We start from the raw sequence: 288,358 nt of genomic DNA, 5'->3' as shown, positions 1-288,358 counted from the left end.
GAGGAAACCGGAGTACCCGGAGGAAACCCACGCAGGCACAGGGAGAACATGCAAACTCCAGGCAGGTGGTGCCGTGGTTGGGATTTGAACCAGCGACCCTAGTACTGCCAGGCGGAAGTGCTAACCATGTGTGTGAATTCAACCAATACCAGTCCATGAGGCCATGCCACAACCACCCAGCAATCACATGCAATGCACATGATTGCAACACAGCGGTGCATCATTTTCAGGATTAAGTGATGATGAGATGACATTTCACCATCTCACTGCCTGTCAAACATCCCTTGAAAAGTGACCCAAGGGCTTCTGCACATATGAAAGAGCCCTTAGACTGCAGGTTGTATATCTACACATTGATGTTAAAGTAGAACTATAGGCTTTTTTTTTCATTTTGAATAAAGCAAGGAGGGTTATAACTAGAGATGAGCGAAGTATTCAAAAATTCGATTCGACTGATTCGGCAAATTCGTGGAAAAATTTCGATTCGAGTCGAATATATTCGCTGTGAATTTAACTTAAAAAAGGGTGTTACTAGGCTTCAGAGAGACTTAATATTAGTGCTGAACACTGTACCTTTAATTTAAATGCCCTTGGAGTCTGCTGGGGAAGAGAAATAATACTGTCAGGCAGTATGACATGCAGATGAGTGCCGTCGATCTTAGAATCACCGCACACTTCACTCATTTGGCCAGTCACGGGGCCAAAACCAGAGTGTGGAGCCACAGTGTGGCGGTGGAGGCAGCAGCAATGGGAGGCCATACAGCACCCTATGACAAAAATGGAAACCACCAGCAGTGTGAGGAGACCTGAAAGTGGCACATGGCAGAGTGTGGCGATAGAGACAGCAGCAATGGGAGGCCGTACAGGGACCCATGACACACTCTGGACCTGGCAGCAGCATGAGGAGGCGGTACAGGGGCCCATGGCAGATTACGGGCCTGGCAGCAGCATGAGGAGTCGGTAGGGGGCCCCATGGCAGATTACAGGACTGGCAGCAGCAATGGGAGGCCGTACAGGGACCCATGACACAATCTGGACCTGGCAGCAGCATGGGGAGGCGGTACAGGGGCCCATGACAGATTACGGGCCTGGCAGCAGCATTTGGAGTCGGTACGGGGGCCCATGACACACTCTGGACCTGGCAGCAGCATGAGGAGGCGGTACAGGGGCGCATGACAGATTACGAGCCTGGCAGCAGCAACTTGGACAGGAGGACGTTCAGTTTCTGCACCGTCTGGTGCGTGCTCGCAAACTGTTGTCTCTTGGAAACGGATTCCAAGAAAGACTGCTGACGGAATCCGTGAAGAGGAGTAGCAGGAGAAGGAGCATCTGAACGAGCGGAATATGCCAACAAACGACAACAGGGGCCCATGACAGATTACGGGCCTGGCAGCAGCATGAGGAGTCGGTACGGGGGCCCATGGCAGATTAGGGGCCTGGCAGCAGCTATGGGAGGCCCGTAATCTGCCAGCACCCTATGACAAAAAATGGAACCCACCAGCAGTGTGAGGAGACCTGAAAGTGGCACATGGCAGAGTGTGGCGATGGAGACAGCAGCAATGGGAGGCCGTACAGGGACCCATGACAGACTCTGGACCTGGCAGCAGCATGAGGAGGCGGTATAGGGGCCCATGGCAGATTAGGGGCCTGGCAGCAGCTATGGGAGGCCCGTAATCTGCCAGCACCCTATGTCAAAAAATTCTACACACCAGCAGTGTGAGGAGACCTGAAAGTGGCACATGGCAGAGTGTGGCGATGGAGACAGCAGCAATGGGAGGCCGTACAGGGAACCATGAGAGACTCTGGACCTGGCAGCAGCATGAGGAGGCGGTATATAGGGGCCTATGGCAGATTAGGGGCCTGGCAGCAGCTATAGGAGGCCCATAATCTGCCAGCACCCTATGTCAAAAAATTCAACACACCAGCAGTGTGAGGAGACCTGAAAGTGGCACATGGCATGAGACACTGTGGACCTGGCAGCAGCATGAGGAGGCGGTATATAGGGGCCTATGGCAGATTAGGGGCCTGGCAGCAGCTATAGGAGGCCCGTAATCTGCCAGCACCCTATGTCAAAAAATTCTACACACCAGCAGTGTGTGAGAAGACCTGAAAGTGGCACATGGCAGAGTGTGGCGATGGAGACAGCAGCAATGGGAGGCCGTACAGGGACCCATGAGAGACTCTGGACCTGGCAGCAGCATGAGGAGGCGGTATATAGGGGCCTATGGCAGATTAGGGGCCTGGCAGCAGCTATGGGAGGCCCGTAATCTGCCAGCACCCTATGTCAAAAAATTCTACACACCAGCAGTGTGTGAGGAGACCTGAAAGTGGCACATGGCAGAGTGTGGCGATGGAGACAGCAGCAATGGGAGGCCGTACAGGGACCCATGACAGACTCTGGACCTGGCAGCAGCATGAGGAGGCGGTATATAGGGGCCTATGGCAGATTAGGGGCCTGGCAGCAGCTATGGGAGGCCCGTAATCTGCCAGCATCCTATGTCAAAAAATTCTACACACCAGCAGTGTGAGGAGACCTGAAAGTGGCACATGGCAGAGTGTGGCGATGGAGACAGCAGCAATGGGAGGCCGTACAGGGACCCATGACAGACTCTGGACCTGGCAGCAGCATGAGGAGGCGGTATATAGGGGCCTATGGCAGATTAGGGGCCTGGCAGCAGCTATAGGAGGCCCGTAATCTGCCAGCACCCTATGCCAAAAAAATTCTACACACCAGCAGTGTGAGGAGACCTGAAAGTGGCACATGGCAGAGTGTGGCGATGGAGACAGCAGCAATGGGAGGCCGTACAGGGACCCATGAGAGACTCTGGACCTGGCAGCAGCATGAGGAGGTGGTATATAGGGGCCTATGGCAGATTAGGGGCCTGGCAGCAGCTATAGGAGGCCCATAATCTGCCAGCACCCTATGTCAAAAAATTCAACACACCAGCAGTGTGAGGAGACCTGAAAGTGGCACATGGCATGAGACACTGTGGACCTGGCAGCAGCATGAGGAGGCGGTATATAGGGGCCCATGGCAGATTAGGGGCCTGGCAGCAGCTATGGGAGGCCCGTAATCTGCCAGCACCCTATGTCAAAAAATTCAACACACCAGCAGTGTGTGAGGAGACCTGAAAGTGGCACATGGCAGAGTGTGGCGATGGAGACAGCAGCAATGGGAGGCCGTACAGGGACCCATGAGAGACTCTGGACCTGGCAGCAGCATGAGGAGGCGGTATATAGGGGCCTATGGCAGATTAGGGGCCTGGCAGCAGCTATGGGAGGCCCGTAATCTGCCAGTACCCTATGTCAAAAAATTCTACACACCAGCAGTGTGTGAGGAGACCTGAAAGTGGCACATGGCAGAGTGTGGCGATGGAGACAGCAGCAATGGGAGGCCGTACAGGGAACCATGAGAGACTCTGGACCTGGCAGCAGCATGAGGAGGCGGTATATAGGGGCCTATGGCAGATTAGGGGCCTGGCAGCAGCTATAGGAGGCCCATAATCTGCCAGCACCCTATGTCAAAAAATTCAACACACCAGCAGTGTGAGGAGACCTGAAAGTGGCACATGGCATGAGACACTGTGGACCTGGCAGCAGCATGAGGAGGCGGTATATAGGGGCCTATGGCAGATTAGGGGCCTGGCAGCAGCTATAGGAGGCCCGTAATCTGCCAGCACCCTATGTCAAAAAATTCTACACACCAGCAGTGTGTGAGGAGACCTGAAAGTGGCACATGGCAGAGTGTGGCGATGGAGACAGCAGCAATGGGAGGCCGTACAGGGACCCATGAGAGACTCTGGACCTGGCAGCAGCATGAGGAGGCGGTATATAGGGGCCTATGGCAGATTAGGGGCCTGGCAGCAGCTATGGGAGGCCCGTAATCTGCCAGCACCCTATGTCAAAAAATTCTACACACCAGCAGTGTGTGAGGAGACCTGAAAGTGGCACATGGCAGAGTGTGGCGATGGAGACAGCAGCAATGGGAGGCCGTACAGGGACCCATGACAGACTCTGGACCTGGCAGCAGCATGAGGAGGCGGTATATAGGGGCCTATGGCAGATTAGGGGCCTGGCAGCAGCTATGGGAGGCCCGTAATCTGCCAGCACCCTATGTCAAAAAATTCTACACACCAGCAGTGTGAGGAGACCTGAAAGTGGCACATGGCAGAGTGTGGCGATGGAGACAGCAGCAATGGGAGGCCGTACAGGGACCCATGAGAGACTCTGGACCTGGCAGCAGCATGAGGAGGCGGTATATAGGGGCCCATGGCAGATTAGGGGCCTGGCAGCAGCTATGGGAGGCCCGTAATCTGCCAGCACCCTATGTCAAAAAATTCTACACACCAGCAGTGTGTGAGGAGACCTGAAAGTGGCACATGGCAGAGTGTGGCGATGGAGACAGCAGCAATGGGAGGCCGTACAGGGACCCATGAGAGACTCTGGACCTGGCAGCAGCATGAGGAGGCGGTATATAGGGGCCTATGGCAGATTAGGGGCCTGGCAGCAGCTATGGGAGGCCCGTAATCTGCCAGCACCCTATGTCAAAAAATTCTACACACCAGCAGTGTGTGAGGAGACCTGAAAGTGGCACATGGCAGAGTGTGGCGATGGAGACAGCAGCAATGGGAGGCCGTACAGGGACCCATGAGAGACTCTGGACCTGGCAGCAGCATGAGGAGGCGGTATATAGGGGCCTATGGCAGATTAGGGGCCTGGCAGCAGCTATAGGAGGCCCGTAATCTGCCAGCACCCTATGTCAAAAAATTCTACACACCAGCAGTGTGAGGAGACCTGAAAGTGGCACATGGCAGAGTGTGGCGATGGAGACAGCAGCAATGGGAGGCCGTACAGGGACCCATGAGAGACTCTGGACCTGGCAGCAGCATGAGGAGGCGGTATATAGGGGCCTATGGCAGATTAGGGGCCTGGCAGCAGCTATGGGAGGCCCGTAATCTGCCAGCACCCTATGTCAAAAAATTCTACACACCAGCAGTGTGAGGAGACCTGAAAGTGGCACATGGCAGAGTGTGGCGATGGAGACAGCAGCAATGGGAGGCCGTACAGGGACCCATGAGAGACTCTGGACCTGGCAGCAGCATGAGGAGGCGGTATATAGGGGCCTATGGCAGATTAGGGGCCTGGCAGCAGCTATAGGAGGCCCGTAATCTGCCAGCACCCTATGTCAAAAAATTCTACACACCAGCAGTGTGAGGAGACCTGAAAGTGGCACATGGCAGAGTGTGGCGATGGAGACAGCAGCAATGGGAGGCCGTACAGGGACCCATGAGAGACTCTGGACCTGGAAGCAGCATGAGGAGGCGGTATATAGGGGCCTATGGCAGATTAGGGGCCTGGCAGCAGCTATGGGAGGCCTGTAATCTGCCAGCACCCTATGTCAAAAAATTCTACACACCAGCAGTGTGAGGAGACCTGAAAGTGGCACATGGCAGAGTGTGGCGATGGAGACAGCAGCAATGGGAGGCCGTACAGGGACCCATGAGAGACTCTGGACCTGGCAGCAGCATGAGGAGGCGGTATATAGGGGCCTATGGCAGATTAGGGGCCTGGCAGCAGCTATAGGAGGCCCATAATCTGCCAGCACCCTATGTCAAAAAATTCAACACACCAGCAGTGTGAGGAGACCTGAAAGTGGCACATGGCATGAGACACTGTGGACCTGGCAGCAGCATGAGGAGGCGGTATATAGGGGCCCATGGCAGATTAGGGGCCTGGCAGCAGCTATGGGAGGCCCGTAATCTGCCAGCACCCTATGTCAAAAAATTCAACACACCAGCAGTGTGTGAGGAGACCTGAAAGTGGCACATGGCAGAGTGTGGCGATGGAGACAGCAGCAATGGGAGGCCGTACAGGGACCCATGACAGACTCTGGACCTGGCAGCAGCATGAGGAGGCGGTATATAGGGGCCTATGGCAGATTAGGGGCCTGGCAGCAGCTATGGGAGGCCCGTAATCTGCCAGCACCCTATGTCAAAAAATTCTACACACCAGCAGTGTGAGGAGACCTGAAAGTGGCACATTTCAGAGTGTGGCGATGGAGACAGCAGCAATGGGAGGCCGTACAGGGACCCATGAGAGACTCTGGACCTGGCAGCAGCATGAGGAGGCGGTATATAGGGGCCTATGGCAGATTAGGGGCCTGGCAGCAGCTATAGGAGGCCCATAATCTGCCAGCACCCTATGTCAAAAAATTCAACACACCAGCAGTGTGAGGAGACCTGAAAGTGGCACATGGCATGAGACACTGTGGACCTGGCAGCAGCATGAGGAGGCGGTATATAGGGGCCCATGGCAGATTAGGGGCCTGGCAGCAGCTATGGGAGGCCCGTAATCTGCCAGCACCCTATGTCAAAAAATTCTACACACCAGCAGTGTGTGAGGAGACCTGAAAGTGGCACATGGCAGAGTGTGGCGATGGAGACAGCAGCAATGGGAGGCCGTACAGGGACCCATGAGAGACTCTGGACCTGGCAGCAGCATGAGGAGGCGGTATATAGGGGCCTATGGCAGATTAGGGGCCTGGCAGCAGCTATGGGAGGCCCGTAATCTGCCAGCACCCTATGTCAAAAAATTCTACACACCAGCAGTGTGTGAGGAGACCTGAAAGTGGCACATGGCAGTGTGTGGCGATGGAGACAGCAGCAATGGGAGGCCGTACAGGGACCCATGAGAGACTCTGGACCTGGCAGCAGCATGAGGAGGCGGTATATAGGGGCCTATGGCAGATTAGGGGCCTGGCAGCAGCTATGGGAGGCCCGTAATCTGCCAGCACCCTATGTCAAAAAATTCTACACACCAGCAGTGTGTGAGGAGACCTGAAAGTGGCACATGGCAGAGTGTGGCGATGGAGACAGCAGCAATGGGAGGCCGTACAGGGACCCATGACAGACTCTGGACCTGGCAGCAGCATGAGGAGGCGGTATATAGGGGCCTATGGCAGATTAGGGGCCTGGCAGCAGCAATGGGAGGCCCGTAATCTGCCAGCACCCTATGTCAAAAAATTCTACACACCAGCAGTGTGTGAGGAGACCTGAAAGTGGCACATGGCAGAGTGTGGCGATGGAGACAGCAGCAATGGGAGGCCGTACAGGGACCCATGACAGACTCTGGACCTGGCAGCAGCATGAGGAGGCGGTATATAGGGGCCTATGGCAGATTAGGGGCCTGGCAGCAGCAATGGGAGGCCCGTAATCTGCCAGCACCCTATGTCAAAAAATTCAACACACCAGCAGTGTGTGAGGAGACCTGAAAGTGGCACATGGCAGAGTGTGGCGATGGAGACAGCAGCAATGGGAGGCCGTACAGGGACCCATGAGAGACTCTGGACCTGGCAGCAGCATGAGGAGGCGGTATATAGGGGCCTATGGCAGATTAGGGGCCTGGCAGCAGCTATAGGAGGCCCGTAATCTGCCAGCACCCTATGTCAAAAAATTCTACACACCAGCAGTGTGTGAGGAGACCTGAAAGTGGCACATGGCAGAGTGTGGCGATGGAGACAGCAGCAATGGGAGGCCGTACAGGGACCCATGAGAGACTCTGGACCTGGCAGCAGCATGAGGAGGCGGTATATAGGGGCCTATGGCAGATTTGGGGGCCTGGCAGCAGCTATGGGAGGCCCGTAATCTGCCAGCACCCTATGTCAAAAAATTCTACACACCAGCAGTGTGTGAGGAGACCTGAAAGTGGCACATGGCAGAGTGTGGCGATGGAGACAGCAGCAATGGGAGGCCGTACAGGGACCCATGAGAGACTCTGGACCTGGCAGCAGCATGAGGAGGCGGTATATAGGGGCCCATGGCAGATTAGGGGCCTGGCAGCAGCAATGGGAGGCCCGTAATCTGCCAACACCCTATGTCAAAAACTCTACACACCAGCAGTGTGTGAGGAGACCTGAAAGTGGCACATGGCAGAGTGTGGCGATGGAGACAGCAGCAATGGGAGGCCGTACAGGGACCCATGAGAGACTCTGGACCTGGCAGCAGCATGAGGAGGCGGTATATAGGGTCCTATGGCAGATTAGGGGCCTGGCAGCAGCTATGGGAGGCCCGTAATCTGCCAGCACCCTATGTCAAAAAATTCTACACACCAGCAGTGTGTGAGGAGACCTCAAAGTGGCACATGTTTGAGGCATGATTCATGGCGGATTTAGTCAGTTGTGTCAGGAACTGGTGGTTTGAAATCCAGACTAATCCACGCCTGATTCATTTTCACAAACGTGAGTCTCTCCACACTTTGGGTGGACAGTCGTGTCCTCCGCGGAGTTACAATACCTCCTGCCGCACTAAACACGCGCTCCGATGCCACGCTACTGGCCGGGCATGACAGCCTTTCAAGGGCAAATTCAGCTAGTTGGGGCCAAAGGTCAAGTTTCGTTGACCAGTAGTCAAGGGGATTGTCTACCTCGGTTGGCAGGGTGCTGTCCAAGTAGGCCCAAGCCTGTTGTTTGAGGTCCTGCTCCAGGTCCACCTGATGCTGCTGCTGCTGCTGCTGCTGCTGCTGCGGCTGGTTAGTAGTTTCCTCACTGCGCTGGTGAAGAAAGCTACTCATCATCGACTGCAGACTGAGGCAGCCGCTGCTGGTGGAGCTGCCACTGCTCCTACCACCCCACCCCTCCCCTGCTGCCATGGCAGCGGAACGCGAGCGCACAGGGCCCACAGTGTCTGAGGATGGACGTTGGCGCACAAAGGCAGAGACCAACTGACTACATAGGTGGTTTTTATAGTACGTTATTTTGGCCTCCCTCTCAGCAGGTGTGAAAAAGGCCACCATTTTGGAACGGTAGCAAGGGTCCAACAAGGTGGACAGCCAAAAGTCATCCCTCTGTCTGATGGTTATTATTCGGCTGTCGCTACGCAAGCAACCGAGCATGCTATGGGCCATTTGTGACAAGGAATGCGAGGGACTCCCTGCCTCCATCTCCACAGCATACTGCCACGGTGCGTCTGGGTCCTCTGTCTCCTCCTCCTTCTCCTCTACCAGATGCTCCTGCTCCTCCACTCCTGTCCGCTGAGTGGAAAAACCACCCATTTCACTCAATAATTCCTGAGCACCAATGTCCTCCTCTACCTCCTCCTCTTCTTCCTGTCCTGCCCCCACAGGGGTCATGTGGCGTTGAGATCTGTGCGCCACGTCTACCGCACCCTGACCAGCCATTGTTAACAGCATTTGTTCAAGGACGTGCAACAGAGGAATGACGTCGTTCATCCCATAGTCCTGCCGACTCACGAATAGCGTGGCCTCCTCAAAGGGCCTGAGCAAGCGGCAGGTGTCACGCATGAGCTGCCAATGGCTGACATCGAAGTTACACAGGGGAGTACCTTTATCCGCTTGTAACATCAGGAAATCGGTGATGGCCTTTCGCTGTTCGTAAAGGCGGTCTAACATGTGTAGGGTTGAATTCCATCTTGTTGCAACGTCGCAGATCAGGCGATGCTGTGGAATTCCGTTCTGCCGCTGCAGCTCAAGGAGGGTGTGCTTTGCGGTGTAGGAATGGCTGAAATGCATGCAAAGTTTACGTGACATTTTAAGGATGTCTTGCAGTGGGATGGTGGATTTTAGGAACCGCTTGACAACCAGATTGAACACGTGAGCCATGCATGGCGCATGGCACAACCTTCCTTGACGCAGAGCAGACACCATGTTCTTTCCGTTGTCGGTCAACATGGTTCCGATTTTCAGTTTGCGCGGAGACAGCCATCTGTCGATTTCTCTGTTCATTACACTCAGAAGTTCCTCCCCTGTGTGACTACGTTCGCCAAGGCATACCAGGTGCAGAACAGCGTGACACCGTTGCGCCCTGCACATGTGATATGCCGGTCGGGTAATGGGACTTGGCACGGGGGTGGCGGCTGAGGACACGGCGGAAGAAGAGGTGGTAGAGGCGGACATCTTTGCCGGACCAAGGACGTGCAAACGTGGAGGCAAAAGCGGCGTGACCTGTCCAAGTTGCTGGTGCGGCTGTGACGGCACCACGTTCACCCAGTGGGCCGTAAATGACATGTACTGTCCCTGACCATAGTTACAGCTCCACACGTCGGCGCTGCCGTGCACTTTGGCAGAGACCGACATGCTCAAAGACTGGCCCACCATGTCTTCTACATGTGAATGCAGGGCTGGCACTGCCTTTTTGGCGAAGAAATGACGGCTTGGCACTCTCCACCGCGGCGCGGCACAAGCCATCATTTCTCTGAAAGGTGCTGAGTCCACCACTTGGAAAGGGAGGGACTGCAGCACCAGCAACTTGGACAGGAGGACGTTCAGCTTTTGCACCGTCGGGTGCGTGCTCGCAAACTGTTGTCTCTTGGAAACCGATTCCAAGAAAGACTGCTGACGGAATCCGTGAAGAGGAGTAGCAGGAGAAGGAGCATCTGAACGAGCGGAAGATGCCAACGAGCGACAACTCCCCTCAGCAGAGGTGTTGGAGCCTTGACTGGCTGATGGAGGGCGATTGACGTCGGGTGACGGAGCAAGTAACGGAGCGGGTGATGGAGCGGGGGCTGGGGCGGGCAGAACCGCCGTATCTTTATCACGGTTTTCCCAGGCCACCAAATGGCGACGCTGCATATGCTGCCGCAACGCTGTAGTCCCAACATGGGCCCCCTGGCCACGCTTGACTTTCTGGCCACATAGTCGACATACGGCTACGTTTACTTCCTCGGGCGGCTTGACGAAAAATTGCCACACCGCCGAGTAGGAAACTTTGCCCCCGATACTCCTCACTGGCTGACTGCTGCTTCCTCCGTGCACACCGGCACCACTACTGGCCGTGGTGGTAGGCTGCAGTGGAGCTGGTGCTCTACTCCGTGGCCGTTTGGCTCCACTGACACTGCTTCCACTGACACTGCTGCGACCCTGCTGCTGTCTCCTGGGCAACCCACCGACTGTTTCGCTCACTGCCAAGCTGCCACCCTCTTCTCCTGATGATGCGGAAGAAATTGCCTGATGACGACGAGGCTGCCAAGTGCGATCAACCTCCTCATCATCAAGTAGGGTCTCCGCCTCACTACTAGCCCCCTCGGCTGCGTGTGGGTCAGGAGACAGACCTGTCTCTAGACCGGCTACCGGGCCACTCTCCTCGCCACTACTTCTTCGCCTAGCTGCTGAAAAGGCGGATGTCTCCCCCCGTTCCTGACCGCCCTCTGTTAGCTCTTCCTCACTGTACAGTGGGGCTGAGCCCACAGCATGCGATACTTCGCTTGGTGAGGGAACACCAAAGGACAGGGGCAGGTAGAGGACACGTGATTTCAGTGGGCTTGGTCCCGGGCCATGCCAACTAACGGTTGTGTCTGACGTACCCACCGACCGTTGGCTGTAGGTGTCAGAGGTGACCTGGGAAGAGGAAGACGACCGAGCCAACCAATCGATGACGGCAGGGTTGTCGGTGGAGACACGACCGCTGGATGACACCGGGAGCACTGGCCTCTGGCTGCGAATAGTGCTGCCTCGACCCCTTCCTCTGCTGCCACGTCTGCTCGCTCCTAAAACATTGCCTCCTCTGCCACTCCTCTGCATGTTGTCTGACATACTCTTTAATTAAACGATTATGTGTCCCTGAGTAACAATTCTGTGTCTGTGCGAGTAACAATTCTGTGGCCCTAAGTAACAGTTCTGTGGCCCTCAGTAACAATTCTGTGTCCCTGATTAACGTTTCTGTGGCCCCAAGTAACAGTTCTGTGGCCCTCAGTAACAATTCTGTGTCTGTGCGAGTAACAATTCTGTGTCTGTGCGAGAAACAATTCTGTGGCCCTAAGTAACAGTTCTGTGGCCCTCAGTAACAGTTCTGTTTCCCTGAGTAACAATTCTGTGTCTGTGCGAGTAAGAATTCTGTGTCTGTGCGAGTAACAATTCTGTGGCCCTAAGTAACAGTTCTGTGGCCCTCAGTAACAGTTCTGTGTCCCTGAGTAACAATTCTGTGTCTGTGCGAGTAACAATTCTGTGTCTGTGCGAGTAACAATTCTGTCTGTGCGAGTAACAATTCTGTGGCCCTAAGTAACGGTTCTGTGGCCCTCAGTAACAGTTCTGTGTCCCTGTGTAACAATTCTGTGTCTGTGCGAGTAACAATTCTGTGGCCCTAAGTAACAGTTCTGTGGCCCTCAGTAACAATTCTGTGTCCCTGATTAACGTTTCTGTGGCCCCAAGTAACAGTTCTGTGGCCCTCAGTAACAATTCTGTGTCTGTGCGAGTAACAATTCTGTGTCTGTGCGAGTAACAATTCTGTGTCTGTGCGAGTAACAATTCTGTCGCCCTAAGTAACGGTTCTGTGGCCCTCAGTAACAGTTCTGTGTCCCTGTGTAACAATTCTGTGTCTGTGCGAGTAACAATTCTGTGGCCCTAAGTAACAGTTCTGTGGTCCTCAGTAACAATTCTGTGTCTGTGCGAGTAACAGTTCTGTGGCCCTAAGTAACAGTTCTGTGGCCCTCAGTAACAATTCTGTGTCTGTCCCTGAGTAACAATTCTCTGGCCCTAACTAAAGTTTCTGTGGCCATAAGTAACAATTCTCTGGCACTCAGTAACAATTCTGTCTGTCCCTGAGTAACAATTCTGTGGCCCTAATAACGTTTCTGTGGCCCTAAGTAACAATTATCTGGCACTCAGTAACAATTCTGTCTGTCCCTGAGTAACAATTCTCTGGCACTCAGTAACAATTCTGTCTGTCCCTGAGTAAAAATTCTGTGGCCCTAAGTAAAGTTTCTGTGGCCGTGAGTAACAATTCTCTGGCACTCCGTAACAATTCTGTCTGTCCCTGAGTAACAATTCTCTGGCACTCAGTAACAATTCTGTCTGTCCCTGAGTAAAAATTCTGTGGCCCTAAGTAAAGTTTCTGTGGCCCTGAGTAACAATTCTCTGGCACTCCGTAACAATTCTGTCTGTCCCTGAGTAACAATTCTCTGGCACTCAGTAACAATTCTGTCTGTCCCTGAGTAAAAATTCTGTGGCCCTAATTAAAGTTTCTGTGGCCCTAAGTAACAATTCTCTGGCACTCAGTAACAATTCTGTCTGTCCCTGAGTAACAATTCTCTGGCACTCTGTAACAATTCTGTCTGTCCCTGAGTAACAATTCTCTGGCACTCAGTAACAATTCTGTCTGTACCTGAGTAAAAATTCTGTGGCCCTAAGTAAAGTTTCTGTGGCCCTAAGTAACAATTCTCTGGCACTCAGTAACAATTCTGTCTGTCCCTGAGTAACAATTCTCTGGCACTCTGTAACAATTCTGTCTGTCCCTGAGTAACAATTCTCTGGCACTCAGTAACAATTCTGTCTGTACCTGAGTAAAAATTCTGTGGCCCTAAGTAAAGTTTCTGTGGCCCTAAGTAACAATTCTCTGGCACTCCGTAACAATTCTGTCTGTCCCTGAGTATGAATTCTGTGGCCCTAACTAGCGTTTCTTTGTCCCTAAGTAACAGTTCTGTGGCCCTGAGTAACAATTCTGTGTCTGTGCGAGTAACAATTCTGTGGCCCTAAGTAACAGTTCTGTGGCCCTCAGTAACAGTTCTGTGTCTGTGCGAGTAACAATTCTGTGTCTGTGCGAGTAACAATTCTGTGGCCCTAAGTAAAGTTTCTGTGGCCCTAAGTAACAGTTCTGTGTCTGTGCGAGTAACAATTCTGTGTCTGTGCGAGTAACAATTCTGTGGCCCTAAGTAAAGTTTCTGTGGCCCTAAGTAACAATTCTCTGGCACTCAGTAACAATTCTGTCTGTCCCTGAGTAACAATTCTCTGGCACTCAGTAACAATTCTGTCTGTCCCTGAGTAAAAATTCTGTGGCCCTAAGTAAAGTTTCTGTGGCCCTGAGTAACAATTCTCTGGCACTCCGTAACAATTCTGTCTGTCCCTGAGTAACAATTCTCTGGCACTCAGTAACAATTCTGTCTGTCCCTGAGTAAAAATTCTGTGGCCCTAAGTAAAGTTTCTGTGGCCCAGAGTAACAATTCTCTGGCACTCCGTAACAATTCTGTCTGTCCCTGAGTATGAATTCTGTGGCCCTAACTAGCGTTTCTTTGTCCCTAAGTAACAGTTCTGTGGCCCTGAGTAACAATTCTGTGTCTGTGCGAGTAACAATTCTGTGGCCCTAAGTAACAGTTCTGTGGCCCTCAGTAACAGTTCTGTGTCTGTGCGAGTAACAATTCTGTGTCTGTGCGAGTAACAATTCTGTGGCCCTAAGTAACAGTTCTGTGGCCTTCAGTAACAATTCTGTGTCTGTGCAAGTAACAATTCTGTGTCTGTGCGAGTAACAATTCTGTGGCCCTAAGTAAAGTTTCTGTGGCCCTAAGTAACAATTCTCTGGCACTCAGTAACAATTCTGTCTGTCCCTGAGTAACAATTCTCTGGCACTCAGTAACAATTCTGTCTGTCCCTGAGTAAAAATTCTGTGGCCCTAAGTAAAGTTTCTGGGGCCCTGAGTAACAATTCTCTGGCACTCAGTAACAATTCTGTCTGTCCCTGAGTAACAATTCTCTGGCACTCAGTAACAATTCTGTCTGTCCCTGAGTAAAAATTCTGTGGCCCTAAGTAAAGTTTCTGTGGCCCTAAGTAACAATTCTCTGGCACTCAGTAACAATTCTGTCTGTCCCTGAGTAACAATTCTCTGGCACTCAGTAACAATTCTGTCTGTCCCTGAGTAAAAATTCTGTGGCCCTAATTAAAGTTTCTGTGGCCCTAAGTAACAATTCTCTGGCACTCAGTAACAATTCTGTCTGTCCCTGAGTAACAATTCTCTGGCACTCAGTAACAATTCTGTCTGTCCCTGATTATGAATTCTGTGGCCCTAACTAGCGTTTCTTTGTCCCTAAATAACGATTCTGTGGCCCTCATTAACAAGTCTGTGTCCCTGAGTAATGGTTCTCTGTCCCTAAGTAACTTTTCTCTGTCCCCAATTATCGTTTCTGTGGCCCTAACTCTGTCCCTGTCCCTAGTACAGAGCGGTCTGCCTCTGTTCAATAACTGCAGGCAAATGAAGAATTCCAAAATGGCCGCTATTTATAGCTCGACCATTACACAGTGCTGGCTGGCTGGCTGCTGATTGGCTGATGCGATCACATGTAGTTGAGGAATGCATTATGGGTCAGCGCGCCTTGTCTGCGCGCCTTCCCAGACATCCCCGCTCCGTCGCCGCACATGTCAGCCGCCATTTTCTGAAAAATTTCGATTCGCGCGTCCGAATTAGGCTATTTTTCGGATTCGGCACGAATCAAAATTTTTCCGATATTCGACTCGAATTCCACTTCGGATACTTTGATTCGCTCATCTCTAGTTATAACCCCTGTCAGATTTTTGTCACCCTCTGGTCCCATTGCAGAGATATGCCTTCACTTCCTGTCCAATAGCCATACAGAAAATAAGAGGAAATCCCTGAAAATTACTGGAATTCCTTGAGGACCCCCAGGTTACCAGAACTATCTTCATTGGAAGATTTCCCCCCTTCTATTACTTTTCTGGGGACAACCCAAAATTTGGGATTTTCTTCTACTTTCATTTTCAATGATAATGGTAAACAGGACAAATAGAGAGAGTGAATCTCCCTAATGAGGGCTCAGACAGCAATAAAACCTGAAGAGAGTTCTAATCCATCTCCACACTATCCAAAACTTTAGTTATACTTTAATGTAGACTTGACCAGAAAACAACTACCTTGGTGTAGTTTGTTATATGAAATAAAATGTCCCAGGTTTATTATATTCGTAGGAATGGATTTGATTGTGTAGACACAGAAGGTTAACTGATAATCCTCCAAAATTAATTCTAGACAAGCCCTGAATTTGCACATTGTTTTACATGAATGAGCTGCAGGCAGGGCCATTCTTGCCCCACAGCTCATTTAAACAAAGAGGCTGGCTTCAAGGTGGAAATGACTCACCCTGCAGCTCACTAGAGTAAAAAATTACTGTGAGTTTGGGAATTCAGCTAGAGATGAGTTTGGAGGATGCCGAAGTTCATCTCTTCCTATAGTACAGGAATAAGTCAGGGGAGCTTTTCCTTTACTTCCTGTTTTGAATACATAACAGAAAGTGCAAGGAAATCTCCCCAAAGTGAAGTGAAACCTCTCTTGTGCAGTTGTCACCACAACAGGTGTCCATATTGGAAGATTTACATTCACTTCCTATTCTAAAGGCCACAGGGTAACTGCAGGACAGTCAACCCATTGGGTCCAGATCATTGTTTTCTTCTCAGTTCAGGGAATTCTGAGATCTATCTCCCAAACACCAGGCTCTACTCTCTACCCCCAGGGCCTCAATGTGGCTATGCAGTAATCTTGCTGGGACTCCCAAAGTTCCCTTTACAGAAAGCCACCATGGGTGTGAAGGTAATCACCTACACCTTTACCCCTCAGGAACTATGGGGAGCAATCAGTGCCACAAAAGAGCCCTGAACTCTTTGCCAGTGTTTGTCCACTTTCCTCTAAACACAAGTTCTCTCATCAAAGAAATTCCATACACAACTCCAGATGGAGGGATCCAATGTTCACACAATTGAAAGCCTTCAGGCTTCATCAGGGGGGCCTTGGCAAAATGCTAAAAAATTGTATACAAGCTACCAGGTGGATCAATCCTGCCTTTTAGTTACACAAAGCCACAGATTTTAATTGTGCACTTTTATGACCTAACAACCAATGACATCATCAATTGATAAGGAGGACATCAGCTGCAAGCATATCATCCTTGTTTGCCCCTCCCCTGCCCCTCTCCGTCAGCACTGGGGTCACATTAGCCGAGTGACAGAGAGACATACTGGAATACTAGTCAGTACCAGTGTGCAAAGGTGTATTTGCTTTGGAAGAATAAATCACCTGTAACGTTGGGTGTACTGGATGTGTGTAGAATAATTTTTTTTTTAATTTTAGAATGGGGTGCCTTGAGATCATCCATAATTTTAAAGCATGCCTTGACTGAAAAAAAGTTGAGAAACACTTAGAGTGTAGGGTGGAATTCAAAATAAATGGCACCAAAACACAATAATTCATATTACATGCGTTTTACGTCACCGAAGTGTAAATGGGCCTTTAAAGTAGATTTCCCACCAAAATGTTTTGAAAGATTAACAAGGGGGTGGAGATGCCCATGATGTAATTGACCAAATTTGGCCATGTGGCCATATTAGGTAAATGATGTCATGAGTATCTCCGTTTCTTTAGTTATTTGCAGCTGCAGATTGGGGAATGCCCCAGCCGCAGATGATTGAGCGGCCAGGTTACAAAGCTTCTCATGGGTTCTGTTGAACTTGGTTCCTGCCCAGGTTTGGGCTCCTTTAGAGTTTAACTCTCATTTAGATTTACCATCAACTGGCAGGACTATCTGATGGAATATAGATTGAATAAATGATTTAGGCATGCCCTCACACTACATTTGTATTAATGCAATAGAGAGTTTATATGCATGTGTGGTCACCTTCAGATTTTAAATTGTAATCTCGGTAAATCCATTACCAGGTCTTCAAAGTCCAAAATGTTATGGCCTAGTGAATGAGAGAGAGCCTGGCATTCCTTCTCCACAGATGAGTCAAGGATTTGATAAACATAGAAATACCTGCACTTCTATTTACATTTCAGAATTTTTTATATAGGCATTGGAGTAAAACCAGTTTTCCCTTCACCTGGGAATTCTGGAATTTCCTCTAAGTTTAGCTGTGTTGTACCTGACACTGAAACAGTGCAAAGCAGACTAAACTCTGCCAATCAGACTGTAAAAATGAAGCATGTCTGAAATGAACTGCCCATGATAAATCTACATCACAAAAAAACACTGATGTCTTTTATAGAATCCATATATATATATATATATATATATACAGTATATATGTCATTCCTCTCTTCTCCAGTATGTGTCTAAGGCTTGTGATCACAGTTCGAGAGGACGGAAACGGTCTTTCAGAAGGAACAGTCAATGTAGATTCTGGGCATGAGATATTTGTGACAAGGACTATCATTCTTTGAGTCCACCAGGAATATTGGTGTGTGGACACACTGGATACCTTTGCTGCCATTGTGGTCTAGCTGGATGTCCAGTGTATCCCTTTCTCTTTAAGAAGGGGTAGGTTCCCTCCAGGCATACCAGCAAATCTATCCATTACTATATATACTGTATATGTGCTTCAACTTGGGAGACTCTCAAAATGATAGTTTTAGGACTGAAGTACACTGGGGTGCTGTGAAGTGGCTGCTGCAGCTTACACATATATGTGCAAGTATGTGCAAACTAAACCCCTGGTTTCTAACGTGTACTGTTAGTCAGGGTTCATTTGGTTTCATTGCAGGCTGGCTGGTAAGTGACCTGGGTGTCACGGATCCATGATCGCCGCCACCAACAGGCGACAATCGCACGACTGCGACTAACACTAATACGCCCACGGCGTCAGACCCCAGACCTTCTCACCAAACTCGTGACCAAAGGACCGGCCGATCTAAAACCGCGGTGTGACGCGCGTAACAAGGCCACACTCAGCCGCACCCAGCACAGCAATTGCCCAGCTAATGGACTACAATCGGTGCCTTCAGCCTAAATGCACTTGTTACTGGGTCAGGTTAATTATGCAACTAACCCTCTACTGCCACCACCACTTTTGTCGGAGACTGGGAAACTCCCGTTATCAAATATACACTATAATGATTGAAATATTGATCTATATAGCACGGCCCGCGGACCTATTATACAGAGATATAACAAACAGTAGCGTCTCTTCAAAGGCAGAGATTTGTGAATTGCAAGTAAGCGCTTAAAAACAGTTTAACACTTTCAGAAAGAAAGATTTATTACTAAAAGGGTTAAAACAGGTGCGATAAAATATTTACAAAGAAATGTCACAAAAATATATATATATGTATATAAAGACACAGCAAAGAGATAATTAGGAAGAAGATTACAGGGTTAACTTACTTGCCCATATGCCTGGGTTTGCAGATCCAAGTTATAGAGCAGGGTGAGTTCTTGATCTCCTTTTGTTACGATGTTGCTGGGAGATCTCTGTGTGTGTGTGTGTCAAGCTCTAACTCACTTGCCTCTTCTTAAAAGTCCCTCTCAAAGGGGAGGGGGGGGGCTCTTACTACACGTTTTGGGAGTGGTCAGTGGGAAACTGAATTAAACTAAGGCTTCATAATCCATGACATGAAACATACAGTTGACCTGAGGAATGTGCAATTGCTCTGGTCAGTTTGATAAGGTGTGGGGCTTACATAGTTTTGGGTGACAAAAGTTACACTTTAGTAGACGGCCTGTCTCCACTCTCATGTCTTCCTGGTTGTTCCACACCATCTGCCAGGAGATAACATTTATCTCACAGGAATGCAGGGGGGATGTGAGGAATGATTCGAGGAAGACCTCAAATACAGAAGGTTGAAGGAGAACTCCGCTCCAACTCGGATGAGCTAGTTTGTTACACTGGGAATTTATTTTTATTTTTGATATGCGTTGCCCTTCCATGTGCTCCTTGTTGCAAAGGCTAGCCATAGGATGGGGTGGTTGCCATTTGTTTGTATGGTTTGAATATTGGTGTGGGAATGCACTGCATAACTTCGCTGCCATTGTGCTGTAGCTGGGTGTCCCATGTATGCATCCCTGTGCCTTTCAGGAGGGATTGGCTCCTTCCAGGCATACCTATCATTAATCTATCCATTAATATATATACATGTGCTCCAACTTGGGAGGCTTTCAAAATTGTAGAGTTAAGAAGGCAGTACACAGCAGTTCTGTGACGTGGCCTCTGCAGACTTTGCATATATTTGCAAATGTGTGCAAACTAAACCCCTGGTTTTTTTAACGTGAACTGTTAGACAGGTTAATTTGGTTTTGTTGCAGGCTGACTGGTAAGTGAGCTGAGAATTTTTTTTATTTTGGTCACTGGGGAATCTGTCCTTGACCCTGACCTTTGACCCTGACACTGACCCAAACACTAACCCTGGCACAGGCCTAGATCAAACTTTGATCTAAGTATTTTGTCTATTTTTATTTTTTATTATTATTGTTATTTATTTATTGCACATACTTGCTTTTATTTCTCTGAAAGGACAGAGATATACAATGTATCTATCTCCTCCATTCAGAAAGAGAAAACAAGGGGGGTTGGCTTCTCAGTGACTGATCATTGTGATAGCCAATTTAGCCGATCAGAGGCTATCACAGTGATTAGGTGACCCGGAACAGGGAGTTCCAGGGACCGATCGTTAGAACGGGACTGAGGCTCTCAGTGACACCCCGGTCTTTGTTCTGGGAGTGCGCCATGCGGCGTGCTCCCAGCATAAAGACAGGTACGCAAATTAGTGGCCCCACGGAAAAAAGCCCAGTACTCTGAAGCCGCTAATTTTCTTACGGTCGGCGTCAAGGGGTTAAGCACATTGTGTGAATTAGATGAGGATAGCAAATTTCTGCAGAAAAGCAGTTAATTCCAAGGGATCCACTTTTTCTTGCCACTGCCCATACATTAAAGCTGCAGCACCTAAAGTATTTGTTACTCCAGCATTTCATATCCTTGATATGTGTGTGTTGTACCATGTACTGGTGTTAAAAAAGTATCCTATTCTCTGAATTGCTCCCTTTCTGTGAAAAGCCTAGTGATACTTCCAGTCTCCCTGCTTTCCTTTTTGAAACTGACCACACTAAGCATAGAAGCACATCCATCCGAGCATGGTCAGTTTTCTGGCTGTGCTGGGTGCACAGCCTGCCTGTCTTCTAATTGCCAAGGCTCGTGCTGACATGCCACATCTGAACAGCCTTTCACTGGGAAGATCAGTGTATTGATCTTCCACATCTGCATTTTAGTTCCTCTCAGGTAGAATATAATAGTCTTTTCTGGTCCAGGATTTAGTAACATTGACAGGACATGTAGCTTTCTATCTCTCTTCACTTCCTCCATCTGGGGCTTCCAAGCCAACAACCAGGAAGTGTATACATAATATATTTGCAGACATTTACAAATTCAGATAGTAGAAGGCAGTAGATCCCTACACTAATACTCGGTGACCCTGCCATGTAGATCTTCTTTGCTTCCTGTTATTGAGTGACAACCGTCTCCCAATTGTGTTTCTGCAACACAATCATTCCTAATAGGGACTACAAGTGACGGTGACACAGTCTCAGGCATGGTCCATCAAAAAGTCTGGTACAGTATATATATATATATATATATATATATATATATATATATATATATAAATAAATATGTATATATATATATATTTGTGATATATTTAAATAAAACATATAAAATATATATATGTTTATATATATATATATATATATATCTCAATAAATAAATCCGGTGAATTAACAGTCAAGTACCAAAAGGCTGGAGGAGATCAGCAGTACTGAGATGAAGAAAAGGCTGAAAACGAGAAAAAATCCATTAGGATTTAGATCTACTTTAAAGACAGGGAAGTTGGCAGTACGTGGAAAAATACCTCCCTCCCAGAATCAGGATTGTGCTGCTTCTATCATTATATGTACTTCTATCAGCTAACAGTTTATATAAATCTGTGCCCTAGATCTATACATTCTGTAAAGAAAAGTCAACACTAGCCCTTCTCTCTAAACATTCTCAATGGTCCTGCATATCAAAAGTTTGCAAAACATTTTACAACGTGTGACAGAAACCCAAGCCAATGCAATTACAAAGAAATATACTTTGCACCAACACCATAGGAATACGCTGTTAAGACTTGCCCAATGCTTTGGACATTTGCCCACATTGGGTCATTGAATGTCAAGGAACTGGGGCCCCTTCCTTCATCTGATTGGTGAGCCCTGATGGCTGGGGTGTTTCTGGAACCAGCCGATGCAGACAGTGCGACTCCACATATTATACAGCATTTTAAAATCTACTTGGGATTTCTTTGTTACTGTCCTACGTTCAAGCGTTGTTCAGTTCCAGTGGAGAGGGGTCAAAGGCCATCTCCGCCCTTGGCTATTTGGCTGGATTTTTAAGCTTTTTTGGCATTTTTCACTTGACTGGTTTTTGCTCTTACCAGCAAAAAAAAGAGAGAATGGGGAGAAAAAAGGATTTCCTTCCTGGTATAAATCTACAGATTTGTGTTTGTCGTTTAAACCCTTAGGTTTTGCAAATAAGCAAACCAGGGTTAAGCTCGCCCTGGGAGTTTTCTGCAAAATACAGACTTATATTTTATGCATGGGTTTATATGAAGTGAACTTGTATTAAAGGGGAAGTACAGTACTTTTTCAGTGAAGGAATATTTTTAATTACTATTTCAAAGTTTACTTTAAAGTAATGTTTGATTTGATTTTGAAATTCTGTATGATTGCTCTGTCATATTTGTGTTATTCCTATATATACATTATACATTTAGACAATCCCTGATAATCCATCTCTTCAGACAAGCCTTTCCTGCCCCCACCTAATATCTGTACTTTATTTTCTCCATCAGCTCACCCCCAGTGGCGTCCCGAGGCAGGTACGGGGGGTGCGGTCCACATCGGGTGACACCGACCGCACGGGGTGACTCCGGACCCGCTCCACAAAAAGGTAAGTTGTAAAGGAAGCTGACGATCCCCGCAGGATGGATCCGATCCATCCTGCAGGGATCGTCGGCTTTCTTTACAACTTACCTTTTCTTGGAGCGGGTCCGGTGTCACCCCGTATAGGTTGCATGCCGACGATCCTGGGAGTGGGAAGTGGTTAATGCATTCTATGCATTAAGGTACAAAAAAACCTTTCAGTGCCTGTTTCTCCCCCTCCCCCTCAATACTTACCTGAGTCCTGTATCGACCCAATGCTATGTTCATCTGCAGGTCTTCTCTACTCTCTCCGCTCTCACAGGCTTGGCTGAGAACAGTGGGAACCATTGCCTCCTGCCACTGTCAGTCAAATTCTGTATGGATGGAACATTAGGTGGGGCCAGGCCCTGCTGTGTGTGTGCCAATGGACGCACACAGCCTTGGCCGGGAGCTAACCTGCACGTGTGCCACAAAAGGAAGCAGCTTCCTATGGTGGCAAACATAGAAGAGGAAGAGCCTATGGGTCTGGCAGGAAAGCCCCAAAAGATGAGGTTAGGGTCTGCTCTGTGCAATATCATTACAGAGAGCAGGTACGTATAACATGGTTTTTAATTGAAAAATACCATTTTTCAAATGCATTTAATGTAATTTTTTTTTTGTAATTGTCACTTTTGCTTTAGTGCATTGTACAGGTGTGCCACTTCACAGGCAAGTTTAAGGCACCCCAAGCATGGTTTTTACTGGAATTATGTATATTTATTGTTGCCCTTTAAGTCTTATTAATAGAGCCACTCTCCACTGAATGGTATTTTTTAACATTTTGTTTTTGCAGTATGAATTGTTCCCCAGGGCAGTATCCAGCTCCATTACCTTTTGTTTGATTTAGGAGGGGGGTTCTCATGCTGTTTTTGCAACAGAAAACAAGCTAAAAAAGCTACACCCAATGTAGGAGCCAGGAGTATGTGAAAATGTCACAACCCAACTGTCAGCTTTCAGGATTACTTCCTTGGACATGCCCTCCCCAACACCACCATCACCATGTTTCCTGGGCTCTGCAGTCATGGTCTGCACTAAATTGGCTTCAATGGAGGTCAGGGGAGTCTAGTAGACTCCTGATGTCTAATTAAAGATATAATGTCACATTAAATATGCTACGACATAGGTGATACACTATGTGATAGTAATAAAGTTAAGTAGAATTTTTTTTTAAAAAATTAGGGGTTAACCAAAGCACATAAAACCTTCCAAACGTCCCCCACATACAAGCACATACGTATGTAAACACATACATCAGGGGAGCCCATTAGGGTCCCAAAGATGTGTCTGTAGGGGAAACTGGACAAAACCAGCCTATAGACTGTGTGGCTTGTCTGGAGGAAGAAGCTCCAGAGACTTTGACAGCTTTATTTGAGGATTTTGGTGTCACAAGTTGAGGTCCCTGACAAATTGAAATTCAGAAGAGCCCTCAAGTCTCTTCAAGTATGACTACCATTTCTGAACTCATGGAAAATGTGAGGAACAGACCTTCCACTTGGTATCTAGTGCCCAGACAGATTTGGTTGGATTAACCATTTTAACACTGTTCAACAAATTTTTATTTTTTGCCAGTTTTGGAAACAAAAGGATCCATTTCTTAATGAATTTCACATTCTGAGTTCAAATATAACAATGAAATTTGTCAATTGGCTCTAGTTTTTCTGTAAACGGAAAGTTTTCTACTATAGGCGTAATGACTACATAATGCACAATAATTATATAGATAGATGTCTTTCCACAAATATAAAGCAAGTGATATTGACTACATAACAAAGCCTAAATGGCATAATATATTGCATAGGATTACCAAGAAAAATTATAGCCATAAGCTAAGTTGAATCATTTTAATACTTAGGATTCTCACTAGTTTTGTCTTCAGTTTGTGTCAGTTTTGCTTCTCTTGGCTTTTCTCTTGTATTCGAGGAAAGGGCTATCTCTTACAACTGCACGTGACTACACGCTTCAGGTTCTTCCTCACTTGACTCAACCACGAAGGATTCTGGTGCTTTAGGAATTGGTAGCCCCTCTCCATGAGGAACTGGACGTATTGCCAATGGAATATTTGGATAGTGCACAGATAACTTTTTTTTCTTATTTAGCCCTTTTACAATTGGAGGCACCATACAAAAGTAACAATTACTAACATGATCTGTTGGCTCTCTCCAAATCATTGGCACAGCGAAAGGCATAGATGCCTTTTTTCCATTCAACCATTGCTCCAGTGCCGTCCCACAAGAATTGCAGCATATATGTGGTGCCCAGCTCTTGTCCTGGTCTCCTATCTTGCAACCAAAATACAAGTTGTAGGCTTTCTTAATCATTCCTGTTATCCTCCTTTTTTGTGAGATAAAAGTTATTTCACCGCAGATATAGCAGAAATTATCTGCTTTATTCACACAAGTTCGAGGCATTACTGAGTAGCCTATATAAGCATAAAACGAAATGTAAAGACGCTGTCGAACTACAATCAGCTACAGATACTGCAGCTTTTATGCAGTGAAGTGATGCAATTAAAGGCTAATATTGCATCATCTCAGTATACATGCAATTTTCTATTGGTCACCAGTATCAATTGCGCAATATGCAGCTGAAGTTGCATCATAATTTTGAATGGCTTACGTCATTAGATGGGTGAATATATCATGGAAACTAGAGCCAATCAACATTTTTTAGGGTCATTTTCGTTTTCAGCACCCCAAAATTATGTAAGATTAGCTAATTTAATGCCCAAAACTTTTTACCTGTTGAACAGTGTTATCCTTGTTCTATTGATTTTATTTGGGCACAGAACTCCTCGATGTATTCGTATATCCATATATCCAAACTTATATACTATTAAATAATAAAACTCGGACTGATTTAAGGTCATGGTACCATATCCTCAGTTCTAATCTATTGCGACCATATCTTTTAAAGCATGAGACTTTGGAGGTACTAGAAATCACAAATACCTCAACAAAAACAGAATAACTTCCTACAATCTCAAAACCTCTTATTCGGCTCATATATCTACTTATTGGTACCAAACATTCAGCTATCTTTTGATTCTCCAGCTGATATCTGCAGAAAGATGAGACCACTTCTCAACGCCTTTCCCAGATATTAAATCTGCTTCTTCAGGAGAAGAAAAAAGGTGCTCTACAAAACTACATCAACGTAAATAGAGGTATGTACTGTATATAATATGAATTGATAGACAGATAACTTCAATGACATGGCTTAATCTAACTTCCAATATTGATTTTGCATTCAGCCAGTCAGGCACCCTATCCTATCCCACGACATATGATGGGAGAGGGGATGCTGAAGAAATTAAGATTTCTAAAGACCAATGTTGGTGCTCTATATAAACATCACTAAATTTTAGAAAGGTTCTCAAGGGCCTCATAGTTAGCTATAGAGGTGTAATACTGTTATATTATAACAGCAAAGAAATCCCTTACAAATGAACATAATATCAGTAAACATCTAAGGACAAATTTTAGTAGACCCTTACTCTGAGTTATTCCTAATTGAATATTCCATTGCAAGGGTAAATCAGAGATAATCCAAAGCTATATATTTGATGGTATAAACCAGATAGCCCCAAGCTTAGTGGGCAATAACAATACAATGGTGTAAATTAAAAATGAAGAGCAGCGCTAACCTATAAAATGCTAACAACTTACGAATCCTCTATAATGTACAAGTGCCAATCGGTAAATTATGTACATTGTAGAGGATTCACAAGTTGTTTAGCATTTTATCAATATTTGAATTTGTAATTAAGCTATGTCATTAGGTTCCGTGATTTAGGAATAAATTGAAAATTTCATACCAATACAGTATATATGAAGTTTGAGTTTTTAGTAGGTTGCCTGCTAGAGACATTTGTGTATATGAGAAGCAGAACATGAAATAAAATTCTCTAGATCTTAATGCATACTTTTATTATTGTATTTGGGATTTTTGATACCACCAAAGTCTCATGCTTCAAACTACATGGTTTTATGCTATTCTGTACATGAACATATAGAATGGTTGTTAATACAAACCCATAATAATAATATTAAACTGACAGAAACGGATAACATTCCACTTTCCAGATAGGTGGGGAATGAAAGCAAAATCCATTCCGCCAACACCAGAATAATTTTGCCCCATACATCCAGAAATATGTTTTGTGCGTCGACAGATTTATGGCGGCAAATGTATGTTTTTCACATTGAGGCGGCATTATTGTGGAACGTCTGCAAAATTATTGTTATTTTTTTATTATGGAGCAGTGTATGTTTCACCATAATTATTTTTCAGGCTTTTAAACTCTAATTCAATAAACAACTTTTTTGTTAGTTAGTTAGCGGGATCCCTGCATAGTATACCCCCTTTTCTCTGTTAGAAATTACATTATTCTTTTCTTTTTTTATTTTTGTAAAGATAATCGGAGAAAAATGGTAAGATTTTCCCTTAGGCTTAAAATGAGCTTACCCAGGGTAACAGGAAATGTGCAGTCTTGTGATGTAGATTGTTAAACCAGATGGGGAACTTAGCATATGCTACTCGAATACATGAGTGGTGCAAATGAGTCACTGGCTTGTTGTGAAAATAGCTCTTTTAACCTAGATCTCCCATTCCTAATTTCACTGAATAGGGCTTCTCTGTTATTTTCTTCCCGCGGCGTTAAAGAGTGTGTCGCTGTCTGAAAAGACTACTGCATCAAAGCGATTTTCCTCCTGTAAAATGTTTACATATGTGTGATGTTTTCTGCTTAAAGAATATTTGATAAAGAGTTTAATCTGAACAGATTTTCAATGCATCATACTAGTGTTTTATTTTACGATATGATGATTACTAATTTTGTTTTCGCTGTTGCTATTATTCCTGTTAGTACTACATTTATTTTGTACATCATTTATTATACTTACAATTTAACATGTAACTGTACCCAAGGTTATACACCTATATTATAGCTTGCCCTGCCTGTCTTATACTCATACATACAAATGGCTACAGATGTAGGGGGTATTTTTCCCCTGATGGCCCGCAAATGTGAGGGACATGCTTCCTTCCACTGAGAAGCAATGTAAGTGGTATTCTTCCTTCCATGGCTCACCAATGTAAAAGGCATTCTTCTTTACATGGCTCCAATGCAAGGAATATTCTTTTTCCGGGGGATAACCATTATTAGGAACATTCTTTTCCCTAGCCCACCAATGTAAAGGACATGCTTTCTTCCGCTGGCTAATGATGTAAGGGACATTCTTTCTTCCAGGGCTCAACCAATGTAAGGAGTATTCTTCCTTCCATGGTTCACAAATGGAAAGGGCATTTCTCCCCCTATGGTCCACCAATATAAGGCTAAGTTTAGATGTTCAGCAGACCTTGGTGTTTGACAGGCGAAGGTAAGAAGAAGGTGATATGTTCTCCCCAGGGTCACAGTTAGAAATCATGGGGCCCCTTACAGCCTACCTGATGGGGCCCCCTTTGACCCCACCCCTGGCCCCTCCCCTGAACCCATCTGGAAACAAAATGCAGCTTTGTCTTGTATGCAGTAGAAGGGGGAGCAGTTACAAATACAGGTGTAAATGAGGCCTGAGGCTACAGGGCTTTTTTACTCAGAAAATATGTGCAGGAACTCATACCCCCATCGCATCACTGGCGATCAACATCATTCACAATACCCCCCCCCCCCCCTTCCCGCCAGTGTGCTACATACAGAATGCAGAATTCAGGATCGGGCTACATACAAAGTGTAGGGTTCAGGATTTGGCTATGTACAGTTTGCAGGGTTCAGGATTTGGCTACGTACAGAGTGCAGGGTTCAGGATTTGGCTACGTACAGAGTGCAGGGTTCAGGATTGGGCTACGTACAGAGTGCAGGGTTCAGTATTGGGCTACATACAGAGTGTGGGGTTTAACAACATGCTACATTCACAGTGCAGGATTCAGGAGTGTGTTACATTCAGATCGCAGAGTTAAAGATTCTGTTATGTACAGAGTGTAGGTGTGCATATCTCACAGGCCAGTTTACAACTTCCCCCCCCCCCCCAATACAGAGCTCTCCTCCCAAATTTCTGCCCCCTCCTCCACAGTAAAGAGCTCTTCACTCCTCCCCGCCCAGTGTGGAGCGCCCTTCTCTTCCTCTTCTAAACGTTTCTTCTCCTCTCTGTCCAATACACAGCACTCCTCTATCCCACAGAAAAGAATGTACAGTAACTTACAGTAAGAAGTCAGGCTGCAGACGTGGGATTCTGTAGATGCTATGGGCGCGAGGCTGGAGCTTTGTGCATACCCTGCCCCTCCTCTGCCCCATCCCCTCTTCCTCCATGCCCCCCACCTCCCCTCAAATGTATGTGCAGGGAGAGCAGGGAAGGTTTAGTGTGCCACTGGGAGAAGATAAGTGACAGTTGACAGTAGTGGGTGGCAACGCAAGTGGCCAGTGCTGGAGGTCAGGTTCTGGCTGTAGCTGATACAAGATGAAACTTGGTGGCTAGCCGGGCTCCCTTGTCACAGTGAACGGAGGTACCCCCTTAACAATGGCCCTGGTTCTCCCCATCGCCTGTTTTAATCCTGAAAATGCTGAACCACTGTGCCACAACTACTTGCATTACACATGGTTCTAGGATGGTTGTAGGGCAGTTGCATGGGTTTGAACAAGGGGAATAATGTTTGCAGTGACTGCAGAGCAAAGCATCATGGCCACAGAATGTGCTCAACCCCACCTGCCTGCCTTTGCAGCTTAAGGGGAACTGTAAAAACACTACCCCATAACTGCAAGTCTAAACAAGTTCTAAGGGGCATTTTTCCATCCATGGCTCTCCAATGTAAGGGTAGATACTCAGTACAGCTGACGCGTTTCGAAGGGCATCCCTTCTTCATCAGAGCTCTGATGAAGAAGGGATGCCCTTTGAAATGTGTCAGCTGTACTGAGTATCTACCCCCATGATGGGATCCGCGCTGGCTTTCTACTTTTCAGGTCCCTTTGAGGACCTATATGCCTGATTTTATTCGCTGTTTGTGAGTATTATTTTACAATTAATAAACTTTGGTTACTGAGGTAATGCGCAAGGTTGGTGTGCTTCTCATTTTTGTTTCGATTTGCAGTATTGGTCGGGCTTCCCCAGCCTTATTTGGAGCTGCACAACTCTACATGCATTGGTGGTCGATCTTTCCAGGTCTGGTTCCATCTATTCGCCACCCGCCTGAGTCCTTGAGCACAGGAGATTTCGCTTACGATCTGTTCTCCAATGTAAGGAACATCTTTCCTCTCATGGCACACCAGTTTAAAGGGTATTTCTCCCCGCACTAAGCACCAGTGTAAAGGGCACTCTTCTTCCATTGTCCACCAATGTAAGGGGCATTCTTCCTTCCACAGCACACAATATAATGGGTATTCTTAATTTTTTTAACCAAAAATGTAAGGGACATTCACTATCCCGCTGACCAAAAATGTGAAGGACTTTTCTTTTTTTTCCCATGGCCCACCAATATATATTCTTCTTCTACTAACTACCATTGTAAGGAACATTAGTTCTCCAATAGCTCAGCAGAGTAAGTGAGCATTCTTCCTCCCATGCCCAATGTAAGAAGGCATTCTTCCTCTTTATAATTCAGGAAATAATTCAGAAAATATGAAAATATTGCTCATTTGTCTTGGTAGCCTATACTGTTGAAAAGTGAATATAGACCAAACTTCATGTTGCCCCTATTTGCATATTCTATCAGAAACTGTTGCTTAAGTAGGGCTGAAGAAACTTGGCTGGGATGGAATCACAGGAGATTTATTGGTAAGTCCACAAACCCTCAATACAACACCGAAACCCCACAGAGTTCTATGTGAGGAAAATCTTGCTATTTTTTTATTTTTATCTGGCTTTTGTCAAGTCACTTCCATAGGGACATGTACCAAGATGGGAAGAAAATGGCATGGGTGCTCCTTACAATTCCTACTAGACTTTTTTCCAGACATGCAGGGAGTGTGTGGCCCCTTCCTTCTTGAACCACATTAGTCCACATGCTTTTCAATGTTGGGGGGGGGGTGGCAGAAGAGCCTTGCCTAACTGCATGGCTCCCTGCACCAATGTTGAGGGATAAAGCCCTCTTTCTCACATTTGGTTTCCCAAAAATAATGTGTCGGGAGGGCTTATAAAAGAATCTGAAGTTCCCCTTTGTAATAGGGGGCCCCCAAATGTCTGGCCTACACCCTGGGGAGCACGGATACATTAAATTGATACTAAACACACACTGTTTAATTTATGTTATACCTTCTCTTTCTGTATGTGGATGATGGCACTGTAATTATTTTAATTAAAAAAACTCTTTTTTCCTAATCGATATACAGCTGCCACATGACCCAGCTCTTTCCCAGTCTATCTGCAGGGAAACAGTGGCAGGAGGGGCTTCTAGTCATCTTCTGCTGGTCACAAAATCAAATAAAAAACAGCCTTTGGAATACAAATTAAAAATAAATATTTAAAATCAATAAACAGTTTAAATTGTCATAGAAATATATTTTGAAATCAAATCTTTATTATTTTTCGGCAATAACATGGTGTGGATGGACTTCTACCAGTCACAGGCTGTGTCACGCCCCTCCAGGGAGGTGAAGCCTCCATCAATCAACATGTACTATCCCACCTCCATTGTGTTAAGCTGGTTAGTGGCCATGGAGGAGGGGGGAGGAAGTGTGCTGTCATTTACCAGAGGGTATACACATGTCACATGTGTGACTCTATAGTCACATGGGATGCTCAGATGTCATAGGGAGGAAATGCTCATGACAGAATCTCTATGAACATTGAGCATGTGCAAAACTGCCAACACTGCTCTGCAAAATCCCTAGCTGCACTGGGGACTTGGACAGAAGGTGGAGATGGATAACAGCAAGATCAACCAGTTTTTTTACAGAATACAGAAAACTAATCTCATAATAACTGAATGAGTATGAACAGAATGTAATACAACATTTATTGATAGTTTTTTATGATGTGGGTTTAGTGACACTCTAATGCTCCTTACCCATTCCAAAGAGTTAAAATCAAACACACCCACACCATAAAAAGTCCTTTAATAAAAAAAATTAAATAATGCCCCCCCTCCCCCGATGTAAACTCACCATCAATCTCATCGTCCAGATGTATATTCATTATTATTCTCAGCTTCTAGAGATGTAAATCCTTGCCAGTCAGGCCACCGACCTCCCAACAATCTTTCCTAATGCCCTCCTTTTTGCTAAAGACAGATCACTGGCAATGCAGTAGTGGGTGGAGATTCTCGGGTGATGTCATTGAGAAAATATGGTTGTAACTGTATTTGGTCAATGAGGTCTCCTGGGATCTCCGTCTTTCTGTTTTCGTTACAGCAGCCAAGAATTTGGGTTGGCAAACTGGCCAATAAGGGCCAAATGGTTTGCCTGTTTCACATTAAATCTCATCCCCATACATAAATAATCACACAAAACAAATGTTATAATATATGTAAAAGGATACTGTATCGATATTTAGGTGTTTCTAGGGCAGTATGATGTATAAATAGAGCTTTGCCTAGCACCTAGATTTTTGAAACTGGGAAGAAACTTTATCAAGTATTAAAAAGAACATTTTACCCTGACTAAACGATAACAGCTGACCCAATCGTAAAATAGGAAGTTTGTCCAGTTTGTGACCTCCAGCATTAGAAGCACTCAGACACCAGAAAATCAGCAGGGCTCACAGTGTTTGACCTCTTCCTGACGGCCGTACACATATATGGGGTCTCTTGGCTGGTGGGCTTTTAGTATATGCGGCCCTATGTAAACATATTTCTGTGCTGAGAGCGCATGCCCTGCGTGCTCTCAGAACAGATACCAGCAGGTACTGGAAAGCCCTCAATACATACTTGTAATCGGGAGCTTTCCAAACATGTGACTGCTGCGACAGCCAATCACAGCGGTCACATGATCGGAATGCCCTCCTTCAACTCCCAGCATTTAGAACCTCTTAAAGGGCTGGGTGGTGTCTTGGAAATTCGCTTTAACGAATTTCTCCTTACCGTGAGTGCTCGCAGTTGGATGCGCAGAAATCCCCCATAAAGCTGTGTGAATCTCGCTTACCACGACTGTAGCTAAACTACACGATTCCTGCCCATCCAACTACTTTTAGCTTCTGTTGAAATGTGGGGATGATGGAGCTCCGTTACCCTAGAATGATCAAACGACACTCTCAGGATGATGGTTGAATTCACATAAGAGCTGGTTTCAGACTCAGCCCCTGGTTTTATTAAAAATACACATATGCCCCCCACATGAATAAAGTCAATCCCCTCCCACCGAACAATGCAATGGGGAGTGCCTATACACAGGATGTACATTCCAATTGGAGCATAGCCTTTCCTATTATCTATCACTGGTCCTCCCCCATGAGCCTTCTGAGGTCAGCAGACTTCCTCCCCTTCCCCCCCATGAGCCATCTGAGGACATATTTCCTGTCCTACTAGCTCCCATTGGCATGCAAATCCCTTGTACAAGTATTCCCTAAGCTAAACACCAGTCTGTACCTGGATGGGCCCGGTACGATCTTTATTAAAACACATCCATCCAAGATACAGTTTCAAGTTGGTAATGGGTTGTAAGATATGCATAAGCCTACACGTGGAGTTCACACCGCTTGGCGCCTTGCGTTATGAAGCCCATGTGGTACTATGCTGCTGATATGTGGGTACAGGCCCACGGTCTACTGCCAGCGACATTCGCATCGAATGCCGTGGTGGTATACATGCCGGTCTATAAGCGCAGATCTGCCATCTCATCCATTACCAAGCTGAGTACTGTAATACATACATTGTACATGCGCATGGCCCAATTGCAGCCTTCAGAGCTTTAATTAAGCCACACGAGAGACATATGAATAAAACGAATATATGACACATTTAAAGTTCGACCAACAATACAAAATTTCCATGACAGTGGTGACAGCAGGAAAGGGTTAATGAAATAGAATTTCCCTTTAACCTGATTGGGCATTTAAACTGGACATACCATGGGTAAAAATGACTTTTTCAGTACATCAGCCCCTTAGGTTAATGATTACCTGCTCATGCTCCCTGTTGGTTGGAGTGCTCTAGGCCTGATTCAGCAGGAGGCATGTTAGACCTCTGCAGAGAGACCACTGCTTCCCTGCAGAGAGCAAGGGTCCTTCTCTTCCTAATATTGGAATGAGACAGGCTTTTCTACTCAGACTGCTTTCTAAAAAATCTAACACTGTGCACATCCTTTGTTTTGATGTACCTGGAATGTATTTAGTGGATTTAAAGGATCTGGGGGTCATAGTGGATGACAGACTCAGCAGTGGCATGCAATGCCAAGTTGCAGCAAGCAAAGCTGGTAGAATTTTAGCATGCATAAAAAGGGTATTTATTCAAGAGATAACATGATAATCCTGCCACTTTACAAAACTCTGGTTCAGTCGCATCTGGAGTGTGCCATCCAGTTCTGGTCACCAATCCTCAGGAATGATGTGCTAGAACTGGAGAGAGTCCAGAGAAGGGCAACAAGGTTGATTAATAAGGGGCCTGGGGGACCTCCGTTATGAGGAACGACTACAAACATTACATCATTCTCCCTGGAGAAGAGACGCTTGAGAGAGGATATGATAACAATATACAAATACCTCAGTGGTGATTCTAGCATAAGGAATAAACTATTCTGTCTCAGGAAGTATAAGAAGACACGGGGCCACTCAATGGAATTGAGAGAGAAGCGGTTTAGCCTTAAATTTCATTGGGGGGGTTTTCACAGTCAGGGTTTGGTAACACAAATTGCTAATCAGCCAATCACATGGCAAAAAAATCAATGCATTTAAGCATCTAGACATGGTGAAGACGACTTACTGAAGTTCAGACCGAGCATCAGAATGGGGAAAAAAGGAGATTTAAGTGACTTTGAACATGACATGCTTGTTGGTGCCAGACGGGCTGGTCTAAGTATTTCAAAAACTGCTGATCTACTGGGATTTTCATGCACAATCATCTCTAGGATTTTACAGAGAATGGTCCAAAAAAGAGAAAATATCCAGTGAGTGGCAGTTGTGTGGGCGAAAATGCCTTGTTGATGTCAGAGGTCAGAGGAGAATGGGCAGACTGGTTGCTGCGACATTCAGATGGTAGGGTCAGAGTTTGGTGTAAACAACATGAAAGCATGGATCCATCCTGCCTTGTATCAATGGTTCAGGCTGGTGGTGGTGGTGTAATGGTGTGGGGGAGATTTTCTTGGCACTAGCAAGGTGTACCTAATAAAGTGGCCGGTGAGTGTATACATCTATGAGAGTCCACTTGGGCTTTAAATACATTTAAATCTTATATGGGATTTTCCAAAGCCATCTTAGTCCATAGGACAGTGTACGAGAACTGAACACAAGGGTATATAGGAAGAAGCCATTCACTGAAATGGATGTGATGTCATACAGAAAGAATTCACTGATCTAATTACTGAAGCATTATCAAGCTTCCATGTCAAAGTATTTTCTTGGTGTTTATAAAGCAAATTATGACTCATTTTGGTTGCTCGACTTTTATTTGATTTGGATGGGAAAGCTTTTTTTATAGTTCACGTGTTATGTAATAGTTTTCTGAAATGAATGCTTCAATATTACATGTCAACATCATTCTCAATCATATGGCAGTATTCAGGGTAATTCTTTCAGCAATATTTAAATACTTTCCCATACTTTCCCATATTTACTACAAACTGCAGCGTGCATTCTCTTTGGATATGTGAAAAGCTGAGATTTTCTTACTGTGTGGCCTCTTTGAAGAAAATGCTATTAACAGAACAACTGCAGACCGTAAAGAGAACAAATCAGTAAACTGATAACCCTATTCTGGAAATATGGCTTTTATCTAAATCTGACCTCCAGCCTTCCATTCAGTCTTGCACAGTTGTATAGGAAATTGCTTAATCTGACATCCCTGCACACTGTGAGCTTCTCACAGTGTGCAAGCTGAAGCAAGTCAGATAGAGGCTGTCTTATTTCCTGGTCAGAGGACATCCAGTATCATCTAGTCCTTTCTTCCCCAGCCTAATTGTCCCTGACCCACTCTTTCATTCATTGAATTTCAATCATGGAGGTTCAGCCTCATATGTGCATTACACACGGCATCTGTGTGTAAATGCAGCCTAAGTGTAATATGGTTTGGCCCAACCCCAATAAAGGTTTGGACCAAACCTTATTACACTTTTGGGGGTGTTTACAACAGGCAGCTTGTATTTATGATGTATAGACATTTGGGTCCTGAACTTGTCTAAAGACTACGAAGGACTAGAAGTGTAAGGATGTAAACAAATGATCATCCGTTTACATCCGTTTTTCCACAGGGATGCATTGATGTCCATTTTTCATCTATCAATGGATGGATGGAAAATGGACAAACAGAACACCTGTGTGAAAGGGGCCTAACACTGTTCTGTTTGAAATGCTTTATGAATTGACATCCCTCCTTAGACCCAGTGGGGTTGATTTTCTAAAACTGGAGAGTGCATAATCTGAAGCTGCTCTGCATGGTAGCCAATCAGCTTCTAACAGCTTGTTCAATTAAGCTTTGACAAAAAAACTGGAAGCTGATTGGTTTCTATGAAGAATTGCACTAGAGTTTGCACTCCCCAGTCTGTCCATACAGTATTGTCACCTGCTGATTTGGCATAATCCACAGGCAGCTTAACTCAGTAAGACACGGACGTTGAATCCAACACAATTTTACTTCAGATAGCTTTAGTACAGAGGATGTTTTTCCAGTATTTTGAAATGTAAGAAGACAAAGGGGTTGATTTACTAAAGGTATATAAACTGTGCATTTTACAACTGCAGTTGCATTGATTTTCCCCAGAGCTTAGTGAATGTGGTGTGCTCTTGCTGGTTTCCATCATCCAATCATATGGAAGCAAAAATGCTGTTTTTTTTTTCTTTTCTTGCACCTGATTGGGTATTCTTTACAAATTGAAGCTTCGCCATATCCTCTGGGGAAACTGAGTGCAACTGCACTTAGCCTAGGTTCACACCGTTGCGGGTTTCTAGCCCTAGGCAGCCCATTCATTTGAATAGGCTGCTGGGCCTGCAAGAGGCTGCTGAGAGTTTAAATGCATGGGAGTCTCATCAGGTAAGAATGAAGAATGTCAGCCCCGTGTGTCTCTACAGAGCAGCGCGTTTTGGTTGCTGGTGGTTGAGGGTGTGGGACCAGCTGTGATTCCCCCGACCACCCACAACAATGTGAACCTAGCCGTACAAAGTACACAGTTTATTTTCCATTAGTAAAAAAAACAAATGACCTTTCTAAGCCCTTCAAAAGTACTAATACTGATTAAGGGAACATGGAAGAAGTGTCAAGGGTCTAGCTTGGACTAAGTTAACTAGCACTAACCAGGAGGGGAGGACAGAGGGAGAAACCAAAATCACATAGTAAACACATTTTATTACCCAAATCCACCAGTAGATGCCTGCATACTACAGATCAATAATAACCTGATGCAGTTCAATACAACACATATGAAATGCATGAAAGTGGGGTAGAACACACACATACATAACACTTAGCATGCAGTCAACCTCCCATCCTAAATTTACAGGGTTTCACAGATTGCACTGTATAAATCAATACAGCACTGATTGATTTATTGATTGATTAATTGATTGATTGAATGCAGTCCTACCCTCTTCTTATCTGACGGCTGTTGTGCACAGGATTAGAGGAGACTCATATTAGGAAATTGAAGAATGTACGCTGGTTCTACATAAAAGTACTACTATGCGTTCTAATGTATATATAACTGAACTCAAATAAACTGGTTTTAAATTAAACTGGCAAGACCTTCTGACTGTAGCACAGTTGCAGGATTTCCTGTATAGCATTGGCAGCCAGTTGATTGTTCTTGTTGCCTGTAGTCGCTCTTTAACAAACATGTTTATATTATTATGGCCTGATTTCATACCCAGAACAAACTGTTCTGGGGGGGGGGGGTACTTTATTTTTATGGTCTTGGAATCAGTAATGCGGAGACATCCTTGGCATTTTTGGCATTGTTTAGTCAGGGTTTTTCCGTGTGTTTAGTTTCAGAATACCTGTCTGGCATCTCAGCAATTCAGGTCTATGGCATCCTACCTGGCACTGCCAGACCAATTGTCCATTGTATGCAAAATCATTATGTTGTTGTATTGGCATTTCAGATATGCACTCGAAGACCTCCATACGTCAACCGTTGCAGCAGATTAGATGAATGCCTTTCTTCTGAAAACCTTTCATTGCCCTTTCCAAAGATTTTTTTCTTTTATCGGTTAACCCTCTTCTCACTGGTGTTCACATAACCGGACCAGAGACTCCTAATTTCACATCTTGCAATTCATTTAGCTATGTTAAAGTGATCCACTATCTCTATGGTGCCTATGGCTGGGGCCACACACAAGGTGATTACATCTGTTTGCTACTGAGAGATGTAAGTGATTGTTAACACTTATCTCATTAGCATCACATTGACTTCAGTGAAACGTCTGCCAAAAAGTTCTTAAAGTATATCTAAGCCTACTCATTAATATCTCATCTAAGCTTTAACATGTAAAAGTAATTTCTGCAGCTTTTTATTAAAGAAGACCTTATGTATGAAGGTTATGCTTTAGGTGTGACAGAGATTGTGCCTGTATTTGCTGTCATGGAGGCTCAGCTCAGGGATCAAAAAAACAGCCCACAAGGCACTTCCTGTTATGGGGTGACTACTGCCTCTCAGTTGTGTTCTTGTGTTGTCACCTTGTCACTAGTAATGAGCTTGGGTTTGGCCTGAACCCAAAAGGAAGCTGTAATTGCAGGGCCAATCAGCAGCAGCTGCCCTGCCCTGTAGCTGCACTGTGGGAAAGCTAGTAACATCCAGGGGCGGACTGACCATTTGGAAACTCGGGCACTGCACGAGGGCCCGGGGTCAGTAGGAGGCCCCATGAGATGGCACCTTTTTCATAGGCTTTTTTGAATTTGGGCAAGGACACAGGGGCCCCATGATCCCCTATTGCCCGGGGGGCCCATGAGTTGTCAGTCCGCCCCTGGTAACATCATTGACCTAACATGACCACATGGCCATATTAGGCCAATGACAAAGACGTAATATGACCATATGACCATATCACCATATTAAGTCAATTTTATTGATATATTATGGTCACGTGGCCATTTAAGGTCAATATTAGCCTCATTTTACATCAGAACCCCTTTTCATGTCAGAGTCTTTCCTTAAAGGCTAAGTCCACTTTATTTTTTTTTCTAAATTTTGGCTCACATACAGTATGTACCAATATACTATTAATGTAACTCTGTTGCAGAAAAATAAAAGATTTCTTTGGTTTTTAGAACAAGGCCTCAAAGTAAATGTGATGCATCAGACCAGGCCACCTTCTTTCATTGCTCTGTGGTCCAGTTCTGATGCTTGTGTGCCCATTTTAGGCACTTTTGGCTGTGGACACAGATCAGCATGGGCACCCTGACCAGTCTGGAGCTAGGCAGCCCCATACACAGCTGTGAAAACGTGGAATAGACTCCCTCAAGAGTTGGTTCTGGCCGGCTCAGTGGATTGCTTTAAAAAAGGCCTGGATTCTTTCTTAGATACACAGAATATAACTGGATACTAACATTTATAGGTAAGCTGATCCAGGGAATATCCGATTGCCTCTCGGGGGATCAGGAAGGAAATTTTTTTCACTTCCCTTTTATGCAATGTTGGGTGAGGAATGTGGATACATTGAAATCGTGGAATGCTGGAATGTGATGTCATAGTGATAAATAGTAACAAAAATGATGTGACTCTCCTCATTCCTTTAGAGGACATTGATTCAACAGCCGTATCTGCCAAGCTTCATAGTAGGCACACAGCAGTGCTCATCCTAAACCCAATACACCACCACAACCTCAGCAAGGCAACCTGGAACATCCAGATAAAGGGTGACATTCTTCCCTGCTTCAAACAAGTCAATGCTCAGGGCCAGGAGCATTTGTAGGGTAGTAAATGACCTTGGGCACACTGGGCCACAACATTGAGACTAAATAGTAGGTGTAGGGTGTAGTTTAAAGAGGTGTGATTACATAGCAATTGCTGTTTCATCCTCTACATTCTATCGGCATTGCACCCAGTATGTTGCTATCCCCATGATATGGTTGCCTATGATACACATTTATTTACCAGCACCAAAGATATGAAGGAGAGACAATAAGCAGCACACACAAATGGAGGTGGAAACGTTATTATTATTATAGAGTATTTATATAGCGCCAAAGGGTTTGCTCAGCACTGTACATTAGAATGGGGGACAAGACATGAGACAATACAGTAGCAAAACAATACATGATACATGAGGGTTAGAGGGCCCTGCCCTTTAGAGCTTACAGTCTAGGAGGGAGGGGATGGTGATACAGGAGGAGATGGCTCTGGGGGATGGAATGGAGTGAGGAGTGGAGGGGATCAGCTGTTAGGTGTTAGGTGAGGGTGGGGTAGGCTTCCTTGAAGAGATGGGTTTTCAGGGTTCGTCTAAAGGTGAGGAGGGTAGGGGACAATTTGATAGATTGGAAAAAGTGAGTTCCAGAGTATGGGGGAAGCTCTGGAGAAGTCCTGCAGTCGAGCGTGAGAGGTGGAGACCAGGGAGCTAGAGAGTAGGAGGTCTTGCGAGGAGCGAAGATTACAGGTAGGGTGGTATTTGGGTGTCAGGTCGGTGAGGTAGTTTGGGGCAGCGTTATGAATGGCTTTGTATGTCAGTGTTAGTAGTTTGAATTTGATGCGTTGGGCAATCAGGAGCCAGTGGAGGGAATGACAGAGGGGGGTGGCAGAAGTGGATCGGTTGGTAAGGTGGATGAGTCTGGCCACTGAGTTCAGGATAGACTGGAGCGGGGATAGCTTGTTTTGGAGTAGGCCGGTAAGAAGGGAGTTGCAGTAGTCCAGGCGTGAGATAATAAGGGAGTGAACGAGTTGTTTAGTAGTGTCTGGGGTTAGGAACGAGCGTATTTTGGAGATGTTGCAGAGGTGGAACCTGCATGCGGTAGTCAGCGATTGGGCATGGGGTTGGAAGGACAGGTTAGAGTCTAGGATGACACCTAGGACCTTGGCTTGCATGGTGGGACTGATGGTAGCGTTGTTGGTCGTGATGGAGAGGGTGGGGGGGTGGTGCAGGCAGGGGGGAAAATTAGGAGCTCGGTTTTGGAAAGGTTCAGTTTGAGGAAATGGAGCGACATGGCAAATATAGGCCTAGAATGAGACTCAGGAGAGCAGTAATGTGGAATATACAAAGTAAAGACGCAACGGTGCATGCATGCAACAGAATGCCATTCATTAGGACTGAGAAGTCTCAAAGATACACACGATAGTATTGTTATAATTGTATAATTGGAATGAATGTCCCTTTAGAGTTAGCTTTCAGACCTTGACAATAAAAATAACTTTACGATAATATAACCCTTCCTTCTCCGCAATCTAAAAATGTCAAACTTTTTCTATTTTGCATATAAACCTTTCTCGTTTTCTTCCCTCTCCAGCCTGCTTCTGCCTCCACTCTTGCCTGGGCGATAATAATATGGACTTCACACCTATTGCCTCCTGGGATATGCACGTCAAATAATTACGGAGGCATTGGCTTCCACAGAGCAACTAGAGGTGGGTGGACATGACGCAGGAGGAGGGTGGACTTGGCATTGTGTCACCAAGGGGCTGGCTGTCTGAACCAGGAATAAACAGCCGGCTCCGAATGGCGTCAGAAAGGAAAATGGCCATGCAGGACCCACCATGTGGCCTTGTTGTTCTCGTTTTCTTCCCTCTCCAGCCTGCTTCTGCCTCCACTCTTGCCTGGGCAAGAATAACATGGGCTCCACTCCTGTTGCCTCCTGGGATATGCATTTCAAATAATTACGGAGGCATTGGCTTCCACCGAGCAACTGGAGGTGGGTGGACATGACACAGGAGGAGGGTGGACTTGGCATCGTGTCACCAAGGGGCTGGCTGTCTGAACCAGGAATAGACAGCCGGCTCTGGATGACATCAGAAAGGAAAATGGTCGTGCAGGACCCACCATGTGGCCTGGTTGTTTGAGTGTGTTTATTGAGCCTGTGACAATGAAAAAGGTGAGGGGGAACTTAAAAAAAAAAAGGGTGGTGACGTTCTGTAATTACTTTTAGGGAGAGAACTCCCACTAACACTTATTTTAATAGACCCAGAACAAGTTAGACAGGTAGAAACGCTATGATAGAGCCAGGCCACCTCATGATTGGGATCCTGCCCTTACAGTTCTTCCTATGTGGGGTGAAATGCCTATTTTATGAAAAAGCCCGATAGGCAGCCTATCAACCAACAGAAGGCGCATGCACGGCAGGCTGGCACCACTGCTGCCAATTTTGAAGCAGAGGTTTAGCTTTGTCAGACTGAAACAGGAAATGCTGTTACTGACAGGATCTCAGGGTAAACATTCTCAAAAAAGGATCTGCTCTGGACAACTGCTTGTAGTGAGGGACAATGCATAATAGAGAAACAAAATAGGTTTACATATACTTTCAAGTTAAAATGACATGAAACAATATCCTTAATGTCCAAAAGAAAATCCATACACATCCACTACTTAACCCTCTTCCAGTCCAGGCCAGTTTCAGCTTTCAGTGCTATCACACTTTGAATGACAATTGCGCGGTCATGCAACACTGCACCCATATGAATTTTTTAGCATTTTTTGGAGACAGATAAAACTTTATTTTGGTGGTATTTATTCACCACTGGGATTTTTATTTTTTTGCTATATAAATGAAATAGTCCAAAAATTTAGAAAAAAAAGTGTTTTTCTTATAAAATTTTGAAAATAAATAATCTTTCTTCATAAATCTTGGCCAAGATGTATTCATCTATCTTTTTAGTAAAAAAAAAATAAAATAACCCAAATTAGTTTATAACCAAAAATTATAATTAAAAAAAAAATGTTTTTTTTTATATTATTATTTGTTTTTGTTTTTTTTAACATACTGTCACCCTAGCAGTACAGTGACACTGTACTACTTGTGGAGGGTTATAAAGATTTATTTATTTTTTTTACACTGATTGCTTTTGCACCCATAAAGGCTGTAAAATTCCTGCAGCCATTGGGAAATACTGTGAGAGCTGTGACTGGTCACAGCTTGTGACACAGCGGGCACTGATCGCGGTGCCGTGCACTCTCAGGGAGCGTGCACAGGCAATGGATGTGGCAGGACGTTTATAAAGATCCATCCGCATCGACATCGCTCCCGTCTGGCCGTTTATCTATAAGGGCCGGACGGGAAGTGGTTAAAGTAGTATTAAATCCAAAGCAAACATTTATTATATTGTGGCTTATCAATTCCTAGATGTGATGACTTTCTTTCCTTTATTTTCAAAGGGTGACCTGGCCAGTAAGGCCCCTTTCACACAGCCAGATTGGTGTGGCTGCCAGATTCCTGCAGCAAGAATCTGTGGATTCTTGCTGCTGGAATGGCGATTTTACGTGATCAGCAGCAGCCACTTAAACCATTTAAAGGAACGGCGGGCTGACAGTGGCCACTGGTGTTTCCATGTATCTTCACACAGAGCAGTAAGCTGCAGATAGGAACATATGTCCAAGTCTGAATGCAGTCAGCTGTCATTTCAATGACTATTCTCATGTGCATAAAAGGTACAACTGGGCCCCAGTGCTAGCAGGCTGAAGAGGACTAAAAACTGCCCCTTTACAGCAGCTAATCAGAGACCTTTCTTATTGCCTATGGTAAGAGATACCTTTACCATATACCATATCATAGCAATCCTCTTAGAATGTACTCTAGATTAGTTAAAGTATTAATATTGCAGTTAATGCTTACACTCACCAGCCAATTTTTTAGGTACACATGTTCAATTACTTGATAACACAATGTGCTAATCACCCAATCACATGGCAGCAACTCAATGCATTTAGGCATCTAGATGAGGTGAAGGTGACTTGCTGAAGTTCAAACTGAGCATCAGAATGGGGGAGGAGGGGATTTAAGTGACTTTGAATGTGGCATGGTTGTTGGTGACAGACGGGCTGGTCTGAGTATTCAAAAACTGCTGATCTACTGGGATTTTCACGCACAACCATCTCTAGGGTTTACAGAGAATGGTCCGAAAAAGAGAAAATATCCAGTGAGCAGCAGTTATGTGGATGAAAATGCCTTGTTGATGTCAGAGGTCAGAGGAGAATGGGCAAACTGGTAGGAGATAATAGAAAGGCAACAGTAACCGAAATACGCACTCGTTACACCCAAGGTATGCAGAATACCATCTGTCAGGGATCCCCGCGGCGCTGGTCCCGGCGCAGGCGCAGTGCGCCGCTCTCTGCAGGGACGCGGGCACCAGTTCCTGGCCGACCGCGGCATTCAGGCTTGAGCATGCGCAGTAGGAACCGCGGTCGCGCGCCGGGCACCAATGACAGCGCAGGGCGCGATATTTAAACGGCCCTGAGCTGTCATTCAGTGCCTTCTGGTCTCTTCTGCATACCTGTACCTGTGATCCTGTTTCCTGTAAGTTGCTGACCCGGATTGGACCTGACCTTGCTGTATTCTCCTGCTCTGACCCCTGGCTTGCCTGACCTCTCTCCTGGATGCCCCTTACTAGATCTGACCTCCTGTTGCTGACCTGGCGTGTGACCCGACTATTCTCTGCCCGCTGCTTTGTACCGCACCGACCCACTGTTACCGACCCGGCTTGTCTGACTTTGCACCTGCTCATCCATCCATCCATCCCACCGGGGTCTCCCGACCTCCTCACATCAGGCTCTTCCCCGTGGGAGCCCCTGGCGAATACCCCTACCACTGACAGGCGTACTCAGGAGCCACGACCTGGTCTCAGGGTGCTCCAAGTCCATCCCCACCATCAGGGGCTCTGGTGAACAAGTACTCTGGGGCTTAGACTCCGTGCTCTGGGAGCACCTAATCAGTGGAGTGCTAGTGGTACCGCCAGGCGGTCCCTTACACCATCTCTGAATGCACAACACATCGAACCTTGAAGCCGATAGGCTACAGCAGCAGAACACCACAGGCTCACCAAGATTGGACAATAGAAGAGTGGAAAAATGTTGCCTGGTCTGATGAGTCTCAATTTCAGCTGCATCATTTAGATGGTAGGGTCAGAATTTGGCATAAAGAACATGAAAGCATGGATCCATCCAGCCTTGTATCAATGGTTCAGGCTGGTGGTGGTAGTGTAATGGTGTGGGAGATATTTTTTTGGCACACTTTGGGCCCCTTAGTACCAATTAAGCATTACTTAAATACCACAGTCTACCTGAGTATTGTTGCTGACCATGTCCATCCCTCTATGACCACAGTGTCCCCATCTTCTGATGGCTCCTTCCAGCAGGATAATGCACCATGTCACAAAGCTCAAATCATTTCAAACTGGTTTCTTGAACATGGCAATGAGTTCAATGTACTCCAATGGCCTCCACAGTCACCGATCTCAATCCAATAGAGCACCTTTAGGATGTGGTGGAAAGGGAGATTTGCAACATGTTTGTGCAGCCGACAAATCAGCAACTGCGTGATGCTATCATGTCAATATGGACCAAAATCTATAAGGAATGTTTTCAACACTTTGTTGAATCTATGCCATGAAGAATTAAGGCAATTCTGAAGGCAAAATGGTGTCCATCCCAGTACTAGCAAGGTGTATCTAATGAACTGGCTGGTGAATGTATATGCACTGTTTATTGTTGACTTTCCTGAATCAAGAGTTATTCTCAGTCTAGTGGTACAGAACTCTATTCTAACTTACTGAGGTATAGTGATTATATCGTCTAGCGGACTGTGTCGGAACCTACCTTCTGTGTGCTCATTTAATCTCAAACCACAATTTACTCTAACCCATACCCATACATTCAGTTTATTTACCACTAAATGGTCTTGTGCCTTTTTCCTGATACTAATTCACAGTCGAGCTAAAGGTATCCATACTTGTGTTCCTATAAGTGCATGCAGTAACTTTCATTCAACCAGGTGTGCCAGAGTGACTGAGGGTGTTCTTGGAGTCGAGGCATAGAACAGAGAACCCAAATTACCAAGTGGATCGTTTGAGGGTACTGCTACACTTGAGTATCATTTTTTTTTAACCCAGAGTTTAGTGTCACTTTGAAATGTCTTGCTGGTCTCTGCTATCATTCAAGTTCTTTCATTTATTTTCAAGCCAGCTCTATATAAAATGACATCTGGAAGTTGATCGCCTGCAACAAACAGCAAGAATCTTTACTTTCATACCTTCCATGCAATACGTGCCATGGAACTTTGTACAACCGATCAAATAATTCTTCACATTCTTTAACCTGTACTCTAACTTAATTGGTTGCTAGCAGCAACCCAGACACTTTCCTCTCATTCTAATCTGTAAATGAATCTTTTTTTTAAAAAACATGCCAATACTATGATGCTTAGAGAATGTTCCATTTTTCATGCTGTATTACATTGTGCGCGGAAATGTTTAGCTTCCAAGTTTCCCATTTGGCTCTCACACACTGCCGTGCGGTCCTGTGTGGCCACATGATTCTCTTCCTTGTTGTGTGATATGATCGTTTTGTTTATTTGTCTAGCAGTTCATTGGAATTCATAAACGAGGATAATATAACCCAATGTGTTTTTTTTTTCTGGAACAGAATTACTTTTATGGAGCTGTTATCGACTGTTAGTGTAACACAACATACTTCTCAAGGTACTTTGATCCTAGCGTCATTTTTTACTTAGTGACAGTAGCATACACAAAATTATTTTATTTTAAAGAGCAAAAAAATAAATAATTCTTTGCCAGCGATGTGTGCCATTAGTGAGGATTCTATCTTGTATGTGGGAAACATTCTCATATCACATCAATAATGATGATGATGTCATTTTGCATCTGGCTGAGGCACATCCTCCTCTCAGTAGTAATCTGTTGTCTCTACCGCTGCAAATGTACACAGAAATGCGTCCAACAAACAAGACATTAGATAGCAATCTTATAATTCATTTTTTAGTTGGATAATGAGACAATGTTATATCTATGGGCCACCCAGCAATAATCCTACATGACAGCCTTCAAGCACTAAAAAGGGGGACAAAAACATCAAGACATTGAGTGTGGATGTGTATCTGTTCCCTGTTGTCTATGGATTACTTTATACCTGAGAAATATTTATACCTGAGAGTCAGTAGATGCTGTCCAATCACTGTTTACAGCAGTGCTGAGCAAAAATGTGTAGCTAAAATATACAGTAATGGTGGTGCACAAGTTCAAATTGTCTGACCACCATCTAAAGAGCTGGTGGACCACCAGATCCAATAGTCAAATAAACACCTACAACCACAGTGTGCAATTAGAAAAAAAAGTCCGTCCAACACCTAGAGAAGTGATAGCCATTAAGATCAACCTGGCTGGCCTACACCTAGAAAAGTTTAAATAGGCCAAGCACCAAGTAAAGCAGTGGTAGACCATCAGTTCACATTGTCTGACCACCATCTACAGTGGTGGTGGGTAACATGTACATATTGCCCTAAAACATTTACAGTAGTGGTGGCACACTAAACATTTCCAGGGGATATTAGCAAAAATAGTCCAAACAATAATGACAGCTGGGGTGGGCAACTAATGAACAGCACAGCCACCATTTCCAGCAGTATTTGGCCATCAGTATCTACAGCAGTGGTGGGTGATCAGATGACATTCTCTGATCAACACCATCAATTCAGAGCAAGACCAATCACCATCTGAATTAGTGGGGGGCCATTAGTTCACACTGTCTGATGACCATCTACAGCAGTGATGGCAACTATTTCCAACTATCCAACCACCATCAACAGCAGTGGTGGGCAATCAGTTAAAATTGGCTCACTGCCATCTCCAGTGGTGATAGGCAATGAGTTCAAATTGTCCAACCAACATTAAAAGCAGTGATAGAAAATTACTTCAATGTGATTATCCACTATCAGCAGCTGTGGTGGGCAACCAGTTTTTAAAAGCCCAACCACCATCTACAATTCAAGTTTTAATAGTACTCATCTACATCAATCCTGAACAACCAGGTAAAATTATCCAACCAACATCTATAGTAGTGGTGAGTAAACCTGCACAGAGTTTGCCCTCATTTACAGATTGCCATGAATGGTTAAACATACTCTGTAAGTGTTGTGGAAAAAGTATCAAACCAATAGAAATGGATTGAATAACTCATTGCCTATGGTGTGCTCACACCTCTTCCAGCCATGCTGTGCAACCTCCCTCTGCCTCTACCACTCTCTGCATATAGGATTTTCTAAAGACAGCAGTAGAGGTGTGATCTTTCTCCAAATGAACAGGGATAGACATAATCAGATAGCACCAACAAGGTTTCAATTGGACTGTTAAAATAGTATAAAGGGCAGAGTTCAGAAATCCTGACTGGCAACATTACACACTTGAGAATGGATGTTCTCAGGCTAGAAGAAGGTTTTGTACAGCATGGAAGCCATACTTGGATAATAACAAAATATTTTGTTTGTTTCAGATGTGTGTTACACTTCCATGTGCACCTTGCTGCAAAGGGTTTTTTTACAGGTTGGGGTGGTTGCCATTTTTTGTACAGTTGGTTGAAATGAGTGCAGGGACACCATTGTGCTATTGCTGGGCTTCACATGCATCCCTGTGCCTTTAAGGAGGGATGGGCTCCCTCCAGGCACACCTGCCATTAACCTATTCATTGTTATATGTGCTCCTACTATGGAGGCTCTGAAAATTGTAGAACTAGGACAGCAGTTTATACAGAGGTCCCTTGTCATGGGCACTGCAGCTTACGCATATATTTGTAAATGTGTGTTAACAAAACCCCCTGTTTTTAATGTAAACTGTTAGAGAGGGCCAATTCAGTTGTTTTGCATGCTGGCTGGTAAGTATGCTGGGAAATCTTTTGTTTGTTTGCGAGGTTTGAAAGTCAATCTAACTACCTGTATGTATTTTCTTTAAGGTGTTACTAAACCCAGGACCCTGCATTCACTCTATCTCAGCGGTTCTCAACCTGGGGGTCGCGACCCCTTTGGGGGTCGAACGACCATTTCCCAGGGGTCGCCTAAGACCATCGGAAAACACATATTTCCGATGGTCTTAGGAACCGAGACACCGCTGCAGTCTCCGGCGATGTGTGGGCAGGATGATACGCTGCTGTCACCTGGCCACACCTCCGGGATCGCTCAGCAGCTCCGCCTCCTCGCCGCTGATTGGCCACCGGAACTGTAGCTCAGGAGAGGCACACAGGCGGCCAATCACCGGCGAGGAGGTGGAGCTTGGAGAGGAGGAGCCGAGCGGCAGCGCGCGTACATCAAAGAAGACCGAGGGAGCTGCCGGAGCGAGTGAAGAGGAGAGCGGCCAGAGAAGGAAGACAGCTGACAGGTAAGTGAGAGAGCGAGCCCAGGCTGGAGCAGGGGTCAGCAAAGTAAGTATCATTGGTGTCAGTGGGAGGAATAGTGCCCCATCATTTGTGTCACTAATACCAACGATGGGGCACTATTCCTCCCCCCACTGACACCAACGATGGGGCACTATTCCTCCCCCCACTGACACCAACGATGGGGCACTATTCCTCCCCCCACTGACACCAACGATGGGGCACTATTCCTCCCCCCACTGACACCAACGATGGGGCACTATTCCTCCCCTCACTGACACCAACGATGGGGCAGTATTCCTCCCCCCACTGACACCAACGATGGGGCACTATTCCTCCCCCCACTGACACCAACGATGGGGCACTATTCCTCCCCCCACTGACACCAACGATGGGGCACTATTCCTCCCCCCACTGACACCAACGATGGGGCACTATTTCCCCCCCCCCCTGACCCCAATGATGGGGCACTATTCTCCCCTCCACCACACTGACATCAATGATGGGGCACTATTCCTCCCACTGACACCAATGATGGGGCACTATTCCTCCCCCCACTGACACCAACGATGGGACACTATTTCCCCCCCCCCCCCGACCCCAATGATGGGGCACTATTCTCCCCTCCACCACACTGACATCAATGATGGGGCACTATTCCTCCCACTGACACCAATGATGGGGCACTATTCCTCCCACTGACACCAATGATGTGGCACTATTCCTCCCACTGACACCAGTGATGGGGCACTACTCCCACTGACACCAGTGATGGGGCACTACTCCCCCCACTGACACCAGTGATGGGGCACTATTCCTCCCACTGACACCAATGATGGGGCACTACTCCCCCCACTGACACCAATGATGGGACACTACTCCCCCCACTGACACCAATGATGGGGCACTATTCTCCCCTCCACCACACTGACATCAATGATGGGGCACTATTCCTCCCACTGACACCAATGATGGGGCACTATTCCTCCCCCCACTGACACCAACGATGGGACACTATTTCCCCCCCCCCCCGACCCCAATGAGGGGGCACTATTCTCCCCTCCACCACACTGACATCAATGATGGGGCACTATTCCTCCCACTGACACCAATGATGGGGCACTATTCCTCCCACTGACACCAATGATGTGGCACTATTCCTCCCACTGACACCAGTGATGGGGCACTACTCCCACTGACACCAGTGATGGGGCACTACTCCCCCCACTGACACCAGTGATGGGGCACTATTCCTCCCACTGACACCAATGATGGGGCACTACTCCCCCCACTGACACCAATGATGGGACACTACTCCCCCCACTGACACCAATGATGGGGCACTATTCCTCCCACTGACACCAATGATGTGGCACTATTCCTCCCACTGACACCAGTGATGGAGCACTACTCCTCCCACTGACACCAATGATGGGGCACTACTCCCCCCACTGACACCAATGATGGGGCACTACTCCTCCCACTGACACCAATGATGGGGCACTACTCCTCCCACTGACACCAATGATGGGGCACTACTCCTCCCACTGACACCAATGATGGGGCACTATTCCTCCCACTGACACCAGTGATGTGGCACTATTCCTCCCACTGACACCAGTGATGGAGCACTACTCCTCCCACTGACACCAGTGATGGGGCACTACTCCCCCCACTGACACCAGTGATGGAGCACTACTCCCCCCACTGACACCAATGATGGGGCACTACTCCCCCCACTGACACCAATGATGGGGCACTACTCCTCCCACTGACACCAATGATGGGGCACTATTCCTCCCACTGACACCAATGATGGGGCACTATTCCTCCCACTGATACCAACGATGGGGCACTATTCCTCCCACTGATACCAACGATGGGGCACTATTCCTCCCACTGACACCAACGATGGGGCACTATTCCTCCCACTGACACCAACGATGGGGCACTATTCCTCCCACTGACACCAACGATGGGGCACTATTCCTCCCACTGACACCAACGATGGGGCACTATTCCTCCCACTGACACCAACGATGGGGCACTATTCCTCCCACTGACACCAACGATGGGGCACTATTCCTCCCACTGACACCAACGATGGGGCACTATTCCTACCACTGACACCAACGATGGGGCACTATTCCTCCCACTGACACCAACGATGGGGCACTATTCCTCCCACTGACACCAACGATGGGGCACTATTCCTCCCACTGACACCAGTGATGGGGCACTATTCCTCCCACTGACACCAGTGATGGGGCACTATTCCTCCCACTGACACCAGTGATGGGGCACTATTCCTCCCACTGACACCAGTGATGGGGCACTATTCCTCCCACTGACATCAGTGATGGGGCACTATTCCTCCCACTGACATCAGTGATGGGGCACTATTCCTCCCACTGATACCAACGATGGGGCACTATTCCTCCCACTGACACCAACGATGGGGCACTATTCCTCCCACTGACACCAGTGATGGGGCACTATTCCTCCCACTGACACCAGTGATGGGGCACTATTCATCCCACTGACATCAGTGATGGGGCACTATTCCTCCCACTGATACCAACAATGGGGCACTATTCCTCCCACTGATACCAATGATGGGGCACTATTCCTCCCACTGACACCAGTGATGGGGCACTATTCATCCCACTGACACCAGTGATGGGGCACTACTCCTTCCACTGACACCAATGACATGGCACTACTCCTCCCACTGCAAAATTACAGTTAAGAAGTAGAAATGAAAATAATTTTATGGTTGGGGGTCACCACAACATGAGGAACTGTATTAAGGGGTCGCGGCATTAGAAAGGTTGAGAACCACTGCTCTATCTGGTCTCCCACAGTACACAGAACATAGAAATGAAATTATTTTAGTAAAAATAAACTGCTAAATACCTTTTCTCATCAGCAGTTAGAGCAGTCTTGTGACTTCAGCAGAGCACTGGTTAAAGCTTGTAGGAGGAGTTTTCTTTCTGCTCTAGGAGAATGCAAAACCCCTGACCCTCTGCTGGACCGGGCTGATTAGCCCTGTGCTGATCACATGTACTCTCACAAGAAAAAAAAAACCTCTCTAGCAATACACACCAAACTGAGCATGTACATGTGACTACGGGTTCAGTCTGTCTTATCAGGAGATAAGACATGGACATTTGAACAAGTGGAGAGGAAGAAGAAAGAGGATAAAATGGCCTTTTACACAATCCAGAGGATTAACCCCGTAGGTTCCACAGTGAGTAAAACAAGCTTTACTGCATATACAGACTGATTTTACTGTTGTGGGTTAGTAACACTTAAAGTTATTAAATGTACATTAAAAGTAGCTCATATAATTATTTGATGTTATGTTAGTTTCCTGTAATGGCCTGCATACAGTAGACTTAGAGAGGGTGGTGCAGTACTGTAAGCCAGTCTGGCATTGCTGCATTACTGCCATTCTTATTATGTGAACTTGCTAAGATAAGAAGAGACCAAAGTATAAACCTAACCTATGTTTAGATCTTTTATTGTCCAATCAGAAGCCTGTAGGCAGGACACTGACCAAGCTGAATTGCTTAAATGCAGTGGAGAAATGTGAGGTTACCAATCTGGCTGCTTCTTGAAGGGGTGCCTGGGTCACTTCATTGGCTAAACAGAATTGCCAATCTTTCAGCAGGTAAAACAATACATGTGTATATGTTTAAGTGTGTATTCACTTAACTGTTGTCTAGAGTTCAGCTTAAAAAAAAAAAACTAGCTAGACTAATAGACGATCTCTCTTCCCGGAGGATACAATTTAGGAATTCCAGTCATAAGGCTGAATGTTTTATATTCCCTTCTCATTTCAAATAATATTAATGTAATAAAGTCCTTATCACTCCTGCCAGTCCCATGTTGCTTCCTTTTTGGACGCCAGTTTAAAATTATGTTCCAAAAAGTTGGATTCTTCTTCAGGCATCCAAACTTTGAAGAATGTTATCAGCACACTGGCTTTAATCACGGGCTGATTCAGAATGCCTTATAAATAAATATATAAATCTTTTTTACTTGAACGTGGAACTGAGTGCTGACTACGTTGAAGGATCCACCCATTGTTTTACGAATGTGCTTTGTAATAATTCCAAGAGGAAACACGAACATCTCCAGTGATTCATACAGATATGCAGTATGAAATTTTGGCCGACCTCTGCCTTCTAGTCAGATCTGACCTGCAGCACTGAACAGTATGTATTACAAGCAGGTCCTGTGAGAAATTATTAGTGGCCGGCTTTCAAAGGAAAAAGTTCATTGATGAACTGAGTGAAGGTGGGTAACCTATGATTATCCTCTAGACCGGTGTGGAATTCCTGGTTCAAAACAGCTGTCAGATACAAAGATGTTTTGTTATGGTGTATGAAAAAGACCAAGAATAACAAACAAATCAACATTTTTGAGTAGGAACTGAAATGATTTTGGCACTCAGGAAGTTTAAAACATTTTGTTCTGGAGTCAGTTAAGAAAACATCTCAAGATGGATCATACAGTTCAGTGTAGTATGTAGAGATTGTCAGAGATAATTAAGCTTTGGAGTAGCTGCGAGATCACAGAGGTTGCAGCAATGACTGGGCCTGCCTTGAATAGCGGGCCAGTCATGCAAATTGTATGTTTGTAATGCTCTCCATGCCGGACAATGTGTTGTTGGTTGTATAGCCACTGATGTTACAGCAGGGCTTCTGCAAGGGGTTGAGTGTCCTCAAGGTGAAAGATTGCAAATGGGTGCTGTGAGAAGCAGGAAAAGCACATCTGATTTATCTTTACAAAAGAATGTTAATCAAGAGAAAATAACCAATAAACATATAATAACATATGCCCTTTTTTGTGTTTCTCTGTTTTAAAGTGTACCTGCTCTGGGTTTGAGTAGTTTTGGAATAGGAGAGTTTGTCATTGGACTGTTCGTTTCTGAATTTTTACTTTTTAGCTTCAGCAAGGCTAGTATAAAATTTTAAGTGGTTAATTTACTTTAAAAAGGTTAGTTTATGGTTAAACTTGAGGTCATAGGTTTTATGCTCAAAATTAAAAGTTAGTGGTTAAGTGTTACAAGAGTATAAATTAGGTCTACCCTCTTCTTCAGCTTGTTTCCAAGGCTTCGGAGAAGCTTTGGACCTGTTGCTACATTCGGGAATTCTTGGTAAAAGTTAACAGTTTTGTCTCTTTGGTAGTGGGACTTCATAACATTTCCCACGCTACAAAATGCTTATTGGGTGTCATTGGGGATCTACTACTATCTAACTATGCTGAGGAGCTATGCACATTCTCTATTTCTATGCAAATTGATCCATTTGATGTGAAAGGGACCTTGGTCTCTCTACATAGATGCTTGGAAACATTTTATAAAATGTTGGGACCCTGGGTTGCATCTGCTCATACACTTGCCCTTCTGCAACAAGAACAATTATGATTAATAGGAAAAGCTTACAGTTCTTGTGTGTTTTCAGGAGCTGAACAATTTATAGTAGTTGTATTACTACTGCAATTATACATAACAGCTTCCTGCCAGTGGTTGTTAAGGATTCCAGCGGGACAGACACGTCACCAGTCCCATTCAATTACATGGTTGGGAATTCCCAGCCATATAAGCATAGAATCCAGATAATAAAAAATAAAAATACATGGGGTTCTTCCTTAATTTATACCAGACTCCTTAGGTCTAGTATACATTAAAAGGGGAACCCCATGCAAAAAAAAGTGTGAAGATACCCCATATTCTATAACAGACCCTTCAGGTCTGGTATGGATTTTATAAGGGAAACCCATGCAGAAATTAATAAAAAAAAACATGAGGTCCCCCCAAAAATCCATACCAGACCTTTATCCATGTATGCAGCCTTCCAGGGCAGGAGAGAGTGGGGAAGAGCGTACACCCCCTGCCTCCTGAACCTTGTCCTTATCAAGGTGGACAAAACGTGCTTTGCCAGGGGCATCGCCCTGTTGCAATGTACTCTCTCCACACTGAGGATTCTCCCCCCCCCCCATCTTTCCTGGCCTGCTTGGATAAAGGTCTGTAGGGATTCTTTTGAGGACCCCTAGCTTTTTTTCTTCATTTTTGCATAGGGTCCCCCTTAAAATGCATACCAGACCCTAAAGGTCTGGGGGGGGGGGCACCAGGCATTTTATATTGTGTAGGGGTCCCACATTAACATCTATATGAAGCTGACAGTTCCTGAAGTGTCTCCTGAGTAAACCACAGCAAGTACTGGTTACTCCGGCTGGCTGACCTCCATGTCACTCATGTATCCTGTAATTGGTAGTTTTAAGCATGAGCACAACTAATTGGCTTTTTTACATTGCCTTTTTTTTACTCTCAGTTCAAGCACTGCTGTACAGGAGGACTGGAAATGAGATGTAATTACCTACACTGCTTGCATAAAAAAAATAGAAAAATAGAATACAGAGTACAGAATACAGATCTGCATCAATGTGTTTCTTTTATATCTGCCTGGAGTTTACTTTTAAATCTATTTTAATATTGGGTTAAAAATATGAAATTGTGCTCAGATCTTAATCATTCTGACAGTTTATGAGGGCATGCAGTAATTTCAAGGCATTTTATCAGAATCTCTACATATCTCTGGTACACAATGTACATGTCAACTTATACAGTCCACAACTACACCTGGCAGACAGCCAGAGTTGGGACAAGTTATTTACAAGCTACTAATATAGAGCACAAGAAGTCACAGTTCAAATATTTCTATACAGAGTAAATGAGGGGATTCAGTAACATTGTCCAATAGAGGAAAGATGTAATTTATTATTTTAAATTAAATCTATAGTTTTTCAATGCATATTTCTTCTTTATTATATCCAGTACAAAAGATATATATATTTTAAATGTCTTTTTAGTTGGATGAATTAAAAAAAATGTATAACAATATTCTTTTCTTTCAACATGCAGTAAGCAGCTTGAACGCTGTGCGAATTCTGTCCTCTGTGAATATCTTCCTTACAGAGTGCGTAGGAGTGAGGAAAATGTAATGTACAGCCCAATGTACTGAGTGCAGTGATCAGCAGAATGTAATGTACAGCCCAGCTACTGTGTGCAGTGGTCAGGAGAATGCAATGTACAGCCCAGCTGTGTGCAGTGGTCAGGAGGATGTCATGTACAGCCCAGCTACTGTGTGCAGTGGTCAGCAGAATGTAATGTACAGCCCAGCTGCTGTGTGCAGTGGTCAGGAGAATGTAATGTACAGCCCAGCGTACTGATTGCAGTGTTCAGGAGAATGTAATGTACAGCCCAGCGTACTGACTGCAGTGGTCAGGAGAATGTCATCTACAACCCAGCTACTGTGTGCAGTAGTTAGGAGAATGCAATGTACAGCTCAGCTACTGTGTGCAGTGGTCAGAAGAATGTAATGTGCAGCCCAGTGTACTGATTGCAGTGGTCAGGAGAATGTCATGTACAGCACAAGATACAGAACTGAGTGCAGTAGTCAAGTGTAAGATTCATGCATGTAATTTCTTAGGTATTTAACATTTAACTGTAAAAGGCATGTCGCATGCAGCACAATGTACAGAGTATGGGTAGTCATGAGTTAGTAATGTACACAGTATGCTATATAATCCTAGCCACTGCATTCTGTATGTTGTGCTGTACATTGGATAGTGACATAGTTGGAAAGATTTAATAAAGACACCAGTCCATCCAGTTCAGCCTGTGTGGGTGTGCATGTTTATGCCAATACCATTTCCCATATCCCTGTATATTGCATTTGCTAAGATGCCCGTTTAAGAAGTAAACCTCCTCCTCCCAAAAAAAAAATCTTCCCCTTCTCCCCATCCAAAAATCCCTCATACCCTTAGAAAATATATTTTCCTAAAAGCAAACCCCTTCTCTAACCATCATCCGCTGCTCACCTCTGTACCCTCTCCACCCCTAGTCCATACTTACCTCTGCAGTGCAGCCCTTGTCCACCACTGCTCACCTCTTCACTTCCTCCATCCCTTGTCCACCACTCACCTCCTCCTTCCTCGTCCACCATTGCTTATCTCTGCACTGTATGTACCCCTTCTCTAACATTGCTTACTTTTTCGCCCTATGCATTGCTCTTCCAAATCTAAACCCCTGTACCCCTACTCTACCACTGTACCCCAGCACCTTTCTCCTTCACTACATCCACCCAGCACCCCTCTTTAACCATTGCACCTCCACCTGCCTTTTCCACCATTGCATTCACACAGCACCTCTCTTCCACCACCGCACCTTCTCACCTTCTCTCTTCCATCACTATACCTCCAGCAATCCTACTCAACCACTGCACCCTAGCACCCATTTTCCACTACTGTACCCTCATTCCACTACTGAACTTCCAACACCTATGTTCCACTACTTTAACCCTCCACCTCCCAACACTGCTCAGTTGTGGCATCATGACCTTGGGCACCCAACCGAAATGCAATGTCTCGGCAAATACAATAAATAGTTAAAGCAGATCTCACCATTCCCCCCCCCCCCACACACACACACACACACACACATGCACTTTTTTTTCCCACTGGTCCGCTGAGATTCTCTTGTATTCTGCCACTTCTTGGTCCGGCGCCACCATGTTGATTGTGCCATCATCAAGAGGCCCACTGGCTCTTGCTGGTGGCTCTAAGCACACCTCCTTCCTCCTTTTGGAATGAAGCACTATACCTCCTGGGATATGTAAAGTGTATATCCCAGGAAGCAAAAGGAAGAAATGCGGTGCACATCATTCGCCTAGGCAAAAAGTAAACGAAAAAAACAAACATAAATAAAGAATGCCTTATTCAGGTAGTGGAGGGTGGAATAGTGGATAGAAGGGAAGTATTTCCTGAAGGTAAGGATCCACTTAAAGCAGGGGTCTCCAAACTTTCTAAACAAAGGGCCGATTTACTGTCCTTCAGACTTTAGGAAGGCTGGAGTGGCCAGTGGGAGTAGAAAATGTCCCAGCGTCAGTAGGATTAAAAAAAATTACATTGTGCTTGTAGTCAGTGGCAGGGAATAGGAGGAATAGTGTCCAGTCATTGGTATTAGTTGGAGGAACAGTGCCCCATCATTGGTATTAGTGGAAGGAATAGTGTCCAATCATTGGTTTCAGTAGGAAGAATAGTGCCCCATCATTGGTGTAAGTGGGAGGAATAGTGTCCCATCATTGGTATTAGTGGAAGGAATAGTGCCCCATCTTTGGTATAAGTGGAAGGAATATTGTCCAATCATTGGTGGCAGTAGGAGGAATAGTGCCCCATCATTGGTGTCAGTGGGAGGAATAGTGCCAAACCATTGGTGTCAGGGGGAGGAATAGTGCCCCATCATTGGTGTCAGGGGGAGGAATAGTGCCCCATCATTGGTATCAGTGGGATGAATAGTACCCCATCATTGGTATCAGAGGAAGGAATAGTGCCCCATCATTGGTGTCAGAGTAAGGAATAGTGCCCCATCCTTGGGTACTATTCCTCCAACTAATACCAAGGGTGGGGCACTATTCCTCCAACTAATACCAATTGTTTATATCAGTGGGAGGAGTTGTGCCCCATCATTGGTATCAGTGGAAGGAAAAATACCCCATAGTTGATGCCAGTGGAAGAAATGGTGCCTCCTTGTTGGTGTCAGTGGGAGGAATAGTACCCCGAGGGACGGAGAGAGGCAGGAAAAGGGCTGCATGCAGCCCACGGGTTGCAGTTTGGAGACCACTGACTTAAAAGATTAGATGAGACTTTAGTGATGAAGTTTATATATACTCTGAAAACAATGATATGAAATTCCAGTTTATAAATAATAAATAACTGCTGAAACACCGTTTCTTCACAATATGGTGGTCCAAGATCCCTCTGCTTCCAGTCACTTGATCAAATGCTGGTCCATTTATCTCTCCTAAAGGGGCCCATTCAATTTAAAACCAATAAGTTGGGGGGAAACGTCATAATATGAAAAACATTTAGAGAGATGGGCTAACCCATTCTCAACATTTCCAAAACAGAAAGGGATAGACAGTTAGCAATGTGTTGTGATTTTAGTGTACCCCTGCTTTAATTTACCATTTTCGCAAGAGTGTACCTTTTTATGTGGTGTAGGTCCACATATTGAGTAAATGACTCCAAAGTCTACCAAGCACAAATAGGACCGTATTACAGAATTACATTCCTGTGTTTGGACAAAACTGAGTTCCAGCCATCCTAATTGTTTGAAGGAGTGAGAAGTTCTGTCATACTGTGAACAAATGACTGTGGTGTGATAAGACAGCCTCTTGGAGTCCATTAACAAGTGCCCGATAAGATTAGGATACTAATTGAGACAGATAAGCATTTTATTTCATCATTTATGTGTTAAGTGTTTTTCCATTAGCTGCTACAGATAAATATTCAGTAATTGGCAAATGATGACCATGGGTAGTCATTGCCTGTGTGTAACAAAAACACAATATTGATATTCTGACAGTTGCTTTAAAAACAAATAGAGGTAAATGGAAGAAGCACCATATAATCTATATAAGTTACATACTTAAAGCAGAACTTCAACCAAGAGGGGAATTTCGCTTGTATGCCCCCCTTCTTAAATTTTAGGCACTTTATACTTTTTTTTGGGGGGGGGGGGCAGGCACCTGGTGTTGACAAGTAGCCACTCCTACTCCCGGCCAGATCGCTGTAGTGATCGTAGCAGAAGTTTGCCACCCCCCTCTCTTCCAGAAACCTTCTGGAAATTATAGGCACTTTATTTTATTTATTTTTTTTGGGGGGGGGCAGGTACCTGTTTTTTTAATGTACCCTGTCCTACTTCTACTGTTTTTCCCATTAGCTGCTATAGAGAAATGTTCAGGTATTGGCAAATGATGACCATGGGTAGTCAATGCCTGTGTGTAACAAAAGCAGCAATATTGATAGTCTGACTGTTGCTTTAAAAAAAACTAGGCAAATGTAAAAACCACCATATAGCCTATACTGTATAAGTTACATTCTTAAGGGAAGTTCTTCTTGTCTGCCTTCCCCCCTTTAATTGTAGGCACTTTATACTTATTTATATTTGGGGGGGGGGGTACCTGGTTTGGGCAGTTAGCCGGTGATACTTCCGGTCAAATCTCCCACAGCCTTCTGGGACATATCACTGGACCCAGAAGGTTGCAAGATGAATCACAAAGTGCAGTGTGGTTCATGCATGCGCACTGGGAAACCAGCTGTGAAGCTCCAAGCAGTGACAGCTGGCATCCTAAAGCAAACATGTCGGGCCAGGGACCCGAAGAGCCCACTCAGATCCTTGGACATGTAAGTGTCCTATCATTAAAAGTCAGCAGCTACATTATTTGTAGCTGCTGACTTTACATTTTTTATAGGGTGAAGAATCACTTTAAAGTGCACCTGAACTAAAAAAGTGAAGGTTTCTGTGTTGTACAGAACATCAGAAATGTTAATCTTGTCCAAGCAGTCCAATAAATAAAGTACTTCTGTCATGAATTAATTACTGATAAATAGCAATGCGTGGTATGAGAATGAGCCTAGGCATAGTGCAGACAATCTAGTAGGTGAAGCCTAGTAGTGAACCTGAACTTTGTAAAGAACCACACGACAAGGACGACACTGGTTTTATGCTGCAGAAGACAACAAGGCACAGTAGACAGATATAACAGTAGCACTATATATGCTGGGAAGTGCACAGTTTACTGGTGGGCAGAAGAACAGTTGGGCAGAAGACAATGCTTAGCAGTGTTGTACATCCCACTTACAATTTGGAAGGGGGTTGGAGGGGTTGTGATAGTGCTGAAAAACACTGTGTTCCACTAGATCTCTGCAGTATATGGCAGCCATTGGAAATCTGCTTTAGAACATTATACAGTTATGATATCCTGTAAAGTTAACCTACATGTCCATGCTCATCCAGAACGTCTCCCTACTGCTGTATCTATCCTTTCCCTACTCAGCAGAGCTCTCTCCCTACCTTACTGCCTCACTACAGGTGCACTGAATGATGTAGGCCCCCTATATTTATGTCACTACTGCTGCTTACTGTTATCCTTGCTGGAGGCTCCAGCATGAGGAAGAAAAGCCCTGTCTCTACGAAGATTGTCACCTCTACCTAGGCATACAAGTAAATCCTGTGAAAAAGATCGGCAGCAGGGAGATTGTATACAGCTCCGGTTAATCCTGGGATAACTGGGATTCTATAGCTAATTTTAGTTTAGGGCTTAATAACCAGCATAGACTAGTCATGATGGTCACTCTTGGAGGTTCGGTTACTTGACAAATTAGAAACTGCTAAAAACTAAGATACAGAGTAAGTAGGCTGATTCCGAGTTCCAGCGCCACAACATGGTTTCAGCTGGTGAGAATCTGTGTTCCAGGCTGTTTGGACAATGATCTGGTCTTCACAACTCTGACACAAGGACAGACACCGCATCCTGATCATCCTGAGGGGCCCCTACAACTGAACTGTGCTGCAACATTCATCTGGAGGTATAAACTGTACCTGAGTATATGTGCACAATTCCACCAGGACTCTTGTTGGGCTCTTTGCTGATAATACCTGTTTGTACATTGTATTTATGTTCTATTAATCTTTTCCTATATAAAGTGTATTATTTCCATACTGATGTGCATCTATATACTTGTGGTTAATATTATATGCTGGTTGCAGTAGTTCCTCTTATCACAATTTACTTTGATTAGATTAGTAATTAATTTCCCAGGAAGGGAATCCCCTCTGTTCACAGAGGAACTTTCCTGGGTGGAGGCACTGCCAACTTTATTATCAAACCCACTCTTCCACTTAGCGAAGGTTTTGGTTCTCTTATTTACCTACAGGTTTAGCACAATATCCTGTTCGGGAATGGTTATTTGTCATAAGCGCCCCCCCTTACACTAGATTTCTTGGGGTCCAATAACAGAGCAACAATGTTCAAGTTTCTGACACTGGGAAGAAGAAAGCTCACAAAATATGATTTTTCTTTTCAAGGTACAGCAACATTGAGAGACACTTATAGAACCTATGACTGGCCTTCCTAAATAAGACATTTTGCAGTGACCATTACTCGCTGGAAAATACTTTCTTTTTTACAGGAGTTACTCATTAAATCTATTCCCTGTCTCACACCACGTCCTTCCATGGACATGTTAAACTAGACTTCATGGCTATTAGAATGATGAATTGAGAGGAGCAAACTAAAGCATTGGAATCCAGATGCATTCCAGATTGCCCCTGACCCTTCAATCTCCAATGGTATAGACTGCTGCTAGTTTTCTGTAGGAACATTATCACTGATAAAGCTGAGTTGACCCCGTAAGCAATTCAGAAGTTAAAAATACATTTATTCTTAATCTAGTGAGCATATTATAGGCAGAGTCAAGCTACAGAGCTGCAGAATGTGGCTTGTGGTGACTGTCAACTTACACCCCTACCATAGCTCTCAGCTGCCCCACACTTGGAGGTACAGTCCCTATTTTTTGACCAAATCACTCTGTCTCTCGTACAGCCTACGTTGTCCTTTCATTTTGGTCTGATGTATAAATTTCTATATTAAACATACTCTTTTACTATCAAAAGCATTATGTTGCATTAAACTTTTTATCCAACATCTATATTACTACATTTGTTGTTTAAAAAAAACTATTTCCTAGCACAACCCCTCACTCCCTACATATCATAGCCTTCTCCTTTTCTGGAAGTGTCTATTTACTGTCTTTGCCGGCTCAGCTCCTCCACCCCTCACCTTTCTACATAATATTTTTTTGTAGTTGAAGATGAATATTATAGAATGTCATTTGATTGACAGCTCTGAGTCTGCTGGGGCTGCTGATATCACATCCAAGATAAAAGCACTTTCATTGTACAAGGGAATAGTGGTTTAATGTGACTTACCCTATAGTCAGGGACATCAGGTCTCTTGTATCTAAGTAAAATTAGTTTCAGTGAGCCTGGTTGTACTGTGGATTTAATTGTCATTGTTTTCTCATCGGTGTGAATCTGAGCCTGAGAAATGCATTTAAAAGTTCTGCTGCCATCTTGTCTCTCCACCACAGCTCCCCCAACACACATTGTAGTCTGGAGCTGGTTAAACAGCACAGAACTATATAAACAGAGGCTGCAGTGCCACTAAGATGCCTTGTGATAAGTCAAACTAACTGTGGTCATATACAGCGGGTATAAAAAAAGAATCACATTTTGTTGCTTTGCAGCCTGATATGAAGACAGGCACAGTTTTTGTTTTATCCAGCTGTATTTACTCAGTGTAATTTATAACATCCAAGTGAAAGATATAACACCAACATGTCAGAAACAAATATAAAAAATTCAAAAACAGAATCAGTGAGTTGGAGAAAGGATCACCCCCTCCTAAAAATGACAGGTAAACTCAATCAGGTATAGCTAATCACCTTCTCAATGGCACACAAAGCCATTTGACTTCAAATATGTTCAGCTGTGGTCATTGTGATTAGCTCAACATGAAAAGAGCTTTCCTGGAGCATTTCAGTCCTTGTTAGTGCAACTGAAGCAAACAATCAACTATGGATGGCAAGGTACTGTCAAAAGATCTCCGGGATAAAGTTGTGAACAGGCACAAGTCAAGAGATGAATACAAAAAAAATTCAAAGGCTTTGTCAATGCCTAGAAGCACAGTGAAATCTATTATTAAGAAGTGAAAGGTATTTGGTACAACACAGACCCTCTCTGGATCAGGACATTGTTCAAAACTAGCTGAAAGAGCCAGGAGGAAACTGGTCAGAGAGGCTACCAAGAGGCCTACAGCAACTCTGAAAGCAGTTGCAGGAATTGATTACAAAGAGTGTTCATTGTGTGCATGTGACAACAATATCACAAATTCTCCACAAATGTGGCTTGTATAGGAGGGTTGCAAGAAAAAGGCCACTCCTCACGAAAGGCCACATGCAGTCAGGACTGAGCTTTGCAAAAACGCACTTTGAAGATTCTGAGGCTACATGGAAAAAGGGGTTATGATCAGAGATTAAAATTGAATGATTTGGCCTCTAATTTATATGTCTGGCGGAAATCCAATACAGCTCATCGTCCAAATTACACCATCCCTACAGTAAGGCATGGAGCTGGTAATATCTTGTTATGGGGGGTTCTCTGCAGTAGGAAGTGGGGCATTTGTCAGGATAGAAGGAAAAATGGATGGGAAAATACTGTAAAATTCTTGAGTAAAATCTGCTGCCCTCTGCCAGAAAGTTGTCAGTGGGAAGAAGGTTTATCTTCCAACATGACAATGACTCAAAACACACAGCAAAAATGACCACACAGTGGTTGAAGGAGAAAAAGGTGAACATCCTTGCTTGACCTAGTCAGAGCCCAGACTTCAACCCCATTGAAAATCTGAAAAGACTGCAGTCCAAAAACGGTCATCATCAAATTTAACTGAACTTGAGCAGTTCTGTAAAGAAGAGTGGGCAAGTATTGCAAAGTCTAGATGTGCAAAAAAGGTGGTTCAGCAAAATACTGACGCAAGGGGGTGATCCTTTTTCCAACTCAGTGATTCTGTTTTTGATTTTCTTTTTTTTTTCCTGACATGTTGGTGTTATACCTTTCACTTGGATGTTATAACTTTTCTATACCCACTGTAAACTTAGGAGTATCAGAAAACTGATTGGTTTTATTTGTTGTTGGTTTTCTTCCCTAATTACTGTAATTATTAAATGCAACTACAGAAAAAATTAAATGCTTGCAGTCATGTTTTTCGTTTTGATTTGCAAAATGCTATACAAGTTAAAACATTCTTCTGGGATTGGAAAAGAGATGTATAGCAAGACAAATTAAAGTGTCACTGGTAATTTAATGCGGAAAATAATCCCTTTCGGGACTCGGGGCTACAAATGGTTACGGTCAGTAAAAATACACTCTTAATCTCGATGTGAAAACTCACTCCATTACATTCCTGTACATTCTCATACACTTTACTTGAATTTTGAAGGTCAGGCTGCTATGATATCTCATGTTATTACACCAGTTTTAAAGAAAAACAGATGTTTTTACACACGGTATCAACACTGCTGAACAACTTTGAAAGGATCAATTGCACAAAGCATTTTTGAATTAAAGTGACCCAGTGGGCTCACCTTATGTGGAAGTCCTTAGTCCTTAATCAGGTACATCCAGGTTCTAGAGACTGCAAACTACTTCCAGTGCATTCTGCAATTCCTAAGACCCTGTACCCACTATAATCCAAAAAGAGCTGGCAAAGTCATGATTGGACCTACCTCCCCTTACCCCCTTCCATGTCTCAATATGGGCCACCAAAACTGATGCATGGCACTGCTAGCCAATAGGAAAGCAAGTCTGATGATGTGTTCAACGCAGTGCAGTTATGCCAACTGTGTTTTCTATTTGCATGATAGAGATCATCTAGATTTCAGGAATCCCAAGGCGCTCTAGAATCATTCATGAGATGCCTGTAGGTTATTGAATGTGCCTGATTTCAGAACCTGGGAACGCCTTAGTATCAGAGGTTAATGGAATGATTTTTGCAAAATTGACTTCACAGAGAATTATCTTGTCAACAAAAGAGTAAATTCTCAATTTTGCTCATTGAGTTTATTAGGTGTAATTTACTTGAAAAAAAAAGCAACAATTTTTTTTGAAAGGATGCTTTTAATTTTTTAATTCGTACATTACAGCATCCTTTTTTTACCAGGGTGCCCAGGCACCCTGTGGTGCCTTCAGGTTTCTTCAGGGGTGCCTTGGCAAAATGCCAAAAATTGCCTAAAAACTGTATAGAAGTCAGCGGGTGGATCAAGCCTTTTAGCTACATAAAGCCACAGATCTTCATCATGCACCATTACAACTTTGTAGCTGCCAGCGTCCTAACAACCAATTACATCATTGGTTGACAAGGAGGACGATGGGTGCCTGCACCACCTTCTTGTTTTTCCTCTTCTGTCCCTCTCCATCAGCACTGGGGACACATTAGTTGATTGAGGGAAATAAACTGGGGGAGAAGAGAAACATTGGTCGGTACTAAAGTGCCAAGGTATATTGCTTTGGAAGAATAAACCACCTCTAATGTTGGGTGTCCTTTGTGTGTGGATGATGCTGCATTATGTAAAACTATTAGTTTACTTTTTCATTTTATAATGGGGTATCTCAAGATTTTACATCATTTTACAGGGTGCCTTGACTGCCAAAAGGTTGAGAAACACTGCATTACAGGACACAGGAGTAGTTTTAGATGACTGAGTTATACTACCACCTTCAGGTGGTTTGGTCATTATCAAAGTTGTAAGGACAAGCCCAGTTTAACCCTCCCACACCCCCAGCATGCCTCAGTTTTTGCTAGTGTCTTTAGGTGATGGACATCTTCCCTTTCCTTTGAGAAAAGCTGCTATATAGCCACTGCAGTTTCTATTTTTACAGCTTTCTGGATCAGTTGAATCACCGGCTGCTCTGGAAGTAGATGTGTGCATCGGATCTTGCATTGACACTCACCTTGGCTTCTTGTGCATCATCTTGAATTAGCTACAGGGTGCTATACAGGTCCAGGGCTATGATTCAACCATGGAGCCCAGTTCCAGTCCCTGAAGATGACCACTGGGAGGGCAAAAATCCTAAAATCCCTTGGCTGCTGGGAGATCCACAGAAAGACAGCTGCATTGTCAGGGCTTTTGTCCTACCTGGGAGTCCCATATGCTGGACCTTTGTCCCTGAAGGGTTAACAATGGTAGTGTGGGCTGTTACACATTCTGTTGTGGCGAGAAGTTGGGGGAGACTAGGCAGCTTCACATTTACATTTGGCATCATTTTTGCATCACTGGGTTTCAGATTATCTGCACTGCCTCTGTTCCAGTTGAACTTACTGCACATGGGTGTTCATGAGTACCCCTAGCAGGACAAAGCCTCATCTCTCATGGCAAACCACAGACAAAGTAATGGCGGGGGGGACGTGCACAGTATTTCCATTAATGGTCCTGACATTGCTAGCCCAGACCACGGTTGCCAGTTTAAGTCTCTGCCTTCTTCAGAGCTCCCCTTCACCCCTTTCTCTCCTCCCTATATATCTATGTTGATATCTTCTGTCACAATGTGTGCATTTATGAAAATTAATTCTGCTATCCTGGAAGGTTCAGACCACAGGGGGTGCTAACATACCCTCTCTTCTTCCTCTCCCTCAGGGTCGGTTTCTGTCCTGCCTCTGGCTGCTGTGGCACTCTCTGAAGAAGAGTATGAAGATGATGCCTCATCTAGCCCCGAGGGTTCATCAGAAGAGGAGGTTCACTCTGCTGTAATTAATCCCACATAAAGAATACAATTATATCCTTATTGATGCTGTGCCTTGACCTAAATCAACTTGTACTTGCATTGTCAAAATTCACCAGCTTGTCTCATAGAATGGAAAAAAACCTGTACACTTCCTTTTATAGCCTGTATTGCTTGGTGACTGGCCATTCGCTGATGAGGTGTTCATGCAACCCAAAAACTTTCCTCAACAATAGCCTATTACGGGGGAAGTTCTAGAGAAATGGACAATGCCAGTCATGGACCCTGCCATTTCTTGTCTTGATAACATCTTATTGGTCAATATTGAGGATGTCCCGATCTTCTAGGACTCTGTGAACAAAAAGTTAGGCTGTGCAACCTGCTGTTGCAACCTTGCCTGGATGTTTGGTCCACACTTATGGTGAAGAGCAATATCAAATATGACCCCACAAGGGGATATACTTGAAACCCAGTGCAAAAGGAGCAAAACCAGAATATAACCATCAGAGGTAAAAGGACAAGGGCAAAACTCCATCTTTTGGGTCAGTCCACCATGCATATCTCAGACATGAAAAACTGGCAGGCGGACTTCCTCAGTCAACAACATTTGGATCCCTGAGAGTGATCTCTCCACCTGGAGGTGGACCTCCTGGTGTCCAAGCTCAACGACAATTTGATTTGATTTGCCGCTAGGTCCAGGGACCCTTGGGTCTTTGCAGTATAAACAGAAAGGCACAACACCGCTATCAGCTTCAAAGGCACAGTGAATGAGAAGTTGGGAGAGAGGAAGAAAAAGCGCCAGCAGCAATACAAGTCCCGTGCTGCCTCGTATCAGCATCCATCACAGATCAAAAGCAACTCAGCAGAATCCCAGACTTGCCAATCACACTTCCATACTTTGTTCCCACCACCTTTAGAAGAGTTATGGAGTACAGAGGATTGGGATAATACAGGGCAGGGAGTGTAAAACCTACCAACACCTGGAGCTCCTCCTTGCAAGAGAACCAGTGAGCCAAAAGGTCTCCTGACATATAAAAAGCAGGCTTGGATGGACAATGAGTTGCTTAGACAGTATATGAGTGTCATTTTCCTGTTATAGTCAACTTTTTTTAGGATTGTCAGACCTCAGGACAAAAAAAATGAAAACATGTTTCCTAAAGGTCTGTATACATCTTAAAGTTTAAGCCCAGAGTTTAGCTTTAAAGTAATGTTTTTGTGCTCCAAGTTCAGCTATATTCACACAACCAGTTGCAGCACTATAAGAGGTGTTGCAACACAACATACCTTTTAGATGTTCAGTCTTTCACGAAAGGTGAAATTTCCAATGTAGTAAATGTCAGTTTCTGTTGAGGAGCCCTGTAACTTGGCTAGAAGCTCAATGCAGAATCCTTGTAAAATAAGTCAGCCAAGTACAGTGCTGTTGCCATGGTTGCAAGGAAAAGACATTTTAGAAAATCATAGCTTTGTTGTGATTAGGATGGAAAATGTTATACACTCACAATTCAAACTGGCTTCTATTGCATTTGTAAATATAATTTTAATTTTTTTATTATAAACCTGGAGTTCTACATTAAAAAAAACCCACTGTTATTGAGTTATGTGCACAGTGGCAGAATCCCCACGGCCATTAGAATTTTGCATCTTAGAAACCACTCTTAGTCACGGATTTTACATTCTAAAACAGGCTATTATGTTTTTAGAAGGTGAAAAGATGTTTCCTTTCCTTTCAGGGAAGGAAAATAGACCTTTAAGTTGAACTCTAGGCAGATCAAAAAAACAATAATAAATTCAGAATTCTGTTTGCCAGTATCCTGTATTAACATATTCTTACAAGAGCAGAGAGATGTCTTCTGCTGCTTCTTTCCTGTCCAATCAAAGGTTGAGGGCAGGAAGGTGACCTGGGTTTCTGAAGTGTCACTAAACCCACAAAAGTAAAATCAGTCTGTATATGCAGTAAAGCATGCTTGTTATACTCACGGTGGAACCTAATCCTCCGCATTGTGTAAAAAGGAGGTTTGATCCTGTCTTCTCTGATCCTCCCTTTCTACTGTCCCCAATCCATCTGCTGATAGAACAGAGCCTTGGGGGCAAGCTGCACATGCTAAGTTTGGTGTGTGGCTCTGAGGAAGAGGCAAGTCCTCGAAATGCATCAGCCTATTGGATGTCTACATTCCCCATTATGGACTGTTACTCAGCGCGGTGTTGACCCAGCAGTTCTTTTATGACGTGCCTTGACTTTATTGTCGTTTGTGAGTACAACACCTACTTTATTTCTTATTAAACATGTTTTATGGTAATGCACTAGGCCTGTGCGCCCTCTCTTTGTTCTTTCCTCATTAAGTTTGGTGTGTATTGCTAGAGAGTTTTTTTCTTTTGTGATCAGCAAAGGACCAATCAGCGCTGTCCAGACAGAGGGTCAGGGGTCATGCAGCCTCACAGGGGAGAATGAAAACTCCTCCTAAAAGCTATAACATGTGCTCTGCTGGACACTGATTCAAGTCACAAGACAGCTCTAACTGCTGATGAGAAAAGGTATTTAGCAGTTTATATTTTCTAAAATAATTGCATTTCCATGTTGTGTGTACTGTGGGAGACTAGATATAGTGAATGCAGGGTCCTGGGCTTAGTAACACTTTAACTGCAGCAGAGAAACATCAGGTCACCAACGTTGGTTTTACTATATAACAGGGCTTCTTAAATCTCAGGACTGAATGGACAGAAGTAAGAATCGCAACTACCATATACTGTATTATTATTATTATTATTATCATTATATACCATATTATATACCATATCAATTGAGTTGCTTACTTGGCCTTCATTGCTTCCTAACCACCAATCTTAGTGGGTTTTTAGCTCTAATATTACTTGATGCTGTCATTATAAATATTGACACAGTTGTATCTGACCTGCAGCCATTCCGTGGGTCAGCTGAATGGGCACCATGTCTGATACACTTGGGAGCATAGAATTTTCTTGGCAATTTTATACGAGGTAGGTTGCCAGGTCTTTCCTCAATGCTCCCCAATTGCTCAGGCTCTGTTTCAGTAGAGATCACATGACCACGATCAGGTAGCCCAAAGGAAGTATCAAATCATTTTTACAGTTTAAAGCATCAGAGATCATATGAATGATGCCATGGCATTTTTCATGTAGCTGGTTATTGAAAAGAGATTTCCATTTAGGGCTGGTTCACATCAGATGCAGTTCAGTGTGTTTTTTTTTCTGGATCAAAAATGCATGTACAGTGTTTTCCGTGTATTACAATGGCCCTAGTTCAAAACAGTGCAGTCAGTTTCGGCCAGTTTCCAGTGCAGAAAAAAATAGAACATGCTGCACTTTATCTGCACAGAACTGTACTGGAACACAGCAAAACCAATCAAAAACGCACTGGAAAGGAATGTGGTGTGAACTGTAAGCAAAAACGCATCTGGAATGTACCCGGAGTATGTTTTTGTGGTGTGAATTGGACCTTTATCCACAAATAGTACATTGTTAAGGCTCTTGATTACAGTTTACCATTACAAAATAGCTTGATTGTTTAGATGCCCTTAAATAAAATGTAGCTGCAAAAGCTCTCAAGTATGTACTGCATATCTGCAAAACAAAACATATGAAAAAGATACATTTATTATAATGCTAAGGCTCGTGAGGCATGAACTGACCCTGAGAACATGTCCTGAAGCAATGAAAGGGTAAATGGGACACAGAGTTTTTACAGAATGGAGCTATTTGTGTAGGAGCTGTGGTCCATAAAGTCTTAAATGAAACTTAATCAGTCTTCTGGCCATAAAAAATGTGAGTTCACGTAGGGATCCTTTTAACGTTACTCCACAAACCAATGCTAAAAACATGTTTAGTCAACTGCAAAGCAAGCTTGGCGGTTTGAGATTCTGTTTTTATTGTTAATGTTTTATCTTCTTCCCATCCAAAGCTGGAAGGAATGTTGACATAACAGCACTCGCGGGAGTAGACCAAGGACTTGTGATTGAGTTTAGAGGATGGCCATTATTGTAACCATGCTTTATGACCGTTCCTTTGCCAGCCATAAAACCTTTGTTATATGTAATGTTAATTCTAATAAAAATATGTTTTAACATCCTTGGTTCCACTCTGTCTATGTAAATGCCAAATCTAGTTAACCTTTTCAATGACAGTTGGCTACTTTTTTCTTGGAGGTTTTTGGGTAGAAATAGAATATAGCAGCACTAATGTTATGTTTGTGATAATAGTGAATTATGGGAAAGTATAGCAAGTCATGATAGCTTTAAAATGTTGTCTTGTAGAATAAATATGTGACCAGATATGCATTTGTTAATGCTTAGCCCTGACCCTTCACCAACTACTAGTCATTACTCAGCCCTGCAGCTCAAGGCTTGTGGTGGAAAAAGAGACATCATCCCCCCCGCCTCATCACCTCAACAAATCAGAGGGAGCCTTATATACACTGATAAAAATACAAGGCTTTCACTGAATGGCAAAAGCACACTCAGTCTGACTCTCCTTAATTCCGGCAGCAGACAAGTCACCCATTCTGCTGCCGGACATGATGCCACTTACTGTATGTAGCCAATGCTAGAACAGTATATTACAGCATACAAAGTGGCCACTTTGTTCTGTAATGGAAATAGTTCATTGGGGGCAGCTTGATCAAAACACACTATATAAAGTGATATTAAAGCTGGAATTCTACTTCAGGTGGTCTTTCATTGAACTCTCTCCAAATCTATAACAGCCTTTCTATGAACTGCTGGCCAATACCGAACTGCATGTTTTTTCACTGCTCTCGATACACGCATCTATTTCAACAAAACTATATAATTATATTGCATGATGATGTAATAATTTAATGATCTTCCCTTTATTTTAAAGAAAATGTAACAGTCTTTCACTTTACTTGTGTTGCAGCAAGACAACTTCCAAATCAATGACAACATTTGCAGTGTGTCCCTGTAGGTGCTGGAAGCACAAGATTCCATATGGGAACTCTCACTGCCTGTTCTTCCCTTAGAAGGTTACCTTGACTACTATTGATAAATAAGTGCGTAGGCACGCTAAATCATGACACAAGCCTTTGACTTTCCAAGCAGTCTGTATCTTTTTCAGATGTTCGCAACTTTTCCAAATCAATAAAGGCAACTAAATTTCGTACAACATTGACATTCACTTAGTATTCATTATGTGCACTGCCTGACCCTGCATTCTCTTACTGAAGTTAATGACAAAACCCAGAGTCGTTCCTGCAATATGGATTTTATTATGTCAATGTCCAGATGTTTAATAGAAATTACAGATATTACAGAGCTTTATATTCTCCAAAGAGAGCACTGGAGTACAGTGCACTCATTAAATTTCACTGTGATCTGTTTGGGGCTAACAAGCACACAAGGCCTGTGAGAGAAAGAACTGTATGAATGACATGGAATTAAATATTCCCTGTATGATTTTGGTTACGGGTACAACCTGATTAAAACTTACAATTAAAGTGGAACTCCAGGTGAGCAAGCAAATACAAGTATATGTTTACACCTTTACCTGTTTACCTGTCACCTTACCTGCTTCAAGCTGTCTTTGCATTCCCTAGACCTATATGGGCAAGTGAAACAGTTTCTATGCGATGAGCAAAAGTTCACTGACTCAGGAGCTTACATCCTAATACCACATTTTGTATGCTTTGTTGGACTGCAGTTCCTCATAGGAGAAAAGAATATACTGCACATATCTGAATGCTTTGTTGGACTGCAGTTCCTCATAGGAGACAAGAATATACTACACATATCTGAATGCTTTGTTGGACTGCCGTTCCTCATAGGAGACAAGAATATACTGCACATATCTGAATATACTCCAATCTTGCTAACCCTTTCCCTGCACTCTCTATCCCCACATCCTTCTCTGTGTCCTTCCACAATCCATGCTTACTGCCTCGTCTTTTCCAATCCTCCACATTCCAGCCTTGTTGCTTCTATCTCTCTTCCACATTCTGGTCTCATGGCCCCCCACATTCTAATCTCACTTGCTCCAGTACCTCCCTCTCCACAATTAGACTTATGCCATTAAGGAATCTACTTTTTATCATGCCTAGCAGTCACTGCAACTCTGTGGCATACATTAGCTCAATGTAAACTGGCCCTACCATGAATGGCCAGTTGGTTGCCTTTGTTCCCTAGATTAAAAATCCAATCCAGGTAGGCTGGAGGTCCAGAGGTGACATAGGAAGCCACAGAGCTCAATGAGCTATTGGGTATGCCACTAGGTTCTATAGCATGGCAAAGTTGTGAATTAAATAACTGGCTGAACAGAGATTTAATCTGCTTTAAATTTCCATTATATTTATTTGTTTTCAACAATTTATCATCTTGCCAACTTTGCCTACTCTTTTATAAGATTTCTAAACTAGGAAGATAGTAGTGTTATCTGTTTAATGCCGGTGAGGGTGCAAAGAATATTAGTTTTTCTGAATGCTTACAATATGTATATAGATATGCTCATGGAGTATCTGATGACAAAACATTATTTCTTTATTTTGAAGAAGTACATGTTATTATTAAGGTGAATAATACAGAGACATATCTCATACAGTTTTTGGAAGGCCATTTTCTGTTCCAGTATGACTGTGCCCCTCTACACAAAGCCAGTTCCGTTAAGACACGGTTTGACAAGTTTGGTCTAGAGGAACTTGTCCCTGAACTTAACCCTTTTGAGCACCTTTGGAATGTCTGTGGCACACTACAACATCATTAATCACAAATGATCTTTTGGCTGAATGGGCACAAATTCGGACACACCCAACATCTTGTGAAACGCCTTCTCAGAAGAGTGGAGAATATTACAGTCACAAAGTAGGGGCCAGCTCCATATTATTGTCCATGTCTATAGCTGTGATGACCAGAGATTAACAAGCTTATGGCCACCAGTGTGGCCAGGCAACATATCCTACTTAACCACTTAACAACTATAGCTGAATAACGGCTACAGTGTGGTTGTTAAGCTCTGGGAGGGCGTCATATGACGTCTTCCCAAAACGTGCCCCCTGCACGCCCCCAGCGGCGTGCACCTGGTGCTGTCTGTGATTGCCGTGTCCTACGGACATAGCTGATCACATGACATGACAAGGTAAAAGGCCGATCACAGCAGCTTTTTACCACATGACACAGCTGATTACAAATTAAATACAGTTGCCAGTTATAGGCAGCACTTTCATTACGCTGTCACAGTGTGAAGAAAGTCCTGCCAATAACTGGCAAGTGTTACAGAAGACATCTGCACTAATAACACAGGTCTGCAAAAAATTTTTTTCAAGAGATGTTTTGGTTATTCCACATAATCTTTATGTTTTTTGGTGCGCTGAATCCAAAAATGACCTCCATTCTGTCAAAGGACATCACATTTCTTGACAATTTAGGTAACTATGTTAAATAAGGCAATACCTCATAATAAATGGAAATAGACTTATAAAATTAAAGTTTTATTACAATTTTTTCATGAAAATCCTTTTTTGAACTGAAATGAGCTCACCTACACACACTAAACTCGATTCTTCTTCCCTGTGAGGCTCCTCTTGGTGCATTTACACTTGTGAGTAGCATCTGGAATGTCTCTCTGAAGCATCCAACAGCAGTCTGCCATCATTGTAATGCTCCATTTTCCCTGGTATCTCCTTTCCATCTTTTTAATGTCTTGGTGGAATCGTTCACCTTGTTCCTCACTCACAGCTCCCAAATTTTCAGGAAAGTAGTCAAGGTGGGACTGGAGGAAATGCACTTTCAAACTCATCAGGCAACCTAAAGCTTGAAATGCTTTCAGCATTCATCCGACGATCTTTTTGTAGTGAGGATCTTTGTTATTGCCTTGGTGACCAAGTATTTGAAGCATTCGTCATCTCTTGGAAGTGATTTTACGAATTGCTTCATCAATCCCAATTTTATGTGGAGAGGTGGTAGAACTTTATGGGAAGGTACCAAAGTTTCTCGGAGAACATTTTTTTCACTGACTGTTAGCACCCTCGGCTGCCAACTCTTCTTGGTCCAGTGATTTTGTCAGTCTCAACTGTCCCATAGACACAGAAAACAAGGGTATTTGGTATACCCAGCTTGTTGCCCGAGCAGCATGCACAAGACCTTCAAGTCCCCACACACTTGCCAACCATGGTCTTCATATTTAAGTTTACAAAGAACCAATTCCAAGTTCTCGTAGGTTTCCTTCAAGTGTACGGAATGACCTACAGGTGTGGAAGCGTAAAAACCACCGTTGTGGAGTAAAACTGCTTTGAGACTTCTTTTTGAAGAATCTATAAAAAGACGCCATTGCTCTGAATCATATTGGATTTTAAATTGACCCATCAGACCTTCGACATCGATGCAATAAACCAACTTGTCTTCCTGGGCGAAGTAAGGAACGAACTCCTTTTCAGGATGTCTGAACCATGAAGATGACACTCCTGGCAACAATAAATTCCTGCTTTTCAGCCTCGATCCGAGTAACTCAGCGGCATCTTTAGGAAGATTCAAGTCTCTTACCAAATCATTCATCTCCTCCTGAGAAAACAATTTTGGTCTTGTATCATCTTCAAAGTCAGAACTTGATCCGTCATCTGATTCAGGTATGACTTCACCTTCATCGGAGTTAGGTATCTCTTCCAAGGTAGCAGGGGGCTTGGGTACTGGTATATCTGTGCCATGGGGGATGGGACGAATTGCTGAGTGAAGATTGGGGTATGAAATGGAATGCTTCCATTTGGAATTAAACCCTTTCACATCGCATGAACAAAAGTAACAGTCGTCATTATGGTTCTTTTGCTCTCGCCATACCATAGGAATCCCATAACGGAAAGATTTTTTCTTACCCTTGAACCAGTTCCGGACGTTCTCAACGCACCGTGTGCACACTTTATGAGGCGCCCAAACTTTATCTTGATCTCCAATTTTTAGTCCAAAGTATGCAAAGTGTACTTTTTTCACAAAGTCTGTAATATTCTGCTGTTGCTTCAACACTGTATATTCACCACAGATGAAACAGAAACTGTCTGGCGAATTAATACACTTTCGCTGAGCCATAACATAACGGTTGAAGAATGACGAGCTAACACGAACTGCGATGAAAAACTGTGAACAGCCTAGAACCAAGAACCTGATGATTTGTGCACAAGTGTGGACTGCAGGAGAGAGCAGCTCTGTGTCTGTACAGGAGAGGTCACAGTGCTGGCCACGCCCCCCTGAAATGACAGGAGCTACTGCTATCTGCCCTGTGTCTCCCTCCCACTGGATTCTTCAGGAAAGATTAACCCCTTCTACCATTAGAAGCACAGACTCAGGGCTGAGGCTTACACATACAACATGCAGCTGAGTATCCCAGTAGTCAGACATGTCACTCAGAGCAGCACTTGTAATCACCCCCTTTGCAGGGGGGAGGGGCAGAGATTGTTTACCTGCAAATAACAACAAAGAGCCAGAAGAAAACTAGGGAAATGAGGAAATAGAATTTTTTTCCCTAAAACTTGCTTAGCTTATGTATTGCTGACCATCAGATTTACAGTGCTATATTTTTTTTTACATAACTCGGACAACCCTTTTAAGGTTTTTTTGGCATTTTATATCTTAAATGCACTTATGTGAATTAATAGTAATTTGGACTTTAAATTTGGTTAAAAACCCATAATTTAAAAAAAATACCAAAAATTAAAAAAATTTGATAAATTTGAAGACAATTTTGCATTTTGTGGTAAATCATGACGTCTAGGAGTTTTTTCAATATTTTATTTGTTTTCAGCACACCAAAATACATGGAAAGTAGATGAAAATAATCAAACAGCTTTTTAGTCGCAGACCTGTGAAATCAGTGCCCTGATTATCAGTGCAGTCCCAAAAGTACCCAGCAGTGCCACCCATCAGTGCTTAGCAGTGCCACCCATCAGAGGCCATCAGTGCCACCAGTCAGTGCCGTCAGTGAGTGCTGCCTATCAGTGCTGTATCATCAGAGCCTCCTCATCAATTCCCACCAGTGCTGCCTCATCAGTGCAGCTTATCAGTGCCCATCAGTGCTGCCTATCAGTGCCCATCAGTGCTGCCTATCAGTGCATCAACACACATCAGTGAAGGAGATAATATTTTTATAATAGAAACAAAGGAAAAAAATAAATGTAAAAAATTTTTGTTGCTCTTTTTTTCTGTTTATAGAGAAAAAAAATAAAAATCCCAGTGGCAATTAAATACCACCAAAAGAAAGCTCTATTTTTGTGAAAAAAATTATTAAAATGTCATATGGGTATAGTGTTGCATGATCGTGCAATTGTCATTCAATGTGCAACAGCACTGAAAGCTGAAAATTGGCCTGGGCAGGAAGGGGATAAAAGTTCCCGGTAGGAAGGTGGTTAAACAAAATGTGGAAAAAAATTCAAGACGAAACATAACTGTACAACTGAAATAATTTATTACCACTACAGCACCACGAACAACAGACATACATTGTGCTAAAATATTGATTAATCAGTAAAAAAAAAAAAAATACAACAGAATTCATTTTACATGTATTTCCTCCTACACGGTCTATACAGGTGTATTGCTGACAAAGCCAAATATGGATCTGTAAATTTATGTCATCAAATTTTCCCATAATACATAAAAAAGAAACTAAAAAAAAAATAAAAATAAAAATATGGAAATTCAGAAGAGGTAAGAAAAACAAAGGTATGGAAACAATGCAGTTTTGATAAAATCTATGCAACTCACATTTAACTGCATCTACCACAAGGTAATGATTTTGACATGCAATGTAAAGTTGTCTTTTGCTATCTAATATACCACCAGTAATTATCCACTCATTAGTAATTTGCTTCCCCTAAAGCATCTCTTTCTTTTAAATTGACTTACTGAAAGCTTGGTCTATTGCCTGGAGAGTCAACAAAAGTTGTAAGAGTGAACCCACTTTTTTTGTAAAATTCTGTTTATGTAAAAAAAAAAATACACAGCTTTAAAATACACCTTCATATGTTACTTTTATTTATTACTTTTTGTGGTGCTATATAACATTTGTAAAATATTGCCATTTCACTGAAATTGATGGAATATCAAATATATCACACTGCACCCTACTAGCAGAAAAATTACAAATAAAATAAAATGACTTAAAAGTTGTTCTTGTTCGTATTTATAATTATTTACATAGTTGTGAAGCATTCAGCTTTTTTTGTTCATTTGGAAAAAATACTGTAGGCTCCTTAAACTATATGTAAAAAAAGATTAAGTCTTGTAATACCTGATGGTTAATTTAAACAACATCTGAAAACATTGATTTTGTATGTTGAAAAATTGCAAACATTCTGGGTAATATATCCCAAACCAGGATGTCTTTTAGCTTTGTGTTTCTTCAGATTGATGTAATTTGGAATTTATAGGCAATTTAAGGGAAGACTGCATTGTAAACATTTTCTGGCTGTCTTGTAGCAAACCACACAGAATGCATGCATACTAACAATTTTATTTCAGAAGAGCCTATAGAATGAAGTTCTGACAATGTCTTGTTACAATGTTTGACTTTTATGAAGTCAAAGCCCCACCACTCACTATCATACAAGTCTGGTTCCAGTAGGGAAGGATCTATATGTAGAGAGCTTTATCAATACAAAGTTATTTGTACTGATGTACACTCACCAGCCACTTCATTAGGTACACCTGTTCAATTGCTTGACAACACAATGTGCTAATTGGCCTATCACATGACAGCAACTCAATGCATTTAGGCATGTACAGTAGATGTGGTGAAGACCACTTGCTGAATTTCAGACCGAGCATCAGAAAGGGGAAGAAAGGAGATTTAAGTGACTTTGGATGTGGCATGGTTGTTGGTGCCAGACGGGTTGGTCTGAGTATTTCAAAAACTGCTGATCTACTGGGATTTTCACACACAACGATCTCTAGGGTTTACAGAGCATGGTCCAAAAAAGAGTAAATATCCAGTGAGCAGCAGTTCTGTGGACAAAAATGCCTTGTTGATACCAGAGGTCAGAGGAGAATGGAAAAATGTTGCCTGGTCTGATGAGTCTCAATTTCAGCTGCATCATTTAGATGGTAGGGTCAGAATTTGGCGTAAACAACATGAAAGCATGGATCCATCCTGCCTTGTGTCAACGGTTCAGGCTGGTGGTGGTGTAATGGTGTGGGGGATATTTTCTTGGCACTAGCAAGGTGTAACTAATAAAGTGGCCGTTGAGTGTAGAAATGTTTTCATTTGGAAGACCACTAGTACAAATACTGTATCTGGTCCATTTGCCACCAATTGGCTGTCCATGTTCTAGTGAACACAAAAGAAAAAACTTTCAGTTCCACATCAGTCACTGGATCAAAAATGTTAACTGGACACATCCACATCCAGTATCAAAGGTGAACTTGGCTATAGTAGGTTTCTGCCTAAAGCAGTAAAAGTGTACGATTACTTTCCAAATCTAAGTATAGGGGAGCAGACAGCATAATTATACTCTGCTTTATGATGGTGCCCAGTGAGATGTAAGGGATCTGTTAAAGGTACTTAGGCACACCAATAGTTGAGTGTCTGTTGGCTGTTTGCTCAGTGGTTGTGTGTTTCATTTATCCTGGTTGCCGTCTTATCACATTTTTGAAGGAAACAGTTCCACCAAGACACTAAATGACCAAGATAAATTTTATTCAGTTCTAGTACTTAGTTTACTATGCATCACCCCCTCCAAAAAGTGGCTTTTGTTTGATATGTAAATATACTGGCAGATTACTTTTTTGCTATCACCTATGGACAAAATTCTTCAGTATACTATCTACTTAAACTTTAACATTAGGATGCTCTTGTTTTTTGTTTGGACTGAATGGAAAACATTTTGAGTTGAGCCCATGAAGAATAATACATGAAGCAAACCTACATCCTTTACATTAATTCACCAGGGTATTTTAGTGTTCAAATGTTTTTTATTTGGGAAAGATTAAAAAAAGGTTAACATTCTGTAAAGGTGTTGCCATCTATGTGCCATTGGGTAGATTTTCCATTATTTTTTTGTCTATAGTCAAGCAAGTGAACAAGATCTTGTCACCAAAAGAAGCATCCCAATTTTAAGACTTCCCCTCTATTTCCATGACAACTCCATATTTTGGATTGTCGCTCATTTTCAGCTCCAGACACAATGATCACTAGCACAAAAAGAGGAGTGAATCTCTCCAACGGGGACACAGACAGCAGCAGCACAGACATCAATGACACCAGGAGGTCAGTGGAGTGCATTGAAAATAAAACCAATATTAAATGGGCTTTTTTATCTGAATTAAATTTAGAAGAGGACTCTGAATCTTTGGCCGTGGGGAAAGCCAAAACAAACAATGTTCATGGTAGGGACATACTTTTGTGGGCTAAAGAATGTGCATAATGCAGAGAACCAAAGTGACTTATTGGATTGGTAGGCATAGAGAAAGATGGATGTTACTAAAATAAATGGCTTATTACACTTTTTATATCATATATACCTATACTTTCCTTTGCAACACTCAGCATTCTGTTACCTGATAGCCCAAAGCTGCAAAATAAGCAGATGCTGTCAGACTCAGTGATCACAGGTCTAAATAGGAGGCAGGAAGCTGTATAATTTCTAGCATGCATCACTGACAGGGCTACCAGCCCAACATATCCTATTAATATTGGCCCAGGGGAGCAAATGCCCCTCTGCCCCCCAGCCTAGTTCTCCCCTGAGTGGACTGTAAAATCTACAACCATTAGATATTGTATGGCACATCAATGAGATAGATGCAAATACTAAAAAACTTTTGTAGTGCAAGTCATTGAACAGGATCCAACTTATACTGGCCTACTACAAAAAAAAATCTGAGGGCTTCCGAAGAATACTTTGTAATATGGTACATATTACACATTACGTACACAGTTATTTCAAAGTATAAACAGAGGTCTACAGAACTGTTTCCAAACAAAAGTTGACGCTACAACTCCTCTATTGTAATACTATCGGTACAGTTACATATACCTGGAACAAACATAGCATAGCTATACAGCATCGTAGTAAAGGTCTGTTGATTAGACCGGTACATATTAAATATTTCACTAGGTTACTAAATTAAATTTACAATAACAAACAAATGCCTCATACAATCAGAGATTTTTGCATTAACATATTATGTTTTTTTATGTAGACTGTAATGTATGGTGATTACTGATTTAGTTTATTTTTTTATTATGTACAGAAAAATTACAGATGTGCTTTTTATACTAGAAAGGCAATATATACACCAAACATATCACTTAAATAGACAAAGACCTCCCAACAGGCCTGTATAAAGTCAAGGTTGGCAGATGCCTTGATATGCTCGAACTGCACTGCCTATTGTTAAGGCATGGCCTAAATTTTTCCATGGCCTCCTATAACTTATGTCCCACCCCCTTAAAAAGACCTGAAAGGCCAACTCCTCTGATTTGTTGTATTATGCAAAGGGACATTTATTTGTAAATAATATGTATTAACTATATAGCATCTTTATGCCTTTATAAGCTCTTGAACTGTCAGCCACGCTTTGCTGTTGGTGGAGCCATATCCATCAATGGTCCTCTAACAATAAAAGCTGCTTTGAATTTAAAGAATGTGGCTATATCTACAGAATGCTCTGAGATTGGTTGTCAGCAGAAAATTATACAACATAGTTTTCCCACTGAACAGACAACTGATGCATCATTGAGGACAACAGAAATTTCGACAACCCATTCCAAAAGCAATATAGGTAATTAATCCTATTAAAGGAGTTAAAGCTTATGTAAATTTTTTTTTTGCATTGGTGATCCTGCCAGAAACACACTTCCTGTGACAATGCTAATTTATCCTACTGTCGCTATGGAGAAGCAGAGTTGTCCTCAAAAGCTGTTCCCTGGATTTGGACTTCATATACCTTCATATCTTCTTCATAACATAGAGAAGGTTGATTCTGTACTCCTCAGAGTTAGCTGGGAATAACTGATAACAGTGCAGCACAGGCTGACAGCTCAGAAAGTTATAAGCTGACAAGATTTCTGGCATAGCTATTTTTTTGCAAACAAATTCAACAAAACACTTTCAAATGTATATTTAACAGATAAAAATGGTTCAAATGAGGTGTACATACTTAGGGATTGATTTACTAAAACTGGATAGTGCAAAATCTGGTGCAGCTGTGCATGATAGCCAATCAGCTGCTAATTTTAGCTTGTTCAAATAAGTTTTGACAAAAAAACCTGGAAGCTGATTGGTTTCTGTGCAGAGCTACACCGGATTGTGCACTCTCTAGGTTTAGTAAATCAACCTCTTAGAGTTTATATGCCCTTTAATGATTTAATTTTTCCTGCTTAATAAGCATTTTTTTAAAAAATACATTTGAGGTTTAAGGCCTAGTTTGTGTTGGGAAAAAAGAGCCATGGTCAATAGGATGCAGATTTGTTTTCCAGAAAAGGTAAGTTGGGCCTTGACAAAAACAGCAAGACTTTTGGAGGAAGTATGTAATTGTTGTCCATTCTTGAGGCAGTTCAAATTGGTCAGGTGCCAGAAAGAAAGATTAACAAAAATGAAATAATAACGTTCCCCTTAAATGTCCATGTACCTTAGTTGTGCAGTATCAACGTGATCTCAACATCAAAAAGACGTCTTTATCTTGTCTTTTTAAAGTAAACGAATAATTCCAATGAAAATGTATTTACCAAAGAATAATACAAACCTTGCTTTGTTGCTAACCATCTTGAGATGCCTCAAGTTGATAGGGTAGTTGAAAGTATAGATGTCTTCTGAAAACCATATTAAGGACTGAACCATTGCGTATGAAAATATAACATACCCCATCATGAGCCATCTTTTTTGCTAGTTCTCAGTATCTGTTTATAAATAGCTTCCCCAAAAGTGAACGCAATTTTTTATTATAGCATAGATGAGAGCTCATTTCTTCAACTGTTAGCTGCATTCTTGTAGTCCATTGTACAGCTTCATCAACTGCATATAGGCAACAAGTATCGTTAAATTTTAAGACCATCCAAAATGAATATCTTTGTAATGGTTAAACACCAGTGGTTTCAGTCATTTTATGTGTTCCTATAACAACCGGAGACCAGACAGGAAGTCCAGCCCCCCACCTATGGATTTTCAGTGTGGTAATGCACAAATAAAGTTTTACCTGTGCCTATAAATATAGAACCTTGCAGGCAAAACCACTTTGGTGGCCATAGTGAGTCTATAGCTGAGGGCCAGAGACAGAATCTCAGAGGAGGACCTCCCCACTCGTGTCCCCACATGTTTAAAGAAACCAGTGGGAGCAAGATAACCACCACTGCCCATCCTAAACAGCTTTGGATAGAGCTACACCTAAAATGATGCATTCATCACAAAAGTACACCTGTAACCTAAAAAAACAATGATATCAATTATTTGATCTGAGCTATTTGTTTGGTCTGTATTTCAGCGCATAATTCATGGCAAAATAATAAATAAGATCAACAGCAAAATAATGGTGTTCTAAGCGGTGGGTGGACTGACCAATAGAACACAATAGCCAGGTCAAGTAAGAGTAGATGCAATAACGGCACTTAAAGGGATATTCCTGTTTTCATTTTCTTTCACATAATGACACTAATAAATTCTTCCAGTGTTTATTTTTTAAATAAATGTCTCTCTCTCTGTTGTTCGCCATTGCTCAGAAAAATTGAGACATTCTTTTCTGTAATTGTGTCTTCATTGTGAGGCTTTTTCCCTCTTTTTTTTGTGCAGATGTCATTTGCACGCAATAGAATATCAAAAGTGGGTAATTGGTAAAGCCGGATATGACACAGGCATGGAAGAAGACCAACATATTTCACGTTATAGCTGTGCATACAAAGTACCAGAGAAGGAGAATGACTTTAACGAGAAACAAGTTAATTTTGTGTAGAGACAAGGGCTCATTCTGCCAGTCACTGAGATCAAATTTTTTTGGCCCAAATCTCCTACCATGACACAGGAACATTAACCAGCAAGGGAGAGGGGGAAATGTTCCTCTCCAAGGATCTTTATTTGAGTCACTACAAAACCCTTAATGAAACCTTCAATGGTTTGAATTTTCTGCAAGTTATAAGAAAATTCTAAAAATTCACACTAGTACCATTTTTTCCCCTTTTTTACATGATAACACTGATTGAACAAGCCCTATTTTTACATTTTTTTTTAAATGTTTTGGTTTTTATCCCCCACTAAAAACACATGCTGTAATGGCAGGTCTAGCTACATTTACAGGATTTTACAATCATATTTGAGAGTTGTTCAATTTTCGGTGTTTTCCCAACAAAATACAATATGGTTAAAGATTCTAAGTCTTGAGATACGCAGCATGGAGAAGCAGAGGCTTCTGGGTTGATGGTGTTGTACAGACCGAGAACCTGTGGGGAAAAATGAGGCTTGGTAAAGTGGATTGTAAAATAAAATAAAAAAAACATTTTATTTATTTATTTCAGATACTTATATAGCGCTGTCAATTTATGCAGTGCTTTACATATATATTGTACATTCACATCAGTCCCTAACCCTCAACTTGCATACAATCTAAGGTCCATAACTCACATTCATATACAAGGGCCAATTTAGGCAGGATCCAATTAACCTACCAGCATGTCTTTGGAGTGTTGGAGGAAACCAGAGTACCTGGAGGAAACCCACACAGGCACAGGGAGAACATGCAAACTCCAGGCAGGAGGTGCTGTGGTTGGGATTCGAACCAACGACCCTAGTACTGCCAGGCGGAAGTGCTAACCATTTAGCCACTGTGCTGCCCTTTTTTTTTCATTTTGGATAAAGTGAGGAATAAAACACCTTTTGAGCAGCAATCACCTGGGTTCTTTCTGAACTCAGTGCGAACCCAGTTCAGAAGAACCTGTGGGGAGCTGTCACATGATTATTATTAGTATTATAATACAGGATTTATAAAGCACCAACAATTTACACAGAGCTTTACAATATAAAGGAAGACAGTACAGTCACAATACAACAGTATACAAGAGGGTTAAGAGGGCCCAGCTGATAAGAGCTTATGGTCTAATAAGGTGGGGCAAGTGGTACAAAAGGTTATTACTATGGGGGATGAGCTGATGGAAGTGTTAAAAGTTCAGTTAGTTGGAGGTGTGATAGGCTACCCTGAAAAGATGAGTTTTCAGGGATCGCCTAAAGGCAGCCAGACTAAAAGATAGCCAAACAGACTAAGGTAGAGCATTCCAGAGGATGGGAGAGGCTCCTGGAGATAAGCATGGGAGAGGGAGACAAGGGAGTTTGAGAGCAGTGGAGTGGATGGTTTTGGTTATACAGTATTTGGAGACAAAACTGGTGATATAGCTTGGGGCAGAGTTGTGAATGACTTTGTATGATCGCATCTCACCTGCCCAAGCAGCTGTGTCTGGGGCATTTCCTAATATGGCCACATGACCATTCTAGGACAATGACCTTGACCTAATATGGCCATGTGGCCATAATAGGTCAATGATGGGGGGAATTCCCAGCTGATTGGGCCAGCGAGAATGTGATCAATTGACAGCTTCCCAAGGGTGCTGTTTAATTAGCAGGGGGACTGAACCAAACTCATCCCTACTGCCAAATTATTTTTGCCTTGCCATAACATTAACGGTGGTATAGTCTTGTCACTTCATAAGCCTTAATCCTTGGAAGCCAAAGTTCCCTTGACAGTGTGGGGGTTATTTACTAAAACTGCATGGTGCAAAATCTTCTTCCTCCCATCCTAGAGGAACGCTGATCTGTAGTCCACAAAGAGAGTTGGAAACATTTCTGGTACAATCAGTGCATAGTAAGCTTTTAGCTCACAAGATTTCTGTCATGATCAACTGGTATTTTTTGCCATTATCCAAATTATATAACAAACAGACTGAAAGGGAGCAAATAAAAGAAGTTAATTGAAATCTGCCCAATGGAAACAGTGAATAAAAACATGATAGAGATTATAACCCCTCCATGTCCTACCCTATCCATGTCCTAAAGCCAAAAAAATTAGAAGGTAAGATTTCCATTTTAAAATTGAAGGGTGGTCTATTTTCAAGGTAGAATTTCTAAGTATTGTGTAAATAAAATATGCAATAAAAAAACAAGAATAAATATGGCTACGTAAGCAGTTAGAAGGAATGCCTAGTAAGATAAAAAGGAGTTTCATTTGTAAAGAACAATATTTGAGTGAGATGGAATTTGATAATAAGCTATTTATAAAACAAATGTTATTTTGGCTGCTGCAAAAGTAGTGAATAGGTGACCCAGTGGTGGTGCTTATGGATTAATAAGGATATTATTAATAGGTTAGTAAAACACAAAGTGACCTTTTCCTGCTGGTTCAATTGACTATTTAAGACTGGAACAGAAGTTCTGTTCATCTCAGCCACAGTGGCTATATTATTCAGTGCTTGCACAAGCATCTCATGCACAGTAAATGCCCAACAGACATTTCTGACGGGTTAGTATCCGGAGAAACTGTTACTTCTGCTCAGCAATTACTCACTTTTCTGTAAAGCTGTCCAGCAAGTAAGAAACTCCTGCATGTAACTAATTAAAGTGTATGTAAACCCAAAATAGATTTTTCAGTATTTTTGCCAATATGTCTCACTGTATAAAGTTTTAATAAGAAAATCAATTTTTGTAAATCTATTGCAAAATTTCCTACCTGGAGATTCTGCCAGTAAAAGCACTTCCTATTATAGGCTGACAGTGGTAAGCAGTTAGCAGTAGTGTGGCTAGCCTGCTGTGTGTACTCCTTTAGTTGGCCAATGGGCTACCTGTCTGGCCAACTGTCAGCCATTGGGGCTGCACAGCAGGCTGACAACACAGCTACAAACTGTGATGCTGTACCTATGAGGAAGTGCTGTTACTGGCAGGATCTTCAAAAACTTTGAAACACATTCACAAATCTATTTTCTTAATAAAAAGGTATACTGATAGGCACAATGACAAACATAATGAAATCAGATTTAGGATTTGCATGCACTTTAGTAGCACGGTCAATTAAAAACAAAAAATCAGCATGTATATCTAACTAGTAATGGTAATGTGAAGAAGTTTAAAATAGACCTACCAGATAAAGGTTTATAAATAAAAGTCTTTTGTCTAAGACCTGGCACCAACAGTTCACTAAGATCTGGATCCACCACCACCCTGTCCAATGACAGCACTTGTACTGCCCACTAAGGTACTCTCATTGGACACGCAGGTAACAGTTTGGAAGGGCTTAGTCTCAAAGCCAGGGAAATCTAGTGATATACAGTATATTAGATAGTCCAAGAAAAATGGGCAGCACATGGAATGCACAGGTTTGGAGATGCTTTATTGAATAGGTACAGGAACATAGGGAATGCCCTCAAGTACATGCAAACTTGTGGTTGTAAGTCTCAGACATAAAATGTGAACAAAGCATATCCCTCTATAGTGTGTACTTGTCTCAAACCAGAGCACTAAGGCTAGGTTCACATCTGTGCGGGTGGTGCTGCTGCAGGATCCGCACGAAAATCCATGCAGTCGCACCACCCGTACAGAGGAATGCGGACCCGCGGGCGAGTTCTAATGGCACGCCACCTGCACTGGAAAACGCAACCGTACTGTGCGGGCTGAGTTTTCCAAATAAGTGCAGGGGCTTCTTCTCTGCATGTCACGGGGCACAGGAGTCCATTCAAATGAATGGGCTCTCGTGCCCACACAAAACACAGCCCGCACGGCCACATATATGTGAACCAGGGCTTAGTGTCATTTGTCTGCTGCCCCATTCCTCTGCTATCTGCATGAGTTGCTTCTGACAAGTTTTCCTGACACCAAGAGAAAAAAGGTGTTGGGGAAGGTACAGCCTGTGATTGACAGCCTCTGCTCTGTTCCTGTGTGCTGTGTGAAAGGGTATCTCCCTTCCAGTCAGCTATCAGAGCTCTCCTCAATTAGCTCTGCAGTGTGTAATTTTAGCTATCCACCCACTTTTTTTGGACAGCTCAGACAAACTTTATAAATTTAGCACTGTGAACGGCCGTAGAGAAGAGAAGTCTGTAGATAAACAGTTACAACATATATAAGAGGATTTGTTTCATTTTTGTGTATCACCTGAGGCCAGTCACTTCACTGGGTATATGCAAAAGTTTACAACCACTGTACCTTTCTAGAACACTGTGGGAGTTATTTACTAATACTGGAGAGTGCAAAATCTGCACTCTGCATAGAAACCAATCAGCTTCCAGGTTTTAGTGTCAAAGCTTAATTGAACAAACTGAAGTTAGAAGCTGATTGGCTACCATGCACAGTTGTACCAGATCCTAAGTGCTCCAGTTTTAGTAAAACTCTCTCTGTGTGTCATAAACAATGTTTATTGTATTATGTTTTTTCACCTTTTTATCATCTTTGTTCATTCTCAATGTTGCTATTCTCCAGCAGGTTTATCCTGACTCCACTTATAGCTGCATCTGCAGTGATGTTTAAAATTACATTAACATGTTGTAGCTTCAATGGGATTTTAGTGACTGGGTTTACATATATTAACATTTCATATCATACCCCTGTTCATGAAGTACTGATTTATAAAGCATCCCTGAGCCTCAGTGTTCCTTGTGTGGACCATATTTCTTGGATTGTCAGGATTTAAAGCACAATTAAAATAAGGAACAGACCCTGGACTGAAGGTGAGCTGGTCTCCCTTGTGATGGAAGATCTTCTTATGTATACATACCCTGAATGTTTGACTTATGTCCTTCATAGCATATGAATTGTAAAGGGTCTACAAAGTGGTTCTAAGGAACAATATTCAGTGTATAAACCATTACAAAGGAAAACTTGATCTTCAAAGAGCTAATCTACTTGAATATAACATTTCAGTTTCTGTAAGCCCCTGGGCGGTTTCCTATATCTTTCAGGGACACAGGTGGTAAGGTCAGCACACCTGTTATGGCAATGAAGTTGAATGCTCCTCATTGAGGATTATTTTACATACTGGGTAACACAACTCAGGAATATCCTTGTAGTCTCTGAAGTGCTTCTCCAAGTTGAGCTGGACCAGAGCAAGAATGTGCAGCAGTAGTCAGCCAGTAATTCATCCCATCAGACTACCACCTATAATCTAGACACTAGAAATGGGTGGACTAAACCTGCAAAGTGAAGCAATCAGATATGTGGAAAATTTGAAACATAAAAACCCTGCAAAAGCAGTCTGGTATTCAAGGCCATGGATAAGAGGGTACCACCAGTCCTCTTATACAGGGGCCCAGGCACCTGGGTGAATTGGAGGTGGGCAGGGAAGTAATTGTCATGGAAGTTTGGGTGGGTGGGGGGGGGTCAATTACTGGAACCGACCCCCTGTATGGCTCTCTCTGCAGCAGCTGAAAGCTGGCTTTCAGCTGCTGCAGAGAGAGCAATACAGGGGATCGGTCACAGTAATTACCATTGCCGTACCCATCACCCTCATTGTGCACCATACTTTTTCCCTGCTGCCCAGGGCTCCTGTATGCCCCCATCCCTACAGTGCTGCTGGCTCCCCTCCTCTCCTTCCCATCGGCAGCTGCAAGCACACAATAGGATCCTTCAGAATTGAGACTGTCCAAGAAATATGTCACATTTACCAGCCCCTTCCTTTCTTAAATGAACACAATAAGTGATTGGTACCTATCACTCACTGTGTTCATTCATAACTGAAGCATAGTAAACTATGGTTTTTTTTTTGGGGGGGGGGGCTGGTAATATGGGGTCCCATGGTTTAACAGCAGCCCTGCTGCTATTACTTCTGTTACTCACATAAGCCCCTATTGTGTAACTTTAAAACCTTGATGTTACTTTGTTGCAATGAGCTGAATTTCAAGTCAGATCCCATCTGTCAGAGCTAAGCTTCCCTCACTGCCCAGTGAGAGTACCTTAGTGCTCAGTAAAAGTGCTCATGTTGAACAGCAAAATGTTATGGGATGATGCACTGGTCATGTGATCTTAGCCGAAAGGCTTACAGAATTAATACTGAGGCAGAACTGGGCAGTAGGTTGCTCATTTGATCTTCCCCTTCAGATGAGTTCATGTGATCAACACCTCAACATCTGGTCATGTGATCATGAAAGAGGGATAGTCTTGTATAAGTTTTTAAGGAAGCATTTCAGCTGCTCTTTCATCATGAATAAAGGGAAGAAGGTTAGGATGGAAGGATAGATGGATGGATGAGGGCTCAGGTACACTATATTCAAAGGGAAACTTCTTTTAACAAAGCATTTGACAATTGTGGTAAACCATCTTGAAATATTAGTGGTTAAGTCATACATCCCCTTGAAAGGTTAGAAATTAAGTCATACACTGTCAAGAAAGGTTAGTGATTAAGTCATACATTGTCTTGAAAGCTTAGTAATTAGGTCATACACCGTCATGATTGATTAGTAATTAAGTCATACACCATCTCGAAATGCTAATAATTAAGTCATAAACCATCTTAAAAAGAAGCACTTCTTCTGAAGAGGAAACTTTTGGACTCACCCTTGTGTGCTGGGTGTCAGAACTCCACAGATAGGGGCAGGCTCCAGCACAGAAGTTAGCGTTGTAACCTTTGGGTTCGTGAATCCATCTCCAGCCAAGATCCCTCTTAAAATCAATATACAATGGACGTAGACAGCAATTGTCTTGAACATTTCTGTTAAATAGAGTATTAGAAGTTTTAATAAGTGCATTTTTTATGAATACAAACTTCGGTCTCTGGTATCTCTACACCTAAAAATACAGTCAGGTCCATAAATATTGGGACATCGACACAATTCTAATATTTTTGGCTCTATACACCACCACAATGGATTTGAAATGAAACGAACAAGATGTGCTTTAACTGCAGACTGTCAGCTTTAATTTGAGGGTATTTACATCCAAATCAGGTGAACGGTGTAGGAATTATAACAGTTTGCATATGTGCCTCCCACTTGTTAAGGGACCAAAAGTAAGGGGACAGAATAATAATCATAAATCAAATTTTCACTTTTTAATACTTGGTTGCAAATCCTTTGCATTCAATTACAGCCTGAAGTCTGGAACGCATAGACATCACCAGACGCTGGGTTTCATCCCTGGTGATGCTCTGCCAGGCCTTTACTGCAACTGTCTTCAGTTCCTGCATGTTCTTGGGGCATTTTCCATTCAGTTTTGTCTTCAGCAAGTGAAATGCATGCTCAGTCGGATTCAGGTCAGGTGATTGACTTGGCCATTGCATAACATTCCACTTCTTTCCCTTAAAAAACTCTTTGGTAGCTTTTGCAGTATGCTTTGGGTCATTGTCCATCTGCACTGTGAAGCGGCGTCCAATAAGTTCTGAAGCATTTGGCTGAATATGAGCAGATAATATTCCCCAAAACACTTCAGAATTCATCCTGCTGCTTTTGTCAGCAATCACATCATCAATAAATACAAGAGAACCAGTTCCATTGGCAGCCATACATGCCCACGCCATGACACTACCACCACCATGCTTCACTTATGAGGTGGTATGCTTAGGATCATGAGCAGTTCCTTTCCTTCTCCATACTCTTCTATTCCCATCACTCTGGTACAAGTTGATCTTGGTCTCATCTGTCCATAGGATGTTGTTCCAGAACTGTGAAGGCTTTTTTAGATGTCGTTTGGCAAACTCTAATCTGGCCTTCCTGTTTTTGAGGCTCACCAATGGTTTACATCTTGTGGTGAACCCTCTGTATTCACTCTGGTGAAGTCTTCTCTTGATTGTTGACTTTGACACACATACACCTACCTCCTGGAGAGTGTTCTTGATCTGGCCAACTGTTGTGAAGGGTGTTTTCTTCACCAGGGAAAGAATTCTTCGGTCATCCACCACAGTTGTTTTCTGTGGTCTTCCGGGTCTTTTGGTGTTGCTGAGCTCACCGGTGCGTTCCTTCTTTTTAAGAATGTTCCAAACAGTTGTTTTGTCCATGCCTAATGTTTTTGCTATCTCTCTGATGGGTTTGTTTTGTTTTTTCAGCCTAATGATGGCTTGCTTCAATGATAGTGACAACTCTTTGGATCTCACCTTGAGAGTTGACAGCAACAGATTCCAAATGCAAATAGCACACTTGAAATGAACTCTGGATCTTTTATCTGCTCATTGTAATTGGGATAATGAGGGAATAACACACACCTGGCCATGGAGCAGCTGAGAACCCAATTGTCCCATTACTTTTGGTCCCTTAACAAGTGGGAGGCACATATGCAAACTGTTGTAATTCCTCCACCGTTCACCTGATTTGGATGTAAATACCCTCAAATTAAAGCTGACAGACTGCAGTTAAAGCACATCTTGTTAGTTTCATTTCAAATCACTTGTGGTGGTGTATAGAGCCAAAAATGATATAATTGTGTCGATGTCCCAATATTTATGGACCTGACTGTACAACTTGACTGGCTTTCATTATGACTTTGTCTACATATTTGATCCAGTTCCCTGACTGAGTGTTAAAGACAACCAGCCAACTAGTATTTTCAGAAGATCATCAAAGGAAGCCTTCATGTCTCTTTGTTCTGGTTAAAATACAAAAATCTTAGAAGACTTGTAACTTAAAACTTGTAATGGTTTGAACCTATTTTGTTCTGCTCTGTGTGCCCCATTAAACTGATTGCCAGACAACTCACTGATTGAGTGCCTAACCACAGTTTGTGAAGAATTAAAATTTAGGAGTAACCATTATTTCAGATTCCAGTTGCACACCAATACCAAGCCCTGATGAAGGAGCATTTGTGCATAACCCCAGTTTTCAACTCTTGATAAGATCCTTCTGTTGTGATATGTAAAGATTTATAGTTGGACAAATCCCTATGGCTTGGGGCACTCATTCTTTTACTCTATACAAGATGCATTTCCACTAAATCCCACTGGAGTCCAACCAGGCAAAAGAGATTTGCCACATTCCAGCATATTAATCATATTATTTGTAGGGGCTGGGGACCATGAAGCAGTTTTGTTCAGAAAGAGGCTCTAACTCACTGGATCCTGGTATAAACAGTGCACAGGTGCAACCTCTGGCAAAGCAGTCCAACATTCAGTCCAAAAGGCTCCAGGAACAAGCAGCCCCTTTCCTCTCAGCTCACAGACTCATCCCCACAGGTTGAAAAAAGGCAATCATCTCAGGGCTCCAGACTATTTAACAGCAGCCTAGCAGCATCTGGACACACCTCCCCAGGGATTGGCTAGGCCTTGCTTAATATTCAAGTTTGGACATTTGAATTCTCCCTAAGCTCTAGAAACGTCTTCTAGAGGCTGGGGAAAGTAATCAAACATTCAGCATGTGAAGCTCTGAACAGATCAGCCCAAACAATCACTGCTCCTCTGACTACAACAAAAGCCAAAAACTAAATTTACCAAGCAACCTAACTACATATTTTTTTCAGAACTTACTCCAAGCTGGGAGTTCAGCGCTTCATCATCTTAATTCCACTTTAATACTGAGTCTGTGTCTACATGACCTGAGTATTCAAATAATGTACAGCTACATTATTTAACACAGTTACTCACCTAAAACAATAAGCAGCATCTAATGCCCGTTTCTTCCGCCGGTTCGGCTGCTGCGACTCTTGCCTGTACGACGGTAGCAGCATTAGTAATAGATGAGGGGTGTGGCTGCTATGCTTTTTTTGACCGGGCTTCGAATTCTTGTGATCGACAATGGGGTATGAGAAAGGGTCATCAATACCTTTTAAAAAGATGTTCAGAAAAAGGTAGATTAAATCTCTGTGTATGTGCACACTAAGCTTTAAGATTTCAATATAACCTCTTAAAAAAAATCAAAATGTTCCCTGTAAAAACAGAGTCATAACGCTTACCCATCCCGTGTCGTTCCTTCTTATGTAGCACTATGATGGCTGAAGAAGTTTCAGCATTTGACACTTCTGGATGTGGTGGTTGTCCATGTCAACCTCTGTGCACTATGGTCTCAGCCACCAGTCACTACATACCCACAGTTCTGCATGGACACAGTAGTAATGTAGTAGCCTATAGGTGGAACCACAGCACACAGCAAATATGACATTCAGAAAGATGAGATGCTGATTCTTCAGCCTGTGTTACTCCACAAGCAGGAGAAGATCATGGGCATGAGACATAGGGCACGTAAGAATTTTTGTGCTTCTTTTACAGGATGGCCTTTTCTAAATTATTTTATTTTTTTTTTCCTCTGCAAAGTACAGAAATCCATCACAATTCTTGTTTTTAATACGATTGCAACAATCTGTCATAGTGAAGTCTGATTATTTCTTATAGATTACTGTGACTACGAATCTGTATGAACAGCTGCCCACCAAGTGGGGTCAGTCTAGCCAAATAGTAGTATTTCTGTCATAGGTAGAGTCTGGTGGGCCAATACAAATCCTGCTTTATTATGGGTTGAAATTTCAAACAATGTAATTATCTTTCCCCGTTCTAATCTATGAAGTATAGAACACTTCCTAAACAATATGGTAGTGTGACCAGAGCACCCCTACCTAGAAAAAGGAGGTTACTGAATGATCCACGCGGAGTAATATGGGTTCAAAAATTACAAACAATATTTTATTTGATCACATAGATCATAAGGAGGTTAAACATGAGCACGGTGAACATGTCAAACAGATAAAATCATTTTTAAAAGCACTTAGCGTCTTCATTTCAGGGTCATTTTGGCAATGACCGTTCGGCGGTGTCACAGCTCCTTGCTAGGAAGGCACGAGGCCCTCTGAAAACCACCATAAGGCTACTATTACAGCGGTTCGCAAACGGCAATCCCCTATGGGAATATACCTTCCACCGGTGGCAAGTTATTTTAGCTCACTGCTGTTTAGATTCATAGAGCATATATGGAGTTAAGAGGGTATGTCATATGGGCCTAATTTACCCTGCATTTTTGGGGAATTTTTTGGAAATCCTCTTCAGAGGATAATGTATATACATATATACGCTATCCTACTTAGGCATTGTATGCTGTGACAAAGCCATATCCTATTTAAACCGCTTCATCTTTCTCAGATTGAGTAATTTTTGAAAACCCTTTATTGGGTATTTAGACTCAGGTACTCACGGCCTGCTACATACATAATATATGTGTTTGGAATTCACGCATTGTGACTACCTGGCTTCCCACCCCCATATGCACCTTTGAACAAGCATCAAGGACCTGATCCTATTTCAAGTCGACGGGAGTCTTCTTGATCTTTATTGATGGTAATATACCTATATTTTGTCTCTGCTTTCAGGGTTTTACTTGATGCCTGTGATCTATACAATAATCTTTATATATATCCCCAGAATCATTTGGTACTGTGGACTTTGTTTCACTTGGGGTGGTTACCCAGGAAGTCCCCACATTTGAGAAGCGGGTATGACAGCCTTACAACTGAGAAGGTAATGAAAGTGTCCACTGACTACTGTATAGGGAGGTTTGGTGTGGCTTAGGTGCGATTCAGCTCCCATATCTTCATATATATCTATTTTTTATTTTTATGTTCCAGTTTCTACACACCAGGAGGCTACTCTACACATCCTGGCTCATATTGAGAACATATCTGCAGAATATATGGTTCATTCTAATACAAGTTGGAGATTTATGGAAACCTAGGATCAAACCACACCATTACCCTATATTGCCTTATATGGTACTCTACTTGCCAAAATGACCCTGAAATGAAGACGCTAAGTGCTTTTAAAAATGATTTTATCTGTTTGACATGTTCACCGTGCTCATGTTTAACCTCCTTATGATCTATGTGATCAAATAAAATATTGTTTGTAATTTTTGAACCCATATTACTCCGCGTGGATCATTCAGTAACCTCCTTTTTCTAGGTAGGGGTGCTCTGGTCACACTACCATATTGTTTAGTATGCATTTCTTGGGTTTATGGATCCACACTTACATGTTAAGTGAGCCGGAGATATGACTATGACACTAGTCATTCGTGTCATTTCAGGTGGCCTCTTTCTGTTCTATTTTTATAGAACACTTCCACCTAAGTTTTGGAGATTAGGAGAGCACCTAGGGTGATAACAACATTCTTTGTACATTACAGTGGGTATGCATTGTCACTCTAGGGCAGGAAGTATGTTACTGACAGGATCAACAGATGAAAATAATAAAAAGGCCTGAAAAAATAAAACTAATATAACCACCACATCTAAGGGTGGGAAGATGCAATTTATTACATTGGTTTTTTTTGGGTTTAGATATGCTTAAAACCCCCTACGCTATTCCTGGTTTTGTCCCCACCTCCATAAGGTCTTCCCACTCCTGCTGTATCCATAACATAACTAAAAAAAAAAATGTAACGTTGTAATAGCTAGAGCAGATGTGAAGACCAAAGAGGTCTCACCTCCAGAGCCCCCAACACGTATAAGAAAATATTTGGGGTATAACACCCCAGGATCCAGAAAACATTGATATGTAACTTTTGTGGTGAGTGTTCAGTTGGCAGAAAATCTAAGGCCCCTTTCAACGGGCAGGCCAGTCAAGTCCACCTGTCAGTTTTTTAGATGGACCCGATCAGACCCTCCATTATCCTCTGTGAAGTGGTGAATGTTAATGGACTTTTTCACCCACCTATATCCAATCCTATCCGCTAAAAACAGATGGATGAGGACCTGTTCCTCATCTGTCTAGCGGAACGAATCAGATGGCAGTCTGGTGTACACAGGCAGGCAGTCCATTTACATCTGACCGCCCATAGAGGACAGCGGGCTGTGTCTGTGTCCACTCTGCATAAGTGGAGCAGACACGGGCCAGCCATCTGCTTGCTCATCGGGGATCTGTGGACAAATTCCCCACTGAGCAAGCGGACTCTGTGGAGTCCACCCCATGAGAAAGGGGACTAGCAATCCATATCAACTTGATCCTTTAGTAGTTAATCAAATTAACAGCAAGTGCCTTTTTATAAAAGAAAGAATGGAACTATTCATTTACCTGCAAATCTGGTTTCCAGCTCTTCACTTTTGTTTGGGATGATGTAGTTATTTGAAGGTACAAAGGTGCAACAAGGACAATGTAAACTTATTTTAAATCCAAGATTCCTATCTGTAAGAGAAATGATGAGACCCAATAAATAGACAGACAGACAGACAGACAGACAGACAGACAGACAGACAGACAGACAGACAGACAGATAGATAGATAGATAGATAGATAGATAGATAGATAGATAGATAGATAGATAGATAGATAGATAGATAGATAGAGAAGGTCCTCTAACTGGACTGGACTTACCTCTGTGGCGAAGCCATTCCTTGATAGCCTCTGTTACGTCAAATGACAACCACTCGCCCTCTGCTCTCGTCTTCACTACTTTACTGTCTATGTAGCGCTGCATTGGTGATGTTAAATCTTTGGATTTAAGGATCTGTACCCAAAAAAATTCAGCAAAGACAAAACTATAATGAAAACACATCAAAGTCTTTTTTTCATATGAATGAAGACTAAGATAAAAAGGTAGTTAATTGCAACACCCAGTGAGGTCAAATGTTAAAAAACATCCCAGTCCTGGAGCTTTGATACATAACTGCCCTAAACATCTGGTTTTATTTAAAGGCTTCTTGATTAGTAGCGCTGTGTCTTATTCTTACTTTTTCTCAGTGCAAGTCTACCAGTCAGGTCTGACTAACTAGAAACAAATAGTTTCTGTGTGGTTGAGATTTTATCTAAGTAGCTGATGGTCAAACAGGCTGATTGCGCAAGTGAAATACAGAGATCCAATCGGAAAAAAAATCTAGAATTCATTACATACAAATTAATAAAGAAAATATCTTATCTGAACATGTAAGAATGTGAAAACTAGATAAAAACCATTACAATATACTTTATATGTACAGTACCCTATAGCTAACAGGTCACGTCCTGTTTGGATAAGAAACAGCAATCACAGAAAACTTTCATGGCTTACAGGGAGACTTTAACCAGGGCCATCATGAGACCCAACAAATTTCCTGCACTTGACTGATCACATGACCAAGGCATTGGATCTCTTGCTAGTACCTCCAGCTGGTCATCTCTGCAGGACTCTGGTCAATAGACAGATGAGTAACTGAACTCTGGATCTTTGGGTGTGACATGCTTTCCAGTAGGCAGAGTACAGAGGCCATGGTTGGACCCTTGGAGCACTATATTCAGAAGTAATGGGAAAAGGAGTGCCGTGCTATTCTTATAGTCCAGAAACAATTTATTACTCATCCAAAACACCCAACACATTTCAGAGACTTTAGAAGTCTCTCTTCATCAGGGCAGACAATCCTTTTAAATACTGGGAGTCTGGCAAGGACTGATACCTTGTAATTACAACAGTATTATGAAGTCTGCTCAGGTCACTGGTCTACCATCCTGTAGCAAGGCAGTAAAGTAATAGGAAAGGGTTGCAATAAAAGGGGGAGGAATGAGCTGTGTATGTGAAGAGTTGCCAAGACTTGCACCAGGGCCCTTATATCTTAATCTAAGCCATTATTATATATTTTCAAGCATTAGTAAAATCAAAAGCAGCTATATTGCCCATAGCAATTGATCTTACTCCAGAAACATAACGTGCTAAGAAATTTGTATTTTTGTAATCTGTTTGCTGCAGACTGTGATCATTGTAGTCACCTGTAAATACGAGGAAACAGATTACCGTTCTCTAAGAAAAATCATGAATGCTTGATGGAGCAATGATAGGGATGCTTTTCTTTGCTAAAGATTTTGGTTGCTAAAATCTGTACCTCTGTAAGTCTAAACTTACCCAAAACATAACAAGCACACAACCCTAATAAAGAAAAAGGAGTTCTCTTAAAATGAAAAGCCTGTGACGTCTGTTGAGTTTAGCTGTAGGCTATCTCTGGGTGAAAGAAACATAAAACGGATTGGGGGAATGTCTGGGCTTAATATCTGACACTTTCAGCCACCTCCATTCCTAGACTAAGCCATTCAGCTATGTGGTCTCATCGAAACACTTCATCAACACCTCTTCCCCTATTAACCATTTGCCCTCCAGAGGATTTACCCCCCTTCCTGATCAGGCCATTTTTTGCGGTTACTTTAACTGACCATTGAGCAGTCATGCAACGCTGCACCCAAAGAAAATTTATGTCCTTTTTTTCACACAAATAGATCTTTCTTTCAGTGGTAATTGATCACCTGTGCAGTTTTTATTTTTTGCGCTATAAACAAAAAAGACCCACAATTTTGAAAAAAAAAACCAATATTTTTGACTTTTTGCTATAACCCATATCCAGTAAAAAAAATTTAAAAAATCAAGTTTCTTCATAAATTTAGGCCAAAATATATTCTGCTACATGTCTTTGCTAAAAAAAAAATCCCAATACATGTAAATTAATCTACAAATGGTAGTATATATACTGGTATTTTTATATTTTTTTATACTAGTAATGCCGGCGATCAGCTAACAAAAAGCACTGACACTGTACTAATGACACAGGGCAGGAAGAGGTTAACATCTGGGGCAATAAAAGGGTTAACTGTGTGCTGTTTTACATTGTGCTATGTGTGTTTTACTAAGGAAACATGCTGCTGTGTATTTATTTGCTGCGCAGAGAAATACACAGCAGCAAGTGCTTGCTGGCAGGAGAGAGACCCCTGTTGTTTACACACAGGTCTCTCCCCTGTCAGTTTTACTCGGCAATCGCTGAGTGCCAGAGGGGAATCTCCAGCCGGGACCCGGTGATTGACATCCATAGCCACCAATGGAGGCGCAGGTAGGGCGGAGGCGCATGCACCCCCCTACCCAGAAATGCAAATCACGTATATATATGTGATTTTGCGCAGTCCTGCCGCCCTGTAGCAGTACTTCTACTATAGAGCGATAGGCAAGCGGTTAATAGCCTCCCCTAGAAGCTGATTTACCAATAACTGGACAGTGTCTTTTTTTTTTCTTCTGTTCTTTGTTTCCTCTTACAAATACAGTACATCTGCAAATATATTTAAAAACACAATCACAGCCAGTGAACCAATAGCAGCTTTAAAATTACAAAGTCCCTTTAAAGCTGTTCTCCAGTCACCTTTGTAAACATAAAAGTGTTACTAAACACAGGACCCTGCATTCACTCTATCTGGTCTCCCACAGTACACATAACATGGAAATGCAATTATTTCAGTAAATATAAACTGCTAAATACCTTTTCTCATCAGCAGTTAGAGCAGTCTTGTGATTTCTATAACCATACAACAAATCTATTTGATGATGGCACCCAAAGTATATACTACAGAAAGAAATTTAGTTATACATTATAGTAATGAATGATGAAATCCAGATCAGTGATAATTTTCATTCATTTATTACTATAATGTATACCTAAATATATTTCTATAGTATATACTTTGGGTGACACCAACCCACTTTGAATCTGCTGCTGGCTTGTCCCTTTGGGTTCTCGCGGAATCACATTCCCAGAGCTCCCGGGTGAGACTCACCTGGTGATCACCATTTGGAAATACTGCCATATGTATTTTTAGCTGACTTGTAAGTATTAGGGTCCCTCTGGTGACCCTTGAGATTGGAACCGCCTAATATATTACAAGATACCACTAGGTATGCTACATATTGATGTTTTACCTTGCAGATATTATACATGGATCTACTCCTGAAGAAGTGAACAAACAGTCACGAAACGCGTCAATATTTTGGATGCAATTTTAATGTAATTATGTATTGACAGCTGGATTGTATAAGGTCAATAGTATATCCAATTATGTATGAAATGCATTATTATGGATTTATTACATATCAGCTTGTTACCATTTTATCCTTTTTTTTGTATGCAATGAGAATTTTACTAATGTATTAAAAATTTATGTTGGAAACTGTTTTTTTGTTTGTCGTTGTGCCTCATTTAAAGTCCCAAGACAAATAAATTGGTTGTATTGGTATATTAGGGGATGGAGGCACAACACTGGGTGCATCAGGTCACATTCTATTTTTGTTGTGATTTCTATAGGTATCTGGCTGAGGATTGGCTAAAGCTTGTAGAAGGAGTTTTCATTCTCCACTGACTGTCTTATGAGGCTGTATAACCCCTGATCCTCTGTCTGGACAGTGCTGATTGGCCCTGTGCTGATCACATGCACCCTCCCAAAGAAGAAGAAAAAACTTTCTAGCAATACACATTAAACTGATCATGTGCAGAGTGACTCCTAGAGTTCTGTACTAATAGCAGATGGATTGGGGACAGTAGAAGAAGGGGAGGATCAGAAAAGACAGGATCAAACATCCTTTTTATACAATGCGGAGGATTAACCCCTTAGGTTTCACAGTGAGTATAAAGAGCATGCTTTACTACATATACAGACTGATTTTACTGTTAAAGTAACACTTTAAGCCAGCAGCTACGAAAACTGTAGCTGCTGACTTTTAGTAGCCTCCCTAGTGGACTGATTATGTCCATATTTCTGTGCTCAAAGAGGTACATTTTTTTGCATGGAAATATGTATTTTTTTTATTGTAGGTCTGCAATTTTTAGGAATAGGAATAACTAACTGAAATCTGTCTGAACAAGAGTCTAGTACAGGGGCGGACTGACCATTTGGAAACTCGGGCACTGCCCAAGGGCCCGGGGTCAGTAGGGGGCCCCATGAGATGCCCCTGGTACCTTTTTCATAGGCTTTTCTGAGTTTGGGCAAGGACACAGGGGCCCCATGATTCCCTATTGCCCGGGGGCCCCATGAGTTGTCAGTCCGCCCCTGGTCTAGTAAACATCCCGGGTATGTTAAAATTTGAAACACGAAATCATAAATTATAATTTAATAAATAATCATAAAAAATAATAATATAATAAATTTAATTCAATAATATAATCAAACCAAAAACACTGAAGTTTGAAATATAGCGCCAAGTTCGCACATCACTGAGCAAAGTGGCAAAATCGTTTTCAGTGTCTGATGACGAATTTCCCCACAAATCATTATCACTCAATTCTGCAAGTAGTTCTGATTTACTATCGCTGTTCTCTAGCTAACCACTTTTGACCTAAAGGGACGCTTTTTGGACGCCATGGACGTTTCTCACTTTCCAGGCAGAAAGAACAGTAATAATGCAGGCAGGGCACAGGACAAAGCAGTACGGACAAAATGTATGTGAAATGCTTTGATACAGGAATGTTTTACTAGGTGATTTTAGTGAATTTAGTGAATGTCACTTTTACAACTTTCAAATTTCCTGCCAGTTCCGTCCCCCATACGTCCTGATGTTGCAGGGAACGGAACCCTGAAGACGGATTCCAGCATCGGTCGGAGGACATTACAGGGGACACTGCAGGAGGGACATCGCGGGAGTGCAGGACAAGGTAAGTGAAGAAGAGATCCCGGAGCAACGCTGCAGGGTATTCCCGAGTGTAGCTCGGGGTTACCGCTTGTGGTGCTGAAACTTTACCCCGAGCTACACTCGGGAATACCACCAGGGAGGTAAACAGCCACTCACCTGTCCCTGGATCCAGATCTGTCCTCACTTGCTGGTTTCTTCACCGATCTTCCATCCTGGCACTGGCATCTTAACTGTGGGCAGCTGGCTGTGACTGCTTGCGGCTTCACAGCTGGCTGCCAACTGCACATGTGCAAGCCACACTGCGCCTCATGAATGGTCATGCAGTCTCCTGGGACCTGGCACATGTTCCAGAGGACTACGGGCAAGGAGGGAGGGAGGAGAACTTGCTTAGGTGATCCAAGTTGAAGTGGGAACAGGCACCTGTCAAAACTAGGTACCTGTTCCCCCCTCGAAAAAATTAGGTTGCAAATATGACAGGGGGGAGGAGAAATAAACCCCTTTTGGGTGAAGTTCTTCTTTTAGTAACATGCTTGAGGGTTACCTTGACCCTGCTTGTGAAGTGGCTCATTTGTAGAATTTATACAATCTATTGCAGCAAAAATTACATTTACAAAGAAAAAAAGATGCCGTTTAAATTGCGGGTATATGACAGCTTCATCCGTTTTGCTTCTTTTTGTAAACAAATGACCAGATATTCCCTTCATCAATACCAGGCCCTTATCCTATATGAAGAGGCAGTACAGATGTCAAGGGGGACCCCATACAAAAAAAGGGGGGCCCTCCAAAATCTATACAGAGCCCTTCAGGGCTTGTATGGATTTTAAGGGGCAATCCAACACAAAAATCAAGAAAAAGAGCATGGGGTCCCCACAAAAAAAACATACCAGACCCTTATCTTAGGTGAAGGGCCAGTATGAATTTTAAGGGAAACCTCACACAAAAAAAAAATGGGGTCTCTCCAAACTCTATACCAAGCCTGTCAGGTCCTGTATGGATTTTAAAGGAAAATCCCACACACAAATCAGGAAAAACAGCACGGGGTCCCCCAAAAACCCCATAGCAGACCCTTATCTGAGCATGCAGCCTGACACTATTGTCTTGAGAAAGGAATCTGTATGCCTTATGTGATGCTATCTTAACAATAAACATGTGAAATGCAACTATTTGGAGTGCTGGTGACTTTCCATCTTTGCGTGTAACATAAAGCTGTCTGCATTTTATCTGAGAAGACATTTAAAAGACTACAGAATCCTTTTAGTGCTTTTCAGCATACAGTTCCGATTCAGAAGAGAGATCTCTGTTGGGTCACATGGGGTCAAGGGCTCAGTTTTGAAGTTTCTACCAAACACGGCTTTTACTGGAATGTTATCAAAGAAGTTGGCGTTGTATAAGGATTTCTCTGGATACATAACATTCAGTCGTGGGATTCAAGCTCTCTCAGTGTAACAGGGAATTTTAATACAAAAATTCATAACTTAATTTGTAATAATGGATACAAAAGATATTGTACAATCCAGTACTGACCAACTTTCTGGGAAATAATTAATGCACAGTTGATGTGATTTGCCCTCTCTTTTATTACATTTACCTGCATTCTAAAATGTCAGCAATTATTCACAGCAGGCGCTGAGAGGTGCTGCATGAGCAGTTGCATGCCATATAGAACACCACGGGAGCCCCCAAACCCATCACTATTCTATCCAGATTTCACCTTTCTACTGTAATCTGAAACTCAAGTCTGATCCTCCCAGTTCCCACTACAGGTCCATAACTATAATGTAAGTTATAAATGACCAAAAGTGACATGCAGGAGGTGGGAACAACAGGAGCTGGTTGAAACTTGCTAGGTTACAGGGCCCCCTTGGTGTTTTACAAGCAACAGGTCTATTAATGTATTTGCCTAGCTTGAAGCTGTACATGTAGCATGTTCTGTACAATAAAGTGCTCTGCTATGTGCCAGTTGTACATGACCTGTGGCATGTTCTGTACATTAAAGTGTTCCACCAGGTGCCAGCTGTACATGACCTATGGCATGTTTTGTATATTAAAGTGTTCTGCTAGGTGCCAGCTGCACATGACCTAGGCATGTTCTGTATATTAAAGTGTTCCACCAGGTGCCAGCTGTACATGACCTATGGCATGTTCTGTACATTAAAGTGTTCTGCTAAGTGCCAGCTGCACATGACCTATGGCATGTTCTGTATATTAAAGTGTTCTGCTAGGTGCCAGCTGCACATGACCTGTGGCATGTTCTATATATTAAAGTGATTGGCTAGGTGCCAACTGAACATGACCTGTTGCGTGTTCTATATATTAAAGTGTTCGGCTACATGCCAACTGAACATGACCTGTTGCGCGTTTTATATATTAAAGTGTTCCGCTAGGTGCCAAATGAACATGACCTGTTGCGTGTTCTATATATTAAAATGTTCCACTAGGTGCCACCTGTACATAACCTGTTGTGTGTTCTAAGTGTTCCTATATATGTCAGCTGAACATGACCTGTGGCATGTTCTATATATTAAAGATTTCTGCTAGGTGCCTACTGAATATGACTTGTGGCATGTTCTATATATTAAAGTGTTCTGCTAGGTGCCAGCTGTACATGACCTGTGGCGTGTTCCATATATTACAGTTTTCTGCTAGGTACCAACTGAATCTGACCTGCGGTGTTCCGCTGAGTGCCAGCTGTACGTGACCTGTTGTGTGTTCTATATATGAAAATGTTTTGCTAGGTGCCAGCTGTACACGACCTGTTACGTGTTCTATATATAAAAGTGTTCCACTAGGTGCCAGCTGTACATGACCTGTGGCATGTTCTATATATGAAAGTATTCCGCTAGGTGCCATCTGTACATGATCTGTGGCATGTTCTATATATGAAAGTATTCCGCTAAGTGCCAGCTGTACATGACCTATGGCGTGTTCTATATATGAAAGTATTCCGCTGGGTGCCATCTGTACATGACCTGTGGCATGTTCTATATATGAAAGTATTCCACTAGATGCCATCTGTACATGACCTGTGGCATGTTCTATATATGAAAGTATTCCGCTAGGTGCCATCTGTACATGACCTGTGGCATGTTCTATATATTAAAGTGTTCCGCTGTATGCCAGCTACACATGACTTGTGGTGTGTTCTGCATATTAAAATGTCAGTCCACCCAAGCTGATATTTCTGTTTTTGATAGATGATAAAGCGTTAGAATCACCTGACAGTTTCTTTAATTTCTCAGAGCTTCTTTTGGTGAGATCTTTTTTGCTGAGTTCCTGGATCTGCACACTGCTGTGCACATTATGAGGGGCTCCTACCATGTTTCTGGAAGGGATGTTAGGAGCAAGGAGATCTCACTGTTCCAGTATCCAATACTTATAGGAAGGCAGTGGCTGACTCAGTCCACCAGGCTCTATCCATATGTAAAATATCATTCCTTGGGTGGACTGGGCCTTAAAGTTAAAATAAACAATAGGTTTAAAATGAGATTATACTGTAGATGCAATCTCAGCACACATCTGTCAAACTATTTACCTGACCATGTCTTGATAGGTAATATCTGCTAATGCTCATTTTAGTGAAGACAAAAAACACACACATTCATAAATTCTCCAGGAAAGTAGGAGGTGCTTTCCAAGATGTGTTTGTTTTTTTTTAAATAAAAAATTCAGTATAATTTTTTTAAGCAGAAGTGTATACAATGGCAAAATTATGTTTCATTGTTACTATTTCTGAAAAGTTCTGCTTGTTCTATGAAAAATTTAGCTAATGCAAACTGTGGGTACAATCTAGACTTCAGGGGATTGACAACATATATTCTCCACTGCTGAGCTCCAACAAATCCTCCCCTTGGCGTGGCCCTTTTCTTTTGTATAATAATAAATATGTAGGTACAGTTCTATTCACCCTAGAAGCAGCAACAGGAGGGATTGGTTCAGATGCACTGGGCATATCTAGCGTAGGTGTGGTTCTGGCAGACACTTAAATGCCCATCTGTGTCCTATTGCAATATTTTTCCCTTACTTCCTGCCATGTAGACAGAGCAGGAAGTGAGAGGAAGTTTGTCCCAAATGGATAAAAATTTCCTCTCAAACAACTGTTACAGGAAAAAGCATCCACAATGAAAGATTTCTCCTCTGTTCCTGTTCTGAAGGCAACTCAGAATTTTAGATTGTTTCTTAGTGGAGTGTGTTGATATAGATAATATATTGGTGATTTTTTTATAGTTTAGATATGTGAATGGTTAGATTTTAGTTATATGTGTTGTGTTTGGAAGATAAGGTTCCCCCTATTGAAGGGCAAATTAACCTGTTGGACTGGTTTATGAGCTCAGCACAGGAAGTCAGGCTACAGGATATGATGTAGCAGGAAATAGGGAGAGGGGAAAAGAACTTTGAACAGGCCATGTGCTCAGACAAAGACAAAATTGTCCTTGAAGACAAAGAAGGAATACTTGTACTGGAGACAGAGGAAGACAGAGTTAGTTTTAGACTTCGGAGGAAACAGATGTTTGGTTCTAGACTCTGAGAAGATGAAGGAACCATAAGAAGATTCCATCACAAGGAAACCCAAGTTATGTAGCTTATTAGTATACTCTTACATACATTGTCGATGGTAATTTGCTGGGAAGGATAGATAGTTTGAGCATGTATGCATATTTGGTTATACTTTGCATGCTATGAATTGTGTTTCCTGCAGTATTATGTGCAGCCTTTCTGTTTAGTAAAAGCACCTTAATACATTACAGAGTTGTAATTGCTTCCTTGGATTTACCACAAAAGAACCTTTATTAGACAACGAGCAAAACACGGGGTCACCGGAACAAATCGAGAGAATAGATCTTCCAAGTGGGGAGACAGACAGCAATAAAAATGCTAAGGGTGCTAACCCTTCACTCTATCAAAAAATGGAAAAAAAGTTTTGGGTTTCAATAGACTTTGATTAGGCAAAGAGCAATGTCTGAATGTCTGAAGTTGTGAAACTTTAACCAATGTGACCTAACCGTCATGACTGTAAGGGCTCATTCACACAAATGTAAGGTTTTTTTTGCGCAAGAATGCCTCCAGCAAGATCCTACATAAAAATTGGTTCATACTGCATTCTAACTCACACAAGCATACACGCATATCTATGCATATGAGATGCATGCAGGTAGCTTGTACAGCCTGTTCACATCTTCTCTGCCTAGAGAGGGGCTTTCATGAGCAACTCAGCTGCAGCAGTAACAGCCATGGCATTGCCCCACTGATTACACACTATTATTTACGTATCGGCCCTGAGTGAACCATTCATGTGGCTGTGGCACATTCCCAAAATTACCCTGGCCGATTTTGGAAGACTGGCCATTCTGTGCATGCACTGCTGTATGAATGCCTCATTTAGGGTTGATATTGAAAGGCTTAGTTCACCTTTACAAAAAATAAACTGCCTAAGCAGATAAGGAGTGTCTGTAGATAAAAACCAACTGTGCAGCTCTGACTAAAGTTAAAAAATGCCCCTGCTATATGTGTAGACGATTTACAGTCTTCATGAAGCCTGACTGAAATACTCTCAAGATGTTGCCAGTATGTTGTTAAGTGAGGCCTAGTCATTACTGCTCATCTCCTCCATTACAGGAGTGAGCTCTCAAATGCTGAGCTACTGCATCAGGCCTGCGAAAGTGCATGTAAGGGGGTTTGAAACAGAAAATCTCACTTCTGTGATGGAGGAGGTGAGCAGTAATGACTAGGCTTCACTTAGCAACATCCTAGCAACGACCTGGGAGTATTTAAATCAGGCTTCATGAGGTATGTAAATGGCCTACACCTATAGAAAGGGCATTAGTCAAGTTTATTAAGAGCTGAACAATTTATTTTTTACCTACAGACATCCCTTATCTGCATAGGCAGATTATTTGGTAAAGGTTATCTAACCCTTCAAATATCGACCCTAAATGAGTCATTCATACAGCAGTGCGTTCACAAAATGGCCTCTGCCTTTTTTTTCTAAAGGTGAACTAACCCTTTAAACATCAATGGTGTGTATTTGGCAACAGTGGTGCCACTGGCTACATATTGTAGCTATTTACAGAGGCTAGACAAAAAAATGGAAATACTACACGATCTGCAGGTATGAAAGTGATGAGATGTTTCGAGTTGAAAGCGGAAGTGATATAACATTCTTTTGTTTCTGCTGTGTGACGAGACACCTAGCCAACAGGTGGGAAGCCTCACTTTCATCATTTCTGCATGCGCTGCTAGTAATATGGATTCATGTCAGAGTTTACTGAGCCTCAAAGAAGGCAAATAGTTGGTTTCAGGAAAACGTCGTCTGATAAGCATAAGTGCAGCTGACATGGTCAACTGATCAAAAGAGACAAAACAACATTGCACAAGATTGTGACCCGGAGTAAGAAAACAACTACTGCAAAGGTGACTGCTCAGTCTCAGTCTTCATGGGACTCAGTCTTCACTGGACTGAGATTGAGCTCTGCAGTCACTTTTGCAGCAGTTGTTTTCTTATTCCGGGTCACAATCCTGCACAATGTCCTTTTGCCTCTTTTGGTCAGGTGACCATGTCAACCATGCTTATACTTATCAGATGACATTTTCCCAGAAACTGTATATGCCATCATAACCTCTGATACTGTACCTGGTGACACCACAAATTAATTGACAACTTCAGTCACAGAGGCACCAGCTAAGCGGCACCAACAATCTGCCCTCTTTGAAGCTCAGTAAGCTCTAACATAACTCTGTATTACTAACAACGCACTCAGTGAATGACAAAAGTGAGGCTTCCCATCTGTTAGCTAGGTGTCTTATCACACAGCGGAAGTAAAAGAATGTTACATCACTTCTGCTTTCAAAGCGAAACATGTCGTCACTTTCACACCTGCAAATCATGTAGTGTTTCCATTTTTTTGTCCAACCTCAGTACATGTTGGTACTGAGCAGCAGTGATAGCCAAAAGGGTCCACCAAAAAATATGGCTGAAATTACAGCCCTGGACATATTTGAGAACTATTTTTTTTTAATGCTGTTGAACCTAGAACAACATTCCCTTGCCAGGAGCAGCTGTGTGAATAGGCCCTATAGACGTCTATACTGCTGTGTACAGATGCAGACATAACTATATGCTGTAGAATCTGTAGGCAGCAGTTTTCACGTCCATGTGAATGAGCCCCTACAATGCGACATATTCAAATGACAAATTATGTTACAACACATATTGAAAAAAATAATCACAAATCTGGCATTTACCTGATATAGTTCTATTCGTTGCTCTGATACCCGTGCCTTTGGATTCTGTAAACGAAACACTCTAAATTCTGCCTTCACTAAATTGGAAACATTTTTCTCCATTGCAGAGACGTCGAACCGGACGATTCTGAAGTAAGGATTGTAATAGTTTGGGTGGATGGCATCTGCAAAAAGTTAGTATTACATTTTGAAAAAAATACCGATAGGAAACATTGTTTTTGCAAAGACCTCTATACAACATGACAACACAGATGACTTTTAAAGGGGCACTGTCATGTAGCAAAACACCTGTGATGGAAGCAGCCATTTCCATGTTTGTTACAGGGTAGCAGGATTTATTTTTTTAGCTCCACAGCATAATGCTACCCGGACCATATTTTGCTATAGATAGGGTGTCTATGGGCAATATAATGTGCCGCGTGTACTGCTTTGACCCCAAAATCTTTTCCGCATCCCAACTGGATGCTTTCAGGCAAACTCCAGATGTGCCATGACATGGTTCTATTTAAATATGGCTTCCTTCTTGCCACCCTCACATACAGGCTAGTGCCACGTAGAGCTCTTGATATGGATGACTTCTGCACCTTTACTTCAGTCTCTAATGAATGCTGTGAAGGAACTCACCATTGGCAGATGCTTCTAAGACAAGAATTTTGCTTTATGACAGATTTATTGCTACCACTTTTAAAAGAAATAAAGGAAGTGACTGGGACCCATGGCACTCAATCAGACTACTTTTTCAGGGGGTAACTTCTCACTCCTGAAATCACAACTCCATAAGCAATTAGACTGAGCTACTGGAAAGCACCAATGTAGAATCATCAAAGATCTAATGCTACTGCTAAGACAATGACCTTCGATCAGACCTGCTAGATAACATCAAATACAACCGACCATGGTGCAATCACTCACAATTATTGGGTGTACCTGCTGCTGTGTAAGGACCTGGCTACAGTCATAGTGTTAGCTTCAGGTGATTGACAAATTAAAGCAGAATTAAACTCTCAATCAACATCGATAGATGAGTAAGTTTGCTTTCAATAAAAAAATTAATTAAACAGCGTTTTCAATTGATGGCGCTCAAATACAATTTAGTTTTGCTTTAAGAGAAGATTTTCACATAATGGTGCCACTATAGATACATACTGTAGTAATATACGTTGAAAAAAAATCCCTTACAAAGCGTGTTCTAATATGTGTAAGTAGGAAGAAGAGTCCTTTTTGATCCTCAAAAGCAGTTGGATATTTCCATAGGTGTGCGCAGCCTATTGCATTAGAGTGTGCACCCCAAAGCTCAAACACACATGTATGTGTGTGTATGTTTACTGTGTCAGTAGAACAGTGGACGTGTCAGTAGAGCATAAATTGGTGTCAATAGGACAGTGGATGGTGTCAGTCAGTAGAACAGTAGACATGTCAGTAGAGCAGAGGTTGGTGTCAGTAGGACAATGCTTGATGTAGGTCAGAAGAGCAGTGGACATGTCAGTGGTGCAGAGGCTGGTGTCAGTAGGACAGTGGATGGTGTCAGTTAGTAGAACAGTGGATGGCATCAGCAGAGCAGTGGATGGTGTCAGTAGGGCAGAGATTGGTATCAGTAGGGTAGTGGACGGTGTCAGTAGTATTTTAATTTTTATTATTTAAATTTATTTTTTATATTTTTTTTTTTTATTTTTAGTACAATTTTTTTTAGGAGCCCAATTGAGGGACTTTGGTGAAATATAAGGGGTCTACACAGACCCCTGATGTCTCACGTTTGAGACAGAGAAAGGGACTGAGGAAATAGATTCTCCAGTCCCTTTCTCTGCAGCCTCAGCTGCACTGGAGAGAGCAGTGTGACTTCCTATTCACATACTCAAGCATAAAAAACCCAGTTTATTATAGGGAGCACACAGGGTGACCCAGGCAGCAGAAAGAAGAGAAACAGGGACAGGAGGGGCAGTGGGGGTGGCATATACTGGTACTGTTCCCCTGTCTTTCTTCCTGTGGCAGCTGAATGCTGGTGAGGGGGAGAGGAAGAGAAGCCTACATTCAGCTGCTGCAGGAGGGAAATACAGATTGGTTCCAATAAATGCCACCCCCGCCGTCCCTCCTGTCCAGGTTCCAGGGCTCGGCAAGGAAGGATCATGGTCTACCCATCACCTGCCCACGATCGATGGGTAGATCATGACTGATGGGTTGCCAACCCCATCACACCCCATGCGCATGCCTATGGGATATGCCACAGATCAACAATATATAGCACTTTTTAAAAATATTAATAGAAAGTTATATTTTGTGTATTTAAAAATACATCCAATTGTTTTTTTAAGATTTTTTTTTTTTTTAAAGCAATCCACATAGTTGGCCAGAACTTGCTCCTGGGGAAGTCAATTCAACTTTTTCACAACTGTTAAAAGAGAAGTGTGGGTTATGAAAATAAAACAAACATCCATATTCACCTAGATGGACGCAGCATTGATCCGATACTGTAACCTGCCCTGCCGCACACTAAAAAGACTGCTGATCATTCAGTGCTCAGTCCTTAGCTTTAGCCTGCTGTCGGCTGAATACAAGTCACAGGAGTGCAGAATGAAATGCAGCACTGTAACCTACCTAAGAGGGGCCAAATGAACTTTTAAAGAAGCCTTTCTATATGTAGAGGTTAAAGTTGAATTCCACCCTAACATCAACTATGCTTAAAATGTTTCCTCCCCCTTTCCTACTACCTATCCCATCTAACCTGTGTAAAAAAGATCTGAGAGCAAAATCCTCTCTTGTATTAAAAGAGGTATAGACTCCAGAGCGAGAGATATCATATTACCCCGCTACAAATCATTAGTAATACCTCATCTGGAATATGCAGTTCAGTTTTGGGCACCAATTCACATAAAATAACATTGGGGAACTGGAGAAAGTACAGAGAAGGGCAACCAAACTGATACGAGGCATGGAGGAGATCAGCTATGGGGAAAGATTAGAGGAACTGAATCTATTCTCTTGAGAAGAGGAGATTAAGGGGGGATATGATCAACATGTATAAATACATCAGTGGTTCATATAGTGAACTCGGTGTAGAGCTATTCACCCTGAGGTGATCACAGAGAACAAGGGGGCACTCTACATCTAGATTTAATCTCTAAATACGGAAAGATTTCTTTACAGTAAGAGCTGTGAATATGTGGAATAGACTCCCTCAAGAGTTGGTTCTGGCCAGCTCAGTGGATTGCTTCAAAAAAGTCCTGGATTCTTTCCTAGATACACAGAATATAACTGGATACTAACATTTATAGGTAAAGTTGATCCAGGGAATATCCAATTGCCTCTCGGGGGATCAGGAAGGAATTTGTTTCCCTGCAGGAGGAAATTGGATCATGCTTTGTTGGGTTTTTTTGCCTTCCTCTGGATCAACTGTGGGTATAGGATTCTAACTTTTTTTTTTTTAATGGTTGAACTGTGTGGACTTTTGTCTTTTTTCAGCCATACTACCTAGGTAACTATGTATACTTTTAGTCTGCTCCAGTCTGCTCCAGTGGTCCCCTGTGTCAATGACCAGCAGCTGCAGGGAAGGAGGGAGTGCCGACAATGGCTGGGTCATGGGAATTTACAAATTATGTCCCGGATTCTGGAATTTCCAGCTGTTGTTGGGTGCTCCCTCCTCTCTGCTGCAGCCTCTGCTCACTGACACAGGGGATCATGTGACTGGACCAGAGCAGAATAAAAATAGGTAAGTGTCCACAGGTTAGACAGGATATGTAGTAGGAAGGGGGAGGGGACATTTTAAGCATAGTCAGAGTAAGGTCGGAATTTCACTTTCAGATGCGGAAAAAGAGCACAGTATACACAACTGTGGTTAAGCTCTGCTTTACCCATGCAATGCAATGCACAACAGAATCACCGCAATCCTGGCTTCGCCAAGACTCGCCAGATAGCGAGTTTCGAGGGACAAACCCTCTTCTTCAAGCTCTGAGAAAGAGGGTTCATTCCTTGAAACGCATTAACTCTTGAGTTTCAGTGAAGCCAGGGATGTGGTGATACTTGTCCCTATGAGGGCTACCCTGCCACTTGGGTATGGTCTTAATTGGTGTTTTAGCCTTTGGTACTCAATACTTTTTCCTTTTCCAATAAAGGTTTGTCTGCTAATGCACCCTTTTGATTTTGCGCATTTCTGTTTTCAAGGTTTCCCAGTCTGAAAAGGGCAGCATTGGTGCAGCTTACCAGTTTGTGACAAGAATTGATACTTGAATGGTCTGTACTACAGTTCTGGTCCTTATGAAGGCACTATGGTGTCATTTGGAAATGCACCTCTATGTTAGCCTATGTGGCCATGCACACATAGGTGTTTACAAACTTATTAGAAGAGGAGAGTTTAGAGGCTAGAAAAAACATCACTTGGGCAATCCGGAGAGGAGTGTTTGAGCAGAAAAAATGCCTGACATGCCTAAACACCTCTAAATGCTTCTAAAAGTGCCTAAACGCTAGGCGCATTTAGCTCTTAAGGCCAATAGAATGAATTAACCACTGGGCACTTTTACCCCCTTCGTGCCAATTTTCATCTTTCAGTGCTGTTACACTTTGAGTGACAATTGTGAGGTCATTCAACATTGTACCCATATTAAATTTTTATAATTTTTTTCACACAAATAGAGCTTTCTTTTGGTGGTATTTAATTGCCACTGGGTGTTTTATTTTTTGCACTATAAACAAATAAAAAGAGTAAAATTTTGCAAACAGGTAGTTTTTTCTCCTGCACTGATAGGCAGCACTGATGGGCACTGATAGGCTCCACTGATGAGGTGGCATTGGTGAGCATTGATAAGGAGGCACTGATGATGCTGCATTGATATGCAGCACTGACGGACTCTGATGGGTGGCACTGACTAACAGCACTGATGGTCACTGATGGGTGCAACTTCTGGGCGGCACTGCTGGGCAGCACTGATGGGATGGCAGTGCTGGGCACTGTTGGTTGGTGCTGCTGGGCAGCACTGATGGGTGGCACCGATGGGCGGCACTGATGATCAGTGCCCTGATCTTCAGTGCCCTGATCATCCATGCGGATGCCCTCTGTGACATTTGCCAGTTATCGGCAGTTACGGAAAGTGCTGCTGATAACTGGCAACTGTATTTACTTTGTGATTTGCTGTGTCATTGGGCACAGCTGATCACGTGGTAAAAGGCCACTGTGATTGGCCTTTTACCTAGTCATGTGATCAGCTGTGTCCTTAGGACACAGCGGTCACTGACAGCACAGTACAGGTCACTGACAGCACAGGTGCGTGCCACTGGGGGCGCATGGGGGACGTGTTCTGGGAGGACGTCATATGACGCCTTCCCAGAACTGGACAACCGCGCTGTAGCCATCATTCGGCTATAGCGCAGTTGTAAAATGGTTAATGCCCAAACGCTTGATGTGCGTATAGGCATGTGAAAAATGCGGTTTTAGGCACTTTTTTAAGCTGTTTTTTTTCTGCCAGGAGCGAAGACATTCTGAGTTGGGAAAGCCCTGTGTGCATGAGGCCTTAGTGATACTTGTTTTTAACCTTTATTTCCCCTCTGCTCCATTCTGTCATGGAAGCAAAGAGACAAAGCAATATGTAAGTCTTCACTTGGAGACAATAGCGATGGAGGACTCTTTCTACCTTCACCCCCCAGGGGTGGACTGACCATTTGGAAACACGGGCACTGCCCGAGGGCCCGGGGTCATTAGGGGGCCCCATCAGATGCCCCTGGTACCTTTTTCATAGGCTTTTTTGAGTTTGGGCAAGGACACAGGGGCCCCATGATCCCCTATTGCCCGAGGGCCCCATGAGTTGTCAGTAGTCAGGAGTGAACGGAGCAGCTGGGTAGTTAAAGCTGAACTTCTGGCACAACAGCTTTCCTGTAAACATTTTCCTCAATAGACCCAAAGATTATAAATCCATTTTGTTTGCACCAAATACTTTTGCAAGCCAGTTATTACTTGGTAAAAAAAAGAGTAGTGACATCATCACTGTGCTATTCATAACTCGTGCAGAGAGCAGAGCTATGGGAGGGACCCAGAAGGTTCCACCCACTACAGGCTTCCTGCAAAAAACTACAGGAGGGGGCGGAGACAAGACCAGACACCCTGTACAAGGAGAGAGAGCAGCAGTGACCGGTCTTTACTACAGGAAGCTCCTTCACAGAGGAAAGGTTTCACACTGGATTACTGCACAGATCTGGAAAACATACACAAAGCACACCAAGATTCAAGAAACAATACATATAACCCTTGTATATAGATAATATTTCCTTATCCCAAAGTTCTGCTCTAAGGTAGAGTAAGTATAAGCAGATGTAGGGACAATCACAAAAGTGCACTTTTGGCTGTGTCCAGAATGGTCAAAATACAGATTTGAGGCATAACGTTTTTTTTTGTTTTGGATAGAGTGGAGAAGGATTAGACCACCTGTCAGTTTTTATTGCTGTCTGGGCCCCCGATATGGAGAATCACCATCATTATCGTTGAAAGTGAAAATGAAAGAATGTCCCAAATTTTAAGTTGTCTCCAGAAAAGTAATAGAGGGGAAACCTTCCAATGGGGACACTAGTTCTGGTGTCCTTGAGGTCCCCAAGAGATTCCTTTTCTTTGCAGGAATTTCCTCTCACTTCCTGTTTCACCTGTTGGACAGGAAGTGAAGGTAAATCTCCCCAATGGGACAATTAAACTATCAGGGGTTATAACCCTCCCTAACCCTAGAAAAAGCATTTAGTGCGTTATTTATGCACGTTTGCCACTTTTTTTACTTTTTTTTTATGCGTTTGGCATTTTAAATCTGCCTAGCAACAACAAAAAGTGTCAAAATAACAGGTGCAAAAATGCAATGCAAAACGCAATGCAGAAACGGTTCAAATGCAAACTGCATAGGCGTGAACCTAGCCTTACTCTATCCACAATAAAAAAAAAACAAATGTTACCTATAGTTCTACTTTAAAATAAAACTGAAGGCAAACCTTTTTTTCATTTTGGACATAGAAAAGGATAACCCTTGTCAGTTTTTTCCCATCTGTGTCCCATTGAGGAGATTTCCCTTCACTTCCTATCCCATAGCCAAAACAGGAAGTGGGATGAAATCGCTCAAAAGTAAGGCAATCCTGGGGTGTCACCAGAACCAGTGGAAGATTTCTCCTCTATTACTGTTCTGGTGTCAACCCTAACTTTAGGATTTTCTTTTACTTTTAAAGATAATGGACAAACAGGGTTTTTTTTTGCTATTTATTTATTACAGGTACTTATATAGCGCTGTCAGTTTACACAGCATTTTACACATATGAACATTCACATCAGTCCCTAACCCTCACAGGCATACAATCTAAGGTCCCTAACTTACATTCATACATACACATATTAGGGCCAATTTAGACAAGATCCAATTAACCTACCAGCATGTCTTTGGAGTGTGGGAGGAAACTGGAGCACCTGGAGAAAACCCACGCGAGCACAGGGAGAACATGTAAACTCCATGCAGGAGGCACCATGGTCGGGAATCAAACCCATGACTCATTTACTGCAAGGCAGATGTGCTAAACACTAAGCCACTGTGCCGCCCTACTATAACTGGAGAGTGCAAAATCTGGTGCAACCATGTCTACCATGTACCGCTGCACCTGATTTTGTGCTCCAGTTTTAGTAAATCTTCCCCATAGGGTGAATCTCCCTAATGGTGGCACAGACAGCAACAAAAACACTCTATACAAAATTAAAGTTTTGCTTCTAGTTATACTTTACTGTTGGTCCAGGGGTGGACTGACCACTTGGAAAAAAAACTTTCTAGCAATACACATTAAACTGATCATGTGCAGAGTGACTCCTAGAGTTCCGTACTATCAGCAGATGGATTGGGGACAGTAGAAGAAGGGGAGGATCAGAAAAGACAGGATCAAACAGCCTTTTTATACAATGCGGAGGATTAACCCTTCAGGTTTCACAGTGAGTATAAAAAGCATGCTTTACTGCATATACAGACTGATTTTACTGTTAAAGTAACACTTTAAGTCAGCAGCTACGAAAACTGTAGCTGCTGACTTTTAGTAGCCTCCCTAGTGGACTGATTATGTCCATATTTCTGTGCTCAAAGAGGTACATTTTTTTGCATGGAAATATGTATTTTTTTTTATTGTAGGTCTGTAATTTTTAGGAATAACTCACTGAAATCTGTCTGAACAAGAGTCTAGTAAAGGGGCGGACTGACCATTTGGAAACTCAGGCACTGCCCGAGGGCCCGGGGTCAGTAGGGGGCCCCATGAGATGCCCCTGGTACCTTTTTCATAGGCTTTTTTGAATTTGGGCAAGGACACAGGGGCCCCATGATCCCCTATTGCCCGGGGGCCCCATGAGTTGTCAGTCCACCCCTGTGTTGGTCCAAATGCTCAAAATACCAAAACTAGTGCAGGACACATTGCAAATTAACAGCAAATGACAGGAAAGGAAGTGATTACAAATCTCTCCAACTTGGGCATACACAAAAAATAAAAAACAGTACAGAGGGAAAGGTCCAGAATAACGGTTTTATTACTGTCCTTGCTATCCATGTGTACCTTCTATTTCTTGCATACGTGTCACAAGAACAGGAAGTGGGGGAGAATTGCCCCAATAATGGTCACAACCTGAAAAAATTGTATATTATCTATTCCAAACTAAAAGAAAAGGGTTGGAGTTGAGCTTTAGTAAGCTCAAAGGAAGTACACAACCTATAATTTAAAAGAAAAAAAAATTATTACAAGAGCGACTTCAGAATTTTGTGTGACATCAGTGTGATGTAATCCTTTGTATTGCAAAGCTTTATTAAAACATAGGCCTTTTGGCAAACACGTTGTTGGCAGCAAACCCTGCAAGATTAGCACGAGCTGGCAAAAGTTAAGTCTCTCCTTCCTTGAGGGGAAAAAAAAAAGTTGGAGAAAAAAACAAAACAATACCACAACCTCGGAAATGGACGATGCTTTAGATAATTGCCCGTGATCCGTAAGGAACTGACGGCGTTCTAAGTAACGTCTTTCTGTTGAAATCGCGGCCGGTAAACAAGTGTTACAAAGATTTATTTTTATGGCCCTTTCTGTTTATGAAGCCCCTGGTCTTTGGTCCACTGCCAGTGGCTCGCACAGCGCTGCTTCCAACCTGGTCTCCGAAACGCGGTAGTCATCTAGAGTGGATTTGCAAATATTTACAGTTAAATCTACTTATTAAACACAGTTGTTATCCTTTTCAGATTACAGCCATTGCTCTCTCCCACTGGCAATTAAAATAATTAAACTGTCTCGAGCGCTGATCTACTGTACAGCTGAAGTATGCGGTTAGAGTAGCCGAGCTCCAGATGAGACCCTGGAAGAAGACACTGATATACAACTGTTGGAGGAAATCTATCACATGTAAAGCAAGATCATGTGGTTGTACAGAGGCTGAATCAGTTGCATCAAATTGATGCTGTAATCGCCAAATACACATCAATGGAAAACTGCCATTTTTTGACACTTTAAAGTATAAGTATATTTCATGTAATATTTAATTTGATATTTTTTAGGTTTATAATGTTTTGAAACTCTTACTTTACATTTGATTTTATATATATATATAAAATTATTATTACTATTATACAAGATTTATATAGCGTCAAGAGTTTGCACAGCTCCTTGCAAGATTAAAGCTGAACCTTGCTCTCTCAACCAACACTGACTATAGTTAATCCTTATGCTGCTAGCAATAATAAATAGATAGGAAAGTATATTTATTATTATTTATTTTTTATTTCAGGTGCTTATATAGCTCCAGGGGCGGACTGACCATTTGGAAACTCAGGCACTGCCCGAGGGCCCGGGGTCAGTAGGGGGCCCAATGAGATGCCCCTGGTACCTTTTTCATAGGCTTTTTTGAGTTTGGGCAAGGACACAGGGGCCCCATGATCCCCTATTGCCCGGGGGCCCCATGAGTTGTCAGTTCGCCCCTGTATAGCTCTGTCAATTTACGCAGCACTTTACATACATATATTGCACATTCTCATCAGTCCCTTATCCTCAAGGGGCATACGATCTAAAGTCCCTAACTCACATTCATACATAAACATACTAGGGCCAACTTAGACTGGAGCCAATTAACCTACCAGCATGTCTTTGGAGTGTGGGAGGAAACTGGAGTACCTGGAGAAAACCCACACAGTCACAGGGAGAACATGCAAACTCCAGGCAGGTGGTGCCATGGTTGGGATTTGAACCAGCGACCCTAGTGCTGCCAGGTGGAAGTGTTAACCATTTTGCCACTGTGCTAAATAATTATTTACTTGTTTTATTTTTTACATTTCTTCAGTTACTTCCTGGTTTCCAGGCCTAGCCAAATGATATCATACATCTCTGAAGTCTTCAGAAAAGTGAGGAGGGGTTTTCTCAGCTAAGCATGCCCTCCTGCCCGCATGTCTGAGCTAAAGGCGGATGGATTCCAAGACGTAAATGCTGCATGAATCATCTGACCGTTACTCAAGATGGGCACAAAAATGCTGGGGGTGTATTTCAAAGTGATTTCTCAGCAAAATAAAGCATGGAGACATGGATGGGGGAGTTTGCTTTGAATAGTAAAAATGAATGAAATAGTGTTTTTGGTTTGTGGTGCTCAGATGATGTGTAGAGCCACTTTAAGGAAAACAGTACATTTACAATGTAATCCAATAATGAAGGGCTTAAAGAGCTCTGTACCTAAGAGCTTACAGCCCAGAGCAGGGATCTCCAAACATTTCATCGATTTTTTTCACAGCTATTTGCAAACTGAAAACAAATCAGTTTTATTAAAGTGGTAATAAACTCACTGTGCTGAGTTTTACCTACAGGGAAGCCTAAATTAAAGCTTACCTGTAGGTAAAAGGAATATTTCTTTTTAATGAATTAATCAATTTTTAATGAATTAACTTTTACCAAGTTTTACTTTATGTTTTATTTTTTTGATCAGCATAATATGATTTAGAACCATCCAAATAAAAACTTCAGTAAAACAATGCAAAGAAACTCCAAATAAACTTGAGCCGATTAGAAGCCCCTCTTACATCATAGTCCTTATCAGAGCCCCCTTACATCAAAGTTCCCCTTACTTTGGAGTCCCCTTTACAATGGAGTCACCCTTACATCAGAGTCCTCTCACATCACAGTCCCCCTAACGTCAGCGTCTCCCTCTTACATTGGAGTGCTCTCTTTCATGAGAGTCCTCATCAGAGTCCCCCTCCCCTGGGAAATCACCGCAAGGCACGTCTGCCGCATCTTCAATGAGTCCCCCAGTCGTTGGGCAATGGGTGATGCTACAATATCCGGTGATGTATTGATGCTTTATTCTTGCTATAATATGATCTAAATATGATTTGCTATTCTGACAATTCTTATGTTATTATACTAACAGAACTTATTCAATAAATCATGTTTTGCTTTAATACTTATTAAGCCTAATCCGTGTATTAGTGAGCGATGGTAGTAGTGTTAAAAACACTTTGTTTTGAGGCAAAACACCCCCTTACATCAGAGCCCCATCTTCCATCAGAGTCCCCATTCCCTTTAAGGCTAGGTTCACACCTATGCAGTTTGCGATTGATCCATTTCTGCAGTGCGTTTTGCGTTTTTGATGCGTTTTGCGGTTTCTTTTTTTGCCAAACTTGTTGCTGGGCAGATTAAAAATGCAAAACTTGTCAAAAAAGCACAAAAAATGCATCAAAAATGCAGAACTTGTGTGTTTTATACGTGTTTCCATTGAAGTCTATTGGACTAAAAACACGTACTGCTGCGGGAAAAGAAGTCCTTGACCTTTTCCAAAAAGCGCACTAGCAAAAACTGCATATATGTGAACGTGATCCATACGAAATCATGATAAATGGCATGTGCTGCCTTCCTGCAAAACGCAAAACACATTAAAAAATGTACAGGTGTGAACCTGGCCTAGAGGTATGGAGATCAAATCTTGCAGATGGTTACATTTGCCCATGGTCCAACGTTTGAAGACCCCCGATCTAGGGGGGGCAAGAGGTGCAAAAAAGGTAATGACTGTGGTGAGTTGAGTTTATGAAGGAAGTAAAAAGAAGAAAGAAGAAAATAAAATTCCAGTTGTTAGGTAGAGGCCAATCAGATGTGGCGCAGTGCAAGGAGCATGCTGATAGGAGGAGAGAGTGGCAGAGAAATAAGATCATCAATGAGCTGCTTCTCCTTTCACTTTCCAGTCACAGGGTAGAGTAGGGTGACGTGGAGACCTGTATGTAAAAGAAAAACTGCAGAAGAGTGAGTCCAGGTTCCCTACTCTGCCAGGCAGGACTATGCTAGGCGGCAGAGCTGTGTAAATCTCCAGCGTGGATGGATAAAAATGCAAATCCTTTGGCAGCTAAAACAGCTCCAGTAGATACAGAATATCTTTAGCTATTTGCCTGGAGATCAGCTTTAACAAGCCGCACAATGCTGATAGATAATTAGGATATTTAAGAAGTGACAGGTCCACTTTAAGTCCACTTCCACAGTCCCATCATGAAGCAGAAGCTGGCAGATAAAAGCCCAATAAAAGTATGAGAATTTGGGAAAAAGGACTAATGACTCTGGCTACAATCCCTGGCCTTCATTCTCTGGGGAGGGAGGGTTAACAGAAGATCTTCTGTTTTCTCTTCTCTCGCTCTTCAATGCAAGGGAGAGAGACGCACAGTGGACTCAATGGCTGTGCTCGGCCAAACCGCCTCGTTGTCACAGCAGCCGTGCAAACTGCCAAAATAACATGTAAATGCTGTCAAACTCTGCTGCTTAGATTAGACTCACTCGTAAGGCACTAAGCAACGTTTCAGCAGACCTGACTGTAAAGTGGTGCCGTCCAAACCCAACCACACCCTCACCACACCCTGCCCGCACATTTCCGCACTTGACCGTGCATTGAAACAAAAGCGCACAGCCCATCTGGTTATAACCCTGGGCTCATAAAGCGTGACTAAAGAACAAACATTTTATATTGTGCAGCTTCCCAGTCAATAGATGTGGTAGCTGCATTCATTTTCTTTTATTCTGGCTTTTTCATTCCTATTTTCACCTGGTGATCCTGCCTGTATTACACTTCCTGTCCTAGGGTGACACTTACGCACAGCACTGTATCTATGGAGGAGCAATGTTGTCACCTTAGGACAGGAAGTGTAAAAGGACTATAGAACATGATTTCATGATTAATAGCTCTTTATTATACAAATAAACATTTAATACAGGGTGAGTGTATGACTGCCTTGGCCAAGACGGCACAGCAGAAGCTGTTTCCTTTCAGATTGTTTCCCTATAATTGAGAGTCAGTACAGATAAGAAGGAGAGGGAAGGGATAAGTCTTTCCTATCATTAGTTAGCATTGTGTGTAATTTGAGCTTCAGCTATTGAGCTTTTCCTTCTCTCATTTTCACCTGGTGATCCTAATAGCTCTTTATTATACAAATAAACATTTAACACAGGGTGAGTGCATAACTGGCTCGGCCAAGACAGCACAGCAGCAGCTGTTTCCTTTCAGACTGTTTCCCTTTAATTGAGAGTCAGTACAGATAAGAAGGAGAGGGAGAAGTCTTTTTTCTCATCAATTAGCATTCTGTGTAATTTGAGCTTCAGCTATTGAGCTTTTCCTTCCCTCATTTTCACTTGGAGATCCTGCTACTTTTACACACCCTGTCCTAGGTGACACTTAATCACAGCACTGTATCTATGGAGGACTGGTGTTGTCACCTTAGGACAGGAAGTGTAATTGGACTACAGAACATGATTTTATGATTAATAGATCTTTATTTTACAAATAAACATTTAACACAGGGTGAGTGCATGACTGTCTCGGCAAAGAAAGAACATCAGCAGCTGTTTCCTTTCAGACTGTTTCCCTATAATTGAGAGTCAGTACAAATAAGAAGGAGAGTGGAGGGAGAAGTATTTCCTCTTATTTAGCAGTGTGTGTAATTTTAGGTTCAGCTATTGAGCTTTTCCTTTCCTCATTTTCACCTGGTGATCCTCCTAGTATTACACATCCTGTGCTAGGGTGACACTTACTGTACTGTATCTATGGAGCAGCAGTGTTGTCAGCTTAGGCCAGGAAGTATAATAGGTCTACAGAACACCTCCTGCTTTACTCTTCTCCATTACTCACAAGGGAGATGTCCTGTAGATCACAGAGAGAGCAGAGAACAATGCTAACTGATAAGAGTGCTGCAAGGGCACAGGAAGTTATCAGCTCACAAGATTTTACCAAGAAGAATTAAAAACACTTCAGCGCTCAGAAATCGTGCCATTAAAACCACACGTGTAAAGCAACTGCTCTGAGGAAGGGGGTCAGTTCCCCGAAACACATAAACTGTTGTCATCTGAACATTTTTGTATTTGGAGAGCAGACTTCTGGAGTCTGTGTTTCATGTTGAATAATCTATACTATTTGGTTTGTAAGTATAATATGTTTTCTGTTACCTGTTAAATAAAAGTCCTGGGGACAATGCACTATGCATTTGCCCTCTTATTTTTGTTTTTTATGCATCACAAGATTTTAAAACAAAATGTTTTAACGGAAAATCTAATAGACCAAATGGAAGCAAATAAGGGCCAAGTCACACCAGAACATGTCTCCTGCAAAATGCACTGCAGTTGTGATCTTCAGCAGATGTCAATAGTAGGTTACTGACACCCCAAACGCAGGTCGCAAGCGCAGTGCATCTGCCCGCACCGTAAGTGCCATGTGATCTGGTTGCAGTGAATTTCCAAGAATAGTTTGTGAACTGCTTTTGGCGCCTTACCGTGCAGAGAGATTTCAACAAATTCAAATTGAATGGGCTGAAACTGCACCGCATAAAACTGCATGTGAATCACACAGCAATGCACAGTGTGTTCCCGTTTGAGAAACGTCCCTAAGAGAAGATCATTGTTAGGGTCTATATAAACTTCTAATGGCAAACTATTGTCTTAAAAAAAGTCACCAAAGAAACCACCATAAGTAACCATTTAATGTTTTTTTTCCTCCTTTTCTTGCAATTAGTAACAGATCTTATACCTGACACATTCTAACATACCTTGTCTATGACCATTTTCATGGCTACTTTTTACTGACTTATACAACTATACAAGTCTGAATCAGTTAAAAAAAAAACCTCCCATAATGGAACACAAACATTCATGGTTAATTATTGAGGACTGGTAGTGGACTTCAGGTTTTCGGGTATGGTAGTGATTTAGGCCATGTGGCGGATGGGCAGTGAGATCACCCAGCTGGGTAAGCTCCGAAATCACCTGATACTGAAACCTTTTTTCATTTTCCTTCCACTTCACAATTATGTGTCACTTTGTGTTGGTCCATCACATAAAATCCCAATGTAATGCATTTACGTTTTTGGTTGTAACATGACAAAATGTAGAAAATTTAAAGGGGTATGAACAATTTTTCAAGGCACTGTAGGCTATGCAGCCCATTTGGCTACAAAGTAATCTACATATTAATCCCAACTCATGTCATTAAAGCAAAACTATCAAATAAGAAAAACACAAGAAACAGAAACATTTTATATTTAGAGATTATTAACAGTTGTTATCTTGTATTTGCATGTCAGTAGAGATAAAGAAATCATATACACTATATGGCCCGATGTATATGTATGCTCCTCCATGTTATTGAGTTCAGGTTTTACAGTGAAGGGTACTATTAATGTCACAAACCATTGCATTGTGCACTTCGAAAACCTTGAAAGGAAGGCCTTTTTTTGGTTCCAGCATGACTGCTCTTGTGTAGAATGCCAACAACATAAAACCATGGTTCGATGAACTTGAGTGGCCTTCACAGATCCCTGACCTTAACCCGATTAATCTTTGGGATGAACTAGAATGCCAATTACGAGCCAGGTCTTCCTATCTTCTTCTCTTCCCATCCAACATTGGTACCTGACCTCACAAATGCTTTTTTTGGACAAATGTGCACAAATCCTCCCAGACAAACTCCAAAATCTTGTGGAAAGTCTTAGGAAAGGAGTGTAGGTCAGAGGTAGGCAACCTTTTGAGCATGGTGTACCGAAAAATGTTTTCAAAGAAATTGAGAGTGCCAGTTATATAAAAAATGTCAACTTTGCACACTCAATCATGAAAAGGAATTTTTATATAGTAACAGTAAATTCTGTAAACTATTTGAATAATAGTAAGAAAATATTGAGCTTTCAAAGATGATAAATGGTAACTAGCCCTTTTTCCAGAACTCATGTGCTGTGAGGCAAGTATGGTAAAGTTGAAATTAATATGTCAACCGAGCACTTCTGTGAAATATACAGTTAAAAATGAAGTGTGATGAGATAGCGGTCACCCTAATAAAGTTCGCTCAGATCAAACCTAATCTCTACACCTTCAGATACTAAATCAGCCCTCATTCCTGCACCTTCACACCTCAGATCACCCCAATTCCTAAAACTTCACACCCCATTCTCCAGCAACAATTCCTGTGCCTTCAGGCCTCAGATCAGCCCCAATTTCTGCACCTTCACACCTCAGATCAGCCTCAATCCCTGCACTTCCAGGCCTCAGCTCAGCCCCAATATTCTGCACCTTCATATCCCATTCTCAAGGGACAATTCCTGTGCCTTCAAGCCTCAGATCAGCTCCAATTCTTGCTCCTTCAAGCCTCAGATATACCCCAACTCTTGAACCTGAAGAACTCTGATAACAGTTCCTACACCTTCACACCTCAGATCACCCCAATTCCTTCAGCTCCAATCCTCAGATCAGCCCCCATTCCTGCACTTCTGGACCTCAGATCAGCCCCTGTTCCTGTACCTCCAAACCTCAGATCAGCCCCAGTTACTGCACCTCCAAGCCTCAGATCAGCCCCAATTCCTGTACCTCCAAACCTCTGACCAGCCCCAGTTCCTGTACCTCCAGATCTCAGATCAGCTCAATTCCAGCACCTTCACACCTCAGATCAGTCTCAATTTCTGCACCTCCAGACCTCAGTTCACCCCAATTTCTGCATTTTTACAACCCAGGTCAGCCCCAATTCCTGTTCCTTCAGGCCTCAGTCTCAGTTCTTGCATTTTCCCACCTCAAATCACCGAAATACCTGCACCTTTACAGCTCTAATCATCTCCAACTCCCTCACTCTTACAGCTCATATCAACCCAATTATTGTGCCTTCACTCTTCAGCTCACCCCAAATCCTGCACCTTCACACCTCAGATCACCCCAATTCATGCAACTTAACACCTCATTCTCCAGTGACAATTCCTGTGCCTTCAGGCCTCAGATCAGCCCAAATTTCTGCACCTTCACACCCCACTCTCCAGAGACAATTCCTGTGCCTTAAGGCCTCAGATCAGCCCCAATTCCTGCTACTTCAGGCCTCAGATATGCCCCAACTCTTGAACCCCCAGAACTCTGATCACAATTCCTGTACCTTCACACCTCAGTTCACCCCAATTCCTGCAGCTGCAAACCACAGATCAGCCCCTATTCCTGAATCTCTGGACCTCAGATCAGCCCCTGTTCCTGCACTTCCAAACCTCAGATCAGGCCCAGTTCCTGCACCTCCAAGCCTCAGATCAGTCCCAATTCCTGCACCTCCAAACCTCTGATCACCCCAATTCCTAAAACTTCACACCCCATTCTCCAGCGACAATTCCTGTGCCTTCAGGCCTCAGATCAGCCCCAATTTCTGCACCTTCACACCTCAGATCAGCCTCAATCCCTGCACTTCCAGGCCTCAGGTCAGCCCCAATTTTCTGCACCTTCATACCCCATTCTCCAGGGACAATTCCTGTGCCTTCAAGACTCAGATCAGCTCCAATTCCTGCTCCTTCAAGCCTCAGATATACCCCAACTCTTGAACCTGCAGAACTCTGATAACAGTTCCTACACCTTCACACCTCAGATCACCCCAATTCCTTCAGCTCCAATCCTCAGATCAGCCCCCATTCCTGCACTTCTGGACCTCAGATCAGCCCCTGTTCCTGTACCTCCAAACCTCAGATCAGCCCCAGTTACTGCACCTCCAAGCCTCAGATCAGCCCCGATTCCTGTACCTCCAAACCTCTGATCAGCCCCAGTTCCTGTACCTCCAGATCCCAGATCAGCCCAATTCCAGCACCTTCACACCTCAGATCAGTCTCAATTTCTGCACCTCCAGACCTCAGTTCACCCCAATTCCTGCATTTTTACAACCCAGGTCAGCCCCAATTCCTGTTCCTTCAGGCCTCAGTCTCAATTCCTGCATTTTCCCACCTCAAATCACCGAAATACCTGCACCTTTACAGCTCTAATCATCTCCAACTCCCTCACCCTTACAGCTCATATCAACCCAATTATTGTGCCTTCACTCTTCAGCTCACCCCAAATCCTGCACCTTCACACCTCAGATTACCCCAATTCATGCAACTTAACACCTCATTCTCCAGTGACAATTCCTGTGCCTTCAGGCCTCAGATCAGCCCAAATGCCTGCACCTTCACACCCCACTCTCCAGAGACAATTCCTGTGCCTTAAGGCCTCAGATCAGCCCCAATTCCTGCTACTTCAGGCCTCAGATATGCCCCAACTCTTGAACCCCATGAACTCTGATCACAATTCCTGTACCTTCACACCTCAGTTCACCCCAATTCCTGCAGCTGCGAACCACAGATCAGCCCCTATTCCTGCATCTCTGGACCTCAGATCAGCCCCTGTTCCTGCACTTCCAAACCTCAGATCAGGCCCAGTTCCTGCACCTCCAAGCCTCAGATCAGTCCCAATTCCTGCACCTTCACACCTCAGATCAGTCTCAATTTCTGCACCTCCAGATCTCAGTTCACCCCAATTCCTGCATTTTTACAACCCAAGTCAGCCCCAGTTCCTGATCCTCCAGGCCTCAGTCCCAATTCCTGCATTTTCCCACCTCAGATCACCCAAATACCTGTACCTTTACACCTCTGATTATCTCCAATTCCTGCACCCTTACAGCTCATATCACCCCAATTATTGTACCTTAACACTTCAGCTCACCCCAAATCCTGTACTTTCACACCTCAGTTCATCTCCATTCCTGCACCTTCACGCCTCTGACCACCTAATTATTGCAGTTTTACACCTCAGCCCACCACAATTCCTGCACTTGTTAGTCATACGATTGCTTTGGAAGGGGTTAATAGCCATTTGAAGATAAACCTCTTTGGCTATATCCAGGGGCGGACTGACAACTCATGGGGCCCCCGGGCAATAGGGGATCATGGGGCCCCTGTGTCTTTGCCCAAACTCAAAAAAGCCTATGAAAAAGGTACCAGGGGCATCTCATGGGGCCCCCTACTGACCCCGGGCCCTCGGGCAGTGCCCGAGTTTCCAAATGGTCAGTCCGCCCCTGGCTATATCCCCTCCAAGCAGAGCCAGGTGCATTGATGTTGAGGGAGATAAATATTCAGGAAGGGAAGGGGAGGGCAGGTACACCGATAGTAAAAGCCTGGTCATGAGGCGGCTCAGGCTAAAAGAGTGCTGTACCACAGAGGAGAAAAAATACTGAATATAATTACCCTTTCAAAGTCAGTACAAGTAGTCTAGGGAATCCGACTCCACACAGCTTCAGTGTGGAGAGAGCAACACAGGAACCAACACCAGAGGGAATAGAGGTGGGTGGGCACCAGCAGCGATGTTTCTTCTAAATGCAGCCACTGGACAGCTTTATTGTTTTAAAGGTGGGCCTCCCAGGACTCCCATTGGGTGCTGTCCTTGATGCTGTTGCGTGCCATCTTCGGCACTAGTGCCTGGGTTGCCTACCCCTGGTGTAGGTTGTTATAGCTGCAAAGTTAGTGAGAATAGCTACTGATTTCCACTTACATTTTCATTGTTCACCTAACAGAAATTGGCTGTCAGAATGTGTGTAGGCGGGGCAGCGTGACGAACGTGAGGGGAGCTAGGCTCCTCTCACAGTCCGCCCTGAAGACCGGAACGGCGCGGGAACACGGCGAGAGAAACGCGCGGAGCAAAGGTAAGTAAATTGACACAGGGGGGACTGTCAAGGTCCTACCTTTTCCCTGAGGTTATGTTACTCCATGTGCTGGCGTCCATCTTGGATTCTGCTGTGCATGATGGGAATCCTTTTTATGCCTTCAGGTCTCTGAGGTCCACCCCCTAGAGGGGCGTGGCTGATGACATATAAGCCTGTGGCCCGCACCTGCTCTTTGCACTTGTGTCTTGTGTCTATGTGTTACTATTACTCTGTTCTGACTCTTGTGACTCTCCTGGTATTCTGATTCGGCTTGTGACTTGACTATTCTTTGTATTCTCCTTTGATCTGACCCTCTGTTGCTGAACCCGGCTTGTGACCTGTGATTCTCGTCTGCTGTCCTGTACTGTTTTGTCCTGTTGTTGTTGACCCCGGCTTGTCTGACTACTCTTTTGTTTCTTCCACCAGCTACACGCCATTGGCGGCGGCCATTACCGCAGCTGAGGTGTCTTGGGGGCCGCGACCTGGTTCCTGGCTGCGTCAAGTCCATCCCCACCATCAGGGGCCCTGGTGAAGGGCAGCCTGGGACTTAGACTCCGCTCCCTGAGGGACTTTGGTCTGTGGGTGGTGGTTGTTGTCAGCCAGTGCATTACATTGTTAGGCCTGCCTGTCCGTTCCTCGGCTCCTGCCCTGACATTATACAAGTGCCATGAACCCTGACGGTGCAGGCACGCCTTCGCTCCCAACGCTAGTCGCCAGACTCGATCAACAGGATCCCCTGTTGGATCAGTTCGCTCAGGCGTTGCAAACTCTGCTTGCACGCACTGCACACCTTGCTCCTGGTGCTATTAGGCCGGTAGTCACTCCGGTGGTCTCTCCCGCTGCTTCTCCGCCTATTGCGTCCACCACCTCGGTGGCTGCATCAGCGGCACCCAGAGGTATGACTGGCTCTGCCCCTCTTCCACAGCGCTTTGGGGGTGAGCCGAGTCAGTGTCGTGGGTTCCTCAACCAGGTGGGTATTTATTTTGAATTAATACCCCACGCCTTCCCGTCTGAGAGGTCAAAGGTTGGGTTCCTAATTTCACTACTCGCAGACAAGGCCTTGGCCTGGGCAAATCCCTTATGGGAGAGGAACGACCCGGTGATTCAAGATTTTTCCGGTTTTGTCCATGCCTTCCGTAGGGTATTCGATGTACCGGCTCGTTCCGCCTCGGCGGCCAAGCTGCTCATGACCATGCATCAGGGTTCACGGACCGTGGCCGAGTACGCCATAGAGTTTCGTACCCTGGCGGCAGAGGTCGGTTGGAACAATGAGGCTCTGGTGGCTGCGTTTTCCCATGGTCTTTCTGACACACTGAAGGACGAGATTGCAGCTAAGGAACTGCCTGTGGTGTTGGAGGAGCTCATCTCTTTCCTGATCCTGATTGACACCAGGCTCAGGGAGAGGCCTTCACTCAAGGAACGCCTGCGGAGGCCTTCCAATCGACTGGCACCTGCGTTTTCTGTCCCACCCGTTCCTCCCTCTCCTCCCACGCCTCCTGGGGATGGATTGTCTGGTGGTGAGCCCATGCAGCTGGGGTTTGCTCGCCTTTCCGAGGGGGAGCGGGCCGCTCGGCGTTGGGAGGGTCGCTGCCTGTACTGTGGTCTTAGTGGGCACTTTCGGCAGTCCTGTCCGGTCCGTCCGGGAAACGCTCGCACCTGAGATCCTGTCGGGGACAGATCTTGGGTGGAATCTCCTCGTCCCCGGCGTTCCGCAGAGATAAGCCACTGATCACCGTTGTCCTCTCTTGGGCGGAGGGCTCGGTGACGGCCCAGGCGTTGGTAGATTCTGGGGCCAGCAGGTTGTTTATGGACAGCTCGTTTGCTGCCCAGCACTCCATTCCCCTGCAGGCTCGAGTTACCCCATTGGTTCTCGAGGCGATAGATGGCAGGCCCCTGCAACCACCGCAGGTTACCCACGAGACCGTGCCAGTGGAAGTAGCTATTGGGGCTGTTCACAGGGAGTTGGCCTGTTTCCAGGTGATTTCTTCTCCGCACTATTCGGTGGTTTTGGGGTATCCCTGGCTCCAGATGCACAATCCAACCTTCAATTGGCAAACAGCCGAGATTCTCTCGTGGTCTCCACAGTGTGGGGACGGGTGCATCCGTGGGCCGGTTAAGGTGTTGTGTGCCTCCTCGGACTCCGCGTTGCCCTCTGATTATGGGGAGTACCAGGACGTGTTTGATAAGGTACGCGCTGGTGCCTTACCTGCTCATCGTCCTTACGACTGCGCCATATCCTTGCAACCCGGTGCCACTCCTCCGCGTGGCAGGGTGTATCCTCTCTCGGTTGTGGAGAATAAGGCCATGGAGGAATACGTTGCGGATGCGCTTTCCCGGGGGCACATTCGTAAGTCTACTTCCCCAGCAGGAGCGGGCTTTTTCTTTGTAAAGAAGAAGGGTGGTGAATTGAGGCCTTGCATTGATTATAGGGGTCTTAATCGAATCACCACTAAGAATGCCTACCCGATTCCCTTGATTACTGAGTTATTCGATCGCCTTAAGGGGGCAACAGTCTTTACCAAACTTGACCTTAGGGCGGCGTACAACCTCGTACGGATCAAACAGGGGGATGAGTGGAAGACCGCGTTTAACACCAGAACCGGTCACTACGAATACCTGGTGATGCCCTTCGGGTTGTGTAACGCGCCCGCAGTTTTTCAGGAATTCATAAATGATGTCCTTCGTGACTTGTTGCAGCAGTGCGTGGTAGTTTACTTGGATGACATCCTGGTTTACTCTGCCTCCATGGAGTCCCATATCCAGGATGTCAAGCAGGTGCTGCAACGATTACGTGAGAACGAACTTTTTTGTAAACTTGAGAAGTGCGAATTCCATCGATCCCAAGTTGCCTTTTTAGGCTACATCATTTCTGCGGAGGGATTCTCCATGGACCCTCAGAAGGTTTCGGCGGTTCTGCAGTGGCCTCGTCCCAATGGTCTTCGGCCCATTCAGCGCTTTTTGGGTTTTGCCAACTACTATCGGAAGTTCATCCGGAACTTCTCCACGCTGGCAAAGCCTCTCTCAGACCTAACCAAGAAGGGCAGTAATCCTCACGAGTGGCCACCCGAGGCCATCGTAGCGTTCAAGGCTCTGAAATCCGCCTTCGCGTCGGCTCCGATACTGTCTCATCCCAATCCTGGATTGCCCTTCGTCCTTGAGGTTGATGCATCCGAGACGGGAGTAGGCGCTCTCCTGTCTCAACGTCGGTCGCCCGATGGACCCCTACTTCCCTGTGGGTTCTACTCCAGGAAGCTTTCCTCTGCAGAGTGCAACTACCAGATTGGAGATAGGGAGTTGTTGGCAATCATTCTGGCTCTCAAGGAATGGAGGCACCTGCTCGAGGGCTCCGCGGTTCCGGTCCTCATTCTTACCGATCATAAGAACCTGACTTATCTTTCGGAGGCCAAAAGATTGACACCCTGCCAGGCCAGATGGGCTCTGTTCTTGTCACGCTTCAACTATGTGGTTTCATATTTGCCTGGTTCCAAGAATGTCAGGGCTGATGCGTTATCACGGCAATACTCTGAGTTGTCCAGGGAAGACTCTGAGCCAATCTCAGTTATTCCTCCAGATCAGATCCTGGCTGCCATTCGCACCAGTCTGACCTCTCCTCTTGGGGAGCAGATTTTGGCGGCTCAATCTGATGCTCCCCCCGGGAAGCCGGAGGGTAGATGTTTTGTACCCGAGGGATTGCGCACCCGCCTGCTGCGTACCTACCATAACGCCAAAACTGCCGGGCATCCGGGGAAGAACCAGCTGTGTTGAGTCGTCTCTCGCTTATTCTGGTGGCCAACCCTCCGTGCCGACATTGCCTCTTATGTAGCGGCATGTTCGATCTGTGCCCAGAATAAGTCTCCACGGCATCTCCCTTTGGGTCTTCTGCAACCCATTCCCAATGGGGAGCGTCCTTGGTCACACCTAGGTATGGACTTTTTGTAGACCTCCCGGTGTCTCGGGGTCATACGGTCATCCTCATGATCGTCGATCGCTTTTCCAAGATGTGCCATTGCATTCCACTCAGGAAATTACCAACAGCGCAAGAACTGGCCACGGTCTTTTCCAGGGAGATTTTTCGCCTGCATGGGTTGCCTAAGGTGATTGTCTCGGACCGCGGGAGTCAGTTCGTGTCCAGATTCTGGCGCGCCTTCTGCTCCCAGTTGGGTATTAGTCTCTCCTTTTCCTCAGCCTACCACCCGCAGTCCAATGGGGCTGCGGAGCGTTCCAATCAGGCCTTAGAACAATTCCTTCGATGTTATATTTCAGACCATCAGGACGATTGGGCCGATCTCCTGCCTTGGGCAGAGTTTGCCAGGAACTCGGCGGTCAACTCCTCCTCCGGGATGTCGCCCTTCATGGCCAACTATGGGTTCCAACCCGCAGTATTACCTGAGAGGTTCTCACCACAGGACATTCCGGCTGTGGAGAACCATCTTGCTGCCCTGCGTTCTTCATGGGGGCAGATCCAGAGGGCCTTGAGGGACTCAGCTCAGCGCTAAAAGTTCCAGGCTGATCGCAGACGGTTGCCCGCTCCTTCATACCAGGTCGGCGATCGGGTGTGGTTGTCTACTCGCAACCTCAATCTTCGGGTGCCCACACCCAAACTAGCTCCCCGTTTTGTCGGTCCTTTCCGCATTCTCCGCAAAGTGAATCCGGTGGCCTATGCCCTTGCCCTTCCGTCTGGGATGCGAATCTCCAATATCTTTCATGTTTCCCTGTTGAAACCTCTGATCTGCAATCGCTTCACTGCCTCTCTGCCTTGGCCCCGTCCTGTCCGGGTTGAAGGTCATGAGGAGTATGAGGTGAGCCGGATCCTGGACTCTCGATTGGTGCGCGGTCGATTACAGTTCCTGGTTCATTGGCGCGGTTATGGTCCTGAGGAGCGTTCCTGGGTTCCTTCCGCGGATGTCCATGCTCCTGCCCTCCTCCGCGCTTTTCATACCCGCTTTCCTCAGAAACCTTTTGTTGAGCCGCGGAGGGGGGGGGCCCTTGAGGAGGAGGTACTGTCAAGGTCCTACCTTTTCCCTGAGGTTATGTTACTCCATGTGCTGGCGTCCATCTTGGATTCTGCTGTGCATGATGGGAATCCTTTTTATGCCTTCAGGTCTCTGAGGTCCACCCCCCAGAGGGGCGTGGCTGATGACATATAAGCCTGTGGCCCGCACATGCTCTTTGCACTTGTGTCTTGTGTCTTTGTGTTACTATTACTCTGTTCTGACTCTTGTGACTCTCCTGGTATTCTGATTCGGCTTGTGACTTGACTATTCTTTGTATTCTCCTTTGATCTGACCCTCTGTTGCTGAACCCGGCTTGTGACCTGTGATTCTCGTCTGCTGTCCTGTACTGTTTTGTCCTGTTGTTGTTGACCCCGGCTTGTCTGACTACTCTTTTGTTTCTTCCACCAGCTACACGCCATTGGCGGCGGCCATTACCGCAGCTGAGGTGTCTCGGGGGCCGCGACCTGGTTCCTGGCTGCGTCAAGTCCATCCCCACCATCAGGGGCCCTGGTGAAGGGCAGCCTGGGACTTAGACTCCGCGCCCTGAGGGACTTCGGTCTGTGGGTGGTGGTTGTTGTCAGCCAGTGCGTTACATTGTTAGGCCTGCCTGTCCGTTCCTCGGCTCCTGCCCTGACAGGGACTTGGCTTACTACTTGGGGGGGAATAGTACTATGGGGGATGAATTAATATGGGGAATTAATTACTATAGGGGGGATGAATTACTATAGGGGGGATGAATTACTATATGGGGGATGAATTACTATGGGGGATGAATTACTATATGGGGGGTGAATTACTATGGGGGATGAATTACTATATGGGGGATGAATTAATATGGGGAATGAATTACTATAGGGGGGATGAATTACTATAGGGGGGATGAATTACTATATGGGGGATGAATTACTATGGGGGATGAATTACTATATGGGGGGTGAATTACTATGGGGGATGAATTACTATATGGGGGATGAATTACTATGGGGGATGAATTACTATATGGGGGATGAATTACTATATGGGGGATGAATTACTATATGGGGGATGAATTACTATATGGGGGATGAATTACTATGGGGGATGAATTACTATGGGGGATGAATTACTATATGGGGGATTAATTACTATGCTTACTATGGGGGAATATTACTATACTTACAATGGATGACACATACACATCATTCATCTACTCTTGGTCCGGCCCCCGGGTCCAATATATGAACCCATTGCGGCCCTCAAGTCAAAAAGTTTGCCCACCCCTGCCCTAGAGTAACTAACTTAAAAGTTAATTCATGGTCTGTAAAGTATAATGTATACCCCATCACAGAAAAGCCTACCTGGGAAGGACTTTCTGCAATTCAACAAGAGATGGAAAGGAAGTAAGCCTGGGAGTTCCCAAAAGAACTTCATGAAAGTATATGTACAAAAATACAATAACTAACACCTAACATGAGAATTCAGTTGCTGACGGAATCTTCCTAAAAAGAAAAAGGAAAAAGAAAAAAAGCAGAGCCAAGCAGCAGAAGGAAAACAAAATATTATGTGATCATGACAGATTAACATCTCCATCTCACAATGTCAATATGAAGCTTTGAAAACCAGTCCTCATGATGGTTTACATTCTTTGCGGAATACAGTTCTTCCCACTATATTTAAAACAGACAATGCCCGATTTTCTAGTCAAACGCTAACCATCTGTCTACAAATTGCCTAGCCAAGCCTTCAATAAAAGAAAGATGTTCAGAATTTCTTCCCTCTGCCCTTTATTCTGATACTACGCGGCCATCCTCTGCAATCCTCATTTACGGGAGACTATCTTCCACTTGTTCCATTCATTTCCCTCCTTGATTACTGTAACCTTTCTCTGCTGCTTTTCTTCTCCCATTTTAATCAGGGTAATTTTGTAGGTCTTTGGCAAGCAGGCCTAGCGGCTCTCTGGATATCATAATAAACGTGACCTTTTAGTCTAGTAGTAGAGTAAGTTCTAAATTTAAGAGAGACAGTCATTCTCTCAAAAAACTCAAAACATAAGGATCAGAACTATGCAGGCTGAGAGATCTTTACCTGTGCACTATTTAAAAAGAAGAGAACAAATACAATTCCACCAATTATAGTGGCCTGTAGCAGGGGCGGACTGACCATTTGGAAACTCGGGCACTGCCCAAGGGCCCGGGGTCAGTAGGGGGCCCCATGAGATGCCTCTGGTACCTTTTCCATAGGCTTTTTGGAGTTTGGGCAAGCACACAGGGGCCCCATGATCCCCTATTGCCCGGGGGCCCCATGAGTTGTCAGTCCGCCCCTGGCCTGTAGTGTAGGCAGAGTGATGTCATGCTGGTCCCACCAAGTGACCATCTTGCTGCTCTATTCAGGCTGCCACTTACTGTCCAGCGGACCTGTCAGCAACCCACATCACTGCATGGCCAGTTAACCCTATGCTATCCAAAACGTAAAATATTTTTTTTGGCTGGAGTTACACTTAAAAAATGTACCTGTTCCAACTTACATACACATTCAACTTAAGAACAAGCCTAAAGGACTATCTTGTTTGTAACCCAGGAACTGCTTGTAGGCAAAAGACAAAGTCCTATCACAACGCCAGTTCTGTGAACCATGAAGAAATTGTAATGTCAATGTGTAACCCATACTTCCCACCTGGAAAATGTTTTTTAAGTACATAATGTATTAAATAAAGAATTAAAAAAAAAACAGCTTTTTTGCAATTCTAACCTTCAGCCCAGAACTGTTTTCCGCACTGCTTCTTTTCCTGTCACTTGATGTCCTCAGCCTTCCTGGTTGAATGATAGACAGAATCATTCAACCCACTTTCTCTGAGCTTAGCTTGTCATGGACCTGCCCCACAGCTTGTGACGGGACAGTTAGGGAAAAGCAGCACAGTTAGGGAAAAGCAGCACAGTTATGTGCTCATCACTCTGATCTCTCCTAATATCAACAAGCTCCATGTCAGCACATAAATTGACTAGCTCTTTGAAAGATTTGATGGTTGACGGCTTGTTTTCAGGCAACCAATTATTTAAAATTGCAGTTGTCTGAAAGTTGGAGCGTGTGTGGCCAGCTTTAGAGATCAGAAGCCTGCTAAGCCAGCGGTGGGGGAAGAGGGGGTAGACAGGGGGATCTGAGATGCTTGAAGGGAAAGAAGGGGGAGAATGTTTAAATATTTGAATACTCACAGTGTGAACAGAATTTTACTTTGCCTGCTGAAATAAGGATTTTAGCCTTGAGCCACATATGGATCAAATCTTGGATGGTTGTACATTCCATCAATCGACTCCAGTACAACCAGCCTGTCAGATTTTTTACATACGATTACTGCCAGTAGCTATAGCCGCCAGCAGTAATCATTGTCTTTTGTCATCAGGAAAGGCTCCCCGCTGGCAGAACACAATAGCTCTGTGGGAGGGACTCCCCCCTTAACATTGACAGTGTTGAGGGGGGAATTGAGCTACTTTTTTTCAGGTTGCAGTAAAGTAAATCACATCGTCTCTGGCTTGCCTATGGCCCCTTTCAAACGGATGTTCAGATCGGGTCCGCCTGCCCGTTTTTCAGGCGGACCCGATCGGAACCTCTATTCTCCTCTGTGGAGCGGCGGGTGTACATGGATATGTGTCCGTTTACACCCGCCAACATCCAATCTGATCCGCCAAAAAGAGACGGATGGGAATCCATTCCCCTTCCGTTCATCGGATGGGATGGCAGTCGGATGGAAACAGATAGGCAGACCGTTTCCATCCAACCGCTCATAGAGGACAGTGGGCTTTGTCTGTGTCCGCTCTGCTGCAGCGGCGCGGATACGGACCTGTCATCTGCTTGCTCAACGGGGGTCAGAGGTTCCGCTGACGGGTCCACCCTATGTGAAATGGGCCTTACAGAGAGTCTATTGTTTTAATCAAATCAAGCTTGACCCATTGAGTTGCACTGTATAGTAATACTAAGCAGTAAACAGGGAATGCATATGTAATGTGCAAATAGACTGACTCTTTGTACATATATAGTTATCAGGGGCGGACTGACCATTTGGAAACTCGGGCACTGCCCAAGAGCCCGGGGTCAGTAGGGGGCCCCATAAGATGCCCCTGGTACCTTTTTCATAGGCTTTTTTGAGTTTGGGCAAGGACACAGGGGCCCCATGATCCCCTATTGCCCGGGGGCCCCATGAGATGTCAGTCTGCTCCTGATAGTTATATACAATACATGCAAGAGACACAAGCTATTAAGATTACGTAACTTTCGCTACATTTTTTATTATGAAGGAGCCATTCAAATACACGTCTTAACCAAGACCACAAAAACTATAGTTTCCTTTAAAAATAGAAGAAAAGGTGGTAGTGCTATCTACCATCCACTGTTTAAACAGGATTGCTCTCATCTGCTGTGAAATGATTTGTAACATTCAGTGCAGTTGCCAAATGTCTTGAGTCCATTTGTGGTCGCTGTCACTTTTTCTGTGTCTAGTGGCCACCTGCCTGCAGCTTCTACACAGATTCCCATGCTTGTATTAAACCCAAAACCAAAAATGAAATATATTGCAGCTTACCAATCATCAGATGTGGTGGCCGCATTCGTTTTCTTTTTTTAGGCTTTTTTCCTCTGATTTCCCCTGGTGATCTGGTCAGTAATACCCCTCCTGTATTGGAGTGCCCCCACTCTGGATGAAGGAGCAAAGAGGGCCCCTTTGGACAGCAGCATAGACAGTCTGGGGGGAGGGAAGTGTTAGATGTACTAGAAGATTTAGATACTATAACACATTGAAGTCAAACCCCAACTAACAGTAATTACAGCAAACATTTTTTTTTCCCTTTGGGGGAAAGAATGCCTAAAAAAGAAAACGAATACAGTCATCACATCTAAGAAATTGTAAGCTGGAATATAATAAATGTTTGCTTTTGAGTGCCATTTTAAAGCTTTCATCCCAAAGAAAGTGCCACACTTTCAGTCTGTAACTTGATTGGCTGCAGTTAGAAGCACATGATCAATACACTATGGTACAGACTTTTTAAAGGCTCCCCAAACTAGTTTTTATATTTGCCATAGTGACCAGGAGCATGGTACTTGTAGAGTCCTGGCCATTTTACATGTAGGGTAGAAGTATAAGCCAACACATAAAGATCAGGAGGAGTTAAGACATGTGTCAAGAGATAGCATATGACTGAATAATGAAAATATACCAGGCTTAGTAAAAACAAAAAGCGTGTTTCCCTTGCCAACTCTGAGCTTTGGTCTTCTCTAGGGCTGAAGGGACTACCTAATGGAAGCATTATGGAGAACTGGGGTTGTAGCATCAGCATCATGATCTTGGCATGACACAAAGTAAGAATTCAGAATAATATGCTCTTTAGTTCCTGAGTGTCAGGGTGTGTTCAGCAGACCTCAGCAACACGTTGGCCTCTCTATTTTGATGCCTAGTCTGAGGGTCACCAAGCAGCTATACAGTCATGGCCAAAAATATTGGCACCCCTGCATTTCTGTCAGATAATGCACCACTTTGCCCACAAAAATGTTGCAATTATAAATGTTTAGGCATTCTCATGGTTATTTCTTTTGTTTGTATTAGTATGACACAAAAAGTGGAGAAAAAAAAGGCCAAATCTGACACATTTCATGCAAATCCCCAAAAATAGACAGGACAAAATTATTGGCACCATCAATTTAATATTTGGTAGCACACCCCTTGGAAAAAATAACTGAAATCAATCGATTCCTTTAACCATCAATGAGTTTCTTACACCTCTCTACTGGAATTTTGGACCACTCTTCTTTCGCCAACTGCTCCAGGTCTCTCAGATTGGAAGGGCTCCTTTTACCAACTGCTGTTTTGAAATCTCTCCACAGGTGCTCTATGGGATTGAGATCTGGACTCATTGCTGGCCAGTTCAGTACTCTCCAGCGCTTTGTCTGAAACCATTTCTGGGTGCTTTTTGACATGTGCTTTGGGTCATTGTCATGCTGTAGACCCATGACCTCTGACGGAGACCCAACTTTCTGACATTGGGCCCTACATTGCGCCCTAGAATTCTTTGGTAGTCTTCAGATTTCATAATGCCATACACACAGTGCCTGAAGCAGCAAAGCAACCCCAAAACATCATTGAACTGCCACCATGTTTGACTGTAAGGACTGTATTCTTTTCTTTAAAGACCTAATTTATTTTTCTGAAAACAGTAGAATGATGGACTTTAAGAAATATCTATAATTTTGTTTTGACTGTTCACACAGCTCATTCTCCCAAAAGGATATTGGCTTCCTTAGGTAAGTTTTGGCTAACTCCAGTTTGGCTTTTTTATGTTTCTGTGTCAGCAGTGAGGTCCTCCTGGGTCCCCTACCATAGCGTCCCTTTTCATTCAGATGCAACATATAGCGTGAGCTGGCACAGTTGTACCCTGTGCCTGAAGGTCAGCTTGAATTTGTCTGGAAGTTGATCAAACTTCTTTAGCTACCATTCAAACAATCTTTCGTAGCAATCTTTGATCAAGTTTTTCTCTTTCGTCCACATCCAGGGAGATTAGCTACAATGCCATGGGTTGTAAACTTTGTGACAATGTTGCACACAGTGGACACAGGGACATTAATATTTGTTAATTGATACAGGTGAATTTAATTACAAATTACAGGAGCATCACAAACTTGGAATGCAATTATTTCTTAAAATTTTGAGAAGGTGCCAATAATTTTGTCTAGTCCATTTTTGGGGTTTTGCATGAAATGTGCTAGATTTGGATTTTCGTTTCTCCACTTTTTTGTGTTTTACCAATACAAAGAAAAGAAATAAACATGAGAATGCCTAAACATTTGTAATTGCAACAATTTTCTGGGCAAAGTGGTGCATTATGTGACTAACATGCAGAGTGCCAATATTTTTGGCCATGGCTGTATACAATGGACAGACAGAACCTGGATTCACCAGGAGCTAGGCAGTGCTAATATAATTGTTTGCATTTTCTTTTTTTAATTTGTCCTGAATGTCTCTAAAGCCTATTGCCCTATGCACTTGACTTTTCGTGATGGAATCTGGTTAGTACAATATAGCAGAGCTTTTCTTTGAAGCGCCCGTGCTTTGATGCCTTTAGAGTTAACACATGAGGTCAGGCTTGCACACAGGAGACTTGTAAAGCTCAAACTTCAAGGGGAGCTCACTGCAGATGGGGAGGATGCACCTGCACAAAATGCTCCACTAAACGCCAGAACAGCTCCCGAAGCCAAAACAAAAGGACGTAGTCTCTAGGCTGCTGTAACCGGAGCCCTGGGACTCATCAGTGCAACATGCTAATCAAATCAAATCACCGACACTGTCCTCAAATTCATCCCAATCAAGTGCAATCAAACCCAATCCTTCCACAAGCATGGTAGACTTTCCATGAATTTCTGAAGGTCTGCGGATCTACTGCGATTCCTTTTGACTGAATTAACAGAGCTCCGAACTGTCCCATTTTTGGACTCAAAACCTCTTGTGCCCCTCTTTCCTCCACAAATGTCCTGCTATTATGTTCATAGAAGATTTTAAAAAATGCTCTTACTGAAGATTTACACTTTATTCTGTATCAGTCTAGCTGGAGCTAGTTATGTACACCGTAGGGTTATTTCACATGGGTGATCCGATCAGGTCTACCTGTTAGATTTTCATTCCTGTGGACCGGTAGGTGTAAATGGAGTTGTGCCCATTCATACCCACCTACCTCCAGGTTTGATCAGGCCCACTAAAAAAATGGAGGAGGACTGCATCCTCTTCCATTTGGGCGGACCAGATCAGAGGCAGCCAGTTGTAAACAGACAGTGGAGTCTGTTTATTCCCGGCAGCCTATAGAGCAAAGCAGGGTCTGTCCATGTCTGCTCTGCTGAAATTGAGTGAACATGGACCTGTCATCTGTCCTGCTCTGCTGGGATCAGCTCACAGATTCCCTGCTGATCGGAATGGAAGCTACCCATGTGAAAGGTCCCAAACAGTTTCCCTCCTTTCACCACCTGAGTATTAGCATCATTGACAATTACTTGGTTATGCAACAATGTACCCAAATGAGTTTTATAGCATTTTTTTAGACTGATGACCTGTGTACAGGGCATACACAGAGGGAGGAGGAGGCAGAGATGTTAAAGTACATACAATGGCAGGATACAGATGAGGGGGCTAATGTGTGGGATAAGGGAGATCAAGGTATTATTATACAGATCACTACAGAGACAGGATGGAGATGAGATGTATTAAAGAGAAAGGAGGTGAAAGGGTTAAAAACAATCCCACAATCAATTTAATTAAAACCCCTCACCTTGAATCTGCTGCTGCCCACCATTCATTCACTTCTTATATAAATACTCCTTCCTACATTGTGAGAGGAAGGTAGGGCTCCCATATGTATAAACTAGCGCAGAGCCACTCTGAGTGGCTCTGTGTATTTTGCCTGTGATCTGTGCTATCTAATGACAGTGTGATCACTGTCATTGTGTGCATGCTAGAGCACTGTTTTCATATGGTGCTCCAGAAATACACACCATTTTTTTTACAATAATTACACACTACGGTGGTTAAGCTGCGCAACATCCTCTATTTACACCCACCACTGGAAACCCACTGATTTATGTGCCTACCAGAGTCATAATATCACTGTTATGCCCTCCAATCTCAGTGTTCTTTGTAAGTAAGCCTCATGATCTTCCAATGCCTCCCTGCCTAAGAGGCTTACTTATGGAGAAACCTGAGACTGGGCTGCATAACATGTTGTAAAGTCCTACACATACTATATAAATCCTATATAATAATAATAACAGCTATTATCATAAGGTTTAAATCAGCTAAATAAATTCCCGGTGCATTAACAGCCATCTCCTGAGTAGAAAAGCCAGTCCCATACCAGAATGCTGTAAAGAAGGACACTCGCTATCTGTGTGGATGCAGAGGTCTATCTGTAGAGGTCCATAACACTGCTAGAACTTTCCAATCAACAGGGAGCTTTGCTGGCTGTGAAGCTATAGGTCTGACACAGCAGGGAGCATGCTTCTACATACAGAGCAATGGTCCTGCTCATCAGCATACTGGAAAGGGATAGGCTTTCCTACTCATGATGTAGTTGCTTTCAAAATTAAACAAACTGTAGACTTTGCACTCCTTTTTTCATGCCATTGTAATAAATTTAGCTGATATAACCTTAACAGCTCAATTGGGATTTAAGAAGCAGGCTCCACATAGGACTCAGGAGGGATTTTACAAGTACTTATTTATTTATTTACTATGAAGCAGTAAAAGAGAGAAGAAACCTTGTCAACTATCAATCCTTGCTACATGGGAATGACCCAGGGGCGGACTGACCATTGCCCTTGGTCAGTAGGGGGCCCCATGAGATGCCCCTGGTACCTTTTTCATAGGCTTTTTTGGGTTTGGGCGAGGACACAGGGGCCCCATGATCCCCTATTGCCCGGGGGCCCAATGAGTTGTCAGTCCGCCCTGGAATGACCCCAGCCATTCAATACACCCCAAGCATTCCGATATGGTCTCCCAAATAGTTCCATGATATACATCTGATTTATCACCATGAACCCTGAGGAAGAGGGAGTTCCTGAGCTGTGTTGGCTGTATGATTGCAAAGCAACAATAAAAATGGAAATACATTTTCCTGAATATGACTCTTCAAACTATCACTGTCAGAAATAAGTCAGCAATGGCTGCTTAAATGCTTCTCTCAAAACAGGTTTTCCAAAAAAAAGTGTTTGTCCTCTTTGACCAGACTATATCTTTGATTTCTTCAAACATTTCCCTTTAACTACATTCTACCACCAACTTTTTCCCTTTTTCACGATGTTCCAAGTTGTTAAATGACTTAACAGATACCCAATCAATGACATCACCAAAGGAATCGCACATGACCTGATCCATTACATCACTGACTTAAAACAACAACCTCTTATGAGTGTAATCAGAACATCGCCAATCGCAGAGATTACAGTGACACTCCTGACTAAAGCCAGCCACGCTAAAACAACAAGAAGACTTATGAAGAGTTCCAAATGCCATTCACTAGGCCCAATCATCCCAGCCGCTGACCTACGAGCAGTTCTGAATTAAAAATTATATATCTCCTAAAAAATAAAAACACGGATGCTTAATTCCCTGAAGTGTTACAAATAGAGAAATATAAAAAACTTGAATGCTGCATTGTTTTCATACATTGGCTTTTTTTATTATAGGCTATACTGATGGGAAAAAAAAGTTCTGTATAAGCCTAACTCAGACAGCAAACCAAGCATAACATATAAAGCCATCTAATAGTAAAACATCAAGAGTCCATAACCTGATTTTATCTAAACCTGCTATTGTTTTATCCTAGTTCTCCTTTACAAGTGTACTTTACAGTGGTTGTAAACTCTTACATATACCCAATGAAGTGACTGGCCTCAGGTGTGAGAGTTCAGAAAAAGAGCTGAAATTACACACTGAAAAGCTCAGTGAGGGAAGCTCTGAGAGCTGATTGGAGGGAAGAGACACATCCCCTTCACACAGCTCACAGGAACAGAGCTGAGGCTGTCAATTTGATGCAGGTCCCTCCCCTGTCACCATTTTTCTCTTGGTGTCAGGAAAACATGTCAGACTAAGAAGTGGCAGCATACAGAATTGACACTTAGTGCTTTTAATTTAGACAATGACACAGTAAAGAGGGATATGCTTTGTTCATGTATCATGTATAAGGCTTACACCAACTTTAAAGCATGTGTAAAGTAAAAAATAAGCATATAATATAGTGCAGAATATCAGTCCTTAGATGTGGTGACTGCATTTGTTTTTTTGTTTATTTTCAAACTGTGAATATCATTCTTCTTTACTTAGGTGACTACGCTTACTCACTGAATAGGATCCACGGGGGGATGGGGCATGGCTGTTACTCTAGGCTGCTCCCTTAACCTGGGCTACTAATGTAACTAGAGGCATTCTTTTTGTAGTTCACAGAATGTAGCTGCCATGTTGCCATAGTTTGATTTATCACTTCAGTGCACAATTATTTACAAAAACACTGAAATTCTGGTGAGATAAACAGTTATTTTTTTGTACTTAGGCTGAAAAAAGGGAAACTAATGAAGCCATTCGTCTCCATGCACAATAGCATTTTCTTGAAGCTCAAGAAATGTTGGAAAAAATGCTGGAAAGCGTTTAGGACATGCAGGTAAAAAAAAAGGCTAGGAAAAAGCTGATCGGAGCATTGGGGGGGGGGGGGGGGGGTTCTGGCAAATTGCTCCTAGCAGTTGAAGCTTGAAAAATGCTTCTAGTTTACAGTAATGTGCATGGACACATACAGTAGGATAGCATTATTTGCTTCTGGGGCAAAAAAAAAAAAAAGCTCATACCTAGCTGCTAGGAGCTTGAAAATAAGCTAGTATGCATGGAGCCTTAATCCAAGGGCTGGTAAACTACCATAGACATACAGTAGCTCCCAGGGGCGGACTGACAACTCATGGGGCCCCCGGGCAATAGGGAATCATGGGACCCCTGTGTGTTCGCCCACACCCAAAAAAGCCTATGAAAAAGCCAATGAAAGGTACCAGGGGCCCCCTACTGACCCCAGGCCCTCGGGCAGTGCCCAAGTGCTCGAATGGTCAGTCCGCCCCTGGTAGCTCCCAACTGTCCCTGATTTCGAAGGTCTGTCCCTGATTTGGAACAAAGTTCCTCTGTTCCTCTTTCCTCCTTATTTGTCCCTCATTTTGGTCTGATCTATATATAGTTGTATATAAAATGTACTATTTATCTTTCAAAACGTATTTCCCAGTGCTAAACCTTTCATCCAATTTCTAAATGCTGCATTTGTAAATTTTAAAAGCCAATATAAAGGGTTAGTAATGGTAAATAAAAGCATTTGTGGTTTTAACTAATCATTCTTTTGTACAATTCTCCTTGAAGGGGGCATGGCACGAGGTGTGTTTTATGCCTACATACTTTTGGTAACAGATGCCCCTCGTTCCCATCTCAAAAAGTTGGGAGGTATGCCATAGATTACATTTTTGCTTTGGGTTTAGATAAACTATTAAAAAAACAAAATCATCCTTTATGCTGGCCATACAATGGCTCCTGTGGATGGCCCTGTTGTCAACATCCAGCTTGACAACATTTGATCTTAAATTAAAGGTGCTGGACAGAAAATCCTCAGCCAAACAGTGACTGTATCCAATCAGATGCAGTCTCTGTTTATGTATTCTGACAGCCACATGAGCAGTGACTGTCAGAGTATAATATTTTGTAGGGGAGAGTCCTTTATCTATACTATTTGTTTTCTTTATTTAACAAATAAACCCATGTTGTTTAGAATGGATGGGGAAGAAGTATGGACAAAGTTTTTTTGGCCATACTTCTCTTCTCGGTCACAGAAGTATACTTAGTTCTGCACTTCTATGAATCAGATTCATTCAGCAAAAGGATAAAGGTCACACAGCTGGTCCAGTCTCTGGAAGGATCCCAACTTTATGTTCGGGATCCACCCAGATGGCTGACTGGTAGCTGGCTCAGCCTCCCAGCTCGCTGCTGAGAGCCTGAGCCACCCACTCCCACCCCCACTACTCTCTGCTCAGTGAAGACCAAGAACTGAGCAATCAGTGGTCCGGTGATTGCTCAGAGCTGACGGGTGACAGCTGCAGCATCGGATCAATGCTGCAGCAATATAGGTGAGTATGTATATTCATTTTTTTTTAATTTACCGCACTTCCCCTTTAACGTGTATAGCTAGCCTTACTTCACCAGAAAAAACTCTGTAAAGCTGCTTGAGAATTCACTGCTCTGCTACCCTTGGAGCTGGAGAGTGCTACCACAGTACTGCTTACTTTCACTAGAATCAGGCAACTGGGTTTTGCTGAAGAACAATGGCAAGTCTGCACAGTGCCTTCTTAGTATATGCATCGGGCATACTGCTCATCTTATAGACCCTGTCTTCAGCTCTGTAGGTTGGGTAACGACCAGGATGATTTGAGGTGTATGAAGGTAAAGTGTTTTCCAGCAGATAGCATTTTGTAGACTGTGGTGTTCCTGAATTCTACCATGTCCCTGGATAAAGATAGTAGATCTCTGTCAAATTCCAGATGCATGCTCCCAGCATACCTAGTAGGTTTGCACGGATACCATTTTTTTTACCGGCAAGTATGAATACCGATACTTTTGGTCACACTTTGAGCCCATACAAAATGAATGAACTCAAATCGTATTGCAAAGAATTGTATGCGATTTGAACAAGAATGCGGTGTGATTCCTGTCCGAATCACATGCGGTTTCTCCCACCGCTCCTTTGTGATCCCAGTATAGAAAGATAGGGATGTGCCAGAAGTATAGCAATGGGCAAACAAACAGTTTATTAATGTTATAACAACTCACATGTTAAAAGTGCATAATATATCTTGCATGTCAAATCCAAAACCACTTGCCACTTGCGGTGCTCACAGGGCTGGAGGAGATGTATAGGCAGTCTGCCCCCAAGTTGACATCACGTCCGCCCTATACCAAAAGGGGTCCCAGAATTTCCTATATGCAGGCAATTCTCCAATTGGACAAGGTGGAGAGGAAGGGCAGCTAAATCCAATCTCCACCTTGTCCAATCACTGATTGCCTAAAAAAAATGACTTTGCAGTTGCCAAGCAAGTGGCCCCTGTGGTCAATGTGCAGAGGGGAAGCTGCTTAAAGGCAACCTAGAAGATCAAGGCTATCACCGCATATAGCACAAACTTCTGCAGTGATTTACATCATTCCTAGCTGCCTTCTGGATAACAGATATGCATACTTACGTTGAGCCAATGTGACCCAATTTACGTATGCAAAAAAATCTAATTCATAGAGCTCAGCTTTAATAGCATGGTAAAGCTCATATGAAATGTTGGTGACTGGGTTTACATATAGGTGTAATGTTTTTGGCAGATATTCCCTATCTTATGTGTTTCAATTGTGTAGCTGTTTGTTTGGCTGGAGTTGATATTTCCAGTTGTTCACATTCACGTTAAGAACAATTTTTTGTCCAACTCCCTCATGATAACCTCACAGAATCAAAATTAGCCTTGATTTTGGCTCACTCAAGAAAACAGGTCATCAATAACTTGCAGAAATAAATATTGCAGCATAACGTCTGCCGTCAGCTCATTACACAACCGAGATTTCCAACATTTGTTTGCAAAAGCTGTATGATACGAGACAATACGTAGGCTTTCTATAGTAAACAGGCTCCAGTCACCATTAGTTAAATGCGTGCTGTGTTTATTGCGCTAAGGCAGATATGAGCATCTTGGGGCACTCCAGCTGCTGTGGAACTACAAATCTCCAAATCCCCTGCTGGGTATTAAAGGAAACATAACTCATCTTTCAGAAAATGTTATTTTTAATATTTTCATTTTATTTAATTCCAATTTATTTTTTGATGTTCTAACCTAAAACAATTTTGTATATTACGAGCTCTAACTTTATGTTGCCTTATTGGCTGCATGTTCATTCTAGATCAGTGACTATGAAAGGTTAGTAAATGGATCAGTGTGTTGGACAGGGGATGTAGTGTGGGAGTTGGATTTAGGCTTAGATGGTGGATCAGTTTTAGGGTTACAGAAAGGGTTAGTGTGAGGGTTAGTGTTAGGGGTAAAGAGAGCGTTATTCTCAGGGTTAGATTTAGGATTACAAAGAGGGTTAGTATTAGGGTTGCAGGGTGTGTTAGTGTGAAGGTCAATGTTAGGGCTACAGGAAGGGTTAGGATTCGGGTTTACAAAGAGAGCTGGCCTTAATCCTGTAGAATTCCATTTTCATTTTTTGTTTTCAGAACAATCATTTGATTATCTAAGAGTTGAAGGGGGTGGTTCAACAATTGGTTGTGACCAGAGCAAGTAAAAAAAAAAGCAAAGGACAAAGATGGAATTTTTTTGTCAAATCTAATGAGAAACAAACACATTTCTAATCATTGAATTGGCTCCCTGCTGAGAAAAATCATAGCAAGTCTTATATGCATGCACTTGTCAAAGTTAGTCCAGAAGTAGAACATTCTTTAGTAAGAAAGGTAATTTGTTCCTGTAAATTGGAGACATTTATATGGCATTCAAAAAAAAGTGGTTTGTAATTAGTCCAGCCCATGTAGTGATCATCAAATGGTTGGAGAACCTTTTCCATCCAAATGAAAATCTACAGGTGTAAGGCCAGCATTAAAGGAGGATAGAAGGAGAACAATAATTAGGGTTACTGGTACATTTAGGGCTTGTTTGCATTTGCTTCAAAATGTGGCATTGGACACACTTTTCTAAAACACTCTGAATGCCAATCAAAGCACTTTTCACTAAATAAGATGGTAAGCTTACAGTCCTGTTCACATGTTGCATTTGCTTTGCTTTAAGAATTATGCCCTATGTCACTTTTTTGGGTGCTTCAGAACATCTCCAATGCCTACTGAGTGGGGTATCAGCAGAGCTGGGCATACTACTGAGTAGGGGATCTGCTGAATGAGTGTACTAATAAGCTGGGAATCTGCTGAACGAGGGTGCCAATAAACTGGGGATCTGCTGAACAACGGAACTTATGAGTTGGGGATCTGCTGAACAAGGGAATTTATGACCTGGAGATCTGCTGAACAAGGAAACTTATGAGCTGGGGATCTGCCGAACAAGGGAACTTATGAGCTGGGGATCTGCTGAACAAGGGAACTTATGAACTGGGGATCTGCTGAACAAGGGAAATTATGAGCTGGAGATCTGCTGAACAAGGGAACTTATGAGCTGGAGATCTGCTGAACAAGGGAACTTATGAGCTGGAGATCTGCTGAACAAGGGAACTTATGAGCTGGGGATCTTCTGAACAAGGGAACTTATGAGCTGGGGATCTGCTGAACAAGGGAACTTATGAGCTGGGGATCTGCTGAACAAGGGAACTTATGAGCTGGGGATCTGCTGAACAAGGGAACTTATGAGCTGGGGATCTGCTGAACAAGGGAACTTATGAGCTGGGGATCTGCTGAACAAGGGAAATTATGAGCTGGGGATCTGCTGAACAACGGAACTTATGAGCTGGGGATCTGCTGAACAACGGAACTTATGAACTGGGGATCTGCTGAACAAGGGAACTTATGAGCTAGAGATCTGCTGAATGAGTGTACTAATAAGCTGGGAATCTGCTGAACGAGGGTGCCAATAAACTGGGGATCTGCTGAACAACGGAACTTATGAGTTGGGGATCTGCTGAACAAGGGAATTTATGACCTGGAGATCTGCTGAACAAGGAAACTTATGAGCTGGGGATCTGCCGAACAAGGGAACTTATGAGTTGGGGATCTGCTGAACAAGGGAACTTATGAACTGGGGATCTGCCGAACAAGGGAAATTATGAGCTGGAGATCTGCTGAACAAGGGAACTTATGAGCTGGAGATCTGCTGAACAAGGGAACTTATGAGCTGGGGATCTTCTGAACAAGGGAACTTATGAGCTGGGGATCTGCTGAACAAGGGAACTTATGAGCTGGGGATCTGCTGAACAAGGGAACTTATGAGCTGGGGATCTGCTGAACAAGGGAACTTATGAGCTGGGGATCTGCTGAACAAGGGAAATTATGAGCTGGGGATCTGCTGAACAACGGAACTTATGAGCTGGGGATCTGCTGAACAACGGAACTTATGAACTGGGAATCTGCTGAACAAGGGAACTTATGAGCTAGAGATCTGCTGAACAAGGGAACTTATGAGCTGGGGATCTGCTGAACAAGGGAACTTATAAACTGGGGATCTGCTGAACAAGGGAACGTATGAGCTGGGGATCTGCTGAAGAAGGGAACTTATGAGCTGGGGATCTGCTGAACAAGGGAACTTATGAGCTGGGGATCTGCTGAACAAGGGAACTTATGAGCTGGAGATCTGCTGAGAGGGGGTACTACTGAGCTGGGGGTTCTATTGGGCACCTTTAAAATAAATAGAAAATAACACACACAGGGCATTTGCCAAGCTTCAAAGAAGCATCACAGAAGCATCACCACAGCATCAAAAACAAACAATAAAAGCATGTTGAAGAGATAGGTGCTTTAATGTGTGTTAAAGTCTAAGCAAGTGTAAATGAGTATCTAGTGTGAGGGGTAGAATTTGGGTTGCAGGCAGGGTTAGTATGAGGGTTAAAATTTGGGTTAAACGAAGGGTTAGCGTGAAGGGAACTCTATAGTAGGGCTTGTATTGAAAGCTACCATCACTAGCGTAAAAAACAAATGCCTTTGCACATTTCATGCTTATTACTGGAGTCTGAATTTTGCCTGAAGTTTTAATTCAAAGAGAAATATAAATAACTCTCCTTCTTAAGAAAGCAAATCAGTGTTTTGTTCACACAGTGTCGCGGGGTATCTGGAAAGTGTCACTCTGTATACAATAAACACTCTGTTATTGTGGGATGTAAAAAATTGGGTCTTTTTGAGGGATTGCTCAACCACAGTTAGCAATATTCAAGATGGTATTATGTGTCCCTACCTTGCGGCAAGGAAACTGAACCGTAATTATCTCTCCAGCTTGCCTCTGCATAATGTCAGGGTAAGAAACTCGACAGAGGTTTTCAATTAAACTCATTAACTTTCAGCCCCATCACAGGCAGAGACGTGTGATAGAGCATGGCTGGTTTAACCTGTCAGCCATATCCAAAGCTATTTCAGATAAGGCTAAGATGCAGTACTGTGCTTGATTGGCTGGTAGACACCAATCAGAAATCTGCTGTCATTCTTAAGGGCTCAGCTATGATGTTGAAACCCCTTCCACCAAGCGACTATGACCAACATAGCCTCAACTAATGTAGTAACTTACACTCACTGTCCACTTGATTAGGTACACCCAGGGGCAGACTGACCATTTGGAAACTCGGGCACTGCCCGAGGGCCCGGGGTCAGTAGGGGCCCCATGAGATGCCCCTGGTACCTTTTTCATAGGGTTTTTTGAGTTTGGGCAAGGACACAGGGGCCCCATGATCCCCTATTGCCCGGGGGCCCCATGAGTTGTCAGTCCGCCCCTGGGTACACCTGTTCAATTGCTTGGTAACACAAATTGCTAATCAGCCAATCGTATGGCAGGATCTCAACTCATTTAGGCATCTAGACATGGTAAAGACAACTTGCTGAAGTTCAAACTGAGCATCAGAATAAGGAAGAAAGAGGATTTAAGAGTCTTTGTTTGTGTCATGGCTGTTCATGCCAGATGGGCTGGTCTGAGTCAAATGTTTCAAAAACTGCTGATCTACTGGAATTTTCATGCACAGCCATCTCTAGGGTTTACAGAGAATGGTCCGAAAAAGAGAAAATATCCAGTGAGCAGCAGTTTGGACAAAAATGCTTTGTTGATGTCAGAAGTCAGAGGAGAATGGGCAGACTGGTTGCTGCGACATTCAGATAGTAGGGTCAGAATTTGGCATAAACAACATGAAAGCATGGATACATCCTGCCTTGTATCAACCGTTCAGGCTGGTGGTGGTGGTGTAATGGTGCGGGGGATATATTCTTGGCACTAGCAAGGTGTACCTAATAAAGTTTGAACAGTTCTGTTCCAATATACCAGAACCAGTAGAAAATTTGTAATCAAATGTTAGCACAGAGATTGATTCCGAAATGTTTGATCGGTTGTGGTTCTGCCAAACTTTCTAAAAGTTTGCAAAACTCTCAAATTCTAAATTTCTAAACCAAAAGTACCTGTAATGTCAATAGGAATCTAAACTAGACTACAGAAAAAGTGTGCAGAATGGTTTTGGTAGCCCTGCCTGACAAGACGATGGGACCAAAAAAATGGAAAAACTAGGACACAGTCTAAGGAAATCAAAAAAGCTATCAGCAGATACTAAAAGTCCTGGAAGCCCTAAGAAACTGTATAAGTGATAACAAGATAGAATGGGGGGACCTAATGGCACTGGCAGTTCAGCTCATGGCTCATGCAACAGAAGGAGAAGCCTGAGCAGTCTGGGAAAATAAAATCTTATACTGCTCATGTATGAGGATCACCTCTACTAAACACAAGAAAATGTTCTATGTTTAAGCTCCAAACACCATAAGTCCACAGGCCCCATTGATGGAAATCCAGTCCTTGTTCTTTCCAGGTGAGTGATTAAGAAAATATTAAATCTGTTAAATTAATCAGAACCAGGTAACTGTTGTATGTTGTAAAAGGGTTAGTCTGGGGAGATACAAACACGGCAACCAGTCTAATCAGGCCAATAAAATTCTGTTTCAATGTCACTCACACCAACCTACTTTCTCTTTGTGTTTTTGAGGGGGTTGTTTTTGTCATTTTATCGTAGGTGGTGACTCCAATAAGTGATGGCAAACACACCAGTCTTAATAGTGACCAAAATATTTGAGTCAGATGCAATATATAACTTCACTACTCTGAGGCAATATGGTGAGTGAGTGGTGAGCACTTGCCGTGCAGTGCCTGGATAATGCTGAAGGTCCCATTTTCACCAAGGATGTGAAGTTTGGGTTTTAGTTGTTCTCTGTGTTTGTGTGATGGCTTTGTTCCATACTGCAAACAGCACTGGGTAGTCTTGAACAAAGCTGTAGTTTTAAAAGGATTTTATAGTGATATTAAGGGCTCAACTTTTTTAAAAATAACAAATATGTTATACTTACCTGCTCTGTGCAGTGGTTTTGCACAGAGCAGCTCCGATCCTTCTCTTTTCGGTCTCCTGCTGGTGCTCCTGGCCCCTCCCCCCTGCTGAGTGACCCCACAGCAAGATGCCTCCTATGGGCTTCCTATGGGGGCACTCCTGCATGTGTGCTCCCGATCTCCGCCCCCCTCCCTCCTCACTGGCTGTAATTGAATGAGCCAATGAGGAGAGAGGAGCTGGAAGAGCTGCTGCTCTCATCGCTGGATCAAGATAGGATTCAGGTAAGGGGGCTTAGGGGGAAATGACATTGAATGTTTTTTACCTTCATGCAAACAATGTATGAAGGTAAAAAAACCTTCAGCCTCTATAACCATGTAAAAGGGAAAAAAATTAAAGCTACATCTAACATTTTAAAGTACAGCTCACACTTTTTAAGGAACTACTGCTACAATTTCTTTCTTTAGGGGAAAATGTTCAAGTTATAAGACTGAAAGCTTCCCATTGTAAAGCCTCATACACACAATCAGAAAATCAGACAAATGATCGAACATTTTTATTTTGCATGCTAGTCTCATATCAAAAAAAGGTTACTAAAGTTACACAAATTCTCGTACGACAGAATACAACTTCGGAAGTGATGTAATGGATTGTATTGTATTGTAATGTATTATTTTGTTTCTGAGCATGTGTGGTCTTGGTCACTCAGTTTTTTTCAGATGATTATTGTGCTGATTAAACAAAAATCATTTGTTCTGGTATCGTATGAGAAACATTTTTCACTCTCAAAAGCTGTGTACTAACGACAAGATTATCAGATGATTATCAGATGATCGCTCAAAAATGCAGCATTTTTCATCTGGAAAAATAAGATATCTTCTGCCAGGATCAACCGGCTATGTTACAGAGGGACTTAGAAGTACAAAAACATTTTCTAATGCTAGTGACAGACCATATCACATCACAGCAGAACATGCTCTTGCTCCTCCAACTGAGGCTATGTGTTTTTAGTGCTTTTTGCAGAAATGACTACAGTCCATTTACCATGGTTTCCTATGAAACATGTTGACATCTATGCTTTTTTGAGCTGCTGTGTTTTTGGAAAGGGTCAGGGACTTTTTTAAAAGCAAAAAGCACCTATTTTGCTACAATAGAGCTCAATGGAGAAGCTGTTGAGATGCATGGTAGTGCATTTTTGCCGCGTTTTGCTTTTTTATTCTGCCCAGCAAAAAAAAAATTCCACTTTAACAAAAAAAAAAATGCAGCTGAACGAAAACGCGAAATGCAATAAAAATGCGACAAAAACACGAGTAGAAAAACGCAAAAACAAACTGCAAAAAGCACTGGAGAAAGCATCAAGGGCAAAATGCATATATGTGAACCAAGCCTGATAGAACTCTCCACTAAACAAAGTCCAGATGTTCCTGCTGAATGGCGATGCGGTGGTTATAACAAAGTGGTCAGGAAATTCAGGGTACCTCGGCTGGGGAGTTATTATCACAGAGCCTCTAACTGAAACATATTACTAACAGAGCCAAAATAAATTAGAAGTTTGGTACAGCTTTATCATTAGAAACATTTCATTCCATACAATTGTCAGATAATTTGTGTCATCTGATTCTTCATTTTTCAAGGGAATTGTCAATTAACTCATTACTGATAGTATTGATTTTTGTTCATTGATTAGAACAGCAACATTTTAGCGGCTTATGAGCATCTCCATGGTTTAGATTTTAACCAGTTGATGGCATCATGAGATGAGACTGAACACATTTTGTTGTCTCTGCTCTGCCACGTTTTATAAGAAAATGGTTATTAAGGCCTCAAGTACATTGCTGCTCCTAAACATAAGTTTAGGATCTTTTGACGCTTTTTGGCCAAAGCCCCTGAACTCAACTCAATAAAAGCCTAAGTGTCCATGTACACATAGGCTTTTACCAGAGTTTAGGGGCAGCCAAACGTTCCTCTCCTGAATGCAGAAGAATCGCGTCCAGGAGAGGAGTGTTTTGGCCAAAACCGCTAAACGCTGCAAAAACACATGTAAACGCGTCTAAACGCTAGCCGGTTTGGGCTTGGGCATTTATTATCATTATTATACACGATTTATATAGCACCAACAGTTTACAATATAAAGGGAGACAATACGGAGACAATACAGTTCAATACAAGAGGGATAGGAGGGCCCTGCTCCTTGGAGCTTACAATCTCCATGTTAATAGAAAATACTCCAGACAATCAAATGAATAAACGCCCAAGCGCTAAACGAGGGTAAACGCAGCTAAATGAGGTACTGTATGTACACACGTTTTTGCCACATTTAGCGTTTTTCTGCTGCCAGGAGTGCTTAACGTCTAGGGGAGTTCATGCGTACATGAGGCCCAAAAAATAGACATTCTAATAGGCAAATATGTTATGTATGAGCAAATATACTGCATCAGCTGGCTGCAAACATTTTTTTTTTCTTTACAAGCTGAAAGCCAAAAATGCAGATTTCCTTAAAAACTCAAAAGGGGAAGTTCCGATTTAAGGACTGGTCCCCCGCTCCCCGTTAAGGATTGGCACCTTTGGGAAGCGAGGGGGGAGCGGGTCCGGAAATTGACTGGTACCCACTCTCACTTCCGCTGCGATCACCTAGGTGATTGGAAATGGAAGTTGTCCTCCCCCCCTCCCTCCCCGTAGTCTTTTGGGACACGTTTCAGGTCCCACAAGGGACCATTCAGAAAGAGAAGTGCTACTCACGCACGAGCAGTGGGCACCCAACTGTGAAGCCGCAAGTTGTCACAGCCGTGTGCCCACACTGAAGATACCGGCACCGGAACACAGGGCGGCCGATTAAACAGACACCGCGGGATCGAGGGACAGGTGAGTGGCTGTTTTTTAAAAGTCAGCAGCTACAGTTTTTGTCGCAGCTGACTTTTATTTTTTTACATTTTCACTGGAACTCCGCTTTAAAGTGTAAAAAAAAGTGAGTCACTGAACTGGAGGTGGTCAATGAGTTTGTTTTCATTTTGGATAGAGTAGTGATAGATTAGAACACCTTCAGTTTTTATTGCCAGTCTGTATTTGTCCTGTTTACCATTGTCATTGAAAGTAAAAGAAAAATCCCAAATTTTGGGTTGTTCCCAGAAAAGTAATAGAGGAGAAATCTTCCAATGGGAACATTGGTTCTGGTGACCTGGGGGTCCCCAAGGGATTACCTTAATTTGCAGGGATTTCCTTTTTGGCTATGGGACAGGAAGTGAAGGGAAATCTCCGAAATGGGACACAGATTGCGAAAAAAAAATATGACAGGGGTTATAATCCACCATTGTTCTATTCTAGGTGAAAAAAAAAAGTTTTGCCTATAGTTCTAATTTAAGAATACTTCATAAATTTGTAACACATTTGGGGGTATGCACCATTAACTACCCAACATAAACTCTACCTGCAGAAAGGCCTTCATACCACAATTTGTTTTCCAACAGACATAATTATAACAGAGGATTCAAAGGACCCAGGTCATAACCGGGGCTGGTCCAACAGACTAATTAGACCTCCCGAAAAGCATTGCAGTTAAAGCAAACATTTTGCCCTCTAAAGTTAAAAAACTAAACATGGTTCTGAATAACGGGCAACAAAAAGTAAAAGATTTTACAAATGATTGATTCCTCTACATAGCCCTGCTGGAGCCTTTTGGGGTAAAGGAATGTAGCCATGCAAAACAGCCCCACCCTAGACAATTACAAAAAAAGCCTAACCTTTTGCAAATTCAAGTTTTCAGAATCAGTATTTGAATGACTTTTCATTAAAAATCACCCAAGTCCTATATAACATCCTTCACCAATTTAATATTGCTAACGTAAACCTTAAAAAAACACTAGGATCCAAATCTAGCAAGAATGTATAAGGAAGTTGTAGGGTAAGGAAGAGCAGGCCACAACAAGTGGATTGTGGGTATGGTCTGTGATGCTCTAGGGTGTGGTTTTAGCTCTTCATGGGATTGGTCAAACTATAGCCTATGAATTCAGCTATTTTATGAACTAAGAATGCAAAAAGAATATTCTCCAAGCAAACTACACTGTTCAGCCATTAGTATTAATTCCCTTTACATATCCCTCTTCCCTCTACTTTTAAACGATGAAAGTGTCAATCTTAGGTAGCTGTAAAAACATTTCTTTTTAGCTCTGGATTTTTCCCAAACACTTTTGCTTTGTTTTTCTTTTTATCCCGCTATACTATGAAATACAACATCTGGTATCCACAGAGTCAACTGTTTTCCCGACCTCAATTTAAATTAGCAGCAGTATAATTATTACTACATGTATCGGCTTAAAATATATTTCATTTTAATCATTTTAATCCATTTAGCTCCATCTGGAAAAATTGTAATCCTATTCAGGTGTTTGACTTATGGTGTCCATTTATGTACTGCACATTTGTGAACATATGAGGACAGAGATACATGGGAGATGCCATTGTTGATTGTTTCGTAAAGGTGCAAGCCCCTGTAGTGTCATCCTGATCCTGAGTTCACTACCTAGAGAGTGGATGATCTGAAACTAGCAAACAGCCAATAAAGTGAAAAATGTTTTAAAGTTAAAATCTGTGCTGAACAAATATTGATCAAATACAAGGGCTTTGTCTAATATTAAATGCAATAAATGTTGGCGTCCTTTGACTATTTCCCACAGATTTGTACAGCAATTCAGCTTGAAACAACTCTTTAACCCCTTCCCATCTGCCCCAGCATCCCTTTAACTGGGCTATTACACCCTGGTAGTGGGAAGGTCTGCCCAATAATGTGACCACTGCGATTGGCTGTCACAGTAGTCACATGATCAGGAGTCTTTCCCCCCAGTTCCTGATCTTTAGTACAGGCCAAGAGATGGTTTTGACAGCTCGGTCTCTGTTCTAGGCAGGTGTGCATATGTGCAACGTGTCGGTGTTATAGCCCATCCTTTGCTACCACACATATGAGTTACGTGGGCAGCCACAGGTTAAATTCAAATAGTGTAAATACTTTATTTGACCTGGTAGCAGCCTCCCAAAGTCCCTGTAAAGCAGAACTCAGAAAGGGGAAGGGAAAACCAGCACAAGCAGTCAATATTGTGTGTTGCAGTGCAAGGGGCATGCTGATAGAAGGACAGATCTTTACACTGTTTAGTCATAGATGGGGAGGAGACCTATAAGTGAAACAGCAGCAAAGGAAGCGTGTTCAATACTTTTTCCCTGTGTCATTTCATTTTATTACACATAACTCAATTTCTGAACTTGTTTGTTTTGGTTTCTTTGTATGTATGGATTGCATGGGTTGTTACCGAAGTGTGGTGAAAATTTCATGTCAATAGTGCCTTTAGAAATAAAATAAATAGAAAAAGGCTGACATGTTCAATACTTTTTTTACCCGCTGTATATACACTATATTGCCAAAAAGTATTGGGACACCTGCCGTTAAATGCACATGAACTTTAATGGCATCCTAGTCCGTAGGGTTCATCATTGAGTTGGCCCACCCTTTACAGTTATAACAGCTTCAACTCTTCTGGGAAGGCTGTCCACAAGGTTTAGGAGGGTGTCTATGGGAACGTTTGACCATTCTTCCAGAAGCACATTTGTGAGGTCAGGCACTGATGTTGGATGAGAAGGCCTGGCTTGCAGTCGCCGCTCTAATTCATCCCAAAGGTGTTCTGTCGGGTTGAGGTTAGGACTCAAATTGTCCAAAATGTCTTGGTATGCTGGTGCTTTCAGAATTCCCTTTACTGGAAGTAAGGGGCCAAGCCCAACCCCTGAAAAACAACCCCACACCATAATCCCCCCTCCACCAAACTTTACACTTGGCACAATGCAGTCAGCCAAGTCCAACCCCTGAAAAACAACCCCACACCATAATCCCCCCTCCACCAAACTTTACACTTGGCACAATGCAGTCAGCCAAGTACCGTTCTGGCAACCACCAAACCCAGACACGTCCATCAGATTGCCAGACAGAGAAGCATGATTCGTCACTCCAGAGAACATGTCTCCACTGCTTTAGAATCCAGTGGCGGCTTGTTTTTCACCACTACACTTTGCATTGCACTTGGTGATGTAAGGCTTGGATGCAGCTGCTCGCCCACGGAAACCCATTCCATGAAGCTCTCTATGCACTGTTGTTGTGCTAATCTGATGGCCACATGAAGTTTTGAGTTCTTTAGCTATTGACTCTGCAGACAGTTGGTGACTTCTGCGCTTCAGCATGCGCTGACCCCACTCTGTCATTTTACATGGCCTACCACTTCGTGGCTGAGTTGCTAGTGTTCCCAGTTTCTTCCACTTTGTTATAATACCACTAACAGTTGACCGTGGAATATTTAGTAGCAAGGAAATTTCACGAATGGACTTATTGCAACCTATCACGGTACCATGCCTAAATTCACTCTCCTAAAAGCGACCCATTCTTTCACAAATGTTTGTAGAAGCAGTCTGCATGCCTATGCGTTTGATTTTATACACCTGTGGCCACAGAGGTGATTGAAACACCTGAGTCCAATGATTTGGAGGGGTGTCCCAATGCTTTTGGCAATAAAGTGTATATATATATTTTATTTTTTTATTTTTATCTGTGCATTCAGCTCTTTGCCTGGAGTTCAGTTTTGACCCTTTGGCCCATTCACACCTACTGTGTTGCGATAATGAATGTATGACATGTGTGTGTTACCATTATGGTTTAACAACCGTATGTTGCAATATGCTACAAAGCAAGTACATTGTGCTGCCCTGCACAAAGCGCCACTATACTAGCAAATATGTACAATAAGCTTTATTTGTATTCAACAAAAACTCCAACACATTTTAGTTTCTAAAAGAGATCCCTTTCATCATAGCTACAAATGCATACATCAAAGCATATCGCCAATGACAATATCTGGTCTAGAACAATATAATATTAGCGTTTACAAAATTGTGTAGCTATTGTGTACTATGACAGTTTGGTGATCTGGCGTGATGTTAAAAGTATGTTATTTTGCCCAGGCTTCTCAACAAGGCAGGTTGAGGGGCTCCAGGGTGCTCGCTTAGTTTGGAGGAAACTGTGTTTTCAGTTTCCTTGGTGCTGGGTAAAACTGTGATTGGGATCTGGAGCCCGGAGATTTCGTAGTGATCTGTGTGGGAGGAAGTCCCCAATCCTGGAACCATGTTTTAGGAGTAGCCAGGAGACTGATTATGCAGGCGGGTTCTTTGCTTTTTTAGAGTCAGGACTGGGGTTCTGTGCTTCACCCTCCTGAGTAGTCCATGTGGGTGCAAGGGAGCAACCACCAGTGTGCATGTCTGCACGGTGCGGTCTGACTGAGCAAAGGGCCCAAGCCTGTGGGCTGGAGCAGCAGGGAAGCTGAAAACGAAAGTGCTAACAAAGGTACCACATTTGTGCATGAAACCGTGGACACTGTTACATGATCAAGAGGGCCAAGGCACAAACCTCAGCAGTGATGCTGGTAAAGAGAGCCAGGAGGCTGAATTGTACTTTATTTTTGCATTGATGGTAGCAACCCCTGTGTGGGGTTTTGTTGGACATTTTGTTTTCTTTCTCTGCAATAAAAGTGGGCCAACAAGCCCTTAACCGGTCGCCGCCCAGCCTATAGCCAGATGGAGAACAGCTCACCCCTGCGGGTGGACGCCATATGGCGTCCTTTCCGGAGCGCGCATTGCGCATGCCTGCAGGGCAGCGCTGTGGCGCGATCTGTCACTGACCATGTACCTCAGCCGATGACAGATCTGTGTACCGTCCCCCTTGCAGTACCATATGACCTGCTGTGACCAATCACAGCAGGTCTCATGACAGTTGTATACAATGAATGACTTCCTTTCATGCCATCCATTGTATACAAGTGTGTCTAGCTGTGAATGGTCACAGTGATCACATGCACAAGCTGGGCCAATCACAGCCCAGCTGTGTCATGTGATTAGCCGTAGCCAAATCACAGCTAATCACAAAAAAAACCCCTGAATGAATCAATTTCTTTCAGGTAAATGCTTGCTTATAGCAAAGTAATTCCCACCTCTGTGGGAGACAGGAGGCCCGCTCTCAACCACATTGGGGGACATGAGGCCCGCTCTACACCTCCTTGGGGGACACGAGGCCTGCTCTCCACCGCCTTGGGGGACACGAGGCCCGCTCTCCACCGCCTTGGGGGACACGAGGCCTGCTCTCCACCGCCTTGGGGGACACGAGGCCCGCTCTTCACCGCCTTGGGGGACATGAGAACTGCTCTCCACCACCTTGGGGGATACGAGGCCTGCTCTACACCGCCTTGGGGGACACAAGGCCCGCTCTACACCTCCTTGGGATACACGAGTAAGGTTTGTGCCTGGCTAGTAGGTCTGGGCTCGAAATTTTAACCCCTGTTCTAGGGTACCCCTAAACAGTCTAAGCCTTGTCCAAGAGTGATATTGAACAACTAAATAGGAAGTTTTAATCATTTCACACTCAATTCATTTACACTATTCCAATTATTAATGGGAATGATTGGACATGTCATAATTTAAAAAAATAAAAAAACAGAAATACATTTGGGCAATAATGAGCACTTTTGACAGCCTAGGGTAGCCTTACACAGCCAAAACCTCATCCAAGAGTTATATTGAATGATAAGATTCTACTCTTTCCTGTCCCAAATTAGAGTAAATGGGAAAATGATAGGGTGTGTCTTTTTCCCTAAAAAAAATGTGATCTGTTCCTCTTTTTCCATCCAGGAACATTAAGGAGTATGACGAAGTTCTACAACAACGAGCTGTACGTAGCTTTACATGTGACAGCACCACTTTAATCCCATACATGCCTATGACCACAGAAGAAATAAACAGAATCAAAATGAAAAAGTGCCTGTGCTGAAAGAGAAAATAACAGACCACATTACATATAACGTGTTACATAAAAGGTTCACCCAGAGTGCAGATAAAAATGATTGCAAGCCTGTTAGTTCACCCCTACCAAACTACAGCCACCTGGACTGATGTAAAGCCGAACAGATATATTATTCCAATGTTTATTGTAATTTTAGGCTGATGACAACTAGATCACAGAGCTCCAGCCATAGCTCACCCCAGGAGTTCAAAGCGCTTTGATTATCACGATAATGCAGCAATTTGTTCAGAAGGCAAAGGTCGCAGGTTCTTGGTCCGTCTGCAAGCTATGGCTTGATGGGAGATGCTCCAGCCTCTGTAGGGTGGGGGGTGAGATGGTTCTATGGGAAGTATAAGTGAAGGTGCTGTGGAGAAAGATTCTATAGGAAGTACCCTGCTCAAAAAAATTAAAGAAACACTTTGAAAACACATCAGGTCTCAGCGGGGGAAAATCTCATGCTAGATATCTATACTGATATGGATGGGGTAATGTGTTAGGAACGTCAGGATGCCCCATCGTTTGATGGAAATGAAAATTATTGACCTACAGAGGACTGAATTCAAAGACACCCCGAAATTCAAAGTAAAAAGATGATGCAGGAGGCTAGTCCATTTTGCTGAAATTTCATTGCAGCAACTCAAAATGGTACTCAGTAGTTTGTATGGCCCATGTGCTTGTATGCATGCCTGACAATGTTGGGGCATGCTCCTAATGAGACCACGGATGGTGTCCTGGGGTATTTCCTCCCAGATCTGGACTAGGGCATCACTGAGCTCCTGGACAGTCTGAGGTGCAACCTGGCAGCGTTGGATGGACCGAATCATGATATCCCAGAGGTGTTCTATTCAATTTAAGTCAGGCAAGCATGGGGGTCATTCAATGGTATCAATTCCTTCATCCTCCAGGAACTGCCTGCATACTCTCGCCACATGAGGCCGGGCATTGTCGTGCACCAGGAAGAACCCAGGACCCACTGCACCAGCGTAGGGTCTGAAAATGGGTCCAAGGATTTCATCCCGATACCTAATGGCAGTCAGGGTGCCATTGTCTAGCCTGTTGAGGTCTGTGCATCCCTCCATGGATATGCCTCCCCAGACCATCACTGATTCACCACGAAAACGGTCATGCTGAACGATGTTACAGGCAGCATAACATTCTCCATGGCTTCTCCAGACCCTTTCATGTCTGTCACATGTGCTCAGGATGAACCTGCTCTCATCTGTGAAAAGCACAGGGCGCCAATTCTGGTGTTCAATAGAAAATGCCAATCGAGCTTTATAGTGCTGGGCCATGAGCACAGGCCCACTAGAGGACGTCAGGCCCTCAGGCAACCCTCATGAACTTGTTTCTGATTGTTTGGACAGAGACATTCACACCAGTGGGCTGCTGGAGGTCATTTTGTAGGGCTCTGGCAGTGCTCATCCTGTTCCTCCTTGCACAAAGGAGCAGACACTGGACCTACTGATGGGTTAAGGACCTTCTACAGCCCTGCCCAGCTCTCCTAGAGTAACTGCCTGTCTCCTGGAATCTCCTCCATGCTCTTGAGACTGTGCTGGGTGACACAGAAAACCTTCTAGCAATGGCATGTATTGATATGCCATCCTGGAGGAGTTGAACTGCCTGTGCAACCTCTGTGAGGTCCAGGTATCACCTCATGCTACCAGTAGTGACACTGACCCTAGCCAAATGCAAAACTAGTGAAAAACGGTCAGAAAAGATGAATAGGGAAAAAAATGTCATTGGCCTCCACCTGTAAAACCATTCCTGTTTTGGGGGTCTTCTCATTGTTGCCCATCTAGTGCACCTGTTGTTCACTTCATTAACACCAAAGCAGCTGAAACTGAATAGCAACCCCCTCTGCTACTTAACTGATCAATATCCCAGGCGTTTAACTGACTTGATGCTATACTCTGATTAAAAAGTATTCCGTTAATTTATTTTTGTAGGAGTGTATAAGGCCTGATTCACACCTATGCGTTCTTTAGTGCTTTTTGCAGAAACGCACTATAGCCCATTTAACATGGTTTCCTATAGGACACGTTTACATCTATGCTTTTTTTCATTTGTTGCATTTTTGGAAAGTGTCGGGGACTTTTTTAAACACAAAACTGTGTTTTTTGGTTAAATGGTGACATTGCCGAAAAGCATGTAGTGCATTTTAGATGGTCTTTGTGGTTTTTAATCTGCCCAACAACAAATTGGCCAAAAAAAAAGGATGAATAAACACAAGTGCAAAATGCACTGCAAAATACACTGCAGAAACAGATCAAAAGCAAACTGCATAGCTGTGAACCAAGCCTAAGTTATGGTGCTATGGAGAAAAAGCAAATATAAGCAAAAGTGCTGCAAAAGAAAGCATATTTAGAAAGTATAGTTCAAGCTGCAGAAGAGAAAAGTTATATAGTAAATATAAATGAAGGAGCTGCAGAGAAAAGTTCTATAGCAAATATAAATGAAGTACCTGTAGAGAAAAGTTCTATAGTAAATATAAATGAAGGACCTGCAGAGAAAAGTTCTATAGTAAATGTAAATGTAAATGAAGGTGCTGCAGAGAAAAGTTCTATAGTATATGTAAATGAAGGTGCTGCATAGAAAAGTTCTATAGTAAATATAAATGAAGGAGCTACAGAGAAAAGTTCTATAGTATATGTAAATGAAGGTGCTGCAGAGAAAAGTTCTATAGTAAATGTAAATGAAGGTGCTGCAGAGAAAAGTTCTATAGTAGATGTAAATGAAGGTGCTGCAGAGAAAAGTTCTATAGTAAATGTAAATGAAGGTGCTGCAGAGAAAAGTTCTATAGTAGATGTAAATGAAGGTGCTGCAGAGAAAAGTTCTATAGTAAATGTAAATGAAGGTGCTGCAGAGAAAAGTTCTATAGTAGATGTAAATGAAGGCACTGCAGAGAAAAGTTCTATAGTAAATATTAATGAAGGTGCTGCAGAGAAAAGTTCTATAGTAAATGTAAATGAAGGCACTGCAGAGAAAAGTTCTATAGTAAATATTAATGAAGGTGCTGCAGAGAAAAGTTCTATAGTAAATATAAATGAAGGACCTGCAGAGAAAAGTTCTATAGTAAATGTAAATGAAGGTGCTGCAGAGAAAAGTTCTATAGTAGATGTAAATGAAGGCACTGCAGAGAAAAGTTCTATAGTAAATATTAATGAAGGTGCTGCAGAGAAAAGTTCTATAGTAAATGTAAATGAAGGTGCTGCACAGAAAGGTTCTATGGGAAGTATAAGTAAGGCCTCATTTACATCTGCAGCACTACCCCCTTAAGAGTTGCTGAAGTTTTCGGTCCCCCTATAGTCCTGCACAGCCACCAGGTAACGTGTATTTTCACACAGACTGGCATTCAGGAGTCAGTAACCAGTGCTTGAGCTATTTTTTTGGCTTTTATTAGGGGGGGGGGTCTAACTTGGATAGGGTAAGGGGTATATGGGATGCCCAGTGGAACTGAAGAAACCAAGGACAACTTCCTGAACTGTGTGTAAGTCTTTACACAAAAAATATCCTCTTAGTTGAGAGCATGCCAGCATCTCCTGTAGTACCACCTCAGACCCCAGCTGCTCCTCTATCTGGCTGCCTGGAGGAATCCCTGAGCAGGGGATCCATTGCATGTCACTTTAAGACAATAAGACAGTCCTGGGTGGTGGCTAATCTGGTTTCCCACTAGAGTGCTCCTTCCCCTATCTGGCTCAGGGGGTGCAGGTCTACTCACTCAGTCCTTCTCCTGTGCTGCTCGTAGGCCAGAGGCTGTTACCAGGCCTTCTTGCTGGGATGCTCCTTCCCTGCTGCACAGGTGGTCCTCTCTCAATTCCCAAGTTTTCCTCCTTCCAAGGTCTTCTGCTTGTAGGTGAGCCCCTCTTCATCTGGGCCCTCTCACAGGCTCCTGCCTCCAGTCTCACATCCCTTTCTATCTTCTACCCGAACTCTCCTCCAGCTGAGCAGGCTCAATTACTCTTAAAGGTTGTCCTGGTCCCTTGCCAAGCCTCCTGTTGGGGATTGGCCAGGATCCTCTAAGAGTACAGACCAGCCACTCCTCAAATCCGCACACTGCTTCTAGACCTTTCTCCAAAGTTCTAGAACAGGAGAAATTCCAGAGGGTTGGTCTGCAAAGCCTCTCAGCTCTGACCCAATTTTTACCCTGCTAGTTATCACACCCAGGCTGCTATTAAGCCCAGTGTTTCTTCTGAGTTCGCAGTCTGTGGCCACTAGATTGGCGCACAGCTCTGAAGGAACGGCACAGGTATGCCGTTCTTTCAGAGGGCATGCGCCGGTGATGTCTCTGGCTGCTGCTCACTAGAATATCTCCTATATGGTGCACGTTTAGGAGATATTAATTTTACCTACAGGTAAGCTTTATTATAAGCTTACCTGAAGCTAAAAATAAAATATGAGAGTTTACTACCACTTTAAATATAAGTGAAGGTGCTGCAGAGAGATGTTCTACAGTAAATGTAATTAAAGGTGCAGCAGAGAAAGGTTCTTTAGAAAGTATAAGTGAAAGTGCTCCAGGGAAAAATCCTATAGTAAGTATAAATGAAGGTGCTGCAGAAAATGGTTGCAAAAGAAGTACAAATAATGGTGCTGCTGAGAAAGATTCTATAGGAAGTATAAAGGAAAAGTGAGACAGAGGAAACATCTAGCCTTGGTCAGTGGCAGAGGTAGATGAGACAGTCCAGTTGACAGTAAGCTCAGAAGTAATGCCACCACTGCTGCATGAGCAGCATCCAACCTCGATAGGTAGCAGAGGCCTACACTCAGCTGGATTACTTCTCCTGATGGCCATGGCTACAGGTTATCAGCTGCTAGACCCTGAGGCTTGTTTTAAGGTGCATACCTACCTCCCCTACTGTCTTTACAATAAATCTGAACTCCCCAACACTGCAAGGGTTAAATGCTAATTTAGTCTAGGGATGCATTATTTATCCTTTTCCTCGCTTCAGTACTACTCTCTCTATGCGTTATCAGGGCAGTGCAGGACTGAACCCTGCATTGTATGTAAGGAGACAAGCTTGCAAAGAAACCTGAAGAGCCTTAGGTGTCATTGCTGGATTGGTCACTTGGATGGAGGGAACCTGTCAGACCCGGAAATAAGGTAAGTATTATACCCTATCCCTACATACCTGTGCTAAAGAAGCATTTAATCCTTGCAGTGCAGTGGGGGGGGGGGGGGTTGTACACCCTTACATATACCCAATGAAGTGACTTGCCTCAGGTGATACTACAGAAGTTGCACCTGTTTATCTCTAGTCTTCTCTTCTCTACATTTGTTTAAAACCAGAATTTATAAAGGTTGAAAGGTTGTCTGAGCTTTCAGAAAGCAGGGGGCAGAGAGCTGGCAAATTACACACTGTAGAGCTCCGTGAGGAGAGCTCTAAGAGCTGATTGGCAGGAAGGGACATGCCCCCTCAGCTCACAGGAACAGAACTGCAGCTGTCAATCTGCTGGAGGTCCCTCCCCATTACCATTATCTCTTGGTGTCAGGAAAACTTGTCAGAAGTGATTCATGCAGATAGCAGAGGAGCAAAGCAGCAGACAGAAATGACACTTAGTGCTCTTACAAGGGAACTGCACTGCATCTGAGCACCACAAAGCAAAAATGCTATTTAATTCATTGTTAATATTCAAAGCAAACTCCCCCATCCATCCATGTTTCAGCGCTTTATTTTGCTGAGAAATCACTTTGAAAAACACCCCCTAGCATTTCTGGCAGTGGCCATCTTGAGAGAGGGCAGATGATTCATGTAGCATCTACTTCCTGGAATCCATCTGCCCTTAGCTAAGGCATTGGCTGAGCTGAGAACCCACCCTCCTCTCCTGAAGACTGCTGGGATGTATGACATCATTTGCCTAGGCATGGAAACTAGAAATTAACTAAAGAAATGTAAAAACAAGTGTATGACAAGTAAATATGATATACATTCCTATCTGTTAACTAATGCTAGCAGCATAAGGATTAAAAATAGTCCATGTTGATTGAGAGAGTGAAGTTCTGCTTTAATTGAGACAAGTACACGCTGTAGAGAGATATGCTTTGTTTATATTTCATGTTTGAGGTTTACAACCACTTTCACTAATGCAGAAGGGCGTCATTTTAATGTCACTTAAGCTGCCATTATTCCCTCTTCAGGTAGGTAACAAGCCCTTCGCTCTGCAGCTCCCAAGCAAATCAGCAGCAATTTCCCCAGCAAACATTGCACATCCCTGAAATTTCTTTGCATTCCCCTGGCTGTCACCAGCGCTGGAAATAAACCTTTCAAACATATTTATAGAGCACTTCCATGTGTCTAACTACTTCCAATGAACTTCTTTGAAGAGCGAGTTAAAAACAGGATGTCATCTCTCCCCCGGCAGCCTCACACCCACTCGTTCAGTCCCGCAACACTCCTATTATTTCCACTGGCAGCACTGGGAAAGGTGTAGGAGGAAGACAGCCGTGAGTGCTGGAGATAACCCTAATCCCCAGTGTGGGAAAACAAACAATCAGTCTACCTTTTGTACTGGAAGATACATATGGAACTTTTTTTCCTCCCAGTATTTAAGAATCAGAGGCCCCCTTGTCTGCTACCTGCATTAGAGAAGAACTCCAGAAAACATTCTTCACCTACTTGACTGTATACACATACTAGGAAATACCTAACACGGTTTAAATCTGAAATATGATCATGTTGGGGGCAGGGGCGGACTGACATCTCATGGGGCCCCAGGGCAATAGGGGATCATGGGGCCCCTGTGTCCTTGCCCAAACTCTAAAAAGCCTATGAAAAAGGGGCATCTCATGGGGCCCCCTACTGACCCGGGCCCTTTAGCAGTGGTTTTCAAATGGTCAGTCCGCCCCTGGTTGGGGGTGGCCAACAGATACCATGAACAAAATTGTACCCTCAAAGTGTCGGGACTATAGTACTGCAAAATGTCCAAAGAAATCCTTATATTGTATATTAAAAAAATTATAGTTTATTACAAATCATGTAAAAGCATCATATAAAATTGACAAAACATATCTTAGGAGAAGCGACAAAATAGAGGAAGACATATATACATATTGGACACATCAACAGAATCTAGAGCATGAAGAACACGAAGGAACACCCGCCGCGCTTCAAGACTGAATATCTCTTCTTCAGGGGTGCACACTTTCTGGTTTAAGATTTTTCTGGCACCAAAAGAGCTTTATTGAAAGCAATATTGTACAAATATAGCACAGAGAAATAAACCATAAAATGTAACATAGGATAAGTAAATGAGACAGGCACATGTTTTATAATGACAATAACTGCCCATGCAAGGGCCACTAAGGCTGTAATCATAAAGCATCGAACAAGTAAAGATCATTTTCCACATATTTATAAAACAATACAGAGCTAAGAGAGTGCTAGTGCGGTTCAGAAAGAAGAAGCATGCAACTTGGTCCCCCAAATGAACACCCGCACATCATGGTGGCCATTGTGTTGTTGGGCAAGGCATACAAATTGTTAGGTTTTGGAAGCTTAATTATAATGATGAAGCTGATGAACAAAAGAACGGAAAATATTGTAAGTATTATCCGTACTCGATACATGGGTTAAATGCATGTGGAGGAGTGAGGGCTCCTGAAATGGAAAATGCAGAAGTCCCAGTATGAATCTTACCAAACACTAGCACAAAAAATAAAAAAAAGGGGGGGGGGGAGGGAAGAGGAGAAGAAAATAGAGAGAAAGGGCAGAAAGAAGGGGGGGTGGGCTGGTTTAAGATTTTTATAGTTCAATGTCTCCATGGGATTACACATGGTTGCCAATAATAAAAACATATGCATGAATAGAATGCTGCTACTACGGAGCACCAGTGTGAAGAGTATCCCCCAAATCCAGGACACCTGTGGCCACTGGGGTCACCGACAAAGAGGGCGGGGACACCAAAGGTATCTATGCAATGGTAAAAATGGAGTAGTGGTGTGCTTAGCAGGTAGGTAGCAAGGTCGATGTTAAAGTGTTACTAAACCCACAACAGTAAAATCAGTCTATATATGCAGTAAAGCATGCTAATTATACGCACTGTGGAACCTAAGGGGTTAATCCTCTGCATTGTGTAAAAAGGCTGTTTGATCCTGATTGCTCTGTTCCTCCCCTTGTTTAAATGACCACCTCTTATCTCCCGATAAGACAGACTGAAATTTTGGCATTTTGCACATGCTCAGTTTGGTGTGTATTGCTAGAGAGGTTTTGTTTTTTTTCTTGGGAGAGTGCATGTGATCAGAACAGGGCCAATCAGCACTGTCCAGACAGAGGTCAGGGGTTTTGCAGCCTCCTAGAGCAGAAAGAAAACTCCTCCTACAAGCTTTAGCTACTGCTCAGCTGGGCACTAATAGAAGCCACAAGACTGCTCTAAATTCTGATGAGCAAAGGTATTTAGCAGTTTATATTTATTAAAATAATTGCATTTCCATATAGTGTGCACTGTGGGAGAGCGAATATAGTGAATGTAGGGTCCTGGGTTTACTAACACTTTAACCATAGCCACCATTTCAGTAGTGGTCATGTCAAAGTAAAGCCATTCCATATAAAGGCAGGCAAAAAACGTGATGCCTACACACCGCACTAAGTGCACATTACAGCAACTCGACTGGGAGGTATTGCCACATCCGCCTTTATAGCCCAGACCTCGCTCTGAGTGACCCCTAAAAGAGTTCCTTGGAGGTCAGCCTTTCAGCTCTGATGATGAAGTGAAGCAGGCTGTCCTAGGATGGTTCAGGCGTACTGACAAATCTTTTCATGCCAAAGCTTTCCAGGCATTAGTTAAACACTGGGATAAGTGGATAAATGTAGCAGGGGAGTATGTAAAAAATAAATGCAGTTTCCACTCCTTGAAATCTGTTCTTTTATTATATAAACTCAAAAGTCCTGATTTGACTTGAACACCCTTGTATTATGGCATTGGCAGCGGGGAGTTCACTCACACACACACATATTGGCTGCACCTGCTGGGAGTGTGTATAAATCCCCCCCCCCCCCCACCACCTCCAAAACCATACTGTGGTGGCAGTGCCTCTGCAGCATATTTCCCCTCCAAGCACAAGTGTAAATGATACCTAAAAGAAAGTATCTCACTGAGTGCGTCTAAAACTAACAATTTGGCTGTGAGATGGAAACAATCTGACAACTGAGCAGCCACTGCATCACTTCTACAAACCACCATTAATATTAGTCCCCCCCACCACCACCACCACCACATGCACCCCCACCACCACCACCACCACCACCACATGCACCCACACCATGTTGCCCATGTTATATTTAATGAGATGTCTCAATAAAGAGAGCATGTCACCAAAATGAGCATCACAATGGAATTTTCTGTCCCCATATGTGATAAAAATAAAAGTTTGTGAATAAAAATGTAAAAAAAGTGTACAAATTTAAATTTACACCCTTCCCATAAAATGTTTGTAAATACACACATGTGCAAATGTAAATGCATGTGTCAAGGGCGCCTACGCATGAAAACATTATTTACGCTACACATGTTACATATCACTGCACACGCCAGAGTGAGAGCAATAATTCTAGGCCCATTATTCATGGTTACCTCTACGTTGATAACCCGTTGGGGCTTTATAGTGTCACCTGTGAATCAACTGTGGGTATAGGATTATAACTTTTTTTTTTAATGGTTGAACTTTTGTCTTTTTTCAGCCAGACTAACTATGTAACTATGTAACCTATGGAGAATATAGGGTACCAAAGATTGTTGTTGTTTCACGGGTGCACGCAATTTTAAGACTTGCCATGTTCAGTATCTATGTACCCGGCACAGCCTCATCTTTTATATTTTAACACAAATTGTGCCCTATAATTAATTCATACATGTTGCACTAATATCATGCCACTTATGATTGGTGGGGAACTGTGATGGGGGGGGGAGTGTTATGCAGGCCATAGACCGGTCGAAAATCGGACGATTTTTTGGCCGAAAAAAAATCGGCCAATTTTCGCACCGTTAGTGGGTTAATTGGTCGGCTGTTTTTCGAGGTTTTGGCACATTTTTTCTATCGGTAAAGTTAAAAAAAAATCAGCCGATTTTGCCAATCGGCCGATTTTCCCAGCAATGATGGGCAAATCGGCTGATCGTTTTACCGAAAAAAAATCTGCACATGAGCAGTGACCTGCAAGAAGAAGAAAAAGAAGAAAAGAAGAAGAAGAAGAAAAAGAAGAATAATTCCAGTCCGCTATTATATTTGACATGAAAAAGTATTGCGGTTGCAACAATGTATCTATTTGTATCCGAATAAAAACATCTGTATCCAAAATGGATACATTGTTGCAACTGCAATACTTTTTCATGTCAAATATAATAGCGAAGCTCTCTGCAAGGGACAGAAGTAATTAAATGCCGGCCGTAGATGGGACGAAAATCAGCCGATTGTTTTTACCGTAGGTGGTAACGTCGGCCTATTGAACGACCGATTTTTTTTTTTTGTTTTTTTTTAAACCTGTCTATGCCCTGCATTAGTCTTTTTTCCCTCTGTTTTTATTACTATTAATACAGGTAATTGTATAGCGCCATCAATTTATACAGCGCTTCACATTTATACTGTACATTCACATCAGTCCCTAACCCTCAAGGGGTGTACAATCTAAGGTCCCTAACTCACATTCATACATACACATTCTAGGGACAATTTAGACAAGGGCTAATTAACCTACCAGAATGTCTTTGGAGTGTGGGAGGAAACCGGAGTTCCCAGAGGAAACCCACGCAGGCACAGGGAGAACATGCAAACTCCAGGCAGGTAGTGCTGTGGTTGGGATCTGACCCAACGACTTTAGTACTGCCAGGCGAATGTGCTAACCATTTAGCCTGTTTTTTCCTGGTGATCTGACCAGTAACATGCCTCCAGTATTAGCGTACCCTTGATTTGGATGAAGGAGCACAGCTTTGGACAGCAGCATTGTCAATCTGGGGGGAGGGGAGTGTTAGATGTACTTGCAGATTTAGATTCTCTAACAAATTGAAGCCAAACTCCACCTCACACTTTTTAAGCAGTTACAGTGCCAGTTATTTTTTCCTTTTAGGATAAAGGTTTTACATGAGTAAATAAAAGCTGGCCTTGTAAGCACCAATGGTAAATGGTTTGTCTCATCCCTCTAACTGCTACATTTTCAGGGCAGCTTGTTATGTTGAAAAACAACAGACTTGCTGGCTGGATCAACAGGGGAAAACACAAGAAAGAAAGCCAAAAATGAAAATGATTGCAGCCATCACAACTAACTGGAAAGTTGCAATGTAGTAAAGGTTTGCTTTTGTGTTTAGTACCGCTTTAAGCAAGAAAAAACAAATTGGAGCTGCCATTGCCAACCAGTTTTTAAAGGTACATAATGGGCGATGTACTTACCCTTGATTTGACATCAGCAAAGTGAATTCTGATTGGTTCCCTTGGGCTACTGTAGTTTGCACTTTTTGCTCTTTGCACTGTTGACTGTAGGTAGCAGTTGGTGTTTATTTTTGGGTTATTTTTCTTTTTTTTTTCTGAAGCTGCATTGGCGTTATTTTTATGTGGCCAAATTAGATACAAAAATAGTCCTAAGTGGAGCTTTTTCTTGAAATTAAATTGAAAATGCAAAGTTTCTGGAGTGTTAATAGAAAAACTACACAAAATAAAGTACCTGTGTTCTATTGGAGAGCACTCGTCTATTTAAGGGACATTCTGGTTTGGCTTCACTTACTGAACAACTTGACAGCAGCTATCGGCCAAAGTCATCAGAGCCTGGACAGAAATGCATTTGTTGCTGCTTTGTGGAATAGGGAGGGGGAGGGGCTTGTAAGGAGGAAAAGGGGCGGAGCAGAGCAAGAGCTACATGCAGCGACAAAAAAAGCCGTGTTTGGTAGAACTTTTTATTGGCTGTCAGTTACCACTGAATTTACATGCATAACATAGCACTGGCCCATCCGTAGACCACTTTCCAAGAGACTGTGTGTTCCCTCACCTGAGACTGCAGCCAATGAACAGTTAAAGGGGAACTCCTGGCCAACTGCAGCATTCAGTAATAAAAGTGAAGCTTTGTCACCTCAGATATTTTTTTCCTGGACAAGCCATACAGAAAAAAACAACCCTTTCATCAGTGTTTGGGACTGTGGAAAGAAATGCAGCCTATCTCGGAAAATGCTAAAGGGGTTCTGGATAATAAGGTAGCCATTACACACAATGGATTCACATCCAGTAATGGATCGTTAAAGATGAAAAAACTTTCCCTCAACTGCTGGAAGCTATTTTATCAACATTATTCTCAAGTCTGCTGCTTTTATGATAAGGAAACCACAAGGACATCTACCCCATGCTGTACAGTATATAGTCTGCACCACAGCACTCCATATACAGCAGATTATCTACATCTGAGCCAAGAGTGAGACTTATGTTAGATACAGGAGTAGGAGATAAAGTGAAAATCTGGGGAAAGGTTACAACACATCAAAATGTAATGCTGCGTCTACAATGGAGAGATTTTTATCACTTACAGTGGATAAGGATAAGATGCTCTGTCAGATGTTTAATATCATCTATCAGCCTAGTAGCAGCACAGTGGCTAAATGGCTAACACTTCTGCCTGGCAGTACTAGGGTCATTGGTTCCAATCCCAACCATGGTACCACCTGCATGGAGTTTGCATGTTTTCCCTGTGCCTGCGTGGGTTTCCTTCAGGTACTTTGTTTTCCTCCAAAACTCCAAAGACATGCTGGTAGGTTAATTGGCGTCTATCTAAATTGGCCCTAGTATGTGTATGTATGAATGTGAGTTGGGGAACTTAGATTGTACATTCCTTGACGGTTAGGGACTGATGTGAATGTACAATATATATGTAAAGCGCTTTGTAAATTGACGGCACTATATAAGTACCAGCAACAGAGAGATTTTTCTGTACTTCCTGTCCTGGTGACTGGTAGAACAAATTATGAATCCAGCATAAAATCGATGAATATATTACTTATCTGTGTTTTCATCTATCTATGAATCTAGTCTATCTAATCTGTCTGTCTATCTACCCATCTGCCTACTATGAATCTAGTCTATCTGTGAAAGTAGTCTCTGTGAAATGTATGTGCGAATGTTGTCCATCTACCAATGTAGTCATCCATAAATGCTGTCCATCTACCAGTGGTGTCCATCTACAAATGAAGTACATCTATGAATGTTTTATACAACTACGTATGTAGTCTATCTACCAATGTAGTCCGTCTACAAATGTTGTTGATATATGAATTTAGTCACTCTTCTAATGTAGGCTATCTACTAATATAGGTAATCTATGAATGTAGACTATCTACCAATGTAGTTGATGCATGAATTTAGTCCATCTTTTAATGTAGGCCATCTACGTTTATAGGCCATCTACCAATGTAGTCCATCTACCAATGTTGTGCATTTACGAATGTAGTCCATCCATGAATTTTAGTCAATCTTCGAATGTAGGCTATCTATTTATCTAGTCAATCTACCACTGTAGTATATCTACCAATGTTCTCCATCTGTGAATTGAGTCTATCTTCGTATGTAAGCAATCTACTAAAGGAGGCTATCTACCAATGAAGACAATCTACCAATGTAATCCATCTACCAATGTAGTCCATCTATGAACTGAGTCCATCTTCGAATGTAGGCAATCTACTAAAGGAGGCTATTTACAAATGTAGTCCATCTATTAGTGTAGTCTATCTATGATTGTAGTCTACCTACAAATATAGTCCATCTATGAATGTTATCTATCTATGAATATAGGAAGTCTATGAAGTAGTCTAACTATCTATATATCTGACTAGAACTAAATGAGCTGTACAAAATACTGAGCAGTCAACATGTAAATTAGAGATTGCAGAACCCTGTGAGGTCCTGACTAGGTTTGGACTTAGATGTGTTGTTTCCACTGGTGTGTTTGGCACCTTTCTTTAAGCATGATTTGATACCTACACCATATCCCTGGCTTTATTAGTGCATACATTTTGATTTCGCTGCAGAGGCGGAGGCGGAGTTGAGACAACATGGAGGGAAAAAACAGGTTTTCCTCAAAGCATCAGCAATACAGCATAGAGACATCAATAAAACGAAGAACTGTCCAAACAATAAAGAAAAGATTTTACAGTCTTTTTTCTTGTGAGTCTGAGTTCTCCTTTAACCCACAGGCATAAAGTAAGCAGCCCTTAGTTCATCCCTGGGCCTTTCCTCTGCGCTTTGCGCTGGCAGCTACATAAGTGCCGAATATCATAGAGGGAATTTGCATAGAAAGTGAGGTTTGCTGAGAAGTGACCTGAATACAAATATACACACGTTATGTAACCAGCTGCTTTCCTGAATCCGCTGAACTCAAAAGCCATTTTAGGATTGTGCTGTGTGTATTTTGGAAGATGGCGTTCTCTTGAATATTTTAATCCATCTGTCTTCATTGCTCATATTTTGATACATTTTATACTCCCTGGCATCCGATCTCGCCTGGCCTCGCATTTCTAGGACACGTGTATGTTTATAATACGCTTTTCACCCTCTTTTCTGCTGCAGCTGCACAATCAGCAACAAGCAGAAGAAATACGGGAATGGTCAGGCTATGCAAGCAACATTGCACCTGTACAAAACGTAGAAAACCCTATCAGTTTTACATGTAAAAGTATAAGGCAAACCTCCAACAATAAACAGATAAAAACCTCCCACACCTTTAACATAATTCTGCAATCCATTATGCTTTCATATAATTTACTTGTTATTACCTTTATATTATATTATATTTTTGGTCACGTGACTGCCAATCAATTACAAGTTCTTGTTTCTCTTCAGGAAGAGGAATCTCCTACAACACCTCACTCCAAGGCTGCATTCTAGGCTGAGAGGATGAGCATTCTTGGTCAACAAAGCTTGCATTTTAATAGTTGTGACAATATTGCTATTTCAGTCAATGGGAAGGAACAGATCCAAGGGCCGACAATGCTGCAGGGCCATGGCGTTGTCAGCCCAGCACAGAAAATGAGGCCACAACAGGTAAATAGTTGACAACGAAGGAGACAATAAAGATATCAGATTTTGGATGCCAATAATGAAAGCATATAGGAGTTTCACTTTAAAGAAGAATTCTCCCTTCCATTTTTATTAATGAATTCATGTCTTTTGTCCCAGGGGACATGTAGTACTTTGTCTCATCTCCCTAGAGTCTGTCTAAGGCTAGCTGTGAGGTCGGACAGAGAACTCTTCCTGCTTCTATAGCATCCGATAACGCAGCTAGCAAGGAGACATCTACTTTGACAGATGGCATTTTTATCCAAATCCAGACACTTGCCCAAGTGTCTCCCAAGGAATGAGGGAATCGGGGAACACAAATTGACAGTTATAAGGGGTGGAGCATTGGCAACAACATGAAGGCCTGGATAGGCATTCTTTATGTACAGTATATCCACTTAGACTAGAGTTGTTTTATGTCAATGCTGGGGAGAACCACCTTATCTGTTTGTCATAGTGACCATTGTCACTGGGACTGAAACTGAGGGAAAAATTAAAAATTTGGAGTATCATAGAAAATACAAAGTGGTCCATTGAGTCTGCCCTTTTCAATGGTTTGAAATTTTTAGGGGTTTTTTACCGTAACGTCGGAGTATACAACTACATTTATCCCAAGTGTGCCTAAATACCTTTACTTATGGTTTACTGGTCTATTAGTAAAATAATGCTTTGCAAGGTGTTTTTTGAACTTTCATCCTGCTAGTTTGAGAAGGTTGTAACTGGAATGGGAACAGAGGGGAAATTTCAATATGTCAGGCTTATCCTTACTTTGGAGAGACCTCCTCTCACTGTCTGTTGTGTTGCCCAGACATGAAATGATGGAAAATCTCCCCAATGGGAAACAGACATGCAACAGGAGTAGGTCAGTGACTATGGATTTATTGCAAGAGATGGTCAGACAGTGCAGACCTGCAAAAGAGATGGTCAGAGCCTATGGATAAATTAAAAGTGATGGTCAGAGATTGCAGACAGGAGATAGTCAGAGACTTCGGATATGTTACTAGAGATGGTCAGAGAGTACAAACATACTAGAGGAGACAGATAGACCAGGGGCGGACTGACCATTTGGATACTCGGGCACTGCCTGGGGTCAGTAGGGGGCCCCATGAGATGCCCCTGGTACCTTTTTCATAGGCTTTTTTGAGTTTGGGCAAGGACACAGGGGCCCCATGATCCCCTATTGCCCGGGGGCCCCATGAGTTGTCAGTCCGCCTCTGAGATAGACTAAGGATATGTTACAAGAAATGGTCAGAGAGTGCAGACTTGCTACAGGAGATGGTGAGAGATTGCTAACCTGCTATTGAGTTGTTAAAGACGACATGCATGCTTGAGCTTCAGGAGACAGCCAGGTTGGAGACACATCATATGAGACTGCTACAGATCCTTCCTATTGCAGCCCCTTTATCACGATTCCACATTTTAGCTTCTTACAGCCCCTAAAATTTCATTGTGACACTGATATTTCTTTCTGCAAAATCCATTATACAAGCTCAGAGGAAAAAAAAATATTAAAAGAGGAAAGAGAATGGACAGCACAGAAAATGTAAGACAGTACAAAAGAAATGAAGTAAACTGTCTTTTCACAAGTAAGCCCCCAGGTAAGAAATACACAGCCTGGGGCCCCAAAGGCCAAAAAAAAAAGCACAAAATAGCTGCCTGTGTCCTCAGGTTGGACACCAGAGCTTTAGATATATTGTAACGTATATGTAAGCTTTGTCTTAGTGTCTTGGAGGCACAAGAAGGCAGAAAGTAGTTAACGTCACTGCGCACGAGATAGAGCGCTCGTGACTGGTATGATAGCGGGGTCCTTGGTAGTGTCCATTTGGCATTTTTATAATAAAGTATTTTTAAACTCTATGGAAAGCACTATGCATTGTAATATGGGATTTCTTTTTTTGGGATAATTGGTATATCTGGATAAAAATAATGGCATAGAGTCTTGGAGGAAATCATACCCTTGAAGGGTGCAGGCTATATTAGACCTTATTGTGTAGATGAGGTCCAACAACTAAGGTGAACTGACAAACAGTGATATCAGGCACTACAGGTGATTAAAGTAAGTGCAAAAAGGAGGAATTATCACCGTATTGAAGATCATTAGTAGATTTACATAAAGAATTGGAGATGCAAGAATAAATTATATGAACCATATGGAATAGTCCATGAAAATATAAATATTCAATGAGCACGTTATATTTGATAGAGTGTACTCAAGAATGTATTATTTTTATATTTTCAATAGTGCTGCACTTATTTAAGTCTTTATATTTACTGTAAACCCATACATATACCCAGAAAAGTGATTAGATTCAGGTGATACACAAAGATTAAATAAATCCTCCTAAAAAAAAGTTTCACCTGTAGCTCTTCTCTATAGCTTGTCAAAGTACAGAATTTACATATAATTTCTGAGCTTCCAGAGACAGCAGGTGGGGATCTGATGTCATACTTTGCAGAGCACAGGGCTAAGTGTAATCTGAGACCTGAGTGGAGGGAAAGGACACACCTCACTCTGCGCAATCTCACCGGGAAACATGTACATTCGATTCTGTCAATCACCAGCTGTGTGCTTGAGGGGAGTGGGCCATCTCCTGGGATTGTTTGGTTTCCGCATAGGCTGTCAAAAGTGACTCATGCAAACAGCAGAGGAATGACTGAGCAGACAGAATTCACACTCAATGTTTCGGGCTGAGGCAAGTACACTCTACACAAGAGTATGTTTTGTTCATTTTTAATTTCAGGGGCTGGTCACCTGCCGTGCCCCGCAATGCAATGTGCCCTAACAGTGCATTGTGATTGGCCAAAGCAATGCACCTGACCACAGGTCAGGTGCAATACTTTGGCCAATTGCCGTACATGATGACATCACAAGAGTGCGGGGTCACCCGGTTGACATCACTGGGTTGCCCTGATCCTTAGATATTTAAGAACTGTCAGGCCGGCGCAGCTGTCAGACAGCGGGAACCAGCGCTGAGAGGAGAGCATTTTTTTTCTTTTTCGGGTGGCGGCGGACATCGTGATTGATGTTGGATCTACTTTGCGGGACATTTTTTAAATGTTTGCTTTTAATAAAGAACTTGTCAAAGACTGTCTTCTGTCATTTTATACATTACACCTTTTTTTGTTGTTTTTTTTAATGAGTACCGGTACCATGTACCCCATATTCATTCACATAGGGGGGTGGGATTTGGGGGCCCCCTTGTTGAAGGGGACTTCCAGATTCCGATAAGCCCCCTGTCCGCAGACCCCCACAGCCACCAGACATGGTTTTGTGGAAGAGGCCTTTGTCCCCATCAACATGGGGACAAGGTGCTTTGGGGGGGGAGCTCCCCTGCTCCAAAGCACGCCCCCCCATGTTGAGGGCATGTGGCCTGGTATGGTTTGGGGAGGGGGCGCTCGCTCATCCACCCCCTTTCCTGACATGCCAGGCAGCATGCTCAGAAAATGGTCTGCTATGGATTGTGGGAGGGACCCCTACGCCATTTTTAAAAAAATGTTGGCGTGGGGGTTCCTCTCAAAATCCATACCAGACCCTAAGGGCTTGGTATGGATGGGGGGACCCCATGCCATTTTTTAAAAAATGTTTTAATTGCCGGCAATTCGTTTTATATTCAGCTGTCACTGGGGAATCCTGCTGTCAGCTGAAACATTAACCCCTTGTCCTCCTGAGGATTTACCCCTCTTCCTGACCAGGCTATTCTATGCGTTATGCCGCTGCATTATTTTAACTGACAATTGCGTGGTCATGCAACGCTACACCCAAATGAAATTTATGTTTATGTCCTTTTTTCCGACAAATTGAGCTTTCTTTCGGTGGTATTTGATCACCTGTGCGACAATGTTAAGAAAAAAAACTAGATTTTTTACTTTTTGCTATTATGGCTTCTGACTTCAATGTCCAGTAAAAAAATTTATAAAAATAAAATGTCGTCATTAATTTACGCAAATATTTATTTTTAAATATTTTTTTTTCTACTAGTAATTGCGGCGATCAGCGACTTATCGCAGGACTATGGGACTGCGGCGGGCATTCTGACACTGGGGGGAACTGACTTGGTGTCACTGACATTTCCAGTGACATCAATACAGTGATCAGTGCTAAAAAAAAGCACTGACACTATACTAATGGCACTGGGCAGGAAGGGGTTAACATTAGGGGCCATAAAAGGGAGTGTGTGCAGGGAGTGTTTTACATAGGGGGCGGTGTGTGTGGGCTTTACAGTGATCACACTGCTTTGGATGGCTGTGCTGTGCACAGCCATCCAGAGCAGTGTGCCCGAGCTGACAGCAGTGTGCCCGAGCAGTGTGCCCAAGCAGTCCTCCTCCCTGTCTGAGATGCTCAGTAGTCACCCAGCGCCGGCGGGTAATCACCGGCCGGGACCGGTGATTGACAACTGTGAATGGCGGCATGAATAGGGTACACGTCCCCTACCCGGAATCATAAAATCACGTATATATACACGATTTTGCACACCCCTGCCGCCCTGTAGCAGTATATCTGCTATAGGGCGGTCGAGAAGCAGTTAAAGAATGTTCACACTACTATGACTTAATAATGTAACTCATGCGTTATTTTCGTAGCTATATGGTATCTTACCACATACTCGGGTGCGGTAAGATACCGCTTAGTGAATTATCCCGGTTTGAAGTTCGTGGTTGAACTTTCGTTAGGTTTGACTGCGAACCGAATAGGGGGGTGCTCGGCCCATCACTACTGCACAGTTCGGAGACAGCTGTCACCCTTAACAGACAGTGTCTGTACAAAGACAAGGCAGGATCACCAGGTATTCTTTTAATGAAAGCTGCAAATTTAGAAAAGATTGAAAACAACTTCAAAATTACATTATCATTGCCAAGATTTTAGTCATCGGGTCAAGATCTTCTTTTCTAAAATTCTTTATTAAACGTATTAAGATACACTGAGCACTGTCGTTTTAGAGTTAGTAGACTGATTCTTTAAACCTGCCCAGATACTTCATTGTCCCTTTTTATTCATTGCGGCTGGAGACAGAGGAGGTTCTGCCTAAGTTCACAGCGTAGGCAAGAAAAGGATTTGGAAAGCGACAGAGGAAAGGAGGAAATGAAAACTGAAATGAATTCATGAATAAATGCATAAAGTCAGAATGTGATTGTGTAGCTGGACTGAAAATCTGAATAAAAGTTGCCAGTGCGACTTGCATGAATCCGGGGCAGATGGAGAAAGACAGCATGAGAGTTAACTATGAAAATTCAAGCAGCTTGAAACACCAGCGAATTCAGTGTCAGTGATCTGCCTGCCAGCCTGTCTACGTGGATGCATTCTCTACCTCCCTGCTCTCACAGTAACCTTGCAGGCATGCAACAGGCTATGTTATGCCGAGTCCTTGTGAGCTCCTTAAACTGGCCATAGACACGAAATTATGGTGGAATATCCTGGGGTGATCTCTCCACTAAATATTCATTTTTTTCTATGCGCTTCGGTTAGTGTGATTTTTCTTGCTTTATGAATTTTGCTGACCAGCAAAAGCTTTTAAAACAGCCTTTAAAGAGGAACTACACCAATCAGTGATAACTTAGTGACCACCCACTTAATATTGAGTAGCTCCCCCTTTTGCCACCAAAACAACCCCTTTTTCCAGCAAATAGCTCTGACCTCGGCATAGAGGCATGGATGCCACTAGAATGCTGAAGGTATGCCGTGGTATCTGGCACCAAGCCATCAGTAGCAGATCCTTTAAAATGTTACTAAACCCAGGACCCTGCATTCACTACATCTGATCTCCTACAGTACTCAGAACATGGAAATGCAATTAGTTTAGTAAATATCAGCAGTATTTAGTCTTGTGACTTCTGTCAGTGTCCAGCCGAGCACTGGTTAATCTTGTAGGAGGCGTTTTCATTTTGCTCTGACTGTCCTATAAGACTGCATAGCCCCTGACTCTCTGTCTGGACAGTGCTGATTGGCCCTGTGCTGATCACATGCACCCTCCCAAAGAAAAAAAAAATACACACCAAACTGAGCATGTGCAGAGTGACTCATAGAGCTCTGTTTTATCAACAGATGGATTGGGGACAGTAGAAGAAGGGGAGGATCAGAGAAGACAGGATTAAAATTCCTTTTATACACAGTGCGAAGGATTAACCCCTTAGGTTCCACAGTATAACAAGCATGCTTTACTGCATATACAGTCTGATTTTAACTGATGTGGGTTTAGTAACACTTTAAGTCCTGTAATTTGCGATATGAGGCCTCCATGGATTGGACTTGTTTTTCCCAGTGACCCAGGAAACCATAGAGGAATATGTTCCCTGTTGATTTATTCTCCCACCGGAACGCTGAGCGCAATCTGCAGTGGAGAAAAGAGAGTGCACCTGCCTACCTTTGGCAATGCCATAGACCTTGATTGGTTCAAAATGTGTTCCCTCCCTCTTCCAGTCTTAATGCTGCACTGCATAGGAAGCTGACATGAAGAAAGAGCTGATTTACATATGTGCGGTGCAGATTGAAGCTCAGGTTGCACACCTATTTGACACAGTAGTTCAGGTCAGGTTTACAGTAGGGTCAGGACAGGTTCAGGTCAGGATTTTATCCTGTTCACACATGTGCTGTTTAGGAACGGTTCCCATAGAAGTCAGTAGCCTGTAATCCGCGCCTGAACCGAACCACCCTGTTTAGAAATCATACAGGACTCTACTTCAATCCGCACTTAATCTGCACTGCCAGTGCACCAAACATATGTGAACAGGTACCATAGGAAGCATTGACATTTCAGAGGTCATGTGGATTGGAGGCAGTCAGGATTTTATCCTGTTCATGCATGTGCGGTTTAGAAACGGTTCCCTTAAAAGTCAATAGCCTATAATCTGCACCTCAATCGGACTACCCTGATCAGAAATTGGACAGCAGTCTTTTTCAATCCCCCAAGAATCCACACTGCCAGTGCACTGGACATATGTGAAGAGACACCAGAGGAAGCAATAATATTTCACATATCATGCTGATTGGATTCAAACCGCATATAATCCACATATATGTTAACCAGCACTAAGGTATTTATTTAACAATTTAACACTTCCGCACTATATATGTTCAAATGTCATTTGAAATAACAAAAAAAGCAGCCAGCACAGTATCGCAGGTATCAATACATAAAACATAAGAAAGAAAAGGTACGGCGCTATAATTACAAAACTACAACTAAAAAGAAATAAATAATAAAAATGAAAAAGTCCAATGATTTGCAGAAAAAATGAAAAATAAAAAAAAGTCCCTCATGACAAATATAGATTCAAATAGTTAAAAAAAAACTAACCTTGGGAATCCACCATCACCAGCACCTCAAGAAATACTGCCTCTTACCAGACTTGAATGACTACACAATTAAGTGCCGGGCAGGAAAAGCAGAGTGCGGATATCAAATTAGGAAGGCGAACTCAGACACTATTGACTCTGGAAGGATAAGGTGAACTCCAGATGTTGGATGTAGATAGACGCCTATTGGATCCCTCTCATTAGATTCCCAAATCCAGGCATTAGCTCCCAACTCATACTTCAGCAGGATAGCAGGACTTATTGCCTTACAACATAGCATTAAACGTACATCAAAAGATAATTAAAACAGCATGTCATCATATAACTAAATAACCAACAAGATGGCCGCCACGTTCCGGGGCACCCCTGACGACGTCACAGATGACGAAATGCGTTGGGAGGAGTCATCACGCACCGGATTGTGGCGGCGATCTTGCTGGTTAGAAACATATATGGTGAAATGCTGTTTTGATTAACTTTTGATGCATGAGAGGGATCTAATAGGCGTCTATCTACATCCAAAATTTGGAGTTCACCTTATCCTTCCAGAGTCAATAGTGTCTGATTTCGTCATCCTAATTTGATATCCGCACTCTGCTTTTCCTGACCGGCACTTAATTGTGTGGTCATTCAAGTTTACTAAGATATTTATGCTAAACTATATTATCAAAAGTATTGGGACGCCTGCCTTTACACGCATATGAACTTGAATGGCATCCCGATCTTAGTCCGTACAGTTCAATATTGAGTTGGCCCACAAGGTTTAGGAGGGTGTCTATGGGAATGTTTGACCATTCTTCTAGAAGCGCATTTGTGAGGTCAGGCACTGATGTCGGACAAGAAGGCTTGGCTCGCAGTGTCCTCCCTAATTCATCCTAAAGGTGTTCTATCGGGTTGAAGTCAGGACTCTGTGCAGGTCAGTCAAGTTCCTCTGCCCCAAACTCGCTCATCCATGTCTTTATGGACCTTGCTTTGTGCACTGGTGCGCAGTCATGTTGGAACAGGAAGGGGCTATCCCCAAACTGTTCCCACAAAGTTGGGAACATGAAATTACTGAGACCAAGCCCAACCCCTGAAAAACAACCCCACACCATAATCCCCCATCCACCAAAATTTACACTTGGCACAATGCAGTCAGGCAAGTACCGTTCTCCTGGCAACTGCCAAACCCAGACACATCCATCGGATTGCCAGACAGAGCAGTGTGATTCATCACTCCATTGAACACGTCTCCACTGCTCTAGAGTCCAGTGGCAGAGTGTTTTGCATTGCACTTAGTGAAGTAAGGCTTGGATGCAGCTGCTCGGCCATGGAAACCCATTCCATGAAGCTCTCTACGCACTGTTGGTGTGCTAACATGAAGGCCACACGAACTTTGGAGGTCTTTAGCTATTGACTCTGCAGACAGTTGGCGACTTCTGCGTACTGTGCGCTTCAACATGCTCTGACCCTGCTCTGTCATTTTACGTGGCCTACCACTTAGTGGCTGAGTTGTTGTTGTTCCCAGTTGCTTCCACTTTGTTATAATACCACTAACAGTTGACCGTGGAATATTTATTAGCAAGGAAATTTCGTGGATGGACTAATTGCATAGATGGCAACCTATCACGGTACCACGCTTGAATTCCCTGAGTTTCTGAGAGCGACCCATTCTTTCACAAATGTTTGTAGAAGCAGTCTGCATGCCTAGGTGACTGTATACACCTGTGGCCATGGAGGTGATTAGAACACCTGAATCCAATTATTTGGAGGGGTCTCCCAATACATTTGGCAGTATAGTGTAGTTCTGTACATAAATAATTTTGAATGAATTATTACTGTAACTACACTGAATGCAGCAAGGAGTCCAGCTTTAACATAAAATTGAGAGTGACTTTATGAGACACAGCAGAGATGTTTGTTTAAAAATTCAGGGTAATGAAAATGTTCAGGAGGCTTTTTGCATACCAATTATGATGGAATTTCCACAGCGAGTTTCTGTAGAACGTCGCTGGTAATTTTTAATTCAAACAGGTTTTTTTATAACCCATCCCTCTGCAGTGAAGAATATTGATATTTCTGAAATGTAATGCTGACATCACTGCTTAGTCAGCCATATACAGTGCACATTAGCTAAACATAATTATACGTTGGTTTCTGTATACTAGTTTTATAGGTTCTATGTAGAAAAGCCATTCTCAACCAGGGTTCCATGGAATCCTAAGGCTACTCTGGAGGTTGCTAGGGGTTCCGTGAGCTGTGGCTGAGTGACCTCCCATTTTATGGGTCCTGCATAGTTGTTGGGCCAACACTGCTGGCATAGCTAGCTGCATCACACCAATAATCTTTTTAGTTGCCTGTAAGAGCGGCATTCTGATGATTACTGTAATGGGAGCATTATTCCCACTGGCCCTAGAAAAGTTGCTTTTAGTAGGGGTTCCCCACGACCTTAAAATGTTTTCATAGGGGTCCCGTACAGTAAAAAGGTTGAGAAAGACTGGTATAGAAGGTTCAAGACCTGAAGATAATAATGATGATCTCCAGACAAACCATTAAACCCCTATATCCTTTCCTATCTTCTTTAAGCTTGATTTTTTTTACAAAAACATGGTCATATGACAGGCTGGATCCCAGGTCTTCTTTCTTCTGGTCTGTGGTGTGGGAGGCTGCTTCTTGATTATGTTGTTGCCTGCTGATAAAGGCCCTGTCCATAGGCTGGCAGAAATGTCCATTACAGGGTCTTTACTGAAGCCTTCCGGCAGTGACATGGTGATGTCACAATGCAATGGGTGTCAGCCAGACCAGTCACAGGACCCAGTCTGTAGATTTCAATCGCTGTTCTCTAATCTCAGAAAAAGAAATGCATGAGGTCAAAAGATTGTGCATACAGGTGAGTTTTTGTGGGAGTTAGCTTTCAAGAAGAAGACACTCTTAAGCAGCTAAGGTATCACTGTCTTCAAACATTATGTTATAAACCAGCCTGTTTGCACTCCTGCAAGTCAATAAATGAAAAAGTTTGAGCACAAATCCTAGAAGCAAACATATAGAAAAATTAGCTACTGGGAAAGTCTTAGTGACAATGGCCAATGGGACAGAATTATGAAATATCTCTGCAAAGGGCTACAACCGGAGATTCCTTTATTGTCTCACAATGGTCAGCAGGATGGATGGACAGTTAGGTTGAAAAATGATGGCATGTGCCCTTTCTATGTCCACTACAACTTTTCGGGGACTTGCTCCTGTGCGTGACACATATTGCCCTGATTAGTAATGCACAATTCTCACTGCTCACTCTCTTCATTGGTACGAGGGTGGCTCTCTGACCTAGTTCCCTTTACTGACTTACGATGTAAAACTATAACAATCTCTGCACTGCAATTATTGTACGAGCCATTGGGAATTGCTCACTGTATAACTAAATCCTTTTTTATAAAACTTCAATAAAAACTATAGAAACAGTATAAATGGCCCTAGTTCATTGAGTTTAGAAAATAGAAAAAATAAAACATAAATAAATTGAAAGCCTGTATATCCAGTTGGCGACCGCCCTATAGCAGCTTTACTGCTACAGGGTGGCTACTGTGTGCAGAATCATGTACTGTGATTAGTCACAACAGAAACCAATCAACGGGTGCCCGCCATTGGATGACCACTGGCACCAGCTGATCCGTAAGGAGAGAGACAGAACACAGCTCTGCCTATGTAAACAAGGCAGAGCTGTGTCCTGTCAGTAGTGATGTGCTGGATTTTGTTTCCTTGCAAAGTAGGGAATAAAATTCAACACACCCCTTATTAAAAACACAATGCAGTACACATATTAACACTGGCTAGCCATACAGATTACCCTTTGATTGCCCTAGATGTTTAACCCCTTCCCAGCCAGTGTCATTAGTACAGTGCACACTCACCAGCCACTTTCGTTAGTTCCAAGAAAATCTTCCCCACACCATTACACCACCACCACCACCACCAGGATGGACCCATGCTTTCATGTTGTTTATGCCAAATTCTGACCCTACTATCTGAATGTCACAGCAACCAGTCTGCCCATTCTCCTCTGACCTCTGACATCAACAAGGCGTTTTTGTCCACACAACTGCTGCTCATTGCATATTTCTCTTTTTTGGACCATTCTCTGTAAACCCTAGAGATGGTTGTGTGTGAAAATCCCATTAGATGAGCAGTTTTTGAAATACCAAGACCATCCTGTCTGGCACCAACAACCATGTCACATTCAAAGTCACTTAAATCCAGTTTCTTCTCCATTCTGATGGTCAGTTTGAACTTCAGTAAGTCGTCTTCACCACATCTAGAAGCCGAAATGCATTGAGTTGCTGCCATGTGATTGGCTGATTAGCAATTTGTGTTTCTAAGGCAATTGAACAGGTGCACCTAATAAAGTAGCCAGTGAGTGTATATTTTTAGCACTGATCACTGTATTAGTGTCACTGGTTCCCACAAAGTGTCAGTTAGTGTAAGATTGTCTGCCGCAATATCGCAGTCCCTCTATAAGTCGCTGATCACCAGCATTTTTTGCATAAACAAAAAAAATTCCAGTATATACAGTATAACATAGTTTGTAGATGCTATAACTTTTGTGTAAACCAATTAATATGCGCTTATTGAGATTTTTTTACCAAAAGTATGTAGAAGACATATTGTTCCAAATTTATGAAAAAATTTGATCTTTTAAATTGGATATTGGGTTATTGGATATGTTTTATAGCAGAAAGTAAATGTTTTTTGTTTTTTAGTTAAATTGTCAGTCTTTTTTTGTTTATAGCACAAAAAATAAAAAACCCAGTGGTGATCAAATACCAACAAAATAAAGCGCTATTTGTGGAAAAAAATTAAATACATTTAACTTATGTACAGCGTTGCATGACTGCACAATTGTCAGTTAAAGTAACACAGTATCATATAGCAAAAAATGGCCTGGTCAGTAAGGGGGATAAATCTTCCGGAGGTCAAATGGATATACAGAACCCTATATCCACAGATGATCTAGAGGAAGGCAAAACAAACAGTATGAAGCATGGTCCAATTTGCTCCAACAGGAAGAAAAAAATTCCTTCCTGATCCCCTAAGGCAATCAGAGATTCCTTGGATCAACAATCTCCGGTATTATTACTTATAAATATTAATAGCCAGTTATATCCTGTGCATCCAGGAACGCATCCAGCTTTAAAAAGGAAAAAAAAAAAAATCAACTGAGCTGGCTACAACCAATTCCCACGGGAGTTTATTCCACATATTCACAGCTCTTACTATGAAGAAGTTAGAGCAAAACTCCCCCATGAGACCACACACTTACCAATATTACACAACAATGTTACGTTTCTGACAGGGATCCTATATACTGTAGACCATTTTCTCATCATACTGAGGCTCATTCTCAGCTAAAACCAGACGTTAAGATTGTGTTTGTAGCTTGGCATTATTCACCGCCTTTCTCAGAAAAGCCCCTGAATCAGCTCTTTCTGTTTCCCTATGGCTTAGTCATCAAACAAGCTATCATCCTAGAGCACCCACTGCAAGATGTCAACTTTGGGCTCCGTTGAGCTTGTGCAGTCAGTATTTAGTTTTAGATGAACGCTAGCCAAGTACACAGATGAATATACCACCGAAATACCCTGATGTAAAAGACTGCAGGCATCTACTACATAAATCCTTCACTCCGGATATACAGTCATTGAAAATTCATTCCATGTTCTTTAAAGCAGAACTATTACTTTGACTTCAGTATTGTGGTATCCTAGAGCTCCCCGTGCGGCTGCTGACATCTTCAGGCTGCTGGCTTCCGGGTCTCGATCACCAGCCACTTCCATTGGCTGGATGGGGACGAGTTCAGTTAAATACGGCATTGCCGAATTTGTACAGTAAGATGTACGTTCACAACTCACTGTGAAAGGGTGGGCAGGCAGGTAAGTAAAGCATGTCTCTTCTGCATTCAAACTCCTGCCCATTCACCCATTTGTATTTTTAGCCTAAAGTTCCACTTTAAAAATACTTCTAGTGTAACTGGCTACATTCTCTCTATATCACAAGTGTCAAACAAAAGGCCGAGGGTCAAATCCGGCCCTCCAAGCCATTTCATGTGGCCCTCAGACCCCTCCTGCAGCTGTGGCACTCCCTTGTCTCCACCTTGTCTCAGCAGTCAACAGAAGAGAGGAGGACAGATCTCCACCGCCAGATCCTGCTCTTCTCCATGCAACCACAGAGAGGCTTATTTCTGCAACCCCCCATCCTTGGTCTCAGCAACTGGCAGCAGAGAGGAGGACAGACCTCCTACAGATCCTGTACATATCTGTGCAGCCGCAGCACCCCCTTGTCTCCACCTCCCCTGAAGACTTCAGCAGCTGTCTCCAGCCCTCCCTTGGTCCTTCTAAAGACCCAGCACTTTCTGCTTCCCAGCTCTGCCTCCAGCTTCTTCCTGGCAGCAGCACAAAATATGCGGGGTGCACTGTGATGTAAGGGAGGGTGGGGTGCTCTGGACATCTAGTCTTACAGATAAAACCTGCCCTTTGAGGGTAACCATAATGCTAAAGCAGCCCACCATGAAATTGAGTTTGACACCCCTGCTCTATATGTTATCTTCCCACAGTTTAAATCAGACTAAGGGCTCCTTCACATTGGAACACAGTATGGGAAACCCACATTCTGTTCGCATTTACAACACCTCGTTCAAAACACAACGGGTGAGTGATCTGCTGCAGATATCAATATAATTCGAATGACATCCCAAACACAGATCGCATATGCAGTGAGTTTGCCTGCACTGGATCTTATGGTGTTGGTAAGATCCGGTGCAGTGCATTTTAGAAAAGTAATCCATACCCTACTTTTGGTGCGATCCACTACAATTTCAGCCTATTCAGATGAATGGTCTGAAAATTGCATAAGAATCGCACAAGATCGCGGACCGCATTCCTGTGTGATTCAGGTGTGAATCGGCCCTAAAACTGACTATACGTGTTACAGTCTATTTTTACAATTTCTGTACAGTCTGTTTAAGATTTGTCAACTACTATCTACTTTTACAGCCTTTCTAAATAGGCTATTCAATTTATAGGCAATCAGTTAGGACACCATACTTTATTGTTGTTGGTAAAGGACACTGTAAAACTGGGTTGTGATAGAGGCAAGCAGGTAATGATTGTGTGGTTTTGCAATGTGAACAAATAAGGTTTGATCGCTATGAAGAATACTATCGTTCAAACATTTGAACATGTTTTCAGGCACTGGGAGCTGGAGGGGTATTTGGGTAGTATACAAGAGAAAGGGAGCACCAGGATCTCAGTCATGCTAACTCATTGTCCACTGAATATGCATATGACAGAGGAAACTACAGAATATCATCAGATACAATCCGAATTTCCCAGCCAGCATTTTACCAATCTGCCAGTAAAGATGGAGCCTGTAAAAATTGTAATTAATGGGAAAGAAATTTAGGTTGGCATTTTTCCCAAGAAAATGTGTCAATCTTAGATGTGACATGGCTACTGAAAAGGAAAGGCAAGAATAATAAGATAACTATATGAATCCAATAGGGCTTTGCCCAATGAAGACTCAGGAGCAACAATGTTGGAATGGGCAAGGAGATTGCTTTTTGGGGTTAATAAACCACATACCCATTCCATTATAATGGCAATCAATGATATCAATATTTGTACTAATTCTGTACCAGTCAAAGATGAATTGTTAGAACTGAGCAATCACAACCTGTCCTAATGATCAGTCCTGGACAGGCATCCAAATGGTCAAAAGGCCCAGAAGGTGTGGGGAAGGTGGTGGGAACGTGCCTGGAGACTGCAGGAAGGTCAAGGTCCGCAATTTTCACCGCTCCCTGTCTTATGCGGGACCTCAATTCTCTCCTCTTAGACAAGAAGGGCCAAGAACATCACTCGTTTATCTATAACTGTGATCAGGATTAAAGGGAAACCCTTGCCTCATGCCATACTTCCATCAGCCAGGTTTCCCTTTCATTATGGCTTAAGATGCCCTTCAGAAAGGAAGCTTGAGGATAGTAAGCTTGGTCAAAGATGAATTGTTAGAACTGAGCAATCACAACCTGTCCTAATCATCAGTCCTGGACAGGCATCCAAATGGCCAAAAGGCCCAGAAGGTGTGGGGAAGGTGGTGGGAATGTGCCTGGAGACTGCAGGAAGGTCAAGGTCCGCAATTTTCACCCCTCCCTGTCTTATGCAGGACCTCAATTCTCTCCTCTTAGACAAGAAGGGCCAAGAAGGTCTTATGCAGGACCTCAATTCTCTCCTCTTAGACAAGAAGGGCCAAGAACATCACTCGTTTATCTATAACTGTGATCAGGATTAAAGGGAAACCCTTGCCTCATGCCATATTTCCATCAGCCAGGTTTCCCTTTCATTATGGCTTAAGATGCCCTACAGAAAGGAAGCTTGAGGAAAGTAAGCTTGGACTTTAGGGCTTCATTCACACCATTCGTGTGGAAAAACGAGCAAATTTCACTAGTTTACTTCAGTTTTCATGCACGTTTCAGTGAGTTCTATACATGTTGGAGATTCCTGTACAGAAATACTATTGTTGTGGTCTTTGCACCATCGTGTGAACGAAACCTAAAGCTCAACTCCAGGCACAGTTAAATGCGCAACCAACCACATATATGTACACTGTCTAACCAGTTATTATTGTTTGCAACACACGCACGTAAATCTGTGCATGTGGTTGATGCACCCAATGGCAGAAAGCATAGCCAACCCAGTGACCTCATTTTTCTTCACTGTGGTTACACAATGCAGCTTGGTCACCAACCACTCGAAGCCTACTGATGGGACAATAACAAAGTAAAATCTCACTGATAAGGTCATTTGCGCTCTCATCCTGTCAAGTTCCCAGTGTTAGACTGACAGCACAGCACAATGCAATGGGGCCTTAATGATTCCCAATGCTGGAGGCATGTTTGTTTTCACTTTTCGATTTTGAAGAGAACTTTTGACACTGTAATCAAATAGGAAGAATTTTCATGTGACTGCCCATGTCCCCAGCCTGTACCTCACCCCTTACACATAACCTCAATATAGCCTATCCCTCCCCCTAAACTAAATACATACCAATAAAATGAACCCTAATTTTCCAGCCAGCACTTTGACCTAGCCCTAAAAATGAACCCTTTCATTTAACCCTTTCAAGCTAACACTAGCCAGCCCTTTAAAAGTCTGTAACACTGGAGGCTCGACATGGGCTTCTTGGTCATTGTGATCATGTAGTCTGAAGCCTGCCCCTGAGGCCCCTGGTTGTATACAGTGATTGGTGGAGGTCATGTGATCACTGTGAAACGTGCTGTCACTGTACTGGGAGCACAAACAAGGGATGCCCATCTTGTGCTGCCTCAGTAAAGTACACCACGTGCTGCCACACATATGCTTAAGGCCGGCAATAAGGTGTTAAAGCAGTATTAAGCCAAAAATGTAATATACTGAACGTAGATGTGGTGGCTGCATTAGTTTTCTTTTTTTCCCCTCTGTTTTCAGCTTTGATTTCTCCATTGACACACCTCCTGTATTGCAGTGCACTGCACCAGCAAAGACACCTCTGGACAGCAGCACTGTCATTTTGAAGGGAGGGGAGTGTTAGATGCACTAGCAGACTTAGATACACTAACAAATTGAAGTCGAAGTTCAGCAAAAATGTTTAAGCTACATTCACACCAGATGTGTTAGAATTGCCCTGGGCAGTTATTCCAGTGAACTCCCATTCCATGACAAGGCAAATCGCCTTGTCTCCTGTACGCCTGATTCACACCACTGCATTGCGATGGTGTGCGAGTACAGTTCGCTGAAAAAGAGTAGTGCATGAACTAATTTTAGACAGCCCACTGCAGTGCATGTCACTGCCTCATTCCACACCACGCTGAATTGAACTTTATGAAATGTCTGACATTTCAATAAAGTTTGTTTAAAAAAAGGAATGGTGTGGTACAGATCAGTGATTTATTAAATGTCTGACATTTCAATAAAGTTTGTTTAAAATAAGGAATGGTACAGATCGGTGATTCCCACTGGACCGCACTGCACATCACCCACTGTGTTATAAAGCAGTGGCTGGTGTGAATGAACCCTTAAAGCGGTAGTAACCATCACCGGTACACTGGTACCTACAGGCAGGCTTAACATAAAGCTTACCCGTAGGTACAAGGAATACCTTCAAAACGTGCACCATTTCGGAGATTTTTTCTGTCTGTATCTGGCAGATGCACTCTGAAAGGACGGCATAGTCATGCCATCCCTCCAGAGCTCCTTGCCGCAGCCATGACTCTTTCGCGCATGCGTGAGTGACGTCATCGACGTCCTTCAAACGACAGCCCTAGAACCGTCATCAGTGACAACATGCCACTGGAGGGCTTCGTTCTAAGGTAAGTATTTCATAATGTGCTAGTAAGTGATGTATACTAGCACATTATGACATTACCTTGCAGGAGGATTTTTTTTCCTTTTTACTCCCACTTTAATGTGGAGCTCCACTCAAAAGGGGAAGTTCCGCTTTAATGCTTTGTCCCCCGCTCCCCATTAAGGAATGGCACCTTTGTGGAGTGGGTACCCGAATTTGACAGGTTCTAGCTCCCACTTCCGCTGCGATTGCCTAAGGCGATCAGAAGCAGAAGTTGTCCTCCTCCTCCCTCCCCGTAGTCTTCTGAGACACGTGACAGGTCCCAGAAGACTACGGATAATATTCACAAAGCGCAGAGCTTCTTGCACATGCACAGTGGGCACCCGGATGTGAAGCCGCAACCTGTCACAGCCGGTGCCCAAAATGAAGATGCCAGCACCAGGGAGAGAAGACGGCCGGTGAAACCAGTCATGGTGAAGACACCGCTGGACCAAGGGACAGGTAAGTGTTTGTATTTTAAAAGTCAGCAGCTACAGTTTTTGTAGCTGGTGACTTTTTTTTCAGTTGGAACTCCGCTTTAAGCAGTCACAACAACAGGTTATTTTCCTTTTGGGATAAATAAATAAATCAAAGCTAATCATTGTAATCACCCCTGGCAGTGTTAAATGGTTTGTCTCAATCCTCTAATGGCTACATCTGCAGGATAGCATGTTCTTTTGAAAAATAACAGACTTACTGGCTGGATCACCAGACGAAAATAAAAGAATGAAAGCCTGAAAAAGAAAACTAATGCAAAACATCACGTCTAAGAATTGGTAAGCTGCAATATAATAAATGATTGCTTTTGGGTTTAATAGTGTTGCAAGGTAGAATCTTCAGCATCCCACACTTCTTTGTAGCTCTGAAGGGACACACTAGTGACATGCGATAGCCAGTGGAACCATAGCTTGCAGAGTGGAGACACAGGCGATCATATGATTAAGATTCTAATGGCCTTTCTAGATCTTCAGAGTAAAGCCTGGGTGCAAGGAAGGTGGCACAGGTTAGTATTACACATTTTCTTTACTATGTTGTGTTTCCTTTTTTTATTACGTCATGACAGGGTCTCTTTAAATATTACTACTACTAAGTTCAATATCTCCTTCCCCTGCACAAAATCCTTTTCTCCCTTATCCCTCTCCTGTCCCGCCAACTTAATCCATAACGGCTACATTCTAAGGCATTAAAAACACAGCAGTTGTCTATGCAGGAATGCTGCGCTTTGCAAAGGCCACCGCACTGATTATACTCCGCTGTTTCTGGACAAGGCTGAAGCTGGGAGCGATGCGTGCCAGTTGGAAGCTGCGAGACGTACAACAAAGATTCTCACCGAAAATAACGGACGTGCTTGTTCTCCTTTTCATGCAGAAAATAGCTGCTTCGATTCAGCATGTGGGAATTATTTGGTGAGACATTGTTTTAACCCAGAACATCAGCTTTTCTTGTTGTCTTTATTTTTTTTAATCATATTTTGCTCTGACCCTAAAAGTGCACTTTGTTTTTGGAGTCTATGAAATTTTTTAAAATTAAAATATTTTAATACTCAACATTTTTCACGTACATGTTAAGATCAGAATTTTTTTTCTGCTTGAAATTTACCTAGAACCCCCAAACATTGTTTTTTTTTTTTTCTGAAAACAGAGGCCCTGAAGAATAAAATGGTGGATGTTGCAAGTTTTTATGTCACACAGTATTTGCGCAGCCATTTATCAAATACAAACTTTCAGGAAAAAATACACCTAAATGAACTTTAGTGCACACAAACACAATGTAATACCCAAGTTTTTTGGAAAACATAAAAAACAATGTGGTGTCAAGTAAACAGATACCAAACATGTCAAGATTTAAAACTGTGCACACCTGTGATATGGCAACAGACTACAGTACCTAAAATTGCCCATAGGCGACACATTAAAAACCTTTAAACATGAGTTATGGCCTTAGAATTATTACTCTCACTCCGACGTTTGCATACCTCACATGTGTGGTACAATAATTGTTTACATACGCATGTGCATTTGCAATTTCATGTTAGCACGGGGGATGGGGGTGGTTGGGGGTCCGGACACTGTTACCCCCTTCCTGTCCAGGCCAATTTTCTACTTTCAGCGCTATCACACTTTGAATGACAATTTCGCGGTCATGCAACAATGTACCCATATGAATTTTTAGCATTTTTTGAGACATATAAAGCTTTATTTTGGTGGTATTTATTCACCACTGGGATTTTTATTTTTTTTGCTATATAAATGAAAAAGTCCAAATATTTTGATAAAAAGTGTTTTTCTTTTCAAATTTTGCAAATAAATAATATTTCATCATAAATCTTGGCTAAAATGTATTCAGTTATCTTTTTAGTAAAAAAAAAAATCCCAAATTAGTTTATAACCAAAAATTATAATTTAAAAAAAAAATTTACATTTTTATTTTATTTTTTTTATATTATTATTTATGTTTTTTTCCCTACATACTGTCATCCTAGCAGTACAGTGTCACCATGGTGACACTGTACTACTTGTGGGGGGTGACCAGTCTGTAACCAATCAAAGCTCACACAGTAGTTCTCATTGGGTGCAAGAATGCAGCCATAGAGAAGGAGAAATTATTGCTTTTACAGCCTTTATGGGTGTAAAAGCAATCAGTGTAAAAAAAAAAAAAAAACTTCATCACCCCCCACAAGCATTACAGTGTCACCATTAGGAAAAAAGATACTGTTTAACTAAAATAATTATAGTGCCATCATCCACATACAGAAAGAGAAGGGATAATGTAAAATAAACAGTGTGTTTAGTATCACTTTAACTTTATTGCTATCACAAGAGATGAACAAGTCTCCTTGTGATAGTTTTGGCCAGTGATAGGTACTTTTCATGGAGACATCAGGGGTGTAATAGACCCCTGATGCCTACCCTGCCCTCCAAGGCAGCTGATCAAACACAAATTGGCTGTAACAGCTCTGGAACCGAAAGTGTCAAGATCCTTGTTGCTTCCGGCTTCATTCATCAGAGGAGATGGAGGAATGAATTTTCCTCCATCTCCTCTGTGTGCAGCTGACCCAGCCACTTACTTTGATTGAGGGCTGTCCAGTGGAACAGGAGATACCAGGAATGCCAATCACTGGCTCTGCAGCCATGATCCTGGTGCAAAGGAACTGTCCAGGCCAAAGCTCTTCCTGACCATTCTAAATCCAGGATAGGATCCATGAAGATCTATAGGTATCTATAGGTATTCTTGGCCATCTTATTTTGGAAACCAGTGCTGAATATCACAGAGAATTATGGGATACAAGGCAAAGACTTGATGTCTCAGCAAATGTATAAACCTGCAGGCAATGTGGCACTAGCGATGTGTTTAAAATGCAAGTATATCATTTTCCCAAGCAAACTGGGTTTTGTCAACTTGTTGCAAAGTTTGTTACCTGGAGATCCAATCAGTATCAGCACTTCCTGTGGTAGACTGACTACTCTAATCCACCGCCTCACAATTAGTAGCAGTGTACCAAGTACCAAAAATAATATCTGTTCATCCAGCCAGAAATTGTGTGAGCCGAAATGTTCCTGTGTTCTCTTCCTCTGCAGACATTGTTCCCAGCTATTTCCACTGACTATAAAACACCTTCCCCTATGTTACAGTCTATTGTCCTAACACACTCCCTTCCTAGGGTGACAACACTGCTCCTTCCAGCTACAGTAGAGTTGCCACCCTTGGACAGGAAGTGCGGTTCTGGAAGGATCACCAGGTGAAAATAAGGAAGAGTAAAGTGTAGAAAAAGAAAATGACTGCGGCCACCACATTTAGGACCATTTACACCAGAATGTGATGCAGGAAACCCACATTCTACAGGGGTTTCCCGCACCACATTCAAAATGCACTGCCTTTGGGGTGTCACTGCAATGCTAACGACAACCTAAACGCAGGTCGCAAACGCAGTGCGTTTGCCTGCACCTGATCACAGTGTACAGAAGTACCAGGCAATCCAGTTGCAGTGCATTTTTTAAAGTAGTGTATGCACTACTTTTGGTGTGGTGCAATGCAATTTCAGCACATTCACATGAATGGGCTGATAAGGCTCAGCACTCAAATCACACAGGAATCACACTCCTCGTGTGAACTGGTCCTCAACCACTTGCCCTCCAGAGGATTTACCCCTTTTCCTGAGCAGGCCATTTTGTGCATTATGGCAATGCGTTATTTTAACTGACAATTGCACAATCATGCAACACCGCACCCAGATGAAATGTACGTCCTTGTTTTCCCACGAATTGAGCTTTCTTTCAGTGGTATTGGATCACCTGTGCATTTTAAATTTTTTGCGCTATAAGCAAAAAAAGACCGACAATTTTGAGGAAAAAAAGCAATATTTTGGACTTTTTGCTATTAAACATGTCCAGTAAAAAATGAAAAAAATCAAATTTCATCATAAATTCAGGGCAAAATGTATTCTGCTCCATATCTTTGCTAAAAAAAATCCCAATATGTGTTAATTAATTGGTGTACGTGAAAATCCTTGCATTTACAATTGGCAGTATAGATGCTGGGAATTTTTTTTCCTACTAGTAATGGCAGCGATCAGCGACTTTTAGTGGGACTGCGGCGGACATTCTGACACTAGGAGGGAAGTAACTTGGTGTCACTGACATCCCCAGTGACAACAATACAATTATCAGTGCTAAAAAAAAGCACTGACACTGCACTAATGGCACTGGGTAGGAAGGGGTTAATGTGAGGGGCGATCAAAGGGTTAACTGTGTGTAGGGAGTGTTTTACTAAGGGGCGGGGGGGTGTGCTTTACTGTAAGCACACTGATCGGGATGGCTGTACTGTGCACAGCCATCCAGAGCACTGTGCCCGAGCTGACAGGGAGGAAGACTGTTTGTAAACAAAACAGTCATCCTCTTCGTCGGTGACCAACCTGATGATTGACATCCGCAAATGGCAGCACAGGAAGGGCGCACGCACAGCTCGCGACCGCCCCCTATCTGGAAATGCAAAATCACGTATATATATATATATATATACGTGATTTTGCGCACCCGTGCCAACGTGTAGCAGTATATCGGATTTTGCGCACCCCTGCCGCCGTGTAGCAGTATATCGGATTTTGCGCACCCGTGCCGCCGTGTAGCAGAATACCTGCTATATGGTGGTAAGCGGTTAAAGAAAGGTAAGCTGCAATACATGCATATAGGAGGTGGCAGGATCACCTCATAAATGCCTGGAAGCCTTTCCTCTACCGCCACAAATAATTTCAAGGGATGGTAGAGACTGCAGTCCATCTAAATGAGGCCTAGAGCCTCATACACATGATGAGAACATTGGACGAATGTTCGCCTGTTTTTTTTTTATTGCATGCTATTCTCATATCGAAAATGAAGAGGTTACTAAAGTTAAAAAAATTCTCATACGAAAGAATACAACTTCGGAACTGATGTCATGTATTGCATTGTATTGTATTGTAATGTATCGTTTCGTTTCCAAGCATGCGCAGTCTTGGTCACTCAATTTTTTTCGGATGAATACTGTACTGATTGAATGAAAATCGTTTGTTTTGTTATCGTAAGATAAATTTTCATGCCTGTCCCTTCAGATGATTTCACATGAACTGTTGTGGTCGGCTCTCAAAAGCTGTGTACTAACAATCAGATTATCGGACGATCGTGTTATTTTTCGTATGATTTTCTCATCGTGTGTACTGGGCATAACGGTCATTTCGCACAGGTTTCATCAATGCAGTCACGTTTTTTGCTAGGAAAAAAACTGATTCGGGTTACATCAGTTTGTCCATCATCAGTTTAGTTCGCATACATTTTTTTCCATAGGTAGCAAAAGTCTAACCATTTCAGCTCCGGAAGCTTTTTTCCCCTTCATGACCAGGGCATTTTTTGCTATTTGCGCTACTTTAACTTGTAATTGAGTGTTCATGCAACACTATACCAAAACAAAATTTACATGTTTTTCACATAAATAGAGCTTTCTTTAGGTGATATTTGATCGCTACTGACTTTTTTATTTTTTATTATTTAAACAAAAAAAGACAGAATTAAAAAAGAACTTTCTGCTATAAAACATATACAATAAAAAAATTAAAAATCAAATTTCTTCATAAATTTAGGCCAACATGTATTCTGCTACATGTCTTTGGTAAACAAAAAATTCCAATACGTGTATATTAATTGGTTTGAGTGAAAGTTATAGTGTTTATAAACCATGGTAAATATACTGGATTTTTTTTTCTTTTAAATACTACTAATGGTGGTGATTAGCGACTTATAGTGAAACTATGATAGTGCGGCAGGCAATCTGACACTAACTAAAACTGGGTGGGAACTGACTAACTGACACTGATATCTCCAGTCGCACTAATACAAGGATCAGAGCTAATGCTATACACTGTCATTGTACTAATGACACTGGCTGGGAAGGAATTAACATCTCAGGTAATCAAGGGGTTAATCAAGTGTGAATTTCTGTAATGTGTGCTGCTTTTTACTAAAAATGTCTTTGTTTCTTTTTGCTTTGCAGGGAGAAGAAACAGCGAGATTGTTCCCTCTGTACAGAGCTGTGTGTTGATTGTCAACACAGGGCTCTGGGCTGTGATTGAACAGAGACGATCAGCAGGTCCCAGTCCAGGACGCATGCCCTGTACCCAGAAGAGGCCAGCAGCGTACAGGTACATCTCTGTGCCTGTATGCGCCGCATTTCCGTACTACATTGTGGGCGGGCATCCGCAACTGGATAAACAAAAAAAGGTTTTCTTGCCTAAGGTTTACGCAGACCTTTTCTGTTTTTTTCTGCAAACATAAACAGATTTAGAAGTAAGCAGATATAATCCAACATATGTCTGTTTACATTTGCCTGCCCATAGGCATACATTGTGGTTTAGTATGGTTCAAATCCAGACTGAATGCTTGTAAAGGGGCCTTCAGGATTTGCACACAGTTTAGTCCAATCCTAATGCAGTGTAGCTGACAACACAGGCGGTTCTGACCAGTTGCTATGGACAACACTGCATTTCCACTCGCCTCAGTTCTCCAGCAGTAGGCCTCAACGCTTCTGACAGTTTCCTACGTCCGGTGATTTGCGATGAGAAAAAAAGTCCGGTCCAAAAAAATAAACGGTTGAGAGGCGAGGCGGTTTGAGCATCGCTTCCATCACAAACAGTTTGCTTGCATACTGAAGAAGTTCACGTGAGGTGATAAAAACGGTTCTCCAAAATTTTGGCACTGGACGGTTTTTCCCTTCATCCACACTCGGTGTGGAGAAATTCACTTCACTTTTTGGAAGCGGGCCTCCTGGCACCATTCAGCCTCAATTTTTTTTTTTTTTTTTTTACTGAATTACAGTTTCTAAAACAGACACTTTCTTCACAGGCCCAGTAATGACCAATTAGGAAGATGTAGAAATGGACAGGTCTCGCTTAAAGGAAAACTGACCTCTAAAAATGTCCTAACTTCAGTTAAACATGACAATTTTGCATTTTAAGTGACTCGCTCAACCACGGCATAGACGGCAAACACGGCATCTACGTAAATATAGGTTGCGGTTTGCAACTGGTTTACCGGGGTTATGGCTGAAGATATCGGTCATAACCCTGGTATCTTATGTTTCTGGGAATGGCAGGCTTTCTCATGAAAGTGGTCCAAGCGGCTCATTAGCCACTGGATCGCTTTCAGGAACGGTGAGAAGGGATGCCCCCCCCTTCCGCCGGTGTCTCTCAGGCTTACTGATTCAACCGGCACCCAAAAAAATGATTCAAGGGTGCAGCCAACTGGTCACAGCCATACTCTATAGTCTCTGATCGCCTCTATGGCCTTGGAGGACCAGAGCAACGTCATTCCAGTCCAGGGCGGATGTAAACATTTTTTTTAAGCAAAAGACCAAAAAATTTTTTTTGATCTTTTGCTTTTTACCTCCCTGGCGGTATTCCCGAGTGTAGCTCGGGGTAAGGTTTCAGTACCACAAGCGGTAACCCCCAGCTACACTCGGGAATACCATGCAGCGCTGCTCCACGATCCCTGTATCACTTACCTTGTCCTGCGCTCCCGCGATGTCCCTCCTGCAGTGTCCCCGGCAATGTAATCCGGCGGATGCCGGCATCTGTCATCTGGGTTCTGTCCCCTATAAGCGTCGGGACATACGGGGGACAGAACGGCGGGAAATTCAAAAATGACAAAAAGTGACATTCACTAAAATCACTAAAATCACATAGTATGCCATTACTGTATCAAACCATTTCACATACATTTTGTCCCTAGTACTTTGTCCTGAGCCCTGCCTGCATTTTTACTGTTCTTATTGCCTGGAAACTGAAAAATGTCCATGGCGTCCAAAAAGCGTCACTTTAGGTCAAAAGCGGTTTTAGACCAGCTAGAGAACAGCGATAGTAAATCAGAACCACTTGCAGAATTGAGTGATAATGATTTGTGGGGAAATTCGTCATCAAACAGTAAAAACGATTTTGCGACTTTGCTCAGTGATGTGCGAACTTGGCGCTATATTTCAAATTTAAGTGTTTTTGGTTTGATTATATTATTAAATTAAATGTATTATTATTATATTATTATTTTTATGATTATTTATTAAATTATAATTTATGATTTTGTGTTTCAAATTTTATCCTACCCGTGATGTTTACTAGACTCTTGTTCGGACAGATTTCAGTGAGTTATTCCTAAAAATTACAGCCCTACAATAAAAAAAAAACATATTTCCATGCAAAAAAATGGTACCGCTTTCAGCACCAAAAATCTGAAATAATCATACCGCCAGGGAGGTTAAAGGTAAAGGAGAGATTTGGGGTCTTTTTGACCCCAGATCTGTCCTTAAAGAGGAACTAACATGCTTATTTATATTAAAAGGGATGTTTGCATTCCTTGTAATAGGAATAAAAGTGATAAAAAAAAGTAAATGGACAGAGCAAAAATAAAAAACAAAAAAAATAAGAAAAAAAAAATTGAAAGCGCCCCTCATCCCTATGTGCATACATAAGTCACACACATATATTTAAAGGGTGTTCGCAGCACACATGTGAGGTATCGCTGCAAACGTTAGAGTGAGAGCAATAATTCTAGTGCTAGAGCTCCTCTATAACTCTATACAGGTAATCTGTAAATAATTTTTAATGCGTTGCCACTGGAAATTTTTAAGTACCGTAGTTTGTTGCCATTCCACAAGCGTGCGCAATTTTAAAGTGTGACATGTTAGGTATCTATTTACTTGCCATAACATCATCTTTTATATTTTACAAAAAAGTGGGGTATATATTGTGTTTTGTTTTTTTTTATTCATTAAACTGTATTTTTTCCCAAAAAATTTGTTTGAGAAACCGCCACGCAAACACCATGTGACATAAAAATTACAACAATCGCCATTTCATTCTTTAGGGTCTTTGCTAAAAAAAAATCTAATGTTTTGGAGTTAGCAAAAAATACTGATTTAAACTTGTAAAAACAGAAAGTGCCAGAAAATGCTTGTTCTTCAAGTGGATATACATATGGCGGCTGCTAGCCATACTTTCTGAATAGTCAATAAAGAAAAACTAAACCCTCTTATCCTTTACAACCAAGGAAGCCGCCATCTTAGTCTGTTTGATTTACAATTGCTATGGTGTTGCACATGTGATCAGCTATGACTATCATTCAAGGCATGCTTTGACAGCTGGTTTACACCATGTCCGCATCTGAATCGCACAGGAATGCACTGTGCATTCCTGTGCGATTCACATGCTGTTCTGTGTGGTGCAATTTCAGTCCATTTTGTTTTGAAAGGGTTGAAATTGCACCAAACCAAAAATAATGCATGCACTACTTTTTAAAGCTCACTGCAACTGGTTCCGGTTCGGGCAGGAGCGGGCAAATGCATTGTGTTTGCGATTGTGTTGTTAACTTGTTGTTGTTAACTTTTTATCGACACCTGCTGCAGATCGCAAATGTAGTGCCTTTTGCATGTGGTTTAAATTGCATAGGAAGTCAGAGGCGACCATGGTGTGAACCGGCCCTGAATGCAACAGTTTGGGGAAACTATTAACCCATCAATTTAAGGGTTTCAAACAAACACCTTGCATGCCAGGAATGCTAATTGTCACATTTGCTTGTGCTTTTTAACCGCATTGTCAAATCATCAAATGGCGGGAGCAGGGGCGGACTGACCATTCAGAAACTCGGGCACTGCCCAAGGCTCCGGGGTCAGTAAGGGGCCCTATGACATGCCCCTGGTACCTTTCATAGGCTTTTATGGGTGTGGTTTGAGTGTGGGCGAGCACACAGGGGCCCCATGATCCCCTATTGCCCAGGGGCCCCATGAATTGTCAGTCCGCCCCTGGGCAGGAGTCATAACGGATCACATGTGTAGCCATGGCAGTTGCAGATCAACAGAAGCTAAGATGGCAGCTTCCTTGTCTGAAAAAGGTAGAAGGGTTTAGTTTTGCTCTAAGGGCCCGTTCACACTAGGAACTGCACGTCAATCGCACAGGAATGCTGTGTGATTCCTGTGCGATTCACGTACAGTTCTGTGCAGTGCAATTTCAGCCCATTCATTTTGAATGTGCTGATATCGCACCACCCCAAAAGTAGTGCATTCACTACTTTTTTAAACACGCGGCAACCGGATTGCATGGTACTTTTGTAAAATGCAATCTGGAGTGGGCAAAACGAAATGCCTTTACGACCAGCTATTGTGGTGTCATCAACTTTTAACTGACCCCCGCAGCAGATCACAAATGCGGTGCGGAAGCGGTGCAGGAACGCGGTTCTTACGCATTGCATTCATGTGTGAATGGGCCCTAAATCAATGGGTTTAGTTTTCCTTTAACTGCATGCCACGAGGGATAACCATTACAGTTGCTAGTCTGCTTACGTGCGGAATCCGTGAGCACATCCCCTGCTGAATCTGAGTTGAATGGGACGGATGTCACTTTTGACATCTGTGCCCATACAGTTTGTGCCCAGTGGACATGGGTGGACCTGTTATCGCTCAATAAGCGTCAGATGTAAACGGATTCTGCTGTCCATTTACATCAGGCTACCTCCGATCTGTCACATTTAGGTCTTGAAAAACTGAAAATGATTCCATCCTTTTTTTTTCGCAGGCCTGGATGGACCCAGAAGTAGGCAGGCATAAATGGACACAAGTCAGTTTACATGTCCATAGGGCTGCAATGAGTTTATGATCAGGGCCACCTGAAAAACGGAAAGGTGGACCTGATCAGAATGCCCGTGTTTAAGGGCCCTTAGAAGCTAACCTGATGTATCAGAAGATCACAGTCTGTTATCATGAACTGAACTTGGGAAGGCATATTTTTAAAGGGTTAGTTCACCTTTCCCAAAAAAAGATGCCTATGCAGATAAGGGATGTCTACAGATGAAAACAAACTGTGCAGTTTTGATTGAAAGTTGAATAATGCCCTTGCTATAGGTGAAGGCCATTTACGTACATCATGAAGCCTGACCTGAAAACTCCCAGGACATTACGAATCCTAGCTATTAGTGTTCACCTCCACCACTATAATTCTGTTCTGATGTACAATGTATGAGCATCTATCTGGACCACTGGACTGTAAAACACAGGCCTATGTGAGAGTATTCCAGGAGGGAAGAGGTTACTGTGTGCAGTGACCGGGGATGTGGAGGAGAGGTCTAGGACCAGAATCCATGCTCATAGAGTATGTAGTTTGGACTGAACACAGGCCTGACGCCCTGAGACCCTGTATGTTAAGGCAGAGCCCCGCTGCAAATGCTGGCCAAGTGAAAAGAAGCTGGTGTCTCTTAGACGCTGTTTTGAAGATCCATGGTGTGCTGGTGATCTATACTTCTACTGTGTTGATACAGTTCCCAGCTGGTATGTGCTACAGCATCCACCTGCATCAAGCTATCTACAGGAACATGTGTGATAGGAACATTCTGCTTGTAATAAAGTACTGGTGCATTTTGTGGTGTGACCATACATGTTTTTTTTGTCCCCATAGACTTCAATAACAGAACATGAAAAATACATTAAAAAAAGCATGAAAAATGCATGAAAACGCAGACTCACCAGTGCAAACCTAGTCTTAAAATGTTACTAAGCCCAGGATCCTGCATTCACTATATATGGTCTCCCACAGTACACAGAACATGGAAAGGTAATTATTTTAGTAAATTTAAACTGCTAAATACCTTTTGTCATCAGCAGAATATGGCAGTCTTGTGACGTCTACAGTATTAGTAACCAGCAGAACACTGGTTAATCTCGTAGGAGGAGTTTTCATTCTCCTCTGACTGTTCTATGAGACTGCATGACCCCTGACCTCTGTCTGGACAGTGCTGAGTGGCCTTGTGCTGATCACATGCACCCTCCAAAGAAAAAAGAAAGCTCTCTAGAATACACACAAAACAGAGCATGTGCAGAGTGACTCCCAGAGCTCCGTACTATCAGTAGATGGACTGGGGAGAGCAGAAGAAGGGGATGATCAGAGAAGACAGCCTTTTTACACTATGCGGAAGATTAACCCCTTAGGTACCACAGTGAGTATAACAAGCATGCTTTACTGCATATACAGACTGATTTTACTGATGTGGGTTTAGTAACACTTTAAGAAATGTTCTATTGTTGAATGTATCCCTACTTCACACTATTCCCCTAACTTCCTGTCTTGGTGACCACTGTCATAGGGACAGGGGGTGAGGGAAATCCTCCCAAAACTAGGACACAGAGAAAAAGACAAAGACAGAAAAGAAGGTCCAATGCTTAGAAGCCAATCTGGCTTTGCAGCAGCGCACATGTGCAGACTGGACAGGAGGAGAGAACAGATGGATGATGTAATCAGCATACTGCTTCTCCTTTATCATCCAATCAGAAAGCTGGTGTGTGTATGTCCATATTCTGGTATAGTTCTCTATCTGCACTGGAGGACCCAAGTCTGACTATGTCTGAAAGTGCTTGTTGCACGAAACGCGTCAAGGGAGCCCTCCAGTTTTGACGCCTAGCTGTACATGGCCACCAGGAAGGCCATTCTTTGATCACATGTGAGTTGTTTATCTTATTCTGGATTTGTTTCATATCTTAATAAAAACGGTACTACACTATTAGCACCATTTTCTGCCCTGGCTTGTTCATTGCGAGCCTCACAAGGTGGAGCCATTTGGGAGTGTGGAGTTAATATCCAAAGCTGTGTGATGAGTCTGTGAGCGGAGTGAGACCCCTGAGTGTGAGATATCATCTTGCGTGTCCACTGTTGAGCCTGATGACACCGTAGCCCTGGACCAGATCCCGATGACTCCACCATAAGGATTATACATATAATGCTCATATTATACGTACTTCTGGTAAGTGCATCACCTTACCAGACCTTGGCACTTATAATATAAGTCACAAAGCACTTATTACCAGTTTTTATGGACACCACTATCTTTTGGACTTATTAACACCATTATGGGACTCTAGTCACGTCACTTATAGACGTAATATTGCTACATCCATTTTAATGTTTTTTTACTGGTTTCATATTATGATATATACCTTTTAGCGCTGCATATTTATTTATTTATGTTCCCTTGAGGTGTTGAGGTTTGCCTTTTATGCTAGCAGCTTCTGTACGATCAATATTTGATTGCGCTCACATTTACTTTGTAAGCCCACATATGTGTTTGCCTGGAGTTCGCCTTTAAGTGGTTAGAACTATTCAATGCCAAATGCTTGTTGTATCTAAAATAGCACAGTAAACCAAAAGCCCGGAGGATGGAAAACGGCTAGAAATCGGATATTACTCTGTGAATTCATAAATACAGAGACTTTGGCTTCTAGAGGAAAAATTACTGCGTGTTCAGCTGGATTTAAAATCCTGTAATCTTAAAAATGTAAAATTTCAATAAAAGTGATGCGAAAACTGGCCCATGGAGGAATGTAGGGGATTGCTAACAGGGGGGTAAAGGCTGAATTTTCTGGACCCCCTCTTTGGAGTTCATTTTCCATATATTCCACTCTCCTTGGGGTTATAAGAAGAATGCATTTAAGAGGGGGGTAGAGGGCCTGCAGCAGAGTCCTGCCTGGCACAGCAATAATGTCTCCACTGGGATCATAAATACTAATAAAAACCCTTTATGGAGTCTGATCCCTCTCTAGCTTTTACAGTAGAACCAAAGTTTGGAGTAGATGTCTGCACTCAAGGAGAATAGGCAAAGCATAAAAAAGTCCAACACTTCTCTACTAAAACTAAAGACTAGTTCCACAGCCAAACCTCACAGTGATGTCAACATGTATATGAAGAGGCTTAAAGGCTAAGTTCACTTTTTCAGGAAAAATGAAAAGGTGAACTAAATCCAAATATTGTGGTCACACCTCTACAGCCAGAAGTAATAGTCGCACTGACCAATGAGCACTTGCAATTGTAAGTATCATGATGGACATTCACTCCGGGGCTATGTATTGTGGTGTACTGACCACTACACCGGTAGCATGGGGCATCACAACCATTATGCATAGAGGTGTTCTGAGGGGTGGAGTTAGGCATGCCATAGATGATAAGAGAACTGCTCAATTTCCCCAACATAGCAAGTGTTGATGAGGGAATTCCTCCCGCAACGCTATCCTGTTCTGCTTTGCCATCTGGCAGAACACAATACTGCTAGTGGCTATGGCCAGCGCCAGTAATCACATAAAAAAAAATCTGACAGGCTGGTTGTACCCAAGTTGATCGATGGATCGAATTAGCCTGCCCATAGATGGATCGAATCTCAGCGGCCTGAACCAGGCAAGATTTGATCAATCAATGGCTGGCTTAAGTTCACTATTTCAATTTTCATGAAAAGGTGAACTTACCCTTTACAGCTACCTAACAGGTTCCACCCTTCACGCTACACAACACACATAGACAAATCTCTGCTGGCTAGTGTTTTCTGAAAACTGGCTCCAGAATACCTAACCAGTGACCACATCTGAATGGATGTAGGAGCTGTTCAGCTGGAAGTTGTCCACTCAGCTCCTTCAACAACAGTAATTTCTTCTATCAACTTTTGTTGAGCCGGGTGGTGGTTTCAGGAACACCCATGACTCAAATTTTGGCCAAAATTTTCACGAATGGCAGCCTTAAGATTACTCTAGCCACAAGCTTCATTGAGAAAACCATAAAGCCGGCCTACCTTCCCTTCCTATTCCCTCTCCTTTCTTATTCTCTCTCTTCGATCTTACTACTCATGCTGCTCCATGGGACTTTGTGTGAAGTCCCAACACTTTACACTCCACTATCTCAATATTGATAACAATCATCAGGACAATCAATAGTCATCTCAAACATCTTTATGTTGTCACTGGAGACACAAGCTAGTAAAACTTTGTAAGAACATTTTGACAAAAATTTGCAATAGAACGTTCTTTCTAGCCATCAATCTTTGAACTAAATTTGTTTTGAAGCCCTTAAAGTTTCAGCCAGATCTGCTATCTAAATGGAATTCCAGCCGTATTAAACAAGTTTCATTACAATATGTATGATTTTCCCCACATGAAAACCACATTTACAGTTAGAATTTTGTATGTTTGAGAATAAAATTTCCATCCTGCTTTTTCAAATATTTTTTGTTATTATGGTTGAAAATGAACAATTTAAATCCATTAACAATAGAAAATCCAACAAACGTTCCACAAAGAGGAAAATGCCCTGAATGCCACGCACCAGCATAGCCCGACAGTCACCAGAGTGAAAGCAGCGTCAGCCCAGCTCCGTCAAGACCAACGCGTTTCGCCCTGACCACGGGGCTTAGTAATGGACCTCCGCTAGGGACGTTTTTTTCTCCTACCTAGTGCGCTGAGCTAGGTCGGGCACTTCCCAGCCAGTGTGAGTCCATCGATCGAAACGAAGGAGCCTGGAGCAGTCCAAACAACTCACCCAAGCTCTACTGCTATATTGGTAGAATGGGAGTGGGGGAACTGTGCTCAGGCTGGAACATTCACTGAAGAATATGTAAAGACATTGCTGGCAACACCATCACTTTTTTATAAACAGTCTTTATTAGTACAACACGGACATGATATGATTCATAAAACCTGATGCATTTTGACCAAAGCCTTCCTCAAAGCATGTACCTTGGGAGCCTGGAGCAGTACCTTTGGTTTACTGAAGAACGTTCCAAGAATAAACATTTTCGTGCAAACTTCTCCTAGTGTATAGCCAGCTTACTCTTGACCTTGATGTGTCGGAGTTTTTGGTATGCCAACATAGGCTTTGGACAATATAGGATACATACTTACTTTCTTATTTGCTAACAATGTGCCAACATACAGTATGTACAAACCATAAACTTGCACATTGTACTTCCATTAAAACATAATAACTATGAGTAAAAATGTTGCTGCGTCCAGCGTTCCTTTTCCTGCCCCTCTTTCATCCTTCATCATTCGAAGAGCCAGGAAGAGCAAGAACCTCCAGAACCTGTCTCTATTGAGAGCTGTGCCCCTGTACAGGTACGCTTTAAGTCTTGTACATGAGTCATTGTCTGCCAATGGACCTTCTGACATCACATTTTGCAGAAAATAAGTATTTCCTTTCCTGTGATTCCTCCGCAAACCAACATCCGGGCACACAGGACCATAATCATTTTATAAAAAAAAAGATATAAGAAAAGGACAAACTTGTGTGGGAACTTCCGACAGGAAACAAATAATTGCATCTTATCTGTTTTGTGTTCTGAGTAAACACAAATAGGAACAGCAGCTGTCAAGGACTAAAGTGGCAGGTGTTGTACACAATGAAAAGAAAGTATTTGTCATATAAAGTTCACTGGGGGCAAAACTAAACTGACAAAGGAAAAACACAAAGGCTGAACTCCAGCCTTCCCGTCCATCTTGCACAGTTGTAGAGGCTCCTCTCCTGTACTGAAATTGCTTACTCTGATTTCACTGCACACTGTGAGCTTCTTACAGTGTACATTACAAGCTGCAGCAAGTCAGATAGAGTCAACCCCATTACCTGACTGGAGGACATCCAGCATTATCTAGCTCTTTCCTCCCCAGCCTGACTCTCTCTGGCCTGCTCCTTTCATTCATTGGATTTCAGTTCTTTCAGTCATGGAGGCTCAGCATCATACGTGGGCATTACCTAGGGTGGTTTGTATGCAAAAATAGCCTGCCTAGAATGACCATCCTCTCCAGACCTCCACCCTTCAAAGCATTTTGATATTGCGTAACTCCTTCCAAGTGCCAGTCCACTGCTTGCATCAAGAAGTGCTGAGGCAGGGTTCTGTGACGTTTTCAAGAAGCTATATATAGCACCCTGCCAGCCCATCCCAGCAGCCATGATCTGCCTCCATTGTAATAGAAAAGCACAGGGACCCTGTGATGACATACAGTTAGGTCCATATATATTTGGACACAGGCACAATTTTAGTTTTTTGCAGGTATTTACCAAAACATATTCAAGCTATAGTAATATAATGGATATGGGCTGAAAGTGCACACTCTCAGGTTTAATTTGAAGGTATGTACATTCAAATTGGAGGAAGGGTTTAGGAATTACAGCTCTTAAGAGTAGCCATCCCCCCTTTTTCAAGGGACCAAAAGTAATTGGACAGTTGAATCAAAAACAGTTTCATGGCCAGGTGTGGGCTACTCCTTCATTATTTCTTCATCAATTAAGCAGGTAAAAGGTTTGGAGTTGATTCTAAGTGTGGTATTTGCATTTGGGATCTATTGCAAAGAACCTACATCATGCGTTCAAAGGAGCTGTTCATGCAAGTGAAACAGGCCATTGTAAGGCTTCAAAAACTGAATAAATCCATCAGAGAGATAGCAGCAACATTAGGAGTGGCCAAATCAAGTTTGGTACATTTTGAGGAAAGAAGAACTCACTGGTGAGCTCAGCAACATAAAAAGGCATGGACGTCCACATCAGACAACAGTGGTGGATGATCGCAGGATCCTCTCTATGGTAAAGAAAAACCCATTCACAACATCCAGACAAGTGAAGGACACTCTCCAGGAGGTGGGCGTATCATTGTCAAACTCTACAATCAAGAGAAGACTTCACAAGAGCAAATACAGAGGGTTCACCACAAGGTGCAAACCATTCATAAGCCTGAAGAATAGAAAAGCCAGATTAGACTTTGCCTAAAATCATCTAAAAAGCCAGAACAGTTCTGGAAAAGCATTCTTTGAAACTAAGATTAATCTGTACCAGAATGACGGGAAGAAAAAAGTGTGGAGAAGGCTTGGAACAGCTCATGAGCCAAAGCACAAAATGTCATCTGTAAAACATGGTGGAGGCAGTGTGATTGCATTGGCATGCATGGCTTCCAGTGGCACTGGGTCATTGGTGTTTATTGATGATGTGACAGAAGACAGAAGCAGCCGGATGAATTCTTCAATGTTTAGAGATATACTATCAGCCCAGATTCAGCCAAATTCAGCAAAGTTGATTGGACAGCGCTTCACAGTACAGATGGACAATGATCCAAAACAGACTGCAAAATAAACTAAGGAGCTTTTGAAGGAAAAGAAGTGGAATATTCTGCAATGGCCAAGTCAAACACCTGATCTCAACCCAATGGAGCATGCAATTCACTTGCTGAAGGCAAAACTAAAGGCAGAAAGACCCACAAACAAAGAACAACTGAAGACAGCTGCAGCTAGAGCCTGGCAAAGCATCAGAAAGGAGGAAACCCAGTCTTTGGTAATGTCCATGGGTTCCAGACCTCAGGCAGTCATTGCCAGTAAAGAATTCACAACAAAATAATTAAAATTAACATTTTATTTATGATTATATTCATTTGTCCAATTACATTTGAGCCACTGAAAATTGAGGGACTTTGTATAAAAATGGTTGCAGTTCCTAAAACTTGTACTTGATCTTTTTGTTCAACCCCTGGAATTAAAGCTGAAAGTCTGCACTTCAAATTAATTTGGATTGTTTCATTTTAATTTATTCTAATGGCATACAGAGCCAAAAGTATGAAAATTGTGCCTGTGTCCAAATAGATATGGACCTAACTGTAAATAAGGTATGTAATGAAAACAGAACGGTTTTATCTTAAAATCTCATCAGCAGGTTGGTGGGGAAGGGAATAGGAGAAACCAGGGAATGCAAAATATATACAAATTATAATTAAATTTTTACAAATAATAATTCAATTTTAAAGATCAACTCAGAGAAAACTAAAATGCTACCTTTTTAGTGGGGCTGTGCCTATACTGAAAGGATTAAACTGCTACAAAACCCACAACAGTAAAATCGGTCTGTATATGCAGTAAAACATGCTTGTTATACTCACTGTGGAACCTAAGGGGCTAATCCTCTGCATTGTGTAAAAAGGCTGTTTGATTCTGCCTTCTCTGATCCTCCCCTTCTTCTACTGTCCCCAATCCATCTGTTGATAGAACAGAACCTTGGGGGCAAGCAGCACATGCTCAGTTTGATGTGTATTGCTAGAGGTTTTTGTTTTTTTTTGCTTGGGAGAGTGCATATGGCCAGCACAGGGCCAATCAGCACTGTCCAGACAGAGGGTCGGGGGTTATGCAGCCTCATAGGACAATCAAGGAAGAATGAAAACTCTTCCTACAAGCTTTAACCAGTGCTCGGCTGGACACTGATAGAAGCCACAAGACTGCTCTAACTGCTGATGAGAAAAAGTATATACTGTTTATATTAAAAATTAAAAATTATTTATATTACTAAAATAATTGCATTTCCATGTTCTGTGTACTGTGGGAGACTGGATATAGTGAATGCAGGGTCCTGGGTTTAGTAACACTTTAACTGCTTGTTTCTGTCTAGAGGATGGGAAAAGCTGTTTTGCTCTCGGCAGACAGTGCTCCCCTCTGCTGTTCCTTGGCATCATCACATTCAATGCAGGCCTATGGGCACTGTAGCTGTCTTGAAGACATTAGACTCCAGACTGCAGGAAAGAAAAGGCTGCAAGGACCAGTCTAGCAGCACAGAGAAGCCTGCGGGAGAGGAGGATCAGGATCATAAATAAACAGTTAACCCCTGCAGTGTGCAATGCAGCCCCACAGCAAGGGAGGACTTTTAGTTCAACTTTAATAGCTCAATTATGCCACCAAAATATCTAGAGATAAATCGCTAAGAGCTGTGACTGATTGCTGCACAGATGTAACAAATGGCTGTCTATGGTTTGAGTTAAACATGTTGTAGCAATTAATTGCACATGATTGCCTTATGATCTGCACAGTGAATCTCTACGGCTCCTTTCACACTGATCTGCTGTGGTTTCTCCTCAGGGTAGGTGTAGTACCGTGTATACCTGGTTTTCATGCAGATTAGCCATGCTTTGCCATAGATTTCCATTAAATTGGATGGTTTTGGTGCTCTTCATGAAAGTGCACCAAAACCACCTGGTCTAATGGAAGTCTATGGCACGAGAACCGTAACCTGCACGAGAACCGTGGATACACTGCACTGCACCCACGCTGCAGGAAATCTGCAGCTGATCAGTGTGAAAGGAGCCTACTCAATCCTTCTTGTGCAGCACTACACTTTAGGGAGCCATTTGTTGCAGCACAAAAAGAGGAGTACCCCCTGTAACATTGTTTATTACCTGATGATCCTGCTGGCAGATCTGTTATTTTTTCACTTTCTATAACAGGCCAAGCTGTCAGATGGTCAGCCGAAACCTTTTTCCCAAAATAAAAAAATTATTATGCAATAGCTTACAAAGTGTTAGCTGGATTTGGGGCTTTAATGCCCATTTAAAACTACATCTAAGACTACCATGGGTGACAACGCCTCTGTGCGATGTTATAGCAGAATGAACGTCGTTGTCACCCTGTTGAGGGAAGTGGAAAAATGATGGATCTGTTGGCAGGATTACTAGTTTATAAATGTAACAGGGAAGAACAAATGATCACAGATGACAGACTGGAGGAGATTTACTAAAACAGTCCAAATCCAGTGCAGCTGTGCATAGTAGCCAATCAGCTTCCTACTTCAGCTTGTTCAATTAAACTTTGACAATAAAAAACTCGAAAGCTGATCGGTTCCTATGCAGAGCTGCACCTGATTTTGCACCATGCAGCTTTAGGAATAACCCCCACTGCATCATATATGCCATTTTTTTATGCGATGCATTGTGCTTTCTGTCCATTTTGCAGTGCGTTTTTTTGTTAAAAGGGAAAGGTTTTTGCTGCTGGGCAGAACAAAAACGCAAAACGCAGCAAAAGTGCGGCACAAATGCGACAAAAACTCTGCTTCTTTTTGTGTTTAAAAAAGTCCCTGACTCTGTCCAAAAACGCAGCAACTCAAAGAAGCACAAATTAGCATGGATGTAAACATGTTCCATAGGAAACCATGTTAAATGGACTGTAGTGCATTTCTGCAAGAAGCACTAAAAAAAGCAATGGTGTGAACCAGGCCTAAGAGTGCCTAATACCTCGGTCACATTAAACCTGACTTTGAAATTGTGTGACCTACAGTGAAGTCACATGATTTCAAAGTCAGGTGACATGCCAATTTCAGGTGCGATTTGCAAGACATCTGACACAGATGTCAATGCAAATCGCACCAAAAGTAGTGCATGTACTACTTTAGAAGTCAGTGCTGCTCCGACCAAGTCAAAACCGCACCGATATGACCGCTCTAATTGCGGACAATAGGGTGCAACTTGGCATGCGATTTGCAAGTCGCATGGCATGAAAATTGAATGCCAATTCGCATCCAGTGACCGGTGACTAAGGCTACGTTCACACTAGCGTTGTGTGCAGGCGGCAGAGAGGCGTTTGGGAAGTGTTTTTACCGCTTCCAAAACGCCTCTGACAATTCTGCACATTGCAGCACATGGTGCTGTTCTAACGGGAGCGTTAGCGTTGCGGCAAAATGTATGCCTCTGGTCGAGTCAGGAGGCATTGAAACCTCCTATTCTAGTCTATGGTGCTGCTCCCCAAACGCCCGGCCGGCATTTGCGGTGAGGTTGCGATGTGGTTGCGGGGCATTTGCGGAGCGGTAACACCATTCAAACTTCATTATAGGCGTTTGTGGGGCATTTTTAACGCTCGGCAAATGCCTAGCAACCACTGCTAAACCGTGCATGCGGCGTTTGCGGAGCGTTAAAAAACGCTCCGCAAATGCCGGACCAACGCTTGCCAAACGCTATAGGGGCGATTGGCAAGCGTTGGTAAAACAGTCAAGTGTGAACGAGCCCTAAGAGTGTCCTAAAACAATTTCATGTAGTCAAGCAGCTTCTTTTTTCCTTTCTCAGTTCTGCAGGAATGAGAACTGGAGGAGAATTTTTCATCCAGTAGAGCATGTTCAATCATTCGTTGTGTGGCCAGCCTACCACGGCCGCCTATTACTGCTGTAGAGTCAGGTGTGATTCATCTGGGTAGATTACAGGTAGATTACAGGTATATCTTGTTTTTTGTATTGTGGGTCAGTAGCCAGACCTAGACCTCTAGGTCTCCCCCACTTTGTCTTTTCCCCTATATTGGCATTGTGTCCACAGTAGCATTTGCGTAGGCAGAGCAGAGTAGGACTGGCCATAGAGGAAATACTTTGACGCAGTTGGCCATCTTGAACATGTATTTCAATATGTGTGAACCAATTATCTCCCTATTTATTGCTAAGTTTGCTTGAAAGGGTACATAGCAGTGTGCAGAGGGTCCTTCAGAATTTCTAGTGTTAATATGTGGACACCCCTTTAGCACCTAATGGATAGATACATGTACTAACTATTGGGATTTGAGCACAGGTATATCTTGTTTGTCATCTGGGAAGACGGCACACTGCAAAGTCTAATTTTGATGCCATCCAGCGCTCCAACATGAAAAATTATCTAAAACAAAAAATTGTGTGAAACGGAAAACCTCCCTCACACTCGAGATCTCGCACTGAAACGTTAAATTTGATAGAGAGATGTGCTCAGTAAAGGTGTTTTCCATAACATAAAGGAACGTTATCACCGCCTGCCAGTTCTGTAAATTTACTATATCCAACAAATAAATCCATTCAACGTAAAACCTTCCCAAACACACAGGGGAAAATCATATGTCATAGGCATCCATTAGAATTCATGTACCTGTCACTGCGACAGGAAGTAAATGGAAATTTCCCCAATGGGACCCAGGCAAGAAAAATAGCACCAGAGGAATTAACCCCTCCCTACTCTTACTATAAAGAAAAAGTTGGGGCTTTAGACTTTAAAAGAGCGCTGTAAAAATGTTGTATTCTTAGAATTGTATGCTGTTAATACATGTAGTTGTAGCATTTAGTGTATGAATTCTTTTATTTCACACATCCTCTCAGAGGCGTCCCTAGGGTTGGTGTTACCCGGTGCGGTAACACTTGGTGACACCCCCTCCGACAATCCCCGCAGAATGGATCGGATCTGCGGATTGTGGATAATGGATCGGACTCCATTATTTGATCCATTATGCTCAGTCCGCAGATCCGATCCATCTTGTGGGGATCGTCGGTTTTCTTTAAAACTTATCTTTTCTTGGAGCGGGTCCAGTGTCACCCCGTATAGGTTCTATGCCGCAGGATCGTCGGCATGCAACCTATACGGGGTGACACCGGACCCGCTCCAAGAAAAGGTAAGTTGTAAAGAGAGCTGACAATCCCCGCAGGATGGATTGGATCCATTCTGCAGGGATCGTTGGCTTGCTTTACAACTTACCTTTTTGTAGAGCAGGTCCAGTGTCACCCCGTGCGGTCGGTGTCACCAGGTGCGGACCGTATCCCCCGCACCTGCCTCGGACCGCATCCCCCGCACCTGCCTCGGGACGCCACTGCATCCTCTATATGTGTCTTCACAAAGCTGTACTATAGCTTTCTCACATTAAAAGTGCTCTCTGAATGGAGACCAGGCAGGTGAATGAAAGGTCCCTTTCCTCCATTCATAGATTGTGTTTCATTCATTCTTGTATGGCCAGCTTAAAGCGCAAGTTCACCTTTTTCACGAAAAATGAAAAGGTGAACTAACTGCTGAAGCGAGTATATTTTATAAAGCTCTCAAAAAGCAAACTGCATAGGTGTGAACGGAGCCTAAGAGTGTCCCAGAAGAAAGAAGGGCTTCTTATTGGTCAGCAAGGTCACTCAGCTGCTCTGACCAATGAGTGCTTGCCATTGAGTGCATTATGATGAATACTCACTTCAGCACTGTGTACCGCGGCGTACGGATGCCCACAGGCTATGTTCAGCAGGGTCTGCAGAGGTGGGCCAGGATATCTGGAGCTAGTTTGCCTTTTCATTTTTCATGAAAAGGTGAACTTAACCTTTAAAAAAAATTAATGACTGGATGTACATGACTTTTAAAGCAGTATTAAACTCAAAAGCAAACATTTATTATATTACAGCTTATAATTTCTTAGATGTAATGGCTGCATTGGTTTTCTTTTTTAGGGTTTCTTTCTTCTATTTTCATCTGGTGATCCAGCCAACAAATCTTTTGTTTTTCAAAAGAACAAGCTCTCTAGCAGGATGTAGCAATTACGGGGTTGAGACAAGCCATTTACCAGTGACAGGATTGCTTACAATGATCAGCTTTTATATATTTATGTAAAACCTTTATCCCAAAAGGGAAAAACTGTTGGCTATAACTGCTTATAAAGCCTTAGCTGGAGTTTGGCTTCAAATTGTTAGTGTATCTACATCTGCTAGTACATCTAACACTCCCATCCCCCCAGACTGACATTGCTGCTGTCAAAAGGTGTACTGTTGCTCCTTTATCCAGAGTGGGTTCGCTGTAATACAGGAGGTGTGTTACTGGCCAGATCACCACTAATGCAGTCACCACATCTATTGATTTGTAAGCTGCAACATATTACAATTTTGGTTTTGAGGAAGAAGAAGAAGATAAAGAAAAAGAAAGAAGAAGAGAAAAGAAGAAGAAGAAGAAGGAAGAAGGAGGAGGAAGAAGAAGAAGAGGAAATTTTATTCTGCTAAAGTGAATCGATCATAGGAACTGGAAGTCCAGCCCGCTATTATATTTTATATGAAAAAGTCTTGCGGTTGCAACAAATGTATCCATTTGTATCCAAATAAAAACATCTGTAACCAAATAAAAACATTGTAATCCAAATAATGTATTTGTATTGCTGTCACATTGTATGGTGTGCTCCCGTCTCTGCAAGGGACAGAAGCAGGGGCGGACTGACCATTTGGAAACTCGGGCACTGGCTGAGGGCCCGGGGTCAGTAGGGGGCCCCATGAGATGCCCCTGGTACCCTTTTCATAGGCTTTTTTGCGTTTCGGCAAGGACCCGGGGGCCCCATGAGTTGTCAGTCCGCCCCTGGACAGAAGTTATGGGGTTAATGCCGGCCATAGACGGGTTGACGTTCGACCCGTCTATGGCCTGCTTAAGGCTTGGTTCAAACTTGTGTGGCTGTGTTCTGCAGCTAGGGCATCTCCTTCATTTCAATGGGCTATTCTACCCACATAAATGCAGGAAAGAAGTTCCTGATCCTTTTATAAAATCTGTGCCACACTGAGCCGCATGGTGATACAGCACCATGTGGTTTGGTGCAAGCAAAAACATGCCACATTTGCCGATGCATAGGGGTGCCATTACTTCTTTCATTCAGCACGTGAAACACCTGATCCTGGTTAATCGATGCAAAACCTGTCATGAAATTGAACAAGAGACGAATCTTTATTTGGGAACGGTGAACACAAAGGTGGCAAAGTGAAGCAGGCTGTCCTAGGATGGTTCAACGGTACTGACAAATCTTTCTGTGCTGAAGCTTTCCAGGATTAGTTAAAGGCTGGGATAAGTGTATAAACGTAGCAGGGGAGTATGCAGAAAAATAAATGCAGTTTCCACTCCTTGAAATTTGTTCTTTTATTATATAAATGCAAAAGTCCCAGTTTGACTTGAACACCCCCTCGAATAAAGCGGAAACAGCCTGAGCCTCCAACAACAAGAGCGAGCCGGGGAACGCGCCTAGCTGACGTTCTAGTGATGGGTGTTTAAACATTCTTAATACCGATAATTATACACAAAGGATTCCGGGGTTTAATTCTCTGTTTACTTTCAAAACCAAGCTGGGTCAGGCTGTTGTTTGCTGTCTTTGGGTGATCCCTTGTTAAATTACATTTTATTTTATCCCAAAAAAATGTTTTCAAAGGGGGGCGGCAGACACCCAGCCCCATCTCCGCAGCCGGCCTGTTGAGTGATGACGGGACGCGGACAATTTCTATTATGACATGTGTGTTTGCAGAGGCCTCGGCGGGCTGCTCACACAAAGGCTTACGAATAGCTAACTGCCACATTTACAAATGTTAAACAAACGCCGCTCTTTTGTCCGACGTGTTTCCTTTAGCTTTCTTAAACATTTATCGCCGGGATATAAACTTAGGTATTCCGTTTGCATACATTTAAGGGCTTAGGCAATTATTACTGTTGAACAAACTTGCGGAGGAAGAAAAAAGCCTTGTAGTGTTTTTTTTTTTTTATTATTATTATTATTCCTGGGGCTACTGGATGGCAGACGGCTGCTACGAGACGCGCGCGTGCGAAAATGATTGAATCGTTTACCCTGCGTCAGACGTTTGTTTTATTATAAAAAAAAAAATATCCCTGACATTAATGGGAATTTATATGAGGTCAAAACACTTATTACAATGAGCTGGATGAATGAGTCTTAGATTAGGTGGAAATTTGCTGTCGACGTTTCAGCTTTTCAGTTTGAGTTCATTAAAGGGGCTAAGTCACTTGTTTTTCTTGTAACCTTTGATGATTTTACATTTACATCACAGAGTAACTACATATAAAGGAGCTACCGAAGGGTTTGAGTTTCTGTCCTTCCTGTCCTGAGATTTACACTGCTCTGCTACACAGTACAGCCCTCTCTGACCTGATTTTTCTCTTTGGCTTCTCTATACAATGTAGGTAGACCGCTGCTGTTGGGTGGTGCTGTAAATAGCTTTCTAACTTGGTAACAGATGCCTGCATATAATTCTATGATTGGAGAAGGCCAGGGACAGACAGGCTTGGGGAGAAAGAGCTAGATGATACTAGACGTCTTCCAGCCAGGACATGGGGCAGGCTCTATCTGACTTGCTGCAGCTCCAAATACATACTGTGATAAGCTCAGCGTGTGCAGTGAAATCAAAGTAAGCTATTTCAGTACTGGAGAGGAGTCTGTAAAACTTTGCAAGACTGAAGGGGAGGCTGGAGTTCTGCCTAAAAGTGGGTCCTTCATTGCCTCAATGCAGGGAAACAGCAGCACACTGCAGCTCACAGAGCATTCACCTCTGAACCATGCAGTAAATGGGCTTTTTCACAGAAGGCGGCTAGAGAGGTGGAAAAGCAGGAGGTGCAACTTCAGGCCTAGCGTTCCCTGGCCGTCCACCCAAACAAAGTGACTAGGGCTATGCCACAACCACCCTGCAATCGTGTGCAATGTATGCAGATGCGGAATGGTGGGCCATCATTTTCAGGGTTAAAACAGGCAGTGAGGAGGTGACATGTCACCTCTGACAGGTGATCCACTGCAGATCACTTTTCATAGGGGTAGCAAAGGCTGCCACATGTATGAACAAGCCCTATAGGTGTTGTGCTGCAACTTAAACTGTTACTAAACCCACAGCAGTAAAATCAGTCTGTATATTCAGTAAAGCATGCTTGTTATACTCACTGTGGAACCTAAGGGATTAATCCTCCGCATTATGTCATCTCTGATCCTCCCCTTCTTCCACATTACCCAATCCATCTGCTGATAGAACAGAGCCTTGAGGGCTCAGTTTGGTGTGTATTGCTAGAATTTTTCTTTTTCTTAGGAGAGTGTGTGTGATCAGCACAGGGCCAATCAGCACTGTCCAGACAGAGGGCCAGGGCTTATGTAGCCACATAGGACAATAAGATGAGAATGAAAACTCCTCTTACAAGCTATAACCAGTGCTCAGCTGGACACTTATAGAAATCACAAGACTGCTCTAACTACTGATGAGAAAAGGTATTCAGCAGCTTATATTTACTAAAATAATTGCATTTCCATGTTCTGTGCACTGTGGGAGACCAGATATAGTGAATGCAGGGTCCAGGGAGACCAGATATAGTGAATGCAGGGTCCCGGGAGACCAGATATAGTGAATGCAGGGTCCGGGGAGACCAGATATAGTGAATGCAGGGTTCGGGGAGACCAGATATAGTGAATGCGGGGTCCGGGGAGACCAGATATAGTGAATGCAGGGTCCGGGGAGACCAGATATAGTGAATGCAGGGTACGGGGGGACCAGATATAGTGAATGCAGGGTCCTGGGTTTAGTAACACTTTAAGTAATTGTACTAAAATACTTTAAGGGACACATATACCTGAACCAGTGAGAGCTGCTGGGCACAACGGAGATCAATGCGACGGTAAGTATGGGTTTCCCAGCAGACTTCAGGGCACCAGTTTTCCTAAACAGAACATCATTAAGCCTCTTCTGCTTTTCTGAAAGCATTTTAGAACATAACAGAGTCTATGGGCTCGTACACACCAGCCACTGCATTGCAATGCAGAAGCTCACGTGCAGTGTGGTAGGGCCGAGATCAGCGCAGTGATTTCCTTTTTTTTTTAAATACATTTTATTGAGATGTCACAAAGACATCTCAGAAAGTTCAATCGCCAGCTCTGCTCACTGAAAAAAGTATTGTATGCATACTTACCGTGTACAAGAGGCCTAAGAATGAATAGGAACTCAGCACAATGCACATATGCATTAGGCCAGGTTCACATATGTGTGGCAATGCGGACTGCAATTTGCGTGGGCACCAGAGCCTATTCACTTGAATGGACTCCCGTGCCCTGAGACATGCAGGGAAGTAATCTCTGCACTTCTTCGGAAATCGCAGTCCGCACGGGAACTGAGGTTCCCAGCACGGGTGCAATTTCCAATGCAGGCGGCATGCCATTAGAATTAATGGCACCCGCCTGCGGTCCCGCATTCCTCTGTGAGGGTGGTGTGGCTGCAGGTATTTGTGTGGGTCCCGCAGCGGCACTACCCGCACAGATGTGAACCAAGCCTTAGGGTTTATTTACTGAAGGAAAATAGACTGTGCACTTTGCAAATGCAGTTGCACGTTGCAGGTGCAGTTGCTCCAGAGCTTAGTAAATAAGGTAAAGCTTAACTTTAGAAAGAATATCCAATCAAATGCAAGGAAGATAAAAAAAATAAAAACATAATTTTTGCTTGCACATGATTGGGTGGTGGAAGTCAGCAGAGCTTCCCCTCATTTACTAAGCACTGGAGCAACTGCACTTGCAAAATGCTCAGTCTATCTGCCTGTAGTAAAGCAGCCCCATTGTGTTACCATTGTCATGCTATGAAGAGAACACAGACTGTAGCATCTCTCTGCATTAGCACTGCGGTCCTTGCATTGACCCTGGTCATGGTGGTGTTCCTGGTGTCCATCTGTACCTACCTACAACAAAGCTCCATAATAGTATTAAAATACGAATGAAAAGTGGAACGTTGAGAAAGATGGAAACATTTTTCATGGAAGAAACCAAGTCATATTTCATTGTTGTGTGCCCTCCCTTGTCTGTGAGATACCCGACAGAAGAATAATGACCCCCCTAGGTTCAGATGAATGTTCTCCATGTTATCATAATGTGATGGATGCTGTTTACAGCTGAAACTTACCATTATCTCAGGCGATCGATCAATAAGGCAGATCCTGTTTCTGTACATAACGCAAACATGCAGACAAGCCATTCCACTGTCACTTGGTGATCAATGAGCTCGGAATTTGTATCAGATTTATGGGAAAGTAAAACAAGAATGACCCCCAACTACAAATGTGATTATATCTGAGAAAAACAAAGCTGTATCTGACCATTGTCAGAGATTATTTTATTTTGGGCGACTTCAAGCTAAACTCCAAACAGCTAAATACACGCTGAACTACATAAAAGGCGCTTTCACAATGTTCCACCGCAAAAACCTGGTGAAAATGCATATGTGTTTTTGCCGTGTTTCTGGTATGTTTTTTGGGTGCCTAATAACCAGCATGCACCTGTGAAACTTGGAAATGTGACTCTAAAAACGCACTAAAAAAGCAACACAGGTACGTTTTTAGTGCATTTTTGCCACGTCTTCTATTCATTTTAATGGGTGTCTGTGTTTTTGGTGTGGATCTGACTACTACACCAAAGAGGCAGCAAACAGGACTTTTTAAAATGCACTGCAGCCAAAACACAGTGGTGTGAAGAGTCCCATAGGATTTAAAGGGATTGCATTTTTTGTTGTGTTTTTAGCACGCTAAAAATGCAGCACAAACATATCAGTGTGAGAGCAGCCTAATGGATCTGTTTTATCTCCTAAGTCTAGGTTCACACCTATGCAGGTTTCATTTGAGCCATTTCTGTATTGCATTTTGAGTTGTGTTTTGCATTTTTGCATTTGCGTTTTTGATGCGTTTTGCGTTTTTTTATTTTCATTTTTTACATTATTATTGTTGCTAGGCAGATTTAAAACGCAAAACACATAAAAAAAATGCATCAAAGAAGCAGCAAAAACTCAATACATGCTTTTCTGCAGCGTTTCCATTAAAGTCTATAGAAACAAAAACGCAACTTTTTGTGTTTTTTCCAAAAAACGCACCAGGTGAAAACACGAGATGTGAATGTGTCCCATAGGAAATCATGTTAAATGGACTTTCCTGCATTTCTATAAAACACAAAACGCTGCAGAAAATGCTTAGGTGTGAACCTAGGGTAAGGCTTGGTTCACACCAAATATTATTTTGTACCACACCTGGATTACTAAACTAATGTATAGCAAAAGATCGAGCTGCCAACTTCTTTCACCTACAACCCTACAAGGACACTTTTGCTGCTTAAAGCGATGTTCCAATCATTTTCGTGTTTATTAAGTTTTAACCACTTGCCCTCCAGAGGATTTACTGAAGGGCACAGTACAGGGAGGAGGCAGAAGGACACAGTACAGGGAGGAGGCAGAAGGGCACAGTACAAGGAGGAGGCAGAAGGGCACAGTACAAGGAGGAGGCAGAAGGGCACAGTACAGGGAGGAGGCAGAAGGGCACAGTACAAGGAGGAGGCAGAAGGGCACAGTACAAGGAGGAGGCAGAAGGGCACAGTACAAGGAGGAGGCAGAAGGGCACAGTACAGGGAGGAGGCAGAAGGGCACAGTACAAGGAGGAGGCAGAAGGGCACAGTACAAGGAGGAGGCAGAAGAGCACAGTACAGGGAGGAGGCAGAAGGGCACAGTACAAGGAGGAGGCAGAAGGGCACAGTACAAGGAGGAGGCAGAAGGGCACAGTACAGGGAGGAGGCAGAAGGGCATAGTACAGGGAGGAGGCAGAAGGGCACAGTACAGGGAGGAGGCAGAAGGGCACAGTACAGGGAGGAGGCAGAAGGACACAGTACAGGGAGGAGGCAGAAGGGCACAGTACAGGGAGGAGGCAGAAGGGCACAGTACAGGGAGGAGGCAGAAGGGCACAGTACAGGGAGGAGGCAGAAGGGCACAGTACAGGGAGGAGGCAGAAGGACACAGTACAGAGAAGAGGCAGAAGGGCGCAGTACAGGGAGGAGGCAGAAGGGCGCAGTACAGGGAGGAGGCAGAAGGGCACAGTACAGGGAGGAGGCAGAAGGGCACAGTACAAGGGGGAGGCAGAAGAGCACAGTACAGGGAGGAGGTAGAAGGACACAGTACAGAGAAGAGGCAGAAGGGCGCAGTACAGGGAGGAGGCAGAAGGGCACAGTACAGGGAGGAGGCAGAAGGGCGCAGTACAGGGAGGAGGCAGAAGGGCGCAGTACAGGGAGGAGGCAGAAGGGCACAGTACAGGGAGGAGGCAGAAGGGCACAGTACAGGAAGGAGCAGAAGGGCACAGTACAGGGAGGAGGCAGAAGGGCACAGTACAGGAAGGAGCAGAAGGGCACAGTACAGGGAGGAGGCAGAAGGGTGCAGTTCAGGAAGGAGCAGAAGGGCACAGTACAGGGAGGAGGCAGAAGGACACAGTACAGAGAACAGGCAGAAGGGCACAGTACAGGGAGGAGGCAGAAGGACACAGTACAGGGAACAGGCAGAAGGGCACAGTACAGGGAGGAGGCAGAAGGGCACAATACAAGAAGGGGAGGGGGATCAGGAGGGCACAATACTTGGATCAGGAGGGCACAGTACAGATCCCGGGACATGGCCATCCCTGGACAGCTTAGTTAAAAGGATGGCTGTCCCAGCAAATCCGGGACAGGCGGCAAGTATGATGAAATTCAAAATTATCCTTGGACACCCAATACATCTGGGATCCCTGGGCAGTGCCTAGGGGTTCCCATTCATTAAGACAACCCTGACTGGCCAGGGAAGGTGCGATGGAAGATTGGTGCCCCCTTGCCAAAGCACCCTGGTTCTCTTCTTTGGCCCCAACATCACTACAGCACCCAGCAGTGACGTAGGATCAGAGGATGGAACCACAGTGTGTGGCAGGGGACACAGGCATCCAACTATACTGTAAGTAATAAAAGAGATTGGTGGCGGGGTGCAGTGCTTACAACGAAGAGGTAGTAGGGGACGCCAAGACCCCCAAAGAGCAGGTGCCTTTTTGTTATAACCTGACAGGCTCACTTTATGTCATCTGATAACACTTTTTAGACATTCCTCCATGGCCTAGACAGCAGATAACAGTGCAGATCAATCAATCCTTCAGTCTCTGAATTGTTAAGTGGCACCACAATGACAGAGCATGACCAGAAGAACGGGCAGACGTGGCGGTGATGAGGTTTGACGTTCACACAACAGGTGAGCAAACAGACTTCCAATATCCTGAGGAGTCAATATTGTGACAAGATGTCAGATGATGAGCAAAGAGACAGACACTGGAAGTAGGAAGAGAGCCAGAGCCAGGCATGACAGTATGTACTGGGGGTGGGGGAGTACTGACAGTTAGGCCTCCATCACATGGCTGTACTTAGGTGTACACTTGTGTGAGGACCGTGTTTTGCCCGCATGGGATACGCAGGTGTTGTGTGCATCCCCATGCAGGCAGTCTCATTCATGTCAATTGGAACACAGCCGCAGTTTGACAGGGTGGGGGTCCCTGAATGCAGACAGTGGGTGTTCGGGAACCCGCATCTGCACCAATGTCAGACTGGGAACAGCAGCCCTGTCTGTGCGGCTGCAGCATCCCAACTGACATGAATGGGGCTGCCTGCATGGGGATGTACAGAACACCTGCATGTCCCCATGAGGGCAAATAAGGCCCCCGCATGGGAGTACGCTTAAAGCAGAACTACACTGCATCTGAGAACCACAAATCAAAAACACTATTTAATATATTTTTAACATTCAAAGCAAATGCACCTATTCATCTATGTCTTCATACAGAAATCACTTTAAAAAACACTGCCATCTTGAGTAAGGGCAGATGATTCATGTAGCATTTACTTCCTAGAGTCCATCTGCCCTTAGTTCAGGCATGCAGGCATGAGGGTATGCTTAGCTGAGAAAACCCCTTCGCCTCTCCTGAAGACTCCTGAGATGTATGGCATCATTTGCCTAGGCCTAGAAACCAGGAACTGAAGAAATGTAAGAAAAAAGTTTAAAACAAGCAAATATATTATAACTTCCTATTTTTATACCAATGCTAGCAGCATAAGGATTAAAATAATCAATGTTGACTGCGAGACAGAAGGTCCCCTTTAAGTATGTCCATATGAAGGAGGCCTAAGGCCTCATTCACGCTGGCACTGTCAACCCTGCATTTACAGTGGGTAGAGAAAAGAATCACCCCCCCCCCCTCAAAATAATCACAATTTGTTGCTTTGCAGCCTAAAATGAAGACAGACACATTTTTTGTTTTATCCAGCTGTATTTACAAAATCCAAATGAAAGATAAAACACCAACCAGGGGCGGACTGACAACTCATGGGGCCCCCGGGCAATAGGGGATCATGGGGCCCCTGTGTCCTTACCCAAACTCAAAAAAGCCTATGAAAAAGGTACCAGGGGCATCACATGGGGCCCCCTACTGACCCCGGGCCCTCAGGCAGTGCCTGAGTTTCCAAATGGTCAGTCTGCCCCTGGTCTCAGGTCGCTCAAAAAGACATGTGACCACCCAGCGAAGCTGGAGGAGAAGTGGATTAACTTTAACCATTGCAGCTCCGGAAGGTTTTACCTCCTTCATGACCGGGTTTCCAAATGGTCAGTCCGCCCCTGACACCAACATGTCAGAAAAAAACAAAAAAAACAAAACAAAACAGAGCCACTGAGTTGGAAATAGGACCCCCCCCCCCCCCCCCCCCGTGTCAGTATTTTGATGAACCCCCTTTTGCTTTAATTCCAGCCTTTAGTCTGTTGGGATATGTCTCTACTAACTTTGCACATCTACTCTTTGCAATATTTGCCCATTCTTCTCCGCAGAGCTGCTCAAGTTCAGTTAATGGTAACCATTTGTGGACTGCATTCTTCAAGTCATTCCACAGATTTTCAATGGGGAGCAAAGAGAGCGGTCACTATAAAGACTTCTTAAGGGAAGCCGTGGTCACCTTGGAAAATATCAGAGGGCAGCGCAGTATTAAGCCCATGAGAAAACCATTAATGGAACACTTGTGTTTGTTGGAGGAGCGGTGATACTTAATCTGCTGGCGATGGAACATGCTCACATAGTAATGCTTTTCATTTATCACTGCACACTGAGCGGAGGGCCCCTCATACACTGAAAGATGATGACATCCAGTAGTCCACCAACTAAAGCACAACTCCGCTTCTGTAGGACGGAGCAGGTAGCCAACAGCAGTACTGACTTTGAATAAACCGATCTAAACAAAGCTCATATGAAATACAATTTGCAGCAAGTGCTGAAACAATAAATCACTTTTTTATGAATTCAAAGCACCAATGCGGAGCAATCAGTAGTTAAAGCCTAACTAAAGGCAAATTAAACATGATCTCATGCAGTGGGGCTACACCTGCACTGCAAGGGATTGGCTCCCGCTGCTGTCAATCACAGCCAGTGAGCCAATGAGGAGAGAGGGGGCGGGGCTGAGCCGCTGCTCTGCTATGTTGATGTCATCATGCCGATGTTGAGCTCCACATTGCGCTCCACGGACCCGTGGATTCACAGAGAGTGACCGGCCTCCATCTTCCTCCGTCCTCCTCCTGTGCCATTAGCAGCATCATCTGGCATTCCTTACTTTGTCCTGGACTTCTTGGCTTCACAATATGAAGATGAGCCCAGGGGCGGACTGACCATTTGGAAACTCGGGCACTGCCCGAGGACCCAGGGTCCTGTAGGGGGCCCTATGAGATGCCCCTGGTATCTTTTTCATAGGCTTTTTTGAGTTTGGGCAAGGACACAGGGGCCCCATGATCCCCTATTGCCCGGGGGCCCCATGAGCTGTCAGTCCACCCCTGGATGAGACTGTTTGTTACCTTTAACATGTGAATGGCCTTGCTTTTGATTCTCGTTAAAATTTAATATTGCACTTAAAGGCGCTTTTCTTCCTTCTTCTGTTATTACTGGGCAGCACAGTGGCTAAATGGTTAGCACTTCCACCTGGCAGTACTAGGGTCGTTAGTTCAAATCCCAACCACGGCACCACCTGCCTGGAGTTTGCATGTTCTCCCTGTGCCTGCGTGGGTTTCGTCCAGGTACACAGGTTTCCTCCAGCACTCTCCCAAGAAAAAAACACACCAAACTGAGCATGTGGCTTTGGGTTCAGTTTGTCTTATCAGGAGATAAGACATGGACATTTGAACAAAAGGAGGGGCAGAGAAGTCAGGATCAAACTGTCTTTTTACACAATGCAGAGGATTAACCCCTTCCACAGGTTATACAGACTGATTTTACTGTTGTGGGTTTAGTAACACTTTAATGACACCCCAAATGCATGCCTGGAGTTTGCATGTTCTTCCTGTACCTTCGTGGGTTTCCTCTGGGCACTCCGGTTTCCTCTCACACTCCAAAGACATGCTGGTAGGTTAATTGTATCCTGTCTAAATTGGCCCTAGTATGTGTATGTATGAATGTAAGTTAGGGACCTTAGATTGTACACCCCTTGAGGGTTAGGGACTGATGTGAATGTGCAATATATATGTAAAGCGCTGCGTAAATTGACAGCGCTATATAAGTACCTGTAATAAATAAATAAAATACTCAAGAGCCTGCAACAGGGGCGGACTGACCCCATGAGATGCCCCTGGTACCTTTTTCATAGGCTTTTTTGAGTTTGGGCAAGGACACAGGGGCCCCATGATCCCCTATTGCCCGGGGGCCCCATGAGTTGTCAGTCCACCCCTGGCCTGCAACAGCTTGCCCTAATGCAAAATTTCTCTGGACATTTGCATGTTTTGACATTGTACAATCATTAAGAGGACATTTTATTCTCATGTACCTAATACCTCTGCTCAGGGGCGGACTGACCATTTGGACACTCCTGCACTGCCCGAAGGCCCGGGGTCAGTTTTTTCCTCCTTGCATGTGATTGGGTATTCTTTGCAAAGTTAAGCTTCACCTAATTTACTAAACTCTTGAGCGATTGCCCTTGCATAGTGCACAGTCTATTTACCTTTAGTAAATCACCCCCAATGTGCTGCAACATTCTGCATTTATATGTGATGCATGCACATAACGGCGATTCACTCAATGTCCTTACATTGATCTGGCTGATCGATCGTAGCTCAGCGCACCTGGCGTGAACGATCCCTACAAGCCCTACAATGAAACAAGCTGGCTAACAAACGCCATTTACAAAGCTGTTCTATTCCACGTCCTGCTTCACAATATGAAATGCTCCCAGAAAGGTGGAGCCACGCTTTAAATGTATGCAATGTTAATACAGTGAAAAAATGCCGTTGTTGCTTATAACAGGCAGACGCCGTGCACAATTTAACACGGAGAAAGAACAAAAACAACACGCCCTGCCCGGGCTTTCAACACATAGCCGTCATTGAATGCAGTGTGGGTGGTAAGAGGCCGGCAGTAAATTGATTTATTTGGTTTAAAGCTTTAACCAGTCTGGCACTTCAGCAGAGTGTAGGCACTGTGTTACGGCCAGGTGTATGCACATCAGGGGCCCGGCACACAAAGGGCCTGTTATACCTGGGGGAATCTCACAAGTGGAAATCAATAAAAGGCCACACTATGCTATCAGCGCTGAAGGTCTGCCCTACGGAGTAGGATTGCATCTCTCTAGAGCACAGGTCTCCACACTTCTAAACAAAGGGCCAGTTCACTGTTCTTCAAAGTTTAGGGGTCGGACTGTGACCAGTGGGATCAGAAGATGGTATTGGGGGGGAATAGTGCCCCATCATTGCTGTCAGTGGGAGGAATAGTGCCCCATCATTGGTGTCAGTGGGAGGAATAGTGTCCCATAATTGGTGTCAGTGGGAGGAATAGTCCCCCATCATTGGTGTCAGTGGGAGGAATAGTGTCCCATCATTGGTATCAGTGGGAGGAATAGTGCGCCATCATTGGTGTCAGTGGGAGGAATAGTGCCCCATCATTGGTGTCAGTGGGAAGAATAGTGTCCCATCATTGGAGTCAGTGGGAGGAATAGTGTCCCATCATTGGTGTCAGTGGGAGGAATAGTGCCCCATCATTGGTGTCAGTAGGAGGAATAGTGCCCCATCATTGGTGTCAGTGGGAGGAATAGTATCCCACCATTGGTATCAGTGGGAGGAATAGTGCCTCATTATTTGTGTCAGTGGGAGAAATAGTGCCCCAACATTGGTGTCAGAGGGAGGAATAGTGCCCCATCATTGGTGTCAGTGGTAGGAATAGTGCCCCATCATTGGTATCAGTGGTAGGAATAGTGCCCCATAATTGGTGTCAGTGGGAGGAATAGTGTCCCATCATTGGTGTCAGTGGGAGGAATAGTGTCCCATAATTGGTGTCAGTGGGAGGAATAGTGCCGCATCATTGGTGTCAGTGGGAGGAATAGTGCCGCATCATTGGTGTCAGTGGGAGGAATAGTGCCCCATCTTTGGTGTGAGTGGGAGAAATAGGGCTCCGTTGTCAGTGTCAGAGGCAGGAACTATGCCCCACTGTTGCTGACAGTGGGGGAAATAAGGGCCCAAGGACCAGTTAAAAGCAGGCAAAGGGCCACATCCAGCCGCAGGGCCATAGTTTGGAGACCACTGCTCTAGAGGTCATTCAAAGAATGCTGGAAATCAGCACCTACAGCAGTACAGGACATGAATAGCTCTAAATAAAAAATATATTTCTGTATAACTATTTTTTAAAGGTGAACTCCGGGCACAAAAGCCTTAAAAGAGAAGTATGGGATTTGTTTTTATTTTAAAAACATACTTACCTAGGTGGATGCAGCATCAGTCCAATGCTGCACCTGTTCCCCGCCAGCTCAATGGGTGAGAATTGAGCGATCATGACTGCTGATCGCTCAGTTCTCCCTGCTGCTCTGAGCAGACAGCAGTGACTGTCAGTCTCCGGCTCTCTGCCCCTCCCCCAGCGCTCACTGGAGCACTGAGCTATGGAGGGGGTGGGAGCGGCTGGTTCAGACTCTCATAGAGGCTGAGCCAGGTGCCGGTCCAGGAATCTGGGTGGAGAACGACTTTAAAGTCGGGATCTTTCCCCAGCCTGGACCGGCTCTGTGACGTCCACCGATAGTGGACTTTAGCTCGCCGTCGGCTGAAAACAGGTCACAGGAGTGCAGAACAAACTGCTTGTACGTTTCCTTAATTTGAATGTTTGATTCAAAGATGTTCATCAACAGCCATAAAGGATAAACAATAAATGAACACAATTTATGTGTACCAAAATGCCTTTGCAAACACAGGTATTACCTTGTAAAAGTAGCAGTGATCACTGTGCTGTAGATAGCCTGTGGAGAAAGCAGAGCCGTGGGAGGGACCCAGCAGGCCACACCCACTACTGGCTGCCTGCAGAAAACTACAGGAGGGGGTGGGGACAAGACCAGTCACCCTGCGCAAGGAAAGAGAGCAGCAGCAGCCGGTCTTTATTGCAGAAAGCTCCTGCACAGAGGCATAGGGGTTGATTTTCTAAAGGCAAATAAACTGTGCACTTTGCAAAGTGCAGTTGCTCCAGAGCTTAGTAAATGATCCACTGCTGACTTCCATCATCCAATCATGTGCAAGCAAAAATGCCGTTTTTTTCTATTTTCCTTGCATGTGATTGGGTATTCTTTGCAAAGTCAATATTTACCTCATCCACTAGGCTCTGGAAGTAATTGCACTTCCAGAGTACAGCTGCACTTTGCAAAGTGCACATTCTATTTTCTTTTTAGTAAATCAACCCCAAAGTTTCACACTGGATTACTACATAGATCTGGACACAAAGGACCACTTGATTCGAGTAAGGCTTTCCATACACATTTAGGCTCCATGCACACTAGCATTTTTTTTACGCGCTTAGAAGCTGTTATCCTATGTGTCCATGCACACTATTTTAGGCTAGCAGCATTTTTAAAGCTTCAGTGTTTAGAAGCAGAAAAATTGTTTTTGTAAAGTTTTTGGGAGTGTTTTTCTGGCTGAAAAAAAAATGCTGAATGCTCCTAAACACCACTAAAATGCTCCTCACAGCTTTTTTTCTAGCTTTTTTTTTTCTGTGTGTACTGTAAAAATGCTAATTAAATGTTAAACACTTCAAAACGCTACTACAAGTCAGCACAAAAATGCTATTATCAGCATTTTTCATCCATCTTTTTTTATAGCTTTTTTTTTTTATGTGTACTGTAAAAATGCTAATTAAATGTTAAACGCTTCAAACCACTACTACAAGTTGGCACAAAAATGCTATTATCAGCATTTTTCATCCAGCTTTTTTCTCGTGTTTTTTTTAGATTTAAAAAAATGCTAGTGTGCATAGAGCCATATTTGTCCCCTGACAGCTATTGTATTCAAGCAGTTCTGCGACCCCAGCTGCCCAAATACCCGAAAAGAGGCTGCATCTGATAGGATGAGTCACTGTTTGGCAGACCGTTTCCTACTTGGCTACTTTGATATTTCAACTGACTTTTGCTGAGCCAGTTAGTGGTGACAGAGCCACTCACAGCTCTCATTCTGGCTGATTCTGCATGAATGGCCAGCTTAAAGTCATTGTAAACCTCTAAAATGAAAAAAGTACATCCTTCTATAGTGTGTACCTGCCTGTATTCAAAGCACCTAGTGTAATTGTTGTCTGTTTTCTCGTTCCTCCGCTATCTGCATCAGTCACTTTTGACAGTCTATGCCGACTCAAGACAATCCCGGGAGACGCCCCAAACCGATCCAGCACACAGCAGGTGATTGATAGCCTCAGCTGTGTTTCCTATAAGGCGTGTAAAGGGGGAAAAAAAAGGAGGATGTAGGAACAGTAAGAGAATGAATGAAAGGTGATTATACCCTAGGTGAAGATGTTCAAATGTACTTATTGCTGCAAAGATAGAAGCCACAGCATTTCAGTGCCCCCTCTTTCTTCATCAGGGCTCTATACACTGCAGGGAACTGGTCGGAAAGTGGGCTCAAAAGGAATGGGATTCCTGGAAACTGAGCATCCAGACTGGATGACTGTAGATTTTCTCCAAATGACTAAAGACAACCCTCAGTGACTGAATGCAGAAATTCTGAATCTGCTAATAGACAATAAAGCTGGCTATAGATATTTGAACCATCTATGGGTAGGCTATTCGATTGCTGGATGACTTGGCTATTCGATTGATGTATGACTTGGCTATTCGATTGCTGGGTGACTTGGCTATTCGATTGCTGGATGACTTGGCTATTCGATTGCTGTGTGACAACCAGGGGCGGACTGACAACTCATGCGGCCCCCCGGGCAATAGGGGATAATGGGGCCCCTGTGTCCTTGCCCAAACTCAAAAAAGCCTATGAAAAAGGTACCAGGGGCATCTCATGGGGCCCCCTACTGACCCCGGGCCCTCGGGCAGTGCCCAAGTTTCCAAATGGTCAGTCCGTCCCTGATGACAACCCAATTCGATTGCTGTATGACTTGGGTACAATGAGCCTGTTGAATTTTTTGATGTGATTATTGCCAGCGGCTATAGTCGTTACCAATAATCACTGTGATCTCCCGGCATGGCTCCCCCCAATGCCTCCCCGCCAGGTGAACACAAGAGCTCAAAGGGAGGGATTCCTTCTTCCACACTGACAGTCAGTTGATGGGAGAATCAAGTGATTGCAACCCGTGGATGCAGGAAAGAAAATCGTGTCGTCTATGGCTGGCTTTAGAAGTACACAATGGGATTGATTTACCAAAGGAGTAGACCAGCCTTTCTCAACCTTTTCAACATGAAAGAACCCTTCAAATAACTTTCCAGTCTCCGGGAGCCCCTGCTAAAAATGACTGTATGTACAATCCATGATACATTAGTGTGATGGCTGGTGGGAAGAATGCTCTTTACACTTGTAATCACTGGGAAGAATTTCCCTCTTATAGATAGCTAAAAAGATTAATGGTGTCAGTGGGAACTTATCTGAGAGGCAGAAATAGTTCATTGCTCGAGGAACCCCTAGCCACCTCTGGAGGAACCCAAGGGTTCCATGAAACTCTGGGTGAGAATCCCTGAAGTAGGCTATTTACTTTGTAAAATAAATGATATTTAAGCCCAAGAACAATAAGTCCCCGGTCACACTGGATGTGAATTGGCATGCAATTTGCATGCCATGCGACTTGCAAATCGCATGCTAAGTCACACCTTATCGTCTGCAATTAGAGCAGTCATTTTGGTGTGATTCTGACTTGGTCGGAGCCGCACCGATTTTGAAAGTCGTACATCCACTACTGTTGGTGCGATTTGCATAGACATCTATGTCAGATGTCTTGCAAATCGCACCTGAAATCGGCATATCACCCGACTTTGAAATCATGTGACTTCACTGTAAGTCGCACGGTTTCAAAGTCGGGTTTGATGTGACCAGGTGTAAGTGTATATATAGTGCAGCTTACGAGTCCTCAGGCTAAAAATATTTTCAGCAAGTACAGAAGATACCTGTTGGTCTTGCTAGAAATGCAGTCACTTCCTGTGACCTTAAAAGAAAGCACAAAGAATGTTCTCTTCCTACTGTAAACTAAGACTAATTCCATCAATCCACCATATAGTGGAGATGGAAAGGAAGACATCTTTGAAGTCTAGCCTGGATGACAATCATGGCTCTTGCCATAGATAGAGTGGAGTGGTGAGTATAGCTGTCCTTGGACAGGAAGTGTGTTATTCAAAGGACCACTACGTGACAAGAAAAGGAAAAAATCTTGAAAAGAAAAGTAATGCAGCCACCGCCTCTAAGGACTGGTAGGCCACAGTATAACACTTTTTTGGGTTTTCAGTATGCTTAAATGAAGGTCAAACTGTGTTCATTTCAATTATCTAATCTTATGCAAGGAAGAATACATTTTTTATCCATCATGCATGTGATTGGGTATCCAAAGTGAACACAGTTTCTCTGTATTCGCTATGTGAAGTCTTTGAGCCATTCTTAAATGGAGTTCCACTCACACTGTAAAAAAATAAAAGTCAGCAGCTACAAAACGTGTAGCTGCTAACTTTTAAAAAACAGCCACTCAGCTGCCCCACGATCCCGCAGTGTCCTTCGCCGAAGCCCATTTTACCAACCGTCCTATATTCCAGGCGCCGGCATCTTCAGTTTGGGCACCCGGCTAAGACAGCTTGCGGCTTCACAGCCGGGTGCCCACTGTGCATGTGCGAGTAGCGCTGCGCTTCTTGAATGGCCTCGTAGTCTTGTGGGACCTGTCACGTGTCCCACAAGACTACGGGAAGGGAGGGTTGGAGGACAACTTCAGCTTCGGATCGCCTAGACCAGGGGTGGGCAAACTTTTTGACTTGAGGGCCGCAATGGGTTCATATATTGGACCCGGGGGCCGGACCAAGAGTAGATGAATGATGTGTATGTGTCATCCATAGTAAGTATAGTAATATTCCCCCATAGTAAGCATAGTAATTAATCCCCCATAGTAATTAATCCCCCATATAGTAATTCATCCCCCATATAGTAATTCATCCCCCATAGTAATTCATCCCCCATATAGTAATTCATCCCCCATAGTAATTCATCCCCCATATAGTAATTCATCCCCCATATAGTAATTCGTCCCCCATATAGTAATTCGTCCCCCATATAGTAATTCGTCCCCCATAGTAATTCATCCCCCCTATAGTAATTCATCCCCCATAGTAATTCATCCCCCATATAGTAATTCATCCCCCATAGTAATTCATCCCCCACATAGTAATTCATCCCCCACATAGTAATTCATCCCCCATATTAATTCATCCCCCATATTAATTCATCCCCCATATAGTAATTCATCCCCCATAGTAATTCATCCCCCACATAGTAATTCATCCCCCACATAGTAATTCATCCCCCATATTAATTCATCCCCCATATTAATTCATCCCCCATATAGTAATTCATTCCCCATATAGTAAGTCCCCCATATAGTAATTCATCCCCCATATAGTAAGTCCCCCATATAGTAATTCATTCCCCATATAGTAAGTCCTCCATATAGTAATTCATTCCCCATATAGTAAGTCCTCCATATAGTAATTAATTCCCCATATAGTAAGTCCCCCATATAGTAATTCATTCCCCATATAGTAAGTCCTCCATATAGTAATTCATTCCCCATATAGTAAGTCCCCCATATAGTAAGTCCCCCATATAGTAATTCATCCCCCATATAGTAAGTCCCCCCCTGTGTCAATTCACTTACCTTTGGTCCGCGCGTTCCTCTCGTATTCCCGCGCCGTTCTGGTCTTCAGGGAGGACTGTGAGAGGAGTTCGTCACGCTGCCCCGCCTACATCCTGGCTGCCCCGCCTACATCCTGACAGCTGCAGAGTCCTGACGTCCGAGAGGAGGGAGGGGGGCGGCCATCCGAGAGGGGGGGCGGCCATCCGAGAAGAGAGGAGGGGAGAGGAGGAGAGGAGGGAGGGGAGAGGAGGAGAGGAGGGAGGGGAGCGGGCGCCCGGCACACAGGAGAGCCGCATCTAAATTTGTAAAGAGCCGCGGCTTGCCGACCACTGGCCTTGCGGGAGCCTAGCTCCGCGGGCCGGATTAAAAGGTCCGCCGGGCCGTATACGGCCCGCGGGCCGTAGTTTGCCCATTGCTGGCCTAGACGATCGCAGCGGACGTGGGAGCGGGTACCTGTCAATTTCGGGTACCCGCTCCCCAAAGGTGCCAATCCTTAATGGGGAGCGGGGGACCAATCTTTAAAGCGCAACTTCCCCTTTTGGGTGGAACTCCACTTTAACTAGAGTTGCATTGAACTCTTTGGGGGTTCTTTAGGCTGGGGCTGATTGACCTCCTATTCAATGGTGCCTGCATAGTTCCAGTTCTAATTTGACAAAGCCAGCAGTATGACACCAACAATCATTTTTAGCTCTCAGTAAGGTTGGCATTCTGATCACTACTGCAAGGAATGCATTTTTCTTACTGACCACCAATGTAAGAGACGTTTTTGAAAATCAACCCCTGATGAACTGGCTTTAGTAGAGTTCCCTGACAATGGAAATTTATTTAAGAGGTTCCTGTAGGATAAAAAAAGGTTGAGAAAGCCTTTTCTACTTCTTTAGTAAATCAATTCCACGACATCTAAATGGTCCAACTGTAGCAATGGTTGCTCGAAACTGCAGCATTTGATAACTTTAGACCAAAAACAACTGCAACAGAACTATCTGAAAGGACTATCAAGGGTTACTCTTGGTTGTGCAGCAGTGTGATTGCCGAATCCCCCATGTAGCAGAGCAAGGAGCCTTTAGATTCCACAGTTCAGGAAACATCACCACCTTCTACCCTGCAATGTGCTGCTGCAGTTCAAAAGCTTTAAAACGTTCCAAAGTGGCGTTTCACACGCCGGAATCTTGTAATTCTGGCTGTAAAGAATATCAGGTGAACTTTTCTGACTGGACTCGAGTACTTCTTAAGAAAGGTGATGGGATTGTAAATCAGTAACACATACTTAGATTATAAAAACATGGCCTACAAGGCAAATAAGGGGCTTTTTTCACAAGGTCCCAAACCAGAGACCACCCGGCTAGAGCCTGGAACCACCAAAACTTTATAAAACACTTAGAAGGGTGTTTTTTTTTAGTGTACAGCAAATGAATGGAGCTGCTGTTTAGTTGCTTATGAGTGTGAGGTCTGAGGATAGATGACAAAAAATGACCCCACTTAACACAAGTTCTATAGCATGACTATAGAAAGTGTCACATCACTGAGAAATCAATGAACATGGAGACATTGCTATTGGGCAGGTGCATTACCAAGGATGGCAGATTTGGGGGAACTTTTCCTCTGGCACAGCATTAACCAGTTGAGCTCCAGAAGGTTTTACCCCCTTCATAACCAGGCCATTTTTTTGGTATTCAGCACTGTGCTACAGACTCCCTGTAGTGAAATGAATGGCAGTCTCAGTCTGGGCTCAAGCCAGGCAGCTCCTGATGGGATTTCCCATGATAAAGCTCCGAGGGGGCGGGGTGAAATACATTGGGGGAGTGGCCTAGCGGAAGCCCAAGCTGAGACTGCCACTCATTTCACTACAGGGGGTCTGTTTTGATGTGCCGCTTTGGGACACATCACTCATCCACACTAATGTTTGCAGCTTAGACGAGCTCCCTCCCTAGCTGGCACTCACAGTGGTCGGCATAGGACCAGCATTTTTCTTAGAGCCTGAGCGGCACACATCTATTCATAACATCTACAAACTATAGTATATAGACTGGAATTTTCCTTTTTTTTTTTTTCTTATACTAGTAATGGCGGTAATCAGCGACTTATAGTGGAACTGTGCGGCATGCAATCTGACACTAACTGACACTAGGTGGGAACTGACTGACACTGACATTCCAGTGACACTAATACAGTGATCAGTGATAATACTATACACTGTCACTGTACTAATGACACTGGCTGGGAAAGGGTTAACACCTGAGGGTATTCAATGATTTAAGTGTGTGCCAAACAAGTGTTAATGGGTGTAATGTGTACTGTCTTTTGCTAAAAATCTCTTTGTTCCTTCTATCTGCTTTGCAGGGAGAAGAAACAAAGATTGTTCACTCTGTATTATCAACACAGGGCTCTGGGCTGTGATAGGACACAGCCAATCAGCAGGTCTGGTCCATAAATCATTGGTTGGGACCTGCCAACAAAATCCCACTGTGTACAATCACAGCGGGAGACAGTGTGCAGGAGCGCCACCCTGTACCTGGAAGAGGCCAATGACATATAGATATGTCTCTGTGCCTGCCGCCCCCTCTGCAGTACAATGGGGGCAGGCAGGCCTGAAGCAGGTAATGTAAAGCCTAACCAAGGGAAATTTTGGGGTTGATTTACTAAAGGCTAATAGACTGTGCACTTTCCAAAGAGCAGTTGCTCCAGAGCTTAGAAAATGAAGTAAAGCTTCACTTTGCAAAGAACACCCAATCACATGCAAGGAAAATAAGAAATAAAGCATTTTTTTCTTGCACATGATTGGCTGATGGAAGTCAGCAGAGCTTCTGCTCATTTACTAAGCTCTGGAGCAACTTCTCTTGCAGAGTGCACAGTCTATGGGATTGATTTACCAAAGGCAAATAGACTGTGCACTCTGCAAGAGCAGTAGCTCCAGAGCTTAGTAAATGAGCAGAAGCCTTGCTGACTTCCATCATCCAATCACGTATAAGCAAAAATGCTGCTTCCGGTTTTCCTTGCATGTGATTGGGTATTCTTTGCAATATGAAGCTTTACTCCATTTACTAAGCTTTGGAGCAACTTTGCAAAGTGCACAGTCTATTTGCCTTTAGTAAATCCACCCCATAGCTGGCTACAGCATTAGGTTTGATTATTAATTGTTTCTACTTTATTTTTAAGATCTCAGTGCTGTTGATCTCCTGCAGCCTCTTTGTAGCCACTTCTGGAATATATGCATTCTAGCATTGGCTGCTTGGCGTTTTCTGGGGTGGGTTTCCTGACGGTGATGACATTGGTAAATATTAAATTGCTAGGAGGCCCAGCATTCTCTGACCATGTAGCAATTTATGAAAGTAAAAATAGCATTTGGAAACTATTTTTAGATGAAAAAAAAATATTTTAAATGGGCAGCACAGTGGCTAAATGGTTAGCACTTCCATCTGGCAGTACAAGGGTCGTGGGTTCGAATCCCAACCACGGCACCACCTGCCTGGAGTTTGCATGTTCTCCCTGTGCCTGCGTGGGTTTCCTCCAGGTACTCCGGTTTCCTCCCACACTCCAAAGACACGCTGGTAGGTGAATTGGCTCCTGTCTAAATTGGTCCTAGTATGAGTATGTATGGATGTGAGTTAGAGACCTTAGATTGTACACCCCTTGAGGGTTAGGGACTAATGTGAATGTACAATATATATGTAAAGTGCTGCGTAAATTGATGGCGCTATATAAGTACCTGAAATAAATAAATGCAAGCAGGTAAGCACCTGCTTTTGACTTGGTATCAGTCCCTGCACAGGCTGAGGATTGGCGAAGCAGCACAAGGAGCCAATCTGTACTAGTGTCGCCATGCATCGTTCAGTAACTTCTACAGAAATTAGGCATTTTCAGAATTTTCCAGCATCCTCAGTGTAATTTTTGATTTAAGCCATTACACAGCAATAATAACATAAGTTAAAATAATAGAGAAAAAAATAAAAAAAAAAGAAGGATTCAGCCTTTCGACTGTTGATGTCTATTTTACAATACGTTGTGTTCCCTTTTTGCTACTTCCTTTTTCCTTAAGAAAAAAAAAAAAAAAGCTGTTTCAAATTAAACGCGTGCAGGCCCTGAACGTATCTTAATCTTTCAAATCTTCCTCCAACACTCTTGAAGACTGCGCTACTGTTTTGGAACAGAAAAAGGTATGTCAGGAAGGACGGCTCCTGGGGGATTTCTATTGAATATGTTTATTAAATACAAAGTTGAAGACTGTAAAGGCTCTTATAAAGAAGCCTATAACGGAGCCCAGTGTGGGGAACGGGGTTAGGTACAAACACACAGCAAGCGCAAAGAGAAATTGGCAGAGCTGCCCGCCTGCGGAAAGCACAATAAATTCCTATAGAGGAGAAGCTTGTATAGTAAAAGACTGGGATCAAAACACACATTTAAAGCTGAACTCCGGGCACAAAAACCTTCAAATTAATACATTCCTCAAAAGCCACAAAGGGTATAAATCCAATTTATGTGTAAGAACTACCTTTGCAAACCCAAATATTACTTTGAAAAAATAGAATGACATCATCACTGTACATAACCTGCAGAGAGAAGAGCTGTGCGAGGGACTCCTATCCAATTTATATGCACCAAATGCCTTTGCAAACCCAGGAATTACCTTTTAAAAGTAGCCGTGATAACATCACTGTGCTGTGCATAGCCTGTATAGAGAGAAGAGCTGAGGGAGGGACTCTAATCCAATTGATATGCACCAAATGCTTTTGCAAACCCAGGCATTACCTTGTAAAAGTATAAGTCAGTGGTTCTCAACCTTCCTAATGCCGTGACCCTTTAATACAGTTCCTCCTGTTGTGGTGACCCCCAACCATAAAATTATTTACCCAGTAATTATAATTCATGAGTGTCGTTTTACCTCCAATACTGCTGCTTTCAACACAGTAGCTGCTTTTAACAGAGTAGCTGCTTTCTACACAGCAGCTGCTTTCTACACAGTAGCTGCTCTTTACACATCGGAAATATGTGTTTTCTGATGGTCTTAGGGGACCCCTGTGAAAGGGTCGTTCGACCCCCAAAGGGGTCGCGACCCACAGGTTGAGAACCACTGGTATAAGTGATAACATCACTGTGCTGTGCATAGCCTGTACAGAGAGAGAAGCTGAGGAAGGGACTCTAATCCAACTGATATGCAGCAAATGCTTTTGCAAACCCAGGCATTATCTTGTAAAAGTAGCCATGATAACATCACTGTGCTGTACATAGCGTATGCAGAGAGAAGAGATGTGGGAGGGACTACAATCCAATTTATATGCACCAAATGCCTTTGCAAACCAGGCATTACCTTGTAAAAGTAGCAGTGATAATATCACTATGCTGTACATAGCCTGTGCAGAAAGAAGAGCTGTGGGAGGGACTCCAATCCAATTAATATGCAGCAAATGCCTTTGCAAACCCAGGCATTACCTTGTAAAGGTGGCAGTGATAACATCACTGTGCTGTACATAGCCTGTACAGAGAGAAGAGCTGTGGGAGGGACTCCAATCCAATTGATATGCACCAAATGCTTTTGCAGACCCAGGCATTACCTTGTAAAAGTAGAATTGATAATATCACTGTGTTGTACATAGCCTGTATAAAGAGAAGAGCTGTGGGAGGGACTCCAATTCAATTTATGGTCACCAAACGCCTTTGCAAACCTAGGAATTACCTTGTAAAAGTAGCAGTGATAACATCACTATGCTGTACATAGCCTGTGCAGAGAGAAGAGCTGTGGGAGGGACCCAGCAGCCCAATCCACTACAGGCTGTATGTAGAAAACTACAGGAGGGGGCGGAGACAAGACCAGTCACCCTGCACAAGAAGAGAGAACAGCAGTGACCGGTCATTATTACAGGAAGCTCCTGCACAGAGGGAAAGTTTCACACTGGATTACTGCACAGATCTGGAAGACATACACAAAGCACACCAAGATTCAAATAAGAATGCACAGGACTCTTGTACTTAGACAAATATTTGGTTATCCTTTAGTTGAGCTCTAAAGGTGAGTTTCACATACAGTAGATTTACCACTTTTCAAACAAACTAATATTACAGAGTTATTAGAGCACATGTGTCAAACACAAGGCCTGGGGGCCGAATCTTGCCCTTCAGGCCATTTCATGTGGCCCTCACACCTCTCCTGCAGCTGCAATTTCCACCCCACCTTGTCTCAGCAGTTGGCAGCAGTGAGAAGGACAGAACTCCTCCTACAGATCCTGCGCATCTCTGTGCAGCCACAGCACCCCCTGGCCTCTGCCTCCCCGCTCTCAGCATTCAGCAGACTCCAACCATCCTCCAGACCCTGCACTTTCTGCCCTGCCCCCAGCTTCTTTCAGCTGCACAAAGTAAGGGGGTGCACTGTGATGTAAAGGAGGGTGGGGGACTCTTAACTTCTGATGGTGGTGGGGGGGGCTCTTGACATCTGATGTAAGGGTCAGTGGGGTGTTCTGACATCTAGTCTTTTAGATACAACTGGCCCTTTAAGAACAAGATGCGGACCGCAATGAACGTGAATTTGACACCTCTGTATTAAGAGTATAGTACACTATAGGGTTTTCTCTTTTCTTTTTAGAGCCTGCAGTGCGTAAAAACTAAGCACCATAAGTGACCAAAAAAAAAGTGCACATGAACATACAAAAAAGTGCACTAGGCTATGTCTATTAGTTCCCTTCCAAAGAAGAAGGACACTTCCCTGAGCCCCCCCCCCCCCCCCCCGCCAGGCTGCAAGACTCCTGATGGGGGTAAGGCACACTCACGTCCACCTACCCAAAAGGCCCAAAGGACCCTGCTCTGAATGTGTTGATGGGTGAATCAATTGATTTCCTTTCCTGTGACCTGTGGTTCCAGGAAAGAAGGTCGTATCATCTATGCCCTGCTTCAGCTCCATGAAACTCTAGGGTTCCTCCAGAGTTTGCTAATGGTTCCTTGAGCAGTGGTTTCTTGACCGCCTATTTGATGATACCTGTAAAGTTCCAGGGCCAACAACGCTAGCTGACTGCAAAGTTTTCATTTTTCACACTAGCCAAAAAATGTAGACCGCCAATGAACTAGTTTTAGCAGGGGTTCCCTAAGACCTGAAAGTACTTTCAAGAGCTCCTCCGGGGTAAAAAGGCTGAGAGAGGCTGATAACTATTGCAAAATACATTGAGGGGGAATTTACTAAGACTGGAGCTGCCAGGATCTGGAGCAGCAGTGCACTGGCAACCAATCAGCTTCTACCTTTAATTTTCAATGCTTAACTGAACAATCTGAAGCTAGAAGCTGATTGGTTACTATGTACGGTTGCTCCAGATTTAGTAAATCCCCCTACTGCATACTCATAACTGCTTTTGTAGAAATAAAGGCATTGGAAATAAAAAAATAGGAAATAATACAACAAATACTTTTGTGTATCAACTCCACATATTTTGAGAATACAATAAAGTGGAACTTCACTCTGCTAGCATTAGTAATAGATAGTAAGGCATAATATATTTACTTGTTTTCCATTTTTTTTACATTTCATCAGGTATTCCTGGTTTCTTGCCTAGGAAATTGATGTCATACATCCCAGAAGTCTTCAGAGGGGAGGAGGGGATTTCTCAGCTAAGCACACCCTCCTGCCTGCATGACTGAGCTAAGGGCAGATGGAATTCAGGAAGTAAATGCTACATAAATCATCTGCCCTTACTCAACATGGCCATGGCCAGAAATGCTAGGGGGTGTTTTTTAATGTGATTTCTCTGCAAAATAAAGCATGGAGACAAGGACGGATTGGGGAGTTTGCTTTGAATATTAAAAATGAATTAAATTGTGTTTTTTGTTTGTGGTGCTCTGATGCAGTATACAGGTGAAACTCGAAAAAATAGAATATCGTGCAAAAGTTCATTTATTTCAGTAATGCAACTTAAAAGGTGAAACTAATATATGAGATAGACTCATTATATGCAAAGCAAGATAGTTCAAGCCGTGATTTGTCATAATTGTGATGATTATGGCTTACAGCTCATGAAAACCCCAAATCCACAATCTCAGAAAGTTAGAATATTACATGCAATCAATAAAACAAGGATTGTACATAGAACAATATCAGACCTCTAAAAAGTAGAAGCATGCATATGTACTCAGTACTTGGTTTGGGCCCCTTTTGGAGCAATTACTGCCTCAATGCGGCGTGGCATGGAAGCTATCAGCCTGTGGCACTGCTGAGGTGTTATGGAAGACCAGGATGCTTCAATAGCGGCCTTCAGCTCTTCTGCATTGTTCGGTCTCATGTTTCTCATCTTTCTCTTGGCAATGCCCCATAGATTTTCCATGGAGTTCAGGTCAGGCGAGTTTGCTGGCCAATCAAGCACAGTAATCCCATGGTCATTGAACCAGGTTTTGGTGCTTTTGGCAGTGTGGGCAGGTGCCAAGTCCTGCTGGAAAATGAAGTCAGCATCCCCATAAAGCTCGTCTGCGGAAGGAAGCATGAAGTGCTCCAAAATCTCCTGGTAGACGGCTGCATTGACCCTGGACTTAATGAAGCACAGTGGACCAACACCAGCAGATGACATGGCTCCCCAAATCAACACAGACTGTGTAAACTTCACACTGGACTTCAAGCATCTTGCAGTGTGTGCCTCTCCATTCTTCCTCCATACTCTGGGTCCTTGGTTTCCAAATGAGATGCAAACGTTGCTCATATCAGAAAAGAGGACTTTGGACCACTGAGCTACAGACCAGGTCTGTTTTTCTTTAGCCCAGGTAAGACGCTTCTGACGTTGTTTGTTGTTCAGGAACGGCTTGACAAGAGGAATACGACATTTGAAGCCCATGTCCAGGATCCGTCTGTGTGTGGTGGCTCTTGATGCACTGACTCCAGCCTCAGTCCACTCCTTGTGAAAGTCCCCAACACTTTTGAATGGCCTTTTCCTGACAATCCTCTCCAGGCTGCAGTCATTCCTGCTGCTTGTGCACCTTTCTCTTCCACACTTTTCCCTTCCACATAACTTTCTATTAATGTGCTTTTATACAGCACTTTGGGAACATCCAACTTCTTTTGCAATTCCCTTTTGAGGATTTCCCTCCTTATGGAGGGTGTCAATGATGGTTTTCTGCACAACTGTCAGGTCAGCAGTCTTTCCCAAGATTGTGATTCCTACTGAACCAGACTGAGAGACCATTTAAAGGCTCAGGAACCCTTTGCAGGTATTATGGCTTAATTAGCTGATTAGAGTGGGACACTTTGAGCCGAGAATATTGCACCTTTTCACAATATTCTAATTTTCTGAGATTGTGGATTTGGGGTTTTCATGAGCTGTAAGCCATAATCATCACAATTATGACAAATCACGGCTTGAACTATCTTGCTTTGCATGTAATGAGTCTATCTCATATATTAGTTTCACCTTTTTAGTTGCATTACTGAAATAAATGAACTTTTGCACGATATTCAAATTTTTTGAGTTTCACCTGTAGTTCCGCTTAAATATGAGGCCTAAACTGAGACAAGAGGATTGTCCTTAGTTAATTGTTCTTCCTTGTGTAGCTCTCACATCTGCTTCTAGACAGGCAGCAGATATTCCTTTCACTTACAGTACTTATAGTAGCTTGATTTTTTTTTTTTTTTTTAAGTCCGCAAACGTGCAACTGTAACGAAAAAAAACCCGTAAGTGTTCACAAAAAAAGTGCAAGTGCAAAACACCACACGAAAAAGTGCACTTAGGGGTGTGCTGTGTCCTACCCCTAAAGGGGCTTGGACGGCTTACCCTGATCCCCCGGGGCACGAAGCTCCTGACGGGGACAAGGTTCCCATTTGGTCCTCCTGGCCAAAAGGCCTGGTGGACCACCGTTCCCTATGCCCAGCCGAAGCCGGACATCCAGTACTAGGCAAGGGGACTCTCCCGAAGAAGAGTCCCCTAGGGATCAGGGGAGGAAGGAACCGTATGGCCACACATCCTCCCCCTAGACTTCAGGGTAGGCCCGAGGACCCACACCCTCCATCCGTGAAAACACACACATAAGTAAATTAAAAAGTGACAAAACGTGGGAAGTGCATAATAAATAGAAGATAAAGTAAAGAAAAAAAAAAAAATATATATATATATATATATATATAACCATATAGTAGCTTGATGGTCCTATTGATCTCTATACACTGACACCAGCAGACACAAGGATGATCTTTGCCAGTCCAGACCAGGGGCGGACTGATCATTTGGAAACTCGGGCACTGCCCGAGGGCCCAGGGTCAGTAGGGGGCCCCATGAGATGCCCCTGGTACCTTTTATCATAGGCTTTTTTTAGTTTGGGCAAGGACACAGGGGCCCCATGATCCCCTTTTGCCCGGGGGCCCCATGAGTTGTCAGTCCACCCCTGGTCCAGACAGTTACAGTTCATGGATCTCATTTTGCATGCAAACCATTAATGATCCAATGTCATTCTATTGATTGGTCAACAGAGTCCTCTCTGCTGAACTGCTAATTTGGGTTGGATGTCAAATTGAAAAGGTTGTCTTAGCAAGGACCTACTCTGTATCCAAAATTAATAACCATTTTTGGCTGGACAGCCACATCAACCCCTCTATATTTCATATCATTCAAACATTATTCCACAGGAGATAACCAGAAAACACAAGAGGTTAGCTAAAGAACCTATAATAGTAGATTCACTTTTGGACTGCTCCTAATGAAATATTACTTAGTAGCCTAGATCGGAGTCCTACTTTGAGGGTTTACTGTTCAGTAGTTCTGTGACCCGTCACTGACATTCCCTCCAGCACCGACTGGAAATATGCAAATCCATGAACCCTGCGGAGAGCGCTCCAAAACACATACGAATCACACATAGCTGTCAGGCTCTTTTCAGCTTCAATTCTGCTTAGTGGAGTTTATTTGGATAGGAGTAACCACTGTGCGTATTCTGCTTATGTGTGAGATGAAACATGAACCACAGCGGAATAATGAACAGAATAATGCTGATTTATGTCAGTGCGGTCGCTGAGGTAATTGCTCTTTTCAGTGGATGACATCATCCTGAATGCAAAATGATATTCACAAATGTGGGCCTTAGATGTACAGTATGCTGGAAGAAAAATCAGACTTAAGTGTTTAGTTGATTGGATACTTTGTTATTATCTTTTATTGATGAGGTGCAAACATATTGTGCAGTGCTGTTCATCAAAGAACAAACGTTTGTACATCAGTTTGTTAGACTGAATACAATAAGAGGGAGGTTGGAGGTGATGGCTGTTAGCTCTAGTTGACATAATATGTAAGGGGAAGGTATTGGTTGGACGTTATGGTGGTTGGTTATAGTAGATAAGGGGAGGTAGTTGTTGGAGGTCATTGGGAGTCAGTTGTAATTGATGCAATAGGTAAAGGGAGCCAGGTAATGGCAGTTGGTTATGATAAATATGGTAAGTAATAGGAAGGTAGTGGTTGGAGATGGTGGTGATAGCAAATGGTTATAGCAAATACAAAACGTGAGGAAAGGTAGTAGTTGGAGGTGATTGCAGTCAGTTATAGTAGATAAGGGGGAGGTAGTTGTTGGAGGTCATTGGGAGCAAGCTGTAATTGATGCAATAGGTAAAAGGAGCCAGGTGATGGCAGTTGGTTATGATGCATACAATAGGTAACAGGAAGGTAGTGGTTGGAGGTGATGGCGGTCGGTTATTGTAGATACAGTAGGTAAGAAAGAGGTAGAGGTTGGAGGTCAAGGCAGTAGTTGCCATTGATGCAATAGGTAAAGGGAGGCAGATGATGGCAGTTGGTTATGATAAATATGGTAAGTAATAGGAAGGTAGCGGTTGGAGGTGGTGTTGATAGCAAATGGTTATAGCAAATACAATAGGTAAGGAAAGATAGTAGTTGGAGGTGATGGCAGTCAGTTATAGTTGATACAAAAGGGAAGGGAAGGAAGGTGATGGCAGCTGGTTATAGTAAATACAATAGGTAAGGGATAATAGTGGTTAAAGGTGATGGCAGTTGGCTAGAGTATATACAATAGGTAAGGTGAAGGTAGTGATTGGAGATCATGGTATAGTTATAGTAGATACAATAAGTGAGGGTGAGGCAGGGTTTGAAGGTGATGGCATTTGGTTATTGTTGATACATTAGTAGCTAAATGAAAGGTATTGGCTGGAGGTGATGGCAGTCAGTTATAGTAGAATAGGTAAGGGGGAGGTAGTGGTTGACGGTCAAGGCAGTCAGTCCCAATTGATGCAATAGGTAAGGACAGGAAGGTGATGGCAGTTAGTTATAGTGAATACAATAGGTAATAGGAAGGTAGTAGTTGGAAGCAATGGCAGTCAGTGATAGTAGATACAATAGGTAAGGTGAAGGTACTGATTGGAGTTCATGGTAGTTGGTTTAGTAGATACAATAGGTGAGAGAGAGGCAGTGGTGATGTAAGTTAGTAATAGTAGATATTGGCAAGCAATGAATGGAGTTGATAGTGGTCTATTATAATAGATACAATGGTAAAGGGGGAAATAGTGGTTGGAGGTCATGGCAGTCAGATTTAGTAGATACCAGGGTCGGACTGACAACTCATGGGGCCCCCGGGCAATAGGGGATCATGGGGCCCCCATGTACTTGCCCACACCCAAAAAATCCTATGAAAAGGCCAATGAAAGGTACCAGGGGCATCTCATGGGGCCCCCTACTGACCCTGGGCCCTCGGGCAGTGACCGAATGCTCGAATGGTCAGTCAGCCCCTGGTAGATACAATAGATTAAGGTGCGGTAGTAACCAGAGGTAATGGCAGTTGGTTATAAGAGATACAATAGGTAATGTGAAGGTAGAGGTAGAAGGTAGAGGTTATAAAAGACAGTAATTGAATACAGTTTTAATAGATTTAATAGTTAAGGAGGTAGTGGTTGGAAGTGATAGCAGTTGGTCATAGTAGATATAATAGGTAAAGGAGAGGTAGTGGTTAGAAGTCATGCAAATCAGTTTTATTAGATAAAATAGCAAAATGGGAAGATGGTAGTTTGAGGTCACGGAAGTTGGTTATGGCAGATACAATAGACAAGGGGAAGGTATTGATTAGAGGTGATAGCAATGAATTAAATGAAATTACAGGGTAACCACTGTCCTGCACCAAGCTGGTGGTCACCCTATTAAAGAAGGCCCCAAAAAGGGAGAGATGAAGCTAGCAGAATCAACAGATATTTGCTAAACATTTATTCACACAAAAATAAAACAAAACTTTGTACAACTACATTTACAAGGTAAAATGGAGCAATTTACACAAGTTTAGTGGTTGGGTTTACATAAAGTTTACTTTCACTTTAAATAGTTTGTATGGGCCAAGATACCAATCGGACAACATTATATGCTCTATCTGAGCCATCAGAGGAAGCCTTATGTTCAGTAAAGAAAATACAAAGCTTCCTGTGAATGGCTGAGCAGGGCTCATCCCAACTCGATTTTGTTCTGGCAGCAAACCACTGCCAGAACACAGTGGTGTAGCTGATGCTAAATACAGTTTTTTACAGCACTGACATTGGCCACATATGTTAGTAATGGAATTTGTTTGCTTGGACTAAACCAGTGGTCTCCAGATTGTGGCTTGGGGCCAGATGTGGCCCTTTGCTTGCCTTATCCGGCCCTTGGGGCACTACTTCACCTACTGACACCAACAATGATGCACTATTCCTCCCACTGACACCAATGATGGGGCATCATTCCTCCCAATAAAGATGTGGCATTGTTTACTCTCACTGACACCAGGACATTTCCTACTCGCACTGGCCACAGTTCGGCCCCGCTAAACTCTAAAGGACAGTAATGTGGCCCTTTGTTTGGAAAATTTAGAGACCCCAGGACTAAACAAATTATTTAAAATAAGAGTACACCTGGACTTATGCTTTTAATAGAAGAAGAAAAGGCAACCACTGACATCACATGACAACCAGACCAGGATCTCTGCTGAAAGTGGGCTGCCTTTAAATTTTGGTATTCACTGAATGCCAAAGTAAATCAGCAGCAAGCAACTGGCAGAGCCAATCTCTTTATACCAGTCATATTAGATTAGGTATTTTTCTATAAATTCTGTTACTTTACTGAAATGAGCAGACAGTGTGACTTATGCTGGATCATTTTATTTCATGCAAGTCAGTCTTAAGTAATTCCAAAGCTAATGGACACCAAACTTTACCAGGTTTTATAATAACTTACAGAATGTTTTTCCCATAATCATCATGCATTGCTGAGTGCCCTTTCTAACGCACAAATGCTGAGTATTTTTACTTTCAAGTAAAGGAGATTCCAAGAACTTGAAAAAGAAATCAAGATGTTTCACTAGCTCTCCGCTCTGCAATATGAACAAAACTATTACAATCCTCTCGCTGCCTCTTTGCCCTTTAAATACATTTTCCAGAGATGTATCATATGTACCAAGCGTGTTCTGTAAACTGCAAACAGATGTCTCAGAGCCTGTCACTCCTTTCATCGGATGACGATGATGCAAGAATTCCTGCCACAGGGAAGTATAAAGAAATTACTGCAGGAGCTCAAATGTATACCCCAACACAACATTTCAACTAAATATGGGTACCCCACCTGCCTTCCAGATGGCTTGCCTGGTCATTTTTGGGGTACTTTGCATGCACAGGTTCACAATAAAGAGGAATGTCTCTCTTTATTGTTTATAATTCCAAGGAACTTTTAGTGAAACAGAAAATAACATAAATTAATAATGCTTAAACCCTACTGGAAGCATAAATCCTAGGCAAAGCTCTCAAATTTTTTAGCTAAGAGATCTTTTTCCCTGCCAGAATGATGAAAAGCTCATAAACGTTTTCAGATCTGTACACATTTCTTTCTGCTACTTTTGAGAAACTGGATACAAACTTCTTGGACACAAATTCTCTTTTTTACAAGGCGGTCATCATTTTTACCTCTGTCTTATTATTTCTAACTTATCAATGAATATACATGGTGTCAGATCTGTAACTTTGCACTCCTTGCTGACTGGAGAGTTCTAGTTCTGACCAGGGGCGGACTGACCATTTGGAAACTCGGCACTGCCTGAGGGCCCGGGGTCAGTAGGGGGCCCCATAAGATGCCCCTGCTACCTTTTTCATTATCTTTTTTGAGTTTGGGCAAGGACACAGGGGCCCGATGATCCCCTGTTGCCCGGGGGCCCCATGAGTTGTCAATCCGCCCCTGGTTCTGACTCAGCAGGGGACATGTCCTACCTCTGCAGAGAGACCACTGCTTCAACACAGAGAGCAATGGTTCTTCTCTGCAGAATGTTGGCAGGGTTGATGTCATGAGGCCAAATCTGCTGCTAGAGACAAATCACCAGCGGCAAGGTTGCTAAAGAGGTTGCTTGTGTGTCCCAATGGATTTTCTCCTTCAGTAGCCAGATGCAAAAAGATGTTGCCCTGTTGCTGACCTGAACGCTGCTGAATCTTGATTGCTAGTGAGCTACATCTCAATGCCTTTACTACAAAGGAATCAATTTCATAGGGCAAAACAGTCAGACCCTCATTGATCCTGCCGCTGGCGATTTAACAAATCTCCAATGGCAGGATCAAAAACTGTAGCTGCTGACTTTTTTTTTTTTCTGGTACCAAAAGATCTTTATTGAAAGAGTAACAAAACATTAGAGCAAAAACGGTACATCACAAACAGCATTCAGTAAAGGAACAATGTACAGTGTCATGGCAATAATATTGACCTACGCGGAACAGAAAGCAATCTTGACGCTTGATTGTCTAGAGTGGCATTGTGAAAACGCACTGAGCTCAGAACCAGAGGTATAACTAAACCTGGCAGTCTACAGCAAATGTTTGCGGAAGGATCATATAACCCAACTGCAAGAATGTCTCCCAGCAATATCCAAACATTGATCTTAGAAAAAGGAGGCAAGCAGGATGGGAGAGCAAGGCCCTAGCACAAAATAGATTGAGAAAAAAAGAAAAGGGGTAAAAGGAATAGAAGAAGGAAGGAAGGAAAAAAAATTTCCCACCACCTTGGAAAGGAAAAAGAAACAGAATTAAAAAAAAAAAAAAAAGGAGAGGATAGCAGGGAGTGTAGACTAAGAGGGAAGGAAGTTCACCTTTAGGAAGCGCTAGATTGTGTCAACCCCTCAGGGGGGGTTAGGGAGGGTGCCACATTGTGGATTAGAGGTTTGTTAATCTTGTGGTAAAGCGGGAAATGGGGTGATAGCCCATCCAAGGTTGCCAGATAGAGCAAAACCTGTCATGGCTATCTTCCAACACCGCTGTTAGTTTTTCGTTGATAAAGAAGCCCTGGATTCTAGATTTGACCTCCTCAAACTGGAGAGTGGGCAATTTCCAAGAGTATGCTATAGTTTGTTTTGTTGCTATGAAAAAAAGCTGATCAGTGTGTGAGTTTCAGGGGCACGTCTTGGAGGGGTTTATGAAGCAATGCTTCACTAGGTTTCTTCCTGAGGTTGACGTGTGACCGAATGGATTTAATTATAAACTGGTCTGGTCCATAAACAATGGGCTACCAGGCAAGTCCACCAGACGTGAAGCATTGTTCCATCAGCCTCATAACCATGGAAACAGAAGGGATCATAACCTGGTATGTATTTCGCTATTCAGGCAGGTGTAAAGTACCATCTTGATAGGACCTTATATGAGTTTTACAATGCTTGTATATTACGGGAGCACCGAGAGACTGTTCACCATATGGGCACCCAGTCTTCAGTGGAAAATGTTTTGCGGAGCTTTCTGCCCAGGGGCAGACTGACCATTTGGAAACTCGGGCACTGCCCGAGGGCCCGGGATCAGTAGGGGGCCCCATGAGCTGACCCTGGTACCTTTTTCATAGGCTTTTTTGAGTTTGATCCCCTATTGCCCGGGGGCCCCATGAGTTGTCAGTCACCCCGTCTCTGCTCCATTGGATGCAATAAGCCGGAAGGGCTTCTGCTATATGATTACTTGCTGACTTTTAATAATCAGACACTCACCTGTCCCAGGATCCAGCTTTGTGATCACCTAAGCTGTTTTTTACACCAGTCTAAGGGCATCTTAGATGTGGGCACCTGGCTGAGACAGCTTTGTACCCGGCTGTCCACTGTGCATGAGCGAGCCGTGCTGCACATTGTGAATGGTCCTGCAGTCTTCTGGGACTTGTGGGGGGGAGAACTTCAGCTTGGATTGCCTTGGTGGGAGGCGGGAGCAGGTACCTGTCAAAACCAGGTACCTGCTACCCCCCCAAAAAAAGTGCCATTCATGAAAGAGGAGCTTGAAAGGAGGCCTTAAAGCGGAACTTCTCCTTTTGGGTGAAGCCCTGCTTTAACTTGGTGAAAGGATCACTTACTATGGAAAAAAATTATTGTGGTATGTGTGGGCAATAAAAACTACTGGCCAAGTACACATTTTTAGCTGTTCTTTTTGTCAAAAACTGGATCAAAGCTTAAAGGATAGGTTACACCTGTATAATGGGTGTGTAGAACCCTCCTCTAGTTAGGTTGCTTGGTAAATTCAGTTCTTTGTTTCATTGCAGTGAGTAGAGCAGTGATTACTTGTTTTGTTTTGTTCTGTTCAGGGTTTCCTGAACTAAAGGTTTGATTCCTCCCACCTGCCTCTGCAAGAGGTTTCCAGGGTATAGGGCAGGGAGATTTAAAAACCTGGAAGGAGTCGTCCAGAAGGTGGCTGGGAAGATGATAAATGTTTGGAAAGCTTGCCAGAGTGTTGTGGAGTGAGGGCCTGGAGAAGATTTCCAATATATGTGGGCTGGAGGGCACTGTACTGAAGTCCTGGTCTGGAGAAGGATCTTGTTACCTCCATCACTGAGGACCTACCAGTGGAAGCTGGGTGGCAGACAGCTTATGGGACACTGAGTAGAGACCTTGCTAGAGACCATTGGTTGTGCAAGTGCCACAAGGGAACTAAGGGCCAGAAGTGGCTATATGGACCGCTACTATAGGGTTCTAGATAGTAAACACATAGAGTCAAGTTTCAGTAAATGGAACTTGTATTAGAGTCAGGGGCTGAGTGGTAGCTTTTGAGTATACAACCCAATGGCCAATGGTGCATCGACTTGACCCCACCTTCCGCTCTCCCTCTTCCCTGCCTCCGCCTGACCCCCATCCTAGGCTGAAGCTCCGCTCCAGTTGCTCTCTGCTCAGTGGGTGGATCAGGATGACAGGACGGGATCTGCTGCACCGTCTTAGGGTTTCCGAACTGGCCAGCAGGGGGTGGCCAGAGGCTGCAGGGGGGAGCCAGGGTTGTCCAGTCAGGGCTGGTCAGGGAAGAAGAGCCTCCAGTGGGGCACGGAGCCGGCCCCCTGCCCAGTCTGCCCCTAGTCAGAGTTCAATCTGCACAAATAACCCAGTGGGAACACACCCAACTGGGAAACTCACAGTTGTCACAGCAATGTAGAACTGAGCAGGGCTTAGAAGTGCCGACAGTGTCTGTCTTGAAGGGTGGAATGGGGCCTGGCCAGTCTGTACCCAAATGGGAGGATTCTAGAAAGGATGGCGTGTCTCTATCCTTTCCCTACTTATCTGGAACCTTTCCCTACTGCTATTCACTGTCCCTGTCAAACGGGAGACCTGTCCCTACACCACCCCGGGAGGGAATTGAGGACAAAGTAGGCATCACACATTGTCTCTGCACCCTTAGAGTAAACCAGCATTTAACCCCTGCAAGGGTGGGTCCTGTCTAAATCCTGAAGTTCAGCTTTAAACTAAAGGCTAAATGTCCATTTATGAATGCATGAAAAGCACGTATGAATTTTTTCACTTTTGTGGAGAGGGGAGCTGTAAAAATAGGGAAGCGCGCTAATTTATGGTCGAGGAAAATCTAACTCTTCTAGTGAAGTGGGAAAAAAGAAAAGGAAACAAAGGAATTTCGTGAATGAAAAAAAAAAACTGGAAGTGGAAAGAATGACACTTTCATTGCTGTACTTGTGAGAAACAACAATCCCAGTTCTAACTTCCACAGGAAGTGTTGAAATGACATTCGCTGAAACCCGTCCAACACTTAGAAATTCAATTATCTCTCCAGAACATTTTTATTTCATCGCTGGCAAACAACAGATGTTTTAATGTTGACTTCTCCCTTCAATGCAACTTCTGTCCTTTGCGTGGGGTGGGTTTGTTTTTTCTTTTTTTTTTTTTTTTAGCAAAAGAGAAATTTAAAAAAAAAAAAACACAGGGACTTTCTCGATTGTCCGATCTGGCAGCCAGTGTGGCGGCCTACAATCACTGGAGTTTATGAATAAAACAACGGCCTAGTCAGCAGTGGTAACAGATGTGGTATTTCTCAGTGTGGTGTGGGGTTTGATATGGCCAGAGAGAGCCAAACAAACATGGCCGAGGTCACGGCAACAGAATGTCTTTTTGTGCGGAGCAGAATAATGCCTCTCTATTAGCTAATTCAGTTAATGTTACGCAAACAGAAAACACTGTCTGCTATGACTTGTTTTTGTTTTGCAGCTGGAGAGAAAAAAATTGGGTAAACTTTGTAGGACCATTAATGCTGCAAAGCAGAGTAAAATAGAGCGTATGTAAACTCTAAAAAAAAAGTTTCCCTATTTGCATCCATTCAGTCTGTTAAATGTACCACTGAAAGCATTTTTTTATGTCTGTTCCAAAAGTACAAAAAATAGCTGTTGATCCTGCCAGAAGTCCACTGGGCTTGTAACTTCCTGTACTGCCTGCCTGTACAGTCTCAGGCAGGGGCGGACTGACAACTCATGGGGCCCCCGGGCAATAGGGGATCATGGGGCCCCTGTGTCCTTGCCCAAACTCAAAAAAGCCTATGAAAAAGGTACCAGTGGCATCTCATGGGGCCCCCTACTGACCCCAGGCCCTCAGGCAGTGCCCGAGTTTCCAAATGGTCAGTCCGCCCCTGGTCTCAGGTCGCTCAAAAAGACGTGGCCACTCAGCGAAGCTGGAGGAGAAGTGGATTAACTTTAACCACTGCAGCTCTGGAAGGTTTTACCTCCTTCATGACCAGGCCATTTTTTGCTATTTAGCACGGCACTACTTTAACTGGTAATTGCACAGACATGCAACGCTGTACCCAAACAAAATTTATATAACTGCTTTCACACAAATAGAGCTTACTTTTGGTGGTACATGATAACCACTTCTTTTTTTTCTTATATAAATTAAAAAAAGACACAAATTTTGAAAAAAAACAATATTTTTTACTTTCTGCTATAAAACATCTGTAATAAAAATGTTTTTAAAAAATTTAATTTCTTCATGAATTTAGGCCAAAATGTATTCTGCTACATGTCTTTGGTAGCAAAAATTCCCACTGAGTTTATATTGATTAGTTTTCATGAAAGTTATAGCGTTTTTAAACTATGGTATATATACTGGAATTTGTATGTATCTATTTATTTTTATATTACTAATAGCAGTGATCAGCAACCTATAGTGGGGTGGGCAATCTGACACAAAGGGGGTTATTTGCTAAAACTGGAGAGTGCAAAATCTGGTGCAGCTCTGCATAGAAACCAATCAGCTTCCAGGTTTTATTGCCAAAGCTTAATTGAACAAGCTGAAATTAGAAGCTAATTGGCTCCCATGCACAGCTGCACCAGATTCTGACTACTCCAGTTTTAGTAAATCTCCCCCAAACTGACACTGGGTGGGAACTGACTGACTGCCACTGACATTACCAGTCATATAATTACAGTGATCAGTGATAATAGTATACATGGTCACTGTACTAAAGTCACTGGCTGGGACAACACTGGCTAGGAAGGGGTTAACATCTTGGGTAATCAAGGGGTTAAATGTGGTAATTTGTGTAATATGTGCTGCTTTTTGCTAAATATCTCTCTGTTTCTTCTACCTGCTTTGCAGGGAGGAGAAATAGAGAGATTGTGCAGGGCTATGCAGAGCCCCGTGTTGACTGTCATCACAGGGCTCTGGGCTGTGATTGGACACAGATGATCAGCAGGTCCCAGCCATGAATCATTGGCCAGGACCTGCTGACAAACTGCAAACACAGCAGAAGTGACAGGGCAGGGGTGTGCGCACGCAACCTTTACCCGGAGGAGGCCAGAGATGTACAGGAACGTTGCTGTGCCTGTGCAGACCACCCGTACTCAGTATATTGCAGGCGGGTGGTCCGCAAGAAGAAAAACTGCATGAGGGATTCTTTACTATGTGGAATTCCCTTTCACAATCAGTGGTAGCGGAACTGTTAACAATTTAAAAAAAGTCTTAGATAGGCATCTGAGTGTAACCAATATACAGGGATATGGGAAGTGCTAAAGACATAAATGCATACACACACCAACACAGGCTGAACTGGATGGACTCATGGCTTTATTCAACCACACACACACACCACAAGTAAACATCTAAGGATAGTATGCTGCAATATATGACATAGTAGTGCTTGGGTTTTGATAGACAAAGCAATAACTGGGTTTGGCATGTGCTGCATCCACAATGGATTTATATCCTTCAACTTTAAAGTGGAGCTTGAGGGTTTCAGGATAATGTTGGATAGAAATTAATAAAGAGAGAATAAACTAAAGTGGAGGTTAAGGGGTTGGAGTGGGGGACCCACGCAAATACAGGGAACACATCTAAACCCCCTCCATGCAGAGAGTACCCTTGCTTAGAATTGAAAGCAGAACCCCAGCCCAGCAAGCCAAGAGTGCAAACCCATCAAGCTGCCCTTTCACTTTCTTTTTAATAAAACGCTGCTTTATTTACAAGGCTCCCTGCCAGAAAGGAGGAAAAATGCAATTTCCTCAACGGAAGCAATGTTTTGCATCTTCTTTGCTCAAGTGCTTTTTATCCATGAGGAATGGGCCCAAGAAGGAGGTGAATAATTTCAATTTACTTCCTAAATTCACAGAGCGCTTCTTTTTCTCAGCTACTTTTACGTGTTCTAAAAATCTAAGCTGTCTCATGCCTGAAGTGTAAAGGGTCATTATGATGACACAGGCAGCGGACTGGCTGAAGGCAAGCCTTGAATCAATATTTTCAGCTCAGGAAAAATGTATGGTGGTAAAGCTGGGCAGCAAAAAAAAAAAAAATGCCTGGGCAATAACCCCCCCCGCACCATGCATTGAAAGGGTTAAATTCTCAATTAGTCCATAGCAGCCATTCTCCGCATTTTTACCCAGAAGAACCTATGAGATAACTTTCAGGTTAGGGAATCATTGCTAAAATCAATTTATTGGAGATTAGCAAGAAAAATGCCCCTTACATTGGTGGAATTCCCCCATTATAGTGATGCACTGTATCAGAACTGTACTATCTCCCTTTATTTTGTAAAGCGCTATATAAATCCTGTATTATAATAATAATTTAAAAAAAACTACTTTTCCTCTCAATCCACCAGATAATGGAGATGAAAAAAGGAAGACATGTTTGAAGTCCAAACTGTATGACAAGTATGGCTTCCTTCGATGATACAGTGGATAAAAAAAGCATCTCCCTGAAGAGACAGAAAAAGTGTTACTCACAGGAGTATTCCACAGGAGTGTTATTTTCCTTCAATGAACTACTAATCTCATCACCTCCCATGTAAAGCAGAGAAAGACATGTTTGAAATCCAGCCTGGGTGACAACCATGGCTCCCTCTGTAGATATAGTACAATGAGTGAGTGTTGTCACCCTAGGACAGAAAGTGGTATTCAGAGGATCATCAGATGAAAATAAAAGAATGAAAAAAGAAAGCAAATGCAGCTACCACATCTCAGAATTGGTAAATTACAATACATTTTTGTTTGTGGGCTTGGATATTCTTTAAGGAGAAATTCCATTCTATATTGCATTGGTCTGCAAACCGCGTACCGGATGTGGCCCTTTGCTTGCCTTTTTCCGGCACTTGGGGCACTATCCCTTTCACTGGCACCAAAGACAGGGCACTAATCCTCCTACTGACATAAACAAATGGGGTACTATTTCTTCCACTGACACCATAGATGGGGAACTAATTGTCCCACCACCACCAATTCTAGGGCACTATTCCTCCCACTGACACCAATTTTGTCGGGCACTTTTCCTCTCATTGGCACCTATGATGTAATTTTTTTACTCCCACTGACCACCAACCCTATGGCATTGTTTACTCCCACTGATGCTAAGGCATTTTCCACTCCCACTGGCCACCCTAAAGTCTGAAAGGCAGAAAACTGGCCCTTTGTTTTGAAAGTTGCCTGTTATATACGAACCCAATTACTAAAAGCTGTAACATGATAGTGTCATGGTAAATGTCACTGGAAAGGGAATCCATTGTAATGAGGGAGTGCCAGGATATGCAGTATTCTGCAACATAGAAAAATGTATCCTTGAAGTTATAGAAGGGGTTTAGATAGCTCTATATGTAACCTAGAAAACTACTTTAAATGAATGAAGTAAATAAATCAATGCTCTAGGTAATGCTGAAGCTATCTGCCAATGCAGGTCACAAAAAACACAAGTACAGTAGTATGCAAACAGTGCACAGCGGGCGAGTCCCTTAGGCACCGTGTAGTAATTCACACAGAAGGAACCCATTATCTAATGAGTCATGTTATAACATGTCAAATAAAATGATCCTACTATTTATGATAGCGGCCTAATAATCTGGCCTGGAATTGCTCAAATATCGGGCACGGAGCAAATTACATGCCGACTCACAGCAGCTAATTAAAAAAATCTTGCAACCGGATATTCACATCTGTGACACGGAAAGACAAGCCTAAAATTAATTGTTTTCAGAAGACGTTTTGGAAGACTTTCTGAACTACCATGTACAATGTACTGTGGCTGATTAAAGGGCAACACCAGCCAAACAGCTAAATACACAGATGAATTACATGTTTTACCTGATAACGGATTTGTACTTCTGTCCATCCAGTCTTAAGATATACACAGCTCTATCAGACGGATGACACCACTTTCTTTGGTAAAGTTATAGAGACCCTATCACCAACTTAGAAAAGTTACAGGTAAAAGCACAGAAAAATCAAGTATTTTAAATGCTTATTTGTAGTGTTCTCCTTATCATATATGAATTTTTAATTACTTGCAATGTGTTTTTATTATTGCTAGAAAATGTGACCACTCCAGGAATAGTCAAATCCCTGGCAGGGCTGTCTTAATGAATGGGCACACCAGGGCACTGCCCAGGTGCCCCAGGTGCATGGGTCCTCATGATCACAGCTAGGACAAAGGGGAAGCCAGGAAATTGTTTTGGGGGGGGGGGGTTTCACTGGCGATTTGGACACTTGTGCCACTTGACTCTTCTTTGACACTCCTGTCAAAAGGAGAAGTGGCTGTCTTCTGCTGGAGAGAGGATTCAGCTTTCTCCTCCCTCCTGCAGGGGGCAGAAGAGAGCCCACACTGAGACTGAGAACTCACCTCAGTCTCAGCATGGGAGGGAAAGGAGGAACTCCCTTTATTGCACGTGGGAACAGCATTTTTGATCTGTGAGTACAAGAAGGAAGAGGGTGGGCACAACTCTAATGAATGGGGACACTGTGATGGGGACACTGATGGGGACATCTAATGTATGGGGACACCTGATGTATGGGGACACTGATAGGGACACCAAATGAATGGGGACACCTGATGTATGGGGACACTGATGGGGACATCTGATGTATGGGGACACTGTGATGGGACACTGTGATAGGAACACTCTGATAGGGACACCTGATGTAAGGGGACACTGTGTTGGGGGCACCTGATGGATAAGGACACTGTGATGAGGACACCTGATGAATTGGGACACTGTGATGGGGACACCTGGTGTAAGGGGACACTGTGTTGAGGACACCTAATATATGGGGCGCTGTGATGGGCACACCTGATGTAGGCTGCTGGGGCCCCAGTGCATTACTTTGCCCAGGGGCCCATGATGCTATTAAGTTAGCACAGATCCCTTGCACTGTCCCCTCTCTTATTGGTAAATAATGATTACAAAACTGCATTAATTTATGTCTGCCTGGAGTTCAACTATAAATGCAAGGCTGAAAAATGTATGCAAGAATTCTTACCTACCAAAATATTTATTCAGCAAAGAACATTGACTTGTATTCAGTCAGATCTATTGGATAGCATAAGTACTGATGAAAACAGTTCTCAAAGCCCTCAATTGTCATGATCCTATGTCACTGACCTGCCTCCTATCCAATTAATACATCAATGAACTCAGAGGTGGTGTCTTGGAAGGGAGAGGCAGGGCCACAGGGAATATTGCACTCTCAAGCTGAATTTCTTGCCTCTTGCCTTCTAATAGGTACAACAAATAGAAATCTGCTTGCACAGATGCTGTTTCCTCCATCAATTATTTTTTTTCTAAAGACTGTACCGCCATTTTATATCAGGGCTGCAGCTGAAAATGGCAATCTCATCATTCAACAAAACTAGTTGCAGACTTCAGATGGCATTTACAGTTATTTCTATAGTTGTTTTAAACACTGGCCTAATCTTGGAGGAAAGACTAGTAGCCTAAAATAATGGACCTGACAAACTGTAAGTTTCCAGGAAAATGTTCCATTGCTACAACCTGTAAACAAAACCATCTCTATCTAAGCCAGTAGTCCCCAAACTGCAGCCCACAGGCCGAATGCAGCCCTATGTGTGACCTCATCTGGCCCTTATACTTTCACTGAAATGATTGGGCACTAATCCTACCACACTCTATTTATTCCACTGGCACATGCAGTGATGAGCCATATTTCCTCCCAGTGACAGATAGGCACAATATCTCCCACAATCTCCATTGATAGGACAGTATTTCTTCTGCTGACCACAGTTGCTAGGTAATATTTTTACTCCTTCTAACCACCAACCCTGGGGCATGAGCCTGAGGCATTATTATTATTACACAGTATTTATAAAGCGAAACAGTTCACTCAGTGCTGTACATTACAAAGTAGGACAGAACGTGCCACAGTACAGTAACAATACAATGCGATACACGAGGGGTTCGAGGGCCCTGCTCTTTCAAGCTTACAATCTAGGAGGGAGGGGATAGTGGTACAGGAGGCGATAGCTGTGGGGGATGGAGTGGTAGGGAGAGTGGAGGACGTCAGCAAATTAGCAGGGGGTGGGGTAGGCTTCCCTGAAGAGGTGGGTTTTCAGGGTACACCTAAAGGAGAGGAGAGTAGGTGATAGTCTGATGCGTTGGGGCAGGGAGTTCCAGAGGATGGGTGACACCCTGGAGAAATCCTGGAGGCGGGCATGGGAGGAGGAGACCAGGGAACTAGAGAGAAGGAGGTCTTGTGAGGAGCGGAGTGTGTGTGTGGGGCATTCTACTACTCTCACTGACCATAATATGGCCTTCCAAAAGTCAAAAAGGACAATGAACTGGACTTTTGTTTAGAAAGTTTGAGGACACCTGACCTAATGCAACCAGATCAGGAAACAATTATTAAATGTATGGCTATATAAAGAATAGGTTGATAGAGAACTGGATCTAAATAAGGGGGTAGGAAAATACATGAGACTACATCAGATTCTAACTAATCATCAAGTGACTTTTCTGCCAAGGTTTTCAAGGGATTAACTCTAAAAATGTTTGTTTTGTTATGCCAACAGAGGAAAAATAAAGTTGCAAGTAAATTGTTTTTGTACCATCTTTTCAGCTCCCATCTATATAGGTGGACCTTGCAACATGTGGCCTTAAAGTCTACTGCATGGTCTTCACAGTGGTCTCCATCCTAATGACATAGCAATGACTTTTTAAGGACCCTAATACAATACTGATGGTGGACCTTGAAAAACATAGCAATGTAACATAACCTATACATTTTAATATTCTTCAATTATTATTATTATTATACAGGATTTATACAGCGCCAACAATTTGCACAGCGCTTTACAATATAAGGGAGAAAGTACAATTACAATACATTTCAGTACAGAAGGAATAGGAGAGTCCTGCTCGTGGAGCTTACAATCTAAAGGAAGGGGGAGGTGATACAAAAGGTGATAGCTGCGGGGGAAAATCTGGTGGAGGTGTTTCAAGTACAGTTCTTAGGTGGAGGTGAGGTAGGCTTCCCTGAAGAAGTGAGTTTTCAAAGATCACCTAAAGGCAGACAGCGTGGGGGCTGACCGGACATACTGAGGTAGGGAGTTCCAGAGAATGGGAGAGGCTCTGGAGAAGTCCTGGAGGCGAGAGCGGGAGGAGGTGATGAGGGAGCTAGAGAGGAAGATATCTTGGGAGGAGCAGAGTGGGCGATATAGCTAGGGGCAGTGTTGTGGATGGCTTTGTAAGCTGTGGTTAGTATTTCAAATTATATACGTTGGGTTAGTGGAAGTCAGTGGAGGGATTGGCAGAGAGGGGCAGCAGTCGCTGATCGGTTGGTGAGGTGTATGAGTCTAGCAGCAGCATTCATAATAGACTGAAGGGGGGATAGCCTGTGTAACGGTAGACCAGAGAGCAGGGAGTTGCAGTAATCGAGGCGGGATATAACCAAGGCGTGGATGAGTTGTTTTTGATGTCATTGCAATGTAGCCAAAGCACCTGCTGATGACACGTTATGGTCCAGGCCTAAACACTATATGGCCAAAGTTATGATGACATCTCTCCAAATGACTGAGTTCTGGTATTTCCATTGAAGGGTACTGTTATTGCTATAGCATGCAAAGACATTTTAGTCAATTGTGCACTTCCATCCTTGTGGCAACAGTTTGGAGAAGGGGCTTTTTTGAGCCAGTAAAACTGTGCCCTTTGAAAAAAAAAGCCAGCTCCATAAGGAGCCCTGACCTCAATTGCACTGAACATCTTTGGGATGAAATGGAATGCAAACAAATTAGCAATCTTCTCATGAAACATCAGTAAACTGATCACATAAATGCACTTTTGAGGAGTGAAGGCTATTTAGCCACAAGTGAAGCACCTTACCATCTTGCCTATTGTTTTAGAATGGGATTTCCCACAGGCTTATATAATGTACAGTAAGTACGATGGTCAGTTGTCATTTAGGCCATATAATGGAGTCCTCCTGGCCTGGAGATCTGTTCATAGTAACCCTGCAATTTCTGTATCAGCCAATATGAACGATGGGCAGGAATTTACATTTTATCTTCACCTTTGTTCAGGGTCCAGGAATGGGCCTTGCCCCCTATCCAGTTCTTTAAAAAGTTAAAAACCAAAAAAGTTCAAGTCAAATCCCCTGCTATGAGAATAGCAGGTGGGCCAAGACTGAACTCAGATATTGAGACATTTCCACCAAAGCCCCCAGGAGATGTGAGAAACCAATAGGTCATCAGGTTTTGCCAGCATCTACAAACCCATAATAACAGTTTTGGGTGGATTGACTCCTAAGCAGTAAAAATAATAAAAACAAACTCTCCAACTTTTTCACCTTTGTCCTAAACTAACCTGGACCATTTTCCAAAGGAATCAAAATGAAGACATTGCTTTAATTGGATTGACCTATGTGCTAATTTCTTATTTCCCTGAGCCAAGGCCTCTGTTTGGCTTTGGAGCTAAGCCATTAAATGTCTGTCATTCTTCAGCCTATAATCAATCATCAGACTTAATTCCTAATCCTTTGCCATTGAAGGTTAGAATCCTTTTTCTTTCTAGCAGAAGGTATAATTATAGACAGCATAGCTTGGCTTTATGTGCAGCAACTTGCGCTTAGCTAGCATTGTTCATCAGAGTCAGATCTGGATATGTCTTTCAGTAGCTTAAAGCCTCTTTTTCACTTTGTGTACATAATTGTAACAGATGTGAAGTCATTTGCAGTTTGGCGAAGAAAAACTCAGATAAGAGCGATCACAGTGTGCATAGATGAAAACGTTGAGTCTTAAAGTGTTACTAAACCCACAACAGTAAATTCAGTCTGTAGATGCAGTAAAGCATGCTTGTTATACTCACTGTGGAACCTAAGGGGTTAATCCTCTGCATTGTGTAAAAAAGATGTTTGATCTTGTCTTCTCTGATTCTCCCCTTTTTCCACATTCCCAATTTCATCTCATCATAGGACAGAGCCTCAGGGACACTCTGCGCATGCTCAGTTTGGTGTGCACTGTTAGAGAGTTTTTTCTTGGGAGGGTGCATGTGATCAGCAGAGGGCCAATCAGTGCTGTCCAGACAGACGGTCAGGGGTTATGCAATCTCATAGAGCAGTTAGAGGAGAATGAAAACTCCTCCTACAAGCTTTAACCAGTTTATAGCTGGACACCGATAGAAGTCACAAGACAGCTCTAACTGCTGATGTGAAAAGGTATTTTGCACTTTATATTTTCTAAAATAATTGCATTTTCATGTTCTGTGTAGTGTGGGAGACCAGATATAGTGAATAAAGGGTCCTGGGTTTAGTAACACTTTAAGACCTACACTGTCACTACACTGGGCCACGTTTAACATACAACCCTTAGCTGTCAACTTGAAGAGATCCTCCTTGGCACTTTACTGGTAAACTGGTAGACAGGTAAGTCTAGGATCACAGTCTCACCAAAATCAGTTGGTCATCAAGTACCTGAAATTAGGTTTTTCCCCCACACAGCCACGTCATCCATTCACAGATCTATCCACATGGATCTGTGAATGGAAAGACTAAAATTTCCATCTGCCACCGTAGCAGAAGGACTCACAAATCTCAATACAATACAAGTGCAGTGATGTCATTGCACTTGTAGTTCATTGATTACTTTCTCCAGTCCAATAATGGTAGGTCCAATATGGGGGTGAACCTATAGCTTGGATGTAAGCAATGCGAGAGCCTGTGCATTGCACTTGTGACATACTGGTAGTGGTTTCAATACTCTGCAGGCTTCAATGCAAAATTATATAAATACACATTTTTTTTCTTTAATGAAAGTGGGTCCATTTAATAAAAAGTTGCAAAAGGTAGATTTTAATAATACCCTCCCCAGCAGCATATGGTTTTCTTTCCTTTGCACCTCCTCTGTAGGTACTGAGAGCAAGGGAGCATGTGCTTCATTGCATGCAACAGAGCTGGTGCTTGGCAACTGACCTATAGAGACAGGGAGAGTCCTCTTTTAAAGTAAAGCTGTCAGAATGGAAAATCAGTAAGTTATCAAACATTTAAAAGCAAGAACCTAAAGGGTACTTGCACACTTCTTTCTCTTGTCCTCAAACTTTCTAAACAAAAGTCCAGTTCATTGTCCTTTTCGACTTTTGGAAGGCCATATTATGGTCAGTGAGAGTAGTAGAATGCCCCACACGCACACTCTGCTCCTCACAAGACCTCCTTCTCTCTAGTTCCCTGGTCTCCTCCTCCCATGCCCGCCTCCAGGATTTCTCCAGGGTGTCACCCATCCTCTGGAACTCCCTGCCCCAACGCATCAGACTATCACCTACTCTCCTCTCCTTTAGGCGTACCCTGAAAACCCACCTCTTCAGGGAAGCCTACCCCACCCCCTGCTAACTTGCTGACCTCCTCCACACTTCCTACTACTCCATCCCCCACAGCTTTCTCCTCCTGTGCCACCATCCCCTCCCTCCTAGATTGTAAGCTCGAAAGAGCAGGGTCCTCAATCCCCTCATGTTTTGCATTGTATTGGTATTGTTCTGTCACATGTTCTGTCCCCCCTTGTAATGTACAGCGCTGAGCAAACTATTGGCGCTTTATAAATACTGTATAATAATAATCCAATCACAAAATCTCATATTATACTTATCATTTTAATGCAATTTCACAAGTCATTCTCACACAGCTTTCGTGAAAAAAATAACTTGTAATCTATCTAAGGTTCCTATTAAAGTATGTAGGCAGGTGTGTTTTTTTTTCTACATTATAGGTGGCGCTCAATTGAGTGGCACCACAGCCTGAAGAAGCAGTCCAAGGAAAACACCCTTACTCTAGGGTTTCCTGGGTCAGTGCATTCCCCCGGCCCTCAGATTTTGAAGCACTTTGTGCATGTGGCTAGTCTAGGGAGAAAGTCCCTGCTGGCTAGGGAAAGCTACTAGCAGTAGGGAAAGGTTCCTGTAGAGGAGGGAAAGATTAGGCGCACACTATCCTGAATATCATCTCCCTCTTTGGCCCAGATCAGCTAGGCTGCGCATCACCCTCTAAAACAGACGCTGTCGGCACCTCTCCTCCTCCACATCTGAGTACAATGAACTGTGAGTTGTTTCCCTAGCAGTGCACTCCCTGCAGGGTGTTTGTAACAGTGGCATTCTGCGTAGCCTCCCTGGCGGTATTCCCGAGTGTAGCTCGGGGTAAACTTTCAGTACCACAAGCGGTAACCCCGAGCTACACTTGGGCTTATTATGCGGCGCTGCTCCGGGATCTGTTCTTCTCTTACCTTGTCCTGCGCTCCCGCGATGTCCCTCCTGCAGTGTCTCCTGTAATGTCCTCCGGCGGATGCCGGCATCTGTTTTCTGGGTTCCGTCCCCTGCGACGTCGGGACGTACGGGGGACGGAACGGTGGGAAATTCGAAAATGACAAAAAGTGACATTCACTAAATACACTAAAATCACATAGTATTACATTACTGTATCAAACCATTTCACATACATTTTGTCCCGAGTGCTTTGTCCTGCGCCCTGCCTGCATTTTTACTGTTCCTTCTGCCGGGAAACTGAGAAACGTCCATGACGTCCAAAAAGCGTCCCTTTAGGTCAAAATCAGTTTTAGACCAGCTAGAGAACAGCGATAGTAAATAAGAACTACTTGCAGAATTGAGTGATATTGATTCGTGGGGAAATTTGTCATCAGATACTGAAAACTATCTTGCGACTTTGCTCAGTGATGTGCGAACGTGGCGCTATATTTCAAATTTCAGTGTTTTTGGTTTGATTATAATATTGAATTAAATTTATTATTATATTATTATTTTTTATGATTATTTATTATATTATAATTTATGATTTCGTGTTTCAAATTTTAACATACCCGGGATGTTTACTAGACTCTTTTTCGGACAGATTTCAATGAGTTAATCCTAAAAATTACAGACCTACAATAAAAAAAAATACATATTTCCATGCAAAAAAATGTACCGCTTTGAGCACAGAAATATGGACATAATCAGACCGCTAGGGAGGTTAATACAAGTTCCAAATTTTGCTGCAACTGTGCTTTACTACCCACACCACGTTGCACCTCCCCACAAGCACTTTCTATCAAACTGTGACAATGCACTGTCCCTGTGTACCAATTTCTCCCCAAGCGCTCACCCTGTCAAATGTACATCAGGTGGAAATTATTAGAGGCTTTGCCAATGCTCAAAGCACAGGTATATCACTATCAGGAAGTCAGCACTGAGCAATTGCATACAGTCAACATTGGAATATGTTTAGGTAGACAGCCAGTAGGCTGCCGTGCTAAAATAAAAAATGAGGAGCACCCCATGATTCAGAAGTGGTTTGAGGGTGGGAGGTTGGGCAAATATGACCAGGTTTTATGTTACACCCCATATATCGGTGTAACTTTAAACACTGTCCCAAAGGTGGCCTAAGCCTTTAAGGTGAACCCTTTGCTTTGCCCTGTATTGACAAAGCACAGGTTTGTTCGGGAGCAAACTTGCAAGCATAAAATACCTAAAAAAATAGATTTTTCCCTTGTATAGTGGGCACTCCTTGTCATTTTATAAAGCTCCTTTCAGCCCCAAAACCCAGGGGCACCATAATATGCAATCACTGACCAAGCTTCTATGGTTGTGGACTTTGTGGTCAATAGTGCCACCAATCACAGAGATAGACCAGGTGATAGAGGTGGCCCCAAACCCACAACTATTATAGCCTGATCACTATTGTCAGAAAAGAGCTTTCCAGATTGTGGGGTTTCATATGTGCCCTAGACAACAGTGTGGTGACATGCAGGCCTCTAGAAATGGCTGCTACCTATGAAATATAAGCACCACTATTTTGTGCTCATAGGTCCTAAGTGGGCAGCCCAGCAGTGAATCTTGCCAAATATAAGCTTCATAGAGCAAAACTGGGACAGTGTCCAGAACCGTTGATGTTAACCTTTAGTAGCTGTAATTGATGCCTAAATTTCGTCACCTTTCATGATAACAGAAGAACTATTCATTTGTAAGAAGCCAAGCTGTGCAGTCTTTGCCGCTGTCCCAAATAGAACCTGCTTGTTATTACAGCTTCAGAGTGATTAAAAGCACAATAAGAGACATCTCAAGCATTCTGCAGGTAGGGGAAAGTTAATGCTCAACTCCTGGCAAACAGTTGAAATATGCACATGTGAACTGTCTTATCAGCCAAAGGATTATGCAACAAAAAACACCTCCAACCTGCAAAGGACTGTAGCCCAGAAATGGCCCGGTTATGGCCTAGTAATCAAGCAATTCTTGATTATTTGCAAAGTCTGTAGAATTCCTGGCAAATACGGCACTGACTTTGACCACTCTAAACCAAACCATTTTAAACAGTTATCCAAAGCCCCACAACTCTATGTAACTTTCTCCTATAAAAAGAGTTTCTCACTTCTAAAAGCTGGCCATGTATTGTCATAGTTTGGCCATTTCCTGCTAAACTTGCTGAAATTCAATCCATGGGTGGCTTTGCCATCAGCATCCCATTTGACAAAATTCAACTCAAGGATCAAAGGAGCTGAGCAGAAAATTGTATACTGAAGAGTAAATGCAGTCATTGAGCTACAGCCACTGTTTAGTTATTCCAAGAGACGCGGGCGCAGGCAGGGGAGATTCGCTCTTTAGCATGGATTGAAGGATCAGTTAGATTTCTTTTGTTCAGCCTGCAGGCTGAATGAAATAAATGTATGCATGCATGGCCAGCTTTAGTCACAAGTGGCAGCATGAATATAACAAATTAATATCATTTTTAGATTGTTTCCAGTGCTCATTTGTATTACATGTAATGTGTTCACTTTAATGCTAAAAATAACGGCAGTTTTCCTTTTACCTGCAGCTAGGAATGATGTCTTGAAAATGATTACAGGACTATTACAGCTGTAGACTGAAAATAGTTTTGAAAACATTCCAAAAAACTCCAAGCCAGTGAAACAGAAAAAGCTTTGTACATAGGAGCACAATGATGATCTTTCATCTTATATGACATGACATGCCGTGCTGTACTTCCTTCGAAGAGTTTATACAGCCTGGATGTGCCTATAAAATGGAAATGAGCAAAGCTAAGATAAGATTCAAGATTACAGCAGCTGGTTCCACCCTCCCTTCGTATACAAATCATTATCTGCCGTGCTGCCTGTAGGGATACTCTGGCGTTTTAGGAACAGCAAGGCGAAAAAGAAAAAAAATGAGGTGCTGCCAATGTAAAGAGGTCCCCATAAAGGAGAACATTATGGGATTGATTTACTTAAACTGGAGAGTGCAAAATCTGGTGCAGCTGCGAGTGGTAGCCAATCAGCTTCTAACTTCAATTGGAAAAAAATTGGAAAAAAATGAAAAGTGCAGCACTATAGAAAAAAACAAATAAATTGTTCTTTTAAAATGACAAACAATAAATGTCCGATATAATCATATCAAGTTAAATGAGTAGTCCAGAAAGCAACTTCAGACAGCTCTGATGTCATCCAATATCCCAATACGAAAGGAATAGATAGATTGCCCACTTACCAGAAGCGCAATCTTAGAGCGCATATAATGATCATGTGTAGCCAAGGTCCTGTATGGATACTGCCTGGAGATACACTGATGACTCAGTACAGATCAAAGAATGGCCGCCGGACCTCCTGATCCGGCGGCGTGACGTCAAGGCGTGCGTAGGCTCCTCCTAGACGCGTTTCGTGTCAATACACGTCTGCAGTAAGGGTGAGGCCTACGCACGCCTTGACGTCACGCCGCCGGATCAGGAGGTCCGGCGGCCATTGTTTTATCTGTACTGGTTAGTGCTTTAGGTGTTTTTACTGCCAATTTCATGCATCTGCAGGCTACAGGCACACTAATGTATATGTTTTATCTCTGCATAGTGGTTTTAATAAATTTGTATTGAGTAATACTACACTATGAGCACTTCTATTTTTTACACCTGGCACTGAGCCTTCATACCTCAGCCCCAGCATTTCAGGCATCTGTGTGTGGATTTGAGGAGCTATGTGATCTGACCAGTCCGGTACCCCCATACCAGTGAGGAGTCATCAGTGTATCTCCAGGCAGTATCCATACAGGACCTTGGCTACACATGATCATTATATGCGCTCTAAGATTGCGCTTCTGGTAAGTGGGCAATCTATTACTTTCGTATTGGGATATTGGATGACATCAGAGCTGTCTGAAGTTGCTTTCTGGACTACTCATTTAACTTGATATGATTATATCGGACATTTATTGTTTGTCATATTAAAAGGACAATTTATCTGTTTTTTTCTATAGCGCTGCACTTTTCATTTTTTTCCAATTTATACATAAAGGTCTTGTGGTTCCTTTTAGTGCAATTAACTGCTTATGAAAGTGCGCTCACTAATCTGCCTATATACAGCTTCTAACTTCAGCTAGTTCTATTAAGCTTTGACAAAAAAAAATGGAAGCTGATTGATTTCTGTGCAGAGCTGCACCAGATTTTGCACTCTCCAGTTTTAGTCAATCAACTCCACTGTGCAGCAGTTTGCTCCTTCTGTTTGCCCTTTGAATCTTTCCAAGACTCTTCTCTTTCAAATGTCTGCTGTTGAGGGTCTTCCTTCATTTCAGCATGTCTCATGCTGCTGTTACCTTCTCACTGTTTGTTTAGAGGACAGAGAAAGAGCTCAAAGAACGTATTATTTCCTTACACTATTTAGTTTTCTCTGTGACAAAAACTGTGCTATGTCGACTGGCCGCTCAATATCCATTCAGGGCAGAGCCACCCATAGCCAGACACACAATTGACTGCAGGCCAATGCTGCAACTGAAAACAGGTTTTAAACATCAGTACAGCAACATCTGGATTAGATTAAAAACCATAAATGCCAAGCACACATACAATATATGGCTAGATATTGGTGGACACCTGACCATCACACCTACATGAGCTTGGTGGACATACCATTCCAAAACCATGGCCATTATTATAACATATATAACTACCTCTGCAGCTATAACAGCCTCCACTGTTCTGAGAGGGCTTTCTACAAGATTTTGAGTGTGCCTGTGGAAATGTGTGTCCAAATTGCATTTGTGAGGTAAGGTACGGATGTTGGATGAGAAGACCTGTATTTGGTGTTCTAGTTTCAATAGGGCTGAGGTCAGGGTTCTGTGCAGGCCGCTTGACACCAGTGGTCTCCAAGCTGCAGCCCATTTGCTGTCCTTTATCTGGCCTTTGGGGCACAATTCCTCCCAAAGATACAAGGCACCATTTCTTCCATTGGCACGATGATGAGGCTCCATTCCTTTGGCCACGGTCTGGCCAACCTAAAATCTGAATGACAGTAAACTGTCCCTTTGTTGGAATGTTTGGAGACCCCTGCTCCACACCAGACCCATCGGGGTTTATTTACTAAAGCTGGAGAGTCCAAAATCAGACTCCCTTCTGCATAGAAACTAATCAGCTTCCAGGTTTCATTGCCAAAGCTTCATTGAACAAGCTGAGGTTAGAAGCTGATTGGTTTCTATGCAGAAGGGAGTCTGATTTTGGACTCTCCAGCTTTAGTAAATAAACCCCATTGTGTCTTTATGGGGCTGGCTTTGTACACAGCCATGTTGGAACAGAAAAGGGTCTACCCCCCAAACTGTTATCACAAGGTCAGAAGCACACAAAGGTTTTTGTATGTTGTAGTGTTAATAATCCTTGAACCTAATAATTTGGTCACAATTATCCAAGGGCGCTCAACCTGTGGCCTGCTGAGCCCTCTGATGTGGCTCATAATCTCAAAAATTTACACTGGTGATTGTAGTAAGCTTCTATTCTGATCTATCACAATATACTGTATATGCAAATAAAAATGCAGGGTGTGGCATCGGGTTTACTGCTAAGCTCCAGGCAAACAGCTAGCTTGGTGACCCAATTCTTTGCTACCAAATCTCCACACTTAAGCAACGCAGCTTGGTCACCTCTATGCCTTGACTAGACAGTAAAGGAGAGGCAGCTGACTGATTAGGTCATCTTTCTTATCTTGGGAGCAAAACATGCTGCAGACATAATTGGCTGTTAGTGCTGGCCTTCCTTTTCTCTGTCTGAGTTCTGCTTTGCAGGAGGTAGAAGATAAAGAAGGCTTCAAATGTGGCCTCTGATATCTCTTAAAGGGCCAGATATAGTATTTATTATATGCAATGTTACAGAAGACTGTCAAAGAATGAAGACTTACTACAAAAATGGTCAAAGACAGCACAGTTGCAGACAGAAGTAATACTGTAGGAGACAGTCAGAAACTGGTGATATGTTACATTAAACCGCTAGAGATCGCTGCTACTACAGGCCCTTCACAAAGTAAAGCTCCCACTCCACTGACTGCGGGGGCTCTAGGGTCACACTTCAAACAAATATTTTGGTTTTTGGATTTAAAATTGAAACTGAGTTATTTAATATTTTGAACCTCATAAAACTGCTCTTCATATTGGGACAGAGATGGAAGGGGTAAAAAGACAAAAGAGAGCGCTGAATCTTTTCTGGAAGTTGCCACAGAATTATCTAAAATTCCTTTAAATACCTTTCTTGTCTAAAATTCATTGCAGGAGATTGGCCCCCTGCCACATCTACCAATATTAACTCTATTTGTAGGGCGCCCTTAAGCCAAAAATAATATTTAAAGTGAAAGAAGCCTTAGGATATAGATTTGGTTGCTCACAGTTTTGCTTTTAAAGCTCAGCGATGCTAAAAATATCTCCAAAAATGGCTTAGAGCGGCCTATCAGCACAGCATTATAAAGCTGGGGAGGAGTATAATTAGAGCATACTTGTAATAGCAAAAGAGAAGCTGGCCTGGCCTAATAATAACGGCACGCTCAGAATTCACCAGCCGGCTTTCCCAGGCCACTCCGTTCACACAGTGACCTTGTGCCTAAAATCTGCACTGCTTCCACTAAGGAGGGTCCAAACATCAAACTAGACCCTAGACGAAAGAAATATCACCACCAATCACATCATATACAGAAAGGACAACAAAGACAATGACAACTTCTATCCGGGATTCCGATCTGGAAGAGAAAGAAGAGTGACTACACAGAGAGAGAGAGAGATATGAAAAGCGAGAGAAAGAGAGATAGAGAGATAGATAGATAGATAGATAGATAGATAGATAGAGACATAGATAGATAGATAGATAGATAGATAGATAGATAGAGACATAGATAGATAGATAGATAGATAGATAGATAGATAGATAGATAGATAGATAGATAGATAGATAGATAGATAGATAGATAGAGACATAGATAGAGACATAGATAGAGACATAGATAGATAGATAGATAGATAGATAGATAGATAGATAGATAGATAGATAGATAGATAGATAGATAGATAGATAGATAGATAGATAGAGACATAGATAGATAGATAGATAGATAGATAGATAGATAGATAGATAGATAGATAGATAGATAGATAGATAGATAGATAGATGGACAGATAGGTGGATGGACTCAGATAGATAGATAGATAGATAGATAGATAGATTATAGATAGATAGATAGATAGATAGATAGATAGATAGATAGATAGATAGATGGACTCAGATAGATAGATAGATAGATAGATAGATAGATAGATAGATAGATAGTCACTTTCTTATGCCATCTGTCACTTTCTTACGTCATCTGTCACTTTCTTACGTCATCTGTCACTCCCTCTGTAAATCATGGAATAACCCTCCAGTATTAATTGAAGCATTTTGTATTATGAAGGCTGGGTTAGACATACAGTGTGTATTCAGTTCACAGAAAACACCTTTTATTTATCACCTTGTTCGTACATTCTATATCATCCTTCAAGGCTGGTATAGAATTTTCCTGGATGTTTTCTGGGAACACTAACTGTAGGACTGAGCAGTGACATCCATAACCTGAATCATTCCAGCAGAGCTCCATATCCCAGCTGTGCTCTCTCACTACAAACATCTGTCGCCCTCTGTTGGCAAAAAAAGGTGACTGCATGCAAGTTTTCCCAACTCAGCCCAGTTAACTCAAGTTTGTTTTTCTTTACTGTGCAAAAATATTATCCTTAAAGGTATGCAAAGAAGGAATCTGAAATATATGCAAGGCCTTGCCTAGTATTTATATTCACATGCATATATTACATATCAAGCATGGACGTTTGGAGAAGGTTGCAGCTTTTCACTTATTTTGTTCTGTAGAGCTACATAGACACATCATTTTTTGATAAATATTTGGTGAGTACAGCTTGTGATGAAGAAAATAAATGGTGTATTTGAACTCTCCATTTGACTTCAGCAGGTAACAGCTATTTCAGCCTGGAGCAAGTACAAGGGTGGAGTGTATTTATCGTATTCCTTATTAAATGAACCATGTCACACGATCATCAAGAACAAGGAAACAGCTTGGCTGCCCTGATAAGAGGATCCCAATCCATTTGTATTTATAAAATTCCTTTATTAAGCAAATAAGATTAATAACTTAAAAAATGAGTTGTTTAGATTCTGCAGCTGAAGCAGAAGCTCTCTGTGAACAAGACTGACAGCTTAAATTTAAGGACCTACTTACACTCTTGCATTTTAACATACAGGTTATGATCCACTAAAATGCATGTGCTATGGTTGCCCATAATAGAGATGGTGTCTGTTCCCATCTCAGCACTGCATGCTTATTTCTTTTCTGCTTTTTAATGCATTGGGAGGCCCATAAATGTCAATGCCAACACTTCACAACGCATGCAACATGAGTTTTAATGTGTTGCCAACAGGTGTTAAAAAGCTTTTTAAACATGCATGAATGAGCATCAAAATACATGTCAACGTATGCATGAAAATGCACCTGACTAAAGCTACACAAAAAGGTCTAAATTGGCCCCAAGACAACTCACCTACAGTCTTAATAGGTGCTGATTGACAGGTCTCCAGTCCAAAATGTCCTGCAGTATCTGAGATCATTCAGCTCAGCAAACAATCCACCCTGGAAAGGCTCTATTAAACCCAAGTCCACCAAAAACCTTTATTACAGTTTTTTGTGTGGTTGCTGGCATAGTGAATCACATGCTGGCTCCTTTCGTGGTGAAATGTTGCCAACAAAATCTCAACTTCTGTCCAACAGCCACGACAAAGCCAAATGATGGTGTCACTTTTTCTCAAGGATTATCCATGATGCAGGACACCAAACTAATTAGCTGACGCCTTCATTATGGCTTGTTGGGGTCAAGCAGAGTGGAAATATCAGTTTTGGTGGAGCTGGTCTAAAAACAACGATGCAGCAAAAAGAAGTTATATATCTGTCACGCAGAAGAAGGAACCATCAGAATTACTATCAACATTTTCAAGGGTGGCCTCTAATCATCCATATTAAAGACACGTCCTTGTCCTTATCAGGGTCCTCTAAAGGTGACATTATGACTTTGAGAAGCATGACAGGTGCCCAATGCAACACAAATAAGTCCTCTCCGTTGCTATCAATCAAAGCATGTTTTTCCAAAGACTGGCTCCTGAATTCCAATTCTAATTAATTATTAGGTTAATAATGAATTCAAATATCATGTGAATGAAGACAACCAATGTTTGTATTTGACAGCTTATTGTTACATAGTCAATAATATACAGCAGATACATTGTAACAATTACAGTAAACTCAATAACATTATTATGCAAGACCACCGATTGCTGCCAGTTCAAAGCTCTCCATTGAGACCTGCTGCAAAATGCTGCAACACAGTATCTAGTTATATAGAATAAAAGGGGCACACCATTCCAATAAAGCCATTGTCTATTTAGTGGACAAAGCCTACCACCTAAGCTTTCATCTTCTTCACCTGGTTGTTCCTATACCTAATGTCATCTAAAAAGCCACAAATGTGGATCTGTGAGAATACACGCCAAGTGTACTCAGGTTCTGGACCCCGCACACTGTAGTTCTCAGGATGGGAAGTGGCACCACGATGGAACAACGATGAAAAAGTGGATCATATGAAGCTCAACTTGAAGGTCAATTGAGTTGAAGCTAAAACTTTGGCACAGAACCAGGGTTTCCTAAACAGCAGTACCAGTTCACTGATTAAGTCTATGTTAGGTCTTGAAGAAGAAGTACCCCCAACAAATAAACCAGTGTTGCCCCTGAATAAGCCTGCCATGTTGGGACTGGTAGCCTGGATTGTCCTATTGGCAGGTATAGGAGTCCTTGCAACTTCCCATCTTTGCTAAACTTGTAAACCTGCTACAGAAAAAAACAAGGGTTGGGATCTGGTTGACCTCTTTCACTTTTTTTACTTTTATAGAAAGTTTTGATTTTTTTTTTTTAAGTAGTGTGCAAAGGCCCAACTGCACCAGCAAGGAGTTAACTGTCACCTACAAGACTGCCAGCAGTGCATAGCAAACTTTCCTTTGGCTGACAATCAACTTCCAGAGTGCAGTTCATATTCAGTGTTTTGCTTAATTTTTTTCTCTCCCTTTCTCCAAGTCTTTCAGTGGCCATCAGCTTCTGCAGACTCCTCTGCTTGTCACCAGTGCTTTTCAACTGCTCCCCACAATCCCATCCCACATAAACCACTGAGGTCCTGGAGCACCTGACCACTGAGCAAGTCGGAAACTCTATCCTCTCTAAACCCTGGTGGGATTGTGGCAGAGAGAAAAGCAGCACCAACACCAGAGACAGAAGCAGCTCCAAAGTCAGCTGTTCAACTGGAGACATTGAGCCTGACATGCAAGAGGTTCAAATTCAAAAATATGCAAAGCTCATGGAGTGAGATTATGTTATAAACACATCAAGGAAATACAGCGTCATAAATCTCCATGATTACAGCCAGGAGCTACCGAATGGGAAGACGAGCACATAGCTCTAGGGTGCAAAAAACAAAGTGGAAATAATGGAATCTGACCCGTAGGAGAATGGAAACTACATAAAACCAAACCTAAAATAACTGACTCCTATGTACAATAAATATGATTACCTCTATGGGCTGTGTGAGGGAACTTATAAAGGAGGGGGGGATGGTGGAAGGTGGAACATATTTTATACGCAAGTGGGACAAAGACAATTCAAAAGCATAAGAAAAAACTAGCAGGGTGGAAGTGTGTACATAAAATACAAAGAGATACAAAAAGGAAATACAAACAACTAGATGTAAAAATGTTTCCAAATTTTGTTTGTAAATTTCACTCACTTTGACCTGCATGCATATTGAAGGCAATACTGCAGGATGGAAAATAGAGTGCAAAGCAGCTACATATCTATGAAACCATTCATTCCAATTGAAAGCATCTGAAAAATCTAATCTGGGAAGTACAGTATATAGAAACGTAAACAGTGCATACAACACCACTATTGGCATGCCAAATAAACATCTGACACAGATGTGAAGATGCAGATAAAGTACTGCCCATTAAAGGCTATAAATCTTCTGCACAGCACCTGCATCCAGGCATATCGTACAGAGGGCACAATACTCATCATTGATTCCAATGTAGATTGTTGTGAATGGTCTGAATGTTGCTTCTACAATGAGAAACCTAATTAGGCACCCCCCCCCCCCCCCCAACACACATTAAAAATAAACATCTAACCCTTATATATTAAAAGATATGGCTTTAGTACTAGATGTATGTTTGGGTACAATAACTACAATGGACAATGTAGGTGAATTTGGAATATTACATAAAGTTCTACAGAAAGAAACATTTGGATTTTTGGAAGCAATCACAACTTTCTTAGAAAACATTAAAGTTGTGAAGGTCTGGAAATCTACGTTCAGCACCTAGAATAAACATTTTACTCAATATACAGAGGACACTTTACACACATAGAACATCACTGATTCCAACGTGGGACAATCTATGCACGTCTCAACATTACATTTTAGGGATGCCAAGTACACAAATTCCAAGGATAAGCCCACAGAATGTTTCTGCTGGGAGGACATGGGTAGAACCTTCTATGCAACCATTTGGACCTAACATATGGGCTGAGAACCTGCTGTAGCAGTTGGTAAAGATCAGAACTTTACCTATCTATGAACAGTAGGCAAGGGGGCATAGCACAACATCAACATGAACACAATCACTCAATACAGATGGTCCCATATATGCCACACAGAAGCTTCTACTATGCCAACCAGAAAGCAGTCTATAGCAGCCTCTCTCAACCTTTTCAGCATGGAGGAACCCTTGAAATAACTTGCCAATCTTGGGGAACCCTTGTTAAAACATACTATATCTACAACTCATGATACATTAGTGAGATTGTCAGTGGGAAGAATGCTCTTTACACTTGTGGTCATTGGGAAGAATCACCCCCTTACAGATAGCTAAAAAGACCAATGGTATCAGTGGAAACTTATCTGAGAGGCAGCAATTGCTCATTGCTCAAGGAACACCTAGCAACCCCTGAAGAAATCCTAGGGTTCCATGGACCCCTGGTTGAGAAACCCTGGTCTATAGGGTCATCTGGAAGTAGAAGATGTGCTGACACTGAACACCTGCTGTAGAATTTGGTTAAGAGTTGCACTTCACCTACATATCTATCTATGGATAGTAGACAGAGGGCATAGCAGAGCACCAACATGCACACGATTATTAATTGCTGAGGGTTCAAAAGCTTCTACCATATCAACCTGAAAGCTGTTGGAAGAGGCAATACCATTCTATAGGAATATCTTGAACTAGAAAATGTGCTGACATTGAGTACCTCTGTCAGTTACAAACTGCACTGCAATTACACATCTGTCTATGACAGTATACTGGATATGGAGCCCAACATGCAGAGGCTCACTCAGTGTTGAAGGTTTTATATATGCCACATAGAACCTTCTATCATGTCTACCAGAAAGCTGTTGGAAGTGGGTACAGCATCCAATACAGTCATCTGGAACTAGGTGTACTAGCGCTGAATACCTTCTGTAGAAGTTGCACTGGATCTATATAACTATCCATGGACATTAAGACAGGGGGCATAGCACAGCACCAACAAGCACACAATAACTCACTGCAGAATCTTCTATCTTCCAAACAGAAAGCTGTTGGAAGAGGGAAGCACATTCTATAAGATCATATGGAGCTATACTGTGTGCTGACAATGAGTGTTTGCTGTAAAAACTGGTTAAGAATTGCACTCCATCTACATATCTATCTGTGGATATTAGTAGACTGGGGGCATAGCATGGCACCAACATGCATACAATCACTTACTACAGAAGCTTCTACCATGCCAACCATTAAGCAGTTGGAAGAGGCAAGAACATTCTATAGGCTCATCTGGAAATAGATATGCTGGAACCTACTACCATTTGTAGAAGTTGGTCAAGATCAGTACTGCACCTACATATATAGCTGAGGACAGGAGACAGGGGGCATAGCAGGGCACCAACATGCACACAGTCTTTCATTGAAGAAGCTTCTACCATGCCAACTGGAAAGCTTTTTGTTGAGGGAAGAACAGTCTATAGGATCATCTAAAACTAGAAGAGTGCCTACATATCTATTCACAGACAGGGGCAATAGCACAGCACCAACATGCACACTATCACTCATTGCACAAATCTCTACCATGCCAATCAGAAGGGTTCTGGCACAGGGAAGAACATTCTAAAGAATCACCTGGTTCTAGAAGAATAACTACTGTTACTTTGGGATTGCAAAGCACCTACAAATCTATCAGTAGACTGTGGACAGGGGTATACCACCAACAGGCACTGAGTGCAGAAGGTTCTACCTATGCCACACATGAACTTCTATTATGCTAACCAGAAAGCTTCTGGTAGGGGGAAGAACATTCTACAGAATAAACTGGTGCTAGAAGATGAGTTGACACCTAGTACCTGTGGAAGTTGGTTGGGATCAACATTGCACCTATATGATCTAGCACAGCACCTCCATACACACAATCACAAATTGTGGAAGCTTCTACTATGCTAACCAGAAAGCTTTTGGCAGAAGGAAGAACATTCTACAGGATAATCTGGAACTAAAAGTTGAGCTGACAACTCAGTATGTGCAGAAGTTGATTAGGATCAACACAGAGGGAAGAACATTCTATAGGATCATCTGGATCTAGCAGAGTACCTACTGTTAGTAAGGGATTGCATTGGGGTGCCCTACATATCTATCAATGGAGAGGGGTATACCACCAACAGGTACTGAGTGCAGAAGGTTCTACCTATGCCACACAGAAACCTCTACTATGCTAAACAGAAAGCTTCTGGTAGGGGAGAGAATATTCTACAGGATAAACTGGAGCTAGAAGATGAGTTGACACCTAGTACCTGTGGATGTTGGTTGGGATCAACATTGCACCTACATGACCTAGCAGAGCACCTCCTTGCACACAATCACTCCTTGTGGAAGCTTCTACTATGCTATCCAGAAAGCTTCTGGTAGGGGGAAGAACATTCTACAGGATAAACTGGAACTAGAAGATGAGTTGACACCTTGTACCTGTGGAAGTTGGTTGGGATCAACATTGCACCTACATGATCTAGCAGAACACCTCCATGCACACAATCACTCATTGCAGAAGCTTCTACTATGCTAACCAGAAAGCTTCTGGCAGAAGGAAAAACATTCTACAGGACCATTTGGCTCTAGAAGAGTACCTACTGTTATTAAGGGATTGCACTGGGGAGGACCTACATATCTATCAATGGACAGGGGTATACCACCAACAGGCACTGAGTGCAGAAGGTTCTACCCATGCCACACAGAAACTTCTACCATGCCAAGCAGAAATCTGCTGGAAGTGGTCAGAAGCTTGTCAATGGTCATGTGGCACATGCAGATGTGTTGACAGAGACTAAGTCCTGGCTGGAAGAGTGTGGACACAGCAATGGACAGGTGACACACATGGAGGATATCTAAGTACATAGAGTGTAGAAGGTTAAAATCACGTACTCGCCCAGTGCTCAGGTCCAGGGGCTGAGTGGGGGCACTTACTTTCAGAGGGGAAAGGAGGGGGGAGGAAATCGATTTTGTAAACTTCCTTGGCATAATACTCGTCGTCAGTCCTCTCCCTCTCGCACAGCAGGGCTCTCTGGTTGGCCTTCTCCTGCAGCAGGTCCCTGGTGCTGTTGTAGATGGCGATCACATCCTGGGAGACCTCCTCGGGCTCCGGGTAATCCTCCGGGGGGCTGGTGAGCTTCAGTTTGCTGAGGATCTGTCCCCGGATCGCCTCGATCCTCTTGCGCATGAACTGATCCATGTCTAGGGTGCTGCAGGTAGACAGGCTGAGAGCCACCGCGGCCAGATCCAGGGTGAGGAGCACACTCAGGAGATAACAGTGCATCTTCGGGGGGTCCTGGGGGGGGATCCACACACAGGGAGACAGGTCTGCACCCCGAGATCGCACGCTGCAAAAAGAAACTTTGACAGTAGCCACAAACAAAAAGTTTCCAAAAGTTTATAAAAAGTTTCCAAAAGTTGCAAAAAGTTTTATAAAGTTGCAAAAAGTTTCTAAAAGTTGCAAAAAAAGTTCCAATAAAGTTTCCAGAGTTCCAAAACAAGTTCCTAAGAGTTTCCCGAAGAACAGTTCTCCCGAAATTCTAGAGAAGGTCCCGCAGCCAGGGTCCGGTCAGGAGGAACGGGAGCGGAGGGAAGGGGCTGCCGGTGCAGTCATGGAGATGACACTCTTCTGCTAGAGCTTCCTGGGCTGGGAGGTCCAGGGCTGCCAGGAGTCGGGTCCAGGTCCCCTCCACAGGGAGGCCGGGCTGGTGCTGCATACAGTGCGGGCTCGGGGGGCTCCCCTCTGCTCCGAGCTCCTCCTTAGCTGGCCGGGGCTGTGCAGACCGTTAGGAGGCTCGCAGTCCGCCCCATGCGCCTCTCAGCTCAGCCGGGGAGAGATAACAGGACGGGCTCTCGGGGCCGAACACTCACATTTATAAGTCTCCCCGCACCACGTGTCCGCCTGCCACACTGTGACGTGCTGCCGACTGCACATCGCCGGTCACTGCCGGCTACGGGGGACTCCGCACAGCGGGCGGGGGGACCGCAGCTGACAGACGGGGACTCCCAGCATCCCCCCCTCCCGGCCGCTGTGTGCCTGATCCCGGCAGGAACAACGCTGTCATCTGTCTGTCCCCCCCCCTCCTGTCATATGTCCCCCCTCCTGTCACATGTCCCCCCCTCCTGTCACATGTCTGTCCCCCCTCCTGTCATCTGTCCCCCCCCCTGTCATCTGCCCCCCCTTTCATCTGTCCCTCTCCTGTCATCTGCCCTCCTGTCATCTGTCCCCCCTCCTGTCATCTGTCCCCCCCTCCTGTCATCTGTTCCCCCCTCCTGTCATCTGTCCCCCCTCCTGTCATTTGCCCCCGTTTCATCTGTCTCTCTCCTGTCATCTGTCCCTACTCCTGTCATCTGTCCTCCTCCTGTCATCTCCCCCCCTTGTCATCTCCCCCCGTCATCTGTCCCCCCTCCTGTCATCTGTCCCCCCCTCCTGTCACATGTCTGTCCCCCCTCCTGTCATCTGCCCCCCCCTTCCTGTCATCTGCCCCCCCCTCCTGTCATCTGTCCCTCCCTCCTGTCATCTGTCCCCCCCCTCCTGTCATCTGTCCCTCTCCTGTCATCTGCCCCTCTCCTGTCATCTGCCCTCCTCCTGTCATCTGTTCCTACTCCTGTCATCTGTCCTCCTCCTGTCATCTCTCTCCCCCCCCCCCCCTCCTGTCATCTTCCCTCCCTTCTGTCATCTGTCCCTCCTCCTGTCATCTGTACCCATCTGCTCTTCTAGTCCTGTCATCTGACTTCCTTCCTGTAATTTGTCTGTTCTTTCAACCAGTCCTGTCATCTGTCCCTCTCCTGTCATCTGCTCCACTCCTGTCATCTGGCCCATTCATCTATCTGTTCTGCCATTTGTCTCAGTCTTGTCTTCTGTCCCCATTCTGTTATCTGTCCCTTTCCTGTCATCTGTCTCCCCTCTTGTCATCTGTCCCCATCCTTTCATCCAGCCCTGTCATTTGTCCCTGTCATGTCTTCTGCCCCCCTTCTGTCATCTGTCTCTGTTCTATCATATGTATCTGTCCTGTCTTCTGTCCCCCTCCTGTCATATGTCCCCCCTCCTGTCATCTGGCCTGTCAATTATCTCTGTTCTGTCATTTGTCTCAGTCCTGTCTTCTGTCCCCATTCTGTCATCTGTCACCCTCCTGTCATCTGTCCCCATCCTGTTATCCTCTCCCTGTTCTGGCATATGTCCTCCTTCTGTCATCCCATTTCTGCCCCGGCTGTCATCTGTCACATTATTTTCTCATCATGTCTTCTGTTCCCTCTCCTGTTTCCCTCCTGTCATCTGTCCCCATCCTTTCATCTGGTCCTTCTCATCTGTCTCTCTTCTGTTATATGTCCGAATCCTGTTTTCTAACCCCATTCTGTCTTATGACCCTTCTCTGTCATCTGCCCCTGTCCTGTCATCCCCTTCCTTCCCTATCATCTGTCCCCCTTTTGTCATCTGTTTCCATCCTGTCATCCCATCTTGTCATCAGTTCCTGTCCTGTTATCCCCTCCCTGCCATGTCACTTGTCACATTGTGTCCTCATCTTGTCATCTGTCCCCATCTTGTCATCTGTCCCTTTCCTGTCATTCCATCCTCATTCTGTCATATGTCCCTTCCCTGTCATCTGTCCCCATCCCATCATCTCCTCCCCGCTCTGTCACCTGTCCCCACCCTTTCCCCATTTTGCCATCTGTCCCTATCTTGTCCTCCTGTCTCTTCTCTGTCATCCCATCTTCTCATGTCATCTGTTCTTGTCCTGCCATCCCATCCCAGTTCTGGCATATGTCCCTTCTCTGCTATCCTGTCTATGCCCTTTCACATCCTGTCCCCATTGTGTCATCTGTCATATCCTGCGCCCAGTTTGTTATGTGTCCATTGTTCTGTCTTTTTCTTATCTCCTTGTCTTAACCTTCTCTCCATCCATGTTCTCTGCCTTGTCTCTATTTTGTCCTCATGCACCATCCCACAGTCTTATCCAATGGTTTGTCCTTTTGTCCCTATCTTGTTCTCATGTCCTTATGTTGTCCCCAAATTTTGTCACCTTTTCCTGTCTTCCCTGACCCTGCCTTGTCCCCTGTTCCTATCTTTTGCTTCACTCTCTTTCCTATGCCTATCTTATCTCTTTGCCCCTATTTTGTCCCCCTATCCCTATCTTGTCCTTGTGTCTCTGCATTATCTCCATATTTTGTCCCGTCATCTACTCATGTGCCTGATTTGTCCTCCTTTCCCAGTTTTGTCACTTTCCCCCTGTCCATGCCTTGTCCCTATATTGTCCCATTGTCCCTGTTTTGTCCTCTCTCTTTCTGTCTTGAACTCTTGTTCCTCTCTCCTTATATTGTTCTCTTGTTCCTATGTTGTCCTTGTCCCATTGCCTTGTTCCCTGTCCCTGTCTTGACCCCCTGTTCCTTGGCTTGTCCCTGTGTACCTGTCCTGTACACTTTTCCCTGTCTTGTTCCTCTATCCATGCAGTGTGAACTGGTATTTGGTAGGAT

General features: G+C 43.3%; 1 protein-coding gene and 1 long non-coding RNA gene across 3 annotated transcripts; one reads left to right on the top strand and one right to left on the bottom strand.

Moving 5' to 3' along the window:
- Nucleotides 1–77,442: 77,442 nt before the first annotated feature.
- On the bottom strand, nucleotides 77,443–285,889 carry TGFB2 (transforming growth factor beta 2). Of its 2 annotated transcripts, none has more exons than XM_089685013.1 (7): nucleotides 284,780–285,889; nucleotides 109,500–109,663; nucleotides 97,229–97,361; nucleotides 96,929–97,039; nucleotides 93,518–93,695; nucleotides 90,508–90,661; nucleotides 77,443–84,425 (listed from the first exon to the last, which is right to left on the bottom strand). In XM_089685013.1, the coding sequence occupies exons 1-7, from the start codon at nucleotides 285,168–285,170 to the stop codon at nucleotides 84,267–84,269; spliced, it is 1,290 nt and encodes a 429-aa protein (XP_089541139.1). In that variant the 5' UTR covers nucleotides 285,171–285,889; the 3' UTR covers nucleotides 77,443–84,266. The 2 variants fall into 2 exon arrangements, with proteins under 2 accessions (XP_089541139.1, XP_089541140.1); XM_089685014.1 differs by having other exon boundaries at nucleotides 284,822–285,885.
- On the top strand, nucleotides 95,284–95,777 carry LOC149456361 (uncharacterized). The gene is made up of 2 exons (XR_016313882.1): nucleotides 95,284–95,377; nucleotides 95,485–95,777. It is a non-coding gene; the product is annotated as an uncharacterized LOC149456361 (long non-coding RNA).
- Nucleotides 285,890–288,358: the final 2,469 nt, after the last annotated feature.

Source organism: Staurois parvus, unplaced genomic scaffold, assembly GCF_062004578.1.
Source record: "Staurois parvus isolate SC_StPar_1 unplaced genomic scaffold, SC_StPar_1.0 ptg000362l, whole genome shotgun sequence".
Taxonomy (NCBI): domain Eukaryota; kingdom Metazoa; phylum Chordata; class Amphibia; order Anura; family Ranidae; genus Staurois; species Staurois parvus.
Note: the sequence above shows the minus strand (reverse complement) of the source record. Positions and strands in the feature narration are given on the sequence as shown.

Coding starts and splice junctions, on each gene's coding strand:
- TGFB2 (XM_089685013.1), bottom strand. CDS start 285,170: ATGCACTGTTATCTCCTGAGTGTGCTCCTCACCCTGGATCTGGCCGCG. Junction 97,362..109,499: donor AACGAATAGAACTATATCAG/GTAAATGCCAGA, acceptor TTTTGGGTACAG/ATCCTTAAATCCAAAGATTT. Junction 84,426..90,507: donor CTGACACCCAGCACACAAGG/GTGAGTCCAAAA, acceptor TTTTCCCCACAG/GTTCTCGGTCTGTACAACAC.